This window comes from Scyliorhinus canicula, chromosome 12, assembly GCF_902713615.1.
Source record: "Scyliorhinus canicula chromosome 12, sScyCan1.1, whole genome shotgun sequence".
NCBI lineage: Eukaryota > Metazoa > Chordata > Chondrichthyes > Carcharhiniformes > Scyliorhinidae > Scyliorhinus > Scyliorhinus canicula.
In genome coordinates, this window is record NC_052157.1 from 145,803,339 (window position 1) to 146,081,382 (window position 278,044).

Below are 278,044 nucleotides of genomic sequence, written 5' to 3' on the forward strand. Positions count from 1 at the left end.
GCCGTCAATAGGTTCCACTCCACATGTACAGTAAACGCCATTGGGATATCATTAGCGGGTTTGACCCGGTATTCTCCAGGGCCTCTGCTATTCTCTGCGATTCCCAATGGCGAGGTTCACTTGTGCTTTTAAAAATTGAAAAGCAGGGACTGTGGCTGATGGGGGAGAGAGAGGAGGGAGGACACGGAGAGATGCGAGCATGGGCTGCCGGTCCTGACACTGGCCGGGCTGAGGGAAGGGGGTCCAGCCAGGACCGGGGGTGGGGGGAGTGTTGATTGGGGGGGGCAGGGTGACCCACCACAGGACTGTGGCAGTGTCCAAGCACGGACCGCCATTGCTGTGGCCTGCAAGGCAGCCATCCTGCTGCGCACCCCACTGACCACCCACCTTGGTCCCTGCTTCTGCAGTGACACCGGCATTATGGGTGTCCCCACCCCACCACCCCCGCACCCCAGCCCTCACTCTCCCACCCCCTGCTAAGTCAGCTCAGCCAATCAGGGCAGCAGCGGGCCGTGACACAATTGACTAGTGTGACTTGCAACAGGAAATCACAGGGAACTGGTTGCCACGTTGGATTAGACGCTGACTTTTCACCTTTGGACCGAGGTTCAAATGTGTTCCAGGATGAATGGTCACATCGGCCATAATCTCACAGGCTCAAGGTACTGCATGGCCCATTGCTGCCCCTTGTTCGCATATTCTTATGAAAGGTTCCCCTGCCTATAAGGCTGCTATGTGAAGTGAGTTGGGCAGTTTAGTTCCTAATAGGCACAAAGCTGACCAAGATCGGTGACACAAGAGAGGGAATGAAAATGCTACTCCAGCATTGCCGCAATGTAATGATGTTCTGAGGTTGGAGCTGTGGTATAGATTTGAACAGAGGAAGTTATGCTTTGCAGCCCGGCTGCATGTTACCTGATTAGGGGGGGGGGGGGAGGGGTTACTTGATGCTGATGTGAGAAGAGTTCCACTTTACAGCACTAACATTGCCCACCTTGATGAGCACCAATAGTATGGCAAGGGCAAGAATGCATTTTGAGCATTTGTTGCAGAAGCGTGTGTGGCTGAAGCCTGAATGTCTCTGATACCTTCTCCCACTGATAAACACGGTTCAGCAGGGAGAAGGTGACTCGAGGCCATACCCCACCGAGAGTTAATGCATTCAGAATGGGGAAGGAATGAATAATGGCAAAACAAATGGCCTGTCAGATATTGATATCACTGAAGAAAGAAGAGGAAATATTCACCTCATTCTGAAAAAGAGTGATAGGAATACTCACACCTTCCTTGGGCCATTCTGTCGGCCATTCTGATTTGTGCTGATATGCAGACTTTTTGTTGTCTCCTTACTATTACTCCCACTCACTTTGGGTCCAGAGTAGGCCGACTCTCAGGCTAAATATATTTCAATTGAGAGATCACACAGCCGTCTGTGTATCTTGGCGATAATTCAAACATAGGCTGTGGGCGCGATTCTCCACTCCCACCCCCCCAAAATGGCGTGTCGCGTTTTGCGACACGCCACTCGGAGAATCACGGGCCGCCGTTTTTTACAGCGACCCGCGATTCTCCGATCCGGATGGGCCGAGCAGCCTGCCATTTCCGACCGGTTCACGCCGGCGGTAACCACACCTGGTCGCTGCCGGCGTGAACATGGCGCCAAAAGCTGGTTTGTGGCTTGTGGGGGGCGGAGAGGGGAGTGAGCACCACGACCGTGCTCGGGAGGGGACTGGCCCGTGATCGGTTCCCACCGATCGTCGGGCCGGCGTCTCAAAGGAGACGCACTCTTTCCCCTCCGCCGCCCCGCAAGATCAAGCCATCACGTCTTGCGGGGCAGCGGAGGGGAAGACGGCAACCGCGCATGCGCGGGTTGGCACCGGCCAACCTTGCATTGGAGAGTATTCCATCACACTCCTGACTTGTGTCTAGTAGATGCTGCCAGACCTGCTGAGATTTTCCAGCATATTCTCTTGGGTATTGGCTCTATCAGGCCCCGCCCTGCCAGAGGGACGGCGTAAACCCCGCTCACTCATTTCTTTTCAGGGTGGCTCAAGATCTGAAGAGAAAGGTCTGTGCAATTTGGAAACTACATGCCAGCTTTCAGTCTGAGCCTGTCATGGTTCCGTCTCAATGAGCAGCATGGTAGCACAAGTGGATAGCACTGTGGCTTCGTCAGGGTCAAAGGGAAGTGGCGCTGAGCTGCCGTCTTGAACCACTGCAGTCTCAGAGGTGTAGGTACACCCACTGTGCTATTAGGAAGGGAGTTCCAGGATTCCAGGACCCAGCGACAGTGAAGGAATGACGGTATATTTCCAAGTCAGGATGGTGAGTGGGGCCAGGGTCTCAGGTTCTATTCCCCGCTGGGTCACCGTCTGTGCAGAGTTTGCACGTTCTCCCCGTGTCTGCGTGGGTTTCCTCCGGGTGCTCTGGTTTCCTCCTTCAGTCTAAACTCGTGCAGGTTCGGTGGATTGGTCAGGGTAAATTGCCCTTAGTGTCCAAAAGGTTAGGAGGGGTTATTGGGTTACGGGGATAGGGTGGAAGTGAGGGCTTAAGTAGGTCCGTGCAGACTCGATGGGCCGAATGGCTTCCTTCTGCACTATACATTCTATGTTTCATGTTCTCAATGTTGCTGTTAGGTTTCAGTTTATAGGGTCTCGTAAGGGAGTCCCAGTCAAAATAAGAGGCACTGGATATAAATGCAAGTCTTTAGTTCCTTTTTCATTTGATTTTTCAAGAATGGTGTGAATAGGAAAGAAACCTGTGCTCTGATAGCCGAGAAAGAAACAAATTGTAGTTGATACGCATCGCCAGAGGCACAGGCCTCAAAGTGCTAAATCATTTGCATATACTACGTGCGGAATGAAATCACCAGACAGGCTGGCGAATGGGTGTGTTAATATTCATTAATTCATTCACATGAATTACAAACCCAAATTCTTTCTGAGCACAGATCAGAAAGTGACCTGGTGCAATAAAAGTAATGGGGCCATGTATTCCTAGGTTGCCTGGGCAACAAAAAAAAACAATTAATAAAGCCATGGTATTGAGGCCACAGAGGACCCATCTCATTGGACACATAGGCTAGACACTCAGTGCTGTCAAATCCTGTGCAGAAGGACTAAGGCGAGCACAAGCGTAATGGGCGGTACGATTCTTGGTAGTGTGGATGAGCAGAGAAGTCTTGGTGTCCATGTACATAGATCCCTGAATGTTGCCACCCAGGTTGATAGGGATTTAAGAAGGCGAAGGAAGGTGTGTTAGCTTTTATTTGTAGAGAGATTGAGATTCGGAACCATGGGGTCATGTTGCAGCTGTACAAAACTCTGGTGCGGCCGCAATTGGAGTATTGCGTGCAGTTCTGGTCGCCGCATTATAGGAAGGATGTGGAAGCATTGGAAAGGGTACAGAGGAGATTTACCAGGATGTTGCCTGGTATGGAGGGAAGATCTTGGGCGGGATTCTCCGACCCCCCCCCCCCCCCCCCCCCGCCGGGTCGGAGAATCACCGGGGGTCGGCGTGAATCCCGTCCCTGGCGGCCGCCAAATTCTCCGGCCATCCAAAAGTCGGCGAGGCGTGAGTCGCGCCGCCCGCCCCGGAGAATGGCGGGGACCGCCGCGACTCAATGGGTCCTGGGGCTGCCCGAATTCTCCGGCCCACGATGGGCCAAAGGCCCGCTGCTTTTTTGCCAACCCCACTGGCGTGGATCAGACTAGGTCCCTTACCGGCGGGACCTGGCGGCATGGGCGGGCTCCGGGGTCTTGGAGGGGAGGCGCAGGGCGATCTGGCCCCGGGGGGAGGGGGGTGCTCCCATGGTGGCATGGACCGCGATCGGTGCCCAACGTTCCGCAGGCAGGCCTGTGCCGTGGGGGCACTCTTTTCCTACACGCCGGCTGTGTCAGCCTCCGCGATGGCCGATACGTAGGTGAACCACCCCGCCCTACGCATGCACGGGGATGACATCAGCAGCCGCTGACACACCCGCGCATGCGCGGACTCTCGCCGGCCGGCGGAGTGTCTTCGGCCCCGGCTGGCGTGGCGCCAAAGGTCTTCCACGCCGGCCGGTGGGGTGTGAACCACTCCGCCGCCGGCGTAGCCCCTGAAGGTGCGGAGGATTCTGCACCTTTTGGGCGGCCCGACGCCAGAGTGGTTCACGCCACTCCATCCCACCCGGACCCCCTGCCCCGCTGGGTACGGGGGAATCCCGCCCCCTATAAGGAAAGGCTGAGGGACTTGAGGCTGTTTTCATTAGAGAGAAGAAGGTTAAGAGGTGATTTAATAGAGGCATACAAGATGATCAGAGGATTAGATAGGGTGGACAGTGAGAGCCTTTTTCCTCAGATGGTGATGTCTAGCACGAGAGGACATAGCTTTAAATTGAGGGGAGATAGATATAGGACAGATGTCAGAGGTAGGTTCTTTACTCAGAGTAGTAGGGGCGTGGAATGCCCTGCCTGCAACAGTAGTGGACTCGCCAACATTAAGGCCATTTAAATGGTCATTGGATAAACATATGGATGATAATGGAGTAGTGTAGATGGGCTTTAGAGGGGTTTCACAGGTCGGTGCAACATCGAGGGATCGAAGGGCCTGTACTGCGCTGTAATGTTCTATCTAACGCCATGCATTGATTTTGGTTCCAATAATTTCCACAATTATTCACAGCTCTTACGCCAACTCAACTTTGGGCAGAGATTTAGCCAAACAAGAGAAAGAAAGGATTGTGGGTCAGTTAAGGAAAGAGGGATCCAGCTATTTAAAGTGAAGTGGCTGCAGGAATTCTCAATATTTCTCGGCAAACTCAGAAGGCGTTTCAACCCATTGACTGTCTTCGACAGGCTGAAAAGGGAGAGGGGAAATAAATTACAGGCAAAAAGCACAATGAAAGGACAATCTGAATGAATAAGCGGCAGAGCAACCTTATGTCTAATTTTTAAATTTATGTTTGGTAGGCAGCACTGTGGCGCAGTGGCTGGCACTGCTGCCGCACGGCACCGAGGTCCCAGGTTCAATCCCGGCTCCGGGTCACTGTCCATGTGGAGTTTGCACATTCGCCTCGTGTTTGCGTGGTTTTCGCCCCCACAACCCAAAGATGTGCAGGCTATGTGGATTGGCCACACATAATAGCCCCTTCATTTGAAAAAATGAATTGGGTACTCTAAATTTTTTTTTAAATTAAAAAAATGATGGTTGGTGAAATGGGTGAGTCAGTGTATTATGACACCAGAGTCGGGTGCTTGATTCAAAGACTGTGGCTATTTTGGGCACTATTTGGCACCATTTCTACAAAGAGTAATGTATCAAGCCTGGAACGAGCATGATCTATCCTGACAAAAGGCTGAAATGGTCACCACCGTGACTATAAAGCTGAGCCTATCATTGGCATCTGAACAGGAGACGGTTTGCTGTGGTCAGTAGCAGCCACATGTATCAAACCAACAGATTTGAAGGATGGGTCTGGCCACTCTGCCACGGAACGCTCCAAGTCCCTGCTGACCTTAACCCCCTGGAAGAATTTCTACAGAGAAACAGCTTCAACCACAACTCCATCAGGCAGTGGTCTGCATGTGATGCCCTAGAGGCGCTACGGGAAGAGGAAACGGTGGATGCTGTTGGATGGTTCCCTGAGCAGACTGTCCAGGTCATTTGGCAGAATGCCGCATCACCAGAACCTTCAAACAAGCACCAGAACCGATCTTGGCTGGGGGTGAGCAAGGCCCTCCTCGTCCGATTCTTCCTACACATCTGGAGTCTCACCCCATCGGCACATTGGCCTCAAGGTGACAGTGATGGGGGAGAGACCATTGTCCATCTCTCTGTGGAATATGGCTTTGCAAAGAAGGTCTGGAGAGAGATGAGGTGGATTATGTCCAGGTTCATCCCGAGCAGCTCCGTGACGCAGGACTCTGTGTTCTATGGACTCTTCCCAGGGACGCACCGAGGCAAATATCAACTAATGCTGGAGGATCATCAACTCGGTGGAAGACGCTCTTTGGTCTGCCCAAAGTTTGTTGGTCTTCCAGCGCAAAGAGTTGTCCCCGACCAAGTGCTGCAGATTGACACATTCCAACGGTCAGGACTATGTTCTGAGGGATGCACTAAAGCTTGGGGCAGCCGCCGCAGAGGTGCAATGGGGGAAGGTCGCTGGCAGCCATTGTGCAATGAGGGACTGGGAATTGTACAGAAATTGATACATGACACCATACCACCGCAACAAAACATTGTTCCCCGAAATATTATTTCCCTATTTTGTATTTACAAAAGAAAAAAAAATCAAAAATACTGAAAAGATCGCCAATCTCGAGAGTGCATCACCAAAATGATGCCCGAAAGATTCTAACAAAATTAAACCGCTCCAAGAACTCTGCTGTCCGTGGCCCTTGCCATCATCCAATGTGGGCCTTGGGTGGCAGGTTTGGGTGTAAGCACATTTTCAGGCACTCTGGGGATTTAACAAGGCACTGATTTGAGATGTGTGTACACACGCAGCAGCAGCAGAAATGCAGCAGAACCAAAAAACAGGGATGGAAGGAACAGGGTACAAGATATAATTTATGCATGCCCCCCCCCCCCCCACCTCTTTTCTAGTTCCCCCTTCAATCCTTGCCAACAAGCTTAACATTTATTTCCGTATATTTAATAATATAAAAATAAAATGGCTAATTTTGTCAAAACTCAACCTTTGTACTTGACTCAGGGCTGGAGCTGGGTGTGACACCAGTCACAGCCAAAGTGGCCCCCGAAGTATGTCAAAGATTGGGTGGCATTTCATTTATCAGATAGTACAGTTAACAGAGATGGGCTGAGAAGGAATTCATGTGCTGACATTGTTTGCACACTAACTAGGTACTGTCGCAATGAAGAACAAACAATCAGACACTGGGAGCTGAATGTTACTTATTCTGACTTCTTTGTACTTTCAGTATTTGAGCTTGCCTGTGCCAGACAATCTGAACAATAAGAGAATGAGGGGCTATGAAGTGGAAGAACAGAAGTTCACAACACAGGATTACCCCACATGGAAAATTCTCAACTTGAGCCATGGTAATATAAATCTGAAAGGAATTTTAACCCTGCCTCATGGAGAATCCTGGAAGGGATTGTTATCCCATACATGTCTCATACACCCTGTGCAGCCATCGCAAGGGGCCTAGGAAGACATTGGCATGACCACTTAATTTTCTGGGATTTTACAGGGTCTATTGGAGTGTGTTGGGAGGCAGGTGGGTGTAAAACTGAGTGGGTTTGCCGGGGATGTGGGGGGGGAGGATGTAAGCCACCACCATCCTGGCACCACTGCCATTTTACCAGTGGTGCAGCATGTTGTGGATGGGTTGCCCGCTGTAGGCCACTTGAAGCCCTTACGTGGCCAATTAAGAGCCACTTGAGGGGCCTCGTCTCACTGTTATGGTATATTACCAGAAGCTGGACAGACCAACAGTTAAACCCGGTGATCTCCATGCAGGTTTTGGGGGCCCTCCAGATCTGGCATCCTGCGCTCCCCTCCTGCCCCACCCCACCAACAAGGACAATCACATCTAAAAGGCCCTCCTCTGCCTTCATGGTCGACACCCACCACCTCTCACCGGGCTTGCCCATGACCCCAACAAGCCCTCTCACCGGCCTTGTCCATGACCCCAACAAGCCCTCTCACCGGACTTGCCCATGACCCCAACAAGCCCTCTCACCGGCCTTGCCCATGACCCCAACAAGCCCTCTCACCGGACTTGCCCATGACCCCAACAAGCCCTCTCACCGGCCTTGCCCATGACCCCAACAAGCCCTCTCACCGGACTTGCCCATGACCCCAACAAGCCCTCTCACCGGACTTGCCCATGACCCCAACAAGCCCTCTCACCGGCCTTGCCCATGACCCCAACAAGCCCCACTGACTCATCTTTACTCCATGGCCTCCTCCAACCGGCTGGTCCGGGCCTAGTGCAGTCCCTGCAATGGCCATTGTTCCAGGGGGGGGGGGGGGGGGGGGGGGGCGCACTGCTGTGACTGAAGATCTGTTAGCCTTCTGATTAGCCCAGGAGCACTTGGTGACGGAATCTTGAACCTTAAAGGCCAGAAGCCCCGGCAGCAGGAAATGAAGTAACACGGGGCTTCCATGACCAGCCAAGGTAGGTTACCCTCAGCTTTCTGGCTAGGGCAGCAGGGCGGCACAGTGGTTAACACAGCTGCCTCACAGCCTCAGGGTCCCCAGCTTCAATTCTGGCCTCGGGTAACTGTCCGTGTGTAGTTTGCAATTTCTCGCCTTGTCTCCGTGGGTTTCCTCCGGGTGCTCCGGTTTCCTCCCACAGTCCAAAGATGTGCGGGTTAGGCGGATTGGCCATGCTAAATTGTCCCTTAGTTTCCGAAAGATTAGGTGTTACTGGGTTATGGGGATAGGGTGGAGGTATGGGCTTGGGTGGGGTGCTCTTTCCAAGGGCCGGTGCAGACTCGATGGGCCAAATGGCCTCCTTCTGCACTGTAAAATCTATGATGGTAAAATCTCACGTAATGAGTGCAAGGGCAGCAAGAGAGGCACAAAAATGAGGACAAGGAAAAGGAAACTAATTGTTATTTTCCCAAGCAAGTGTTACAGTAATGCATAATTAAATCTATTGGGTAAATAAGTATGTTTAAACCAATTAGCACCCGCAGGCTTTCCCAGCCCATCAGCGCTGCAGGCAAAGTGCCACATTCTGAGAATGTCATGTGCGGCGTGATATATTTCAGTCTGCTTATGTTTTGCTGGGAACAATGTTGACGTTGATTTGTAGCACAGTGATTATGTCAAGATGAGGTAACTCCATTGTTCTGGCCTCAAACTAAACCAATGTATCAATTGTGGGGACAAAGGAAACCACTGGTAAAAGTGAGGTCTGAATGTACCAGGTGCGGGGCCAGTTTACTTCACTGGGTCTTGATGCAATGTTGCGCTCCCATTTTGTGTCTCCATTTTTCTCTTAGTTTGAAGCCTGTCACCGCGCACCGCCCCCTCCTGAGGCCAATGTGTGTGTGTCGGACGGTGGTGAGGGGGAGGGGAGGGGGCCACAGGCTTTCTCCGTGACTGATTACTCCAGGATATTTGCAATATATCTGTAAATGAGGTATAATTGGCCCGTGTGGCCCATCGAGAAGGCCATTATAACAAAGCATCAGTCACGGGTAAATTACTACTTTAAAAAAACGGCACGATTAAGATTATGTTCTTAAAGCTGAGTTACAGCTGAGTTGCCAAGTTCAGAAATGTCAATTTTGTTGACTTCAGACCTTTTTTTAAAATGTAAAGAGGCACTTTTCACGATGAACGGAGGCGCGAGAATAATTAGCACCAGTCTGGACGCACAGCTGCCCAGAAACAATCTAGCTCTGGAGAAAGAGCAGCGTTGAGACACTGCAGCTGTATTGAGCCGCACCATCTTACTTTTCAGGCCTCTGAGCTATGGTGGGCCATTGCTGTGAATGAAAAATGAAATGAAAATCGCTTATTGTCACAAGTAGGCTTCAAATGAAGTTACTGTGAAAAGCCCCTAGTCGCCACATTCCGGCGCCTGTTCGGGGAGGCTGGTACGGGAATTGAACCGTGCTGCTGGACTGCCATGGTCTGCTTTCAAAGGCAGCGATTTAGCCCAGTGTGCTAAACCAACCCCAGGCTATAAGTGCATGCTAAGCATCTGACCTGTTCCCCACACCCTGCCCCCACTCCCGCAGCGTTCATCTGGCGAACATCCTCCTGACAAAGGAAGAATCTGGAGCCAGTCTGTCTTCAATGTAGATTCATTCGCGAAACTCAATATAACGCAAGTGCAGCCAACTTTTCCCTCTCGCCGAACTCCCCCCACAAAGGTAGAAACTGTTTGGTGCGACCATCAATTTACTCGGAGACTCGAGTCGAAGTAAACAGTGGTTTTAATCAGCTTACAACTTTGCCTGCCTTTGACCGGTACATTACTGAAGGCGGTCCCGCAGGCCTGCTGCTCTTATACTTCCTGAAAGGGGCGGAGCCCGTACATGCTCCATATCTCCCCCTGTGGGTGAAGCCACACAGTGGCCCATAGATGGAGCCCATAGGGTTAATAGCATGGTATAATGCAACACAGTATACTGGTGAATTAATAGTACTTATACGTTCACCACACTGTTCTTTTATAATCTTTTAAGAAAACCAATAATCAATAAATTAAACAAAACTGACAGGTGGCAGGCTCTGGGAGGCACTGCAGATAAGATAAAAACAATAAAGGAAACTGTTTCTTAAAATTTTTTAAAAATTGTCCTCCTTTTTCACATTTTTCCCCAAATTTACACCCACTAACAATAAATAATAATCAGCAACGAATGCCATATCAATAACAATCCCATCCTCACACCAAACTTCCAAACAGCAGCCTGCATGTTAACATAAACAAATAACAAAAAGGAATCAGGAATCACCCATAGTCACTATTGACACCCCTCTCCCCACAACCCTCCCCCCCCCCCCCCCCACCATGTTCAATGTAATCCAATTCTCGAAAGTGAATAATAAATAACGCCCATGAATTCTCCTCCATCCTTCTCCTCAGTTCAAATTTGACCTTCTCAGGAGTCAAGAATTCCAGCAGGTTCCCCCGCCACGCCAGGCCACAGGGTGGAGAGATTGATCTCCATCCCAACAGGATCCGCCTTCGGGCGATCAACAAGGCGAAGGCTACATCATCTGCCTCTGTGTCCGTTTCCAACCCCGGCTGGTCCGACACCCTGAATATGGCCTCCCAGGGGCCCGGGTCCAGTTTCACGTGCACCACTTTAGAGATTAACCTAAAAACCTCCTTCCAGTAATCCTCTAGCTTTGGGCAGGACCAAAACATATGAATGTGGTTTGCGTCCCCCCGCCACAATGTTCACGCACATCTTCTACCCTCTCAAAGACCCTTGTGAGGTGTGCTCTATATATCATCTTCGGCTGTATCAGCCCCAACCTCGCGCACGAGGTGCAGGGGTTCACTCTCCGGGGCACCTCATACCAGAACCCCTCCTCTATAACCTCTTCCAACTCTTCCTCCCACTTTGCTTTGATCCCTTCCAGTGGTGCCTTCTCCTCCTTGCAAAATAGCTCCGTAAACCGCCGACATTACCCATTTCTCCAGTCCCCCTTTCGTCAGCACCTCCTCCAGCAATGTGGAAGCCGGCTGTACTGGGAAACTCTGTATCTCCTTTCTGGAAAAGTCTCGAACCTGCATGTATCTAAATATTTCCCCCTGCTCCAGCCCATACTTTGCTTCCAGCTCCTTCAATCCTGCAAACCGACACACAAGAAACAAATATTTTAGTGTCCAAATTTGTTTCTCCTCCCATCTCCAAAAATTTCCATCCCACTGCCTGGCTCAAATCTATGGTTCCCCCGAATCGGCATTTCCCATGACCCTGCCCCAACTTGAGGCGCTGGCGAAACTGCCTCCAAATTCTCAACAAAGCTATTACTACCGGACTCACTGAGTATTTCCCCGGGGCCATCGGGAACTGCGCTGTTGCTAGCGCCTTCAATCCTGACCCTCTACGCAAACTCTCCTCCATTCTGACCCTCTCTGACCCAGCTCCGCACCTTCTCCACATTGGCCGCCCAGTAATAATACATCAGGTTCGGAATACCCAAACCCCCTCCCTGCCTTCTTCTCTGTAGTAGCACCTCACAATAAAGGAAACTTAACTAACTAAATCGAAATGTCATTCTGGGGGTGATGATGCACCCCAACACCCACAGCGTCCACCAGTTGTGAAGGTCTGACGCGTGCTGGTGGGCACCGCGTGCTCCCTCTCCAAGGCTACCCGAATATAGAGGGGCAGACAGTCAGGTCGGGCAACCCACTCGAACGCCCGCTAACTAGACCTGTTGAAGGCCAACTTGGCCAGACTCAGGATCAGGCTTACAATGAGGTCCTCATCGCCAACCCAACCCTCTGCACCAGGTGCTGCTTCTTATATATGTGCCCTAACCATCCTCCAGTTAGTATCATCTGCTCTTACTAACAAATAGAGCTTGTATTCAATTGTCACAAAATCTGAAACATTAGCAAGCAGCACCATGCAAGGAGCACTAAAGAGATGAGGCTAGACCACCCAGGCAATGGGCCTGTCTCAGAAAGCCATGTTTCTTTTCTATTACAAGAACAGACAAACACCTCTTGTGCTACCAGTCCTCAGGAAACATTTCGGCGATGCCAGAATCGGAAAAAGAAAAGAACATTTATTTTTTTCTGCAAGGATATTATGAATAAGGAGAACGGCTCCTGTTAATTTCTGTTACGGTAAGTTGATGTACTTATTTCATGCTTAATTATTCATGGAGCATGTTTGGAATTACACGGTTTGGTCAAGGGCAGTAAGGTCTGAGGTAACATCAGGGTCTGAGATAGACTCCGTGGGTGCTCCGGTTTCCTCCCACAGTCCAAAGATGTGCAGATTAGGTGGATTGGCCGTGCTAAATTGTCCCTTAGTGTCCAAAGGTTAGGTGGGTTGCGGGGATGGGGCAGGAGGTGTGTGGCTAGCTAGTGTGCTCTTTCAGAGGATCAGTGTAGACTCAAAGGGCCGAATGGCCTCCTTCTGCACTGTAGGATTTCTATGATTCAGGGACCTCCATGCTCTGGGCTCATTGAACTGCAAAGGGCACATCGAGCCATCACTATATGGGATGCCCACTTAGAAACATTTTTCAAAATTCCTCCAGACCTTTTTAAAAAATAAATTTGGGGTATCCAATTACTTTTTTCCAATTAAGGGGCAATTTAGCTCGGCAAAGCCACTCACCCTGCTCATCTTTGGGTCGTGAGGATGAGACAGAAGCAGGCATGGGGAGAATGCACAAACCCCACAGGGACAGGAACCCAGGCTGTGATCGATCCTGGGTCCTCGGCGCCGCAAAGCAGCAGCGCCAACTACTGTGCCACTGTTCCGCCCCTAAATCCCTCCAGATCTAACCAGGCAGTCAGACCCCCGACACTTCTCTCAACTATGGAAGCCTTCTGGTGGCCTGAGGGGTACATGTCTGTCATCCAGCGCTCAGTGATATTATACAGGTAACTGGTTGAAATGAGCCAACAGCATAAGGTTTTACGTAACTTTCACTGCCATTGGCAGAACTGTCCGGGCAAATGATCTGGGCTGCAGTCGCCACATCTCAGGCGCGATTCTCCGACCCCCACGCCTGGTGCGAGAACCGCGAGAGTGCTGGGCGAATTCACGCCACGCCGCCCTGGCACCCACAAGCGATTCTCCCCCCCCCCCCCCACCCCCAAAACGGCGTGTCGCATTTTGCGACAGGCCGCTCGGAGAATCCGGCCCGGATGGGCCGAGCGGCCTCCCTAATACGATCGGTTCACACCGGCACCAACCACACCTGGTCGCTGCTGGCGTCAACATCGCGCGACCGCTGCGTGTGGGGCCTGTGGGGGGCGGAGGGAGGATCGCGCACCAGGGGGGTGCTCAGGAGGGGTCTGGCCCATGATCGGTGCCCACCGATCGTCGGGCCGGTGTCTCTGAAAGACGCACTCTTTTCCCTCTGCCGCCCCGCAAGATCAAGCTGCCATGTCTTGCGGGGCAGTGGAGGGGAGGACGGCAACCGCGCATGCGCGGGTGACGTCATTTAGGTGCCGCTGGCCGCGTCATTCAGGCGCCGAGATTGACGCGCCGCCGCTCCTAGCCCCCGAGGGGGTGGGAGAATAGGGGGTGAGGAGCGGCCTCCGACGCCGGAGTGAAAGACTCCGGTTTTCACTCCGGCGTCGGCACTTTGTCTCCCTTTGGGAGAATCGCGCCACTCATCTGTAGTGTCTTTGGTGAAATGCGCTGTTCTCAAACTGGGCTCCTCATTCATTCAAATCGGTGCATGGTCTGTAAATTGTCCAGGAGAGTAAAATCTTGTGGTGTGTATCCTCATCAACAGGAAGAAAAATAAGAAGTTGCATGAATAGAGCGTTCTTCATGACCTCAAGTGCAATCGCTGTTCTAATGTAGATAAACGCTGCAGTCGTAGTGCACACAGGAAAGGCCCCACAAACGGATGAGAAAAATGACACTAATCACCTACTTTTCGGGAGGTTGATAAACTTTGAGCAGGGCAACAAGTGACCCCTCATATCCGTCTTCAAATCAGTAGGGCTGGGCGTCAAACCTGGTATCTTGCTGAGCCCCAAGCTTTAGTACCTCACCGGGGCAAGGTCTGGTTTACAGCGATGCTCGATGAGAACAAGTGGTGGTATCGAAAGAAGTATTTTTTTTTTAGATAGCTTTCTACAATATGAATGCATTACCTTCAGGGAGCCGCTGAACAATGTATATTGGTGAAGCCAATCAGTTTCTACAGACGTTATCTCCTTTGTGTACCAGCCTCGTTGTGACATTAGCTTTGTCTAATCTCCAGATGGATGCCAATGCCTGAGTATATTTGCTGCAAACCATCTGGATAACAATGCTTTCCCTTCCGAGCCAATTCATCAGCAAGTTTCTTTTTTGTTGAAAACTTGCCAGCCCTGCATCCCAGGCTTAGAGGCACCTGGGCTGTTTACCATACAATACCCAGGCCTAATGAGGGAATAGCTTCACTGGGGTGCTTTGCCTTTCCAATCAGTGTTTGGGAGACTGTTAGTCTCTGTAATTCTCTATCAAATGCAAGGGCAGATCCAACAGCAGAATACTGAATACCCACTCCGAGGACCCGATTCAATCACCAGATTGGCCACAGCACCTTCAGCTGCCAAGGCTGCAAGATCTGAAATTCCCCGAAACCCCCCACCTTTCTCTCCTTCCGAAGGTTGCTGCTTAAGGCTCAATTCTTAATCCAAGCTTTCCACCTGTCCTAATATCTCAATGTGTTTTGGTGTTGGATTTATTTGACGATGCTCCTGAGACTGTGCTATTGCAGCTACCCTGCTCTGGGAGACTGACTGAGCATCTTTAGCACAGTTTTAACTTACATTATGGTTAATGGCAGTCATTGGAACTAGTTAATTTTCAAATTTGGGGAGTGGGGAGAGGAATAGCACTCTAAACTCACTCTCACAGTATAAAAAGGCTTGGTGCAGGCATTGCATTCCTGTACATGGGAAAGAAGTCAAAACAAATCAATTCTGAAAAGGATCTGTGCACTTTGATACATTAAGCTTTACAATGAAATAAATAACTCAACTCATCACAGGCAGGGCCGGTGCTAGGAATTGCAGGCCCAATTAGAAAAGTGATGGCGGGGCCCCTACTCTACAAAAGTAAAAATTTATGTATGTTTATATTTCGTGTAGTATGCTCGACTTTAACCAAAAAAAAACATTAAATGCTTGATATACTAAAATTTTGAAACTTATTTACCCGGGCGGAAGGATATGGCGGCGCAGGGCTGAAGGATTTGTCGACGGTAATGCGGTGCGTTCCCCAAAAGTAAAAACTACCCTATAGTTCCTCTTAGAATACAGAAAAGGCTTCAAACGGTAACTCTGTCGCCGCTGGCGCGGGGCCCCCTTAAGGTGCGGGGCCCAATTTGATGAAATTGGTCAAATAGGCTTAAAACCGGCCCTGATCATATGGCATTAAACATGAGTAACACAGCAAGGCTGTATGGTGTTTAACACGAGTAACACACCAGGGTGGTATGACAGTTAACACGATAACACACCAGGGTGGTATGACGGTTAACATGATAACACACCAGGGTGGTATGACGGTTAACACGAGTAACACACCAGGGTGGTATGACGGTTAACATGATAACACATCAGGGTGGTATGACGGTTAATACGCTAACACACCAGGGTGGTATGACGGTTAACACGAGTAACACACCAGGGTGGTATGATGGTTAATACGCTAACACACCAGGGTGGTATGACGGTTAACCTGATAACACACCAGGGTGGTATGACGGTTAACACGAGTAACACACCAGGGTGGTATGACGGTTAACCTGATAACATACCAGGGTGGTATGACGGTTAACAAGAGTAACACACCAGGGTGATATGACGGTTAACACGAGTAACACACCAGGGGTGGTATGACGGTTAACACGAGTAACACACCAGGGTGATATGACGGTTAACACGAGTAACATGCCAGGGTGATATGACAGTTAACACGAGTAACACACCAGGGTGATATGACAGTTAACACGAGTAACACACCAGGGTGGTATGACAGTTAACACGAGTAACACACCAGGGTGGTATGACGGTTAACACGAGTAACACACCAGGATGGTATGACGGTTAACATGATAACACACCAGGGTGGTATGACGGTTAACACGAGTAACACACCAGGGTGGTATGACGGTTAACATGATAACACATCAGGGTGGTATGACGGTTAATACGCTAACACACCAGGGTGGTATGACGGTTAACACGAGTAACACACCAGGGTGGTATGATGGTTAATACGCTAACACACCAGGGTGGTATGACGGTTAACCTGATAACACACCAGGGTGGTATGACGGTTAACACGAGTAACACACCAGGGTGGTATGACGGTTAACACGAGTAACACACCAGGGTGGTATGACAGTTAACACGAGTAACACACCAGGGTGGTATGACGGTTAACACGAGTAACACACCAGGGTGGTATGGCGGTTAACCTGATAACACACCAGGGTGATATGACAGTTAACACGAGTAACACACCAGGGTGGTATGACGGTTAACACGAGTAACACACCAGGATGGTATGACGGTTAACAAGAGTAACATAACAGCGCGATCTATGTTTAACACAAATAACACACCAAGGCGATGATTGGGTCCTATCGAAGTGGGACGGTTTTCAGAGAACCAAGGAAAGGACAGTCGGGTCCTGGACACTCAGAGAAGAAGCTGTGAGTCTCTCTCTCTCTCTCTCACTTTCTCTCCAGGAAAGCTGCATAGCTCCAGTATTTCTGAACCTACAGAGAACCTGGATGAATCCACAGTGAAAACCATTGCGGATAGAAAGGCAAAACCTCGGGCTGGAAGCTTAAACTGAAGGAAGGTGTGCTAGAAGAAACCATCTGGAACAAAGACTCATCCTTTTTACTTTCATCATTATTTTTATGCTCCTCTTTTCCCCTCTGTGTTTGTCTGTCTTGTGTGTGTGCGCCCGTCTGCGCGGGGGGGGGGGGGGGGGGGGGGGGGGGGGGGGTAGAGGATGGGGGTGAGTGAAAGAGGGGGTTAGGAACTAGATAATAGTTAACCAGTTGTATTTGCTGCCCATTTAATTATAGTTCTTGTTATTAATAAAGTTAATTGTGTTTAAATTTACAAACCTGGTGACTGTAATTATTGGGCAGCTAAGGGTCAAAGAGTTTGGGTGTTTCTCTAAGAATTATTTGTTCAATTCAACTGTGTTGTGATTCCAGGTGATGTGGGGCTGAACTTGACCAGGGGGCCATAACAGAATGATGCATATCTCTTTTGTCAAACTAAGATGCCTTTTGTACACAGTCTGCAGCTCCTTCATCACATGGATCTGCTGCTTAAATTATATAGTTACTAGTGTCAGAGGTTTAACGTGAGGCATGGATTTTATTTGAATGCCTGCTGCATTAGTTTTGCTGAATCTGGATTCTATTTCACCCCCAATTACATTCCTGTATGCTTTGGAGACTTAGCGACAATCTACAGCGGGCACCTCAAACCACAGAAAAAGTACCACCAGCGGTGCCTTCTCAAGGTCTCCCAAATCCAGCAGAAGAAAGGAGATCCACCAGCAGCATCCTCTCCTAAGCTTCGAGGTGCTAATCCTGACCAGCAGAGCTGGTCCTAAGCGAAATGTTCGTTCGTGTACCTGAAACCAGATTCCCGGAATAACTGTTCTACTTGGAACATGGCAGGAGACTCCCCAGGAGAACAGAGGAAACACTTTAGCAATGTCCTCAAAGTATCCATGAAGAGGTCAAACATCCCTGCCAATTCATGAGAGACCCTAGCTTGTGACCAATCAAAATGGCGATGTTCATTCAGGAAGGCATCAAACACTTAATTGGAAACATGAAGACTGGAAGTTGGGCCCTTGGGAGGGAGGGAGTGCTCAAACATCCCAACAACTCACCTGCCCCACCCTCCAAGCACCACTACGTACATACGGCAGAGTCTGCAGATCAAGTCTTGGGCCTATCAGCCATCCCACACCCCATCAAATCAGAGTGGAATCAAATGTTCCTCACTCCCGAGGGACTGCCTAAGAGAGAGATTGCAGTCACACCCAGCACCTGTAGACAGTTTTGAAATATCACGGTGTTGTTGTGGAGATTTAAGGCTCTCAAGTTGTCTGTAATTCAATATATTAAGCAGCATGGATTTGGAGCATTTCATTATTAACGGCGAGGTTGCAGGCAACAGAACGATTAGCCGTTTAATACGGACGGTTAGATTTATGCCTTTAATGTGAGTATCTGATTGGCTTAGTGCAGATTCTTCTGGACTATTTTCACATTGTCTCTGAAGCTATTCTAGAACATACGGCAACAGATCAAAGCAGAAGTCACACAAATGAAATAATCCCTCACTTTCTCCCGTTCTCCATATCATTTCACATGCATCCCACCCTCGTCTTCCCCATGTATTGCAGGACGTTTGGAGGGATCAGATTCATCCTTTACTTAGCTGGTGTTCCTCCTCAGATGTAATTAATCAATCTCTAAAGCTATCCTGGGTGAACCCAGGGATCCAGAGTTCCTGATTTAGGGAGCCCTCATTCCTTGGGCTGGATTCTCCGTTTCTACGGCTCGAACAGAGAATTTGCAGGAGGTTTCCGATGAAAAAATTGGCGCCGACCCCTCACTGATTCCGGGACTGTTGAGGGGCTAGCACTGGCACCGGGTGTAACCCCCGGCTCCCACGCCGAAAACGGCCAGAAAATGACCGGGTCTGCGGCCGTGCATGCGCATGGCTGATGACCTGCAGCGGTCGCGCTGTACAACATGGCGCCTTCCGTGCGTGGACCTGACTCACCATACGCAACCTCACAGCCCATCCCCTGGCCACCCACTGGCCAGCCCCCATCAGTCCCCCAGCCCTCACGGAAGCACCCCCGTCTAGCGGCATGGATGCCGGCTGAGTGTGGCGACGCTGGACACAGTCTGCAGCCGCCACGCCGGGTTCCCGCACGGCTGAGACCACACGTATCCCGCGCCGTTGGGAACTCTCCCCATCGGGGGTGGAGCATCACGGGAGGGCCGGCCAATGATGCTCGAATGGTGTTGCAACAGCACGTGGCGCGTGACGCGATGATGCCATTTCCGAGAGGGCGGAGCATGGCTGACTGACGTCAAACCGCCGCCGACCACGATTTGGGCATCAGAGTCGATTCCCTGCCCGATCGTTGATTACAATATCAGGGTTGGGCAACGGAGAATCCAGCCCCCTATCATTTCCACCCCCCGATAAAGTTAATGGCTTTCAATAGGCAAGCGGAGGTTACTCCTCCATGAGATTCAGCAAACTGGGGCCTATCTTTCCATGAAGTAAATTGGGATATTCGTCTAACTTAAAAGTATTGTTGTTTTCTGGAATGGCCAAGAGATTTCAGTCCCAACAATCTCAGTTTACAGCTGACAGTGACACAAGTTAGGCACAAGATTTATCCCAGAAATCGTATGGATGTTCTTCCTCATTGAGATCCAAGACACACTTGCACTGTCTCCTACTTTAACAGGACCCCCAGACAACACTGTGAAGCCCCTTTACCTCCCTTTGGCCTTGCTCCCACGATGTGTGAACATTAGCGGTGCTTAACAAATTCTAATCCATTTAAATAGCAGACAAAAGTATTACAGCCCATGCTACGTTCATATTCACATGGCGTGATGTCAAGGTCAAAGACTTCTCAGCCTCCTACACCTCACGGACTTTCAACAAGCCAAGCAGGGAATTAAATAAACATTATTTCTTGACTTATCTTCTCTCCTCCTCTTTTCAACTCTGCCAGTATTCTACACTGTGAACCTTGGCAAGTCTTCCACTTCCCCCCTAAAAAGAATCTGAGGCTCATTTATAGAGGCTGGAAACAAAGAGACCTGTGACTTCCAACCCACTGGTGCTGAAATTCATTACTGAGGAATATTTGCAAGTTCCTGGCTTGTGACTGACCAAAAATGGAGAAGATCCCTAAGGGAAGACACCAAACACATCATCAGGAACACGCCGAGGCAAAGCTGACGTCAATGTTTCAGCAATCGTATATGTTGGCAATTACATTGTTAAAAACAGGTGATGATCATTGGCTCAACGTCCAAAAGACTATCAATGGACACAACTGGAACAGCTGCCGTCAGGTGACCATAAGGAGTTTGTAACTCGACTGAGCTGTACAATGAATACACTTGCTGAAGGTAAAAGACATGTTCCTATATTCCCTCACCAACACATCCGCCGCCCTCCCCATGCTTCCACTCCCCCGGGCACTATCTGCCCTGCGTATGGCAGAGTCTGCAGACCGCACATTGGACCAAAACCCATCAAACCGGAGTGGAAGCAAAGACATCCTAAATCCTGAGGAGATGCCGAAGAAGAAGACCAGCGACTAAATTTAGGATTGAGACTGGAATTGAAACTTGCCTACTGTCTAATACCTTTTCGATTGAAATAGCCACTGGAGGAAATGGTTGCGACATATGCCCACCTTGGCCAGGCTACAGAAGTGTCAGTGTGGAGAGGTGAAATTTGCTTCACAGTAATTCCTCTAGTTGGGATGTGCCACTCACAATGGATTGCAGCTCCCGGGACTTCTGTTTACAGTAGGGAGGCAGGACTACAGCCGCATTCAAGAGCGAGTGAAAAACTGTCAGCCCGACCAAGTCATTGTAGACTAACTCAATTACTACTGTTTGTCCAATTAGCAGAGACAGCAATCATCCCTCTCAAAACCCCAGAAACAATCAGAATTATTTGCTAATCAGTATATTAATCACCATTAAACCTTTAGGATTAGAGAGTAACAATTTAAGAGATTGTTGAGACTATTTTAGGATGCATTTAAGTCATTATACTGTAACTAATGATGTGCTACAGGATTCAGTCCTCGGGCCCCAACTACTTACCAACTATGTTAATGACTTGGATGTAGGGGTAGAATGTGCTATAGCCAAATGTGCAGATAGCATTAAAATAGGTGGGAAAGCAAGTTGCAATGAGGAAATAAGACATTTACAAATGGACAGCATGGTAGCATTGTGGATAGCACAATTGCTTCATAGCTCCAGGGTCCCAGGTTCGATTCCGGCTTGGGTCACTGTCTGTGCGGAGTCTGCACATCCTCCCTGTGTGTGCGTGGGTTTCCCCTGGGTGCTCCCGTTTCCTCCCACAATCCAAAGATGTGCAGGTTAGGTGGATTGGCCATGATAAATTGGCCTTAGTGTCCAAATTGCCCTGAGTGTTGGGTGGGGTTACTGGGTTATGGGGATAGGGTGGAGGTGTTGACCTTGGGTAGGATGCTCGTTCCAAGAGCGGGTGCATACTCGATGGGCCGAATGGCCTCCTTCTGCACTGTAAATTCTATGTAAATTCTATGTATATGGATAGGTAGATGGAATTTGACGTGGATAAGTGTGAGGTTACCCATTATCCAAAAAGGAAGCTCATTATCCCAATGGCGAGAATCTTCAAAATGCTTTGGTGCAGAGGGATCTGGGTGTCCTCATGCAAGAATCGCAGAAAGTTAGTGTGCAGGTGCAGCAGGTAATAAGGAAGGGTAATGAGATTTTGGAATTCATTGTTAATAAAATAGAGCATAAAAGTAGGGAGGTGCTGTTGCAACTGGATGGGGCATTGTTGAGGCTGCATTTGAGTACTGCACACAGTTTTTGTCCCCTTACTTGAGGAAGGACATAAATGAATTCGAAGCAGTTCAGAGAAGGTTCACTATTGATACTAGGGATGTAGGTCTTGTCTTATGAGGAGCGATTGAACAATTGGTCTATATTCGCTGGAGTTTAGAAGAATAAGAGATTTATTTGAGGTATATAAGATGCTAAAGGGGACTGACAGGGTAGACATAGAATCATAGAATTTACAGTGCAGAAGGAGGCCATTCAGCCCATCGAGTCTGCACCGGCTCTTGGAAAAAGCACCCTACCCAAGGTCAACACCTCCACCCTATCCCCATAACCCAGTAACCCCACCCAACACAAGGAGCGGATGTTTCCCCTTGTTGAACATTCGCGAATGCAAGGCCATAGTTTGAAGCTAAGGGGCGGCAGATTGAAATCAGAAATAAGGAGGAATTGCTTCATTCAAAGGGGCGTGAATCCGAGGAATTCTCTACCCCAGAGTGCAGTGCTCACCGGAACACTAAACAAATTTAAGGAGGAGATGGATAGGTTTTTAATTAGTAGCGGATGAAGGGTTATGGGGAGTGGGCAAGAAGGTGGGGACGAGGCCGAGATGAGGTCAGCCACGATCATAATGGATGGCGGAGCAGGCTCGAGGGGCTGAATTGCCTACTCCTCCTCCATATGTTCTCATTAGTGTAGTGACAACTATTAAATAGTTTTGCATCATGCTGATGCTGCAATTATAAAGCAAATGAACCTGAATCGGCAGCCAGCTGACATCAGAAAAAGTAGAGTGTGGAAAGAGTCTCGATTCACTTGAGTTTAAGGATCAAGTTGGGCCTTTACACCTGAATTACTCACACGAATGAAGTTGCCCTGACGTTACACGTCTATTGTAAACATTTCACCAAACTGCCTTAAATCGGACGTGAGAACTTTTCTTCAACTAAAAAAATGGATTAATCAGGTGGGTAGTCAGGGCGAGTCTGGTGGGTGGAACAGGGACAAATGAAATTCAATCCAAAGAGGTGTGGGGGGGGGGTAAAGCATCTGGTAACGGCTAACAAGACAAGAAAAGACACAATAAACGGCGTGAGAATAGAGCAACAGGGTGACTTGGAGTGCATGTCCGCAGATCCCAGAAGGTGGTGTGATAGGCAGATAAAGTGGCGAAGATACATCCGGAATACTTGGCTTTATTAGTTGAGGGATAGAATAGAATAGCTGGGTGGTTATGCTGGAACTGTATAAAACAGCTGGAGGACCGCGTGCAGTTCGGGTCACTCCACCAAAGGAAAGATGTGATTGTACCAGAGATGGTTCTGGAGACATTTACAAGGATGCTGCCTGGACTGGAGAATTTTAGTTTTGAGGAACGGTTAGGGTGGGATTGCTTTCTTTGGATCAGGCGAGGCTGGGCGGAGGCCCAATCAAAGTGAATAAAATTCTGAGGGGATAAAGGGGAGACAAAGGCATAGATTTAGGGTAAGATGTTGTCAGATTTGAGGGGAAATGTTTTCAACCACAGGATGGTGGGTTCTGGACACCACAACCTTTAAATGGTGGGAGAGGCAGAAACCCTCGTAACATTTTAAAAGTTCTTGGATACGCACTTGAAGCACCAACCGACGAGGATGCAAACCAAGAGTTGAAAGGTGGGATTAGACTGGATGGCTTCTTGTCAGTTGGCATCACAATGCACCAATGGCCGATTTGTACACTGTAAACGTCTGCGATAGTTGCTATGAAGAAACCTAGATGCGGTCCAAGCTAAGTTCTCTGTTCTGTTCCTGAGCAGGCCTTTCTGCTGTGGGACCTTTAGTGCAATATTGTCCTTCAGCAAGAGTTGAGAAAGGTCAAGAGGGCAGCACGGTGGCCTAGTGGTTAGCACAGCTGCCTCGCGGCGCCGAGGTCCCAGGTTCGATCCCGGCTCTGGGTCACTGTCCGTGTGGAGTTTGCACATTCTCCCCGTGTCTGCGTGGGTTTCGCCCCCACAACACAAAGATGTGCAGAGTAGGTGGATTGGCCACGCTAAATTGCCCATTAATTGGAAAAAAAATAATTGGGTGCTTTAAATTTATTTAAAAAAGAGAAAGGTCAAGAACCTGAGGACATTGACTTGAGGTGATTGGAAAAATAACTAACAGTGACACGAGGGAAACCTTTATTAGTATGCGGTTAGGACCTGGAACACACGACCCTGGGAGTCTGGTACGGGTGGATACAATCGGAACGTTCAGGAGGGAATTGGATAATTATCTGAAGAAAAATAATTTGTCGTGCTACGAGGTAAGGGTGGGGGAGTGGGACTTTTAAAAAAACTCATTCATGGGATGTGGGCGTTCCTGAGGGCAGTTAAGAGTCAACCACATTGCTGTGGGTCTGGAGTCACATAGTTTTAAAATAAATTTAGTGTACCCAATTCATTTTTTTTTTTCCAATCAAGGGGCAATTTAGCGTGACCAATCCACCTACCTTTGCACAGCTTTGGGTTGTGGGGGCGAAACCCCACGCAGACACAGGGAGAACGTGCAAACTCCACACGGAGAGTGACCCAGAGCCGGCATCGAACCTGGGACCTCGGTGCTGTGAGGCAGCAGTGCTAACCCACTGCGCCACCATGCTGCACTCTGGAGTCACATATGGGCCAGACCAGGTATGGTTTCCTTCCCTAAAGGAAACCAGATGGGTCTTTTAAACAATCAACAATGGTTTCATGGTCGTCATTAGACTTTTAATTCCAGACTTGTATTGAATTCAATTTCCACCAACTGCCATGGTGGGATCTGAACCCAGGTTCCCAGAGCATTACCCTGGGTCTCTGGGTTACTAGTCCGGTGATAATACCACTACAACACTGCCTCCCCTGAGTTGCACTTGCAGAGAGCCAATGTGGACATGGGCCACATGTAACTATTCTAGATTCTATGTTGCTATGCTACCACCCAATAAGTGTAGAAAATAATGGAAGCTGCCTTGGGATGTTGCATCAAATTATTACCCTATGCATGGCTTATAAAAGGTGTAAAGAGCAAATAAAGAAAAAGAACAAAGAACAATACAGCACAGGAACAGGCCCTTCGGCCCTCCAAGCCTGTACCGGTCATGATACTAACCTTGGCCAAAACCCTCGGCACTTTCTTGTGCCATATTCCTCTGTACCGATCCTATCCATGGATTTGCCAAGATGCCATTAATGTATCGGCTTCGACCACCTCCCCTGGCAGCGCGATTCAGGCACTCATCGCCCTCTGTATATAAAACCCAAAGGGTATGGTAAATCAAGAGAGGAACACCAAGCGTGAGTTTTACATGTTTTAAATGGTACATCAAGATGGTTCGCTCAAATGATATCAGGATACCCTGAAACAGAGCCTTACCAACTTGTGCATATCAACTTTCTTGAGAAAACTCTGTAGCGGAGCAGCCCAGGGGAAGGCAAACTCTAGAATTTGATCCAGAGGGTCTCCAGGGCTATCTACACCAGACTTGCAAAATCCATTGTGCCCAGGGGACGGCCAGAGATGGCACAGGTGAAGAGGTTCCCCTAAACGCTAACAATGGCAATACGAACTGCCAGTCCTGTGGATGTCCATGCCAAGCCTCCATTGGACTTTTCGAACAATGAGGTGTCTGTCATGGTGGTACTGGACTAGCGAACCAAGAAGTGGTGGGTTCAAATCTCAGGCCTAAATCAAAATGAATAAATCTGGTTGTGGTAGAGTATCCCTTTAAGGGGATGGGCTTGATGGGCCATCTGACTGGCTCTGGGGCCAATCACGAAGGAGTGTGTGAACCCCGGTCAATAGTGATTTGCACGGGTCTCTGGGGGCTGTGTGTACCATGGAGTCGAAGAGTCAAGACCCATCCTATTGTGTTCTGTGCCTACATAATTACCAGCCGTTGCCTTTCATTAATAAGCCCCTGGTAACTACTGAAAACCTCCCGAACGTTTCTCGAGCCACCCTACTGGTCATTTGTAAGATGAGGAAAAAGAAATACATGAAAGTCGTTGGAAAAACTTTGCCAACTCATTCAAAGTGCTTCGTGAAAGGGAACCTGCCCCGTCCATTGCTGGCCTGGCCTACACGCGATTCCTGGTTGACTCTTAACTTTCTGAGATGGCGGCTTATTTTATAACAATGCCAAATAAACGTGAACTTGCCAGCTTCACCCATGTTCCAAGAACAAATGTTTAAATATGGTATGCATGCTGGTGTGGCTGCCGTCTCATCACTGAGGTAAAATGGGAAACTTACCCATCCCAGCAAATTGCTGAGAGAGAAGTTTGTAACCGTGCGTTTATTGTTCCCTACAGGCCTGAGCCAGGTCACAACCTCTTCTCATGGGTCAGCTGCTGGCTAAAAGTGACAACAGAGGCAAGATAGTGCTGTAGCCAATCAAAAGGAATTGCATTAGAGAGGCACTGGTGAGCTCAGACTGAGTAAACACAGCCAAACTTGGGCCTGAGGTAGGCCACAGAAACCCAGAGTTATGCCAAGTGACTCTGCACTGTTAATGCAAATCGAGCTATAGAAATAAGAGGTCATTATCTGATTCCAACCCAGCCAGGGCCTCATTAAGGCTGGCCTGGCTCTGTCCAAGCAAATAAGCCTGTCCTCTACACAATAAACAGGCTCCAAGTGGATTAACACCTGTTAAATTAGCATCACTTTCATCTAGGAGTCAAAGGCAGGTCGCAGCCCCTTCTCATTGTTTTCTGGTCGGCCTGACAGCAACGTTCGGCAAACACCAAGTGTCACTCCAAATGGACTTCCACAAAGTACACATCTTCTCTGATACCTGGGTAGGGCACCTCAATCCTCCGATTTGAAGGAGGGGTGGATCCACACCGGGCAGCATGTAACTGGAACAGCCGGTGCACTGTGTTTGAACTGAATCCTGAGAGATTGAAAGGAAATTCTGATTTACAGCTAGGGCCTGTGCAGGGCTGTGACTCGGCAAAATGAATTGCACTGTTCAGCTGCATCGAGATGACGGCAACTCACCTGGGAGTGGTCGCTTTAAACTCACCAGCAGCCATTTATATAGTAGCATCTTCAAGGTGGTGAAACATGGCAAGGTGTCCCACAGGACCATTATCAAGCAGAATATGACACTGAACCACATAAGGACATGTTAGAATGGTTGGAGTTAGGTTTAAGGAGCATCTTAAAGATGCAGCATGGCGGGAAGGATTGTTGGCGGGCGGGGATGGGGGAGGTAGATTTTAAGGAGTGCCGTAAGGGAGGACAGTCTGCTTCATCTATCAGGGCAGATTCCCGAGAGCACACTGATCCCACTTTCCCAACCATTAAACATGGTCAGAAAGTTCAGGGTGGCGAGGATTGAACACACACTGCTGGAGGTGTAGGGGTGGGGAGGTGGGACGAGGTGCGGATAAGACCATTTATCCACCAGTTGAAATTCTAAAATAACCCCTTTTTCTCCGCTCCTTACATCTTTCTTCAAACTCATTCTCACAATAACAAGATGACAATAACAAGGACGGGGGGCTTACAATTGGGCCCCTGGTGATCACTGGGAGCACTCCAAGACGTGGTAAGGAATCATTTTACAGAACTGGGTGCAATTTCTAACAAAGTCCAATCATTGATTTGTAGCATCATCTTTTTGCTTTTGGGCGAAAACGTGGTTGGGCGAAGAATCGGTTTTGATGGCGAAATCGCAATTCTCCAGCGCTTTGATAGTGACGTCTATGTGGTCCCAATCCGCACGTACAGTAAACACCATTCGCAAATCACAGGAAATCCGTGTCACTCATTCGGCGGGGTTTCCTGGGTCTCGGGTAAATGGGTCCCCTCCGTGACGGTATCCTCGTCGCTGCTCAGCACCTGGGGCTGTGGCTGTGGGCGGGGGACACCAGAAAGGTCCACTCCATCACCAGCAGGTCCTGCAAGACACACGACAAGACGCATGATTAGATCGAAGGTCGGGGGTAGTGGGGATGGTGTGAGGGTGGTGTGGAGGTGAGGGTGGTGTGGCGGAGAGGGTGGCATGGGAGTGAGGGTGGTGTTGGGGGGGAGGGGGGGGGAGGTTGACACACGTGTCACCGGGGTCTCGCTTTCCCGCCCAGGGCCAATCTCCACCCTGGTGACTGCCCTTTCCCCGGGGCCTGCTGACCACATCCAGAGCCTGCTGCTCTGCTGCAGTGAGGGGCCGCAGGGCCTCCAGCAGCACCGGCCCTAGGGTTGCTGGCGCCCCCGGCAAGCTGAACTTCAGCGCCCTTGGGGGGGGGGCCTGGGGGGGGGGGGCGGGGGGGGGGGCGGGGGGGGGGAGGGCCGGAGGGGGGGGCCGTGGGGCGGCCGGAGGGGGGGGGGGGGCCGGAGGGCGGAGGGGCGGACGGAGGGGGGGGGGCGGAGGGGGCCGCCCTGGGGGAGGGCGGCCGCCGCGCATGCGCTGGTTGGCACCGGCCCAACTGCGCATGCGCGGGACCCGAGTCTCTGGCGCCCCCTAACACATGGCGCCCCGGGCGACTGCCCGAGTTGCCGGTACCTTGGGCCGGCCCTGGCCTCCAGTATTCTCCCGCTCTCTGCTGTTATGGTCAGCCTTCCCTGGTTGGGGGGGGGGGGACAGAAAATGCACAGTGTTAGACAGTTCGACGCACACAGCCTCGGGGGCGGGTAGATTCTGTCTTCAGTGGCCAAGGCGCCTGGCTATGGCGGCCGGTATGAGTGCCGACACATGGTGCAGAGTGGGGATTCGGTTTCCCTCCAGTTAGGTCTACTGGTGTGGGACGGGGGTTGGTGCCAGGGGCAGTGTGCTGCCTACTCACCCTGGCCGCCCTGAGGAGATCATGCAGTTTTTTAAAAAATTGTATTTTATTGCAAAGATGTATCAAAACAGGTTACAGCAAATAAACACCACGGGAAACATATTTCCCAACCATCAACTATACAGTCTGTACAGACTTTTCCCCTTTTTCACCCCCCCCACCCCTCTGTGACAAACAGCCCCTCAAACACGGTGATAAACATCCCCCCCCTTTTCTCAACCCAAACATGCTGCTGCCCCCGGTGGTGATGCCGACCGCCACTCCAGCAAATTTCGCCGCCATGCAATCAGAGAGGCGAAGGCCAAGTCATCGGCCTTCCTCCTCTCCATGAGCTCCGGCTTCTCTGAGACCCCAAATATCGCCACCAAAGGGTCCGGGTCCACTCCCTCCTCCACTATCCTGGCTAAGACCACACTCCTGCCCAGAATCTTCCCAGTTTTTTGCAACCCCAAAACATGTGCGGTCATTTGCTGGCCCCGCCCACACCTCTCACACTCATCTGCTACCCCCTGAAAGAACCCACTCATTCTCACTCGAGTCATATGCACCCTGTGCGCCACCTTAAACCGTATCAGGCTCATCCTTGCACAAGAGGAGGTCCCGTTTACCCTTCGCAGTGCCTCACTCCATACTCCCCAATTGATCTCCATTCCCAACTCCGCTTACTATTTCTCCTTGATCTTCACCACCCGCTCGCCTCCCTGCTCCCCCAGCCACTTATATATATCCCCAATTCTTCCCTCCCCTTCCACATCCGGAAGCAGCAGTCACTCCAGCAGGGTGTATCCCGGCAATCTAGGGAACCCCTTCCAGACCTTTCGCGCAAAGTCCCTAGCCTGCAGATACCTGAACTCACTACCCCTCGGCAGCTCTACCCTCTCCCTTAGCTCCTCCAGACTGGCGAACCCTTCCTCCAAATACAAATCCCTCCCCTTGACCAGCCCACTTCCCTCCACCTCCTGTATACACTATCCATCCCCCCGGCTCAAACCCATGATTCTCGCATAGCGGCGTTAGCACCGACATCCCTTCCACCCTAAAATGCCTCCTCAACTGATTACATATCTTCACCTTGGACTGCACCACTGGGCTCCCTGAATACCTACTCGGAGCCATTGGCAATGCTGCCGTCACCATAGTCCTCAAACTAGACCCCTTACAAGATTCCTCCTCCATTCTAACCCACTCAACCGCTTCTCCTTCCCACCATCGCCGCACCTTGTCCACATTCGCCGCCCAATAATAATGAAGCAAGTTCGGCAACGCCAACCCCCCCCCCCCCCTACTGCCTCTGCCTCTGTAGCAGGGTCCTCCCCACCCTCGGCACCTTCCCCGCCCACACAAAGTCAGAGATGATTGTGTCCACTTTCCGAAAAAAGGCCTTTGGTATAAAGATTGGGGGAACCTGAAAGATAAACAAGAACCTCGGCAGAATATTTATTTTCACCACCTGGACCCTCCCCGCCAACATTAAGTGCAGTGTATCCCACCTTTAAGATCCTCCCTGGCCTCCTCCACCAGCTTCGATAAGTTCCACTTATGGAGCCCCGTCCATTCCCTCGCTACCTGAATCCCCAAATACCTAAACCTATCCCTCGCTACCGTAAATGGCATCCCCCCTAAATTAGCCCGCTGTCCCACCTCATTAACCGGGAACACCTCGCTTTTCCCTGCATTCAGTTTGTATCCCGGGAACCCTCCAAACCTCCCCAACAGGCCCATAATCCTTCCCATACTCTCCAAACGATCCGAAATATACAGCAAGAAGTCATCAGCATAGGGCGATGCTCCCTCTGTCCTCTCATAATCCCCCGCCGTTACACAACGAGCCCAGTGGTACCGGCCACGCTTGGAATGTGGACCCAGTTGAGACAGCACTTCGGTTTAACTAAAATGTCCCTTGTGGTCCCCATCTGCGACAATCACAGAATCCCCCCCCCCCCCCAGCCATGCTAGATACCACCTTCAAAAGATGGAGACGGCGCAGGGGCACACTGACGGTCGGGGACTTCTACGTAGGGCGCAGACTGGCGACACTGGATAAACTGACGAGGAAGTGGAAACCAGCAAGAGGACAGGAATTGAGACACCTCCAAATAAAGCACTTCCTCCGCAGAGAGACAGTAGGGTACCCCGGGGCCCCAGAAAGCACACTACTATAGGACCTGACAGACACAAGCAGCGAGAAGGGGGGCTATGTGGGAAAATATACGGACAGCTAGTGGGCAGAGCCCGAACACCACTGGACGAGACCAGACAAAAATGGGAGGACGAGCTGGGGACAGAGGTAGGATGGGGACCCTGGAGCGCAGCCCAGAGCAGAGTGAGCTCCACCTCCTCCTGCGCAAGGCTAAGCCTAAGCAGCTCAAAGTGGTGCACAGAGCGCACCTGACTAGAACCCGAATGAGCAGGTTCTTCCCGGAGGTGGAGGACAAATGTGAGCGATGACAGAGGGGCCCAGCCAACCACACCCACATGTTTTGGGCTTGCCCCAAGACTGCTGGGTTCTGGACAGCCTTCTCCGAGGCAATGTCCAAGGCTGTGGGGGTAAGGGTGAAGCCATGCCCAAAAGTGGCAATCTTCGGGGTATCGGAGCAGCCAGAGTTACACATGGGGAAGGGGGCCAACGCCCTCGCTTCCCTAATCGCACTCCGGAGAACCCTGCTCGGCACTGCAGGCCAATCGAATGGTGCTGCTTACGGCGCTTACTACCTCTGCCATCTGCGCCAAGGCACGGTGAATGGTGGCGGCTGGCGGCCTCCTTCCCGGGCTGAGGTACAGGATGGCCCGCCTCTCCTCCACAGTGTCCGCGAGCGTCTTAAACACGGCAGCGGTGAATCTTGAGGCCGCTCTCCTTGTTGCCATCTTGTTGGCTAGGATAGAGTGAGTGGGGAGTGAAGTGTGTACATGCGGCTGCAGCTTGTCAGCCTCCTAATAATAATTTTAAAAAAATAAATTTAGAGTACCCAATTATTTTTCGAATTAAGGGGCAATTTAGCGTGGCCAATCTACCTATCCTGCACATCTTTGGGTTGTGGGGGTGAAACCCACACAGACACGGGGAGAATGTGCAAACTCCACACGGACAGTGACCAGGGCCGGGATTCGAAACCGGGTCCTCAGCGCCGAAGGCAGCAATACTAACCATTGTGCCACCGTGCTGCCCGCCTCCTAATAATAATAATAGTAATAATAATATAATAACCGTTTATTGTCACAAGTATGAAGTTACTGTGAAAAGCCCCCAGTATCAGTCATGAATCCGGCAAATCTGGCACCGTTTCACACTGGAATCGATTGTGTTCCACGTGGCGCCGGTGCTGGTCCTTTAACAGTCCCTGAATCGGTCCAGGTTCGGCGCCAGTTTTGCTGTCGTGGACGTCCGCGAATCCTGCCCTGGCGTCAACACTTAGTCTCAGGAACGGAGAATCCTGGCCACTGCACAGTACCAGGAAACTCATTTCGCTGTCTGCAGCATTGGAAAATCCCACAGTCGGGAATAGCCGGAAGATCTTGCCCAATATGTCCATTATCAATATACTCCAATATTCTCCAATATTCAAAGGTTTATACTGAATTTCTATAATGTGACTTGTCGTTTACGAAACTGCGTTACGTCTTAAATGAATCTGCGTTTTTCTATGCTGGTACTAATTCCATTTTATATTCTGACTTCAAGAAACTTAATCACTACTGATGTTAAACAACAATTCTTCTCTGAATGAACTCTCTTACAGACAGTGTCACCACCTACAGCTCCAGTGTTCAGTTTTATTAACTATCACTTTCCCGGCTGAAACACTTATTGAAGGCAGTGCAAATCCATGACTTTAAATTTTACCGCAATGCAAACTCTCAGATTTTTTTTCTATCAGCCCAATAACCATCAACGCCATTTTCGAAGACGTCAACCCTTTTCACAGTTGCCATTGACTGCACCAATATACAAAAGGGAAAGAAAAGGCCTCAGGCTGTGGGTCCATACAAGCATTACACTGAATATTGAGCAAATCAACTCGACGTTTTTTGACTGGCAAATGAGGTGCTGTTCTGAGGTAGATCTTCCTCCTTCAGGCAGTTCCAGGTGGCCTGGCTCTGGGGCCAAATCTTGCACTTGATGTTCCTTTCAAGATAAGATAAAGCTGCTTGGAGGTAGCCCAACTGGCAGTCAGCCATGGAACCATAGAATTCCTACAGCGCAGAAGGAGGCCATTCGGTCCATTGAGTCTGCAGTCCATTCAGAGACCCTCTGAAAGAGCACCCTACCTCGGCCCTATTCCCGTAACCCCACCTAAACTGCACATCTTTGGACACTAAGGGACAATTTAGCATGGCCAATCCACCTAACCTGCACATATTTGGACTGCGGGAGGAAACCGGAGCACCCGGAGGAAACCCACGCAGACACGGGAGAACGTGCCATGTCAACTGAATCTTTGTTGGGAGGTGTCAGGTTACCGGAGGTTTTTGCACAGTGATAAATCTCGATAGGCGGGGCATCAGCTACATTCATAACTGTGGAATAACATGCAGCACAGACTTGGTGATTTGTTTTTGCTGATTGAAATGTCCAATTAGGATAAGGACTTGTTTCTTCTGATGATGTTTGATCGATCAGCAAATACCCGGGAAACATTAAGAGTGTCACTTCACCCTGTCAAAGGACCTCAAAGATAGCGGTTTTCAAATGTTGCCTGTGGGAGATTGGTCTCCATGACTGGCATGGTGGGCACAACCAACACTGGCCTGGCATCTTGTTTTCTTGCCACATCGTTCGTTGCATAAGATTCCTGTGGTGAATGTAATATATATATGTATATATGATAATTCACACTGTCTTTGTAAGCGCAGTAGCGCTATCCTACCACTAGGGGGAGTAGCTCTGTGAGTACTCAGGAACTTGTACTAGGCTCCACCCTTGGCTCCGCCCACGACTCCTCCCCCTAGTGCAGCTGTATAAATACCCTTGTCCAGAGTCAGCCTGAGTTCACTAAGGGTTCATCAACGGGTAACAGGCTGGCTCTGAAGTAAGTCGATTAAAGCCTAGATTCATATCGGAAACACGTGTCTGGTGAATTGATGGTTCCATCAATTCCGTTTCATTAATCTCAGAATAATAAATGAATTCTGACAGGATGAAAGCCAACAGTGTTCGGGCAGGTCAGCTGGGCGGCCTTTGAGAGTGGGCTTCGGGGGGAGGATGGATGGGAGGCAAGTGAAGAATGAGAGGATCAGAACGAGAGAAGCTAAATGAATAACCATCTGAACAGGTTCAGATAGATTTATTTAGAATTCTTTGACATTGCCATTACTTGATATTTAACTATTTTGCTCTATCAATTTGTTTTTGTTGCTGTTGGGAGTGCTGGTTGTATTGTACAAGGTATCACAGGAAGGGACTCGAAGAGTTAAAAGGTTAACGTGAGTATGGCTTTGTACACATTGGACCCCAGAGTTTCAGGTGAATTCAGAACAGAATTGGTACAAGAATACATTTACATCTGCACTCCAGCTGAAGCAAACACTACCGTGTGATATTATTGTCTGCCGAGATAATCTCGCTTTACTCAGCCTATTATTGGATACCGTGAACGTGCAAACACAATAAAGAACCACAATCAGTAAATTAAGCAGCCGGAGCTTTGTGCATCACTTTACCAATCCACTCGACTGTCCTTTTGAGTATTCATTTGCACTAACCCTCACGAGGACCACAGGGGATCACTAATTGATCTCCCTGTAGCGCTCGGAAAGTACGGATTCCTGTTGGAATGGCTGGAGGCCAGCCCGGCTGAGACTCATTGGTGAGCTCTTTAAATGCTGCTCCCAGACCCGGGCCAAGGGTTCCAATAGTCCCGGGTTGGGACATTAGCGTTGCGCGCCGTGGCGCAGCTTAATCTTTTGAGTTAAAACAAACCTGTTTGGCCTTCTTTTTCATGTCTCCTGGATTGCTACATTGGCGACGAGAATGAAGTACGAGATTCTGGACAGCCTTCCTTGAAACCCGGTAAGGAATGAAGTGTGAGGCCAACCCGGAAATGCACCTCTTCAGAAAACCTGAGCCATAAGATTCGGGCATAAAGAACTGGCCCCAGTGTGCCGAAAGAATGTGGGGGTTTTTTTTTGTGCTAATGGGATGGAAGGTGATGACAGACACCTGACTACTTGTGGAGCGCTGACATGAAATGAAAAAATGAAATGAAAATCGCTTATTGTCACGAGTAGGCTTCAATGAAGTTACTGTGAAAAGCCCCTAGTCGCCACATTCCGGCGCCTGTCCGGGAACATTTGGCGTAATTAAGAGTTTGACACACTTGGCAGACCCGGACTCAAAGATCTTTAACAAACTGGTAGAATTAGTGGCAAACCACTACGACCCAAGGTCACCAATAATTCTCCAGCATTACAGATTTGACAGGACTGGAAGGACCGCTGAAGAATCCATCATGGAATTCCTGACCAGGCTCAGGAAACTGGCGGAACACTGTGAGCATGGGCCACCCCTTCCTGAGATGATACGGAACGGATTGGTATGCGGAGTAAACAACATTGCGACACGGAGAAAGCTACTGGCAGAATGCAGCCTGGACCTTAACAAGGCCAGAGAGCTGCCGTAATCCCTGGAGAATGCCGAGGAAGGATCCCAGGATCTTCCAGGGTCAATGGATAGCAGAATGCTCCATGAGGGGCCTCACTTTTACTAAGCTTGATATGAGCCATGCGTACCTCCAGCTGGAGCTCGATACGGCACCCAGAATACACATAACTATCAATAGCCATTAGGCTTGTATGAATATATCCGCCTGGAGTCTCATTGGCATGCGCCATTTTCCAGCACATAATGGAAAATATCCTTCAAGAGCTGTCTAAGGTGGTGGTGTACCTAGGTGTTGTTAATCACAGGAGCCACCAAAAATAGAACATCGGGCAAACCTGAAGGAAGTCCTACAACGATTCTCTAAAACGGGCGTCTGCCTCAAGTGGAATAAGTGCATGTTCCAGGTGGACGAGGTAACATACCTGGGTACCGCATCAATAAGGATGGCCTGCACCCTGTAGAGGACAAAGTGAAGGCGACCCCGTGAAACACGACCGAACGGAAGTTATTCCTCAGCCTCAAAATTTATTACAGGAAATTCATCCCCAGCTTGGCTACTTTACTGGCACCCCGACACGCACTGTCGACCAGAACTGGTGGTGGCAGGCACCACAGGACGAAGCATTCACCAAAGTGAAACAACAGCTGCTATCATCCAATAACTTAGCGCATTATGATCCCACATGACAGCTGGTTCTAATGTGCGATGCCTCTCCATGCAGGGTAGGGGAACTCCTCTCCCATCGATGGGGTGATGGCACTGAGCGACTAATTGCATTTGCATAACAAATCTTGGCCAATGCAGAACGATGTTATGCCCAAATTGAAATCGAGGGACTGGCCGTGAGAGTTGGGGTAAAGAAATTCCATTCGTATGTCCACGGCCGACACTTTACAATAATCACGGACCGTAATGGAAGAAGTAAAAATGACACAAACTTCCCTGGATATCCTGCCTCTAGCCACAATATAAGTCCAGATGTGGACCCTGAAGGCCCCCACGCTGACAAAACTGCGCCGCATGACCCTAAACGGTGGAATTCGAGGACACCCCACAGAGAATATGTGAGCCCTTCCTGACCAAACACCAGGCACTGAGCATGGGCGATGGCATCATCCTATAGGGAGCCTGAGTGGTTGTCCCCTGCCCAGGTCAGTGCCCAATCTTGACTGAACTACACGACGGTCACCCAGGGGTCTTCAAGATGAAGATGCTCGCACGGAGCTACGTCTGGTGGCCCGGTTTGACACAGACATTGAGAACTTGGTGAAACAGTGACCTTTCGGTCAGGAGAACCAGAGTCTCTCACCTTTGGCCTCACTGCACCTGTGGGAATGGCCAGGGAGACCTTGGATGTGGTTGCATGCGGATTTTGCCGGGCCGTTCATGGGATCGATGTTCTTAATCTTGGCTGGCGCCCATTTTAAATGGAGGGCCATACACCGGATGTCCCCCCTCTGCAATTGGCCCACTGAAGGGTGATGGTGACCCGAGGTTATAACGTTATAATGTATTTAAGTGAGGTTCCCGGCCTCCTGTGGCGGGATGTTTGCTGTGCCACCGACGAGCAATCTCGCCAGCGAGAATATTGTTTCCCGAATTCTCCCTGAATATTCCGTCCATGTTGCCATTCCACGCTGATGGCTAACGTGGGCCGAAAACTCTGCCCTGCGACTGACTACCAGAAGGTTAGCACCAGAAGGAGTGAAAGAGAAATGTTTAAATCCACCACTAGGTGGAGTGAAGGATACCATTCATCAGCATTAAAAATCTGAGCTCAGAAATGGCTGTGTTTGCAGCAGGACCCCCATCTAGACAGAGTTTCCCCGGGCACAGGGATTTGATACAAGCACACAAAGTTAGAATGATCATGCGTTTTCCATCACCTCAAGATGTCTCAAAGTGCTTTAGGTACCTTTTAAAGACACTGAAGTCATCGCAACAACCAGTTTGTGGCACAGCAAGCTCCCACAGACACCAATGGGATCTGCTTCGGTGATTTCAAATGAGGATACCTGTTAGCCTCCATCCTTTTCTTCTCCGAGATATAAGTACGTAAGCCATTAAAGATGGCAGGGCATGTTGAGAGAGATACATAGAGCATCTTAGGCTGTATTAATAGGGACATTGAGCGGAAGAGAGGCTGGAACTGGTTTTCTCGGAGACAGGAGGCGGAGAGGAGACTTGAGGGAGGTATTCAAGATCCTGAGGGGTACGGACAGGTTAAATAGTGAGAAACCGTTCCCACTCGAGAGCACCGTGAACTAGTGGGACTGGTATCTGAATGGGCCAAATGGCCTGCCCTGCTGCGTTGTAACAACTCTGGCTGATTGTGTGATATTGCCACTGGGCCCTTTACACCCACCTTGGAGCGCAACATCTCATCCAGTACACTCCAACAATGTAAAACTCTTTCAATAGCGAATTTCCACCTCGCGCTAGATTATGTGCTTAAATCTTGGAGTGGATGGGTGGGGGGGGGGGGGGGGGGGTGTGTGTGTGTGTGTGTGTGTGTGTGTTGAATCTATAACGTTCCACTCAGGGCTGACGCTGCTACAAGCCAACCGAGCCAAGCTTGACACCATGAGCGAAGAATAATAATTGCACAGTAAACTTTTCAGCCTCACACCAGGCTACTTGCTCAGGACTGTCTCCACCGGAGTGCGAAGCTATCCTGTTTCGGTAAGTCAATGGAGTTGTATTTAGGTGAATAGTGCAGGAACTTGGTGCGTTTGCCTGTGAGCTATTTTAACAGGAGGCCTTCTGGCCTGTGCCAGCTCCATTCAAAAGCAGTTCATCTGGCCCTGTTCCCTGGTTCCCAGCAATTCTTTCCCCTTCGAGCCACATCATAAAATGGTAATAGGACAGAAAGCTATTTGAAATCTGCGGAAACGCCAGGGATTGAATCTGGGACCTCGCATGGGCTCTCCTGCTGATCCATGGTATCCGCAGAGTCCTGCTGGTGCAGAAGGAGGCCATTCAACCCATCGGGTCTGTACCAACCCTCCATAAGCGCACTCTACCTCGGCCCACTGGTAACCCCACCTAACCTGCACATCTTTGGTCTGTGTGAGGAAACACACACAGGCACGGGGATGATATACAAACTTCACACATACACACACTGATGCGCAATCAGTAACTACCGAAACGAGGATGTAGTCCGAATTGAAGGCTTTCATCGACAAGATGTTTCCCCAGCAGCTCGAGTACAGAAAAGGCAGGCTGCTGGGAAACACGGGCTTTTATACTCCGCCTCACTGGGCGGAGCTACCTTACACTCTGACCAATGAAATACAAACCATTGGGCCAATGAGCAGCGAGCCTTTTCCACCAATTGTGGCTCAGCACTCCCAGGTACCGTAGTAACTCTAGTCATACTACCCCACACACACACACATACACAGTCACCCAAGGCTGGAACCAAACCTGGGCCCCTGGCGCTGTGAGGCAGCAGTGTTAACCACAGTGCCACCATGCCGGACATCGGCATCCCCCACTGTTCTGCTTGATTAAGTTGCTGTTGATGTAAAATTCTTCTTCTGACAGAATATTCTTATTTTTCTCTGCAATGATGAACCGGCAAATCGATTCAAGGGTAAGATGAGTATTGAGATGTGCTATTTCTCAGACTGCGATGTTACTGGCAAGTGATTAACAACAGTTTAAAACAGGTACTCCCCCGCTTTCTTTCCTAAAGAGGAAATTAATCCTTTGGTCTTTGCCAATATCCCAGGAAATCCATAAAGGGACTTTATAGCCATGCACCGGTTATACCTAAAGGGTTTTCACATGTGACATTCTTTAATTCAGTTGCGGAAAAGCGAGCCGCACATAAAAGGGACTTTATTTCACCTCAATGGATTATGTGAGGGTTGCTAACCTTGGCGCACCCATATCTTCAAAAGGAAGTCACATATAAAATGATTGCAACACAACCTAACTACAGGATGTCTGCTCATTTACCGACACACAGGAATTTAAAGAGAGATTTAATGAAAGTGTTCAAAATTATGAAGGGTTTTTGATAGAGTTAGACGAGGAGAAACTGCCTCCTCTGATGGGTGGGTTGGTAAATAAAGGATTGAAGAACAGACCGGGGGAGGGGTGAGGCCTAGGGTTTGTACACAGCAAGTTACCCTGATCTGGAATGCACTGACTGAGAGAGTGGTGGAGGCAGATCCAATCTTCAACTTTTGAAGGGAAATTGGATTGATGCTTGCAGTTGAATATGTGCAGGGTTATGAAGATAGCCCAGTACAGCAGCACTGTGGTTATCGCTGATGCTTCACAGCTCCAGGGTCCCGGGTTTGATCCCCGGCTTGGGTCACTGTCTGTGCAGAGTCTGAACGTGTCTGCGTGGGGTTCCTCCGGGAGGTCCGGTTTCATGAAGTAAAATTCAACCCACGGCGCGTGGGTGAGGAGTGACCTTAGTCTATTTTTACTCACCAGTTTCTACGTTTAAATACAAAATAGAAGGAGTAAAATACAAAAAGGGAAGCAGAAAGAAATACTCTTTCCGTCGGTGCCACAGTTCGCGCCTGAGTCGAGTGTCAGCAGAAAAGAAGCTTGGGTCGGAGAATCGCCGTGCCGGGCGAGATTCACGCGACGCCGCCCCGATGCCAGTCCACCGATTCTCCGGTCACCGGAGAATTGGCGCCGGCACGGTTGGCACGGCGCCGGTCCCGACGATTCTCCTCCCGGGATGGGCCGGGGGGGCCGCCCCAAAAATTCCCGAGTCCCGCCGGCGCTGTTCACGTCTGGTCTTACCCCTCGGCATCAATCCTGTCGGGGGCGGCCTGGTGCAGGGGAAGGGGTGGCCCAACCCGGGGGGGGGGGGGGGGTCCTCCCCCGTGGCTTGGCCTGTGATCGGGGCCTACCGATCGGCAGGCCGGCCTCTCAGGCTGGGGGCCTCCTTTGCTCCACGCCAGCCCCCATAGCCCTATGCCACGTTGCATCGGGGCATGCGCGGATTCGGGCGCTACTGCGCATGTGTGCATTCACGCCAGTTGCAGCGCGCATGCGCAGACCCACGGCGCCCATTTTACGCCGGTATTGGCAGCGAGAATGGCGTGGGTCTCTCCAGTGCCATGCTGGACCCCTGTAGAGTAGAGGAACATAAGAACATAAGAACTAGGAGCAGGAGTAGGCCATCTGGCCCCTCGAGCCTGCTCCACCACTCAATTAGATCATGGCTGATCTTTTGTGGACTCAGCTCCACTTTCCGGCCCGAACACCATAACCCTTAATCCCTTCATTCTTCAAAAAACTATCTATCTTTACCTTAAAAACATTTAATGAAGGAGCCTCAACTGCTTCACTGGGCAAGGAATTCCATAGATTCACAACCCTTTGGGTGAAGAAGTTCCTCCTAAACTCAGTCCTAATTCTACTTCCCCTTATTTTGAGGCTATGCCCCCTAGTTCTGCTTTCACCCGGCAGTGGAAACAACCTGCCCGCATCTATCCTATCTATTCCCTTCATAATTATATATGTTTCTATAAGATCCCCCCCGCATCCTTCTAAATTCCAACGAGTACAGTCCCAGTCAACTCAACCTGTCCTCGTAATCCAATCCCTTCAACTCTGGGATTAACCTAGTGAATCTCCTCTGCACACCTTCCAGCGCCAGTACATCCTTTCTCAGGTAAGGAGACCAAAACTGAACACAATACTCCAAGTGTAGCCTCACTAACACCTTATACAATTGCAGCATAACCTCCCTAGTCTTAAACTCCATCCCTCTAGCAATGAAGGACAGAACTCCATTTGCCTTCTTAATCACCTGTTGCACCTGCAAACCTACTTTTTGCGACTCATACACTAGCACACCCAGGTCTCTCTGCACAGCAGCATATTTTAATATTTTATCATTTAAATAATAATCCCTTTTGTTGTTATCCCTACCAAAATGGATAACCTCACATTTGTCAACATTGTATTCCATCTGCCAGACCCTAGCCCATTCACTTAACCTGTCCAAATCCTCTGCAGACTTCCGGTATCCTCTGCACTTTTTGCTTTACCACTCATCTTAGTGTCATCTGCAAACTTGGACACGTTGCACTTGGTCCCCAATTCCAAATCATCTCGATAAATTGTGAACAATTGTGGGCCCAACACTGATCCCTGAGGGACACCACTCGCTACTGATTGCCAACCAGAGAAACACCTATTAATCCCCACTCTTTGCTTTCTATTAATTAACCAGTCCTCTATCCATGCTACTACTTTACCCTTAATGCCATGCATCTTTATCTTATGCAGCAACCTTTTGTGTGGCACTTTGTCAAAAGCTTTCTGGAAATCCAGATATACCACATCCATTGGCTCCCCGTTATCTACTGCACTGGTAATGTCCTCAAAAAATTCCACTAAATTGGTTAGGCACGACCTGCCCTTTATGAACCCATGCTGCGTCTGCCTAATGGGACAATTTCTATCCAGATGCCTCGCTATTTCTTCCTTGATGATAGATTCCAGCATCTTCCCTACTACCGAAGTTAAGCTACCTGGCCTATAATTACCCGCTTTCTGCCCACCTCCTTTTTTAAACAGTGGCGTCACGTTTGCTAATTTCCAATCCGCTGGGACCACCCCAGAGTCTAGTGAATTTTGGTAAATTATCACTAGTGCATTTGCAATTTCCCTAGCCATCTCTTTTAGCACTCTGGGATGCATTCCATCAGGGCCAGGAGACTTGTCTACCTTTAGCCCCATTAGCTTGCTCATCACGACCTCCTTAGTGATAATAATCATCTTAAGGTCCTCACCTGTCATAGCCTAATTTCTATCAGTCACTGGCATGCTATTTGTGTCTTCCACTGTGAAGATCGACCCAAAAACCTGTTCAGTTCCTCAGCCATTTCCTCATCTCCCATTATTAAATCTCCCTTCTCATCCTCTAAAGGACCAATATTTACCTTAGCCACTCTTTTTTGTTTTATATATTTGTAGACACTTTTACTATCTGTTTTTATATTCTGAGCAAGTTTACTCTCATACTCTATCTTACTCTTCTTTATAGCTTTTTTAGTAGCTTCCTGTTGCCCCCTAAAGATTTCCCAGTCCTCTAGTCTCCCATTAATCTTTGCCACTTTGTATGCTTTTTCCTTCAATTTGATACTCTCCCTTATTTCCTCAGATATCCACAGTCGATTTTCCCTCTTTCTACCGCCCTTCCTTTTTTTTGGTATAAACCTTTGCTGAGCACTGTGAAAAATCGCTTGGAACGTTCTCCACTGTTACTCAACTGTTTCACCATAAAGTCTTTGCTCCTAGTCTACCTTAGCTAGCTCTTCTCTCATCCCATTGTAATCTCCTTTGTTTAAGCACAAAACACTAGTGTTTGATTTTATCTTCTCACCCTCCATCTGTATTTTTAATTCCACCATACTGTGATCACTCCTTCCGAGAGGATCCCTAACTATGAGATCATTAATCAATCTTGTCTCCATGACAGGATTGATTCTATGATTCCATGGAACGCTACACATAGCAGTCCGATGACGCCATCGTTAAACTCTCCACTTTTTACGACGGCGTCAACACTCTGCCATCAGATGGGAGAATCCTGCCCCTTGTTCCTCGGCTTTCGATGTGGAATGTCATTTTTTAGCCCAATAGCGGAGGTGCCTTACCTTGAGTCTTGGGGCTGCCAGCATAAAGGCAGGGTTATGGGGATGGGCAGGGGAGAGGGCCTAGGTAGGCTGCTCTTTCGGAGGGTCGGTGCTCAGACTCGATGGGCTGAATGGCCTCCTTCTGCACAGTTGGGATTCTATGATTCCATGAGGAAGCTTTCCAGACTGGCTGAGTTAGAACATGACATGACTTTTCCTGTCAGCTGAAAGTTCAGTTGCCCTTGCAGCAGAGCTCGCTGCTACTTTGACCCCCTTTGCAGTTCCCTTTGTCTCTCCTCAACGTTGCGGCTCTGCCCCCGTGGGGAAAACAGGCAGCGCAGCGACTTTCACGTGCTCGGTGTGTGTGCGCATTGGCTTGTGTTTTTATGTCATCACGCTGTCTCCGCACGGTTGCGAATGCAGTCCTGGCTCGCTCTCATTGACCTGACCAGCTGCCCAAACAGCGTCTGCATGAAATGCATTGTTTGCTCAAAATACTGGCCGGGATTCTCCGCTCTCGTCCCATTGTGAGTGAGAATGGAAAATCGGCCAGGCCAGCCAAAACACCATTCACTCTCCACAGCATCGGAAAATCCCGGATGATCCGTCCTCGTCAGATGGAGATCCTGTGAGAGAATGGACAAGTGCTCAGTGAGAGGGAAGGATCATTTTGTCTGACGTGAACTACTCACTTGATATAGGACATCTGGGTGAAGGGACAGTGGATCCTCACCTCTGCGGCACAGGCCAACGTCACTGTCAGTGACTGCTCTCTCCTCGTGCAACCCCTCGATCTCCAGGACGCTCATAGGCGAGTCGAATCTGGGATTCCTCCCCGTCTTCGCTCTTTCCTGTTTTTTATGGTCTATCTTCTGCTGCGGGAACAAAGAGAGGGCATTGTGAGCCGCATGTTTGAAGGGTCGGGGGGTGTATAGCAAGTGGCATGTGTGGGCACCGCACCTGGACATGAACAGGTTGTGCTGGTGAGTACCAGGAGATTCTGAGGAGCAAGCACGAAGATTAGATGTTCCTCAGGGTCACCATCACCAACAGTCTGTCCTGGTCCACTCACGTTGGTGCAACAGTCAAGAAAGCCCAACAAGGGCAGCACTGTGGCGCAGTGGTTAGCATTGCTGCCTCACAGCGCCGAGGCCCCAGGTTCGATCCCGGCTCTGGGTCACTGCCCATGTGGAGTTTGCACATTCTCCCCGTGTTTGCGTGGGTTTTGCCCCCACTGCCCAAAGATGTGCAGGCTAGGTGGATTGGCCATGCTAAATTGCCCCTTAATTGGAAAAAATTAATTGGGTACTATCAATTTAAAAAAAAAAGAAAGCCCAACAACGTCTGTACTTCCTACGGAAGCTAAAGTAATTTGGCATGTGTGCATCGACTCTCACACACTTCTACAGATGTGCGTCCTATCTGGTATGGCAACTGCTTGGTCCAAGATCACAAGAAACTGCAGACTGTGGTGAACTCAGCCCAAAGCATCACACAAGCTTGCCCCCCACACATTGATTCTGTCTACACCTCCTGCTGCCTCAGGAAGGCAGACAGCATTGTCAGAGACCCCTCCCACCCAGGCATTGCCTTCTTCCAGCCCCTTCCATCAGGCAAAAGGTACAGAAGTCTGAAGACTTGCGCATCCAGACATAGGAACAGCTTCTTCCCCACAGCTACAAGACTCCTCAACAACTCTCCTTCTGACTGATCTGGGGCGGGATTCTGCGACACCCCCCGCCGGGTCGGAGAATCGCGGGGGGGGCGGCGTGAATCCCAACCCTGCCGGCTGCCGCATTCTCCGGCCCCGGAGATTTGGCGGGGGCCGGAATAGCGCCATGCCGGTCGGCAGGCTCCCCCGGCGATTCTCCGGCCCGCAATGGGCCGAAGTCCCGCCGTTCTATGCAGGTCCCGCCGGTGTAAATTGGAGTTGGTCCCTTAACGGCGGGACCTGGTGGTGCGGGCTGGCTCCAGGGTCCTCGGGGGGAGGGGGGGGCGCAGGGCGATCTGGCCCTGGGGGGGTGACCCCACGGTGGCCTGGCCCGCGATCGGGGCCCACCAATCCACGGGCGGGCCTGTGCCGTGGGGGCACTCTATTCTTACATGCCGGCCGTGTAGGCCTCCGCGATGGCCGGCGGGAAGGTGAACTCCCCCCCCCCCGCGCATGCGTGGGGATGAAGTCAGCAGCCGCTGATGCTCCTGCGCATGCACGGACCCGTGCCGGCTGGTGGAGTCCCTTCGGCCCTGGCTGGCGATGCCAAAGGCCTTCCACGCCGGCTGGCGGGGCGCAAACCACTGCAGCGCCGGCCTAGCCCCTGAAGATGCAGAGTATTCCGCACCTTTGGGGTGGCCTGACGCTGGAGTGGTTCCCGCCACTCCACTGCGCCTTTTCTGCCCGCCCAGCCGATTCCTGGAAAATCCCGCCCCTGATCCCTGTCAGAACACTATTCACGATGCCCTATGCTGCTCTTGCTCATGTATTTGCTTTGTTTGGCCCCTTGTTCCACACTGTAACCAATCACTGTTTGTCGATGTACCATTTGTCAATGTTCTCTGTTGATTATCCTTTTGTCTACTATGTACGTACTTTGTAAGTTCCCTCGATGGTAATTTTCATTGTACTTCAGTACATGTGACAATAAATTAAACCAAATCAAATCAAATCTGATATGATGAGGGTGCGAGGTGTCAACCAGTGGATTGGGGAGATGGGGGGTAGCAGGTGGAACTGATGCCAGGACAGGGGTGGTAACTTAACCTTGCAGCTCGTTGGTCTTCTTCCAACAGTGGGTGGCGCTCCTCCTGGTCATGCTGCCCACACTGGCAGCCGCTGCCACTGCCTCCCAGGTGGCATTGCTGGCCCTGCTGCTGGTCCTCTGACATCCTCAGGGGAACAGGGTGCCCCACCTCTCATCCACATCGTCGGAGGAGCAGGTCGGCATTGCCAAAGCGAGCAGCAGGTCTGCGCGCTGCCACCCTTGTGTGTTGACTGGGAGCGAGGGGTGATGGCGCAAGTTGGGTGAATCGGACAGTGAGCGAGGCAGTAATAACAAAGGGCCTCATTTTTGGCACTAAGTGCCGTTGAATATGGGCCGCAATTTTGCCAACGTCACCGTCTCGAAACCCCTTGCCAAACATGACCAAAACTGGACTTTACCTTTAGTCCGCTGAACCATGCCCATAGAAGCCGATTTACTCACAGTCAGGTTCCAGAAACAGCAAGCTGATAATAACCAAATGACCTGTTATTTTTTAAGTTAGAGACCCCAGTTGTTTTTTTCCCCCAATTTAGGGGCAATGTAACGTGGCCAATCCACCCTCATTGCACATCTTTGGGTTGTGGGGGTGAGACCCACGTACACACAGGGAGGATGTGCAAACTCCACAAGGACAGTGACTCAGGGCCGGGATCGATCCCGGGTCCTCAGCGCCATGAGGCAGCAGTGCTAACCACTGCGCCACCGTGCCGCCCCATGTAACCTGCTTTAATGGGTGCTGATTGAGGGCTGAATGTGGGCCAGGCCACCGGAAATAACGCCCCTGCTCTTCATTGAAACCTTCTTACGTCCACCAGATGATTTGGATGTTGGTTTTATCAAACCTCACTGCTTTATTTTCTCAGAGGTGTCTTTAATGAGGACACGGAGAGTCCACGCAGAGTGAAGCAAAGAGCTAGATTGATTTGCAATACAGTATAGTCAGTGTGACGGTACCTCCCTCCCGGGTTCCCCTTTTTGGTCAGTGCCTTACTACCTGATCTTTTCTGCACAGGTTAATTAGAGTTCCTCTGCCCCCAGAGGGAGAGCTCACACTCCTCGGGGATCACAAGGAAGACAATGACTCCCACCCTGTTGCTCCTTTGCGGGATATTATTATGTCCTTCGTCATGGAGCAACTTTGAATAACAGGGTTGAGATTGTTACTGGCACACAGCAAGCCAGTGTCAGCCCAACAGTCCCGGTGCAAATAAATGAAAGAAATTTGAAAAATGTTCCTGACCATGGGAAAGACTGGCGACATACTGCACAGATGGGAAATGATAACGGGCACACTAGGTGTTTGAATATTTGAACATGGCCTGAACACAGCTTTATCTTCACAATGGACGGCGTTACAAGGTGCATTCAGCAAGGGTCTTGTTCGGATCTTGTATGCAGCCAATGCAGTGTCAGAATTCAGGGCCCACCTTCATGAGGCGTACAAACCCACTGGCCAGCTGGAGCAACTGATCTCGTTTGGACAAGGCAACAAGTTTACAATCTGGAACAAATGTTTTTTTGAGGGTAGCAGCAACTTTAATGATCCCGATGGTTTCAAGCTGCAATTCACTGCATTTGGGGAACCTCACCTCTTTCAGTTTGTTGCGGTTCTGGTGAGATCATTTTCAGGAGTCTATTGTTGTGAATTTCTGTTTCAGTTGATGCGACCCTATTCACTTGAGACAAGAGTAGAAGTAAACCGTGGCTTTAATCAACTTAGAACAGTGCCTGCCTGCGACTGATCTAATACTGAGAACCGCCTACAGGTCGACTGCTCTTTATACCTCCCTTCAAGGGGAGGAGCCATGGGCGGAGCCCATACATGTCCCAACATGTTCACCTATGGATAATGCCGTACAATGCCCCATAGGACACGGCGCTGAGGCCCTAGGTTTGATCCTGGCTCTGGGTCACTGTCCGTGTGGAGTTTGCACATTCTCCCCGTGTTTGCGTGGGTTTCGCCCCCACAACCCAAAGATGTGCAAGGTAGGTGGATTGAATTGCTCCTTAATTGGAAAAAATGAATTAGGTACTCTAAATTTAAAAAAACCAATGGCCCATAGGAGAAGCCCACAAGAGCAACAGCATGGCACAGATACAAATACAAGGGCAACAGTACAGATACCAATACAATGGTGGATTATTGGCATAATACATTCACCACATTCACCCCCTGTTAAAAAAATGAAGTCCGGCGGGGGTGACGGGTTCATAAGTTCAGCCGGTCCGGCGCACGGATTGTGCGCTGTGATCGCTGAAGCTCTGGTGTTGTTGCTGGCCCGGGTGTCGAACCCGTCCGTGCTGGCATTGGTAGTGAGGGCGCCGGTGAGGGTACAGACGTGGACTCCGGGAACGTCTCTTCAGGAGTTTCATTCCTGTGGATCAGTGAAGGGGGGATGGCGGTTGGGAGGGAGCGCGGGAGCCATATAGGGGCGGGGCCACTGGTCATTGTAGGTTGGGCGGGATATGGTGGAGGGGCGGTGGTGGTGGTGGTGGAACCGGCGGGCGGAAGGTCCCGGAGGGAGACTGTATCCTGTCGGCCATCGGGGTGTTCGATATAAGCGTACTGGGGGTTGGAGTGTAGGAGCTGGACCCACTCTCCCACAGGATCTTCAGCCAGGCCGGAAGCGAGGCCCCTGAGGTGGATCTTCTAGGGAAAACAAATAGGTGGTCATGGGGGGTCTCGTTTGTGGCCGTGCAAAGTAGGGACCTAATAGAGTGGAGCGCATCGGGGAGGACCTCCTGCCAGTGGAAACTGGGAGATTCCTGGACCGCAGGGTCAATAGGACGGTCTTCCAGACCGTCGCGTTCTCCCTCTCCACCTGCCCATTCCCCATGGCTTATAACTGGTAGTCCTGCTCGAGGCGATGCCCTTACTGAGCAGGTACTGACGCAGTTCGTCGCTCATGAACAACGAGCCCCGGTCACTGTGGACATAATTGGGGAAACCAAACAGGGTGAAGACACTATGTAGGGCTTCAATGACGGTGGACGTGGTCATGTCGGGGCAAGGGGATTGCAAATGGGAAGCGGGAGAACTCATCAATAATATTGAGGAAATATGTATTGCGGTTATTGGAGGGGAGGGGTTCTTTGAAATTGATACTGAGGCGCTCAAAGGGCCGGGATGCCTTTAACAGGTGGGCCTTATCTGGTCGATAGAAGTGCGGTTTACACCCCGCACAGATCTGGCAGTCCCTGGTCATGGCTCTGACCTCCTCGGTGGAGTGGGGCAGGTTGCGGGCCTTGATATAGTGGATAAGCCAGGTGACCCCCGGGTGGCAGAGGTCATCGTGGATAGCCCGTAGTCGGTCATCTTGCGCACTGGCGTATGTGCCGCGGGACAGGGCATCTGGGGGCTCGTTGAGCTTCCCAGGGCGATACACTATATCTTAGTTATAGGTGGAGAGTTCGATCCTCCACCTCAAGATCTTATCGTTCTTGATTTTGCCCCGCTGCGTACTGTCAAACATGAAGGCTACCGATCGTTGGTCGGTGACGAGGGTAAACCTCCCACCAGCAAGGTAGTGCCTCCAGTGCCGTACGGCTTCCACGATGGCTTGGGCCTCCTTCTTGACTGAGGAGTGCTGAATTTCGGAGGTGGTGAGGGTGCGCGAAAAAAACGCTACCGGTCTGCCTGCTTGATTAAGGGTAGCGGCGAGAGCGACTTCTGATGCATCGCTCTCCACCTGGAAGGGGACGGACTCGACCACCAAGTGCATCGCTGCTTTGGCGATGTCCTCCTTGATGTGGCTGAAGGCCTGGCGAGCCTCAGTTGCCAGCGGGAAGATAGTGGCCTTGATTAGTGGGCGGGTTTTGTCCGCATAGTTGGGGACCCACTGGGCATAATATGAAAAAAACCCGAGGCACCTCTTCATGGCCTTGGAGCAGGGGAAATAGCAGGAGGGGGCGCATACGGTCAGGGTCGGGTCCTGGAACCCCGTTTTCCACGACGTAGCCGAGGACGGCTAGTCTGGTTGTGCGGAAAACGCATTTCTCCTTGTTGTAAGTGAGGTTTAGGCTTTGGAGAAATCTGTGGAGGTTGGTCCCTGGTCCTGATGACCACCACCTGGGCTCTCCAAGGGCTATTTCTGGCCTCGCTGACTCCCTCCCGCAAGAGTCGCTGGACCTCAGACCTGATAAAAGTCCTGTCCTGGATGCTGTACCGCCTGCTTCTGATGGCGACTGGTTTGCAGTCAGCGGTGAGGTTTGCGAAGAGTGGGGGAGGGTCGACTTTTAGGGTCGCGAGGCTGCATATGGTGAGTGGGGGTAGGGGGCCCCCGAACTTCAGGGTTAAGCTCCTGAGGTTGCATTGGAAATCTAGTCCCAATAGGAGAGGAGCGCAGAGGTCTGGGAGCACATATAATTTAAAATTGGCGTACTCGGTGCACTATATTACTAAGGTTGCGCTAGTGCACCCTCGGATTTGCACCGAGTGTGACCCAGAGGCGAGGGAGATGGTTTGGTGCGCTGGGAAAATTTTGAGCAAGCAGCGTCTTGCCATGTCCGGGTGAATGTAGTTCTCTGTGCTCCCGGAGTCGAAAAGTCAAGGGCCGCAATTCTCCCAAAGGGAGACAAAGTGCCGACGGCGGAGTGAAATCCGGAGTGTTTCACTCTGGCGTAGGAGGCCGTTCCTCGCCCCCTATTCTCCCACCCCCAACCGGCTAGGAGTGGCGGCGCGTCAACCTCGCGCGCGGGCCTTGACGCTTGCGTCAAAGTGGCGCCGCCTGAAAGACGTGGCCGGCGGCGCCTAAATAATGTCACCCACGCATGCGCAGGTTGGCCACGATGGCTGCCATTGTTGATCGTACACGTCGTCCGGTGTAGCAGATGGCGGCCAAGATGGCGGTCCAAGTTGGTCGAGCGTAGCGGGCGTTGAGCAAGATGGCGTCCAAGATAGCGGCCCCCATGGATCGCACGTGGCCGGCCGCATGGGGGAGGATGGCCAACTTGGCGGCCCCCGTGAGTCGCACGTGCTGTGAGGTCTGGAAGATGGCTGCCCCCATGGATAGCACGAGGCTGATGACGCGTCTGCAGGGGGCGGAGTCGGCAGACACGCTGCCACACTGCGGGGTCTGTGGGCCTGTGAGTCTGAGGATCGGGCCTGTGATTTCGAGCTCTTGGACCTGGCCAGGCAAACTTTGGTGAAATGTCCTTTTCTCCCGCAGCTGCTGCAGTTCGTGTTACGGCCGGGCAGTGCTGCCGGGGGTGTTGGGACTGGCTGCAGAAATAGCAGGGTAGCCCCCATGATGGGAGGGCGGCCGTGCGACCCAGGCCTCCAGAGAGGAGGTTAACTTTACCGTCTGATCCAGGTCCAGGGCCCCCTTTTCGAGTAGGCGCTGTCTCACGTAGTTGGACCAGATCCTGCCACGTAGACGTCTCGGACGGCGAGTTCCATATGTTGTGTGGCCGTAACGGACTGGTAGTTGCAGCTGCGTGCAAGGACTTTGAGGTCGCATAGGTAGTCTTCTAGCGATTCCCCGGGACACTGGCGGTGAGTGGTGAGGATGTGTCGTGCGTAGACTTCGTTCATGGGCTGTACATAGAGGCGTTTGAGCTTCGCGAGGGCGTCTGCGTAGGAGGAGGCCTTGTCGAGTTGAACAGAGAAACGATGGCTCACCCGTGCGTGGAGGAGGCTCAGCTTCTGTTCGTCGGTGACGGAAGGCGTGGAGAAGGCAGCGGAGCCAGTGTGAAAAAATTTATTTCGCCTCCGCAGCCTGCAGATCGAGTTCCAGTCGGTCAGGTTTGAGGGCCGATTCCATAGTTGCGTTTAAGTTCATTAAATTCACTCGAATTGGCTTTAATGAAAATGAAAAATGAAAATTGCTTATTGTCACGAGTAGACTTCAACGAAGTTACTGTGAAAAGCCCCTAGTCGCCACATTCCGGCGCCTGTTCAGGGAGGCTGGTACGGGAATCGAACCGTGCTGCTAGCCTGCTTGGTCTGCTTTAAAAGCCAACGATTTAACCGAGTGAGCTAAACCAGCCCCTAATCAGCTTTGAACAGTGCCTGCCTGCGACTGATCCAATACTGAGAACTGCCTAGTTGCGTTTAAGTTGATTAAATTGATGCGACCATCAATTCACTCGAGACAAGAGAAGTAAACCGTGGCTTTAATCAGCTTAGAACAGTGCCTGCCTGCGACTGATCCAATACTGAGAACTGCTCTTTATACCTCCCTTCAAGGGGAGGAGCAATGGGCGGAGCCCATACATGCCCCAACATGTTCCCCTATGGATAATGCCATACAATGGCCCATAGGAGAAGCCCACAAGGGCAACAGCATAGCACAGATACAAACACAAGGGCAGCAGCACAGATACAAATACAATGGTGGATTATTGGCATAATACATTCACCACATCAGTAAACATCTGTTTTTGATGATTCTGACTGGGTAGGTCTCACTGCTTTTTTAGTGTCTTGCTGAATTTGCCGATTCTCACTGTTCGCTGATGATTTTGATGAGTTTTGCTGTTTTAATCAGCAATTATATTTTGCCGGTTCTTGACATTTACCAATTGTCTTGGTTGATTCCATCGCTTGCCAAATGTGACCATTTTGGAGAGCCTCTGTTTCAGTGGGTGTCACTTATTTTGGTGAGTTATCTGTTCTGGTGAATTTGACTCCTTACGACGAAGTGCCTTTCAACTGAGGCACTTAACCGAGGCCCTGACCGCCACCTTATGTGATGTTAATGTTTCCATGGCACGATTTGAAGTAGGACAGGAGTGTTCTTCTTGATGCCCCGGCCGATATCTATCCCTCAATCACCAGCTTAAACTGACTATCAGACCAATGCCACATGTTGTTTGTGGAAGTTTGCTCTGTACATAGTAATAATCTTTATTATTGTCACAAGTAGGCTTACAGTAACACAGCAATGACGTTACTGTGAAAATCCCCTAGTCGCCACATTCCGGCGCCTGTTCCGGTACACAGAGGGAGAATTCAGAAAGTCCAATTCACCGAACAGTCTTTCGGGATCTGTGGGAGGAAACCGGAGCACCCGGAGGAAACCCAAGCAGACACGGAGAGAATGTGTAGACTCCGCACAGATGGTAATTATCTGCCGTGTCTCCCATGTTGTAAGAGTGACTGCACTTCACTTAACTGCTTCCTAAATAATTCCAAGGTTTTTCCTCCACAACATCACCCACAAAACCTCTCCCAGGATAGTTTCTTGACATCAGTTCCCATGTCCCCTTGTGCTACAGTGATTTAACTTAGAGTTCTGGTTTTACCTGTTCAATTCCACTTTTCATCTTTTATAAATGTCACAGCACAGCCGTCACTCCCAACTGGCAGTTCAGCAACGTGAGTGCAAATCACGTCAATCACCTAGTTTGTAAAAATCCACAAGCAAATGGATTAATTTAATGCAGATTGCTCGGGAAGAACAAAGGCCTAAAGCTTTCAAGGCAGTAATTGTGGCGTACCACTTTCCAATTTACATTCTTCTCTGTTAGGACAGGAATCAACTGGGGGAAAGAATTTTCAATGCTTGATAACAGGCGAGCTCCCCAAGCACATTCATTCTATAGATCTTATCTGTACTTTTGTTTTAAAGCTTTGTGAACAGTTTATTACAGTTGCAAGCCTGGTCTAGACTGTTGTGTAGTGTGCCACTAACATCTTCTACACAGTGGAAAGGACAGTTCCTTCCCTTTTGTTGAGAGCAAATGCTGTCTTCCTCGCGATACCCATAAAAAGAGTCCTGCATTTATGTAGCACTTCTCACAACCTCAGCACGTCCTGAAAAGCTTTGCAGCCAACTAGGTACATGCACATGTGGATTGCGGTTCTGTGGAGATGGACCCACGATGTATCCAACCACGGGCCGTAAGGTTAAACAGTGCATCTTTGGGGCAGCAGGGTAGCATGGTGGTTAGCATAAATGCTTCACAGCTCCAGGGTCCCAGGTTCGATTCCCGGCTGGGTCACTGTCTGTGCGCAGTCTGCACATCCTCCCCGTGTGTGCGTGGGTTTCCTCCGGGTGCTCCGGTTTCCTCCCACAGTCCAAAGATGTGCGGGTTAGGTGGATTGGCCATGCTAAATTGCCCGTAGTGTCCTAATAAAAGTAAGGTTAAGGGGGGGGTTGTTGGGTTACGGGTATAGGGTGGATACGTGGGTTTGAGTAGGGTGATCATGGCTCGGCAGAACATTGAGGGCCGAAGGGCCTGTTCTGTGCTGTACTGTTCTATGTTCTATGTTCTATCTTCAAACCTCTGCATACGCCACACCCTAACTCCACCCCATCCAAAAAGGGTGGATCGAGGTTTGGTTATTGTTCTGTACAAAGGGACCTGTTGTGTAGAGGCGCTTTCATTGTGAAGAGTAAAAAAAAACATTGCCTTTAAAGGTATTCGCCTGCTCTGAAGATAATACATAAAATAGGCAAAATATTTACTGAGACCTTAAATTGTCAATGGGCTAGTAATCCAGAGAGACCCCCCCCCAACCCGGCAATGCTCAATAAAAAGTTTGGTGTTAAAAGTCTAATGCTGACCATGAAACTATTGTCGATTGTCAGGAAAACCCATCTGGTTCACTAATGTCCTTTAGGGAAGGAAATCTGCCGCCCTTACCTGGTCTGGCCTACACGTAACTCCAGACGCACAGTGATGTGGTTGACTCTTATCCGCCCTCCCTCTGAAATGGTCCAGCGAGTCACTTAGTTCGAGGGAAATTAGGGATGGACAGCAAATGCTGACATTTGCCAATGACGCCCACACCAGTAAATAATTTTTTTTAAATTACCGCAGTAAAATAATATATCCTTTATGCCACTTACAAATTGGCCAACTTTCCTTCAATATTTTTCAGTGATGTATTGAAAATATAACTGGCAATATTTTTCCCAACATGAAGGATGATAACTGTGGTGAATGTAATATAGATGTATATATGTTAATTCACACTGTCTTTGTAAGCGCAGTAACACTATTCTACCACTAGGGGGAGTAGCGTTGGGAGCACTCAGGAACTTGTACTGGGCTCCACCCTTGGCTCCGCCCATGACTCCTCCCCCTAGTGCAGCTGTATAAATACCCTTGTCCAGAGTCAGCCTGAGTTCACTGCGAGTTCATCAACAGGTAACAGGCTGGCTCTGAAGTAAGTCAATTAAAACCTAGATTCACATCAGAAACAAGCGTCTGGTGAATTGATGGTTCCATCAATAACTTTGGAGAATGGAGTGTTGTTTCAACTGATGTGATGAAAATCCCTTCAATCCACTCATGGGGAACTAAACTGCATGACACGATCATCCGAAATTCAGTCATGCAAATTCCTTCACCTGCTATCCCAGAGATAAAAGAACCTGCGGACTGAGGGGGATGTGCAATTCACAACATTGCTCTGTGATTCTCCGTGTTCACGTCACACGACGTGAACTCATCCCAAAGGGGAAAGACTTTTGAGCCGGCCCACTCGCGGAGCTCCAAGCTGCCACCATCTCAAGCTAGGGCTCACTGAAAGAACGGAAGGTCCAGTTTGAAGAGACGATTCATCAATATTCATAATTCATCAATATTCATCAATATACAAAATTATGAGGGGCATAGACAGAGTGGATAGTCAGAGGCTTTTCCCCAGGGTAGAGGAGTCAATTACTAGGGGGCATAGGTTTAAGGTGCGAGGGGCAAGGTTTAGAGTAGATGTACGAGGCAGGTTTTTTACACAGAGGGCAGTGGGTGCCTGGAACTCGCTGCCGGAGGAGATGGTGGAAGCAGGGACGATAGTGACATTTAAGGGGCATCTTGACAAATACATGAATAGGATGGGAATAGAGGGATACGGACCCAGGAAGTGTAGAAGATTGCTGTTTAGTCGGGCAGCATGATCGGCACGGGCTTGGAGGGTGTTAATGTAAGCCTACTTGGGACAATAAAGATTCTTATTATCATTATTGGTAGAAGAAACTGGAGCAATTGGGGTTACACTCCTGCTCCTGTGCTGAAGTTGTTGGTCCTACTTGGTGTGGGTCCATGGAAAAGCTGTGTAAACTCACCTCAAACGTGCAGGAGGTTCTCTGCTCCCCTTTCTGTATCGCCTGTTATCCAATAAAAAGGGGCTTGAGGTTTAGAGATGATGTGAGGAAAACCCTTTTTACCCAGAGGGTGGTGAGAGTTTGGAACTCACTGCCTGTAAGGGAGGCAGAGATCCTCTCAACATTTAGAATGTATTTAGATGTGCACTCCGAGAGGGAAGACAAGGCTATGGGACAAGTGCTGGAAAATGGTATTAGAAAGGTTAGGTGATTGGTTTTGACCAGTGCAGATGTGATGGGCCGAAGGGCCTTTTCTGTGCTGTATGATTCTATGATTCTATATGGAACACAGGGGGTGCGATTCTCCGATCGTGGGACAGAGTGTCCGCGCCGTCGTGAACGCCGTCACGTTTCACGACGCCACGAAACGGGCGCGGACACTAGCGATTCTGGCCCCCACATGGATAAAATGGCGCAGACGGCGATTCTCCCATGGGAGAAGCCTGCCCAGGGATCCTGATGTGGAGCATAAAATGTTGCCCATTATCACAGTTAAGATGGAGTATACACGAAGGGACGTCTTGCTACAACTGTGCAGGGCATTGGTGAGAGCATACCTAGAGAACTGTATGCATTTTGTACACCTTACTTCAAGAGAGACATACTTGCATTGGAGGCAGTTCAGAGAAAGACTCACCAAGAGGAAGGGATTGTCTATGAGAAAAGGTTGAGCAGCTTGGGTCTATACTCATTGGTTTAGAAGAATGAGGGGTGATCTTATTGTTTCTGTGGGGGCTTTATATAAGGTAGATACCGAGAGGAAGTTTACCCTTGTGGGGGCATCTACAATGAGAGGGCACAGTTTCAAAATAATAGGTCTCCCATTAAAGATGGCGATGAGGAGGAATTTCTTCCCGAAGAGTCATTAGTGTTTGGAATTCTCTTCCCCAAAGAGCAGCAGAGGCTCAGTCCATTTTAAGAGGAGAAAGTTAACTGCGGCACAAAAGAAACCACACAGTTCAGTTAGTTGAACAGATGCGATGGGCCAAAGGGCCTTTTCTGTGCTGTATGATTCAATGACTCGATATGGTTCCAGGCCAAGGAAAGCAAAACCCTAACTGAGCAGCAGAGCGATCATGCCAGCACTGTGGAGCAAAGCACCCCCCCGCACCCCCCCCCCCCCACCCCCCCCACCCCCCCACCCCCCCTCCTGCCCCCGCAGGCGAGATCAAGGTCCTGCAATTTCAGCTCAATGCTTTCAATGTAATAGAATTGGCAAACTGTGTGGGGTCAAAACATCTAAATACACCAAAGTCCCAAAGATAATTCATGAGGTGGAAACTGTACATCGAGGGGACACATTCTTGGGTGAGGTCAAAGATCCAAGGTTTTCGTATTGGGACGGCGGACATTTTGGGTTAACGGCCATCTCACAAACTACGAGCTCAGAGACTTGAAGGGTTGCAAGATGCGGCATTACATACATGCGGTAAACAAGAATAACTTGAAATATATTTTGACCCGCACTTACGTGTCAGTTGAGTTGGGCAGGACCGTGTGCACAAGCACAGCTCCGAGCTTGAACCTTTTACTGTATATATGTAATACTTCTTGTAGTTAATAACCACACACAGTTGACCTACTTAAGACTACTAAGACATCATTAAGACCTACCGAATGGTATCCAACACCTTACAACACATGGTGGGGTGGTTCCTCATGGGGAATTTGATGTTGGTCTCCTGCTGTTAAAAATAAACATTTATGAGACATATTTATATGACTGACCACAAATTATATTTTTTAGTGCCTACATTTTAAGCATGTCTCCTTAAGAGTTATTTTTTTTGCAAATTTTTACTCATCGCCATTGGTGCGTAGCACTGTACTGTGGTGATCAGATCAAAGTGGCCTCTTCGTGTGAGAGGCAGTTAAGTGAGATTCCAAGACAGTCATTCCAAATATTTATTGACCTGTGCATAACCCCATTATTTTCAATGGCAGCCTGTTTAAGATTCTGTTCAAAAAAAGTAGACGCAGAGCAGGATAATTTAATGGGCCAGTAAATGTCTCTCATCTTGGCCGAGGGCAGACGCTCCGATTTTTCTTGTGGAAAAATTGCTTCATATTTTTTCTCATCCCCCCCCCCCCCCCCCCCCCCCCCCCATCACAGACTTCTGTCTTCAGGAATCCTCCTTCAGTTAAGAGGTCAAGTAGGTGAGTGATCTGCCGACTTCTCTGAGGCTGCCAGGCTGAGTTGCCAAGTTCCAAAAACAAAGCAATAATTTTCTGTGAGATTATTAAGCTTGATGAATGATGCACGTTGAGCAAAGGGTGTCAGGTACTAAAGGATTGCTGGGACTGAATTAAAATGTTGCTGAATGTTACATAAAACATTTTTAAAAATAATTCAGTATTGTAAATACAATGTGAGGGGATAAAAGCCAAATTCTGCAATAATACTACGTCGCCTAGAGATTTCATAATAACATTGACAGCTGTTTTCACAGTGATTGAAAGGAAGGCCTCATCACACATTAATCGACCTTGCAGGGAAAATAAAAGCAAAATACGGCAGGTGCTGGACATCTGAAATCTGGGCTGGGATTCTCCCCTACCCGGCCGGGGGGGGGAATGGCCCCGGCGTGTTGGAGTGGCGTGAACCACTCCGGCATTGGGCCGCCCCAAAGTTGCGGAGGTCTCCACACCTTTAGGGGCCAAGCCCTCACATTGAGGGGCTAGGCCCGCGCCGTAGTGTTTCCCGCTCCGCCAGCTGGCGTGAACGGCCTTTGGCGCCACGCCAGCCGGGGCCGAAAGTGCTTCGCCGGCCGCCGAAAGTCCGCGCATTCGCCGGAGCGTCAGCGGCTGCTGACGTCATCCCCGCGCATGCGCAGGGGAGGGGGGTCTCTTCCGCCTCCGCCATGTTGATGACCATGGCGAAGGCGGAAGAAAAAGAGTGCCCCCACGGCACAGGCCCGCCCGCCGATTGGTGGGCCCCGATCGCGGGCCAGGCCACCATGGGGGCACCCCCGGGGTCAGATCGCCCCGTGCGCCCCCCCCCCCCCCCAGGACCCTGGCGCCCGCCCGCGCCGCCTGCTCCTGCCGGTAATGTAGGTGGTTTAAGCCACGCCGGCGGGAGAGAGTTGACAGCGGCGGGACTTCGGCCCATCGCGGGCCGGAGAATCGCCGCGGGGAGCCCGCCGACCGGCGCGGCGCGATTCCCGCCCCCGCCGAATCTCTGGTGGTGGAGAATTCGGGACACGGCGGGGGCGGGATTGACTCCGGCCCCGGGCGATTCTCCGACCCGGCGGGGTGTCGGAGAATCCCGCCCCTGAACAGAAAACGCTGGAAAACCGCAGCAGGTCTGGCAGCATCTGTGGAGAGAGAAACAGGGATAACATTTCGAGTCCTTATGACCCTTCTTCAGAACCCAGAACTCCTGCGGGATCCTCCGCTTTGCCGGCAACGCACCCAGGCCTGCGGGTTTCCCGACGGCGTGGGGCTGCCACAATGGAAAACCCCATTGGCTGGCTGCTGGAATGGATAATCCCACTGCCGGTGGAGGCGTGCCTCGCCGGAAAACAGGGATGGCAGGATGGAGAATCCAACCCCTCGCAATCCAAAGAAGAGCCATATTGGACTCTCCACAGATTCTGCCAAGCTGGCTGAGTTTTTCCACCACTTTCTGCTTTAAACCAAACTTTCAGACTTTACCTCAGGAACTCGCAGAGGAATTCCCCCTGTTTTCATCTAAAATTCACCAGATATTTCTGCTTTCCTTGGTTTTTGTACCTCTTCCAGGAATGAGCAAGATTAGTGTGTGGAATGGGTTGTGGACTGAGTCATGCCATTAAAAGCACAGAAGGTTAATTTTAGTGAGTCTGATGGACTTGTCTTGCCCAATAGGATGTGGAAGCATTGGAAAGGGTGCAAAGGAGATTTACCAGGATGCTGCCTGGTTTGCAGGATATGTCTTATGAGGAAAGATTGAGGGAGCTAGGGCTTTTCTCTTTGGAGCGGAGGAGGATGAGAGGCGATTCAATAGAGATTTATAAGATGATGAGGGGGATAGATAGAGTGGACTTTCAGAGACTATTTCCTCGGGTGGATGTAGCTGTTACAAGGGGGCATAACTATAAGATTCAGGGTGTGAGATATAGGAGGGATATCCGAGGTAGGTTCTTTACTCAGAGAGTGGTTAGGGTATGGAATGGACTGCCTGCTGTGATAGTGGAGTCGGACACTTTAGGAACTTTCAAGCGGTTATTGGATAGGCACAGGGAGCACACCAGAATGACAGGGAGTGGGATAGCTTGATCTTGGTTTTGGACAATGCTCAGCACAACATCGAGGGCCGAAGGGCCTGTTCTGTTCTGTACTGTTCTATGTTTCTATGTACTTTTACTGCTGAATAGCAAGATTTAGTCTTTTCTCCAAAGGAACAGCCTCGGTTCAGGAGCTCAGTGGGTAAATCTACTGCATATTCAGACCGGAAGGTTTCAGTTCCTGAGTCATGTTTGGTGTTGAGCAGTCGGCTCTTTTGCATTCATGGGATGAGGCCTTCAGTTGCTCGGCCAGCATTTATTGCCCATTTCTAATTGCTCTGGAGAAGGTGGAGGTGAACAGCCTTCTTGAACCGCTGTAGTCTGCGAGGCAATCTCACTGTGCTATGAGGTAGATGGGCAATAGCGATGCTACCCCTGCCCTGCTGGAAACTGTGATGCCTGGACAGTGGAGTGAGAAGAGGAATGGGCCTGGGTGTGATGCTCCTTGGGGTTCAGCAACCTTTCAAAGCTTATTGCTTAATCTCAACCCTTGGGCAAAGCTCTGGGGGGTTGCTTTATTCATGGAAAAGAAAGAACAAAGAAATGGAGTGAAGTATTTATTAATATTCGTTCATGGGATGCAGGCATCGCTGGCTGGGCCAGCATTTATTACCAATCCCTAATTGCCCTGGAGAAGGTGGTGATACGCTGCCTTCTTGAGCCACTGCAATCCGTGTGGTGTAGGTACGCCCACAGTGCTGGTAGGGACGGAGTTCCAGGATTTTGATCCAGCGACGGTGAAGAAACGGCGATATATTTCCAAGTCAGGATGGTGAATGACTTGGAAGGGAACCTCCAGGTGGTGGTGTTCCCAGGTTTCGGCTGCCCTTGTCTTTTTAGATGGTAATGACTGTGGATTTGTGCGTTCTAAGGCAAGCTATTCCCACGTCAGTCGGGATGTTGCACGTCTTTAGGGAGGCTTTTGTAACGTTTCCTCTGCCTAGTGATCGCTTGCCATTGTGGAGTTCGGAGTAGAGCGCTTGCTTTGAGAATCTTGTGTCGGGCATGCGGGCACTGTGGCCCACCCATTGCAGCTGGTCAAGCATGACCAGTGCCTCGATACTGGGGATATTGGCCTGGGAGAGGACATTCACGTTGGTTCGCCTATCTTGCCAGTGGATCAGCAGGATTTTGCGGAGGCAGCGTTTGTGACATCTCTCCAGGGATTTGAGGTGTCTGCTGTACATTGTCCATGTTTCTGATGCATACAGGAGGACAGGGAACACGGCTGCTCTGTAGACCATGAGCTTGGTGCTGGGTTTGAGATCTTCGAATACTCTGTTCCTCAGGAGTCCGAAGACTACACTGGCGCATTGAAGTCAATGTTGGATTTTGTCCTCAATGCCTGCTCGCACCGAGAGGAGGCTCCGGAGATATGGAAAATGATCCACATTGTCCAAGGATTCACCGTGATCTTTAAAAAAAAATGTTTTTAATTTAGAGTACTCAATTATTTTTTTCCAATTAAAGGGCAATTTAGCGTGGCCAATCCACCTAGCCTGCACATCTTTTGGATCGTGGGGTTGAGACCCATGCAGACAAGGGGAGAATGTGCAAACTCCACACAGACAGGGACCCGGGCCCTCGGCGCCGTGATCATGGATCTTGATGGTCGGGGGGCGGCTTTGTGTGGCAGGAGCGGGCTGGCAGAGAACCTTAGTCTTTCAGCCTGAGGCCCATTCTCTCACCTGCCTCGATGAATGTGTCGACGATGGTTTGTAGCTCGGCCTCTGAGGGTGTGCACACACAGGCGTCGTCTACGTACTGCAGCTCGGTGACAGAGGCTGGGGTGGTTTTGGTCCTGGCCTGGAGGCATCGGAGATTGAACAGTTTCCCGCTTGTCCGTTAGGTTAGCTCCACTCCAGCAGGGAGCTTCAGGGTAACAGGGTGGAGTGTCGCTGCGAGGAAGATGGAGAGGTGCGGTGGCGTGATGTCACAGCCCTGTTTGACCCCAGTTTGCACACGAGATAAACAGTGAACAAATGATCACCTTCGTAATAATGTAGAGTTTGTGCATTGCACCATTTGCTGATGGAACATGTTTTAGCTGGTATATTGCAGACTATAAAACAGCATATAAAATGCAACATCTAGTTGTGTAACCTTTCCGGGTCAGGCTCAGCCTGTGTGAAGAAGCACTGTGTCCCCAGTGAGTGAAGTTTGCCAGGAGTGTGACTGAACGATGCACACAGCTCATGAGTTGAGAACACAACGGTTCTTTACACTGACTGATCAGAGCAATTTGTCTCCCCACACCGCCCTCCCCCCCTCCCATCCCCAGTCTCCCATGGAGCTACAACACCAAACAAGAGGCAGTGAGCGATGAGACTAAACTCACTTGTCAAGTGTCAGCGCCGCCGTTGGACCCGCAAAAGAAAAGTTGCACAACTACATTTTGCTCTCGAATGCATTGATCAAGGGGGTGGGGGAGCGAGGGTGGGGAGGGGGGGTCATAAAGTGAACCGTCTTCGTACTTCTGACAATCGGGCTCCTTGTATTGCCAAGAGGAAGATTCATTCTGGAATGAGGCCGGCACAGAAAATTGCAACAGCAGGAAAATCGGTTTGCGTTTCATTCCAGGATTTGGGAAGTAGCCAGCAGTGACTGAGGCTCCAGGAGTTCTGGTTCCTCCCCATCTCCATTCATGGAGAGCGGACAGAGTCCTGAAACCATTCCAGTACATAGTAATAAAAGGACAATACCGGGGACCCCGGAAACCTGAAATCAAATCAGAAGATGCTGGATAAACTCAGCAGGTTTGACAGCGTCTGTGGAGAGAGAAACAGAGTTAACGTTTCGAGACCATGTGACTCTTCAACAGAACTGAAGGGAGGGGCAGAAATGTGATGAATTATGTAGTTGGAAAGGGAAAGCAGAAGGGAAAGTCAGGGAAAGGTCAGAGGTAAGACGTCAGACACAGGGGCGTTAATGGTGGCATCAAGGACTAATAGTGGCATAAAGGTACGATGTTAAAGCTAACATGGTAATAGGCGAACAAAGGACAATGCTTAGTGGGAGCAAAACTTAAAACAAGGTGCAGATGGCCCCGTGCAGGAGGGGTGGGATTATGTTAGGGCAGGCCAAGGGAACTGAAAAATAATAAACTACAAAGGGGGGGGGGGGGGGGGGGGGGGATATAGATGGAAGGGAAATTTCAATCGAATGTTGTTGAACTCAGTATTGAGACTGGAAGGCTGTAACGTGCCATCGGAAGATGAGGTGTTGTTCCTCCAGTTTGCTCTGGGCTTCACTGGAAGATTGCAGCAGGCCAAGGACGGAGATGTAGGCATGGGAGCAGGATGGTGAGTTGAAATGGCAACGACAGGAAGGTTGGGGCCCAGCTAACTGTCTGAGTGAACGTATTCTGCAAAGCGGCCATTCAGTCTGCATTTAGTCTCCCCACTCTAGAGGAGAACACATTGGAAGCAGCGAATGCGAAAGAACAAATTGAAGAGGGAGGAAGTGAAATGTTGCTTCCCCTGAAAATTCTAGCACAAGTGCCGCTGTCCATGAAAAATTCAAATGTTGTATTTATTTTGGGTGGAGAGACCATGACCCACCTGGGCTCCATAACTTTTCTCTGATTGCTAAGGATCAGGGTCAGGATTCTCCGTTACACAGCAGGCTGACTCCACGTCTGAAGTACTGTCTGGGGTAACACCTAGAAGGAGCAGTAGGCCATGTAAAATTAGAAAATTAGCCGCCACTTGTGTTGGCACAGGTGTAGAACAGAGGTGATAGTTCGGGGTCAGGGCACATCAATGTATCTAGTCACCATTAAACACTTACCCACCAACATTCCAACCAGCCTCAATCATCTGTCTGAAGGATGTTCGGGATAGGCTGGGTGTAGAGGGTGTGCTGGGTGGGATGTTTAGGGGGGGGGGGGGGATGGAGCGTGGGATTGGGGTGGTCGTTGAAGAATGCACACTTGACAGTCCCACCTGGGGTCGCCCTCAGAGAGAGGAGGCAGGGAATGGGACCAGAAGTACGAGGTTGTCTTGTATGGCAGTGCATCCAGTGAGTGGGCATTCCCCGCCCACCATCCCCATAAACCCCCCCACCCTGGCCAGCGCACATGCAGAGATCACCTGGGTGGAGAGTGGAATGTGACCCTGAAGGCAGCAGTCAGACTTTGTCAAACGATGAGGTGCACCAGAGCTCATCTCACAGCGAGTCATCATCTTCCTCCGTCCCGTGGACTAGACCCATTTATACTGCCAACCCAGTAGTGATACTGGTAGGACCCTCAGACGGGTAGCTGGGGTGGTGGGATGGAATGAAGGGCAGTGGGACAGGGAAGGGGGAGTGAAGGGGGACGGACAGGGAAGGTGGAATGAAGGAAGGAGGGGAAAGGAAGGTGTGAGCAGCTATGGCACCACTTTGAAGGGGGGAGGGTACGGAGGGGGGGGGGGGACAGACTGGCAGAGCTGGTGGCAGTCAGGCCTCCTAGTTAGCAAATCGGGAGATGCTGAGGTTGTCCTGTGTGCAGCTGGCCTGGTGCCCATGTTGGGCGTTCTCCCCTGGCAGCCCGAGCTCCATGGCCAGTTCTTCCTGGACACCCTCCTCGCCAAATAAGGTCTGGAATTCTTCCTCCTCCTCCAGCATGTCTCCCCTCTGCTGCATGACGTTGTGCAGGCTGCAGCAGGTCAGCAGGTTCGAGACCCTCCTCGGGCTGTATTGGAATGCACCCACCGGAGCGATGTTGGCTTCGGAAGCACAATCTTGAGGATGCCAACGTTCACTGATGCCCCTGGTTGATGCATTGGGGGTGGTTAGAACAGGTCTCTGCATCTGTCTGGAGTCCCTAGACAGGCGTCATTAGGCAAGACTTCAGCAGGTAACCCTTGTAGCCCGAAATCCAACCCCTCACCTCAAAGGTGTCAGGAACCTCAGAGTGTTCCAAGATGTATGCGTTGTGCACGCTGCCTGGGTATTGGTCACATACCAACTGCACATACAGGGAGTGGAACCCCTTCCTATCGATGAAAGGCACCTCCTGAAGAGCTGGTGCTCTTGGGGGTGTTGTGTTTGGTCTTTTACATCTTACGAAAGAATCCCCCAAACAGTTCGACTTATCCAAACCAGGATCTTTGTTGAGTATCATGTGGTAAGATAGCAATCCATACAGAGCACGTTATCATGGAGTCTGCTTATTACTCCTCTGGAATCTGCACCTCACACCGACCATTCACCTGCATGTCTTATTACCCTCTCAATCTTCTTCTGAAGATGGCCGGAGGTGTCTCCCCTTATAGCGGAGTCACAGGTCACATGACCTTGGTCTTGTGACCACATGGTGTTTCTGCATTGCCACCTGCTGGGTGGAGGTCGCACGCCATCCATCTATGATATAGCCCATAGGCATATCACCATAGGGGGGACATGTGTGCCATCGATCACCCCCTGACCAACGATGGTGGCAGATCCTGCTCCCCAGGCATGAAGGTGGGCTTTGTCCAGATTGAAGATGATATGATTGCTGCCTGGATGCATAGGGCATCCATCACAGTGCGATGCACCTGTGTGTGGATGTCTGAGTTATCTCAGTCAGATCCCCGCTCGGCCCCTGGAAAGTACCAGAGGCATTAAGGTTCCGGGCGACTGTCACCTTGATGGCCACCAGGAGCGGGGATCCTACTCCAAACCCCCATGGTGTTAGGTGCCCCACCATCTGGCACAGATGGTGCACGGTCTCAGTGGTCAGCCAAAGTCATTGGTGGCACAGGCAGTCCGGCAGGTCCACGAAGGACAGGCGCCATCGGTATACACGTGTCCCCATGCAGCGTCTCGTTCACACCCCCTCTTCGGCCTGCTGGATGGTCGGCACTCGAGCCTCACCGGCTGGCCCCATCTCTTCTGGGGTAGGCTCCTCCTGTGCAGGGTCCTCTCAGAGCAAGCCTCGTGCCTCCAGCTTCTGTGCATCCACAACTGCAGCTGCGGCCAGGTAGATAACGAGCATTCCTCATTGGGTGGGCCGTGTGTTACCCTGCCAGCAGGGTGGCACCTGGTTGTGTGGTGGAGAGGGTTACGGTGTGCCACCAATTACATCCATGCTTAGAGGCTTGTGTGAGGGCAGGTCTTACAGCTGGAGGTGATGGAGGGAAATGTGTGCCTGCTGGGAGAGTAGCTGCAGTGTGATATGGGTCCTGGGTGTAACACACAGGTTGTGGCAATGTGGCCAGGGGCAGGATGGATGGATGGAGGTGTGCGGTGGGCAGGATGGATGGATGGAGGTGTGCGGTGGGCAGGATGGATGGATGGAGGTGTGCGGTGGGCAGGATGGATGGATGGAGGTGTGCGGTGGGCAGGATGGATGGATGGAGGTGTGCGGTGGGCAGGATGGATGGATGGAGGTGTGCGGTGGGCAGGATGGATGGATGGAGGTGTGCGGTGGGCAGCATGGATGGATGGAGGTGTGCGGTGGGCAGGATGGATGGATGGAGGTGTGCGGTGGACAGGCAGAGCTTGGAGACAGCTGGTGATCCTGAAGGGTGGTTGAGCTGATATTGTCACTGGGGCAGCCTCTGCCCAGAGAGTGCCAGGAAGGATGCAAAGGCCACGGTGCGTGTGTCCTTTGTTTGGAGTGAGTTCTGCCATTCCCCTGCTTGCCCTGAAGTGGGGCAGCGCTCCTGATGAGGAGTGCCAGCACCTGGTCTGCCACTGATTGAGCTTGGCCACGCCCTTCCCCTCGATGGGTCAACTGGGGTCTGGGGGTTTCCAGAGGGGTGGCCTGGGGTGGGCTCCCAAATGACCAGAGGCTCTGTGAACAATGACAGGACACAGGGAGCGGTCAGCAGAGTGAGCAGCCTGGGGCTTTAACATAAAAGGGGTTAAAACCCAGACTGCAGCAATGGAGGAGTGAGCCAGGCCACCCCGATCCCGAGGGGGACTCCCCGGGTCCACGGACCTGGCACCAAGTTGCTTCCCACAACTCCCCCTGGCTCCGGCTGCCACCCCCTAGCAGCGGGTGTAGCACCTTCCATGATCACAGGACGTCACAAAACACTTTGTAGCAAATGGTTTCCTTGAGAGATGGTGTGACTTTTGTAATCTGTGCAATGAAAGCTGCAAAACATGAAATGAAATGAAAATCGCTTATTGTCACAAGTAGGCTTCAAATGAAGTTACTGTGAAAAGCCCCTCGTCGCCACATTCCGGCGCCTGTTCGGGGAGGCTGGTACGGGAATTGAACCGGGCTGCTGGCCTGCCTTGGTCTGTTTTCAAAGCCAGCGATTTAGCCCTGTGCTAAACCAGCCCATAATGAGCAAAGAATTTATCTTATTGATCTTGATTAAGACAGAAGTGTTTGTCCATGGAGAACTCCCTTACTCTTCTTCAAAGAGAGGCACGATGGCAGAGTGGTTAGCACTGCTGCCTCACAACCCCGGGGACACGGGTTCGATTCCCGGTTTGGGTCACTGCTTGTGTGGAGTTTGCACTTTCTCCCTGTGTCTGCGTGGGTTTCCTCCGGGTGCTCTGGTTTCCTCCCACAGTCCAAAGATGTGCAGGTTAGGGTAGGTTAGGTGGATTGGCCATGCTAAATTGCCCCTTATGGTCCAAAACAAAAGATGTATAGGTTAGGTTAAGGATTATTGGGATAGGTCGGGGGATTGAGCATGGACAGAGTACTCTTTCAGAGGGCCGGTGCAGACTGGAAGGGCCAAATGGCCTCCTTCTGCTCGGAGGGATTCTGTGAGATTTTGCCATGATCCCTTTTGCATGCAGCTGAGAAGGTAAGCATTGGAAAGATACCACATCTGACAGTATAGCACTCCATCGGTACGACACTGAAGTATCAGTCTGGGACAATGTGTTTAAGGCCGGGATTCTTCATTGCGGGCTGCGTTACTACCGCTGCGAGTGAGGACGGAGAATTTGGCACTCCGCCAAATCTCCCATTCGCTGCAGTGGGACTGGAGAATCCCTCCCTAAGTCTCTGGGGTGTGATTTGAATCCACAACCTTCTGCCACAGAAGGAGCTGTGCTTCCAACTTGATACTTTTCCTCTTTATCTTACAGTGCTCTATCATGGTTCAAATGCTTGAGAATAGCACAGCTATTTCCAATTGGAAGGACTACCTACTGCGTTCTTTATCGTACGATTGTATTGTCTGGGTTTAGAACATAGAACATAGAACATTACAGCGCAGTACAGGCCCTTCAGCCCTCGATGTTACGCTGACCTGTGAAACCATTCTAAAGCCCATCTACACTATTCCCTTATCATCCATATGTTTATCCAATGACCATTTAAATGTCCTTAATGCTGGCGAGTCCACTACTGTTGCAGGCAGGTTATTCCACACCCTTACTACTCTCTGAGTAAAGAACCTACCTCTGACATCTGTCCTATATCTATCTCCCCTCAATTTAAAGCTATGTCCCCTCGTGCTAGCCATCACCATCCGAGGAAAAAGGCTCTCACTGTCCACCCTATCTAATCCTCTGATCATCTTGTATGCCTCTATTAAGTTACCTCTTAACCTTCTTCTCTCTAACAAAAACAGCCTCAAGTCCCTCAGCCTTTCCTCATAAGATCCTCACTCCATACCAGGCAAAATCCTGGTAAATCTCCTCTGTACCCTTTCCAATGCTTCCACATCCTTTCTATAATGCGGCGACCAGAACTGCACACAATACTCCAATTGCGGCCGCACCAGAGTTTTGTACAGCTGCAACATGACCTCATGGCTCCGAAACTCAATCCCTCTATCAATAAAAGCTAACACACCGTATGCTTTCTTAACAACCCTATCAACCTGGGTGGCAACCTTCAGGGATCTATGTACATGGACACAGAGATCTCTGCTCATCCACACTACCAAGAATCTTACCATTAGCTCAGTACTCTGTATTCCTGTTACTCCTTCCAAAATGAATCACCTCACACTTTTCTGCATTAAACTCCATTTGCCACCTCTCAGCCCAGCTCTGCAGCTTATCTATGTCCCTCTGTAACCTGCAACATCCTTCCGCACTATCCACAACTCCACCGACTTTAGTGTCATCTGCAAATTTACTCACCCATCCTTCTACGCCCTCCTCCAGGTCATTTATAAAAATGACAAACAGCAGTGGCCCCAAAACAGATCCTTGCGGTACACCACTAGTAGCTGAACTCCAGGCTGAACATTTCCCATCAACCACCACTCTCTGTCTTCTTACAGCGAGCCAATTTCTGATCCAAACGGTTCAATCATCCTCAATCCCATGCCTCCGTATTTTCTGCAATGTGCTGAATTGCCCACTCCTGCTCCCAGTTGTTATGTTCTTGTTCTATATCTAATGTCCTTGTTGTACCCGCCTCCGTGACGTGACGGGCTGTTAAAACTCTAACGAGACCTCGCGATCCGGATCTCGCCCCCACTGGGCATGATCCAGATTAACATATTTTAGTGAGTCATTCGGCTCATTTAAATACATCCACACCGGATTCTGCCGAGGTCCGTGACTGGGAGACCTCACCATGGCGCTGTTTAGCGCTGGTCCACACAAACATGGACCAGTTGTGATGGCACTTGGGGGGTTGTCCCAGACAATTAGAGACCCCCTTGTGGTCGGTCTCTGGGCTGGGTGGTACTCTGGCACTCCCGCAGGCAACCCGGCACCTTGGCACTGCCACCTGGGCACCCTGGCAGTCACACCCTGGCAATGCCAGGGTGCCCAGAGGGCATTGTTAGGCTGGCAGGGGGAATTCCAGACTGGCAGTGCAAGAGTGCCCGGGTGGCATGTTGCCAGTGCCAGGGATCAGGCCCGGGGTCCTGCCCGTAAGAGGTGGGGTGAGGGGGGTTGGGGGTCCCGAGGACTCCCCGAAGCAAGTTGGGCAGTGAGGTGGGGGAGGGGGGATATGGAGGCCATGGTGGAGGAGCAGAGGGGTGTCAAAGGATCGGGGCGCCATTTAAAAATGGCACTCTGATCCGCTCTTCAGTGCAGGAAATGTGGTAAATCCGGCCTTGGTAGGACGTTCCTGACTGAGGCCAAAAAAATCGGCAGAGTCCCGTTAGATAGTAGGGTCAGTCTGCAGGCACCGAGGAACACCCGCTACACGTGCACAAAACAGCACTCTTTTGCGTGATACGTCATGCCCGAGAAACTCTGGCTGTATCGTTGAGAATGGCCGTCGAGATCAGATGCTTTTGCAATAGCCTCTCTTAATTACTTTTGACAGATTTAGTACTGCCCAATTAAGTGTTCATTGTACAGAGAAGATGAAAAACACTTGGAAATATTTTACAAGATTTGACACAGTTGAGGGTTATTGTGACAAAAATCAGCCACAATGTCCTGCCAGCAGCCAATGGTGAGATGCCTCCTCTACTGGAAAACATGCCTCGGGTGGGAGGGACACATGGACTGTTTGAGGCGGGCAGAAAATCGGCTTGAGCAGATGATGACTTTGTCAAGGTCTGAAGAAATTTTCAAATAATTTAGAGTACACAGTTATTTTTTACCGATTAAGGGGCAATTTAGCGTGGCCAATCCACCTACCCTGCACATCTTTGGGTTGTGTGGGTGAGGCCCACGCAGACATGGAGAGATTGTGAAAACTCCACACGGACTGTGATCCAGGGCCGGGATCGAACACGGGTCCTCGGCGCCATGAGGCAGCAGTGCTAATCACTGGGCCGCTGTGTTGTCCCTAAGATCTGAAGAAAATCTAAGGAAAATTGCTTGATGTAATGTTTCAAGCCCTACGTCTGACTCGCGCTGCTGTCTCGCAAGTTTCATAGGCAGGATCCGAGGCACTTTGTGCAATATTTTATACAAATGAATGTTCCCAAACATGATTATATGCAGAGCCTCCCATTTCCCCCAGTGGCATAGCGTTCTTGATCAGGCTTTGATATGCAGCTCACACCTGGGCATCACAATAGCGTTTTTCCCCTTCAGTGCTGACGTTGTGGTTCCAACCTGCAGCTGCGCTGGGAATTTTATTACAGAAATAAAGCGCATGGCCTGCCAAAGAAAGAGGAAAGGACAGTTTGGCTGAAAACGGAACCGCAAAGGAGTGCCAAGGGGGCATTGTGGTGGCAAATACGCGATTTCCATCACAAACGTGCCACTTGGCTAGTTTCACTCTTGTCGTTATAGCCAAGGAGCCCAGCACGGTTCAGGGAAAGAGGGGGAATAAAACCGAGGGCAATACACTTATCCCTGTTCTTGCATGACTGCCAGATGCTGGTTATATTGGCAGGCACGGGGGGGGGGGGGGGGGGGGGGGGGGGGGTCTTCTGATCTGTCTCTCTCGCCCGAGAGTGGCATGTGACATTGGAGGACCAAAATAAGGAAACAGCGGGAATCCTTTTTTTTTTAAAGAAACTCACAGGACTAAGCAGGATTTTCATTAACCAGAAATGAATTTTGAATAGACAGTTCATTGTTTTTTTCTAAAACACGAACAGAAAATACTGGACAATCTCAGCAGGTCTGGCAGCATCTGTGGAAAGAGAACTGAGATAACACGTTGCCAGGGGAGGTTGTGGAAGCAGATACTTTAATGGTGTTCAAAAGGCATCTTGACAAACACATGGAGAGGATGGGTATAGAGGGACACGGCACAAGGAAGTGCTGAGGGCTTTGGTAAAGATTGGTATCATGACCGTACCAGGCTTGGAGGGCCGAAGGGTCTGTTCCTGTGCTGTATTGTTCTTTGTTCTTGTTCTTTGTTCTTTGTTCCAAAGCTAGAGAGAACTGGAAACGGGGTCAGTTTACACTGTTGTGGGGCGGGGGCGGGGGGGGGGGGGGGGGGGGGGAGAGAGGAGGCACTGAATAGGGGGTACTGTGATAGGTTGAGATTGACAAAGATGTTGAGGACAGAAAGCCAAAAGCAATGTAAATGGAGGTGATTAAGGCAGAGAAGGGCGCTGATAGTGGCACATAAAGAGATTAGAATGTGTGAATGGCAGAACACAATTGAGCAGTGTGTCAAATGGCAACTAGGTATAGTTGGCCCAAGTGGAGTGGGGGGTGGGGGGGGGGGGGGGGGTTGGGGGGGGGGGGGCAGGGGGAACAATAGTGAGGGGAAAAAGATCAATGATAGAAATTAAAATAAATTGATAGAAATAAAGATGGGGTGAAGGTGGAGGGGAGAGTTCACAGTCTGAAGTTGAAGCCCGGAAGGCTGTAACGTGCCTAATTGGAAGATTGAGGTGCCGTTCCTCCAGTTTGCGCTGGGCTTCACTGGAACATTGTAGCTGGCTAAGGACGGACATGTGGACGTGAGAGCGGTGGGGGGGGGGGGGGGGGGGGGGGGTGAAATGGCAAGAACAGGAAAGTCTGGGTCCTGCTTGTGGACGGAGCGAAGGTGGTCTGCAAAGTGGTCACCCAATCTGTGTTTAGTCTCTCCGATGTAGACTGTTTTTTCGGGGTGGTGCTGTATCAAGCAAGGCATGATGAAATGCCGAAGAAAGCCCAGGAAACTGAAAAGCAATTTGTGCAATATGTGAAACTAGTAAAGGTCAAGGAATTGAAGCTGCCATAAAATGCAACGCAAGAAGGAAAAATGTACTGCACGCTCTATACATATTCCTGGCACAATCGAAGGTAGAGAATTTCTCTTGTCCAGCCTATCTGCACAACAGTAAGAAGTCTTACAACACCAGGTTAAAGTCCAACAGGTTTGTTTCAAATCACTAGCTTTCGGAGCACTGCTCCTTCCTCAGATGAATGAAGAGGTATGTTCCAGAAACATATGTAGGGAAAAAAGTATATATGTTTCTGGAACATACTGGGTAGCACGGTAGCATGGTGGTTAGCATAAATGCTTCACAGCTCCAGGGTCCCAGGTTCGATTCCCGGCTGGGTCACTGTCTGTGCGGAGTCTGCACGTCCTCCCCGTGTGTGCGTGGGTTTCCTCCGGGTGCTCCGGTTTCCTCCCACAGTCCAAAGATGTGCGGGTTAGGTGGATTGGCCATGTTAAATTGCCCGTAGTGTCCTAATAAAGTAAGGTTAAGGGGGGGTTATTGGGTTATGGGTACAGGGTGGTTACGTGGGTTTGAGTAGGGTGATCATGGCTCGGCACAACATCGAGGGCCGAAGGGCCTGTTCTGTGCTGTACTGTTCTATGTACTTCTTCGTTACCTGAGGAAAGAGCAGTGCTCTGAAAGCTAGTGATTCAAAACAAACCTGTTGGAATTTAACCTGGTGTTCTAAGACTTCTTACTGTGCTCACCCCAGTCCAACGCCGGCATCTCCACATCATATCTGCACACCAGGTTGTGAAGTGACATTCAGAAGTGTATAGTGTTGCTGGTGTGTTCCCGGAATTCAATAACCCCTGTATAACAATGTGAGTCTAAAGTGCCACACGCACGACTGATTCGAATGCAGACTTTGAAAGAGCTTTTTTGAGTACAATGTTGTTGGGTTTTTTTCTGAATCACAAAGTTCCGGATTCAATTCCTACTTCAGGGCTTAGAAAATCCAGGCTCCTGCACAGCTCTGAGGGAGTAAAGCTGTGTTGAACCCGGAGAGGGATGGGGGGGATGGAGTGGGGAGGGGGGGGTGGTAAACATTCTCTTTTTATTAATTCGTGGGGTGTGGGCTTCACTGGCTAGGCCAACGTTTATCGCCCATCCCTAGTTGCCCTTCAGAAGGTGGTGCTGAGCTGGCTTCTTGAACCTCCGCAGTCCCTGAGGTGTAGGTACACCCACTGTGCTGTTAGGGAGGGAGTTCCAGGATTTTGGCCAGCGACAGTGAACGATCGGCGACATATTCCCAAGTCAGGATGGTGAATGGCTAAGAGGGGAACTTTCAGGTTGTGGTGTTCCCGGATAATCTGCTGCCCTTGTCCTTCTGGATGGTAGCAGTTGTGGGTTTAGAAGCTGCTGCCTAAGGAGCTTTGGTGAGTTACTGCAGTGTATCTTATAGATGGTACACACAGCTGCCACTGTGGAGGGAGTGAATGTTTGTGGATAGGGTGCCAATCAAGTGGGTTATTTTGACCTGGATGATGCTAAACTTCTTGACTGTCGTTGGAGCCACACTCAATCAGACAAGTGGACATTATTCCATTGCACTCCTGATTTCTGCCTTGAACAGGGTGGCTAGGCTTTGAGGAGTCAGGAGGTGAGTTACTCGCTGCAGGATTCAAAGCCTCTGACCTGCTCTGGTAGCCACAGTATTTATGTGGCCAATCCAGTTCAGTTTACGGTCAATAATAACCCCCAGGATGTTGATAGTGGGGGATTCAGCAATGGCATTGAATGTCAAGAAGTGATGGTTAGATCCTCTCATGTTGGACATGGTCATTGCCTGGCACTTGTGAGGTGCGATTGTTACTTGCCACTTGTTACCCCGAGCATGGATATTGTCCAGGGCTTGCTGCATTTTGACATGGACTGCTTCATTATCTGAGGAGTTGCAAATGGTGCTGAACATTGTGCAATCATCAATGAACATCCCAACTTCTGATCTTATGATGGAAGGAAGGTCATTGATGAAGCATCTGAAGGTGATTTGGCCTAGGACACTACCCCGAGGAACACCTACAGTGTTGTCCTGGAGCTGAGATGATTGACTTCCAACATCTTCTTCGCAGCCTTCAGCACGTCATCACTGAAGACGAACTTCTTGCCAAGGTCATCCCCATACCCCCACTACTTGCCTTTAAACAACCGCATGGCCTCAAATAGACCATTGTTTGCAGCCAACTACCCAGCATTCAGAACAGCACAACACCGCACAACCCTGCCATGGCAATATCTGCAAGACGTGCCTGATCATCGACATGGGTACCACCATTACACGTGAGAACACCACCCACCAGGTCCGTGGTACATACTCGTGCGAATCGGCCAACGTTGTCTACCTCATACTCTGCAGGAAAGGATGTCCCGAAGCGTGGTATATTGGCGAGATCACGCAGACGCTGCGACAACGGATGAACGGACATCGCGCGACAATTGCCAGGCAGGAATGTTCCCTTCCAGTTGGGGAACACTTCAGCAGTCAAGGGCATTCAGCCTCTGATCTTCGGGTAAGCGTTCTCCAAGGCGGCCTTCAGGACGCGCGGCAACGCAGAATCGCTGAGCAGAAACTAATAGCCAAGTTCCGCACACATGAGGACGGCCTCAACCGGGAACTGGGATTCATGTTGCATTACATTCACACACACGCCCCCCACCCCCCCCCCCCCCCCCCTACCATCTGGCCTGTGCTTCTGAAATCCTACCAACTGTCCTGTCTTGAGATAAGTCACACCTCTTTAACCTGTGATTATCCCTCTCTCCAGTTGCTCCGTCTGGACCTGTAAAGACTTAATTACCTGCAAAGACTCACATTCAAAGTATCGTCTTGCATCATTGACTTTGTCTATATATGTGTTTCTGGTACGCACCTCTTCATTCACCTGAGGAAGGAGCAGTGCTGCGAAAGCTACTGTTTCGAAACAAACCTGTTGGACTCTAGCCTGGTGTTGTAAGACTTCTTACTGTGCTCAGCCCAGTCCAACGCCGGCATCTCCACATCACCTTTATGTTGTATTTGATTTTAAATGTGAACAGAATTCTCAGCTTGCTGCAGTTGATACAAATCTATCATATGAGTTCCAAGGGTAATAGATTCAATCCCCTCTCAAATCTTTTTTATTCCCCTCTAGAACCTTTAGCGGGGGACCTACGTTGGCACTTCAGTGAAGGAGCAGAGGCATGCTGCATTGTCAGAGGTGTCACCATTCGGGTCCTACTTCAAACTGTGAATCTGTCTTGCTTACTCCAATAAGTGAATCAGGGATGCAGGGCATGCTTTGAACGATGTTTCTCAAAATGTCCCTTAAAATGAAAGGGGGCGGGAAACCTCAGACCAGTGAGAAGGCAAATGAAAACGTGAACCCTGTTTCTGAAGTATAAACTGCAATATGTTGTGCAGCATCAATGAGGGTACTTTAACTGCTGTGGCATAATTCCAGCAGTAAATTGGTATAAAAGCCATGATTAGCCAAGTAAGAATCTTTAATAAAGACAGAGGTGGGCAGTATGACAGTAATGTTTATTTTAAGGAGGCTTAAATTAGTTCCCAATCTGTATCTCTGCTGGAGACAAATAGTTCAGAAGAATCGGCCACGGCTGAATTGGAACAAAGTCAGAGAATGGTGCATTGAAACGAACTGCAATTGTTGCCTGTCCAACCATACATTTATTTTAGTTTTATTAAAATCCAGCTAACTAAAATCACCCCATTCATCTCTCTCTCTCGCTCGAGGGGAGATTTTATGCAATGATACAGAATGGCAGATTCTAAATGTGTTCCCCCATGTTACATCTTTCCTGATGTTTCATATTCCAGAGAGGTAAAATCAGGAGAGGTACAAAGTGAGCTGCCAGGCCTGTATCACTTGTTCTAGGCTATTGCACAAAGTCAAAACCTGCCCCTTTCTCTCTGCAAGAATTTAAGTTGCACAATTGAAAGAATGACAAACATACTATCGTGTGGAATGTTTAAAGGTCAAGAAAGGTTCCAAAACAAGATTTGGCAGTGGACAAGGCCCCTGCACTGTCTTAGATAAGGCAACCCAGTACTTTACTCAGACCGTTGATGGAAAATTCCGAACACTGGGCTTGGAGTCCTCCCCACCCATAACCTTGAACGTCAGGCACAAACATCCATTGTAAAGAATGAGTCAGGCTGTGGTGGGCTCTAGTCAGCCATCTTGTCTACTCTCAAAATCAGCTTCATATCACATCAAGTCTCATCATAATCCCAATTTCAAATTAGAATTTTTGAAATATTATTAATAATAATCTTTATTATTGTCACAAGTAGGCTTACATTAACATTGTGATGAAGTTACTGTGAAAATCCCCTAGTCACCACACTCAAGGCGCCTGTTCAGGTTCACAGAGGGAGAATGTTCAATTTACCTAACCTGCACGTCTTTGGACTGTGGGAGGAAACCGGAGCACCCGGAGGAAACCCACGCAGACACGGGGAGAACATGCAGACTCTGCACAGACAGTGACCCAAACAGTAATCGAACCTGAGATCCTGGCGCTCTGAAGCAACAGTGCTAACCACTGTGCTGCCCAACTGGAATTGAACCAGCGACCAAAGGATGTCAGCTTTAATCATCTGCAGTCCTCCACTCTACCAGCTGAGCTATCGAAGGATAGGATTCCAAAGCATGTCATATCTCACGCTGTCCATTTGAAATACTGATTGGCTTCAATAATAAATAATTCGAAAAGCAACAAATCTCAAAGAATTATTTCACACTCTTCTAATTGTCTAAACGTGTAGCAACCAGCACAAATCAGTAAACCACATCCTCAATCAACAGGCGATAAATACTGGTAACACAAAACCAAACCATGAAGATGCTCAATATTCTTCAAGTGTTTTTAGTGGTCTGTTTCTCATATCCTCCACTACACGCATGTACAAATTCTAATTATATGTAGTAAATACATGAAAATCATATCATTCTGAAAGAAACATTGAAGTTAGACACTATGGGCGTGGTTTTCCCACCGCATCGCACCCAGCTATGTGTCGGGCGCAAAAAAGGCACCTGGTGCGATCCGGATCACACCTTTGCTGGTTGTGATCCAGATAACCATATTTAAATAAGTCATTCGATTCATTTAAATATCCCAGTGCCATATTTCCCCCAGCCCCGGGAGTCAACGGCCGTGCATGCGAGGTCACAACCAGGCGCCGTTTAGCACAATTGTGGACCAGGTGTGATGGTACTTTGGGGGGGTCTCAAATGCCATTACAGCCCCTGGGTGGTTGGGCACAGGGGAGGCACCCAGGTACCTTGTCTCTACCAACCTGTCGCCACCACCCGGGTGCTCTGGCAGTGCCAGGTTGGCAGCACCAGGGTGCGAGTCTGGCAGTGCCAAGTTGCCCTGATGCCAGGTTGGCACTGCTAAGGATCGGAGCCTGGGGAGGGGCATGCCCATGAAAAGGGGGGGGGGGATGAGAGAGGGTTTGAGGGGGCCATGGAAATGTTGGGGGAGGGGGTCCTGAAAGCAAGGGTCCCAGAAGGGAAGGGTGTAGAAATTGGGACAGCCTTTCAAAATGGCGCATCGATCTGTGAGGAGCCAGTTCTGCTGGCGAGCTGAGCTCCCCAGTGCAGGAAGACCGAACGTGGTCTCAACGGGGTGAAACCTCCCGAGACCCAACAAACAACTAAGTGCCATTGAATAGCGGTGTCAATCCCGGCACTGTAGCCTTCGAGAGACATCCCGCCAAACACACCCGAAACTGGACTTAGAAGTTTTTCTGGTGAATCTCGCCTCTATATTTTATGAATATTTTTGTCTCCATCATGGCCTATGTTCTCTCTCCAGAGCTTGGGGTTTGAGTGCTGCTCTGTTCCTAACGCTTGGTTCCTTCAATTGACCAGGGACCTCTACAGCCTGTTGCCAAATTGTTTTGTGGGAGTTATTCAGTTATTGGAGCTGTTCTTTTCTGCACTTTCATCCCTTTCCTGTGTAACTATAGTGCCACAGGCTGGATTATGCCGAGATCATATGACAATTAGTATGTGCTTGCGTTTGTGAGTTTCCTTGCTTTCCTATTGAATCACAATGGGGCCATTGTAACATATAAATACATAAATAAATAAATAAATAAATAGCATTTAGCCTGTACCATTTAACAATAGGACGCCCCAAAGCACTTTTAGAGCCACTTGAAGCGCAGTCACTGTTGTAAAATAGAAAAAGCAGCAACCAATTTGTACACAGCCAACTCCCACAACAACAATGTGAGAATGACCAGATATTCAGTTTGTTAGGCATTTTTTAGTGATGAATAATTGGCCAGGACAATGGAGAGAACTACTTTTCAAAATAGAACCATGGGATCGTTTTGCCCACCTGAGAGAGGGGTTTCGGTCTAATGTTTCATCTGAAAGACGGCTCCTTCGACAGATCAACATTCTCTCTGCACTGCACTGAAGTGTCAGCCTGGGTTATGCGCCCTGACTCAGAGGTTAGAAAGCTACCAGTAAATGCCATAGCCAATCGCAAAACAACAAAAGAATGACCAGACCGTCTCATTATGACTCTGTTGATTAGCAAGGACATTGTGCTAACTCTATGCTTCCCTCCTAATAGATATAGAATTTACAGTGCAGAAGGAGGCTATTTGGCCCATCGAGTCTGCACCGGCTCTTTGAAAGAGCACCCTGCCCAAACCCACATCTCCACCCTATCCCCATAACCCAGTAACCCCACCCAACACTCAGGGCAATTTTGAACACTAAGAGCAATTTAGCACGGCCAATCCACCTAACCTGCACATCTTTGGACTGTGGGAGGAAACCGGAGCACCCGGAGGAAACTCACGCACACACGGGGAGAACATGCAGACTCCGCACAGACAGTGAACCAAGCCGGGAATCGAACCTGGGACCCTGGAGCTGTGAAGCAATTGTGTTAACCACAATGCTACCGTGCTGCCCTTATATAATAATGCCATGGAACTTCTTCTGAGGAGACAACAGGAGCCTTAGGTTTGACACTGCATCTGCAAGGTACCTCCAACAACCGAACATTCTCTCAGCATTGCACACATTTGCCGTCCCCAGATCTTGTGTTCAAATCTGTCTTGGGGCATGAACCAGCTTTCCGACTGAGGCACCCAACTTGGGTGAGCGGGTATAAAGACAGAAAGTGTTGGAAACACACAGCAGGTTGGGCAGCATCTGTGAAGGGAGGTTGAATATGGCGCTTCCTCAGCGGTACCACCTTTCAATATGAGATATTAAACCGAGGCTCGGCCTTCCCTCTCGGGTGGGCGTTAAAGATTCCAAGACCATATTTTGAAGAAAAGCAGGGGAGTTCTCATCAGTGGCCTGAAGAATGGTCATACTCGTCTCGAAGCATGTTTGCTTCTAGACCTGCTGAGTATTTGCAGTATTTTCTGTTTTTACTTCAGATTTACAGCATCCGCTGTGTTTTGCTTCCATTTTAGGCAAGCTGGTATATTATTTTTTTATTCGCTCTTGCGATGTGGGCGTCGCTGTCTCCAGCATTTGTTGCCCATTCCTAACTGCCCTGGAACTGAGAGGCTTGCGAGGCCATTTAACGGGTAGCTGGTATTAAAGCACAGCTTTAATTTAGTCAAGTCTTGCCTACTTTCCCGTTTCCTAAAGAACAATGATGTGTAGGGCAGGCTGGGTCGATGTGGATGGACTGCACTTGATGCAGTGTAGCAAGAGACAGACCTCCAACACTTTATAAGATGCAACACGATTTTATTTAACGTATTAAGTACTATACATTTTTCTTTTTTCTTTTTTTTTAAATTTAGAGTACCCAATTAATTTTTTCCAATTAAGGGGCAATTTAGCATGGTCAATCCACCTAGCCTTGGGTTGTGGGGGCGAAACCCACGCAAACACGGGGAGAATGTGCAAACTCCACACGGACAGTGACCCAGAGCCGGGATCGAACCTGGGACCTCGGCGCCGTGAGGCAGCAGTGCTAACCACTAGGCCACCGTGCTGCCCTTTAAGTACTATACATGTTTACTGTGGGTTGACACTATGCTGACTTGACTGGAGACCTGACACTAGCCTGACCAGACTTACTAGCTACCACATGGTGTTTGCACTGGCTAGCCCGTGGACTCTGACTGTCTCAGTGGCTGGGTCCAGAGAGAGCGGGAAACCTACTGCCCTCTGGCTTTATAGTGGTGGTGTCCTGTCTGGTGATTGGCTGCTGTGTTCTGTGTGCTTACTGGTCATCCTGTGTGTCAATCACTGCCTGTCTGAACTCCATTATATACATGGATGCACATTATGACAAACAACATTGACTGAAATCTGAAGGAAGTCTCGACATGAAGCATCTTGAGAACATTTTGATGATGTGAGAAAGTACTGTATTAATTCAAGTATTTCCTCCTTCCTCTTTGTGTTGACTCACGATCCGCTGAGGATCCAATGGAACAACTCTCCCAACTTGTGAGTGGAATTGTGTAGATGTGATTTTCTCAGCCCATGAGCTTTGAAAGTGATTGTTAATCCTGCTGCCATTTCACTTCATAAACAAGTGGACTGCGATTGAAATTTAACGGATGAGTGACCTTATAGGTACAATGGCCTCCTGTCTGAAAGCCAATTCTTTGGCAACTCTCCGCGCTGACTGAGGTGAGGAAAGTCCAAGTTGGGACAGTGGAGAGTTTTCCGTTGCATTTCATGGCTCCTAGCTTGGTTTAGATAAGCAATTAGCCACTGCCCACGAGGGACCACAGGCATCTCTCTCCGTTCGCGAGGGATATCACTTGAGGGGCACTACCCCACATCCAGTGTGGGACAAGGCAAGGAGGGAGGACTCCGTGAAGTACCACAGCCAATACCGGATTGAACCCATACATTTGGCATCATCCTGCACTACACTCTAGCCATCCAGCCAATTGGGGTAATTAACCCCCACAGCACCAGTTAGACAGACAGTCAAATTTCCCCTTCATCATCAGTTTAACAGTAATGTGCCCCACCTCAGGAAAGGAGACCTCACTGCACCAAAATGGCCGTGCATTGTCCATTCATTCCTGTGAGAGGATTAGCAATTTGCGTGTAATCGGAATAAATGATGCTGGCTCCCAACCACTAGAAATTGTCCGTGAGCTACCAAACCCATTTATTTTAGAGTTTTGGAGGGGGGAGCAATTTAAACCTTACCCGGCATGGGATCTGGTGAGACGACTGGATTTACACTCTGTCCAATATCGCTCCAATGTAAATTTACGGAGGAGCTAGACAGATTTTTAATTGATAATGGGTTGAAGGCTTACGGAGAACGGGCAGACGGGGCAGTTAAGGCCAGGATGAGATCAGCCATGATCAAATGGCGGAGCAGACTCGATGGGCCAAATAGCCTAATTCTGCTCCTAGACCTTATGAACTTATGAACTCTCGGTTTACTTGAAATCAATTGGGGCCAGGGGGTGATAAAGCCAAGTTGCACCCAACCTCGCCAACTACCTGAGAGGTGAGTTAGGTACGGCCAACAGGGAGGAATTGTTTTGCCTGAATTGACAGTGAATTAAAGTTGCTATGATTTGATTTGATTATATTTATTGTCACATGTACCGAAGTACAGTGAAAAGTATTTTTCTGTGGCCAAGGGAACGTACACAGTACGTACATAGTAGACAAAAAGAATAATCAACAGAGTACATTGACAAATGGTACATCGACAAACAGTGAAAAGTTACAGTGCGGAACTAGGGGCCAAACAAAGCAAATACATGAGCAAGAGCAGCATATGGCATCGTGAATAGTGTTCTGACAGGGAACAGATCAGTCCGAGGGGGAGTGGTTGAGGAGTCTTGTAGCTGTGGGGAAGAAGCTGTTCTTATGTCTGGATGTGCGAGTCTTCAGACTTCTGTACCTTCTGCCTGATGGAAGGGTCGGGAAGAAGGCAATGCCTGGGTGGGGGGGGGGGGGGGGGGGGGGGGTCTCTGATAATGATGTCTGCCTTCCTGAGGCAGCAGGAGGTGTTTATAGAATCAATGTGTGGGGGGCAAGCTTGTGCGATGCGTTTGGCTGAGTTCACTACATTCTGCAGTTTCTTGCTATCTTGGGCGATATTGGAAGGAGGTTTCCTGCCATCCAGTCCCCCGCTGCCTCCATGCAAACTTTAGAAAAAGAGCTCTTATAATCAGGTCCTGTGGTTGCATGTTGGTGTCCTGTACTTTCATAGTGTTTGCGTTTGAAGATCAAACTGCTGTTTTGAGGATTGAGTGACACAGCTTTAAGGGGGAAATGCTGTGCATAAATTTAATAGGGAAAAAAAAAACCAAGCCTGAATTTTATTGTTTGTGCATCAGTGCTTGTGTACTATGTCCTTCAGGCTCTCTCTCCAAGTACTGCTCTACTTGTTTTGCCCAGTGATGTGAAATGACATTTCGAGGCATGCAATGAATATTCACACAGCCCTTACCACCAGATTCCAGTGGACCTTAGTGTTATCATACCGACGTCTCATGGGGTGAAAATGGTCTCACGTTGCGTGTGTCAAATGTCTCGGCCGTTTCTAGCCAGGAACTGAAGGGGAATGGGAAAGCACTGAGGTCATTTTGGACAAATGACCCACCGGCGTCAGTTTAATTAATTATAGCAATGGCTTGTTTCTCTGCTTCTTTTGCGACAAACTCATTTTTTAAAAACCAAAAGTGGTCCATCCTATCCAGGGAATATGTGAAGAAATCTAAAGTGAGTTCCTGCTCTTTGGGCATGACTTAACGGGGAAAAGAGGAGTCCCGTTTTGAGCACGTTTAGCGGGGCGTTTCTCAGCACCTGTATCGCCGATGCCGCACTTACCTCGCTTCTCTCGACCCTCCCCCGCCTTCCGACTCTCCCCCCGGCCTCTGGACTCCCCCAATGCTTCAACCTACCTCTTGGGGGGGGGGTCCATGAGCTCCCCTCACCCCATCTCAGGAGGGCAGGACACCCCTGGGCCCGATCCCTGGCATCAGCAGCCTGGCACTTGGGCACCTTGCCATTACCAGCCTGACACCCCGGCGGTGCCCCTGCCAACCTGGCAGTGCCAGCGTGCCTGAGCGGCAGCGGGAGTTCCAGGGTAGCACCCAGGGCCCAGAGCCCAACCACCCGAGGTCTCGCAACGAGGCTGTTCGATTGCGCCCTTTATCTAACTTGACAAAGTAACAAAATTAAGATGTTCCCTCACTGGTAACCTCTTCAGTTCCATCTTATTGCACCATCGATGCAACCTTTTCAGCAATTAAACCTTTTCCTTTGATTCCTACTTTGAATTCAGAAGTGGTCAGTTTAATTTAATATTTCACATCTTTCAAAAAGTGAGAACTGTTTATGACATGTCTGTAAATGCCTTTGAATCTCCTCAGCAGAACCTCTGGAACATCAAATGACTCGACTGTTTTATGACAATCTTCCTACATTCGCCAAAGATGAGATGAGATTAAATTAAGGCCAATGGGCGGGATTTTAATTTACCCACGAGGTATGGGAGTGTTGGTAGTAAGGTGCGGTAAAGCTGGACGTCAGGGCAAAGTAACTCCATTTGGTCAGAAGTCAACCTGATTGACAACCCTAGCTTCCATGCCAGTGGAGTCATGGTGAATGTTGCAGGAGAAGGTAGGCAGGGTAGGTAGGTACGTGCCCCGTGCGGAGTTAGTCAGTGAGGGGAATTGACCAGAGGTCCCAGGGTTGGAATGGGGACACGGGGGAGGGTATTTTTGGAGGGGCAATCAGGGCCAGTTCATCCTTGGGTTTGTGTTTTTAAGGCAGAACGTCCCCTTTCTACATGTCACAATTCTCCATGAGGAGGATTAGACAGGAGTGGAGTTAGGCCACATTACCCCACTGAAACTTCAACTCATGCAACGATCATTGCCTCAATCTTCACATCTTAAACATCATTTTTGATTCATTTGTGGAATTTGCGCCAATTTTTGATGACAATCCCTAATTTCCCTTGAGAAGGTGCTGGGTAATCACCTTCTTGAAACTCCACGGCCCATGTGTTGTAGGAAGACCTGCAGTGTTAATCGGGAGGGAGTTCCAAGATTTTGACCCAGTGACAGTGAAGGAGTGGTGATTTATTTCCAAGTCAGGATGGTGAGTGGCATGGAGGGGGCCTTGCAGATGGTGGTGTTTGCATGTCTCTGCTGACTCTGCCCTTCCAGATGGCATCAGGTATGTTTGAAATGTGCCTCATAAGGAGCCTTGGTGAGTTCCTTCATCTTGTAGGTGCTACACACTTTGCCACTGTGTATCGATGTGGAGGGAGGGAATGTTTGTGAATGGGGTTCCAATCAAGCGAGGCTGCTTTGTCCTGATGGTATTGAGTTCCTTGAGTGTTGTTGTAGCTGCACTCATCCAGGCAAGTGGAGAGTATTTCATTGCACTCCTGACTTGTGCTGTGTAGATGGTGGACAGGCTTTGGTGAGTCAGGAGGTGAGTTACTCGCTACAGGATTCCTAGCCTCTGACCTGCCCTTGTAGCCATAGTATTTATAAGGCTGATCCAGTTCAGTTTCTAGCCAATGGTAACCCCAGGCTGTTGATAGTGGTAGATTCAGCGATGGTAATGCCGTTGAATGTCACGAGGCAGTGGTTTGATTCTCTCTTGTAGGAGATGGTCATTGCCTCGCGCTTGTCAACTCAAGCCTAGATATTGTCCAGGTCTTGCTGCATTTGGCGGGACGCCAAATGGCGGAACTGCACGTTTCATCTCAGTTGTGCCATCTTTGGAATTGCCGAGCAAGAGCAAAGTATATCTCTCAGAGAGGGGGGGGGGGGGGGGGGGGGGGGGGGGGTAATCAATGGGTAGAGGTATGTGACTCTGATGTTTTTGGGCTGGTCACATAGTGCCCCTTTAAATACACCTTCTGTTGATTGTGCATAAGCAGCTAATGTAGAGACTGTGACAAGCCTTTCGAGAACCAGTCACTAGGGGGACGTTGCACAGACTGGGTTTGGGAGGTGAGTAATCCACGCGGGCCGGACTCGGCCAAACGTGTCAGCCACTCAGCCCATTTGGGGCCGGGAGAATCGGCGGGGTGGGGGGGGGGGGGGGGGGGGGGGGGGGCGCTGTCAACGGCCCCCGACTGGCGTGCCTGCGATCCTGCGATCCCGCAACATTAGAAATGTAGGAAGACATAACAGGAGCCCCCAGCAGTAGACTTACTGAATTAAAGGTAGTGAAAGGTTTTATGTAACTTTAATTCAAGAGGGTTATGTTGGAACCGCATTACAGTGGAATGCAGGTTGGAGGTTGAACATTTTAGGCCTCAATTTGTGATCTGTGCTTCCGTCTTGGCAGGTTTCACACAACAGGGGCTGGATTCTCCGACTTCCCGCCGGGTCGGAGAATTGCCGAGGCCGGTGTGAATCCCGCCCCCACCGTCTCCCGAAGTCTCCAGCACCAGAGATTCGGCAGCGGCGGGAATCACACCTTGCCTGTCGGCGGGCCCACCCCGGCGATTCTCCGGCCCACGATGGGCCGATGTCCCGCCGCTGTCAAGCCTCTCCCACCGGCGGGAATCAAACCACCTACCTTACTGGCAGGACCAGGCGGCGTGCGCGGGCTCCGGGTTCCTGGGGGGGTGGGGGGGGGGGGGCACGGGGCGATCTGGCCCCGGGGGGTGCCCCACGGTGGCCTGGCCCACGATCGGGGCCCACCGATTCGGCCGGCGGGCCTGTGCCGTGGGGGCACTCTTTTCCTTCCGCGTTCGCCACAGTCTCAGCATGGCGGACGCGGAAGTGACCCCCTTCCCTGCGCATGCATGGGGATGACGTCAGTAGCCGCTGATGCTCCGACGCATGCGCGGACTTACACCGGCCGGCGAAGTCCCTTCGGCCCCGGCTGCCGTGGCGCCAAAGGCCTTTCCCGCCGGCCGGCGGGACGGGAACCATGCTGGCGCGGGCCAAGCCCCTCAAGGTTAGGGCTTGGTCCCTAAAGGTGCGGAGAAATCCGCACCTTTGGGGCGGCTCGACACCGAAGTGGTTCACTCCATCCCGCTGGGACCCCCCGCCCCGCCGGGTAGGGGAGAATCCCAGCCCAGGCCTCAGCAAATATTTCCATCACCAGCCAACAGACTGCTGAGAGAAAATTGGCAGGTATTCCTAGAATTTACCGTGCAGACGGAGGCCATTCGGCCCATAGAGTTTCCTCTGGCCCTTGGAAAGACCCACCCTACTCAAGCCCACGCCTCCACCCTCTGGCCGTAACCCAGTAACCCCATCTAACCTTTTGGACACTCAGGGCAATATATCATGGCCAATCCACCTAACCTGCACACCTTTGTACTGTGGGAGGAAACCGCAGCACCCGGTGGAAACCCACGCACACGGGGAGAACGTGCGGACTCCGCACAGACAGTGACCCAAGCCGGGAATCGAACCTGGGACCCTGGAGCTGTGAAGCAACCGTGATAAGCACTGTGCTACGTGCTGCCCTATTTGATTAAGTCTCATATTCCCTGGCTACAGTTCGAGTTTGAGGTTATTTCCACAGTAAATGGTTCAAAGGAAACAGGGATTTCACCGTCAAGAAGGATGAAAATTCCAAGTATTTTGGGGTTCGAAAAGGGTTTAAAGGCAATTTGATGCATGATTTCCCGGATAAATTCCACTCTTGGGTAAAGCAGCATCTTGTATACCATGGCCCAGTTGTTCATGCCCCTGTATTCAATTCATTCTGAAGTATCATAGTCTGACCCAATCTGGACTCAAGAGATGTGCACATGCCATCAGACACCATGGGCCGGATTCTCCGATTTTCAGGCTATGTCCTGACGACAGCGTGGGAACGGGGGCCTTTTATGATCGAAAACAAAGCGCCAAACGGCCACCGATCCTCCGTTTGGTGGGGGACTAGCAGGCAGGCAGTGTAGAGCACCTTACAGCCGGGAGAATTGCCGGAACCGTGGCCGCGCTAGCACCGGTGGCGGCCTGCAGCAGCGCGCTGTGCAACATGGCATCGGCTGCGCGCGGACCCGGCCTGCCAAATAGTGCCCCCCCTCGTTGGCTGGCTCGCGACCCCCGGACCACCCCCCAACAGTACCCCCAGCCCTGCCAAAACCCCCCTCCTTGCCCGAGGATTGGCTCTCCCCCTGACTGTAGTGACGCTGGACTGAGTCCTCAGCCACCACACCGAGTTCCCAACAAATCATAGAGAGACCCACGGTGTCGGGAACTCGGCTGGTCGGGGTTGGAGCATCAGGGAGAGGGCCTCAGGCACGGCTTGCAGCGTACTCCTGGAGTACGCTGCTTTGGAGGGGCTGGAGCATCGTGAAAGCGGCGCTGCCCCCCCCCCCTCCCCCCCCCCCCCCCGTGCCCAATTCTGGCGCAAACGTTGATTCTCCGGCCGATTGCCGGCGGCGGTGGCCGGAGAATTCCGCCCCTGTGTGGCTCATACATTCCCGTTCCTTGGAGCTCTACTGTCATCTCCCACTCATGCGTTCTTGGGAGCATCTAGCTGTGTGAAAGTGCCCACTGTCCATTCTTGGCTGGTCAATAGACCGTGTGTTTGTCAACAGGCGCTGTGGGGGAAATAGCATCTCATCCATTCCATGTTGCACAGTTTTCAGTACACTACAAACCCTAGACAGCACCTTCCCCTGAAGTGAAGTCTACCTTGGAGCTTCCAGACCTGCCTTTGTAATAATAGAGCACCCAGGCTATAATGCGGCCTTTTAACAAATATACACTCAGCCCGTTTGGAATCATGCCACCAGACAGAGAATAATGGACAGCTTGGGAATAACTACAAGGTTGTACTCTAATCAAGGAGCTGAGATGACATCATAAATTGCATGAGAAAAGGTCGAGTGGGTTTATTACTGTTATCTGAACACTGGGATTAGATTACAGCTTCGAAATCATCCCCTGGAATGTCACTTGTTATAATAGATAACTCTAATTTTTTGTTAAGGGTTCGTTCGACATTGCTTGCTTGTACTTAAGGGAACTCTCAATAGCTCCGTGTTATCGAGTTATCAAGGAATAATATGTGTGGTTAATTTTGCAAGTCAACTTGGGCATGGGGTTGGCAAACGTAATAAAAACAACAGCCCAGGGCGGCACGGTGGCACAGTGCTTAGCACTGCTGCCTCACGATGCCGAGGACCCGGGTTCGATCCGGCCCCGGGTCACTGTCCGTGTGGAGTTTGCACAATCTCCCCCCACAAACTCAAAGATGTACCGGGTAGGTGGATTGGCCACGTTAATTTGCCCCTTCATTGGAATAAAATAATTGGTTACTCTAAATTTAAAAAAAATGCAGCCAACAGCTGTGTTTTAAATAGAGTAAGAAAAGCAATGGCTGTGGTTTTTCAGCCACCCCCCCTCCGATGGTATTTTCCAATCCCTCCGAAGGCTTTTGCATGACTCATACACCCTGCCGATTGGGGAATCTACCGAGTTGGGGGGGGGGGGGAGACTGAAATGTCTCGTCCATCATCTTAAGACTCGCAACTCAAATGGCAATAATAATGAAAAACAAGACAGGCACATTTCAACAACATTGTAAGGGATTTTACAAAAAGATGTGAATTGAATCATACTTTATCACAAGTACAATGTTAATAAATGTTTTTAAAAAAACAAAGCAAGCCATTTAATTACCATCAGAGGTGGGGAGTCACACACAAGTCCTTCAGTGAGTTGCATGTGATTCTGGAGCCGGAGGTTTCTGACCCCTGATATAATGAGGATTGGTCCTTATAGTCTTGTTGTTCTGTCTCTGCCCATGTGCTTATCTGGTGAAACTGTTCCATAGAGCAACACCTTGTATAATTATCCCACAACTCATGATTGGGAAACCTTCAGCCTAATGTTTAGAGATTATATACGTCTGTTATAACTCCACACAATACATTGATTTCGTGAGGCAAATCAGTTTATGTTAAAGGGCTATTGTCTTTATCGGGGCGCGAAAAGGTTTGAAATGTTGGAATGTCTCTTTTGTTCCAATAATCTCACATGCCGGTGAAAGGGTTATTTTGATGAGAATTGCTTCAACAGGCAGTCAGACAAAATAGATTCTTAAGCAGTTTTTGATGAACTAGGTGCGCCATTTGAAAACATTGGCTGTTGGTTACTTATCCCACCCTGAATACTCTAGATAGAACATAGAACATAGAACAGTACAGCACAGAACAGGCCCTTCGGCCCTCGATGTTGTGCCGAGCAATGATCACCCTACTTAAACCCACGTAACCCGTATACCCGTAACCCAACAATCCCCCCATTAACCTTACACTACGGGCAATTTAGCATGGCCAATCCACCTAACCCACACATCTTTGGACTGTGGGAGGAAACCGGAGCACCCGGAGGAAACCCACGCACACACGGGGAGGACGTGCAGACTCCACACAGACAGTGACCCAGCCAGGAATCGAACCTGGGACCCTGGAGCTGTGAAGCATTGATGCTAACCACCATGCTACCATGAGGCCCCAAATAGATAAATAGGTTATGTGGTTACGGGCCTGATCCCGATCATGAAAGTCGCTGGTTCGATGCCTTGTTCCTTCACCTCAGTCCCCGTGGCAACAAGGGCACAATAGTTGACCTCAGCGTGCCTGACTAGAAAATTACAAAATGATCCAGGGAGCCCCCCACTGTGATTATTATCAAGTGCACTTCAGGATAAAGTTTGGCTGCCATGGCCTACCCAAGTATCTTGTACATTGAGTTCAATTAAGTGGGTGGCACGGTAGGACAGTGGTTAGCACTGTTGCCTCACAGCGCCAGGGACCCGGGTTCGATTCACGGCTTGGGTCGCTGTCTGTGTGGAGTCTGCACGTTCTCCCGGTATCTGCGTGGGTTTCCTCTGGGTGCTTCGGTTTCTTCCCACAGCCCAAAGATGTGTGGGTTAGGTGGATTGGTCACGCTAAATTGCCCCGTAGTGTCCTAAAGTTAGGTGGGGTTGCTGGGTTACGGGGATGGGTGGAGGTGTGGGCTTGGGTGTGGTGCGCTTTCAGGGGTCAGTGTAGACTTGATGGGCCAAATGGTCTCCTTCTGCACTGTAATTCTATGATTCTAAGTATCCTTCACAGAAACAGGTCACTTGGTTCAAGCGGTCTCTTGCTGGTTATGATGCTCCACACGAACCTCTCCCTGCCTAACTTTATCTAACCCGAGGGAAATCACCTTTAAGGTGACTTATCTAGCTTTCCTTAAGTCCATCAATGCTATTTTCTTCAACTAATCTGTGTGGTAACGCGGTTCCACATTCTTAAAGAGCTTTCTGTTGAATTCCCTCATAGATTTCTCGGTGACAATCTCATATATGCTTTGAGCTCCCTGCAAGTGGAAATATTTTCTCTACATATCAAACCCTTCCATTATCTTAAAGACCTTGATCAAATCACCCCCTCAGCTTATTCTGCTTGAGCGAAATCAGCCTGTTAAATCTTACCTGGTGAGTATTTTAGTACATTAGTACAATTGCTAACACTCACATGAAGAGTTGCAGTTGGCATGAGGTACTATGGGGTCGGGGGTGAGGGGATTCCTGTCCCAACGGGACTGTATTACCATATAGAAGGAAGGAAGGGAGAGAAAAGAAAACAAGTACTTATTTTAAAAGTTGATTATTTGCATGGAGAATAAAAGACGTGCATTTATATAACCTCTCTCATAATTTAAGGACATCCGAGTCCTTGAGAGCCATCGAGGTACTTTTGAAGCATATTTTAAAATTTGTTCATGGGATGAGGGCATGGCCAGCATTTATTGCCCATCACTACTCTCCCTTCCTTCCTTGTATATGGTAATACAGTCCCGTTGGGACAGGAATCCCCTCACCCCCGACCCCATAGTACCTCATGCCAACTGCAACTCTTCATGTGAGTGTTGCAGGAGTGTTGCAGGAGAACTGCCTTCTTCGGCCGCTGCAGTCACTGTGTTGTAACGGCACCCACAGTGCCGTGAGGGAGTCCCGGAACTTTCGCCCGGCTACACTGAAGGAACAACGATGCAGTTCCAAGTCAGGATGGCGTGTGGCTGGGGGTGGGGGGTGCTACGGATGGTGGTGTTCCAATGCAATCTGCAACCCTTGACATTCCAGATGGGGGAGGTTGCAGGTTTAGAAGGTGTAGTCACGATTGGTTTGTAGGAAATACAGCAGCCAAATTTATGTGGAGCAAGCTCCCGTAAACAGCATTGTGATAACCAGATAACCTGTTTTTAAAAAATATTTTAATAATCTTATTATTGTCACAGGTAGGCTTACATTAACACAGCAATGAAGTTACTGTGAAAAGCCCCTAGTCGCCACACTCCGGTGCCTGTTCAGGTACACAGAGGGAGAATTCAGAATGTCCAATTAACCTAACAAGCACGTCTTTCGGAATTTGTGGGAGGAAACCGGAGCACCTGGAGGAAACCCACAAGACACGGGGAGAGAGACGTGCAGACTCCGCACAGGTACCCAAGCGGGAAGCGAACCTGGGACCCTGGTGCTGTGAAGGAACAGTGCTAACCATTGTGCTACCATACTGCCATGAGGGATAAATATTTTGACTGAGGGATAAATATTGCCCAGGCCATCGGGATAATTCCCCCTGCTTTTCCTCAAACTAGTGCCATGGAATCTCCTGTGCCCACCTTTAGTTCGACACATCATCTGAAAGAAAGAATTCTTCCTTTGGCTTTGAACGTGGGACGTTTTTCCACATTGAAAGGTGCTTCTGAATGCACCTTGTCGAGTGTTGGTCTGGCTTTGAGCAGAAAGAGAACTCCCCACAACTGTTAACTTTCATCAACATTGTTTACTCTCAATGTTCACTTTACATGTTAAGTATAAATATGATTTTTTTAAAAGAGTGGATTTGCATTTTTACAAAAATAATACATCGAAACAAATCAATTCTAACGGCATTTTTTCCTCTAGATAAAAGGTCAGAATTCTTCTATGTCCTCGGCAGTAAAGAAATTGCCAAACATCAACAGACAAAAATATACCTAAGACCAGAGCGTCTCTGCTGCTGGGTCTCTCTGCCCTGGTTGCCTGCAATTTACATAAAATGGCAAGTACCATTGAAAATGAGTTGGAACGAAGATTAATAAAAAGTTACACATTTTCATGAGGAACAATTTTGTATATTACAAAATAGGAATTATTTTAGTATAACTGTTTTTGGAAAAATTCAGTTTGACCAAGAATCTTCAACAACAATGTAAATTAATACTGTATATTGGACATTAGAAAAGTTACAAAGCATTAAAATACACCAAAGTGTAAGATATAATCAATGTTTTTGATAATTACACACTTTTATCTCAAATCCTGGAAAGTTTAAATAACACTGTTTTTGTCAAATGCAGTGAATGTCAAGAGGGAAGGAGAGATGGAAAGGTTGACGAAAGGGAAAGTGGGAGGGAGGTGACCAGGAAGTATAAGAAACAGAGAACAAGAGGAAGGATTAGAGAGACGTAGAGGGAGCAAGAGAGGAGAAATTGTGAGTGTGATGCAGAGGGAGGATGGGAGAGAATAAAAGGAGAGGGTGAAAGAGAATAAAACAGAGGGAGAACGAGAGAGATGAGAAAGGGTGCCATTTTGTTGCTGTGAATGATGCCACATAAATATTCAGCTTCACAACGGGAAATGTTTGATGATGCAGAGAACTAATGAAGAATTGTTGTAAACCTACTGTATTTACTTAGTTTGAAATAAATTTCACAATTTTACTTCCTCCATTTTCTCGACCTGTGTGTGAGGTGCAATCATTTAGTGAGGCAGATCTACAAATCCAGGAATCCAGAGCCGGTATTTGTTAGAGGTTTATCGATTTCATACCAGTAGAGTGAATTCATATTCAGTCAGTTGTATGTGTTAGGGATGGTGTGAACAAAATCTATAGGTGGAATGATAATGTTAATTGTTTTTTTTGTCCAATTAAGGGGCAATTTAGTGCGGCCAATCCACCAACCCTGCACATCTTTTGGGTTGTGGGGTGAGACCCTCGCAGACTCAGGATGTGCAAACTCCAGATGGAATTAATTGTTTTTTAAGCCTGTACAAAATCACATTAACTGGAAGTTTGTTGAGCTTTGCACACAAAAGAGCAGGATATAGAATTGCAGGTGTCAAGAGGATGGGTTAAAGGTTAGAATGTGCCCAATCCATCGAGGAGTTCAGAGAGCGGTTTAAGCGACAGATGAACCTATGCGATAACATGGCTAATGGTGGCCTTTAGCTGAATGAAGTGTGCATTTAAACAAGGACATCAGGTCGTTTAGAGGGTTGTGCTGTGTGCAAATTGGCTGCCCTGCTCGTCTACCTACCAGAGGTTGCACATGTCCTGAGGGCTACAGAAATGCAAGCTCCTTCCGTCTCACCAGTCAAATAATGGATGCCGATGTTTAACTGAAAGAATGGCAACATAATCTGAAGCATGATTATGTATAATGGGTTGCCAATGGGAACAGGTTCTGGGCACCAGTTTAGTGGAGAATTTGTTTGTCCACAAGTGGATTTCTTTTGAGCCTAGCCAAAGATGTAGTGTGTATGTGCAAGTATTGTTAGTTATTTGGCAAAAGTACAACTTCTAAATCAGGGTGGATGTATCAAACATGCAGTTGATTTGATAATTCATGTTTCATTCAATACAGCACGCAACCTCAAACCATTGCTGAAGGACCACCAGGATTTTCAATAGGACGACACTTTTTCAAATCAAGGTGAATGCATTGAGGTTGAAAATGCCATGGTTGTTGATCAGGTATGAAAGGAAGTATTAAAATACTGGGGTGGAGCGTTTATACAAAGTGGAGAGCAACCGGGATGAAGCTGAAGACAGTGAAAAGAATGAAGTCTGCTCGCATTTTATAAATGACGCTATAAAACCGGGTAGTGCATTCATGAACTAATTATGTTTAATCTAACTGGGCACTATCTCTTCTTTCCAGTATGAACAAAATCATGTTTGCCATTTTACCAGCTAAATGACCCATCCAGTAATAATAGATACACAATAGAACAGATTATTATGAGAAAATGGACACGATATCTGAACCATGGTTAATATTGTGGACAGTCAATGCATTTTGGTGCAGTGGAAATGGAACGCAGCTTATTCAAACAGAGTTCGAATCCAATAGGCCGAATTATAATTATGATCATAGAACGCAGTTCTCAACATACAAAGGAAAACATTCCAGTAATGCAGAAATTGACGGATACAAATTCCCAGCATAGAGCATCACCAACAGCGATCACCTATTGGAAAATTGCCGGTACATTCCCCAGTTTTCTGTTCATTATTAATGATTGGCAGCTTGCCTGTAATTGCCCGACGTGGGCTCCTGGTGGGTGACTCTCCAAGCGAGGAACCCACATTCATAAAATCAGTCCTACTCCCTCACCCATAAAGCAGTGGTCCTCGCAATGTGTCGCCGGATTCTCTGGTTCTCTATTTCATGGCTGCGCGCCGTTCGCTGGCAGCGGGATTCTATCTTCCCGCTGCTCGTCAATGGGATTTCCCATTGTAACCACCCCACGTCGCTGGGAAACCCGTGGGCGGGGGGCGCGGCCAGCAAGAAAAGTGAATCGCAATGACCAGAGAATCCCCGCTGTGGTATATTGCCTCAAAACACATCTGCCTTAATTATAACGTGGAATATCTCATCTGTCAGCTCGCCTTAAAGTCTAACAGGGGTCCCTGGGGTATAGAGCCTGGTGCAATTATTATTTTCCTGCACCGTTACGTTTGGGAAAGGGCCAGCATGAAGAACACTGAAGGTGGAATAAAATGGCATTTTGCCCTCTGTGATGGAATGAGTTAGATTGATTGGCGATCAAAGGAATGCCAATTCATTTGAAATAGTCTGGCTTTATCGGCAAAACTGGAGGAGGGACGGAGACAATTGCGGGAAAAACAGTCACGTCACTTCTGACACTAAGGCACATTAAAATTGTGTAGCGGCCCCCAAGTGCAGAACACTGATCTGGCGAGCTAATTTTAAATCATTTCGACGTTGGGTCTTTGAGTTCAAGCATCAGTGCCTCAGAATCTCACTGTTATGTTGATCTAATGCGGGGAATTGTGAGTAAACTGCAACTTGCAGTTTATCAGTCAGACTGTTATGAACATTGTCAGACTATGCTTTCCACAGCTGAGAACAGAACTGAGACTGAAGGATGCAGTCTATTCCATTTATTGCTGAAAGAAGAGTATTTTGACACTTTTAGAAACTTGTTCTCATTGATGCACTCCTTGTCTGATTTTTGGACTGGTGCAGCTCTTCATTGTCCCAAGTGTTACCCCTAATGTATTTTTTTAAATGAAAGTGGCAGAACATGGAAAGGGCACCATTTCAATGTTTTCAGAAGTATTATAATGAGAGGAAGATTGAGAGCGCTACTCAAACAGAATTATGGAAGCAGGATTTTGAAAGTCACACTCTATTGTCCCCAATTTTCCCCAGTAATTTGTTCCCTCGTGTTGATGATTTTCCCGTGCAGATCCTTCCATTGTCAGTGGGCGTGAGGAAAGTTCTGGCCTTTTAATCATCCATCATCCAATGAGCAGTCTTTTAATGACTCACTGCAATTGGCCAACACATGATACGCGTCAAGGTGGGCAAGTCAGAACATGCTGGTGTTTTACATCTTTTAAGATTGAGCACCATATTTACGTATGACAACCTGGCAACTTATCCAAGTATTGGTTATCCTTCCTGAAATGAGGCAGAGTGTTTGAGTGCCCAATTTCCTTAAGGCTTTGAAGTCAAGACCTTCTGATTGGAAAGGTTTAACCATAGATTCCCTACATTGCAGAGGGAGGCATTTCAGGCTTGTTTACCATGAGCTCTAACATTGTTATGGGCCTTTGATAACCCCTGCAGTAACTTGCTGATATTGGCCGGAATTCTCTGGCTGTTGGTCTCTGGGAGGAATTCTCCGATCCTGAGGCTAAGTGTTGACGCCGTCGGAAACGCCGTCGCGTTTCTCGACGTTGTCAACACGGCTCCAGGATCAGCAATTCTGGCCCCTAAAGAGCGCCGGGGAATGTGCGGATGCGCAATGGGTCCAGCGCGAACCCACGCATGAGCAGTCCCACCGGCGCGATTTCCGTGCATGGGCGGTGTCTTGTTCGTGCCGGCCCTGACCCAACATGACGCAGGAGTACAGGCGTCGGCGAGGAAGAAAGGAGGCCGGGAGACAGAGAGCCCGGCCTGCCGATCGGTGGGTCCTGATCGCGGGCCAGGCCACATCAGAGGGCCCCCCGGGGTAGGAAAACCCTCCCCCCCCCCACATGCCACCACACAACCCTCCAATGCTGAGTTCCTGCCAGCTGAGAGCAGGTGTGGACAGCGCCGGCGGTACCCGGCGCTTCCATGACCGCCGCTCGGCCCATCCCAGCCCGAGAATCGGCAGGCCGGCCACGCAGAGGGGGCCATGACCGGCGCCACGCCAACCACTCTGCGGAGAATCGCGTGCCGGCGTCGGGGCGGCATGGCGTGATTTGCGCCGGTCACGGGGATTCTCCGGCCCGTCCCCGGGCTGAGAGAATCCCGCCCTCTGTTCCCACTGGCAGCATGCCCACGCCAACGGGTTTCCAGGTGGCATGGGATGGCTTCAATGGGAAATCCCATTGACAAGTTGCGGGAATATAGAATCCCGCCGCCAGCGAACAACGTGCCGCCGAGAAACACGGGGGGGGGGGGGGGGGGGGGGGGGGCGGAGAATCCCACCCAATATATTGCTTTCTCTGTGCCGACATTAGGTTTCCATGGAACCCTGGTCAGCTGCCAGGTTACGGTCACAGAGCTGTGACTTGCTCAGGTGTTCAGCCAACAGGAAGTGCTCCTGTTGGCCAGGTAGGTTGGGTAATGTCAGCTTTTGTGGTCAGTAACAAGGGATCACCCACCTTGTAGCCAAGCCACCCAATGAGCTGATGAAGCTCAAAAACAAAACTGATAAAAGTCATCAAGCATTCCAAGGGGAGGGATCGCGTGTTTGCTTCATATCTTCATGCACACGTTTCCCTTTGGGGAATAGTGGAGGAGTGTTGGAAAGATTAGCAGGCTGATGATCAACCTGTCTGAACCCTCCCATGAACTCTCCTTCTGTGGCCAACATGTCCTTGAGTGGGACCTAAACCTGCAATGTCTGGTCGAGTGGCAGGGGCACCCCTTACTGAGTCACGATCTCCTCCTGCAGGGTTACCAGGCAACAATTTGTCGGTTCATTTTCAGGGAAAGGTTGAAGTCTGAATTAGTATTCGTTGGGCACTTGCGAGAACAATCAAAGTTATGAACTATTCTTCTGTGCACCTTCATGTGGGCGCTAAACATGGCTGGAGAAAATCAGAATCAAAATGCCAGGTTGAATCAAAACCCAATTCAGACTGACTCCAAATTCCAACACTTCCATTTTCTGCTCCACCCAGAACGGCGAACCTTCCGTTCGAGGATCTGACATTGCATCCTCCCGAAACAACCCAATCAGAACTGGGCAAATTTAAACTGAGCTAAACAAAGTGGATTCATTTCCAAACATGTTCGTCATTCCCACCTATGCACGCCGCGCAAGTGTCACGGTAAAATATACTTAACGGGGATCAAACCAGCTTGTGCCGGCACAGTATTTCTGGATTTGACTGTGTGATGAACGATTACTGTACCCTTATCAGCATGTAGGTGATGCCTCTTTAAGACCGGGCTTGGAACCCTGGGGGACTCCGCCTCCGGCTCCGCCCACCAGGGAGTGGTATATAAGGGGCCGCCCTGTAAGCAGCACCCAGTAAGCACCCGTCTTGGCAACAGGCTAGTTCTCTGCTTATTAAAGCCTTCTTTTACACTTCTACTCTTTTCTGTCGTTATTGAGGGGACTACAGACTGCGAGTTAGCCAATGTTGTGAGTGGGGAAAAGGGGAATTCAAGCCTATAACGTGTCCACTGTACCAGGTAAGCACACCTTAGCATCGTCATGGAAATGAAATGATCGAGAGCCTCATTGGATTTTAAAGTACATAGAAATTACATTGACTGCATTCTTTGCTGAATGTTGAAGCCATTGGTGAATGTGGAACCATTACAGGAAGTAGCTGGGTACTACATATTTACTAGGCAGGCACTGCGGCTTCAAGCTAAGGCAATCCATGATTTTCCACCATACAGTTGAACAATTTCCACACCCTCCTTCCACAAATGTTCGTATTAAACAGTAGCCCTAAACGATGAATGTAACGTGGAACGATCAAGTCATCATCCTCTTTTGATTGCAGTCATTGCAAATCCCTCTGTCATTACTTACTTTTCAGGAAAGGTATACCTCTTACAAAATTTAAGTTGATTGAATGCAACCTGATTCTCTTTTCGTCAAATCACTGCCGCCGTTAGGAGGCAGCGCTTTGCTCCTGGGGAAACCAATCTCAGTCCTTCCAAGTTCAAAAGGGACTATTCAGATCACATGTTCGAAATCCCCTGGTACGCTGGGGCAACCCAGCTTCCTTCTTGAGTTGTGTTTGTTCAGCACCCAGTTTCCGCGTGGCACTTCACCAGCGGCCGATGCGTTCCTTGGAGACGTTGGGAATTGCACTTAATCAGGACACTCAAGATTTCTGTGTTGCTTTTCTGGCTGTTCCTTCTTTAGAATTTAACTATAATCTGTCTTCATTTAATATTCACAGTTTGGGTTTGATTTAACTGTACAAGTGTTTTTTTTGCTTCAAACTTCCAGTAAAAGATAAAAAGGTAATTTTTTGGCTGAAGTTTAAAAAACAAAGGATTTTCTGCGCAAGTGAGTTCCCAAACAACCCCCCCCCCCCCCCCCCACCCCACCCCACCCCCACCCCCCCTCCCCGATTCTTTCAAACTCTTTCATTATTTTTGTTCTTGCATGAGGCCTGTGCAAACCAGAGCACATTCCGGAAACAGGACCCATTTGGTCAATGGGGACATACTGGCCCAGCAGGAATTTCAAGGTAAAGTTTGGGTCAGGTTTTCTCTTTCGCACCGTCTTCTCTCTCAGTCTGCGAAGGAATTTAGCTGCAGGGGAGACCAGTCTTGTACAGCTCCGTAGAATCATTCCGTGTTACTGGCTGGCTGGCTCAGTAGGTGTTTCCATGGCAACCCCGCGGTCACCCCGAGATACCAGAAAGGTGTGGTGTCAGCCATTTTGTTTTTTTGAATTGCGGCTTTCTGTGATGAGAAGAGAGGAGATGAGTGGAGCATCACCAGGCTTGCAGAGGACACTGAGGAGGGAACAAAAAAAAAACAGAAAAATAAGCGGCTGCTGTTGAAGCAAAAAATAAGAGTCGCCCTCATCAACATTGAGACGAAGATTGCATGTCTACTCTCTCAGTACGAGGCTACGATGAGATTGTACACTTCAAGCTCCACCTCACAGTAGGATCATTTTACCCCTTACCTAAATGCATTTGGGAAATTTTCTCCTGGGTGGTATTTCCGATTAAATGGTAAACGCAATCTAACTAAAAATCTCCATTTATTGTGTCAGTACTTAAAGTGACCAGAACAAGACATCCCCCCGACCTCTTCCCCGTATTGCTTGTCTTCCCAATGAGAACAAAATGACAATATTTCCACTTCTGTCTTTCTATATGGCCGAGAAGAGAGACATATTGCCAAAGCTTTTCGTCTTGCGCTCCCTCGGGACAAATGCAAGAATGCCAAATTTCAAACAATCACAATAATTTATACTACAGGAGAAATGGGCGTTGATTGGTTGCCAATTTGACTCTGGTTGGCTGAGGCTTTGCCATGGAGAAAGCAACAGGGAAACAAAGCCAAGCTCCCAGGCAATTCAAAAAGGCGCGAGGATTGAACACCTAATCTTTTTGTTTGCGTGTATGTATGTATGTCACTTACAGCAAGTGTAAAGGAACCATGTTATGAGCTCAACTGATTATCTACAATTGGTTAGTAGTGTAGCTAATAGCGCACTCAGGATTGTTCAGCAAGCGCTGCCCAGTCACGTTTATCGATAAGACGTCTTGTTTTGAGTTTCACAAACTGGTTGAGTATGAACAGTACTCTGCCTTACATGAACAACTGGAAAAACAAGTTGTTTGATTTGATCAGCCAATCATTAGGACTTAGCTTCGTCTGGCTCTGAAATTCACTCGCTCCTTGCTCAACTATGTGGTGGACTTTGGGACCAATGGCAGAGTTCTGTTAGTGGAAAATACCACTCTTTGTAATAGGCAGAGTACAGACCAGACTCAACCGGCGCACACGTGCAAAACCCACAGTCAGTAAGTTGTTGCTCACGGACGTAGTGCTCATTGATACCCAATTCATTAAATTTCACAAAATTATTTAAAAAAATATTTTTAATCTCCTTTTTCACATTTTCTTCGAAATTTACACCCACCAACAAACAATAAGCAGTAGCGAATACAATATCAATCCTCTTATCAATAACAACAATCCCATCCTCCCATCAAACCCCCAAACAGCCGGCATGTTATCATAAACAAAAAAACAAACAAGAATCAGGAATCACCAATAGTCACCATTAACATATACAGTCCCCCTCCCCCCTACCCTCCCTACTCCCCCCCCCCCCCCCCCATGTTCAATTTAATCCAATTCTTGAAAGTGCATAATGAATAATGCCCATGAATTGTAGAACCCCTCCATCCTTCCCCTCAGTTCAAATTTAACCTTCTCAAGAGTTAAGAATTCCAACAGATCCCCCTGTCACGCTAGGGCACGGGGTGGAGAGGCTGCTCTCCAACCCATCAGGATCCGCCTTCGGGCGATCAACGAGGCGAAGACTGCAACATCTGCCTCCGCACCCGTTTCCAACCCCGGCTGGTCCGACACCCGGAATATGGCCTCCCGAGGGCCTGGGTCCAGTTTCACATGCACCACTTTAGAGATTACCCTAAAATCTCTTTCCAGTAATCCTCCAGCTTTGGACAGGACCAAAACATATGAACGTGGTTTGCCTCCGCCCCCAACACCCCGCAACGTTCACACACATCTTCTACCCTCTCAAAGAGCCGGCTCATCATCGCCCGTGTGAGGTGTGCTGTATATACTAGCTTCAACTGTATCAGTCCCAACCACGCACATGAGGTGGAGGCGTTCACTCTCTGGAGCACCTCACACCAGAACCCCTCCTCCATACCCTCTCCCAACTCTTCCTCCCACTTTAATTTGATCCCTTCCCGCGGTGCCTTCTCCTCATCCAAACTATCCCCGTACACCGCCGACACTACCCCCTTCTCCAGTCCCCCTGACGTCAGCACCTCCTCCAGCAATGTGGAGGCCGGCTCTACTGGGAAGCTCTGTATCTCCTTCTTGGCAAAATCCCGAACCTGCATGTATCTAAACATTTCCCCCCGCTCCAGCCCATACTTCGCTTCCAGCTCCTTCAATCCTGCAAACCGACCCCGAAGAAACAAATCTTTTAGTGTCCTAATTTTCACAAAATACTTTTGAAGAAGTTTGCAATGTTAAGGCCAAGGTAGTTGTACACGTCATTTCTAAGTGTACAATTGGGCAACTATCTGACTGTAATAGTCTACAGTTTGTATACCAACTCAAAGCTTCATGTTATACAAACAGTAGTACAACAGACGCCTTGCTTCACTTCACCTCATAAAGTTTACAACAGCAGGAAAAGGCCACTCATTCACTGCAGCTGTTGCGGCGTTGGCTGTTCAGTTGGAGCTGTCTACAATCATCCCATGCCCCTGTCCTTTCTTCAAATCCCGTTCTATTCTTTCTTCTCAAAAACTAAGCCTCTAAAAGACGTCGGGCGCGATACTCCACTCCCCACGCCAGGTGGGAGAATCGCAGGAGGGCCCCCCGACAAATTTCACGTCCCCCTGGTGCCCCCCGCGATTCCCCCCCCCCCCGCAAGATCAAGCCACCATGTCTTGTGGGGCGGCTGAGGGGAAAGACGGGCACTGCGCATGCGCGAGTTCGTGCCATCAGCGTCATGACGTCAGCCGCGCATGCGCGGGTTGGAGCCGGCGAACCTGCGCATGCGCAGCTGACGTCATTAGGCGCGCCGGCCGCGTCATTCGCGACGTGACGCCCCCGCGGCCGAGATTTACGGAGCGCCGCTCCTAGCCCCGCCGGGAGGGGAGAATAGGGGGCGAGGAGCGGTCTCCGAGGCCGTCGTGAAACTCGGCCGCGTTCACGACGGCCCTTCCGATTTTTCCTGGGAGTGGAGAATTCCGCCCGTCATATTTTCTGCCCAAATTGTATCAAAGCATTTAATGTTCCAATAGCCTGTGTGGAAAAAAAAATGTCTTCTAATGTCCCACCTTGGTTCTTCTGGTAATAATCCTGAGTTTATTTCCTCTAGTTACCGATTCACCAACCAGTGGAAACAATCTGTCATTGTTTGCCCTTTCAAAACCTATTCATAATTTTGGGGGGAAAAAAAATCAGAAAACCAAGATGAAAAAATGTCAGTCATTTTTTTGCCAATGTGGTGAAACCTTTGTTCCAACACCCATTGTAAATATTAAATCATGCTCAATGTGCCCAACACAGGCCTCTCAGTTACCGGGGGATATAAATCTGGGCTTCAGGGAGCACGACCCGGAACTCTAATTCTGAAAATTAACTCTGTAAAAAGAGAAATGCTTTCTTTTCTATTTCTTTTCTCTCCCCGAAAGAAATGTCATTAAACATCGCTGCTATAATTTTTTTAGAGTCACTATATGATTTCTGATAGCTCCTTTAATTATCTACTTCACGTCTAAACAGATTGCTGTGATATAAAGATAGGGCTGGATTCTCCCCTACCCGGCGGGGCCCCGGTGGGATGGCGTGGCATGAACCACTCCGGCGTCGGGCTGCCCCCAAAGGTGCGGATTTCTCCGCACCTTTAGGGGCCAAGCCCTCACCTTGAGGGGCTAGGCCCGCGCCGGAGTGGTTGGCGCCCTGCCGGCCGGCAGGAAAGGCCTTTGGCGCCATGCCAACCGGGCCCGAAGGGACTTCGCCGGCCGGCGGAAGTCCGCGCATGCGCCAGAGTGTCAGCGGCTGCTGATGTCATCCCCGTGCATGCGCAGGGGAGGGGGTCACTTCCGCGTCGGCCATCGTGAAGGCTATGGCCAACGCGGAAGGAAAAGAGTGCCCCCACGGCACAGGCCGGCCCACCGATCGGTAGGCCCTGATCGCGGGCCATGCTGCCGTGGGGGCACCCCCTGGGGCCAGATCGCCCCGCGCCCCCCCCCCTCCCCCCCCAGGACCCCGGAGCCCGCCCGCGCCGCCAGGCCCGTCGGTAAGGGAGGTGTTTTGATTCACGCCGGCGGGACCGGCATTACAGCAGCGGGACTTCGGCCCATTGCGGGCCGGAGAATCGCCGGGGGGGGGGGCCGACAGGCGTGGCGGGATTCCCCCCCCCCCCCCCCCCCCCCCGCCGAATCTCTGGTGCCGGAGACTTCAGGAGACGGCGAGGGAGGGATTCACACCGCCCCCCCCCCCGCGATTCTCCGACCCAATCCAGCCCATGGTCCGGTTGATCTTATTTCGGTGGGACAGTGGTGCTAGAGATAACTTTTGTGTCCTCCCAAAGACAATCCTCACTCAGAGTAATAAAATACATGATTTTCTTCTTCACTGACGCTCTTCTCCATCAGTTAGAGATCAGGTATGTTCTTTCCCCCAAATATGTTTTTCCTTCATTATATAGCCAGCTTATGTCATTTCCCTATCATATATACGATGTGGGCTCTGGCGTCAATATGCAAAGGTTACATTTTTCCTGTGTAACATACACATAGGATAGGTGAGAATTTTACATTGCTTGGATTGACGCGTGCCTGATCCACAAACGCATGACAATCATGCAAAAAGATGTCAGACGCATGTCCCGACATCATCGTGCACTCACGTAATATTTTGCAAGGTGGGCAAAGGTATGAGTTTGAAACGCCGCCGCCGATAATCAAGCAGGCAATTCACAGAAGTTACGGGGCTGAAGGAGGCCATTCGGCCCGTCAAGTCTGCACCGGGCCCTTGGAAAGAGTACCCTACCTAAGCCCATACCTCCAGCCTATCCCCGTAACCCAGTAACCCCACCTAATCTTTTGGACACTGAGGGCAATTGAGCACGGCCCATCCACTTAACCTGCTCATCTTTGGACTTGTGGGAGGAAACCGGAGCACCCGGAGGAAACCCACGCAGACACGGGGAGGACGTGCAGACTCCGCACAGACAGTGATCCAAGACGGGAATCGAACCTGGGACCCTGGAGCTGTGAAGCAACAGACCTAACCATTGTGTTATCATGCCACCCACTGTACTACCGTGTCGCCCACTGTACTACCGTGTCGCCCACTGTGCTATTGTGCCACTCAATTTAGCCCATAAAGGGTCCAGTTGAACCCAATTTCATGTGGACGGTCTGCTTTTACTGTTGGCAGATGGGGCCGATTGGCCAGGAGGCCTTTACCCTTTAGCTACACCCAGGGTGGGATGAAATGTCCGGGCTGAAATAAAATTTAAAAAGGTATCTGGGGACTGGGGTTCGCGTTTGAATGTGCTGCCTAGATAGGCTTTGCAGCTTTCCTTTCAATCGCTGTTTATATTTTTGAAGGCCTGCGCCTCCCTGAAGCAGCCCCCCAAGCGACTGTCCCCCTGAGGGAGCACAGGCCGAACCCACCCTTTACTCAGTGCCTGCCCTCGTCACACCCCCTCCCTGGCAGCGTTGAGCCTTTCCTAGTGCGCAGTTCACACTGGTTGCCCATTGATTGGCCAGCTAGCACGAAACCGCGTCCTGGGGCCGCTGGTAACATGCAACGCGTTTTGTACCCTCTTCCAGGCCTGCCAATTGCGTGCGCCCGACAAGCGGAGAATTCAGGTCATCGTACATGTGTCCTACGATGAGCTGAGATTCTCTACAGCTTAGAAGACCGAGATATAACCTCATTGAAACCTACCAAATTCAGAAGGGGCTAGCTAGGTAGAGTAAACATTGAGAGATAATTTCCATTGTTTGGGGAATCTAAAACAATGGGGCACGTTCTCCAGGTAAGGGTTCAATCACGTAGCATCGAGTTGCAGCAAAATTACTTCACATAAAAGGTTGTGAATCTTTGGTATTCTCTACACCAGAGATTCCGGGCGCGATTCTCCGCTGCCCACGACGGGTCAGAGAATAGCGGGAGGGCCTTCCCGACATTTTTCCCCCCCTCCCGCTATTCTCCACCCCCCCCCCCCCCACCCCCCCATGGCCGCCCCACGACACGAATCGCTGCTCGCCGTTTTTTACTGCGAACAGCGATTCTCCCCTGGCCGATGGGCCGAGTTCCCAGGCCTTTACGGCCGTTTTCACGAACGCAATCACACCTGCTCTCACCGTTCGTGAAAACAGCCACAATGTGCCGTCCCGGACAGCCATGGCACCGATTGGCACAGCCGCCCCACGGCCGTGCCAAGGATGGCATGGGCCTGCAATCGGTGGGCACCGATCGCGGGCAGCGGGTCCGATATCCGCGCACTATTTGTTCCTCCGCCGCCCCGCAGGATCAGTCCGCGGGGCGGCTGAGGGGCATGACGGCCCGCGCATGCGCGGGTTTGACGCATCTGCGTGATGACGTCATCCGCGCATGCGCGGGTTGAGCCGTCCAACCCGCGCATGCGCAGCTGACGTCATCGTGCGTGTCAGCCGCCGTGACGCTTGGCGCGCAGACTTAGCGACGGTCGCTAAGCCCGCGATGCCGTGCTTCACGGGGCCGCGCTGCTAGCCCCGCCCGGGGGAGAGAATCGGGTCCCGGGAGGGGGCGCGGAGGCTGCCGTGAAACACGGCTAGTTTCACGGCAGCCTTTACGACTCGCCGCATTTGCAGAGAATCGCGCCCATCTTGAATGTATTTAAGGCTGTGATAGACAGATTTTTAGTCTTCCAGTGAATTAAGGGATATGGGGAGGGGGCGGGAAAATGGAGTTAAAGCCCAAGGTCCGCTATGATGATATTGGAAGTCAGAACAAGTTCAATGGGCAAGTTCAATCTACCTTCTGCTCCTAGTTTTCATGTCGTTACATATTGCCTCAGGAATAGATAGAAAACATGCTATTCCTTGAGAATAATAATCTACACAAGCTATGCTATCTCTATAAAGTATGTGTGGCGGGCCTTCTATTTCTCTACAATATAATGTATGATAGAAGTTTTTTTTAAATAAATTTAGAATACCCAATTATTTTTTTCCAATTAAGGGGCAATTAGATGTGGTCAATCCACCTAACCTGCACATCTTTGGGTTGTGGAGGTGAGACCCACGCAGACACGAGGAGAATATGCAAACTCCACACGGACAGTGACCCGGGGCCAGGATTGAACCCGGGTCCTCGGCATTATAAGGCAGCAGAGCGACACCATGCCACCCTAGATAAAGGCTTTTAGGGAGTGGCGCTGATTTAGGTTAGATTTAGATTTATTGTCACGTGTACCAAGGTACAGTGAAAAGTACTGTCCTGCGTACAGTCCAGGCAGATTGTTCCATGGATGAAAAAAACATAGGACATACGATAAATACACAATGTAAATACACAGACATAGACATTGGTTGAAGCATACGGAGTATACTGCTATCGACAGTAGGGAAGATGCATAGAGAGATCAGTTCAGTCCATAAGAGGGTAAAGAGACACAAGGAGGGTGTCAAAACGCAGATCCAATACCCCTGCCATGTTGGTTGCTCAGAGGAGAAAGTTTGGAATGGGTGAAATTGTTCAACGCTAGCTGCGCGAGATGAAATCATAACAAAACAGTGGCTCATTTTATACTGCAGCCAATTTCCTCTCTGACGGATTCGATGTGCCTTGTGGAGAAACTTCTTCCGAATACAGTAGGCAGATAGGCAATAAGTATTTGGTGAAGAGATTCTCTGGTAGGTGAAAGTAGGACAAGAGGGCATAGCCTCAAGATTAGGGGAAGCAGATTTAGGACTGAATCAAGGAGGAACTTCTTCACTCAGAGGGTGGTTAAAGTATGGAATTCCATACCGAAAGGAGTAGTAGACGCTACTTCATTGAATATATTTAAAGATAGGGTAGATGTTTTTTTGAAAAATAAAGGAATTACGGGATATGGCGAGAATGCGGGTAAGTGGTTCTGAGACCACAAATAGATCAGCCATGATCTTATAGAATGGTGGAGCAGGCTCGAAGGGCCTACTTCTGCTCCTAGCTCTTATGTTCTTATGTTCTTAACTCTGTATCATCACAGGCAAAAGGTGTGTCCATTTGTTTGAAAAATAAATGTAATTTTAAGGGATTTATATTTCTGTTGATAAATATTGGAAATAAGGGCCGGGATTCTCCCCTACCCGTCGGGGTGGGGGGTCCCGGCGTGTTGGAGTGGCGTGAACCCTCCGGCGTCGGGCCGCCCCAAAGTTGCTGAAGTCCCCGCACCTTTAGGGGCCAAGCCCTAACATTGAGGGGCTAGGCCCGCGGCGGAATGGTTGGCGCTCCGCAGGCTGGCGTGGACGGTCTTTGGCACCATGCCAGTCAGGGCCGAAGGAACTTTGCCGGCCGGTGGAAGTCCGCGCATGCGCCAGAGCGCCAGCGGCTGCTGACGTGATCCCTGTGCGTGCGCAGGAGAGGGGGTCACTTCCGCCTCCGCCATGGAGAAGGCTATGGCGAAGGCGGAAGGAAAAGAGTGCCCGCACGGCACAGGCCCGCCCGCCGATTGGTGGGCCCCGATTGCGGGCCAGGCCACCGTGGGGACACCCCCCCGGACCCCGGAGCCTGCCAGCGCCGCCCGCTCCCGCCGGTAAGGTAGGTGGTTTGATCTACGCGGGTGGTGGAGGCTTGACAGGGGCGGGACTTCGGCCCATCACGGGCCGGAGAATCACCAGGTGGGGCCCGGCGCAGAGCGATTCCCACCCCCGCCGAATCTCCGGTGCCGGAGAATTCGGGACACAGCCGGGGCGGGATTGACGCTGGCCCCCGGCGATTCTCCGACCCGGCGGGGGGTCGGAGAATCCCGCCCAAGGTATAGTTTTTAAGCAGGTTTAATTTAATCTTTCTATACTTTGAAGGGTAAAACCTATAATTAGATTCACGCTTGACAAAGCAGTTTGCATGTGTGGGGGTTGGTTAAGTTCCAACTGTTTTTCTATCGTGCTCAGAGAGGGCTATGGTGCGAAGAATAAATAAACCAGCGTGGTTGCTCAGCAACTGGGGCCGTGTAAGGTAGAGAAACTTTTAAGTTTTAGTTTAGTTAATTTGATTGTAGTTGGAGGTAGGTAATGAGAGAGAAGACAGCTCTTGCAACTCTGCTGGAAAAGGTTAGTTTTGGAAGGTTAAAGAGGGAACATCACTCTCAGACTTGCTGGAAGAAAAACCTTACTGTGGAGTAATGGTTAAGAAAACAGATGCCGGAAATAAGTCCCGCTCGCTAAGGAAATGAAGGAAATGAAGAGAAGTGTCCAAGTAGTGTGGAGTTAAATGTAAAGAGACCAAGATGTGGTTCAGAAGAATTCAAGGAGTAAACAAGGTGTTCTGAATTAAAGAGACAATTACAGTAACTAGAATTAAAATGGGACAACAGACTTCAGAGATAGATAAAACATTTGATATAATTTTAATACAGTTTGTGAATCGAGAGTTAAAGCAATTGTGAGCAGTTTGCACAGCAGTCAAGACAAACAAATCCTAAATGGGTTGGTGTAAAATCCTGCACCTGATTCGCTGATGAAAGTGGAGCGGAAGCTTTGTGAAACATGTCATTTGGAAAATCTGGCCTGGATTTCAGAATGCAAACCGCCAAGGGAAAGCTTTATTATGAGAGAAGATTTTAAAGCGTGTTTATAAGAGTGGAGTTCAGAAACTCTCATGTGATCATGAGAGGGCAGCAGGGTAGCATGGTGGTTAGCATCAATGCTTCACAGCTCCAGGGTCCCAGGTTCGATTCCCGGCTGGGTCACTGTCTGTGTGGAGTCTGCACGTCCTCCCCGTGTGTGCGTGGGTTTCCTCCGGGTGCTCCGGTTTCCTCCCACAGTCCAAAGATGTGCGGGTTAGGTGGATTGGCCATGCTAAATTGCCCGTAGTTTCCTAAAAAGTAAGGTTAAGGGGGGGTTGTTGGGTTACGGGTATAGGGTGGATACGTGGGTTTGAGTAGGGTGATCATTGCTCGGCACAACATCGAGGGCCGAAGGGCCTGTTCTGTGCTGTACTGTTCTATGTTCTATGTTCTATCATCACCTGGTGGAATTCTGAGGAGAAATTCACAGACACTAACCTGGGTTCAGAGTAGAGTGCGTGTATCAAAGCAAAGCCATCTTGTGTGCTTAAAAGGGACTTTTTGTTAATAAGACCATTGTTGAGTAAGATGTACTTTGCTATCCATGTTAATTCTAAAACCTGTGTGTAATAGTTAAGATACGGGGAGAGTAAAGGCAGACTATCATGCTCCAATTTTTTCTTGTTGTTAAAACTAGTTAATAATGAGCGGAGTAGGGGCAGTGGAGGGCTGGCACTACCCAATCTCTCGGGGTATTACTGGGCGGCAAATGTGTCGATGGTGCGCAAGTGGATGATGGAAGGGGAGGGGGCAGCTTGGAAACGAATGGAGAGGGCGTCCTGTGGCAACACAAGCCTGGGGGCCCTAGTAACGGCACCATGGCCGCTCCCCCCCACGAGGTACACCACGAGCCCGGTGGTGGCGGCCACCCTCAAGATATGGGGGCAGTGGAGGCGACACAGGGGGGAAAAGGGAGGTCTGTTGGCGGCGCCAATAAGAGGGAACCATAGATTCATCCCGGGGAACATCGACGGGGGATTTCAGAGCTGGTACAGGGTGGGCATACGGCAGCTGAAGGACCTGTTTATAGAGGGGAGGTTTGCGAGCCTGGGAGGGCTGGAGGAGAAGTTTGAGCTCCCCCCGGGAAACATGTTCAGATATTTACAAGTGAAGGCATTTGCTAGGCGGCAGGTGGAGGGGTTCCCCCTGCTCCCCAGTAAGGGGGCGAGTGATAGGGTGCTCTCGGGGGTCTGGGTCGGAGGGGGGAGGATATCGGACATCTACAAGATAATGCAGGAGGCGGAGGAAGCATCGGGGGAGGAGCTGAAAGCCAAGTGGGAAGGGGAGCTGGGAGAGCAGATAGAAGACGGGACGTGGGCGGATGCACTGGAGAAGGTCAATTCTTCCTCCTCGTGTGCGAGGCTGAGCCTCATTCAATTTAAGGTGCTGCATAGAGCTCACATGACGGGGACAAGGATGAGCCGGTTCTTTGGGGGTGAGGACAGGTGTGTCAGATGTTGGGGAAGCCCAGCGAACCATGTGCATATGTTCTGGGCATGTCCGGTGCTGGAAGGGTTCTGGAAGGGGGTGGCAAGGACGGTGTCGAAGGTGGTGGGGTCCAGGGTCAAACCAGGATGGGGGCTTGCGATCTTTGGGGTCGGGGTAGAACCGGGGGTACAGGAGGCTAGGGAGGCCGGAATACTGGCCTTTGCGTCCCTAGTGGCTCGACGAAGGATATTAATTCAATGGAAGGACGCGAGGCCTCCAAGCGTTGAAACTTGGATTAACGATATGGCTAGCTATATTCAGCTAGAAAGGATCAAATTTGCCCTGAGAGGGTCGGTACAGGGATTCTCCAGGCGGTGGCAACCTTTCCTTGACTTTTTAGATCAGAGATAGGCATTCGGGGTCGTGGCAGCAGCAACCCGGGGGGGGGGGGGGGGGGGGGGAGGGGGGGGAGGGGGAGGGGAGGGGGGGGAGGGGGCAGCAATGGTCGTGGGGGGACATGCATGACTGTAACGCGGGCAAGTCTGCTCGCTGCTCATGTCTGAAACTGTAGGCTGCCTTGTTTGTTAAGTTGTTGCTTGGGGGGGGGGAGGACTGGTGCCCGCGAGAGGGCGGGCGAGGGAGGGATATTTGCCTAGAGGGATTGTGTTGTAAATAATTTAAAAATTAGTAGGGGTAAATGTCTGTATGGAAAAACTCTTTCAATAAAAATTATTTAAAAAAAAAAAAAACTAGTTAATAATAATAATCGTTTATTGTCACAAGTATGAAGTTACTATGAAAAGCCCCTAGTCGCCACATTCTGACGCCTGTTCGGGTAAGCTGATACGGGAATTGAACCCGCGTTGCTGGTCTTGTTCTGCATTACAAACCAGCTTTCTAGCCCACTGAGCTAAACCAGCCCTTAGAGGTCCTAGAATCGGAGAATCCCTATGTGCAGAAGGAGGCCATTCGGCCCAATGGGCCTGCACGACCCTCTAAAAGAGCACCTAACGTCAACCCATTCCCCCCAGTATCTCTGCAACCCCATCTAACCTACAATTTTTAACATGGCCAATCCACCTAACCGGCACATCTTTGGACTGTGGGAGGAAACTGGAGCGCCCGGAGGAAAACCACACAGACACGGGGAGAATGTGCAAACTCCACACAGACAGTCACCCAAAGCCGGAATTGAACCCGGGTCCCAGGCGCTGTGAGGCAGCAGTGCTAACCACTATGCCGCACTGTGGCACTGTTCCTCCACATTTTCTATAAAATAAATAAAAGTTACGTGAGCCAGGGTTCCGTTCTGGGATCTTCCCATCCAGTTGTGACACGTTGCAAAAGAAAATCATGTGCCAATTCTCTATAAGGTTTTTTTCATGCTTCTGTCTCTCTGGTGCAGGTAAACTCTCTCTCCTTACATTTCTCAACCACATTAACCTCTTCCAATGCCTCTCTACTGTCATCCAGCTAGATGGGACTGATGTCACCTCATCCCCTTATCTATCTCACCACAGCCAGGGTATTACTTTCACTGGCTCCTGTGATATCTCTCCTTGGGCCCCCGCCTATTTCTCACCTAGCAGCACCATCTAAAAGCACAGCCTCATTTTTCACACATACACTGATAACAGCCAGCTCAACTTTACCATCACCTCGCTCACCTCTTCCACCATTGCTGAACTATCAGACTGCATATCCAACATCCTGCCAGATGAGCAAACATTAACCCCAATGAAACATGGAGAGGACTGAAGCCATTGTTTTCGGTCTCCATTCCTCAGTTAGCAACTCCATCCTTGCCCTCCCGGCAACTGTCTGAGTCTAACAACGGTGTCAGAATTGACCCCGAGCTGAGCTTCCGACCACCCATTCATGCCTTAAACCCCCTTTGTTCACCTCAGTACTGGGAGGCATGGTGGGTCAGTGGTTAGCACTGCTGCTTCACGGCCCTGAGGACCCGGATTCGATCCCGGCCCCGGGTCACTGTCCGTGTAGAGTTTGCACATTCTCCCCGTGTCTGCATGAGTCTCGCCCCCACAACCCAAAGATGGGCAGGGTAGGTGGATTGGCCACGCTAAATTGCCCTTAATTGGGAAAAAAAATAATTGGGTACTCTAAATTTTTTTTCAAAGTTCACCTCAGTATCAACTCCCGACTTCACCCTTGTACCAGCTCATCTGCTGTTGAAACCACCATCCATTCCTTTGTTACTTCTAGACTTGGCTATTTCAACACTGGCTGGTGGCTGGTCGCTCACATTCCATCCTCCAGAAACCTGAAGTCATCCAACATTCCGCTGCTCCGTATCCTGACTCATACCAGGACCCATTCGCCTATCACCCTTGTGCTCGCTAACCCACATTGGCTTCCGGTCAAGCATGGCCTCACTGATCTCTATACTCTCCTCCAGCCCCACTACCATCCAAGGTATGTGTACTCCTCGAATTCTGACCTCCCGTGCATCCCTGATTTTACTTGTTCCACCACCAGTGGCCATGCCTTCAGTTGCCCAGAGCTCCGGAATTCCCTCCCCTACCTCACTACCATATTTCCCTCCTTGACGAGCCTCCTTAAAACTCACTTCTCTGACCAAACCTTTGAGCAGCTGACCTAATGTGCCATGCTACGTTCTATGTTTGGCAGTTAGAAAGGCAAATGCTATGTTAGCATTCATGTCGAGAGGGCTAGAATACAAGACCAGGGGCTTCTGAGGCTACATAAGGCTCTGGTCAGACCCCCATTTGGAGTATTGTGAGCAGTTTTGGGCCCAGTATCTAAGGAAGGATGTGCTGGCCTTGGAAAGGGACCAGAGGATGTTCACAAGAACGATCCCTGGAATGAAGAGGTTGTCGTATGAGGAATGGTTGAGGACTCTGGGTCTGTACTCGTTGAAGTTTAGAAGGATGAGGGGGGACCTTATTGAAACTTACAAGATACTGCGAGGCCTGGATAGAGTGGACATGGAGAGGATGTTTCCACTTGTAGGAAAAACTAGAACCAGAGGGCACCATCTCAGACTAAAGGGACGATCCTTTAAAACAGAGATGAGGAGGGATTTCTTCAGCCAGAGGGTGGTGAATCTGTGGAACTCTTTGCCGCAGAAGGCTGTGGAGGCCAAATCACTGAGTGTCTTTAAGACAGAGATGGATAGGTTTTTGATCAATAAGGGGATCAGGGGTTATGGGGAGAAGGCAGGAGAATGGAGATGAGAAAAATATCAGCTATGATTGAATGACGGAGCAGACTCGATGGGCCGAGTGACCTAATTCTGCTCCTATGTCTTATGGTCTTATGACGCTTCTGTGAAGCACCTTGGGATGTTTCATTGAGTTAAAGATGCTATATGAATATATGCTGTTGTTGTTGCATTGGCATAGTCCAACTCTTCTGTTTAATTAGCCTTCACTGGTCACTACAAAATGTAATTCCTTGCCTTAAGGGCTTGCACCATTCGCTGTCACATTCCTATTAAATGCAGCTTGTTGGAAAAACCTCTCGCAATTACAGTAACAGGAAGGACAAGGAATAGAATCCATTTGATAAGGCTATTCCGGTAAACTATCTGTCATCTCATGTGCAAAGTATTTGCATTAGTTTCAGTTAACTATGCTTCAAGGAAGGGTGACCAGTCTCTGATGAAAAGACTGGTAATTATCTGGATGTATGTTAAACTAACAGGTAGCGTCACATCATATTTTGATAAGAGGACATTTCCTGTACTGCGAAGGCTTGTTCCAACAAGCAACTCATCTAAGACCATTGGAGTATGAAGGCATAATTAATCAAGCCAGTTTAAGGGTGAATAGTTAGCATATTGATTGATAGAGATTTTCAAAGGAAACCTCGTTTACTTAGGAGTATTTCTCTGCCTGGCTGCCCAACTGATTGAGATTTGTGTATCAGAACCTCAACAAACATTAAGATTCAATTTCTATTTGATATATATTAACCCCTGTTCACCTTTACTTTAGTGCAATAAAAATAAATTACTTGTTTAACTGAACTCAAGAGTCTTGGTTAGTGATGAGGTAGGCGATTTATATCTTTAACATTGAAGGTGTATTTTTGCTGAACACTTTTTGTGATAAATTGTACAATTGGATCTAATTCACTTCATTACAATAAGTCACTGTATTCCATTGTGTGATGCTCTTTGAGCTATTCAATAAATGGAAGTGTGATGCTGCTGGAATAATGATGTGTCACGGCATAAATGAAATGAAATGAAAAGAAAATCGCTTATTGTCACGAGTAGGCTTCAATGAAGTTACTGTGAAAAGTCCCTAGTCGCCACATTCCGGCGCCTGTCCGGGGAGGCTGGTACGGGAATCGAACTGTGCTGCTGGCCTGCTTGGTCTGCTTTAAAAGCCAGCGATTTAGCTCAGTGAGCTAAACATAGAACAGTACAGCACAGAACAGGCCCTTCGACCCTCAATGTTGTGCCGAGCCATGATCACCCTACTCAAACCCACGTATCCACCCTATACCCGTAACCCAACAACCCCCCCTTAACCTTACTTTTATTAGGACACTACGGGCAATTTAGCATGGCCAATCCACCTAACCCGCACATCTTTGGACTGTGGGAGGAAACCGGAGCACCCGGAGGAAACCCACGCCCCTAGGCAGGCTTGTGGCACAGTGGGTTAGCATCCCTGCCTCTGAGCCAAAGGTTCCGGGTTCAAGTACCACCCCAGGACTTTGATGGCCAATGAAGGTGCGTTCATAACACACCCAAACGGGTTGCGTGTCACATGTAAAATCCTTACCAATGGCAGGTGGTAAGAGTGGGTGAGAGTCACGGACAGCCATGCTCAATGTGGAGTGGTGTCCCTCTGGTGACTAGCTAGTCACCTGTTCTGGGAAAAACCTTGCTATGGGAACAGATGAAAATCTGCCTTGTGCACCACCAGGTGTGGGATAATGGTCTTTTATTAGTGCCACAAGTACGCTTACATTAACACTGCCATGAAGTTACTGTGAACATCCCCTAGTCGCCACACTCCGGCGCCTGCTCGGGTACACAGAGGGAGAATTCAGAATGTCCAATTCACCTAACAGCACGTCTTTCGGGGCTTGTGGGAGGAAACCAGAGCACCCCGGAGGAAATACACGCAGGCAGGGGGAGAGAACGAGCAGACTCCACACACACAGTGCCAAGCCGGGAATCGAACCCGGGGCTCTGGCGCTGTGCGCCAACACTGCTAACCACTGTGCTACCGTGTCGCTGTGAAACAACAAAATGAGTTTACATATTGCTACAGTCAGGGAAGGCTTTCGCTTGTTTGCAAACATGCAGCATTGTGACATGAAGTGAGCTGAAGCATGTCACCAAGACCACTACCCAGTTCCCTCTTCAAATGAATGCTCACCACTTTTTTGTGAAGGCCTTTGTATCCGAATGCAGGGATTTTCTACCATTTTGCCGCAAATCCTTCAGTGTGGCAAAAAGGACAGAAATAAAGGAAACTGTGACAGTAAATAATGAACGTGTATGGCTGAACAGGGGCTCAGAGCCGTTGTCTTTTTTCGCTCTCTTGTTTGGAAATACATGGTAATGAGTACCCAAGAGCTATTTCACCCTCCAAACCGCACTACAAATCCAGTACTTCTTGAAATTTCTACCCCGTGGAGATTTTTTAGAGCGGCGTCATTCCAGTCAGCGTGTTTTATCCCACAGAGCAGCTCTTCTGTTGGTGCTTTAATGTGTTTGAATCCTACACTGATTAATTGACGTGGTCGTGAAAGAACTGTTAGTGAATATTAGTGCACAGTTAACGAATGAGTGAACACACTTGTATTGGACACAAGAACATCAAATGTGTTAACACCAAATATGGCGGTCTTATGAAGCAAGGGTTTGTGTCCGTACCCATTGGAGTTTACAAGAACAAGAGGAAATTTTATTGAAACTTCGGAAGATTCTCAGGGAGTTTGACACCATCCAGGGTGGATGGTGAGAGGATGTTTGCTCTCATGGGGGAAATCTCGAACTAGGGAGTACAGTTTAAAAATAAGGGGCATAATTTATGGCCACGCTGGGCCCGAAAGGCAGCTCGCCGCAGCGCAGCGTGGCCGATGAAAGCCAGCACCCGGGATGTACCCAGCCTGCAACGCCACAAGAGATCTAACGGGCGGGATCACCTTTTAGAAAATCTGCATATTAAACCGAGACAGCTAGTCTCACTTTAACATGCAGATTCCCTAGTTACATGGGGCGTAGGATCTACCTCCGAGATCTCATAAGAACATAAGAACATATGAACTAGGAGCAGGTGTAGGCCATCTGGCCCCTTGAGCCTGCTCCGCCATTCAATGAGATCATGGCTGATCTTTTGTGGACTCAGCTCCACTTTCCAGCCCGAACATCATAACCCTTAATCCCTTTATTCTTCAAAAAACTATCTATCTCTACCTTAAAAACATGTAATGAAGGAGCCTCAACTGCTTCACTGGGCAAGGAATTCCATAGATTCACAACCCTTTGGGTGAAGAGGGTGAAGCACTCAGCCGAGTGCTATTCAGTACCGCTCTCCAGAAACGGGAACCAGACGGAACGACACTCGCGAAGGGTCTCCCACGGGATCAGAGGCTTCCAGATGCATGCCCTAGGAGCAGGGTGGTACCCTGGCACTGCTGGTGCCACCTGGGTGCCAGGTTCCCAAGTGCCACTGCCGGCTGGCGGGGCACAGCCAAGGTGCCCAGCTGGCAATTTTTGTGTGGGTGCGATCGGGCCGGGGGTGCCCTGCTTGGGTGCTGGGGGGTGGTGGAGACCCTCCCATAGTGTGTTGGGGCTTGGGGTGGGGGGGGAATCAGGGGGTCGTTTCGGGGGCCTAGGAGATCAGGATGTCGTTTAAAAATGCTGTCCCGATCTTTTGCTACACCTGAAGAGTTCTGGCATTGCAAGCGTGGTGAAACATGTGGCTAAGCGCACTCGCTATGGGACTTTGTTCCATTTAGTAAAATCATGCCCAAGGAGTCTCCCATTTAAGATGGAGATGAGGAGGAATTTATTTTACTAGCCCAGAAAGAGGTGGATAGTGGGCCATTGTATATATATATATATATACATTCAAGGCGGAGTTAGACAGACTTTTGATCTACAAAGTGAGTCAAGGACTATGGGCGAGGGGGGCAGGCAGTAAAGAGCAATGAAAGCCACAATCCAATCAGCCAGGCCCTTCCTGAATGGTGGAGCAGGCTTGAGGGGCCAAATGGCCTCCTCCTGCTCCTATTTCTTACGTAATAACGCATCAATATCACGAGCAGCATTTTCTGGGCTGTCAGTGCTGAATCTACGTAAGGGCACAATCCGCAGTTGATTATTGCAGGTCAGTCAGCATAAACTATACTTGTAAACTGCCCTTGGCTTTGCCCACTCAGTTGATGGAAGTAAGTGTTTAATTTATAAACAAGATGATGACAGATTTGAGAGAGGCGTTTCAGAAACACCTTCTACACACCTACCTAGTCTGCTACAATAACTTAACTGTTGACATGGGAAAATCAAATGGAAAATGTTCACCAATAAGTTTACAGTAGGAATTGTTAACTGAAGAGTGTAACCAGAAATCATGCCAACAAGGTGTAAGATATGTTACCAGATAGTGTGTGCTCAGTGCAGGATTTATATTGATAAATAGGTTAAGTGACTTGGTGATGATTAGAATGTCAGCAAACATGAGCTTTCCGTTTTCACTTAAGTCAAAGGTTTTCTCTTGATTCGAGTTCATCGGTTGTGGGCTTTGCTGATATTTATGGCCCATCCCGAATTGCGCTTGAGAAGGTGGTAATAAGATGCCTTCTTGAACCACTGCAGTGCATGTGGTGTAAATACACCCTCACAGTTGCTAGGAAGGGAATTCCCAGATTCTAACTCAGTTGACGATGAATGCACAGTCTCGGTCAGGATGGTGTGCAGCTTGGAGGGGAATGTGCAGGTGCTGGTGTCTATGTAGCTACTGTCCTTGTAGGTGACGGTGGTCGCAGGTTTGGAAGGTGCCATCGAAGGGGCCTTGGTGAGTTGCTGCAGTGCATCTTGCAGATGGCACTGCCATTGGCAGGCTGGGATCCAGCATACCAGGGAGACATAGAGGCATCCACAAGCTGGCCTGTGGAAGGACCCTCCCCACACAATGGTCGCATGGTCTACTTTTGTTTTAAAGAGTTGGAGAGGGGACACCTTCATCTTAGGGCACACCCTCTCTCTTGCTCTCAAATATCCTGAAAGACCAGTTTTTGCTTCTTCAGTTCAAGGCAGCTTCCTATTGGTCCTCCAGCTTTGAGAAACATTTTTACAAACGCCTTAATAAAATATTTTCCAAAAAAATAAGCTTTGAGTCTCACCCACCATGCTTAATTGGGCAGCGAGCCAATCTCTGGCCACTAATCGCCCAATTCGAGGACAATCGGCAGGTGAATGGTTGTTCTCCACACAGGGTGGGCTTCCTGACCTCTATTTGAACCCGACTGTGGGGGTCTTGAAACCCATGGGAAAAATCCTGCCCAATGTTTCAGGTCAATGACATTTCATTAGAACTGGAATCGTTTTTAAACAATTCCAGGGAAAAGGTGTGAGTGGGAGGGAGGTGGGGGTGGGGGAATTCGACGGAGGAAGGAGACTGTGATGGGACAAAGTCATTAATTAGCAAACAGCTGAGTGAAGAGCGCGATTGTGACCGCCGGTCAAGGTGGGTGAATCCAGTGGAAAAAAGGTGTGCAGATTTGCATGCTGAAAATCATATTGGTTCATGGAAAAAGCAAATAAACACAGAATTGTGAAAGGCCACCATCAATTATCATGCTGACAGGTACTGACTGCACTCAGCGAAATATCCGAAGGAAACAAGGCAGCTCTGTGTTTTCTAACTGGTGGGTGTGGCACAGTTAGTGGAGGACTGGGATGTGGAGCTTGCCGTTTGCTTCAGGTGAAATCACTTTCTACATGGAGTGCCTTCATTGCACCATTCCACCTGCATAGATCTGAGGAAAAGGTACAATTTTAATGCAATGGGTATAAAATCTCATGCCTTATTTCGGGGACTTGCGAAGTAGATGTTGACCAAGCTCCTGATGACTTTACAATCTCATTGATCTCATTGTAGTACGGCTTTCATGCTTTCTCAGCTTACTTTTGCTCCTTTAGTGGGTGATCATGTAAGGATATAAGGAGTGATTCACAAACCGGGCCACCAGAAGACGTCACAAGGCACTGTGCAGGAGCATTACCCAATAACACTTGGTTCCGAGCCACACAAGGAGACATTAGGACGGGTGAACAAAAGTTTGATCGAATAAATTGGTTTTAAGGAGTGCCTTCATGCAGAAGAGAGTGGCAGAATGATTTAGAGAGGGCATTCCAGAGCTGTGGTAACTGAAGGCATGGCCTCCAATGGTGGAGTGATAACGGTAACGTGTAAGAGGCTAGAATTGGAGGAATGCATTGATCTTGAAGGGGTTATCAGAATGGAAATGAAAATGAAAATGAAAATCTCTTATTGTCACAAGTAGGCTTCAAATGAAGTTACTGTGAAAAGCCCCTAGTCGCCACATTCCAGCGCCTGTTCGGGGAGGCTGATACGGGAATCGAACCGTGCTGCTGGCCTGCCTTGGTCTGCTTTCAAAGCCAGCGATTTAGCCCTGTGCTAAACAGGAGGAGGTTACAGAGCCAGTGATGCTGCAGAATACGGAGAGGGATTTCATAGAGATATATGCAGGTGGTAAATATTATACAATAGAACAGTACAGCACAGAACAGGCCCTTTGGCCCTCGATGTTGTGCCGAGCAATGATCACCCTACTCAAACCCACGTATCCACCCTATACCCGTAACCCAACTACCCCCCCCCCCCCCCCTTAACCTTACTGTTTAGGACACTACGGGCAATTTAGCATGGCCAATCCACCTAACCCGCACATCTTTGGACTGTGGGAGGAAACCGGAGCACCCGGAGGAAGCCCACGCACACACGGGGAGGACGTGCAGACTCCGCACAGACAGTGACCCAGCCGGGAACCGAACCTGGGACCCTGGAGCTGTGAAGCATTTATGCTAACCACCATGCAATAATTCCAAAAACAAAGAGCACAGTGGCTTAGTGGCATCGGCCTGAATCCCATAAGTTGCCAACTCTGACCTGAGTATATTCAGTGAGGATTCATCACATGACCAGCAGATTGCACCCATCTCACTCCCATAGGTGGCTGCCATGGCAATAAATCAAGAATGGCGGGTACAATACCCATATATATGTAATCTAGAAATAACTCTATCCATCACATTTTCTAAATTTTCAGGAAAGCAGCCAGTAATCTGAGATACATCAGGATGTAAGGTTACATTAGGACCAATATTTGCCGAGTTTGGAGTGGAACTTTGATTACCTATTATACTGGGGGGGGGTCGCACCCACTCCTACTCTCACAGTGGCTGATAATTGAGTCACATATGTTGAGTTCAATGCTCTCGACTTCTGATTGATCCATTGCCACCAATTGGAGATAAGTTCCATGGTTCTCCATTGTAAAATTAAGGCATACTTTTTTTGAGCGTAACTTCACATCCACGCACTGTTCTTTACACTTTGGCGAGTGGTGGGAGGAAGTGGTGGGAGGGTTCCTGAGCTAGACGGGGGCAAACAAGTCCGGGCAGTTGGGACTGGAACCCGGAGCTGCTGGAGCAGTAGCGGGAGCAAGCACTGCGCCACAAGACCTCCTATAGTTACTCTTTAACTGAATTGTCAACTGGCATAAGGTAGAATCAGAGGACAGATTCTCTCTGGTTTCCTGATGTGCAGCTCAATACCAGGAATAGTTGGATAGACAATTCTACCAGCACTGAGCACCCACCCAACAGGCCCATAACTTCTGATCAGGACGGTATTGGATCAGGCTCCCAGACAGAGAAGGGGCATTTGTGCAATTCCATTGTGGAATCAGATCCCAGCAAGACACATAATGGACGAGAGAGGGGGCGGGACAAAAATAGATTTTTGTAAAAACAGGAAAATAATTCAAAGCTTTTTTGTTTTCTTTAGCTCCTCAGAGAGTCTCTGCCTCACGCGCTATGGATAATGGACACTGAGTAGCTGCTTCTAGGACCGTACAGCTGAGTGCCTCCTGACGACCCACATCCAAAATCCTCCTTCTTCATCCAGTACCTTTGCCATTGTATCACCCACAAAAACTGTGCAACTCATCTTAAACAGGAGACTGTGTTATTGTGAAAACATCCGCTTCTTCTCTTGCCCGGTTAACAACCTCCACTTTCCGAAGGTTTCTGAGCCATGGCTTATGCAGGAATTCTTCCACAGGGCAGGATGAGGAAGGCACGTCCCGAGGCTACCTCATTTGGAACAGGGAATGACCTACATGCTAGCCATCCAGCCGACTGACCGAACTACAACCACCCCCCCCACATCTTGTTTCTTACGACACACCCCAATAAACTGACTCAATAAACAGCAATGTGTAATGTAGAATACTGATCGGGAATGGTCAACTCTTCAAATATTATTCAGTAAAGTGAGAACCGAAATGATGGAGCGTGTTGGATGGACTGAAGGCTTTTACTCCTGCGGTTAACACATTCAACAACAACAGCCTCATATAACATCTTCAACGGGTGGCACGGTGGCAGTGGTTAGCACTGCTGCCTCACGGCGCTGAGGACCCAGGTTCGATCCCGGCCCCAGGTCACTGTCCGTGTGGAGTTTGCACATTCTCCCCGTGTCTGCGTGGGTCTCACCCCCATAACCCAAAAGGATGTGCAGGGTAGGTGGATTGGCCATGCTAAATTGCCCCTTAATTGGGAATACTCCAAATTTAAAAAAAATTTATGACATCTTTAACAGACTAAAGCATTCCGGAGGTGTTACCAATCAAAATCTGACATCGAGCAAGAGAAGTAGATAATAGGAAGGTGATGCAAAGTTTGTTAGGAACCTGGGGCGGTATTCTCCCCTACCCGGCGGGGCGGGGGGTCCCGGCGTAGCGGAGTGGCGCCAACCACTCTGGCGTAGGGCCTCCCCAAAGGTGCGGAATTCTTGGCACCTTTAAGGGCTAGGCCCGTGCCGGAGTGTCTCCCGCTCCGCCGACTGGTGCCAACGGCCTTTGGCTCCACGCCGGCTGGCGTTGGGGCTGGCTGAAAGGCCTTCGCCAGTCGGCGTGAGTCCGCGCATGCGCCGGAGCGTCAGCGGCCGCTGACATCACCACATGCGCGGTGGAGGGGGTCCCTTCCGCCTCCGCCATGGTGGAGGCCGTGGAAGAAAAAGAGTGCCCCCACGGCACAGGCCCTCCCACCCTCCCACGGGGTCCGATCGCCCCGCGCCTCCCCCAGGACCCTGGGGCCCGCTCGCGCCGCCTGCTCCCACCGGCACAGAGGTGGTTTAAACCACATCGGCGGCAGAGGCCTGACAGCGGCGGGACTTCGGCCCACTGCGGGCCGGAGAATCACCGCGGGGGGCCTGCCGACTGGTGCGGGGGGCCTGCCGACCGGCGGGGCGCGATTCCCACCCCGCCGATTCCCGGGTGGCAGAGAATTCCGGCCACGGTGAGGGCGGGATTTACGCCGGCCCTGGGCGATTCCCTGACTCTGCGGGGGATCGGAGAATTCCGCCCCTGATTTTAAGAAGAAGTTAGAGGCAGACAGATTCAAGGTTGGAATTTCAGAGTTTAGGGGCCCTGAAGGCAGAATCACCCAATGTTGGAGCAATTCAATTTGGGGATTCTCAGGGATCACAGCGGGCTGTGAGGCTCGAGGAGGTAACAGAATTAGGAAAGGGCAAGACCAGGGAGGGATTTGAAAACAAGGATGAGAATTTTAAAATCGAGGCAGTAGGAAAGGGTGTTGAGTCAATCAGTCTATTCAGGCCTTGCATTTTAAGGAATAAATTACATGCAAACATACATACGAATTAGGAGCAGGAGTAGGCCATTCGGCCCCTCGAACTTCACCATTCAATAAGATCACGGCTGGTCTGATTGTAACCTCAACCCACATTCCTGCTCACCCCCGATAATCTTTCACCCCCCTTATTAATCAAGAACCAATCTAGTTCTGCCTTAAAAATATTCAATATGCTTCCACTGCCTTTTTAAGAAGAGAGTTCACGACCCTTTGAGAGTAAAAATGACTCCTATCGCTGGCTTAAATGAGCGACCCTTTATTTTTAAACAGTGAACAGTTCTAGATTCTCCCTCAAGAGGAACCATACTCTCCACGTCCATCCTGTCAATACCCCTCAGGATCTTAAAAGTTTAGATCAAGTCGGCCCTTGATTCAAAACAGTTGTTCAGTATTAAGAAATAAATAGAACAGTTATATGCAACATTCAGACCCGGAACTTTGCCTCAATCGCAGCCTATGTTTACCCGCAACGCGTTAACATTCACCCGAGAACAGGGTTTCTAAAGGTCAAAGATTGACAGCCAATACTGTCACTTTCAGCAGCTACTGCCATTGCTTCACTCAAGTTACCTGCTTGCTCGAGGACATGCTCGCTAGTGCACTGATGCTGCCCGTGTCCGCGACGACCATGGCTGATGGGAAACGTGTGGTATGGGAATACTGGGGGGGATCTGGTTTGTGTGCGTACACTGGAAGGAAACCAAAACAAAACAGCAGTGTTAGACATGTGACACCTTCATCAACGCCGAATCCGCAAACTAACAAAGCTTTCATAATCTGTGCGTGTTCCATGGTGCAACAGAATAAAGACTAATTCGGATACCCTATCGCAATGAAAATTGGATACAATTCTTCCACATTAATACATGTTCAGTTGCCAAGCAGCAGAGGGGAGTCTGGACCACACCAATAGTAGGAGATGGGCTCATAGGAAATTGGTAGCCTGTTCCCGTCATTAACTTCAGTGAACAAGGAAGCCAAGCCCTCTATGAATGGTGCACTGATTTGTTACCAACCCATTTTACCCTACAAACATCAGACAAATCTTTCCTCCCCACTTCAATATTCTCCTCTCCCTCTGGTGCAACCAATATGTCAGACGTTCTGGATTGAAGTTTTTTAAGATTTGAAATCCACCCATCCCCACTCCACGAGTGGCCGCTTCTGCCCTTTAACTGCATTTTGTTTTAGGCAAAAGGAATTGGGGTAGGTTCCCCCAAAACGAGATAAACAATCCATTTTCCAAATGCTACAAGTGAAACATTTGGGGCTGATAATCTACTGGGGAGTGCCCGATGCAATGAAGGACATCAGCTGCCTGCTCAAAATGAAATGAAATGAAAATCGCTTCTTGTCTCGAGTAGGCTTCAAATGAAGTTACTGTGAAAAGCCCCTAGTCGCCACATTTTAGAACCTGTTTGGGGAGACTGGTACGGGAATTGAACCACGCTGCTGGCCTGCCTTGGTCTGCTTTCAAAGCCAGCGATTTAGCCCAGTGTGCTAAACCATCCCCTATTCCCCACAGCATGTTCCCCACAATATTGGATCTGGAGGTCTGAGGTTTAGAAATTTGAGCGCCCTCAATGTTGGCGCTTAACGCACAGGGGAATGGGAGGCTTTGCTGAAATGAACAAACTTAAGAAAGTATTGCCCAAGAAGGTGATCCTTACCCATAGGTTATCCATGCATAGCGTTTGTTACCCAAAACATATTGACCCGGATTTTGTGGTCAGGAGCAAAACAAGGGTGCCTGCCGGTGACCTTGAAGAAAGCTGTGCACAGAGGTCTGGTGATTACTGTGATGTGGTTTTCCTCTCTGTTTCAATTTGCCGCCGTGTTACATGGCATGCAGCAGCAAGAGTGTCAGCAAGTAGGACAAGTGACCTATCACATTGAAGTATTCACATGGCAAACTAGGAAACCATTTAATCCCTTCGCTTTTTATTTTAAATTTGGTGTACCCAATTATTATTTTTCCAATTAAGGGTCAATTTAGTGTGACCGATCCACCTAACCAGCACACCTTTGGGTTGTGGGGTTGAAACCCACGCAGTCACGGGGAGAATGTGCAAACTCCACACGGACGGTGACCCACTTGAATGTGCAAACTCCACACGGACAGTGACCCACTTAATCCCTTCACTTTTAATTTAAAACTTCAGAAAGTGAAATGAATTATTGTGGCCGGAACCTTCCAGTTCACGTTGTGTGGGGGGGGGGGGGATCTTCCAGTTCTGCCGATGGCTCACCCCCACAGCGGGTGCGTTCAACGGAAAACCCATTTACAATGGCGGGAGCAGAATAACCCGCCCCCAGCCAGTGGCAGGCTACCTCCGTCACTCTGAAACGCGCAATGCATTGCGTGGAAAATCACGCCCTATGATTAGATTAAGGTGCAAGCTACAATGAAGATAAACAAACTCTTAAAATAAATGCTAAAATTCTGTTTCTGATAACATGTGGAAATCTTCAACATTGTAGAGAAATATGGCAGATATAATAGCTTTTCAGGGCTAGTGAGGGTGTTCATAAGTAACAGTGAACTCAGCACCCTAATACAAGCTTTGTTACCCCTTATTCAACAAGGTGCAACTTTTCCCAGGATTTACTCAGTGAAACCGATTGCATTAGAATGGAAGTTCCCACCAATTCATGACTCAAACGGAGATTGCCGTCTACGGGAACTTCCAAATTACGCTATATGAAAGAGCATTGAATCACTAGATTTCTGTGTCATTCTGCACATGTCGGAATGCTGGAAATTGCTGCCAGTTTCAGCGGAGGTAGAGAGTTTCTCTGCCATTCTGGGTCATTAAGAGGACGGACTGTTCTCTGTCATCAGGCGATAGTGACTGACCGGTGATGTCTTCTGAACCAACAGGAACTGATTTTAACAAGTTGATGGCCTTCCTCTTTTGAAGAATTCCATCAGTTCCGTGTTGTGTGAAAGGAAGAGACTTCTTTTCAAAAAGCCTTGAACCACACCTCCAGTGGACCTCAAGCATTTATTAGGAGAGAAAAATACATTTTCTGCATAGAAGAAATAAAAAAGATTGATTTTAAGTTATGGGCCTAACACTAAGGTAAGCCTGTTTGCCTATTGAGAGTTACGTAGAAGTCGCTGCTTAAAATTGTGAGGTGCGTCTTATTATCATACATCTCGTTACAATGTCAGCCACATTAATTAAAGGGCCATGCGCACAGGCCTTCCTGTTCATGCACCTTCATTCATGAGGAAGTGCGTGACAAAGCTTTAGTTGTTCAGCAGAACATTATTTGCTTTAGAACACCATCACGATTTGTGTCATGACTCACGATGCGTAATGGCAAAGGAACAAAATAAGAATTTTCAAACACTTTGCGTGAAGGTGGTGCCTCACTTTTAACGTTGAAAGAACATTAAGAGAAACACAAGAGGTGCAAAGCCATTAGACCTTCCTCGCCATTTCATTCCAATCTCTCTAGCTGGCCCTGGTGTTTGGGAGGGGTGCCTGTCTGTCTCACTCCTGATGTGAATTATGCAGCTACATCTCCTCCTAGTCCACAACCATTTCCCAAGCAATAGACAGCTCCCACCTTGTCTCAAGGAAGCAGTATTGCCACTGCACATATTAAAGAAAAGTCTATTTTCAACAATAAATATTTTTTTAAACTTCAATAAAATCCGGAAGTAAATATGAGAGTTGATTTATTTCAGGTATCGCGGTTAATGTGAGGCACAATCTCATACACCGTAGCAATAAACAGTCAGCGCTGTGCTATCTGATTTCAATTGAGGGGAGATGGTGATGGGTCTATGCTATAAATTAATTCAGGGCGGAGGTGATAATAATCAGCCTCAGGTTTTTTTGCCTAGTCACATTGGAACACAGGGTGAGAATCCTGGGCTTGACTCTGATGCCACCTAAGATAGGAAAACCTACAACAGTCACTGTCTAGATTCCCAGTGGACACTTGGCTGAGTAAGCAGAGAGTCACTGATGTCCAGAGAGAGTCAGGAATTGGGAACATAATTTTTGTGTCAAATATTGGCAGGGTCATAGAATTTACAGTGCAGAAGGAGGCCATTCGGCCCATCGAGTCTGCACCGGCTCTTGGAAAGAGCACCCTACCCAAGGTCAACACCTCCCCCTATCCCAATAACCCAGTAACCCCACCCAACACTAAGGGCAATTTTGGACACTAAGGGCAATTTATCATGGCCAATGCACCCAACCTGCACATCTTTGGACTGCGGGAGGAAACCGGAGCACCCGGAGGAAACCCACGCACACACGGGGAGGATCGATTGTGTCACTGTGTTATTTGATGAATCAAGGTTTCTATTAACTGGAAAGCTGGCCACTAATGCTTGCCAGGCAAAGAAAATCCTTCTTAAAAACAAGTTTCCATTTTATATTAATAATTCTTCAGAATGTTGATGGCCGTAGTGAGGCCAGCATTTATTGCCCATGCCCAATTGTCCTTGAGAAGCTGGTGGTGAGTCACCTTCTTGAACCACTGCGAAGCATATGGTGAAGGTCCATCCACATAGCTCTTGGGAGTTCTCGGATTTTGACTCCACAACATTGAAGGAATAAGTCGGGGGGGAGAAGGACAAATCAGAGACATTTACATCACAGAAAGAGGCCATAGAAAGAGGAGGAAAGGGGTGTCAACCCAAACACAGGTCAGATGTTAAAATATTTATATCTTTGTATAATATTAATAAATTCCCTTGACATTATTTGCAGTTGGCTGGGGAATATTTTTTATTTACACAAGATGGAGGTGGGAGTCTGGATAGAGATTCCCTGCCCTCACTGCACAGATCCATCTAGTGGCAACCACATGAAGCGACAGCCCGACGGCCGACGCGACCTAATTGCAGGCGGAGGCGAAGTATTGGCACAGATACATTTCTGACTCAATTTTGATACGGTTCATATAACACAGAATGAAATTACGTATGAGCAGCTTTATTGTTATATTGGTTTCGGCCTCTAATCCTGCCGGAGTCTGAGGTTTACCTCATAAAGATTTCACCAAGGTCACAGTGTGAGTTGTATTTTCAAAATCAGCTCCAGCAAATCCTACCATGTAAAAAAAATATGCCACTTAACTCATATTTGGGAAACCAGGGGCCTGGGCCCTAGCCCTGCCATATGCTGGAGTTTGGCTTGTCGTAGTTTGCCTAATGTTGTGGCCGGATGGGGGGAGCTTAGCAACGTCGCAAATCTTATGTTTGGATGTGGCAAACCCCTCGACCCATTTGACTTCAACCTTCCAGAATACCAACCCTTCCCTTTCAGAAGAGCACTGGTCCAATTCCTCTTACAACAGGGTGGCCAGCTTCATACTTGATCTCAAATGCCCTCCTGGTGAGAGGGGTTATGGACCAGATGGGAGGGGTGGACCCATGGAGGTTTGTGAGGCCGAGGGCACGGGAGTACTCTTTCTTCTCCCACGTACATAGGGTTTATTCTCGGATAGACTTCTTCGTGGTGAGTAGGGGACTGATTCCGAGAGTGGAGGAGGCCGAGTATTCGGCCATTACAATCTCCGACCACGCTCCACATTGGATAGAGTTGGAGATGGGGGAGGTGCAGGACCAGCGCCCGTTGTGGCAGTTGGATGTGGGGTTGTTGGCGGAGGAGGAGGTGTGTAGGAGGGTCCGGGCAAGTATTGAGGGGTACCTCGAGGTGAATGATACGGGGGAGGTCCAGGTGGGGATGGTCTGGGAAGTCCTGAAGGCAGTGATTCGTTGGGAGCTGATATCCATCCGGGCACACAGGCAGAGGAGCGAGAGAAGTGAGAGGGATAGACTGGTGGGAAAGATGCTGGAGGTAGACAGGAGGTACGCAGAGGCACCAGAGGAGGGACTGTTGGGGGAGAGGCGCAGCCGACAGGCTAAGTTTGATTTGCTGACCACTAGAAAGGCGGAGGCACAGTGGAGGAAGGCACAAGGGACAGTGTACGAACATGGTGAAAAGGCGAGTAGGATGCTGGCTCATCAGCTCCGCAAGCGGGATGCGGCTAAGGAAATTGCTGGAGTGAGAGACAAGAGTGGGAATGTGGTGCGGAAGAGGGTAGAGGTGAATGAGGCCTTCAAGGACTTTTATGGGCAACTGTACCGGTCGGAGCCAACAGTGGAGAGGAAGGGAATGGAGAGGTTTCTCGATGGGCTTTCTTTCCCGAAGGTGCAGGAGGAGCAGGTGGAGGGGCTGGGGGCGCCGATTGAGCTGGAGGAGCTAGTTAAGGGGATTGGGCAGATGCAGTCAGGGAAGGCGCCTGGGCCGGATGGGTTCCCGGTGGAATTTTATAAAAAGTTTGTGGACCTAGTGGGCCCCTTGCTGGTGCGGACACTTAATGAAGCGTGGGAAGGGGGGACTTTGCCCCCGACGATGTCGCGGGTGCTGATTTTGTTAATCTTAAAGAGGGACAAGGACCCCCAGCAGTGTGGTTCATACAGGCCCATATCTCTCCTCAATGTGGATGCCAAGGTGCTGGCAAAAATCCTGGCCACCAGGATAGAGGACTGTGTGCCAGGGGTTGTGCACGAGGACCAGACAGGTTTTGTGAAGGGAAGGCAGCTGAACACGAATGTGCGGAGATTGTTGAATGTCATCATGGTGCCGGCGATTGAGGGGGAGTCTAAGATAGTGGTGGCGCTGGATGCGGAGAAGGCCTTCGATAGAGTGGAGTGGGGGTACTTATGGGAGGTGTTGGGGAGGTTTGGATTTGGTGAAGGGTTTATTAGATGGGTGAGGCTGCTATATGAGGCCCCGATGGTGTGTGTGGCCACGAATGGGAGAAGGTCGGAGTACTTCCGGCTTTACCGAGGGACCAGGCAGGGTTACCCCCTGTCCCCCTTGTTGTTTGCATTGGCAATCGAGCCGTTGGCAATGGCATTGAGGGATTCAGGGAGGTGGAGAGGTTTGGTGTGAGGTGGGGAGGAACATAGGGTGCCATTGTATGCCGATGACCTGTTACTGTATGTGGGTGGGAGGGATGCCGGGGGTGATGGAGCTGTTAGCTGAGTTTGGGACCTTTTCAGGCTATAAACTAAATTTAGGCAAGAGTGAGGTGTTTGTGGTGCACCCTGGAGACCAGGAGGAAGGAATTGGTAGGCTCCCACTTACGAGGGCAGGGGAGAGTTTTAGGTACCTGGGGGTGCAGGTGGCCAGGGACTGGGGGACTCTTCACAAGCATAATTTCACCAGACTTGTGGATCAGATGGAGGAGGAGTTCAAGAGGTGGGACATGCTGCCATTGTCGTTGGCGGGGAGGGTGTAGTCCGTCAAAATGACGGTGCTTCCGAGGTTCTTGTTCCTCTTTCAGTGCCTGCCCATCTTCATCCCCAGGGCCTTCTTTAGGAGGGTGACTAGCAGTATCTTGAGCTTTGTGTGGGCACATGGGACTCCGAGAGTGAAAAGGGTTTTCCTGGAGCGAGGGAGGGATAGAGGCGGGCTGGCGCTGCCCAACCTTTTGGGGTACTATTGGGCAGCCAATGTGTCAATGGTGCGTAAATGGGTGATGGGGGTGGGGGGCGACATGGAAAAGAATGGAGATGGCGTCATGTAGAGGTACGAGCCTGGGTGCCTTGGCAACGGCACCGTTGCCGCTCTCTCCTAAGAGGAATACCACGAGCCCGGTGGTGGCGGCGACCCTAAGAATCTGGGGACAGTGGAGACGGCATCGGGGGGAAACAGGGGGCTCGATGGAGGCTCCATTGGGTGGCAACCATCGGTTCATCCCGGGGAACACTGATGGGGGATATAGGGGGTGGCAAAGGGTGGGCATCAGTAAATTGAGGGACCTGTTTATTGGCGGGAGGTTTGCGGGCCTGGGGAAACTGGAAGATAAATTTGGCCTCCCCCAAGGGAACATGTTCAGATACTTGCAGGTAAAGGCGTTTGCTAGGCGACAGGTAGAGGAATTCCCTTTGCTGCTCTCGTGGGGGGGCGATGGACAGAGTGCTTTCGGGGGTGTGGGTAGGAGAGGGGAAGGTGTCTGACATTTATTAGGTAATGCAGGAGGTGGAGGAGTCGTCAGTGGAGGAGCTGAAGGCTAAATGGGAGGGGGCACTAGGGGAGCAGATAGAGGATGGGACGTGGGCGGATGCCTTGGAGAGAGTCAACTCTTCCTCTTCATGTGCGAGGCTTAGTCTCATCCAATTTAAGGTGCTGCACCGGGCCCATATGTCTGTGACTCGGATGAGTAGGTTCTTTGGGGGTGAGGACAGGTGCACTAGGTGTTTGGGGAGTCCAGCGAATCATGCCCATATGTTCTGGGCATGCCCGGCACTGGAAGAATTCTGGAAGGGGGTGGCGGGGACGGTGTCGAGGGTGGTTGGATCCAGGGTCAAACCAGGGTGGGGACTCGCGATTTTTGGAGTTGCGGTGGAGCCGGGAGTGCAGGAGGTGAAAGAGGCCGGTGTCCTGGCCTTTGCGTCCCTAGTAGCCCGGCGGAGGATTCTGCTACAGTGGAAGGATGCGAGGCCTCCAAGTGTGGAGACCTGGATCAGTGACATGGCGGGATTTATAAAATTGGAGAGGGTAGGGGATAGGTTTTGGCGGGAGCTGCCGGGGTCAGCAGAAGTCAGCTGACTCACGGAAGTACCATGGAGGGTGCGTCGCGGCTAGGAGGGGTCCTAGCCTGGGGGGGGGGGGGGGGATACCGGGTTGCTGCTGGAACGACTAGGAAGGAGCCGATGGGGGCCGGGGGGGAAGAGGAGAGGCGCTATCGCCATGGGGAACGGGCAGGGCCGGCTCAAGGTACCGGCAACTCGGGCAGTCGCCCGGGGCGCCATGTGCTGGGGGCGCCATGAAGGAGTGCGTGACCGGCGTCAGAGACCCGGCGCCGCGTAAAAGACTCGGGTCCCGCGCATGCGCAGTTGGGCCGGTGCCAACCAGCGCATGCGCGGTGGCCGCCCTCCCTCAGGCCGCCCCGCACAAACATGGCGGATGGATCCAGGCTCGCCGGTGGTCACTCCGCCCCCCCCCCCCTCGGGCCCCCTCCGCCCCCCCCCCCCCCCCCCCAGCCCGCCCCCCCCCCCCCCCCCCCGGCCCCGCCCCCCCCCCCCCCCCCCCCCGGGCCCCCCCCCCCCCCCCCGAAGGGCGCCGAAGTTCAGCTTGCCCGGGGCGCCAGCAACCCTAGGGCCGGCGCTGGGAACGGGTCGAGCGGGGTGTGCTGGCCTGGGGCGAACATCTACCAAGCTATGGCTAGTCGGTGGGGGAGGGGGGCGGGTTGCCCTCTGATCCGGCTGATTACCTGGAACGTGAGGGGTCTGAACGGGCCGGTTAAGAGAACCAGGGTGTTCTCCCATCTAAGGGGGTTGAAGGCGGACGTGGCTATGCTCCAGGAGACCCACCTGAAGGTGGCGGACCAGGTCCGTCTGAGGAAGGGGTGGGTGGGGCAGGTTTATCATTCAGGATTGGACGCGAAGAACCGGGGGATGGCAATTCTAGTGGGGAAGAGGGTGGCGTTTGAGGCGGCTGAGGTGGTGTCGGACAAGGAGGGCAGATATATCATGGTGAGGGGTAGGCTGCAGGGAGAGAAGGTGGTGCTGGTGAACGTATATGCCCCGAATTGGGATGATGCTGGCTTCATGAGGCGATTGTTGGGCCGCATCCCGGACCTGGAGGCAGGGGGCCTGATCATGGGGGGAGATTTTAACACAGTGCTGGATCCCACATTGGACCAGTCCAGTTCAAGGACGGGTAGGAGACCGGCGGCGGCCAAAGTGCTGAGGGGATACATGGACCAGATGGGAGGGGTGGATCCCTGGAGGTTTGGGAGACCGAGAGCGCGGGAGTATTCCTTTTTCTCTCACGTCCATAGGGTTTATTCCTGGATAGACTTTTTTGTCCTGAGCAGGGGATTGATCCCGAGGGTGCAGGATGCCGAGTATTCGGCCATAGCGATTTCGGACCAGGAGACGGCATCGGGGGGAAACAGGGGGCTCGATGGAGGCTCCATTGGGTGGCAACCATTGGTTCATCCCGGGGAACATGGATGGGGGATTTCGGGGATGGTATAGAGCGGGCATTAGACAGCTGAGGGTCCTGTTTATCGACGGAAGGTTTGCGAGCCTGGGGGAGTTGGAGGAGAAATTTGGGCTCCCGCCGGGAAACATGTTTAGATATCTGCAGGTAAAGGCGTTTGCTAGACGGCAGGTGGAGGGATTCCCTGCGCTCCCCGCGAGGGGGGTGAGTGACAGGGTGGTCTCGGGGGTCTGGGTCGGCGAGGGGAAGATATCCGATATCTACAAGCTTATGCAGGAGGTGGAAGAGGCGTCAGTAGAGGAGCTGAAAACGAAGTGGGAGGGGGAACTGGGGGAACAGATCGAAGACGGGACATGGGCTGATGCCCTGGAGAGGGTAAATTCTTCCTCCTCGTGTGCGCGGCTTAGCCTCATCCAATTCAAGGTGCTGCATAGGGCCCACATGACTGGGACGAGGATGAGTAGGTTCTTTGGGGGTGAAGATAGGTGTGTCAGGTTCTCGGGGAGTCCAGCGAACCATGCCCATATGTTCTGGGCATGCCCGGCATTGGAGGAGTTCTGGAAGGGGGTGGGGAGGACGCTGTCGAGGGTGGTGGGATCCAGGGTCAAGCCAGGATGGGGACTCGCGATCTTTGGGGTTGGGGTAGAGCCGGGAGTGCAGGAGGCGAAAGAGGCCGGTGTGCTGGCCTTTGCGTCCCTAGTAGCCCGGCGAAGGATTTTGCTACAGTGGAAGGACGCGAGGCCCCCAAGCGTGGAGACCTGGAACAATGACATGGCGGGCTTCATTAAGCTAGAGAAGGTTAAATTCGCCCTGAGAGGATCGGTGCAAGGGTTCTTTAGGCGGTGGCAACCTTTCCTCGACTTTCTGGCTCAACGATAGGGTACGGGGACAGCAGCAGCAGCAACCCGGGGGGGGTGGGACGTTGATTATGTTTGCTTATTTTATTTAAATTTGATTTATTTAATTTAAATTTATGGTTAAGTTCTCTTGTTGGGGGGGGGTGGGGGGAGTGTGATACATGTGATGTTACGGTATGGGGGGAATTGTGGGTGTTATGGGGCTGTTAGTTGCATATTACTGCTTGTTGCTATACTTGTTGTTATATTTTATATTTTCTGTAAAAAATTCCAATAAAAAGTATTTAAAAAAAAAAAAAATTGGAGAGGGTCAAATTTGCCCTGAGAGGATCAATACGAGGGTTCTATAAACGATGGCAGCCTTTTCTGGACTTCCTGGCTCAAAGATAGGTATCTTGGTCAATAGCAGTAGCAACCGGGGGGTGGGGTGGCGGGGGGGGAGGGTTCCTTATTATAGGTTATATTTTTTTTCCCTCTACGGTTATGTAACTTAACAATGTGTTAATTTAAGTTGTTGTTAATATGTTGTGTTGTTCATTGAGGAGGGGCGAATGTTTATGATTGCTATCATTATTGTTATTGTTGGTATTTTATTATGGTTCGATGTTGTTGTATAAATTCAAAATTTTTCAATAAAAATTATTTTAAAAAAATAAATGCCCTCCTTGTCATACAACCCCCCTCCCCCCCCCCCCCACCACCCCCCCCCCCCCCCACCCCCAGCCCCCAGCACCAAGGATACAGCCAGGACGTTCTGGGAGTGACTTCGACCGGGACCTTGAGGAAATCCATTTTACAGTAGTGATGGGGGAGACTCCACGGGGAGGACAAAATCCCAATTTCGCTTTTCAGAATAGAAAATAAAGCATTCCAGCCAGCGACAGGAATGTGAAACCGAGCCCAAACTATGCATTTTATCCAAAGTGAAGGCGATTTTTAAAAATCGCCGCAGCTCCCTCCATTTGTGTGTGACTTTGGTCGGTAGCTAGGCAGAAGAGGTTGCACGCTGGCACGGATTTAAAACAATTAATCATCCGTCTTTCATTACACTGTTAGGCCCATTTTCTTTTATATTGAACACCCAGCCTCCCACACTGAGCCATGACGACGTCTTACTGTGAGAGTTCTGCAGTTGGGTCACCGTGGCCATAAAGGGTTGCTGTGACATGTGACTCTGGGACTGCTGCATGATTGGCTGCTGATGTGGACTGTGGAGTTGCTGTGAAAACTGCACAGGTTGTAAAGCTGCCAGGCTGCCTGCTGTGACGCTGTTTATAACAGGGACACTCTGCCCCTGGGATGTGCTTATACCTGCAGAGGGAAAAAAAGAAAACAGAGAATAACATCAATATCCTCAGCAGAAGCTTTTAATAAAGAACTCATCCAAGTTGAATGTGCACAGTTATCAGACATAGAACATGCAGTGCAGAAGGAGGCCATTCAGCCCATCACTTCCACCCTATCCCTGTAACCCAATAACCCCTCCTAATCTTTTTGGTCACTAAGGGCAATTTATCATGGCCAATCCACCTAACCTGCACGTCTATGGACTGTGGGAGGAAAGCGGAGCGCCCGGAGGAAACCCACGCACACACGGGGAGGATGTGCAGACTCCGCACAGACAGTGACCCAGCCGGGAATCGAACCTGGGACCCTGGCGCTGTGAAGTGCTATCCAATTGTGCTGCCGTGCTGCCACTTGAAGGGAATGTCTAAGGCCATCCTCCATTGCCCATCTGTTCAAAGGAAACGGGAAAAAGCTGTTAGAAAGTGTCGCGCAGGGGCACGGGACATGATAGCGTAGCGGTAATGCTGTCGGAGACACAATGCAGAGACCTAGACAATGGGAAATGAATTCAAATCCCACAATTGGTGTTAGTGGTTTAATATCAACTAACACCTGAATGAAGCAAGTGACGTTGGGGGGAGGGTCACCTAGCGGTAATATTAATGGTCCAGCAATCCCAAAGCCTGGATAAGAACTTAAATTCATAATCCCACCGTGGCGGGTTGGGCAATTTAAGCAGAAAACACTCTCACAAGCCTTCACCGACCTTTAAGCTATAACATAATGATTGAGGATCTGAGTGAGGTGCCTCAGGGTTTGGTGCTGAAATGGATGCTGTTTCTAATTTTCATTCGGTATCTTGATTCAGATACTCAACGCAGTCATCAGATTGACAACTGGCACAGAACTAGAAGAGGTTGTGGACTTCAAGTGCCAACTGAGGAATGGCAGAATTCTCAGCGCCGTAGGCAGCAATGCTAACCACTGATGGCTAACCACTGTGCCACCGTGCTGCCCTAGCTCCTCTTTCTTGACTGAGCATTGACTTCCCTCCAGTTCAAAAACTTCAGCTAGAGTAAATCTGGGAATCATCTGGTTGACGATGGATCATGTCGCGTGGATTTCACTGGGTGGATGGATTGTGAAAGGCTGAACGGGGCGGCACGGTGGCACAGTAGTTCGCACTGCTGCCTCACAGCCCCAGGGTCCCGGGTTAAATTCCAGCTTTTTCTCCATGTGTCTGCGTGGGTTTCCTCCAGGTGCTCTGGTTTCCTCTCACAGTCCAAAGATGTGCAGGTTAGGTGGGGTTATGGGGGTGGGGGGAGGGAGTGGGCCTAGCAAGGGTGCTCTTTCAGAGGGTCAGTGCAGACCCAATGGGCTGAATGGCCTCCTGCACTTTAGGGATTCTTTGATACTCTGAATGGTCTCTGTGATATTCACATCATGTTCTTGGGGTGTTAATAATGCTGACAAGACAACACTGACTGTTACTCCTACGTGCTGTGTGAGTAGCTTACTGGGTCACCTCAAAGGCCACTATGAGTCAACTATGAAGTGCACACTATGGTGTACAGCAGGTCAGACCAGGTAGAGATGGCAGATTCTCTTTCCTGAAGGGCAATGAGTGAACCTGTTGGGTTTTGAATGAGAATCCATCGCCTCATATGATTTTCTCTGAGGAGAGAGCTCTGGGCAGAATTTACCGGCTGTTCCCACTGGCGGAATATTTTGGTCCCATTTTATTCACCACGGGTTTCCCGGCAACAAGGAATGCAAACAACAGGAAATGCCGTTGACAACGGGAAAATCCCGCTGGCAGCGGATTGGTCGGTAAATCCCGCCCACTGTTTTGCTTGGGAGTCAGATCGAGACTTGAGTCCTCATTAATGCTACAACTTCCTGGTGCAAAGAAAGGCCTTCATGCAGATCTTCTGGAGGGTTTTGTATAGCATTGGTCTCGTTATTTAAGGAAAGATGTAAACGCATTAGAATCAGTTCGAAGAAGGTTTATTACACTAATACCAAGAATGGGTGGGTTGATTTTTTTCCCTCTCTGCTGAAGCCAAGAGTTGATGGTAGACAAGGGTCCTGGTTCAGAGTCTTGCTCGACAGGCTGTAGTACAGTTCAGGGAGACAGGTGTCAACCTCCATACTCAGGCCAAGCAAATCCCCGACTGGGATTGCAAATAATTTCTTGGGTGCTGAGAGTTCTCAGAATACCTCTGCTCTTGTGTGAGCCTGGGGAGTGAGCCCTGGTAGTCTACTCAAAAGTACCACAGCCAACCCTGATCCCATTCTCAGCTGATGTCCGCCCGTGTGCACCTCCCAGCAGTAGCCACTGAAGAATGATCCAGTGGCTGACTGATCAGATTGCTCTGCTGTTTTGTGCAGAGATTCTGATGCCAATTATCAGGGTAAATTCAGTCGGGTGGAGTTAGGGCTACTAATACTGTATTCAATGCTGTTTCCAGGCTTCAAAGCACTTGTACCTGAAGCACAAGCATCCCAAACATTTGAGCACAGGTTTATAAGAGGCAAATCGTGTTTGGCTAATCTGATTGAATAGCTGAATACTGTGCTGCCTGCCAGCAGACTCAATACCTCCTGTCTCCACCACTGGTGCATTTGAAACTATGTTAACAGTACAAAGCAGCAATCAATCATGGTTACTGTGCCTCCTAGTTCCTTGTCCTGTGCTGCTGAGGAGGGAAACAAAATAATGGAAACACTCTCATCTCCATATTCCCCTCCAAGTGACAAACCTTCACGGCTTGGTCACATATCTTGTCGGTCCTTTATTGCTTGTCCCTTAGCACCGTGGTGAGAGCGAGGACCACAGTTGAAGGTGAAGACCCCCACCGTTAGCTTCTCAGGGTTGCTGAGGATATACAACAACTACAGCCTGTTCGGTGTCACCCATACCCAGCAAACAAATGACAGCAAAAAAAACCCAGGCAGCATGGTGGCGCAGTAGTTAGCACTGCTGCTTCACGGCGCCGAGGGCCCGGGTTCGATCCCGGTCCCGGGTCACTGACCGTGTAGAGTTTGCACATTCTCCCTGTGTTTGTGTAGGTCTCACCCCCCACAACCCAAAGATGTGCAGGGTAGGTGGATTGGCCACGCTAAATTGCCCCTTCATTGGGAAAAAAAGAATTGGGTACACTAACAAAAATTTTTAAACAGAAGAGACACATACTCCCCCTGAGCATGACTCCTCTCTGATCTATAGTCCAGTGAACCAAGTCGAGATAGAGGGTCGACCGTTGTAACCTTACTCGTCTGTATGGGCTCAATGCCACACAACATGGTGTATCCATTTTGCCAGCAAGGCCAACAGCCCCGTAGCAAATCCCTCATCAATAAACATAAGCACCTGCTAACCCAGGTTCCCAGAACATTGTGCACCTCTCACTGCAAAGCAAAAAAAAAAAAGCAGCTGACAAAATGTCACCCTCCATTATAGCAGGTTGATCAGGTTGGTTGGAAAGAGGCCATACTTTGTGCTATCGCCATGACTCCAGAGAGGGGGTTGATGATGAGGTTCTGCGTTTGCTGATGATTGTGATGGGGCGGCTGTGACAAGCTGTGGATATTGGTCAGCGTGCTGACTGGGGGCAGAGGTCCACCTGTGGCAGTGATCTAAACAAGGAGAAAAGAGAAAATGCAGTTCAGGTACAGTTTGATCACACCTGCCTGTCCCAAATGTCACAAATATCGCGGCATGCTTTCAGCCAGTGGATGTGAGTACATCACTAAGCAGGCTATCACATGGAAACATTTGAAACATTACAAACTAGTTGCATTATACAACATTTTTTTATTACAGAGGCAGGCAAATATTTGGATTTTGTCCCTCGCCACAATAATGATTTTCTTTTCGAAGTGTACAAACTCAATGGGCGCAATCGAATGGCAGCACCGCTCCCGAAAAGCAGCGCGGCACAACGTAGCCGATAGAAGCCGGGAGACCTCGCTCCCAGGATCTATCTTGCAGCGCCTCACAAGATCTAATGCAATCCCGTGAAACGTTGCAATGCAAATCCCACCAATTGTGGGTGGGATCCCTTTTAGGCAAATCTGCATACTAGAGTGTGACAGCTAATTGCAATGCAATGTGCAGATTCCCGAGGCACCAATGGTGTTTTAATCTATCCCCTTCACCGCAGAGACCTTGAGCGAGCACCAACTGGTCCCATGGACTGTTTCCAGCGACACACACCGAGACAGATATCAACTGCTGCTGGAAGGTCATCAACTCGGTGAAAGACGCTCTTTGGTCTGCCCGAAACTTGCTGATCTTCCAGTGCAAAGAATTGCCCTCGACTGAGTGTTGCAGACTGGCACATTCCAAGGTTCAGGACTACGTGCTGAGGGACGCACTCAAGCTTGGGGCAGCTGCCGCCAGGGCGCAATGGGGAAAGACCACTGTGTAAGGTCTGACCAGCAAATGTACACCGAGGGGTGGGTAACAGTGTAAAACCCCTCGGTCCGGGTCTTCAATACCACAATGTATAAAAGAAACATGACAATGTAAATGTTTACGAAAGAATTGTAATGTAAACAGGGATATGTGTGTAATGTCATCCCAATTGAATGGAAGAAAGACAAGTGAATGTGTAACTTTGATGGAAATGTACAGTCAAGACAATTTGAAATGTTCTGTAATGTTTATTAGAGATTTTATGAATAAAGTATATTTTTTGAACAAAAAACTGGTCTCCACAAATAGGGACCAGACGGAATGATACTCATGGGGGTCTCCCAGGGGATAGCAGGCCCGCAGGTGCATGGCCTTCGGACAGCATGGTACCCTGGCACTGCTGGTGCCACCTGGGCACTCTGGCACTGCCAACCTGGCACCCTGCCAGTGCCACCTGGGCGCCAGCTTGGGACTCTCGGTCAATGGTCTTTTCCAGGGTTCCTCAATTCTTACCCTCCAAACAGGGGACCCCCAGGTTTTAGAGAACTTGCACAAGCAGCTCCAAGCATTGAAGCAGGGGATTTGGAAAAGGCAAATGATGTTAGCCGAATCTAATTGAATTTTCTGATGAAGATGAGCAGATGGAGGGCAGGCAGCGGGGGGTTGTCTGTATGGGTTTGAAGAAAGAATTTGACAAAGTACCACACAAAGGGCTGGTTAACAAAATCGAGACTCATTGGATAGAAGGGCCAATGTCACCTTGCACCAAAAAATTGGCTTAAGGCCAAAAATCAGTGAGTTGTGGTACTTGATTCTTTGTCGGGAGAATGAACTCCAAGGGCCGCTGATAGGATCATTGCTTTTTGAGTCACATGTCAGAATATAGAATAAAATTTCAAAATCTGCTGATGATAGATAGCAAACTGGAGGGAGGGAAAGTAGTGAGGATGTTCCCCCCCCCCCCCCCCACCCCTCCGCAAACAGGTCTCCAAATCTCTCCAAACCTTTCCCCTCCCTTGACCTAAACTTTGCCAGAAACCACTGGCAGAAAAAGATGGTTGTTGCAGATGGGGGGGGGGGGGGGGGGGGGGGGGGGGGGGAAGACCTGGAAACCGGGCGTAAATTACTGCCTGAACTGCTTCCAGATTCTCAGGGTGGACACCGCCAGTGGATTCAGGGAAAACTTACCAGAGAGAAAGGCAACGACACGGTCACTATTGCACCAAGGCGAGAAACCATGCAGGAGATCGCATCCATTTGTCGTATGGGACTAAGATTGCTGAACCACAACAATATCTTCTGAATATTGGCTGCCCACTAGTAAATTGGGTAGAGCCAAGCCCCCTGATTGTCTATCTCTTTGGAGCAAAGCCCCGCAGATCCTTGGAGTCTTACCCGCCCAAATAAAGGAGGATATTAATTTGTTGATTGTAACAAAACAGGACTTGGGGAGAAAGTGCAATGCTAGCACTTAGGCAGGTAATTTAATTTTCACATTTAAGAGTGAGATGTGTCGATATGAACCACACTCTGTTGGGTTTTGTCTTCCTTGAGAATCAAGGAGATAGGGGCCTGTGTGGGAGTAGAGGGCAATGAGAGGAATAAGGAATCATTAAACATATCCAGAATTACAGGTACCAACTGCACCACAAATGCCTTATAACTGGGGAAGCCATCTGGGTCAGGGGCATTACCCGTCTACATCAACCCAATGCATTTTATAATTTCCTCTGGGCTCAACGGTGATTCAAACTCCTCACTTCTCTCCCCCCCCCCCCTAGCTGCGATGGATAAGCTGTCCAAAACATTAGTCATGACCGATCCCTCAGCTGGAGGCTCTGATCTATAGAAATGAAAATGAAATGAAATGAAAATTGCTTATTGTCACGATTAGGCTTCAATGAAGTTACTGTGAAAAGCCCCTAGTCACCACATTCCGGCGCCTGTCCGGGGAGGCTGGTATGGGAAGGCTGGTAGAGACCCTGATAGAACGATTCAAAAGCCGCATTAACCTGAGGAGGGGCAGTAACCAGGCTGCTGCTTGGGTTGCGTACCTGTACGCTCGCCCGGGAAGCTGCCTATCACTTCAGCTGATTGGCCTTCTTCCCATATTCATTAAAAAACTGGGTTATGGGCCTAGGTAGGGTGTTCTTTCAGAGGGACAGTGCAGACTCGATGGGCCGAATGGACTCCTTCTGCACTGTAGGGATCCTCGCTGTCATCACCATGTGTGCTTTACAGGAGATAACCTCCCTCCTTCAGGACCTCCTTGAGGGCTTCCTACAGCCTGGTAGATGAGATTGACTCACGTTTATTAAATTTTATATTGTTCCCGATGGCTATCGGCATGCGTTCACAAAATTTCTTGTTGGCCAAAAATGTTGTGTCCAATCTCCATGGTGGATGCTGGGAGGGATCTGACTCTCATGCCAGATTAACAAAGTGCGAGGCATGGTCTGAAATCACTGAATAACCAGCCACCACCACAGAAGGGAGGAGAGGCCTATCCGCCACAAAGTAAATCAATCCGCGAGTATATCTATGACCCCCTCCCCCCACCCCACCCATCTGCTCCATGAAAAACAACAAAGCTCTGGCCGCCCCTGATGGAGTCAGAGCTTTGGGCTGGACGAACGACTTGTCCGATCCACCTCTTCCGCGACCTCGTCAGGACCCTGACCCCCCACGTGAGCCTCTTCCAAAACACCATATCGGAATTTATACTCTTCAGGTGAGCAAAGACTGTCAACCTTTGCACTGGACCATTCACCCCCTGACATTCCAGGTGACCAAATGAATTTGGGTCTCCCACCCCCTCTCAGTCTGAAGTCAGCCGTTTCCACCAAGCGAGATTACCCACAAAATACATAAAAAGGTTCAGCCACCAGGCTCACCCAAGATGGCCGCCATACCAAATCCCAAGACAATACAAAGCACCGCCAGCAAACTACCCCCACACCCCATCCCCACCCCCATTCCCTTGGATACTACCATACCCAAATATCCATATAAATAGAAGCAAGGCCGACACAAACAACTAAAACCTACTTCTAACAAACCCAAACCTAAACAAAACAAGAACTCTAAGGCATTCTCTAAAAAACTACTACAATAAGTGGCAGCCAACCCTTCAGCACCTCCCCTGTAAGCTAACTCTTAGGTTAACAGGGAGGCTCCCAACTAGGATTAAGAAAAACAACAAAACACTAAAACCCCATAAACCATTGTGCTGACAGGGAGTTATATATTTTCACAACAATCAAAACAGAACCCCGTACAAAACTAAACCCCAAACTGTAAACATTCAACCCAAACAAGAACAGGAAAATACAAAAATAAATATGGAACCCTAATAATTCAACAATTCAATATGCTCGCACCCAACAACCAAAAGGCGCAATCACACTGCGCCCAACCTGTATTTCTTAACAAGGGAGTCCGCCTCTCCCGGCGCATCAAATAAAGAGTCCTTTCCCTCGAAAGTCACTCTAAGCTCACACCACACCGAACCGGACTCCACTTTTGTACAAAGCAGCGTTGGTTTTGTTAAATGCAGCCCTCTTTTTTGCCAGCTCCTTCTACATCTTGGTTAAACCTGATGGTGTGGCCTTCCCATTTGAAGTCACATCGCTCCCTCTCCCATCTCAGAGCCCACTCTTTGTCCTTGAAGCTATGAAACTTGACTACTACTGCACGTGGTGGATCCTCATGACCAGGCCTCTGCTGGAGTGTATGGTGGGCTCAGTTCAACTCAGGAGGGGACGGGAATCCACCCTCCCCCCACCATCATCCCGAACATCTCTGCAAAGTACTCCGTGGGCGTTGGGCCTTCCATTCCCTCTGGCAGCCCCACAATTCGAACGCTTTGCCTCCTGGACCGATTCTCTAAATCTTGGCTTTCAACGATTTGTTCGATGCGGCCACCAAAGAGATCTCAGCTTGCAGTGAGGCGATCCCATCACTGTGGCTTGAAAGGGCCACTTCCATATCTTTTGTTGTGGCTCCATGGGCTTTCACAGTTTCATTGGTCTTCTCCAGAGCCAACTCGGGTGGGGTCCAAGGCCTCCTGCATTGATTTCCGGAGGTCATCCGACACAACTCGTCAGTGTTTATCAAATTCCTTCGCCAAGGTACCCGAAAGCACCTTGGCCATGAATGGGGTGGCTGGAGCCCCAGAGGCTGCCTCCGCCATTTTATCTGCCGAGGAGCTCTGAGAGGCCCTCGATTCCGTCGGTGAACGTCTACTGTCCAACCTCTTTCCCCTGACTTTTCTGAAACTTCTGACATTTCACTCACAGAGGATCCTTATCCCATTAATTATGTGGGTTTTCAAAAGGGAATACCCCTGAAGCTGAGAGAAAAGGGCAAAAAGTGCTGTACTCTCGTGGGAAGACCTCGTGGCTGTCTTTGGTGTCAGCCATTTTGACCAAGGTGAGTGCAGGGCCGAACATGGCCAATTCCCCACCCACTTCCCTGCACTCAGAAAGTTGCGAACGGTTAACACCATATTACGGATTGAAAAAAAAAACAATGGATTGGAGGAGGGAGGAAAACAATGGGGAGGTAAAGAGATGTACCATTTAGAAACAGAATAAGAGATTGCACAAAGGGTCCAGACTGTGGGATTGAACGTAAGTACAGTAGAAAGGAAAGAAGGTTGGAAGATAAAGAGAGAAAAAGAGGAAGCACTAAAGGAAGGTTTGAAAAAAAAGGAAGTAACGGTCCTTATTTTGTGCTTTAACAAGTCCTCAGCACATTTATCACTTCACAATCCAGTTGGCGTGGTCCGCATGGGGATCAAGTAGAACTAGGAATGATGTTCTGCTCAGAGAATTTTGAAAAATTACGATCCAAATTAAAACACAGAACATTTTTTTCTTTCATGGGATGGGGGCATTGCTGGGCGAGGCCAGCATTTGTTGCCCATCCCTAATTGCCTTTAAACTGAGGGGCTTGCTCGGACACTTCACAGGGCAGTTAAGAGTCAACAACATTGCGGTGGGCCCGGAGTCACATGTAGGCCAGACCAGGTGAGGATGACAGATTTCCTTCCCTGAAGGACATTAGCGAACCAGATGGGCTCTTACAACAATTTATGATAGTTTCACGGTCACCATTACGACGACTAGCTTTACAATTCTATATTTTATGAATTGAATTTAAATTCCCCCAGATGGTGGGATTTGAACTCATGACCCCCAGAGAATTAGGCGAGACCTCCGGATTACTAGCCCAGTAACATTAGCACTACACCACTATCTTCCCTCAAGCTCTCGAAGGTAATAATCTCTGGACTGTTACCTGAGTACAGGTTCAGATGACAGCAGTTAGGAAGGCAAATGCAATGTTGGCATTCACGTCAAGAGGGATAGAATGCAAGAGCAGGGATGTTTTGGGCCCTGTATCTAAGGAAGGATGTGTTGGCCTTGGAAAGGGTCCAGAGGAGGTTCACAAGAATGATCCCTGTCATATGAGGGACGGTTGAGGTCTGTACTCGGAGTTTAGAAGGATAATGAGGCATCTCATTGAAACTTACAGGATTCTGCAAGACCTGGATAGAGTGGTCGTGGAGAAGATGTTTCCACTAGTAGGAGAAACTAGAACCAGAGGACACAGCCTCGGACTGAAGGGATGATCCTTTAAAACTGAGATGAGGAGGAATTTCTTCAGCTAGATGGTGGCAAAGCTGTGGAACTCTTTGCTGCAGAAGGTTGTGAAGCCCAAGTCACTGAGGGTCTTTAAGACAGAGATAGATAGGTTCTTGATTAATAAAGGGGATCAAGGGTTATGGGGACAAGGCAAGAGAATGGGGATGAGAAAAATATTAGTCATGATTGAATAGGCGCCAAATTACCTAATTCTGCTCCTATGTCTTATGGTCTCATGATACAGGTTAAGACAAGCACAGGAAGGGACAGAAAATTTAACAAAAAATGTACATCAACAAACAAGTTAGTTTCAGAGAATGGAAGTAAAGTAAAATGAAATTAAAGGTTCATTATCGGGATTCCTGCAGCATTTGCAATAAGTTAGATGGAATAGTGGCACAAATCGAGGTAAAGGATTTTGATCTAATCAGCATTACGGAAACATGGTTACAAGGTGATCAGGGTTGGGAAATAAATATTCCAGGGTACACAATATTTTGGAAAGACAGACAGAGCGGCAAAGGAGGCGGGGTAGTGCTGATTGGGGGGGAGGGGGATAAAGGATGAAATAAGGAATTTAGAGAGAATAGATATGGCCTCAGACGACCATGATGTAGAATCAGTATTGGCAATAATTAGAAATAGTAAGAGTCATAAGCCACTGTTGATAGTAGTTCATAGGTCCCCCGAACAGTAGTAATGCAATTAGAAATAGAATGAAACAAGAAATCATTGGAGTTTTTAACAAAGGCAATAATTGTGGGAGACTTTGATCTTAAGATAGACTGGGACAATCAAATTGTCAAGTGTGGTCCAGAAGATAAGTTTCTGGAAAGTGTTTGTGACAGTTTCTTGGATGAATATATTTTGGAACCAATTAGGGATGAAACTATCTTAGATCTGGCATTGTGTAATGCAGCAGGGTTATTAGCAATGTTGTGGTAAAAGATCCACTGGGAAAGGTGATCATAATATAATTGGATTCCAGGTTAAATTTGAAGTCACAAACAAGAACTTTAAACTTAAACAAAACCAATTGCATAGGTGTGAGAGTACAGCTGACGAAGGTAAATTGGATGAATGGACTGAAATGCGTGGCTGTGAATGAGTAGTGGAAAATATTTAATGAAACAATTCAGAAAGTCCAACAAAAATTAATTTCATGGAGAAACAAAAACAAAGCAAGACAACCCCATCTGTGGTTCATTCAGAAACCAGCAACACAAAACAAAAAGTTGATCAAAAGGAAAAAGTTAAATATGAGGTAAAACTAGCCAGTAATATAAAACTAGCCAGTAATATAAAGCAAATTGTAAAACTTTAATAAATATATAAAAAGGAAGAGGGTAGCTAAAGTTAATGTTAGTCCATTAGAATCAGTGACAGGAGAAATTGTCCTGGGGAATGAGGAAATGGTCGAGGCATTGAACTTTCTTTTGTCTGTCTTCACAGTAGAAGGCACAAGTTTTATTTCCAGAAATAGATGGTAAACTAAGGGATAAAAAGTATGAGGGAAATAGAGAAATTAATATCAACAGAGAAAAAGTATTAGAGAAACGTAAGAGACTAAAATGGGACAACCCCCTGGTTGATGGCCCCTACACAAATGTTCTAAAGGAGATACCTACAGAAATAGTGGATGCGCTGGCTGTGATTTTCCAGAATTCATTGGATTTGGGAACACTTCCATCAGATTGGAAGTTGGCCAATGTTACTCCGCTTTTCAAGAAAGGTGAGAGAGAGAAAACAGGGGACTGTGGGCCAGTTAGCCTAACTTCAATTGTTGGAAAAATGCTGGAATCTAGTATTAAGGAAGTGTCAACAATGTACCTAAAAAAACATAGTATTATTTGCACATTCTCCCTGTGTCTGCGTGGGTTTCACTCCCACAACCCAAAAGATGCGCAGGGTCGGTGGATTGGCCATGCTAAATTGCCCCTTAATTGGGAAAAAAATAATTGGGTGCTCTAAATTTATAAAAGCAAAAAAAAGCATAGTATGATTAGAACAAATCAATATGGCATTACTAAAGGGAAATCCTGTTTAACAAGTTTATTGCCGCTGTTTGAGGATGTGACGGGTAAGGTAGATAAAGGGAAACCAGCAGATGTAGGATACCTGGATTTCAAAAAAGACTTTTAATAAGGTGCCACACAAAAGATTAATAGACAAGATAATGGTGCATAGAGTTGGAGATAATACATTGGCATGGATCGAGGATTGGTCAACATATAGGAAGCATAGAATGGGCAGAAATTTAACTTTTTCAAGTTGGCAGGTGTGGCATAGTGGACTACTAAAATAGTCAGTGCTGGGGCCTCAGCTATTTTATAATTTATATCAATGACTTAGATGAAGAGACAGCGGGCAATGTATCTAAGTTTGCTGATGATGCAAAGCTAGGTGGAAAGGTAAGATGTGGGAAGGACATAGAGAGGATGCAATTAGATATAGACAGGTTAGGTGAGTGGGCAACGAATGGCAGATGGTTTTTAATGTAAGGAAGTGTGAAGTTATTCACTTTGGTAGAAAGAATAGAAGAGCTGAACTTTTTTGAAGGTGAGAAATTTGTAAGTGTGGATTTTCAAAGAGACTTGGGTGTGCTCACACAAAGAACACAAAAAGTTAACATACAGGTATAGCAAACAAATAGGAAGACAAGTGGCATGTTGACCTTTGTTGTAAGGGAGCTAGAGTATAGGAAGAAAGACGCCTTGCTAAGGCTGTTCTGTATTTTGGTGAGACCACATCTGGAGCACTGAGTGTCGTTTTGATCGCCAAGTTTTAGAGGAGATATAATTACATTGGAGGGGGTGAAGTTAAGGTTCACTAAATGGGCTGTTTAGCACAGGGCTAAATCGCTGGCTTTGAAAGCAGACCAAGCAGGCCAGCAGCACGGTTCGATTCCAGTAACAGCTTCCCCGAACAGGCGCCGGAATGTGGCGGCTAGGGGCTTTTCACAGTAACTTCATTTGAAGCCTACCCATGACAATAAGCGATTTTCATTTCATTTCATTTCAATGCGTCCCTGGGATGTGAGGGCTGTCCTGTGACGAGAGGCTGAGCAAATTGGGTCTATTTTCTCCGGCGTTGAGAAGAATGTGGGACAATCTCATCAATATGTACAAGATTCTGAAGGGGCTTGACTGGGCGGATGCTGGGGAATCCAACACAAGGGGCAGGGTCTCGGGATAAGGAGCTGGTCATTTCAGACTGAGGTGAGGGGAAATCGATGCCTTCAAAGGGTTGTGAATCTTTGGAACTCTCTACCCTAGAGCTTAGTGGATGTTCCATCGTTGGATGCATTTAAGACTGGGGCAGACAGATGTGTGGTCTCTCAGGGAATCATGGGATATGGGGAGCGGGCAGAAAAGTGATGTCGAAACCCAAGATCAGCCACGGTCGTATCGAATGGCGTGACAGGCCATTTTGTCTACTCTTGCGCCCGTTCCTTGTGTTCACACGGAATGAAATAGCTTTGGAATGCAGTGACTGTTATGTAGGCAATACCAGGCAGGGGATGTTAAAGAAACGGGAGCATAGAAAATAAAACAAATGAGCTTATTATCAATGTCAGTGATAAAGAATAGTGTCATGCCGAGAACAGAACTTTACAATGCATTTAATCAATAAATTGAAAAAGGTTTCTTTGTCAGTTTTATTGGTCGAGTACAGAACCTGCACCTTTAGTGTTGTGCAAGCTAAGGGTTACAGCACTGCCTCTCAGTCTTAACTTATTTTGGATTCCAGACCATCCTTTCCCACAAAGCTCTCATTGTTTTGTATGAGCTCGTCCGCCATTAAAATGAGACTTGTTTGTTTTGCCTTCTCAGACCCTTATCTTATCAGCACTGCAGTTACAATGGTGTAGGTGCACTTACCATCTTGCCATCAGGTGACAGCAGACTGTGGCTTGGGTCCAGGTTGGCTGGCGAGACTTGCTGTAAAACTGTTTGGCTTGTTACCATGGCGCTGTTACCATGGTGGCTGATTGCCGTGGAAGAGGAGACTTCATTGGTCGCTTGCTGGCCATATCGCACACCTGCTGCACAAAAAAACATAAATTAAAAATCAAACGCATCGAAATAGATTGAATTCTATTTTAGCCTCTGAAGCAACAAGGCCCAACTGAGAGCAAACAAAAAAAAAAGAACACATGAAGTAAACAAACACCGGCGCGGTGGGGGATGGGGGGGGGGGCAAAGGTGAAAGGTCTCTGGTGTATTTAAGTATGTCAGTCAATGTTCTGCCTGCCTTCCCACTAATCATTAGGATATGAAGATCAGTATTACTGGGCACAATACTAGGTGTGATAAGAACATCAAACTATGACACATGTCAAAGGGGACATTTAACTTTACAACGGAGGAAAACCAAGATGAAAAATGCAGTTCGGAACTTCAGTCTTTCTTCTGTTAAAAATAATTCTCCATTAGCTTTTTTTTAAGTTGCACTATGCGATAAAATCTAGATGCAATCCTGACTCATGTAACTGGTGACAAAGCTCCAATATTTTTTGAAAGTGCTTCACCGATCCCCATTAATTCTGAACAGGATACTCATCTGGGCCATGATCTGCAATGGCAGTCAGTCATATGGAATGACACATCAACCCAACAGATCGGCAAATCTCCACCTTACCGCTGATGATTGACTGACCAATCTGGTTTATTAACTGCACATGGAGGGATGGACCTGTCACTACAGCCTAGGATTCTTCCCACTCAGTCCCAGGTAACCCTGCAAGTTGGAATCCGTACAGTGCAGAAGGAGGCCATTCGGCCCACTGAGTCTGCACCGACCCTCCGAAAGAGCTTTCTACCCCCGCCCACCCCACCCTATCCCCGTAAACTAACCTGCACACCACTGGACACTAATGGGCAATTTAACATGGCCAGTCCACCAAACCTGCACGTCTTTAGACTGTGGGAGGAAACCGGAGCACCCGGAGGAAACCCACACAGACACAGGGACAATGCGCAAACTTCTCACAGTCACCCAAGGTCAGAATCAAACCCGGTCCGTGGCGTTGTGAGGCAGCAGTGCTAACTATTTGATGGGAATGCCTTAATGGGAAGGCTGGATCAAAGGGACAAGAAGAAGGAAGTGTACAAGTTCTCTGTTTTGGTTAAACTCTTACAATACCCCATGCGCATATCTGAGTCCCTAATACTTGAGACTGGCCAACCTGTACCTAAATCTCCTTGGTTGATTGGAGTGGTATCCTTAGGGGAAAAGAGTGTGCCCTTCACATCAGGTTAACAGGATTTGTACAGATTTCTCAGGGGTGAGATACATTTAAGAAGAGGTAATCTGTGTCACATCAAACAGGATGGTAGCACAACACAAACAAATGGCATGGCAGATCTTGTGCACAGAAAGCTTGTGAGCAGGAAGATCCTTGTGAGCAGGGCACTTCAATGTTAGTGAAGCAGCCACTTTAAACCTTGCACTCTTGGATGAACTAGAGATAAAGTTAGCATCAAACTCTAGAACTGCTGTTTATAGCTGTTGGAACTGCAGCAGACGAAGCATTTCTTTCAGTCCAACTTGCTTATAGGGGAGGGGAAGATGGGGATGAGGTTGAGAGTCTCTCACAGTATGAAGATTACTGAGGCCGACTCTCACGGCTGCCCAAGGCTTGCCTTGGTTGGGTGGGTTTTGTCAGTGAGGCGTAACATCCTGAGGAAATAAAAGCACTACTGCCCGGCTCACCCTGACTGAGTAGCACCTCCTGCCAGCTGGCCATGTTGGGGCACTGATGGTTGTGGAGATGTTCATAGCCAAGAGCACCTTGACTTCCTTCATGAAGGAAGATACCGGGCAGCGAGTGGCCTACGAGGGGACAAAATGGGGAGAAAAGAAAGATAAAATGAAAAAATAAATAAATTTGACAAAAACACGGACAGTCAACAACAAATTGCATTTCTGTAGTGAAACCCATGTGGAGGAACAGAAAAATGTGTGTTCAAATAGAATGTCCAACGTCCTGAGGGCAGACCAAAGGACTTTGTAGCCAATAAAGCAGTTATATAATGCAGCCACCATAGTCAACATAGTAAATCGTCAAAAAGAGCAAGACTGAGACAAAGCAGACGTTACCTGCAACTTTTTAAAGAACTCTATTAGTAGTTGACTCCTGTGACAACCAATGTTTACATAGCAAGTTCCCACAAACAGCAATGAGGTAAATGACCAGCCAATCTGTTTGAGGTTTTGGTTGAGGGATAAATATTGGGCAGAACAGGGGTGAATGCCCCTGATTTTCAAGAAGTGACAAGGCATGTTTTTTTTGTTTACAAAACAGAGGGCAGTTGGGACCTCGGTTTTATAAAAGACAGCAGCTCCAAATGTGCAGCACTCCCTCAGTACTGCACTGGAACATCAGCCTAGGTTATGTATTCAAATCTTGCAGTTGGGTTTGAATACACAAGCTGATGAATTAGAGACAGAGACGGTCCACATTTAAGACCATAAGGCGAAGGGACAGAATTAGACATCGATCCTGCTCCACCATTGAATCATAGAATTTTACAGTGCAGAAGGAGGCCATTCAGCCCATCGAGTCTGCACCGGCTCTTGGAAAGAGCACCCTACCCAAGGTCAACACCCTACACCCTATCCCCATAACCCAGAAACCCCACGCAACACTAAGGGCAATTTTGGACACTAAGGGCAATTTATCATGGCCAATCCACCTAACCTGCACATCTTTGGACTGTGGGAGGAAACCGGAGCACCCGGAGGAAACCCACGCACACATGGGGAGGACGTGCAGACTCCGCACAGACAGTGACCCAGCCGGGAATCGAACCTGGGACCCTGGAGCTGTGAAGCATTTATGCTAACCACCATGTTACCATAGCTGATATTCTTCTCATCCCCATTCTCCTGCCTTCTCCCCATAACCCCTGATCCCCTTATTAATCAAGAACCTATCTCTGTCTTAAAGACACTCAGTAATTTGGCAGAGTTCCACAGATTCACCACCCTCTGGCTGAAGAAATTCCTCCTCAACTCTGTTTTAGAACATAGAACATAGAACGATACAGCGCAGTACAGGCCCTTCGGCCCTCGATGTTGCACCGACATGGAAAAAAAAAAAAAAAAAAACTAAAGGCCATCTAACCTACACTATGCCCTTATCATCCATATGCTTATCCAATAAATTTTTAAATGCCCTCAATGTTGGCGAGTTCACTACTGTTGCAGGTAGGGCATTCCACGGCCTCACCACTCTTTGCGTAAAAAACCCACCTCTGACCTCTGTCCTATATCTATTACCCCTCAATTTAAGGCTATGTCCCCTCGTGCTAACCACCTCCATCCGCGGGAGAAGGCTCTCGCTGTCCACCCTATCTAACCCTCTGATCATTTTGTATGCCTCTATTAAGTCACCTCTTAACCTTCTTCTCTCTAACGAATTTTAAAGGATCATCCCTTTAGTCTGAGATTGTGTCCTCTGCTTCTAGTTTTTCCTACCAGTGGAAACATCCATTTTGCAGACAGCTATGGAATATGGCTAAAGGGCGGGGAAAAAACCCAGCAGATAATGAATAAGAGGAAGAGAGAGAAAATGCAAAGGGTTAGTGTAGGTGGAGTAAGGCTGAGGCAGAGAGGAGGTTTCAAACACGGGAAATGAGCTGATAAGCCAGAAGAATCAAGACCAAAAGTCCCAGAGAACAGGAGCGGAGTTGCTGAAAAAGAGATCATTTGAGTCGCAGACTATTTCCACTATGAAAAATTAGCGCAATCATCGTAACTTGTGGTATTTAGGATTGATAGATCTGTTTAGTCGTCACTCGATCATCGTCCCTTGAAAGCAGCCTTTCAGTGGCAATGAAAACAAAAATTGCGTTTCTAGCTGGAAACTTGCCAACACAAGCAGTTCAACTCATGTCCAGGACAAACATTGGGCAATGCCGGGTTGATGGCATTATTGAATATTCCAGTGTAACTGCTGTCACCATTTTTCACAATTGCCAACTTCCTTCATTTTTCTGACATTGTGACATTTATTTGTTCTTTCAGCAGCTCCTTCTATAAGTTTCTAGAAGCTGCTCCGAAATCACAGAAATGATCCTCTGTGGACACTAGTAATTTTGTTACTTCTCCTTGGAGCAGAGAGGGCTGAGGGGGTGGGAGGGGGGACCTGATTGAGGCGTATAAAACTACAAAGGGCGTAGATAGGATGGATAGGAAGCAATGTTGTCTCATAGCGGAGGGGTCAATAACCAGACTTAAAGTGAGGGCAGGAGGTTTAGAGAGGATCTGGAACTCGCTGCCTGAAAGGGTGGTGGAGGCGGGAAGCCTCACAGCATTTAATAAACATTCAGATGAACACTTGACATGCAATAGCATAGAAGGCTGCAAGTGCTGGAAAATGGGAATAGAGTAGATAGCTGTTTGATGGCCGACACGGGCACGATTGGCCGAAGGGCCTTTTTCCCTGCTGTAAAATCTCTATGGTTGTATGACTCCGAACATTTTTGGAACCTCTGGCTCCCTATGGGGCTCAAAGGAATAATGTACCAGAAGCTAAGCATTATGGAGCTTGCTCGGCATTAGCTGGTCGTAATTGCAATTGGCTTCAGTTTTCAGGAAGGATAGAAGCAGCTCCTGATCACTATCCATGGATTTTTCACTATCATGGCTCATGCACTGGATAATCCAGTGAGGTATCAGAGGGTGGCAGAACTAAAGCCCACTGGGACAGAGCTTCAGGAGTGGCGAATGTTAGAACTTAATATTTCCACACACGATCTGGCCGACGATTCATTCATTTGCTCAAGTTGCGGAGGTTTAATTGATAGGCCAAGTGGGGAACCAGCACAACTTGCAATGCCATAGAGTGGCCTGGTTAGCTGAGCTGGCTAGAAGGCTGGTATGTGGTTCAGAATAATACCAACGGCGCAAGGTCAATTCCTGTTCCATCTTCGAACTTGTCTTCTTGCCCTGCCCCTGAGAGTGGAAGGCAATGGCAAAACTCCACCGACAAATAAAAACCTGCAAGCAAAATGGCCCAGGGTGAAGCCTCAGCAGGCAATGAATCAAGGACATTATTTCGGGGCAGAGCAGTCATGGAATGGAGTTGTCTGATATGGACTCACAACCTGGCCATTCCCTGCTGAAGTTCCTGATCTCCTTGCAGAGGGGCACTGCATGGGATGCTAACCAGTGTGGAGGAAATATCGGAGCGATAATCCTCGAGCAGGGCACCCTTGATAAGCAAATATGGGCTGGTTCAATGGAGCAGTAGGCCAGCACTCGAGAGCAAATGCCCCATCACCCTCCTTCCAGCTTCTCCCTTGGCCAAACCCCATGTGTAGACCAGGAAAATCAGGGGCAAAATAATTCATCTCCTCATGAAAGACAATGGATTTGCCTGAATATTATTTCTAAATTAAAATGCAAACCTATGAAGACTTGGGATAGAAAAGGGTTGTTCTTTTGCCTAATGTTTCCCTTTGGCCACTTGAAGTTAGCATGTGTAACACCCTCCCTGATACCGCCAACTCCTGAAGAGGGAAAACAATGAAGGAGGACAAACGTGTAATCAACGTCGGCAAAATCGCAGGAGAGTTCCTCCATGATTTCAAAGGCAATGAAGCAACTCCAGTAGACAATGATTGCCCAAAGTACGTAGCCAAGTATAACCATGGGCAGCACGGTAGCACAAGTGGATAGCACGGTGGCTTCACAGCGCCAGGGTCCCAGGTTCGATTCCCCGCTGGGTCACTGTCTGTGCGGAGTCTGCACGCTCTCCCCGTGTCTGCATGGGTTTCCTCCGGGTGCTCCGGTTTCCTCCCACAGTCCAAAGACATGCAGGTTAGGTGGATTGGCCATGTTAAATTGCCCTTAGTGACCAAAAAAGGTTAGATAGGGTTATTGGGTTACAGAGATAGGGTGGAAGTGAGGGCTTAAGTGGGTCGGTGCAGACTCGATGGGCCGAATGGCCTCCTTCTGCACTGTATGTTCTATGTTAGATCTATGTTAAACCAAACCTATGCACCCAAAGTCCCACTCCCTCAGCAAGTTGTCATCCCTTCCTCAGGTCTACAATGTAGCCTTACTTGCCATATCTGTGAATCGTCTTAATGTAACCAGCACTGATTGATCATTAGTTTTCTTACATGAGGATTAGTTGCTCAGGTCTACATATTTGGATATCAAAATGGAGGTATTTGATTAAAGGTGTGGTGAAGTAACAGTCTTTTTTTGTAAAGCTTCCATAAAGGTTCATTAATTCGTTATGTAAACTCAGTAGTGGGAGTCTGATTCTTCATCTTTAACCCAAGCCAACGCTGTAACTGTTTGCCTTGTAAACATCAGCAAGACAGTAAAATACTTAACTGGCTCCTTTTCCCAGTGGTCAAACAATGGTCCACGGCCAATAAAAAAGCCTTTATTTTACAACCCAATCTCCTGTAAAACTGTCAGAAGGAGGAAAGTCTGCTCTTGCATTGGCCATGTGAGACATGGATGCTTGTGAAGCCCTTTGTAAATCTTTTACATTTCTGAAGACATTGACGAATGGTGCAGGTATTGTGCCCTCCTGTATTTTCTGGAGTGACCATTCGGGTCTGCACATTGAGCTGTATCCTCACCTAATAGCCATTGGCAATTGCCACCTGGGGTTCCCGGATATAATGATCAAGATTAGAATTCTTGGCTGGTTCTTCACCTTTCCTTAAGCAAGGGATGCGAATTGCTGAATTCCCACCATTGCTGCAGTTCAAACCTGATAACCTAGTGATTGAACCTAGTGATATCCCTGACTATTCCCAGCACCAGTGTGTGTGTGCTGAGAAGAATTTGCGGGACGCGTTAACAAATGCGCTGGTCAGTTGCGATTCCGGTACGCTCTGCTCGTCAATGTGACCGCTCTTCCAGGCTATTCTGATCTAGTCTTCTTCGGATTGCTTGCAGCTCTTCATCGACCTGAAAAGCTGAAATCAGCAGGGTCTTTGCGGGCTTAAGACAGTACGTCAAAACATGCCGGGAGAATGCTGTGAGAAAATACTGCAAAATCAAAAGTCAGATGAAATCCATCTTTGACACTTGCATCTGACGGTTGTGAGGTGCTATGTGTTATAGTAAAATCAGAATAACTATAATATATGCAAAATATAGGCAGGTTTCACATTTCATATCCACAAATTTGACTTCCCTTTGTCATGATTTTTGGTGACTTTTTTTCCAAATAAGGTATGCCATCAGAAATTTTGATGCTAACGCCGACCATTCAATTTTGCTCTGTCAACTGTAACAATGGGTGGGATTTTCCAGTCTCTCCCGCTGGCAGGATCTCCCAATCCCGCCAAAGTCAAAGGAGATTTGATCGGCTCACCCCATCCACCGCAGGAGATCCCGCCGCAGCGAGGCGAGAAAATGCCAACCAATGTATTGCGAAGCTTTGGCACTGGGTGGCTTCAGGAAGCACTTTTTCTCAAGTCTCCCTCCCAACTCCATTGCCATGCTGTGCAATAAGAAATGCCTTGGCCGGAATTCTCCGACTATTTGCTGCTGGTGGGATTCCCTGGTCTCGCTGGCAGCGCACCCCAGCCCACGGGTTTCCTGGCGTGGGGTAGCTTCAATGGGAAATTCCCATTGACAAAATGGCGGGAGTAGAGAATCCCGCGGCTGAAGAATCCCGCCACCGGGAAATACGCGGCTGGAGGGCCGGAGAACCCCGCCCCTCATATTCACCAACGGACCTTGGGTAAAGCCTTGGGAAACGTAATAGTAATACATTAGAAGTATTCCATACAGTACGGACTTCCTGTAAGCCACAATTATTTCCCATAAATAGTTGTTTGGGAGTACAGAGCTGGTGTATTGCTGAAAAAAGACACATGTTGTCAAAACGTTTTGTCTCATCAGGACAAATCGCACTCTCTCCTCATGGAGTATAAACTGCTGTCCCCTTTACTGCTGGTAATCTGGCCTGATGAGTGCAAGATGGAAAGTTTAGACAGCATGTGTCTTTTTCAGCAAAACTTCCTATAACACTTCCCCACCTTACTTTTTTGAAGTCTTGTGTATGGTGTGTGTTATGTTCTATGTTGTGGCCGTGGAAAAGATGCACACAGAACATCTAATTCTTTGATGAGTAGGATAGTTTATTAACAAAATAAACACGTGTTCTCCTGGGGCTACTTCTAATGCGAATGTCCTCTAGTACGACTTACTACCAACTGGCTGATCTCTGGAGTCACAATCTCCGTCCCCACCTGCTGGTCGGAGGTTATATATCTAATTATATACATTACTATGCATATGCATATCACCACACTGTGCTTTTCTTAGAAGTGTCACATTTATTTCTTGGGACACTTTCGCCATCACATCCCCATTATCAGAAAACATTGTAGCCTCCAACTCACAACACCATGAGCTGGATTCTCCGATTTGCAGACTAAGTGCCAACGCCGGCGTGGGAACAGTGGCATTTTACGCCAGAACAAATAGTCAAAAGCTGCACCGATCCTCCGTCTGGTGGGGGACTAGCAGGCACGTAGTGTAAAGCCCCCAGCTTTACCTACGGATATGGACGGAGAATTGCCGAGTCCGTGGCCGCGCATGCAACATGCCCCCCTGTAACCAGCCTCGCCACCCCCGGGCCACCCCCACCGGTCCCCCCAGCCCCCGAAGAAGGCCCCACTGCCAGCGGAATGGCTCCCCCCACCCCACCCCCCCCCCCCCGACTGTGGTGGCGCTAGACACAGTCCACAGCCACCACGTGGAGTCCACGGGAAAAAAAAGGATCAGTGTTCCAGGTCATCGGGAACTTGGCCCATCAGGGGCGGAGGATCGGGGGAGGGCTTCAGGTGACGTCCTGAGGCCGCCCCAACAGCATGCGGTGCCGTTTCGGTGCAAAGGGGGATTCTCCGGCCGAACGCCGAAAGCGATTTCGGTGTCGGCGAACGAAGAATTCCGCCCCATATTTATGCAAAATGTCTGATAGAAGACACATCCATCACACTAATGTTGTGTTATGCTTCTTCATGTAGCATAAGCTGCTTCCTTGATGTATGCTCTGACAAAGGAAGGTTCAGACTTGGAGATAGTTTTAACACATTTATTGAACAGTTAACAATTCTCCTACTTGAATTTGACTCTCCTGCTAATCTTGCTATAGTAACTCAATCTAACTAACCAGTCTGCTCTAAGCCACGTGGCGGGTGTGATGCTTCTGATCTGCCCCTGTCCTACTCTCTAAGCGTCGCCTGTGGAAAGAGACAGAGCCTGTGTGCCCTGTCCTTTTATATATGGGTTTTGTAATGCCACCTTGTGGTAGTGTCACCTCTGGGTGTCTTGACTGACCATTGGTCATGTCCTATTCTATGTGTTCATTAATTGTATGTCTGCATGTCATGGTGTCTCTGGTGCTCCCTCTAGTGTTTACTTGGTTGTAGTGTATTTACATTAACCCCGTGTGTATTTACAGTGATGCATATCACCACAACTAAGACCATCTTAATTGAAACTACATACGAACATACATACAAACATATGAATTAGGAGCAGGAACAAGCCATTCAGCCCCTCGAGCCAGTTCTGTCATTCAGTGAGATTATGGTTGATCTGATTCTGGCCTCAACTCCACTTTCCTTCTTTCCTCACGTACCCTTTGACTCCCTTGTCAATCAAGGATCGATCTAACTCAGCCGTAAACATATGCATTGACCCCGCCTCTACATCTCTGTGGAAGAGAGTTCCACAAACTCAGGACCCTCTGAGAGAAAACATTTTTCTTCACCTCCGACTTAAACAGGAGGGGAAGCATCCCCTCAGCATCCACTCTGCCAGGTCCCCTCAGGATCTCAGTTGTTTTAATAAGATCAACTCTCCGTTGGGGCAGCACGGTAGCATGGTGGTTAGCATAAATGCTTCACAGCTCCAGGGTCCCAGGTTCGATTCCCGGCTGGGTCACTGTCTGTGCGGAGTCTGCACGTCCTCCCCGTGTGTGCGTGGGTTTCCTCCAGGTGCTCCGGTTTCCTCCCACAGTCCAAAGATGTGCGGGTTAGGTGGATTGGCCATGCTAAATTGCCCGTAGTGTCCTAAAATGTAAGGTTAAGGGGGGGTTATTGGGTTACGGGTATGGGGTGGATAGGTGGGTTTGAGTAGGGTGATCATTGCTCGGCACAACATCGAGGGCCGAAGGGCCTGTTCTGTGCTGTACTGTTCTATGTTCTGTGTTCTGGGTACAGGCCCAAACTATCAAACCGAATGCTGAGCACCCCCAGAAGTGCCCAGTGTCTTCTGTTTGGTGCCCATACTGCGTGATGTTTAACTATAAGAGAGCAGAGTTCCAAAAATAGTGCACCTTCTCACCCACAGTATCTATTTTTCTTGTCAGTAACTTCTGTCTCCTTAATTTCTTCAAAGGCGGACATTTTGAAGAAAAGGTGGGTGAGACCAGAAATTTTTTAAAATATAAATTTAGAGTACCCAATTAATTTTTTCCAATTAAGGGGCAATTTAGCATGGCCAATTCACCTACCCTGCACATCTTTGGGTTGTGGGGGCGAAATCCACGCAAACACGGGGAGAATGTGCAAACTCCACACGGACAGTGACCCAGAGCCGGGATCGAACCTGGGACCTCGGCGCCATGAGGCAGAAGGGCTAACCCACTGCGCCACCGTGCTGCCTGGGTGAGACCAGAAATTAGAGGTACAGTTATTTACCAGTGAGAAAGACAGTAGTTAGGATCAGGCAGCATACTCTCACGTAACTGTGCAAAGTAATAAATGATTATGCTGCCATACACTGCTACGCTTCTTTGGGGCCAGTCCCCTGCTTCTCTTGCAGTGGGGCTGCATTTCTGAGGAGTGCGCTGAGGAGTGGCAGCACCTGGTGTGCCACTGATTGAGCTTGGCCACGCCCATCCCAGTGATGGGTTAACTGGGATCTAGGGGTTTCTAGAAGGGCGGCCTGGATGGGCTCCCAAATGACCAGAGGCTCTGTGAACATTTACAGGACACGGTGATCAGTCAGCAGAGTGAGCAGCCTGGGGCCTGTAACTTGTACCAACTTGAGCCACCCCCCACCCCCTACAGTAAGCGCAATGGTTTTTAACAATTTTGCTAATTTTTCTTACCTTCTCTCTCCCCCTCAGCAGCCAAGTTCCCGTTTGTAAATACCTGTAGTAAATCGCGCCCGCGTGATATCCGCCTGCTAGGGTTGGAGCATTGCAGAGGCATGGAGCATACTGGTTCAAACCCGGTAATGATATGTTAACGCATGCAAATGCCGGGTTTGCGCCGGCAGTGGGCGCAAATCGCGTTGCTGCCACCAGCGGGGCCTCGGAACATGGGTCGGCGCCAGGGACGAACCTCAATTTTCAAAGGGCACCCAATTCTCCGGCCAATCACGATTCACGCTTCCAGTGTCATGGGCGGAGAGTCCAGGCCACTATCCTTGAGAACGCAACGCACTTTTTACAATCTGCTTCCTCAGGGAAACTGTCATAAGGTCCTGAAGTACAACTATCATCATTAAAGAAGTGGACAAAGGAATATAATTCTAACTCAGGTGGGTAATGAGGCCAGTACAAAAAGCAAAGAGTGCAACTTCAACCTCAGGAAAGCAAAGTGCAAAACTATCACTCCAAATAGTTACATTTTAAGCCATTTGATTTCTGTTTCGCTTTCCAAAAAGTCGCTAAAATATAAATAAATGCAGCGAAGAGGACATTAAACGTTTCCCACTTTTAGGTCTCAAATCTTTATCTCTCATAAAGTCAATGTTGTGAACACTGCCTTTGGATATGTGTAAGCAGTTAATGGTGGTTATCTGCAGGGTCCAGGTAGGTCACTAGATCACTGGGATTTAGTCAACGCTGTAAAAACAGTGAGGAATCTATGTCAATACAGATTCCAGGAAGAAAATGCCCAACAAAAGAGAGAAAGCTTGGTGTAGTCTTTGCCGATCCATTGTGATTTTGTTATGCTTCTTCAAAAACTTTCAGCAAAATCTCTACAAATGGATTGTGGATATTGTTTGGTTTGCTGCCCGTGAACATTGCTCTCTCCTGCAGAAATACTGCTCCAGTACTGCTCCAGGATCTGACAGAAAAACAAACTAGAAATCTTTGTTCTATGTCTAGATTTATCACAAGAAAGGATGCCAGAAACCTTGGCAGTAGAAGATGGTTCTTAACATAGCCCACTGGTGGAAATTTCCACCCATGCTCTATTCTGAATAATCACCAATACCGTTATACTATTGAAAATGTAGTGTAGGGCAAGCACTTCCCATCTGCATTCCTTGCATTCTTGACGTCCGTGACTTTCGATCATACTTTCATGTGAATTGCCATTGTGAATTGTTATGTCAACTGTCACAATGTAGTTGTATGCTCTGGCCACGAGGTGGCCCTGTGAAGTTTACATAGAATTTACAGTGCAGAAGGAGGCCATTCGGCCCATCGAGTCTGCGCCGGCTCTTGGAAAGACCACCCTACCCAAGCCCACACCACCCTACTCCATAAGCCAGTAACCCCACTCAACCAACACTAAGGGCAATTTTGGACACTAAGGGCAATTTAGCATGGCCAATCCACCTAACCTGCACATCTTTGGACTGTGGGAGGAAACCGGAGCACCCAATGGAAACCCACGCACACATGGGAGAACGTGCAGACTCTGCACAGACAGTGACCCAGCCGGGAATCGAACCTGGGACCCTGGAGCTGTGAAGCAATTGTGCTAACCACTGCCCTAAAATTTAGATTACCCAATTATTTTTTCCAATTAAGAGGCAATTTAGCGTGGCCAATCCACCTACTCTGCACATCTTTGTGTTGTGGGGGCGAAATCCACGCAAACACGGGGAGAATGTGCAAACTCCACACGGACAGTGACCCAGAGCCGGGATCGAACCTGGGACCTCAGCGCCGTGAGGCAACTGTGCTAACCACTAGGCCACCGTGCTGCCAAAGGTGGACTAGCTCTGCTGCTATCTTCAATGAAAAACAAATCTCCTGACTGCCTAAAGCAGATTCCCAATCACCCTTAAACTTGGTTGCACCTCAAACATTTGGCACTCACAAAACACACAAAACTTGCCAACCTGTGACACAATCCTCCGTGGACCAAACACTCCAGGAACTTACACTTCCTTTTGTAGTACTGTACTGTTACTGAATATTATTTTTATAGCCTTTGATCAAATGAGCTGTATTAACTTGGAAACATGCCAGACACCAGGAGGTATAAACTCATTAGGCAAAGATTGACTTTATCCACGAGTTCAGAAGAAGGCAATTGAGTCCCTTGCTTGAGTTCATACTTTGCATATTCAATCCACTCTTTCTTCAGTGAGTGCTTTGTTGTCTTGATAATCCCGCTGCCTGGACTGTTTTACAATTACACAGTACTGTATCATTTTTTTCCCCCACTTTACATCGTGCCATCCTTCGTCTATTGAATGATCTCTCACCTTGAATGGCCTCATTGATTTTTGATGTATATCATTCACCAAATTTTATAGCAATTTCTATGACTCCATAGTAGCATTCCTGCCTCTGAGCCAAATGATCATGGGTTCAAGTCCCACTCCAGACACTCAAGTACAAATCCAAGCTGGCACTAAGAGGTATATATTCCGGTCATGCCCACTGTCGGGATTGTCACGGGTGGGATGGACAATTTGATGGACCATTTGGAGGTCCGTTGACCTTAAGGGTTGGGAATTTCCGGCCTTGTGGTGGGCGCAACCGGAAAATCCCGCCCTAAGGGGGTAATCCACAGTTGGAGGTCTTTTGGATGCAAAGTTAAACAGGGCCCTCTGTTTCCCTGCTCAGGCGGGTGTGAAAGATCTTGAAGAAGAGGGCTGTGTCCTCCCTGCTGTCCATGGCCAACACGTATCCCTCAGGTAACACCATCAACGCAGAATATCTGAACAGGATCGCAGAATTGCCTTGGGAGTTTGCTGTGCATAAATTGGTTGCAGAACCTCCTACATCAGAATTACCACTACACTTCAAAGGACCTTCATTGGCTTGGTAGCATTTTTGGGCATCTGAGGTTGCGAAAGGTGTTATGTAAATGCAAGTGTTTCTTTTAATACTAGTCAATTCCACTGATAAGCACTCGCTGTTTATGAGCGTGTTATATTGTTAACTATTATAGTAAAATCTCCTGTTCTAACCCTGTTTGGATTTTTTTACAGTCTGATTATATTTACAGTACAGCAGTCCAATGGGGCTTGGTATCTCACGTGAGTTAACACAAGCTTCAGGGATAAAGATCTGAAAAGCGTCAGAATCACATTTTCCTCTTTTGCGGAAAAAGGTTCATGACCTCTCTTTAGTTGAACATAACTGCTGCCAATCAAAGTGTAATATGAATTCAACATTAAGAATGCTACAGGTCAATGCTGCACTTCGCAAGCGGCAACAAGCGGCAGAAAAAGTTAAAATAAGGCTAGTTCGAGCGACTTCCAGTGACAGCAGGCGGGAGGCAGCCGCACACTGGAGGGCTCCCGGTCGGGAATTGAGATTTTGGAGTTTTAACGCCCGGTCCTGGGGGCAATGGAGGCTGAAAAAGCTGTAAGAAGGCACAGGGAGGAGAAATGTCCAAGTTTGGGATAAAAGCGGCTGTTAAAAAGGGGGTTAATGAAAGTCCACCGGTGAGTGGAAAAGTCAGCGCAGGAACTGTAAGGAAAGCGGAGGCTGGAGCACCAGGGGGAGGCCGCATTGCTCACAGCAGAAGGAATAACCAAGGTGATGGCTCTGGAACTTGAAAAACAGTTCACAAAACACATGGAAGCGATGAAGAAGGAGATGGGGGCGGTATTGAAAGTGCTGGTGGAGGAGGCAATTGCCCTGGTGAGGGTGGCGGTATCGAGCGCAGCGGCGGAGGTGCGGGGGCAAGGAGAGACACTGAAGGAAGTGGAAGCAGCATTATCCGCAGCACAGTGATTAACTCACCTCGATGGGGAAGGGGTTGTGGAGGGTGATAGAGACCAACAAGGGTCTGCTAGCCAAAATGGAAGACCTGGAAAACAGATCCAGACGACAGAATCCGAGGATTGTGGGTCTGCCCGAAGGGGTGGAAGGCCCGAGGCCGACGGAGTATTTTGCCACGATGTTGGCAAAGCTTTTGGGGAGGGGCACGATCCCTCCCGATGCGAACTGGATCGGGCTCATCGGTCGTGGAGGCCTATACCAAAGGCGAGTGAGCCGCCAAGAGTAGTAACTCTGTGTTTCCGTAGGTACAGCGTGAAGGAGAAAGTCCTGTGCTGGGCAAAGCAGAAGCGTGTGGCGCAGTGGGCTGGAGCTGGTATACGCATATATCAGGACTTTATGGTGGAGCTGGTGAGGAGATGGGCTGCCTTCAGCTGGGTAAAGAAGGCACTGTACATCAGCAAGGTGCAGTGCGGCATACTGTATCCAGCTAAGTTGGGGGTGACCTACAAATCCAAGGACTTTTATTTTGGGACGGCGGAAGCAGCGGAGGAGTTTGCAAAAGCAGGTCTGTGGCAGAATTGAGAAATGGTCGTGTACCAATGTAGCCTCATGTAACTTTATTTTTTCACTGCGTGTTGGTGTATGTACTAAATGAATCGACGCTGTATATATTCTGGTTTTCCTGGGACCGGGCAAGGGGGAAGGAGACCCGGGCGGAGCCCTCCACGCTGGCCGGTTAAGTCGGCCAGTGAACGGGATTGAGGTGGGGGGAGGGGCTGCGACCACCGGAGCCTGGTAGAACAGGTTTTGGTGAGTCTAGCCAGGGTGAAAAGTTGGGGGAAGGAACCGAGGTTGGGGGGAGGAGTTTACAAGAGGAATTGGAGGAGAGGAGTCGGGAGGGAGGGTGGGGGGTGGTGTCTACGATTCATGGATGTCATTCACAGTACTCTTTTGGGGATTGGATGGCATTGAATATTAGTGGGGGGGGGGGGGGGTGGACTGTATATGTCAATGGTGACCATAGGCGTTTCCTGATTCCTTTTTCTTTTTTCCTTTCTTTTCCCACCTTGGGAGGGTTTGTTTTATTTGATGCGTATATTGTCAGGTGGGCCGTTGTTTGGAGTGGTGGGATGATGGGATCGTTGTTGTTGATAAGGGGATTGACATTGTATTTGTTACTGTTTACTGTTGAATTCTGAAGAAAATGTGAAAATGGAGAATAAAAATATTTTTTAAAAATAAGGCTAATTCAGAAAACTGTATGAAAAGCAGAGAGTGCTGGGAAGAAAATACCATGGTAACATAGTGGTTGGCACTCTTGCTTCACAGCGCCAGGGTCCCGGGTTCGATTCCCGGCTTAAGTAAGCCTTCTTGTGGCCATAAAGATTATTATTTTTAAAAAAGCAGAGAGTGCTGGTAAGATATTGGAGAGGATTATTTTTCAGACTGGGTCTCGAAGTCCCAGTTTATTTTTAGAAGAGGAATTTGGTGGGGCAATTTTCCCGGTCACCGACTGAGGCAGTAATCTGCTCGATCACCCCACCCATTATAAAACCCTCCAATTGCAGAACCCTCCCATTATATGACCTGCCCTTAATGAATCTGCCCGATTCTCAACCCAGAACAAGTAAAGCGGTAAAAGCAGAAAAATAAGAACGCAGGGACCGAACTGGTCTTGTCTATTTAAAAATGAGAGACCTGTAGAAACTGGGAAATAAGAGAACTGGTCCGAATTATTTTTTTCTTATTGATTTCAATGGGATGGCAATTGGCCACATGTTTCTGAATTTGAGAGGCAGTCACTGCATGGAGCACAAGGTTGTCTACAACAGAAAGATAGAAGGAGATGTTAGAGCGGGTAACCAAACGCAGATGCAGAATCATCCTTAATGCAGGACGCGTCTGATGGGCTTAAATTAAAGCTATTCTTCGCAGGTGGATGCAAAAAAAAATACTCTGGCCAATTTTCAGCCTGCCATCGCAGTCAGAGTGAACTGCAACGCAAGTGGAAAATCCGGAGAGAATCCCGTTTCCTGATTTGCCCTGCCCCTCGCCGGCAACATCACGAGGTCCACACCCACATGACCTCATTTAAATAGATTATAATAAATTTTAATATTTATATTGCCCCCCCCCCCCCCCCCCCCCCCAGCCCACCGGATTCCCCCCTCAGTTTGTTTACAATAGCTTTTTAAAAATAAGAAACAGTTGTGGGGATCTCTCTGGGGCTGGGGCGGCAGGGTGGGGGGAGGGGTGGGGGGCTGCAAAGGTAAATAGAGTCCCCAGGAGGGAGACAGATAGGCATGGCACTGCCCCAGCACAGTTTGGCACTGACAGCCCCCCCCCCCCCCCGAAACGGCTAACCTGTGCCAGGAGGCAGTGCCAGGAGGCAGTGCCAGGTGCGGGCTCTCATTGAATCCATAGAATTCATAGAATTTACAGTGCAGAAGGAGGCCATTCAGCCCATCGAGTCTGCACTGGCCCTTAGAAAGAATACCTTACTCAAGCCCACGTCTCTACCCTATCCCTGTAATCCCCATATAACCTTTTTGGACACTAAGGGCAATTTAGCATGGCCAATCTACCTAACCTGCACATCTTTGGACTGTGGGAAGAAACCGGAGCACCCGGAGGAAACCCATGCAGACACGGGGAAAACGTGCGGACTCCGCACCAAGGGGGTGGGGTTCCATTTATGTGTGGTGGGGGGAGAGAGCAGGTAGTAAGGGGAATTTGCAGGTACGGGGGGAGCGGGCAGTGATGGGGGGGGGGGGGTGAATGCCCGTGGTAATGGTGGGGGGGCCGCGATGCTTGGCCGGGGGTGTTGGAGGGGAGGAATCCATGTTCATTCCTGATCAGGACGCCCTTTACAGATGGCGTCCTGATCCCGGTGGTGCCAGGTGCTGGCTCTATCAGGCCCCGCCCTGCCAGTGAAGGCATAAATCCCGTCCTCTCATTTATTTTTCTTTAAAGAAGCTCAAGATCTGGAGCGAAAACTGGCCTGTGCGATTGGAGAGTTACACACCGGTTTTCAGTCTGACCCTGACACTTTGCTAAAATATGGTAATATTCGTCCAACGTTTTTACACAAAGAAATATAAATTAGGGTAGGTAAAACAGTTTAAAGTCAAGTTTGGTACAAATTGCATGACACACGGTATGGAGACCTGTAACAACACAAAACTCTTCATCGCGAAAGCTGAGTCTCCTGTTGCCCCACCCCCACACACAATGAGGCACTGCAGTAAAGTTATTAAATCGAGCAAAACATTATGTTCTTGGTGATCCCTCACTGCAACACCAGTAGTGGCACAGAAGGGAATAGTATCCACCGTGAAGAACAAGTCTGAAGGCAACTTTGGACAATGAATGACTTGCTCCATCCAGGTCAGTCTGAAGATTCCTCCAGGTGTTGAATGGATGAAGGGGTTGGAGCTTGTTCACACAGCACGGAAATATGGAGCTGCAAGGCCCAGCCTTCACCTTGGGTACTGTGAAGGACATTTCAGGTGCAGCATTTCATATACAGCATCTGCACACAGTGCGCTTTTTTCTTGCTGTTGTGCAGTAACTTACAAAAGTAACTTAATAGAACTGAGGAGAAAATAATTCAGCAAAGAGGTTGATCACATGACCACAACGGGGGATCTGCCAATCTTTTTTTACACTGTTTCAAATTAATTCATTGACCCCTTTAGTGCTTGAGAAGGAAGAACTTCAAACTTAATGGAATGTACTTGCGCTCATTAAGTTAGACGACATCAGGCCTGTTTTAAAGTCTGCCTTTGTAATTAATCTGCTTAATTACAAACTAAAGTTTAGCTACTGGTGTTCCCAACCCCAAACTCTGCCAAATCTGCTGCTGCATTGTCCGACATGAAGAAATTTGCTAATAAGGATATCCACGTGCAGTCGGAGGATTGTCATTGGTGGATTCACATCAACAGTAAACTTTCACTGACATAATAAAATACTTCTTTTGATTGTTACCCTTGCTATTATTCATTAATCCAAATCCATCCCTTTTCTCTGGTACAGCCACCCCTGGATGGAGACCAACTCCAAGTCATATTTGACAGTGAGTTTCTTGACTCAAGTGCCAAGGGTGTAATGGGTTAAGTCAATATGTGATATAGCTGACAGATTGCCAAAAGCAGTTTAAAATGTCCTTGACCCTGGAGAGCACTGTGCTTGTTTGGCCTGTCACTGGATTCCCAGGCTGGTGCAGACACGTTAGGAACATACAACTGGAAGCCAGGCCAGTTAGTAGATCCAGGTTTTTCCTACAGTGGGTCTCAGCACCGCACAAATTACAATGTGCAGACAAATGTAATCAGACTTGAGAATAAAAGTGGATTCAACCTGTGGAACCCTCACATCATGGTATAAACCTCTGCTCTCAGCCGGCGGGACCTCCTCGGCGTGGAAGGGTCGGGGTGCAGCCTGTTGGGGGGGGAGGGAGTCCGACCCCTCGGGGGTGGGGGGAGGGGGGGGGGGGCTCCGATGTGGCCTTGCCCGCGATCGGGACCCGCCTCTCTGGCTTGGGGCCTCCTTTCCTACGCGCCGGCCCCTATAGTCCTGCGGCATGTTGCGTCTGGGCTGGCGCATTGAAGGAAGCCACTGCGCATGCGCAGTTCCCGCGGCACCCAGTTCGCACCGGGATCAGCAGCTGGAGAGGAGTGAACCTCTCCAGTGGCATGCTGGCCCTGTGTAGGGGCCATAATTAGTGGTGGGGTCGGCTCTTTCATGCCGTCGTGTTTACGACGTCGACACTCTGCCGCGGGATTAGATAATCCCGCCCGCTATTACTGACGCTATTTGTCTTTTGACTTTTTCTCTTAAAATAGAGTCTATGTTATGGGCCACTCTGCAATTTATAAACTGTTAGGACATTCCCAAACTCCCTTTCCCAGTATAAATCCTTAAGGGTACCGGGAACAGGCAGGACAGTGCTGCACCACGGTCAGATCAGCCATGATCTTATTGAATGGTGAAGTAGGCTCGAGGGGCTGAATGGCCTACCCCTGCCCCTAATTTGAATCTTTAGAAAGTATTTTAAAAGCCAGAAGGAAGAGGTGCAGGGTCCGAGGTGAATGGTGTTGCACAGATCATGCTGCTGATCAGTATTCGGGGATCTGAGCCCCTGTGACTCCGGTTTTAGTGGCTTCACTTGCCGATCGGGCAAAAGGAAAACGGAAAACAACACTCTCATTAACTACCTATGCTTTCTGTTCCTCATGCCACTCCATCATTTCAACAGATGTCTCAAAGATCTCAAAGAGTTTCAAAAATTTTTTTTAGAGTACCCAATTCTTTTTTTCCAATTAAGGGGCAATTTAATGAGACCAATCCATTTACCCTGCACATCTTTGGGTTGTGAGGGTGAGACACACACACACACGGGGAGAATGTGCAAGCTCCACGCGGGCAGTGACCCAAGGCCAGGATCGAACCCGGGTCCTTGGAGCCTTGAGACAACAGTGCGGCACCCAGTAAAACTTGAGCACTTGCAGACAGCATGTTTGCTTCTGACGCTATTTGAACGCAGTGACATCCACTGAAAGTCTAAAAAATTTGAGTATTGTACTGAAACATTTGGGCACATTAGCAGGTCATGACTCCACTGATAGGCGCCCGGGAGAATTGAGGAACCATTGCCACAAAAACATATTTATCCTCATCAGTTTCGCTGACGCCTGTTATCTGTGAATTTCCCAGGCTCCAGGCCCTGCAGTCAGCCTCACGTGCTTTACTGATTCAGTGCTTAAACTGGCCTTGCATTGATTAAATGTCAGTCCAGTTCTCCTGCAGCCTGCGCTCTCACAATCTCTCCCAAACCTGGCCACTCTTACAACCTGTATTTGAGGAAAGTCCCCCAGAAGAAGGATTTGACAAATTGGTGATTCAATAATGTCAAGCACCTTTTTTTTTTGCTCTGGGAACGGAGCGTTATCAGTTTATGGCTATTCATTAATCCCTGAGATTTCTGGGATCACTTCCCTGATTCCTGAAACACACATTGCATTCAGATCAGTGCTGAGGTCCGTTCAAAAAAACACCAAAATATAACAGACTCGTCCTGAAGCAGATCTTAATTGTAATGAACTGGAAGTAAAATTTGATCGTCAGAATTGTTTTAACAACTGAGCAGACTGAAGCCTCCTGGTTCTACTCATTGTAAATATATTGCACAAGAACATACCCACAATCTGTACACAACCACAGTGATCCTTACTCACTACCCCTCCTCTAGAAAAAGGGCAGCAGAGTTGTCACTGGTCCTTCACCTCATGAACCACAGTTTTACTATCAACAGAGAAAGACACAGTGACGTCTTTCACTTGCCTTCACAACAGCTTTTTAAAAATTCAGTTATGGGATTATGGGCATTAGGCCAGCATTTATTGGCCATCCCTAATTTCCCTCCAGAAGGTGGTGTGAGCTGCCTTCTTGAATCACTGTAGTCCTAGAGGTGTAGGTACACCCACAGTGCTGTTACGGAGAGCGTTCCAGAATCTTGTCGATGGTGCCTCTTGTAGATGGTACACACGGTTGACGTTGTGCGTCGCTGGTGGAAGGAGTGAGCCTTTGTGGAAGGGATACTAATCAAGTGGGGCTGTTCTGCCCTGGATTGTGTCGTCAAGCTCTAATCACCATTTTGTTACTATGGTTAAAACAAAAGCCTGAGTTTGGTAAGAAGAGTCTTATATGTTTTATTAAGCAGGTAACAGGTTGATCCAGCCTTTACAACACAAATGCAAGTATATGGCCCACAGAAAGTGTCCGTTTAAGTGATGAGGAGAGAAGAAATATGAAGCATATGATTTCTCTTTGGCCGACAAAGGTACACTTCCCATTCTTTAAACTCTTTAGGGTAACTCTTTGAGATAAGGGCGGTATGGTGTTGGAGTGGTTAGCACTCACTACAGGACTCTGTTCCCATTTGGTTAACTCTGCAATCCGCTATTTCTGTATAATAATGGGTGGGGCATCCTGTTTGCGAATGATAGTAACAGTACCACAAAGTACTTCCCGTTCAAAATGAGGCCATTCAGCCCTCCAGATCCTTACTAGTGTTTATGTTCTATATAACCTCCTCCCACACTTCCCACCCCTCTTCATCTCACTCTATTAGCGTATCTTTCTATTTATTTCTCCCTCATCTCTTCACCTAACTTGCCCGTAAACTTATCAAAGTTATTCACCCAAACTGCTTCCTGGGGTAGAAAGCTCCAAATTCTAACTGCTCTCTGGGTAAAGACGTTGCCTCTGAATTTCCTGTTTATTAGTAACTGTGCTATATTTATGGGCCCAAGGTCTGGACATGCCTGCAAGTGGAAACCTCTTCTGTCTGTCAACTCTGCCAAAAGTCTTCATAATCTTCAAGACAGCCATCAGTTCACCACAACTCACCTGCGCAACTCACCCCCACACTCGCAAAAGCCAATTCAGTCTTTCCTGTGGAACCGTTTGTCTCTGGTACCATTCTAGTAAATCCTTGTTACGGCATTTTCCAGAATATTCCCCTGTGCACTGTTCCTCTGTGATAAATATTTGTATTTATTTGACAATCACATTTTCAGGAAGACAATGGTGTAGTGGCATTGTCACTCGACTGGTAGCCCAGAGGCAGATGGTAATGTTCTACGGACCAAGGTTTGAACCCCACCATGGTAGTGGGCTGCACGATGGCACAGTGGTTAGCACTGCTGCCTCATGGTGGAATTTAAAATACAGGTGGAGGGTGAGAAGGTAAAATCAATCACTAGTGTTTTGTGCTTAAACAAAGGAGATTACAATGGGGATGAGAGAAGAGCTAGCTAAGGTAGACTGGGAGCAAAGGCTTTATGGTGAAACAGTTGAGGAACAGTGGAGAAGCTTCCAAGCGATTTTTCACAGTGCTCAGAAAAGGTTTATACCAACAAAAGGAAGGGCGGTAGAAAGAGGGAAAATCGACCGTGGACATCTAAGGAAAGAAGGGAGAGTATCAAATTGAAGGAAAAAGCATACAAAGTGGCAAAGATTAGTGGGAGACTAGAGGACTGGGAAATCTTTAGGGGGCAACAGAAAGCTACTAAAAAAAGCTATAAAGAAGAGTAAGATAGATTATGAGAGTAAACTTGCTCAGAATATAAAAACAGATAGTAAAAGTTTCTACAAATATATAAAACAAAAAAGAGTGGCTAAGGTAAATATTGGTCCTTTAGAGGATGAGAAGGGAGATTTAATAATGGGAGATGAGGAAATGGCTGAAGAACTGAATAGGTTTTTTGGGTCGGTCGTCACAGTAGAAGATACAAATAACATGCCAGTGACTGATATAAATGAGGCTATGACAGGTGAGGACATTGAGATGATTGTTATCACTAAGGAGGTAGTGATGGGCAAGTTAATGGGGCTAAAGGTAGACAAGTCTCCTGGCCCTGATGGAATGCATCCCAGAGTGCTAAAAGAGATGGCTAGGGAAATTGCAAATGCACTAGTGATAATTTACCAAAATTCACTGGACTCTGGGTGGTCCCGATGGATTGGAAATTAGCAAACGTGACACCACTGTTTAAAAAAGGAGGTAGGCAGAAAGCGGGTAATTATAGGCCAGTGAGCTTAACTTCGGTAGTAGGGAAGATGCTGGAATCTATCATCAAGGAAGAAATAGCGAGGCATCTGGATGGAAATTGTCCCATTGGGCAGACACAGCATGGGTTCATAAAGGGCAGGTCGTGCCCAACCAATTTAGTGGAATTCTTTGAGGACATTACCATTGCGGTAGATAATGGGAAGCCAATGGATGTGGTATATCTGGATTTCCAGAAAGCTTTTGACAAGGTGCCACACCAAAGGTTGCTGCATAAGATAAAGATGCATGGCATTAAGGGTAAAGTAGTAGCATGGATAGAGGACTGGTTAATTAATAGAAAGCAAAGAGTGGGGATTAATGGGTGTTTCTCTGGTTGGCAATCAGTAGCTAGTGGTGTCCCCTCAGGGATCCGTGTTGGGCCCACAATTGTTCACAATTTACATAGATGATTTGGAGTTGGGGACTAAGTGCAATGTGTCCAAGTTTGCAGACGACACTAAGATGAGTGCAGCACGGTAGCATTGTGGATAGCACAATCGCTTCACAGTTCCAGGGTCCCAGGTTCGATTCCTGCTTGGGTCACTGTCTGTGCGGAGTCTGCACATCCTCCCCATGTGTGCGTGGGTTTCCTCCGGGTGCTCTGGTTTCCTCCCACAGTCCAAAGATGTGCAGGTTAGATGGATTGGCCATGATAAATTGCCCTTTAGTGTCCCTTAGTGTTGGGTGGGGTTGCTGGGTTATGGGGATAGGGTGGAGGTGTTAACCTTGGGTAGGGTGCTCTTTCCAGGAGCCGGTGCAGACTCGATGGGCCGAATGGCCTCCTTTTGCACTGTAAATTCTATGATCTATGAGTGGTAACGCAAAAAGTGCTGAGGATACCGGAAGTCTGCAGAGGGATTTGGATAGGTTAAGTGAATGGGCTAGGGTCTGGCAGATGGAATACAATGTTGACAAATGTGAGGTTATCCGTTTTGGTAGGAATAACAGAAAAAGGGATTATTATTTAAATGATAAAATATTAAAACATGTCACTGTGCAGAGAGACCTGGGTGTGCTAGTGCATGTATCGCAAAAAGTTGGTTTACAGGTGCAACAGGTGATTAAGAAGGTAAATTGAATTTTGCCCTTCATTGCTAGAGGGATGGAGTTTAAGACTAGTGAGGTTATGCTGCAATTGTATAAGGTGTTAGTGAGGCCACACCTGGAGTATTGTGTTCAGTTTTGGTCTCCTTACCTGAGAAAGGATGTACTGGCGCTGGAGGGTGTGCAGAGGAGATTTACTAGGTTAATCCCAGAGCTGAAGGGGTTGGATTATGAGGAGAAGTTGAATAGGCTGGGACTGTACTGGTTGGAATTTAAAAGGATGCGGGGGGGGGGGGATCTTATAGAAACATATAAAATTATGAAGGGAATGGATAGGATAGATGCGGGCAGGTTGTTTCCACTTGGCCGGTGAAAGCAGAACTAGGGGGCATAGCCTCAAAATAAGGGGAAGTAGATTTAGGAGTGTAGGAGGAACTTCTTCACCCAAAGGGTTGTGAATTTATGGAATTCCTTGCCCAGTGAAGCAGTTGAGGCTCCTTCATTAAATGTTTTTAAGACAAAGATAGATAGATTTTTGAAGAATAAAGGGATGAAAGTGGAGCTGAGTCCATAAAAGATCAGCCATGATCTCATTGAATGGCGGAACAGGCTCGAGGGGCCAGATGGCCTACTCCTGCTCCTAATTCTTATGTTCTTATGTTCTCACAGGTCCAGGGGCCCAGAATCAATTCCAGCCTCAGGTGACTGTCTGTGTGGAGTTGGCACTTTCTCCCCGTGTGTGCGTGGGTTTCCTCCGGGTGCTCCGGTTTCCTCCCACAGACCAAAGATGTGCAGGTTAGGTGGATTGGCCACGCTAAATTGCCCATTAGTGTCCAAAAAGGATAGGTGGGGTTACGGGCATAGGGTGGAGATGAGGGGTTAAGTAGGGTGCTTTCTCCAAAGGCCAGTGCAGAATCGATCGGCCGAATGGCCTCCATCTGCACTGTAGGGATTCTATGGCAGGTGGTGAAATTTTAATTCATTTTTTTAAAATCTGGAATGAAAAGCCTAACCATGGGCGGGATTCTCCGACCCCCGGGGGGTCGGAGAATCACCCGGGGCTGGCGTCAATCCCGCCTCCGCCGTGTCCCGAATTCTCCGCCCCCCGAGATTCGGCGGGCCCCCGCGGCGATTCTCCGGCCAGCGATGGGCCGAAGTCCCACCGCTGACAGGCCTGTCCCGATGGCGTGGATATCTGACCAGCGGGATTGGCGGCGCGGGCGTCCTGGGGGGGGGGGGGGGGGGGGGGGGGGTGCGGGGCGATCTGACCCCGGGGGGTGCCACCACGGTGGCCTGGCCCGCGATCGGGGCCCACCGATCAGCGGGCGGGCCTGTGCCGTGGGGGCACTCTTTTTCTTCCGCCTTCGCCATGGTGAAGACCATGGCGGAGGCGGAATAGACTGGCTCCCCTGCGCGTGCGCCGGCATGATGTCAGCAGCTGCTGACGCTCCGGCGCATGCGGGGACTTACGCCGGCCGGCGAAGTCCTTTCGACCCCAGCTGGCGTGGGGCCAAAGGCCGTTCACGTCAGCCGGCGGAGTGGGAACCACTCCGGCGTGGGCCTAGCCCCTCAATGTGAGGGCTTGGCCCCTAAAGGTGCGGAGACGTCCGCACCTTTGGGGCGGCCCAACACCGGAGTGGTTCCCGCCACTCCAACACGCCGGGACCCCCCGCCCCACCGGGTAGGGGAGAATCCTGGCCCATGTCTTTTGTTGCAAAAACCCATCCGGTTCACTAATATCCTTTAGGGAAGGAAATCTGCCATCCTTACCTGGTCTGGCCTACATGTGACTCCAGATCCACAACAATGTGGTTGATTCTTAAATGCCCTCTGGACTGCCCGAGCTAGTCCCTCAGTCCAAGAGTAATGAGGGACATGAAACAAATGCCCACATCTCATGATTGAATATTTAAAAAATCTGGTAGAAATTAGACCCCACTGTGCCAGTTTTACAGGTGGATTTTTTCACCCCCAAATCGTGTCAGTGACAGACGGTAAATGTGGGAGAGATTCCTGATCAGCCATGGGATTGGAGGAAAGTTGGAGCCGCTATCATCGCTAGCCATAGCCCCAGACTGCACAGGCATGCCAATAACGCATTTCGCCACAGCAACTCTGACACTGGGATACAGCACCCTAACTGTCACTTGTGTTTATTAAGGACAGTTTTGTGTGCGACAATGTGCATTTTCTGCTCATTTATTTTATGCAATAATTCTGCCTGCGCTTAGGACATGGAAAGGAGGTAGGAGGATGGGAAATTATAAGAAAGGAGAGGGACAGAAAGCATGAAACCTCATGCCAGTTAGCCTAACATATGTCATAGGGAAATTGCTAGAATTCATCACCAAAGAGGCTATAATAATAATAATAATATTGTTCTGCATTATAAGCCAGTTGTTTAGCCCACTGGGCTAAACCAGCCCCATGATATAGCAGAATACTTAGAAAACCATAGTTTGATCAAGCAGGGCCAACATGGATTTGTGAAACGGAAACCAAGTATAACTGAGTAGCAAGCAAAGTGGATAAAGAGGAATCTGTAGATGTTATGTGCTTGGATTTCCAGAAGGCATTTGATGCGGTGCCACATCAAGGGCTGCCACACAAGATACAATTACATGGTGTAGGGGTAACATATTAGCATGGATACCGCTTTGCGTAGCTAACAGGAAGCAGAGAGTAGGGGTAAATGGGTCTTATTTGGGTTAGCAATGGGATCAAGAGTTATAGGGGTTGGGGGGGGGGGGGGGGGGGGGTGGAGCAAAGCGAATTTGAGATCACAATCAGATCAGCCTTGATGGTATTAAATAGCGGAGTAGGTGTGATGGCTAAATGGCCTACCCCTCTAAGTCCTATGTTCTTATGTTCCTATCACCAGACCGTCAATCCCCTCAAGCCTATTCTGCTGTTCAATTAGATCATGGCTGATCTGAACCTTAACTCCATCCACCTAGCTTGGTTCCATATCTATTACTATCCTTCCCTCACAAACGTCTATCGATTTCAGTTCTGAACTTTTCAACTGACGCGCGAAAGTGCATAACTCACAATAGTTGCGGGTGAATGCAGCGAGAGTGATATATAATTACATAGCTCCATAAAATAGGGAGAAGAGTTCTTCAGGTGAAAGGGTTGGTGGGGGCATCCCCACTGGTCAGTGGTTGGTGGGGACTTGCACGGACCCTTCAATATGATGTAGCAGTAGCAGCTATTGTCAAGGTCTTGACAAGAACTGGCAAGATCGAACATAATGTGGAACAATGTGAAGTTATCCACTTTGGTAGGAAAAACAAAAATGCCGAGTATTTCTTAAATGTGGAGAGTTTGGCAAGTGTTGATGTCCAAAGGGACCTGGGTGTTGTTGTTCACCAGTTACTGAAAGTTAACATGCAGGTGCAGCAAAGCTATTAGAAAGGCAAAGGATATGTTGGTCTTTATTGCAAGAGAATTTGAGTTCAGGAGTAACGACATCTTGCTGGTGAGACCACATCTGGAATTGTGTGGACAGTTTTTGTCTCCTTACCTGAGGAAGAACAGGGCCGGGATTCTCCCCTACACGGTGGGGCGGGGGGTCCCGGCCTGTCGGAGTGGCGTGAACCACTTTGGCGTCGGGCCTCCGCACTTTTAGGGGCCAAGCCCTAACATTGAGGGGCTAGGCCCGTGTCGGAGTGGCTGGCGCTCCGCCGGCTGGCAGGAACGGCCTTTGGCGCCACGCCAGCCGGGGCCGAAGGGACTTCGCCGGCCGGCAGAAGTCAGCGCATGCGCCGGAGCGTCAGCGGCTGCTGACGTCATCCCCGCGCATGTGCAGGGGAGGGGGGTAACTTCCACCTCCGCCATGGTGAAGACTATGGCGAAGGTGGAAAGCAAAGAGTGCCCCCATGGCACAGGCCTGCCCGCCGATCGGTGGGCCCCGATCGCGGGCCAGGCCACCGTGGGGGCACCCCCGGGGCCAGATCGCCCCGTGCTCCCCCCCCAAGACCCCGGAGCCCACCCGCGCCGCCTGCTCTCACCGTTAAGGTAGGTGGTTTGATCCACGCCGGCGGGAGAAGCATGACAGCGGCTGGACTTCAGCCCATCGCGTTCCAGAGAATCACGGGGGGGGGGGGGGGGGCACGCCGACCGACACGGAACGATTCCCGCCCCCGCTGAATCTCCGGTGCCAAAGAATTCAGGACACGGGGGGGGGGGGGGGGGGGGGGGGGGGGATTGACGCCGGCCCCCGGCGATTCTCCGACACGGCGAGGGGAATCCCGCCCCACATTTGCCATTGAGGGAGCGCAATCCAGGTTTACCAGACTGATTCATGAGATGGCGGGATTATTCTCTGAGGAGAGACTGAGCCTAGGCCTCTAACTTTTAGCATTTAGAAGAATGAGAGGTGAGTTCACTGAAATAAATACAATTCTTACAGGGCTCGACAGGGTGGATACAGGAATGGTGTGTGTTAACATGTACTAGGTGCTGTGGTATGAAGAGGCAAGAGTTCAGCTCCTTTTTCACCAACATACCTTTAATGGTTCAAACTCACTCTGCACAGAACTCTACAGATCATCACAAGCTCCAGAGTCCACCTGAAGCCCCTTTACATATCAGTGTCAATCATTGAACACTTAACATAAATGAGACAACTAATTGCAATGTCTCTTAACCCATTACTTAATAGTGTGCCCCCTGGCTGGAGATGGGGGGGGGGGGGGGGGGGGGGCGCGGGGGCGGGGGGGGGGGGGGGGGGGACTACTGGAACCAGAGGACATGGTCTCAAGATTATGGGATGGTTGTTTAGGACTGAGATAAGGAAGAATCAGAGGGTGGTGATTCTTTGGAATTCTCGACCAGAAAGGGTTGTGGAGACTCATTCATTGAGTATGTTTAAGATAGAGATTGGTAGATTTCTAGATATTGAAGGCATGAAGGAATATCGGGTTAGGGCAGGAAAATGGAGTTTGGAAGAAGATGAGCCAGGATCGAGTTGAATGGCGGAGAATGTTAATCTTGCTCCGATTTCCCATATTCCACCTCAGCAGGTAGCTTTGGGGCTGGGCTGGTTGGGGAAGGCTTGGTGGATAGCTGGTTTTCGTGAAGGGAGCAACTTTGTTAGCAAGGCAGCCCAAATATTACTTGCTTTGACCAGCAAATGTGCTAAGGCCACGTTTGTTGCAGTGAGGTGTTGGACTGCACTGTAACAGGGGACGTATGTTGTTGCTGTGGAGAGAGAGATCTGAGAGGGCTTGCGAATGGCAGCTTGTTAGTAACAGACCAAGTACGCAGGAGATTGGGCCTGTGGAGATGGGACAGGTCGGGCATTGTCCAGTAGCCTCCACCTCGATGGTCTAGTGAGTGAAACAGGACCAGGATGTAGCAAGAATCCCCTCAAGATCTCAGTTCTGCTCACTCTCACCTGTGCAGGCCAGACTTCAGTTTGGGCAGTGGCGGATCCTGAGTCAGGCTTTTTGTCCTTCTATAGGTGGAAGCAGTGAAGACTGGGCTCAGAGCTCTAGGGTTTCATTTAAAGTGGTCTACACAACTTCAAATAGCGTTTTGAGGTTGTTTCCCCAGCTTATGTGTTCCTCTTTTCCTGCCATTGTTCAGGCGATTGAGAGGCTTTGTGCCAAGTGATTTGGGCACTCCCCAACATTGGCACAATGCGTTGCCCATTCATTGCGTTTCTTTGGAGGAGGAGGCTTGGATGGATACCAGTCAGGTCAAGCTGCACCAGAGGCAGACTCTGCCCCCTACTCCACCACCTTGAACTAGCACTCTCACGCCCACATTCACATACAAAAGCAGACTGTCTTGGATTTGTCCAGGGAGTTCTGGCTGCAAATACTCCGAATGGCAGAGCAGGGGGGGGGGGGGGGGGGGGACAAAGCTGAGTCAGCGGTTGCACGATAACCTGCGGCTAACGCCGGGGAGATGAAGTTCTCCGGCTCCATCTCTTTCCAGGCATGTCAGGCTGTGGTCTTATGGAGAAGATGCCCACATCTTGGAGTAACGTGGGGCCCTGATGTTCATGACCCCCTCATGAAACACCAGTCACAAATTTCCAGAGGTCAAACAAACAACAGCTTGCATTTATATAGCGCCGTTAACATAATACAAGATCCAGGGATGGTGATCAAAGACAATGTCATGCCAAGCCACATATTGAGCTCCTGGGGCAAGAGGGTGATTTTAAGGAGCATCTGCATGAGATAAAGAGGGTTGGGGGGGGGGGGGGGGGGGGGGGGGAGTCCCAAGGCTTAAGACCCAGGCAGCTGAAGGCACAGGACACCAGTGGTCAGGCAAGATAATAATAATCTTTATTAGTGTCACAATTAGGTTTATATTAACACCGCAATGAAGTTAGGGCCGCACGGTGGCTCAGTGGATAGCACTGCTGCCTCACAGCGCCGAGGTCCCAGGTTCAATCCCGGCCCTGGGTCACTGTCCGTGAGGAGTTTGCACATTCTCCCCGTGTTTGCGTGGGTCTCACGCCCACAACCCAAAGATGTGCAGGGTAGCTGGATTGGCCACACTAAATTGCCCCTTAATTGGAAAAAAATGAATTGGGCACTCTAAAATTTTTTTTTTTAAAACACAGCAATGAAGTTACTGTGAAAATCCCCGAGTCGCCACACTCGGGCACCTAATCGGGTACACAGAGGGAGAATTCAGACTGTCCAATTCACCTAACAAGCACGTCTTTTGGGTCTTGTGGGAGGAAACCGGAGCATCCGGAGGAAACCCACGCAGGGACAGGGTGAACATGCAGGCTCTGCACAGATACTTTCTTCCGCCAGCAAGCCTGGATCTATGTGCCATTTTCGTGCAGGGCGGCCTGGGGGAGGATGGCCACCGCGCATGCGCTAGTTGGCGCCGGCCCAACTGCGCATGCGCGGGACCCAAGGCGCCGCGTCTTTTACATGGCGCCGGGTCTCTGATGCCGCGCCGAGGCCCCGCCCCCATAAATCATGCAACGCCCCTGCTAGCCCCACAGAGGGTGGAGAATAGGAGTCTGGGAACGGGTGCCGACGCCGGAGTAAAATGAGGCAACAATGCTAACCACTGTGCTACCGTACAGCCCATGAAACATCAGGGATGCACAGGAGGCCAGAACTGTGGGGACGCACAGAGATGAGAGAGAAAACGAGGGATAAGAATTGTAAATTTGAGATGTTGCTGAACCAGGAGCCAAGATAAGTCAGCGTGTAGAGGAGTTAGGAGTTAACAGAGTTTGCTGAGAATTGGGATATGGGCAGCAGAGTGTTAGATGAAATCAAACACTGGTCTGAGTGCTTGTGCTGTTCGCTCGAATAGCCAGTTTTCTGCTTTTGCATTTATTGTCTCGGTAAACTGGACAATTGTTCCCACCCACATTGCCTTTGCAGAACATTAACCATAAATTAAAATATTAGACACCTTTGCAAAGGCCGCCAACATTCTTGTGCCACGGCGCAACCACACAACTTTTAAGTGACCAAATCCCTTTAATTTTGTCCATCGCTCCTCATAAGCAACCCTTTACAGATTGCTCACATACAATTTGCTGTTCACCAGAGACTCAACAAACTACAAATTCCCAGGCCCAGTATGGGCTGGTAGCTCGCCTACATTCTGTAAGTGAAGTTGGCCCCCATAATAATTTAGCAAGGTCAGCACACCAATGTTTGTGAGGGTGTGGGGCCAAATGGCTTCTGCCTGACCGATTCCCTTTATTCTTGCTCCCTTTATTCTTGTGGGAAGTGCTGACGGCGGAGTAAAATCCGGAGTGTTTTACTCCGGCGTCGGCGCCCGTTCCCAGACTCCTATTCTCCGCCCTCCGTGCGGCTAGCAGGGGCGTCACAGGATTTATGGGGGCGGGGCCTCAGCGTGGCGTCAGGGACGCGGCGCCTTGGGACCCGCGCATGTACAGTTGGGCTGGCGCAAACTAGCGCATGCGCAGTGGCCATCCTCCCCCAGGCCGACCCGCACAAACATGGCGCATGGATCCAGGCTTGCCGGTGGAAGAAAGGAGGCCCGCTGACGGAGAGGCCGACCCGCCGATCGGTGGGTCCCGATCGCGGGCCTGGCAGCTCCGGAGGGCCTCCCCGGGGTTGGAACCCCCCTCCCCCTCCACAGGCCGCTCCCAGCCCTTGAAGCCCCAGGTCCCACCAGCCCGAGAGCAGGTTAGAGCAGCGCCGGCAAGACTGTCATTTTATTCGCTGGCCACACGGCCCATCCGGGCCGGAGTATCGCTGCTCGCCGTTTGCGGCGATTCTCAGAGCGGCCTGCCACGATTTGCGCGGCGCTGGTTTCGGGGGGGGGGGGGGGGGGAATCACGTGCGGGGGTCGGGGTGGCGTGGCGCTATTCGCGCAGTGCCCCGGCAATTCTCCCACTTGGCGGCGGGGGAGAATCCCGCCCCTAATACGCCGCCAATTGGTAATCTGCCTTAAGATGTACTAATTCCCTATAGCATATACAGGCCTTGCATGTTCATTTTTGTAACAAAAAACACAGTGCGCGTTACTTTTTTATATAAAGCACAAGATCACCAGGAGTGAGGTGTGACATGTCTCAGGGCTGCCATCCATGGGTCGTCACTGCCAGATAACATCCTCCAGTCTCCACCTTATTTTACTTACTGTCAGTGGTCACAAGTATATTTAGTGAGTCCATTCAAAGGGTAAGTGCGCTCTTAGATAACAGCACTGTAAATACTCCAACAATTAACATCTGATTTTCTGAGATAGGGATGCAGTTTGAGTTAAGAAGGTTCACCTGAAAACGATTCTGTCTGCACGGATAATTGGGAAAATAATTTTTTTAAATATAAATTTAGAGTACCCAATTCTTTTTTTCCCAATTAAGGGGGAATTTGGCGTGGCCAATCCAGCTACCCTGCACATCTTTGGGTTGTGGGGATGAAACCCACGCAGACACGGGGAGAACGTGCAAACTCCACACGGACAGTGACCCAGGGCCGGGATCGAACCCGGGTCCTCGGCGCCGTGAGGCAGCAGTGCTACCCACTGCGCCATCGTGCCGCTGAATCATTGGGAAAATGAATGGGGAATTGTTTCCATTTAAGCTGTAGTGTCCCTGTGCAATATTCCTGTCTGGCACAGATTTAAAAGTTAAGGAAACTTTCTTGTCAAAGAAATTCCATAGGTAGCGATACAGAGGTTAGATGAGGATTGTACCCAGTGGTATCGACTAGTATTGGCCCAGCCAGGATTTTGGAATCAGGGGGAAGAAACATAAGACAGGGATGAGCACCATTATAGGTGTCTTTTTTACCAGCAACTTAGCATCCTTAAATTCACCCTGTATCCTGTACGTGAGGTGTGAGGGTTGGTCAAAGATTCCCCCCGTCAGCCCCAGTATAATTTCTGAGCAAAGGGGCAATCCAGGGCCTGGACCCTCACCAGTGGAGCGCACAAGTGCCAATGTAGAGGCCGTTATAGAACCTAGAACATAGAACAGTACAGCACAGAACAGGCCCTTCGGCCCTCGATGTTGTGCCGAGCCATGATCACCCTACTCAAAGCCACGTATCCACCCTATACCTGTAACCCAACAACCCCCCACCCCTTAACCTTACTTTTTAAGACACTACGGGCAATTTAGCATGGCCAATCCACCTAACCCGCACATCTTTGGACTGAGGCACATCTATGCCTCACCTTACTGGGCTGCTACTGCCACACTAAGCCTTTGTCAATGGTAATGGTCCGGATCGCCAGGCTTGGCGGCATCTCCAACATGGCTCATCGTTTTCCTTACAATGGAGTGGCGGGAAGGACATCAGTGCAGAAACCCTTGGGCACTGTGGAAACATGCTGCATGACACCATCCTGGCGTAGCCAACATTGTGGCAAACTGCGCACTTTTGGCTCCATTGCTTCTTTTGCAACTACTGGGTTAAGAAAATGTTTTGCTGAATCACATTGTTTCTATGTAAAAGCGAAGCTGATCAAATAATAGCATCCTTTTTTTGGAAGAGACTGGAAAATATGATGGCCACACGGTCAACATTGAATGATGTGAGACAATTAGAGACTCATTGAACATGGACTTGCCAACCCATAGACGTTACTATGGATAAAGAGAGACTCAAACAGCCTTTGGGAATTGCCTTTTCCTTACGAGGCAAGTCAACATTATTGGGGAAAAGTCTAAATATAGACTATTATCGGGGTTTGCAGGACATAAGGAGGTCCAATTCAAAGTGACTCCCACTGCTCTGTTCTCTCCCATAGCCCTGAATCTTTCTCTGCTTTAAAGGTGTGTCTCCTCTTCCTTTAAACCATGAAATGGTCTCTACAACAACCATTCCTTGTTACAAGGCATTGCAAACTCTAACAACTCTCAGTGTTTTCTCTTAACCCCTCTCCTTACTCTCTATACCACTGCTAATTCTAGGTTTTTTAAAATTCATTGACGGAATGTGGCCGCAGTGGCTAGGCCAGCATTTGTTGCTCATCCCTAATTGCCCTCCAGAAGGTGGTGGTGAGCGGCCTTCTTGAATCGCGGCAGTCCCCGCGGTACAGGCCCACCCACAATGCTGTGAGGGAGGAAGTCCCAGGAGTTTGTCCAGGAGTGACAGTGAAGGAAAGGCCACATATTTCCAAGTCAGGACGATGAATGACCTGGAGGGGAACCTCCCATTGGTGGCGTTCCCAGGTATCTGCTTCCCTTGTCCTTCTAGATGATAGTGGCCATGGGGTTGGAAGGTGCTGCTTCACAAACCTTGGTGAGTTCCTGCAGTGCATCTTGTAGATGCACTCACCATCCTGACTGCCACTCTGCATCAATGGTGGAGGGGTTGAATGTTTGGCAAGGGGTAGCAGGCTACTTTGTCCTGGATGATGTCGAGCTTCTTGAGTGATGTTGGAACTGGGCTCATCCAGTTAAGTGGAGAGTATCCCATCACACTCCTGACTTGGGCCTTGTAGATGGTGGACAGGCTTGGAGAGTCAGGAGGTGAGGAACTCGCCACAGGATTCCAAGCTGCTGACCTGCTCTTGTAACCACAGTATTTATATAGCTTCCTGTTCAGTTTCTGGTCGAAGGCCACTTCCTCACTGACTATAACTGTTCCTTTATACTCACCTTATCAAAAACCTTCACAATTTAATAATCTATCACACCTCCTCTTAGCCCACACTGTTCAATGGAAATGATCCAGGACATTGTGTTTTCCTGCTAGCTATAGCTTATACCACCCGTAGGGTGGAAAAACCCTCATCTTAGCAGACATCAGTTGAAATTTCTGTGTTCAGTATTTAGTGCACTGATTGCTACATGCCTGTCAAACTCTCATTGCAGCTTTGAACCCTATTATTTACCAACTTCTGAAATACTGCGCTGGACTGGACATGCCCGCTTTAAACAATGCACCAAAATAACAGTGCCAACCTGAGTTACCACCATAATTCAGGGACTGGAAATTTTCCCACCTGTTTGGTGGGATCAAATGTTGAATGGATTGCTGAATCAAAAATGGTTTAATTGGATTAGGCAAAGGCGCAGAGAGGAAGTTCATATGGAAGCAGAGCGCTGAGAGTTTCAATAATTTGCCTGTAAGTCAGCACTGACGCACTGAAGCGGGGACATATTGCACTTAGGGGCTCTGAATAATAGCATCTGCAGGGCTATGGGGAAAGAGTGGAGAGCAGGACTTCATCGGAAAGTTTGTCCAAAGAGCCAGCACGGGCAGCGATGGGCTGAATGGCTCCCTTTTTGTGTGTTATGATTCTGTGAATGATCCACGTGTGTGCTGCAATAGGGGTTCGCGTTGCAAAAACTGCTCACAACGTAATGTGGGTCAACTTTAATAGGTGGAAAACGATGGCCGCTCTTTCACCAGCCCTTTGCGCAATTGGTTACCAGGACAAAACAGGAGCGAGGTAGCTTTCGTAAATCACCCCCACCCCCAGTGTCATGTCACAGTTATTATTATATATGCACACCTTCAGCAAAGTTTATCATTTCAGATGGCAAAGAAGTACATTAGATCATTGCCAGAGATTAGAACTCGTAATGAGAAGCTTGGGCCAATCTGATGGTGCAGCAGCATTGATAGATATCCATTTGACCCTCGTCGCCAGTTTTATACTGCCACAACGGAGTCCGCACCGAGTAGTTCAAAGAAACTTAGCTTATTTACAATAATTATTATATACAGCACACCCTAAATCCCAACTGGATTTGCTTGCTGTGGCCAAACTGGCCACCTTATATACTATTGGGGGCGATTCTCCGAGCCCCGCGCTGGGCTGGAGAATTGCCGCAAACGTGCGACGATGTCCCTTCGCCGGCACAGGATTCTTGCGGTGGAGAAAATCGCCAGCGCGTTTGGCACGGTGCCAGCCACGGGCCGCTGGAATTGGTGGGGCCGCTGATTTTCTGGCCCAGATGGGCCGAGCGGCCGCGCCGATATGACAGAGTCCCGCCGGCGCCGTTCACCCCTGGTCGCTGCCGGCGGGAACTCTGCGGGAACAGTCGGGTGGGGGGGGGGGGCTCCTTCACCGGGAAGGGGGGGTCTCCAATGGGGTCTGGCCCGCGATCGAGATCCACCGATCAGTGGGCCGGCCTCTCCCCACGACCCTACTTTCTGGCGCGGCTGGCCCCTGAACACCGACCCCATGTTGAGTCGGGGCCGGGTGCGTATAAGAAGTCCCTTACGCATGCACAGGTTTGGCGCGGCCCAACTGCTCATGCGCGGGTTGGCGCGGCGCCCATTTGGGGGCCCCTGGCACGGCGCCCCTGTGGGGGCCAGAATCTGTCGTGCCCGGGCACGGTTCGTGCCGTCGTGAAACGTGACGGCGTTCACGACGGCGCGAACACTTGGGCCCGGTATTGGAAAATCGCACCCTATACATATATCCTTTAGAGGGTCCCCCGCCCCTTTAACGGGAGAGCTCATATTTTGCAAGGTTCACAGGGAAGTTAATCGTTCCCACCCCGTAAGGTATTTGCAGGTTATAACATCCATGTTTGGGAAAAGCTAATTGAAAGTCATCAATAAACTCCAGGCCCAGCAGTGAGATGGTTAATACTAGCTTTGTGTTTTTGTTCTAAAAACTGAGGTATTGCACCATTTTCTTATTGCCTTGTTTACAGCCAGTTTGTTCTTTTGTAAATCTTCTGCACGTTCACATCTCGTTTGAACTGGACTATTCAAATTTTACACCCAACAGAGGAAGATACCAAACAAAAGCCAGTATTGACCAACTGCTGTTCATCTTTTACATAGCCTCCCTTTTCATTTTTTAGGTAAATCTTTCCACAGCAACAAGGAAATTCGTTCAGAAATTTCCAACACCCCTCCCCTCGATGCCGGTATCGATTGTAAAATTGAGCTGTTTGCGTTTGTGAGGCAAAGCAATGGATACTTGGGCCTGAGCTATCACAGCGGGATAATAATGCATGAAAACTTAAGACTCAATTGCACCTTGTTTTCCTTGGTGTCAGTCAGAGTCATAGGCCTGGGAGACAAAAGAGCCCCGGCAAAGGTAAGTTTGGAGTTAATGTCGTGAGCCTCTCACGAGAATAACCCCACTCTCTGTCCACTTCCTGCTCCTGGCTCTTACTCTCACAGCTAGGGCAGTCCAGTGTCGGTACTTATTTGGTGCCTCCCAGCTCATTGGCCTCAAAATCACAGGTGACTCTTCACCTCAGGTATGGGCAACAGGCCAGTGTGTACTGCCAGTTGATCAAGCAAAAAACTTTCAACCCATTCCTTTGTGCACTAGACAGAACATCTTTGCTCCCATATTTTAGCAGAAGCATTAACCTAATTTTCAGGTTAAATCATCCACCCAAGGGGATTTTCAGGAGAACCCCGGTGGGCATTCCTACACTGGTGTCCTGTAGCATCATTCCAGGATATCAGGGACCAGGGAATGGGGAGAAAGCTTATCCAGGGGTTCCTGCCTCCAATCGCTATAACCTGCTGGAAAGTACTTGTGTGACCCCTACTGGAAACTACACAGTTAGACTTGGTGCAAGGGACAGGACCCGGCTTGCTTGTGATGTGCCCCGAACAGGCGCCGGAATGTGGCGACTAGGGGCTTTTCACAGTAACTTCATTGAAGCCTACTTGTGACAATAAGAGGTTATTATATTATTATTATCAAATAGTCTTTCGGCAATCACAATTTAGGTTCAGGCCTGAAGAAAGGTCAGTAAATCAGAAAGATGCTGGTGCACCTGGACGCATACCCTACCCAGACTCACTGCCTCGGGAGGGGAAAGATAAGGCATCAAACGCCCCATTGGTAGCTGCTCTCGATAGATTTTATGCTTCTCGTACCAGCCTCCCCGGACAGGTGCCGGAATGTGGCGACTAGGGGCTTTTCACAGTAACTTCACTGAAGCCTACTCGTGACAATAAGCCATTTTCATTTCATTCATGTGAGTTACATATTAAACCAGTGATCTCAAAGACGTCCTCATCCACACACCAAGGCAGATTTTTTTTTTCCAAGTGGAAGGTAATTAGTCAATCCAATTAATCTTGTGGTGCAAAGCTGTGGGTACCAGAAAGAGTGGCAACCACCCTCTGTTCCCCGGGCCTTGTGTAATAAGGCTCTCAATGTGAACTTTTGACCCCGAAGGCTGAGCTGTGATCCGTCTATTTGGTCTTCTTAAGCAAGCAGATACTGTGGTCTGAAGAATTTACCTGAACTTTATGGTTAACGCAAATTTCTGCTCAGGCATGTCTTATCAACTCCAGTCGGGGCCCATTAATTAAAGGAACGTCTTGGCAAATAGCATTTACAAAGCACCGTTCATGGTTGCCTTATAAAAGAGCAACATCTACCTCAGGCAAGGTTCTCTGAACAAACAAAATCACTTGTGTCTGTTGGAAAATGCAACACCAGTGAGACTTATGTCAATTCATTTTCTTGAAAGCTCTTCCTCGTGCTACGCGCATTCCTCGGTTGAGTAGATGAGTAAAATGTGTAGTCTGCCCCATATGTTTGCCGATGACAATCTCTGTAACTGCATGTGACCAACAGCAGCCCTGGGTGATCAGAAGTCTGATGCCCCCCTCCCTTCCCTTAGAGGAATGAAGGACAGAGATTTTGGGGAAGGTGCTGGCAGAGTGGTATTGTCGTTGGACAAGCAGCCCAGAGACCTGGGGCAATGGTCTGGGGACCCCCAGCTTCCAAGCCCACCATGGCAGATGTTTGAAATTTGAATTACGTTCAAATGAAATCTACAATTGAAAAATAGTCTCGATAGAGGGGGCAGCAGGGTAGCACGGTGATTAGCACAGTTGCTCCACAGCTCCGGGGTCCCAGGTTCGATTCCCGGCTTGGGCCACTGTCTGTGAGGAGTCTGCACGTTCTCCCCGCGTCTGCGTGGGTTTCCTCCGGGTGCTCCGGTTTCTTCCCACAGTCCAAAGATGTGCGGGATTGGTGGATTGGCCATGATAACTTGCCCTTAAGTGTCCAAGAAAAAAGGTTAGGTGGGGTTACGGGGCTCGGGTGGAAGGGTAGGGTGCTCTTTCTAAGAGCTGGTGCAGACTCGATGGGCTGAATGGCCTCCTTCCACACTGTAAATTCTATGATAACGGTGACCATGAAACAATTGTATTAATAATCCATCCTTCCTCAAGGAAGGAAATCTGCCATCTTTACTCCAGACCCACAGCAATAGAACATAGAACATAGAACAGTACAGCACAGAACAGGCCCTTCGGCCCTCGATGTTGTGCCGAGCCATGATCACCCTACTCAAACCCACGTATCCACCCTATACCCGTAACCCAACAACCCCCCACCCCTTAACCTTACTTTTTAGGACACTACGGGCAATTTAGCATGGCCAATCCACCTAACCCGCACATCTTTGGACTGTGGGAGGAAACCGGAGCACCCGGAGGAAACCCACGCAGACGCGGGGAGAACGTGCAGACTCCGCACAGACAGTGACCCAGCCGGGAATCGAACCTGGGACCCTGGAGCTGTGAAGCATTTATGCTAATCACCATGCTACCGTGCTGCCGTAGTAATGTAATGTAATTGACTCTTAGCTACCCTCTGAAATAGTCTACCAAGCCACTCAGTTCAAGGGCAATTAGGCATGTGCAATAAAAGCTGGCCCAGCCAGCGATGCCTATATCCCCAGAATATTTTTTAAAAATACAATATCATTGCTCAGCTCGGACCAGGAATAGGTTGTGTAGATAAATCATGTGCTACTTCCATTGCTCGTGTTTCCTTCAATTCCTGTCCATTCAATCTGAATATTGTTGCCAATCACTTTTAAAAGAAGCAGGTTAACACTGGCACTAAAATAACCTAGACAGCAACAGACACAAATGAGGGATGGAACAAAGAGGTTGAAACCCACAGGTGATCAAATCCTGCCTTGCCAATCTGCAATAGCAACCTGTAAGCACGTTGACACATCACTCTATTGACCATCTGTTATACAATCCATCTGTTAGTCAATGAGCGACTGGACTGGTATCAACGTTCTCAGTAATGATGACTGTATTCATTGGTCTCTATCCTGGCAGCTTTTAAATTTCAGCACAGTAACCATATATAACCAATGGAGACCTGCAGGCGTAAGTTAACTTTTCAAAACAGTGTCTCGGGGAAGGTTCAATACTCAACCAAGCACCGATATTATTGTCACTGGATACTTATTATTGTCACTTGGTTTGCTTAACATATCAGCGCTAACACGCTTCAGGAAAAATAAGCTTAACAAATACATTTCAAAGTTATATCAAGTGGCATATTCTTGTTAATCATCGCAAGTTACGTATACTATTATTATTATCAGCAGTACTTCACCCATGACGAAATTGTTTAGTGCTCCATACAAATTGTGACTTGAATATTATTGCATCCAGCCTGGTCTTCAATGAGAGAAAGATTCAAGGGCTTAAGACATGGCAGCGACAGGTCACAAAGCTGAAACCCAGTCAGCTTTGAGTTTTGAGTTACGCTGATATCTGGATAGACCTGGGTTTTCGCCCTGGACTGGAAGAAAACGAGGTGATCTCCTGGGACCCCGGAGCTGTGAAGCAACTGTGCTAACCAGCTGCCCCCTCTATCGAGACTATTTTTCAATTGTAGATTTCATTTTTACGGAATTAACAATTTGGAAAAGAAAACATTTACCAGGCGCAACACTTTAAACAGAGCTGTGGGAGCAGAACAGTGGGAGCATTCACAAAAGGTCATTTTGGGGTAGGTTACAGGACATCTTGCTTCGCACAAAAATCGACCAACATGTGGAGCAATTTTCTGAGTTGATTAGTGGAGGGGCAAGCTCCAATATCAATTACGAAAGAATTCGAGGGGTGGTGGGTTGCCGTTGGTTGGCTGAATTAAAATGGGTCAAATGCACTTAATGCTCTGTAGTCGCATTGTGATCCGAGAGTTATGGAAGAATTAATAAATTGGTTAATGCCTGTGTTAAAATAATGGAGGGTTCAACTCATTCAGGTGGCACAATGGTACAGTGGTCAGCGCTGCTGCCTCACAGCATCAGGGACTCGGGTTCAATTCCAAAGGTGTGCAGGTTAGGTGGGGGTTACAGGGATAGCGAGGGGGAGTGGGCCGAGGGTGGGGTGCTCTTTCGAAGGTTCAGAGCAGATTTGATTGGCTGAAAGGCCTCCTTCTGCACTGTAAGGGTTCTGTGATTCTTTGTTGCTAATATCACATGGTGTGGTGTTAAGATGTACATTATCGACACAAGGGCTGATTCCTTTCTGGGTCTGGTGCTTGCTCGGAGTCCACAGCACTTAGATTTCCCTCTGTTTGTTTAAGTGGGTAGATACTGGGCACTGCAGGCTCACCAATTCACCTGACCAGGGATCCCTGTCAGTGTCACTCATGTGCTGTTAACATTCAACTGGAGAATTGCACCTATAGAATAAGCAGGATGTGACTGGGGATAAAGCTTCCGCCGCAGCAAGCTATGCTACATGTTGCAAAACTGGACAGCGCAACAGGTCACTGTTTGACATGGTAAATAATGGAGCTCTGAAAAAGAAAGTTCTTTGACATAAATGGGAATAGAGGGGACGCTGAGCGGTCGGGTCAATGATGAGATGCTGCCACAAAAGTACAAGTGGCGCTGGCCAGGGTCCGGAGCTGACCAAATATCCACTCTCAGCAAGAGAAATTTTAAAAATCTGAGAGACAGAGGGAGCAAACACCTCAAAGGGAAGCTCCCAACAGTAAAACAATCTGGGGGCTGAAACTCAGCTGAGTGGTGCTGCCAAGCGGGTGACATTTATATGGGCCGCCTGTTATAAACTCCGCTGCCTATTCAGTCCTATTGAAGTTAAACTGAACAGTGAGTGAGACCTTTAACAGGCGGACAGTCTCATACCATCTGTTTTGCGCACCGGCTGAAGGTGAATATCTAATCCTATGTATTGGAACAAGCATTGGTACAAATAATTACAACGAGAGTGCACCTCACCGCTAATATACCTGCCCAGCACACTAACAATGAATCTTAGCAATGCGCCCATAGGAATGGGTTTCTGCTAAAACTCCAATTCTGTCAGCTATCTCTCCAATTTAATGAAACAATTCACTCCTCTTGCTTATTTCCATTTACATGTTACAATTGTCCAAGTTTGGCATTAGCACCACCTTCCCACTTTGCTGCATTATGCACGTAACTCGCCAAATCTCCTTCGGCCGCACCTCACAAATCCGCAAACTCGACAGCTTAGAAGGTCAAGGGCAGCAGCAGGTGCGCGGGAACGTCACCACCTGCGAGTTCCCCTCCAAGCCACACACCATCCTGACTTGGAAATATATCGAAGTTCCTTCACTGTCACTGGGGGCAAGATCCTGGATACCCCTGCTTAACATCACTGTGGGTGCAACTATGCCCGAGGGACTGCAGCGGTTCAACAAGACAGCTCACCACCACATACTCAAGGACAATTAGCGATTGGCAATAAATGCTGGCCCAGCCAGCGATGCCCACATCTTGTGAAAGAAGTTTTTAAAAACTCAATTCAAATGATTTGTAATTCCAGTTTTTTTAGTACACCAATAAGCATTGAAGAGTGGATCACACCTGAAGTGAGATGGAATAATCTTTTTTTTTCCATAGCATATTAAAAATACAAATGATTATGGAAAGAAAATGTTAGTCATAGAATTTACAGTGCAGAAGGTGGCCATTCGGCCCATCGAGTCTGCACCGGCTCTTGGAAAGAGCACCCTACCCAAGGTCAACAACTCCACCCTATCCCCATAACCCAGTAACCCCACCCAACACTAAGGGCAATTTATCATGGCCAATCCACCTAACCTGCACATCTTTGGACTATGGGAGGGTTAATATGATTCAGCCTGTTTACTGTATAAAAGGGTTATTGCGGCTTATGGCTATGCTGTGTGCCTCTCCCACTGTCATAGCAAGGCCCAAGTTTTAAAACATTAACAGAAACAGCAGAGAATTGTACAGTGTACAAATTCCACAACCGTATGTGATTCATTCTTATCAGATGTACAGGGAATGCAGAATCCACTACACATCTATGAGACAACTGTTACACTGCTGTTTCTTACATTGACCGACTGACAAATTAAAAGATATATCCCTCATAGCTTTGTGCACCCTGTCACCCCCAGCGAGCTCTTGCTGTTGCCGTGGCAGCAGCAACAACAATCATTTATATTTATATAGCGCCTTCAATGGAGTAGACAGCCCCGAGGTCCTTTGCCGGAGTAAATGCTTGGCCAAAAAGGTAAGTTTTAAGGTGCTTCTTAAAGGAGGAAGAGGAGAGAGGAGGAGAGGTACAGAGAGGCAAATCCAGAGCTCAGGACCTTGGCAGCCACAAATGGTGCAGCGATGAAAAACCCAGTCTGAATTGGTGTGCAAAAATGGCAGAGGATTGTTGGGCTGGAGGAGGTTACAGACATAGAGAAGGGTGCACATATGGAGAAATTTGAAAACAAGGATGAGAATTTTAAAATCAAGGGGTTTATAAGTTCATAAGATATAGGAGCAGAATTAGGCCATTTGGCCCATCGAGTCTGCTCCGCCATTCTATCATGGCTGAAATGTTCCTCACCTGCTACCTATAATGTTACAGACCAAGAGCTGGATTGTGAAATCAGCCAGAGCATCTGCTCCCTAGAACACATGACCTAGGGGCGGGAGTCGGCAATTTAACCTCCCGAGCCTAACACTCTCAAGGTGATCTTGGCTGATCCCATCCTGGCCTCAACTCCACCATCCTGCCCGTTCTCCATAACCCTTCAACCCATTACCAATTAGCCAAGTGCCAATGTGGGTCAGCAAACAGATCACTCCAAGTAATGCTATGTAAACTACAACAACTTTGCACAAAAACCACTTTCATATGAAACCAAAATAATCTGTTACCAATCCCGGGTAATCACCCTCCACATCACATTTGCTCCTCCCAATATCTTGCAAATGAAAAGTGTTTGTTTATGAGTTACCATCAGTCATTAATCTTCACTTTGAGATGATAAAGAGACATTGCCATTGTTGATTCTGTCACCTGAACTCTCAGTTGCCTTGTAAACCACCCCCACATCGGTATTCTTGAAGACTGACCCTAGGAGCTGGTTCCCAATGCTCACATCATTAAGATCAATCTACATAGACCCACAACCCATCGTGGACCTATTTGCACTTGGAACTATGAATCTGCTGGCCTCTGGAATTAGTCTTAAGGAAGATCAGGACAAAAGGTGGCTATCCATTACTGCCTTTGTCATCTCCAAAGGGTTTCCATTTTTTTCTCCCCAAGATGTTTTAGGTGCCCATTTTGCTTTCTACCGAGCCTTACATGCCATTAATGGCAGGCTACCTGGTCAACGACCTCCTGATGGACTCCTTGTTAAATTGCTACTGGAATGTGCACAATAATTTTCAATTTTTACATCCCTTCATTCAAGAAGGAGTCTGATGGTTGTCTCCTCACAGTGAGGGCTGAGATCAGGGACTGAGTACCAGAGACACGGGTGCATACGCCTCTTGCTTCATGGCACTGTGCACCTTCATCTGTCATGTGCTCACTCCTTACATTTGTTCTTCCCACACTTTGCCACATTGAGTGCAGTTATTTTACATAGATTTTACATAGAATTTACAGTGCAGAAGGAGGCCATTCAGCCCATCGAGTCTGCACCGGCTCTTGGAAAGAGCACCCTACCCAAGGTCAACACCTCCACCCTATCCCCATAACCCAGTAACCCCACCCAACACTAAGGGCAATTTTGGACACTGAGGGCAATTTATCATGGCCAATCCACCTAACCTGCATATCTTTGGACTGTGGGAGGAAACCGGAGCACCCGGAGGAAACCCACGCACACACAGGGAGGATGTGCAGACTCCACACAGACATTGACCCAAGCCGGAATCGAACCATGGATCCTGGAGCTGTGAAGCGATTGTGCTATCCGCAATGCTACCGTGCTGCCCCTATAAGGATGTCCACATGGTCTGTGCTCATGAATGAAAAATGAATGAAATGAAAATCGCTTATTGTCACGAGTAGACTTCAATGAAGTTACTGTGAAAAGCCCCTAGTCGCCACATTCCGGCGCCTGTCCGGGGAGGCTGGTACGGGAATCGAACCGTGCTGCTGGCCTGCTTGGTCTGCTTTAAAAGCCAGCGATTTAGCCTGGTGAGCTAAACCAGCTAAACCATAGGTGAAGCTATGAGACTCAAAGGGCCAAATGCCTACTCCTGCTTCTATTTTCTATGTAAATAGTGCAGACCATCACACCCAGTGACCACACATTGTTCAGCAAGAGTCATGAAACCAATTTTTTAGATCAGCCCATTCACCACATAATAGACAACAACGCTGGACAGCTCCGATTGGCGCTAATATTTTCATAGGGACTCCTTTGGTGCATCCCCACCAGCCACAAATGCAGTTTAACTGAAATGTTGCTCTGAAGCTGTAAATATCTCAGAATAGCAGATGGTGGTGTTGGGGTCAGGATGAAGGAGGCGCACGAAGAATAGATCAGTCCAGACCCCCCAAGTGAAAGAAAATTCATAAAAGAGAAGCCAGCAGAGTAAGGATGTAGGGAATTAAATCACCTTGACTTCCTGGGCAAGATGTAATTGGAGATCACAACATGGCCGCCACGGTTGTGTCACAGAGCTAAACAACTCGGAGAGGGTGTGAAGAATAAACACCAACAAATTAATTTGTAGTTAGTGAACTCCCAGTGGAATTTAAATGGAAAGTGTACCCTCACACCTACTGGAGTTATACCTGTTCCCCAGCTTGGCTCTATTGAAAAAAATCTATTCCAATATCCATTGGAGTGATACTGGCTGTCCAGGATATAATAATAATTTTTATTGTCACAAGTAGGCTTACATTAACACTGCAATGAAGTTACTGTGAAAATCCCCTAGTCGCCACATCCGGCCCCAGTTCGGGTACACAGAGGGAGAATTCAGAATGTCCAATTCACCTAACAGCACATCTTTCGGGGCTTGTGGGAGGAAAGTGGAGCACCCGGAGGAAACCCAAGCAGACACAGGGAGAACGTGCAGACTCCGCACGGACAGTGACCCAAGCCGGGAATCGAACCTGGGATCCTGGCTCTGTGAGGCAACAGTGCTAACCACTGTCACATAAACCCAGTATTACCTCTACCCCAGTGCCCAATGGTCTTTAATTTTAGTTTCTAGAAGGAGAGTTGAGGGAAAAGAACTCTGAATGAAACAAAAGTGGGAAGCACTTTGGAATCTGTCTAGTTGTTTGGGTGCTGAAAGATTTAAGCACAATTAGGGTACACTCCAATGGAAATGATTGTTTAATGAAACCTTTCTCACTTTCTGACTAGTGTGCTGATCAGTCACTGCTAATACTTTAATCTGAAGGTTTGTACCTCCTGTCATACTTTAGTTGTCTGCTTCAAGGGAAACTTCCATAGAATCCGTACAGTGCAGAAGGAAGCCATACGGCCCATCGAGTCTGCACTGACCCTTCAAAGAACACTCTACCCATGAAATGAAATGAATGAAAATCACTTATTGTCACAAGTAGGCTTCAAATGAAGTTACTGTGAAAAGCCCCTAGTCACCACATTCCAGCGCCTGTTCGGGGAGGCTATTACGGGAATCGAACCGTGCTGCTGGCCTGCCTTGGTCTGCTTTCAAAGCCAGCGATTTAGCCCTGTGCTAAACAGCCTCTAGACATGTCACTCCCACATCCATCCCATCCCCATAGCCCCACCTAATCTGCACATCCCTGGACACTAAGGGGCAATGTAGCCTATGGCCAATCCACCTAACCTGCACATCTTTGGACTGAGGGAGGAAACTGTCACACCCAGAGGAAACCCATGCAGACGTGAAGAGAGCGTGCAAATTCCACACAGACAGTTACCCAAGGCTGGAATTGAACCCGGGTCCCTGGTGCTGTGAAGCAGCAGTGCTAACAACTGTACCGCCGTGTACATCCGCAGTGTAATTAGGGAGGGAGTTCCACAATTTTGACTCAATGACGGTGAAGCAACAGTGATATATTTCCAAGTCAGGGTGTTGTGATGTGTAGGAGTTGGTGTTCGCATGTGCTTCGTGCCCTGTTCCTTCCAGGTGAGAGGAAGGCGCAGGTTTAGAAGGTGGAAGAAGTCTTGGCAAGTTGAATGCGTAAGGTGGTGAGTGTAGCTTCCAATCAAGCGGGATGCTTTATCCTGGATGGTCTTTTCAGGATGGATGCGAAGAGGATGTTTCCTCTTGAGGGAGCATCTATAACTAGCTCACTGTTTAAAAGCAATGGTTGGCCATTTTAAAGTGAGATCCGGCAAAATGTTTTCTCTCAGAGGGTTATGAATCTTTGAAATTTTCTTCCTCAGAAGGCAGTGGGAGCAGAGTCTTTGTATGTTTTGTAAAGCACAGGTGGGTAGATTCTTGGTAAGCAAGGAGTGCTAGGCTATCGTGGGTAGGCAGGATGCCGATTTGAGGTTAATATCAGATCAACCTTATTAAATGGCGGAGCAGGCTTGAGGTGTCGAATGGCGACTCCTGGTCCTTATTCATATGTTTGTACGGTGTTGAGCTTCTTGAGTATTGTTGGAGCTGCTCTAACACAAGAAAGTGGGCATGGTGGTGGTGGTGGTATTCCATCACACTCCTGACCTGTGGCTTTGGAGAGTCAGGAGGTGAGTTAGACATCCCAAAATATCCAGCCTCTGACCTACTCTTGAAGTCACAGTCTTTGTGTAGCGGCCCTTGTTAAGCCCCTTGACGATGGGGCTTGTGATGGTTTGCAATGCCACTGAATGTCATGGGAAGGTGGTTACAAACAGTGAGGCAACAACATTAAAACCGATCTTCCCAAACGTCCAGTCAACAACAACTTATATTTATATAGTGACTTACATAATAAAATGCCCCCACGTGCTTCACAGCAGCATTGTAAAACATAATACAACACCAAGCCTCATAAGAAGGTATTAAGTCAGATGTCCAAAATCACAGTCAAAGAGGCAGGTTTTAAGGAGCGTCTTATGGGAAGAAAGTGAGGTGGAGAGGTGTAAGGTGGGAATTCCAGAGTTTGGGCTCCACGCAATTGAGGACATGGATACCATTGGTGGATCAATTAAAATGAGGGATTCACAAGAGGCCAGAATGAGAGGAGTGCAGATGTCTCGGATGGTGTGGAGCTGGAGGAGGTTCAAGAGATCGAGAGGAGCAAAGACGTGGAGGGATTTGTGAACAAGGATGGGAATTTTTAAATCAAGCTGTAGCTTGACCGAGAGCCAATGTAGATAGTATAAAATCGAAACACCATGAACCTGAAATTCAGAAATACAAGCAGAAACCAGAGAGAATACCCCAGGCTTTGAGGGAAGGAGTGACAGGGCTTATGGACTGTGTGTGATTATAGAGCTGCAGGTTCGCAATCCTGAGACGATATCCCTTTTGGCAAACAGGCTACTTTGGATAAGCCGTGATTTCCACAAGATGAGCTAACAGGGGAACCCACTGACAGTTCTGCTGCTCGAAATCTGCCACACGCCACAAGAGATTTAAGGGTCCGGGGTTCAATTCCAGCCGTGGGTGACTGTGTGGAGTCTGCACTTTCTCCCCGTATCTGCATCCAGGTGCTCTGGCTTCCTCCCACAGTCCAAAGATGTGCAGGTTAGGTGGATTGGCCATGCTAAACTGCCCCTTGGTGTCCAAAGGTTGGGTTACTGGGTTACGGGAATAGGGTGGAGGCATGGGCTTACGCTTGAGTAGGGTGCTCTTTCCAAGGGCCGGTGCAGACTCGATGGGCTGAATGGTCTCCCTCTGCATTGTCAATTCTATGAAGGTGCAGGCAGGCCGGTGAAACCAAAATTTCTAGGCCCGACGACTTCAATGCCTCGGCTTTTACATTTATGCAGCCTCATTGTACTGTGGGCCTTCCCCAAGGCTCTTTTTTTTTAAGTGCATAAAGGCAACCAGCCAGAATCTGGTTTTGACATGTTGGCATTACCCATGCAATCGCTGCACTGTGAAAAATACAAAGGTAATGGGCTCTCTGCTTGATCTAAAAAAAGAGGCTCGCTTTTCACCCACTTTCCGATCCTAACATTAGGCCATCACCAAAATGAAACTCCGGCACTTCCTTTATCCAGCCGCCTACTCCCAGCACTTTATGTTCTTCACGGAACCTTTGACCATCGAACCTTTTTCTGTTGCAATGCACAATGAATAGTTTCACTGTGTACTTTGTAAACCTGCGTGAAGAATTCATCTCCGGTGTTGGATGAAACCGAGCTGCTCTCTCACCTGCTGCCCTCGTGTCAAAAAAGTAAAGGCTGGCAGCAGAGTGGGGAAGAGCGGAGCTTGGGCCGGACGCAGCCTGCAACGCAACTGCAGGATTTCTTTGATGGTCTTTCTTTTCTTCATTCCTTCATGTGATGCGGGCTGCTACGCCCCTAATTACCCTCGGGAAGCCACCCTGACAGCCTGAGTGGTGAGGCCATTTAGAGGGGGCAGTTTGGAGTCAACCGCATTGCTGTGGGACTGTTGTAGTCACACGTCGGCCAGACTGGGTAAGGACGGCAGATTTCATTACCGAAAGGACATGAGTGAGGCAGGTGATGTGCGGCCACCATTACGGAGACTAGTTTTCAAATTCCAGATTTCTATTCAATTCCACCAGCTGCCATGTTGGGACTTGAACCCATGTCCCCAAAGCATTAGCCTGGGCCTCTAGACGACTGGTCCAGTGACGTCATGTCGTCTCCTTTGCACTCTGTGTTCACCTTGAGCAGACAGGCTATGCAGTATAACTGCGTTCTAAAAGCAGCTTAATAGGGCTGAACTTAATGCAACAAAGTAACCCTCATGCCAACAATTATTAACCATTTCTACCAAGCAGCTCCTGTGGGAGTTAACTGATCCAAAGCCTATTGCCGGCTGGAAAGGAAACTTGATAATCTGAAGGGTTATAATTAAAGTGACTGATAGTTTGCCCCTGTCGTGTACAGTTAATACATTTAAAAGAAGGGACGCACTAGTGTTGAGTTACAGAAGAGTTAATCCTTAGAGATACTGCGTACCTGTGTGCCCTGGGAAAGGTTACAAAGATTAGAGCTCATTGACTCACTCATGCACTCCCCTGTCCTGCATTATTCATTTCCTGAGCTAATTTCCTCCTTTTTCGCGACCTAATCAATATCAGCACCAGTCCCCAGCAAATTCACAAATTCTCGCCTCTGACACGCCTGACCTTTCGAGACCCCCATCCCAATTCACAGACTGCATTAAGGAAAGACCATCATTCCTGGCTGGTAAGGAGACCGCAGAATGGGCTGTCATCACATCCCATAGACTGGACAGCTCCTGCTGGCTGAGTCTGGGGCTAGGAACATAAACAGGCAGCCCGTAACCGCCTTGTGGAATAAAGATAAATGAACGTGGATACAATTCTACAAATGCAGTCCCCTAATATAAAAAAACAAAGGATGTCACGCAGTGACTGAGCACACACTGGAAGGATAGGAGAGATCAAAGGGGAACATGCCTCATTCAAAGAGCTTGCTTAATTTTCAATTAAGCATGCATAATGGACACAATGCCATGACAACACTGACTGCATGCTGTTGCATTATTTTAGCCAGAGTGCAACACTGAAAACAGCTGATTTTGCTGACAATGTGCTTGTAGGGCGTCTTGTAACTGAGTGGCCTATGACACTAGGACTGCATCGCAGTCTGTCAGGGTCAGCAGAATGGGCTCCTCCCCGTCCCCTCCCATCTCCACCCACCAACCCCCCCAACCCATAGTCTTCATACTTGGACAGCGACCTCACGTTGACCTCCACTCGACCCCACTGCTTGCGAGGTTCCTTTGTTCGGATCAGGGGCTTGCTGATTTAAGTGTGTAGATTGCAGGTACAAGAACAATATGGATTGTTTTCTGATCTCTTCAGAATCACAATGACATTTGCAATATGACTCACTCAGCCTCCCACTGCATTGTTTCCACATTGCCTTTTCTCCACGCTGATTATTTTCCCCTAAAATTCTATTCCTTTTTTTTTTGCAAATTTTTACTTTCTAACCCGTTTCCCTGGCAAAACCACCCCAGTTGTTCTCCTCCCCATCTTCTCTGACAGCACTCACTCACGCAAACAGCAGCCATTTTGTTCTCCTGGCCATGCGTCATGTTGAAGCTCAGAGCCCTACTGCACACGCTCCTGCCAGCCCTCACCGTTGGATCATACGGTGCCATCCGCCACAGTTAGGTTGTAGGGTGCCTGCTCTTTCACTGCTTGGCAGCTAGCTCTTTGCCCCACTACTGATTCCATCCCTCACCCACGTGCAGGGTTCAGTCTAGCAACCCCGTCCGTACTCATCAGTCCCATTTGTAAATCTGACAGCCTTGAAGCACAGTCAAAATGGCGGACAGGCAGAAAGTGTTGCCTCACCAACCCCACCAACCTCAGGCTGTCTTAGCTTTGGTAACACCCATTACAGATTGGCGGGGGTCTAATTCATAAGGGCCACAGTTTTAAGGACAAGTCAAGGGAGGCTGGCCGGTTGCCAGTGATACCAGCCATGGGGCAGCAGTGTGGCCAAATGAGGTGAGATTAATTTGTGGGAGGATTTACCGGGGACTTTAGGAAGGATTCGAAGGTTTCTTAAGAGGGTGCAGAGAGATGATTGACCCGGGGGGTGAGGGGCTACCAGGTCAGGCTGGAGAGGTTGTGGGTGTTCCCCTTGGAACGAAGGACCGTTGAGGCGAGATTTGATAACGGTCTGCCAAGATTATGACAGGTTTAGATAAGGTAGACAAAGAAAAGCTGTTCCCATTAGCTTCTGGCCCATGGATAAGGGGCCACAGATTTAAATCTTTGGCCAAGAGATACAAAGCTGATGTGAGAAAGAGCTTTTTTTTTACCACGGTGAGTAGTAATGACTCTCTACCCACGATGGATCTGGAAGCAGAGAAAATGAATGATTTCGAAAGGATATTACATGCGTGCTTGAGCGAAATGGACTTGCAGGTGGGATAGAATGAGAGATTGAGACTGAATTCCCCCCCCCCCCCCCCCCCCCCCCCCCCCCCCCCCCCCCCCCCCCCCCCCCCCCCCCCCCCCCCCCCCCCCCCCCCCCCCCGCCCCACCCCACCCCAGCTGCCATCATGACAAAATGTACTTAACCTTGTGCAAAGAATCATTGCCTTGGGTCCCTGGCAATGCCCTATTCCAATTTCTGCCACCCAGCCTTAATGTCATTCCCACCCACTTTGGGAGGGACTCTTAAAATTATACCCGAAAGGTAGGAATAGCCCAGGCCTCGAGCTGACCTGAGCAGGGGGCTCCCACCCACACCATCGACACCAAGCCCATCCACACTCACCACCCCCCCAACCCAAACTACCACAGCTTCAAATCAAAGTTCTCAGCTTCAACTACATTTCTGACACTGGGAGACGGAAAAGTTCCCATTGTTGTGTGTGTGAAACCTTGCTGTGTACAAACCGGCATTTACTATGTTACAACAATAATTACACCTCATGAGTACTTTGTTAGCTGCACAGCCCTTTTGGTCATTCTGAGGTTATGAAGGAGGAGGAAAGGGGCAAGGCTTTCTTTTAGATTCAGATTGTAGTCTCCTAGAAGTGGAAGATTATGTCGGGACCCAATATCAAATTGCTGCTCTAGTTTGAATTCTCGCAGTGGCCTAACACCCAAATAACACTTGGGGCCAGAAGCTTCGTAATTGAATCTGTCTTGAACCCATAACACTATCTGCAATGCCACTGAGGTGCTGCTATCCTGGAATACTTGGGACGGGATTTTCCGCATATATTATCCTGTAGTGGTGAGATTTTAAAAAATAATCTTCTCCCGTGTCTGCATCAAACCATACACCTCAAAACTCCTCCACTGTAACTATTGAGTCCCACCATTTAAAAGGAGCACATGTCAAAGGATTGCCTAACCAATCCATTCAGCTGGCTCTCTAACCTAACTTTTAACCTAACTCGCCAAGCGAGGATCCTACAGAATTGCATAGAAAGTTGGTTTTACACTTTGCCCTGAAATGTTTTACTGTGGCTTCGTTGGAAAGTAAAATTGGAAGTGGCATGAAACCCAACGTTGCAATCTTGTCAGTCCCACGACAAATAAATTAGGTTAACATTTCTGTTGGACTGCAAATCAGAGCAGCCCGCTTGATTGGCACCGCATCCAACACCTTAAACATTCCATCCTTCCACCACAGGTGCCCAATGGCAGCACTGTGTACCATCTCCAAGATGCACTGCAGCAACTCACCAAGGCTCCTCGGCAGCCCCTCCCAAACCCACAGTCTCTACCATCTCAAAGGACAAGGGCAGCAGGTGCATGGGAACAGCATTGTCTGGAGTTTCCCCTCCAAGCCACTCGTCATCCTGACTTGGAAATATATCGCCGTTCCTCCACTGTCGCTGGGTGAAAATCCTGAAACTCTCTCCCTTAAAGCACGGCAGATGTGCCTACACCACGTTGGCTGCAGCGGTTCAAGAAGGCGGCTCACCACCACCTTCTGAAAGGCAATTATGGATGGCCTAGCCAACAATGCCCACATCCCATGAAAAAATAAATAAACATTCCCCCCCCCTTCCAAGTATCAGCTCGAATTCCATCTTTACGACATATTGTAGGTTCAGAAAATACACTGCCAGAAAGCAAAGGGCAACAGCTTACCGTGCTTACTTGAGGGGATGAGTTTGGCTGTGGGTGGTGCGGAGAGCTGTGAGACAGCAGCGGGTTCATGCTGTGTGACTGAACATTGTACGCGTCCATGGCAAGTTTCTGACGGAAAGCTTCCTCCTTCCTCCGGTTAGCAAACCAGTTATACACTCTGACTTCTGTAACCAGATTGATCCCAGTCCATGTGCTTAGAAGGGGAGACGCCACGTTGTATACATTCGGCTCTGAGGTAAGGAAGGACAGTAATGCTTTAAATAGTCTACCTGAATCCTCTTGAATGCCGATGCACCATTAGAATCTAAACGCTTAATTATATCTCACATCGTCATTTACTTCATTTCATTGATATCAAAATGCATTTGATTACAACGATAAAAAATTTTGCTTGATATACATTAAAACAAAACTGGGCGGCACGGGTAGCATTGTGGATAGCACAATCGCTTCACAGCTCCAAGGTCCCAGGTTCAATTCCGGCTTGGGTCACTGTCTGTGCGGAGTCTGCACATCCTTCCCGTGTGTGCGTGGGTTTCCTCCGGGTGCTCCGGTTTCCTCCACAGTCCAAAGATGTGCAGGTTAGGTGGATTGGCCATGATAAATTGCCCTTAGTGTCCAAAATTGCCCTTCGTGTTGGGTGGGGTTACTGGGTATGGGGATAGGGTGGAGGTGTTGACCTTGGGTAGGGTGCTCTTTCCAAGAGCCGGTGCAGACTCGATGGGCTGAATGGCCCTCCTTCTGCACTGTAAATTCTATGTTAACGCAGACCTGTTGATAAGAGCTGTTTAGGGAACAAGACCTTTTCACTGTCCAAAGGATGTGGATAGTGGGGACTAAATTAAGGATAAAGTCTTCTTTCAAGCCCCATTCATGACAATTTGAGGAAGAAATAAGTTGAAACATAAAATTGTTCTGATTTCCTGTGTCCTTCCTTCTCTTTAAAGTGGCCGGCCAAGGTTTTCTGTGTCATCGGTCCCAGATCTCACATTATTAAAATGAACACCTTGAGACATAGGAGCAGAATTAGGCCATTTGGCCCATCAAGTCTTCTCCACCATTCAATCATGGCTGATATTTTTCTCATCCCCATTCTCCTACCTTCTCCCCATTACCCCTGATCCCCTTATTAATCAAGAAACTATCTATCTCGGTCTTAATGAAAATCAGCGATTTGACTTCCATAACCTTCTACGGAAAGATCAGGGTTCACCATCCTCTGATTGAAGAAATTCCTCCTCAACTCAATTTTGAAGGATCATCCCTTCAGTCTGAGATTGTGTCCTCTGGTTCTAGTTTTTCCTTTTAGTGGAAACCATCCTCTCCACGTCCACTCTATCCAGGCCTCTCAGTATCCTGTAAGTTTCAATAAAATCCCCCCCCCCCCCCTCATCCTTCTAAACTCCAATGAGTACAGACCCTGAGTCCTCATATGACAACCCTTCATTCCAGGGATCATTCTTGTACATATGTGAATGTTGGGAAAAGCACAAGAGACAAACCCACCCATTTTGTCCTCAACAGTAAGAGCAGGTGGCACCATTGTTGGAGTTGGCTGGGATGGGTTACTGAGCCGAACATTGTTTAATGAGAGAGGTGCATTAATCATAGACAGTCACACCCTAGAAGAGAGCATCTACAGGAGTGAAAAGCAAAATTTGGGTCCTTAATAGTTTTAATAATTTAAATAAAGCCTTCTGTAGAGATTTCTATAAAGGTTGCCCTAATATCCCTGATACCCTTTGCAAACCCCAACACTCCCCAAACAAACATGGAAGTTACATTTTCCAGAGCAACACTGGATCAATTCAACAGCAAAACGTTAAACGTCTGCTGGATCCATCAGAAATATCAATGCGCCGGTAGCAAAGCTGACCAGCCCACAGATACAATAGACTGTTTTACTTAAAGTAACCCTTTCTTAATGACTACAACTCATTCACAATATGTGGCTTAATAGTAATAATAGTAGCAATAATAATCTCTCATTGTCACAAGTAGGCTTCAATTAAGTTACTGTGAAAAGCCCCTAGTCGCCACATTCCGCCGCCTGTTCGGGGAGCTTAATAACTAGCCCTGAATGTATCATCAGCACTCTGGTTACAAAAGAAATTGCCTCCTCCCCATTTAAAAAAACTATGGCACAGAAATATACAGAGTTAAAAGTCAATGATGAGGACTGTCATATTTTAACTTGAATAGTAATGTCAGCAGTAACACATGTTCAATTCATTGTTCCACTTATCTCCTGAGCACTTGATCACCTTAATTCAATTTTGGCCAGAGGGAGAGATTCACTGACTAAATTCTATTAAAAATTGCAGAGAAATCTAAAGTCGAATATCTAGTTTGCATCAGAAATTACAGTTTGAAATTATCACTTTGGTTTAATGATATACTGATTGCACTCACATAGTTTGATCAAAAACAGGATAAGAAAGTCCTACGATGATCAGCAATATCAACACTGGGGCAGCAGGGTGGCACAGTGGTTAGCACTGATGCCTCACAGCGCCAGAGTCCCGGATTCGATTCCGTCCTTGAGTGACTGTCTGATTGGAGCCTGCACATTTTCCCTATGTCTGCGTGGCTTTCCTCCGGGTGCTCTGGTTTCCTCCAACAGTCTAAAGATGTGCAGGTTAGGTGGATTGGCCATGCTAAATTGCCCTTAGTGTCCAAGAAAGGGTAGGTCCGGTTACTTGGGTTACGGGGATAGGGTGGAGCTTTGGGCTTAAGTAGGGTGCTCTTTCCATCGGTCAGACCCGATGGGCCGAATGGCCGCCTTCTGCACTGTAAATTCTATGATTCTATGATTATAAACCGACACAAACCAGAGCAGTCTTATTCCAAAGACGCATTACAATCTTTCAAGCAACTGTGCTAACCACTGTGCTACCGCCTGTAATCATTTTCTGCCCAATCTAATCCCCCCCCCTTCTCCTGAATTTGCTGCCTTGCAGCCTGGCACAGTTTGCAGATTTGGCCATCCTTTGAAGACACCGTCGAGGCTGATGGGCTTTGCGAGTAAAAGTCACAGGGTCAGTCGGGGTATCCCAGGCTGATCCGTCCCCATCCCCCACTCCTAGGGTACTGAGTCCAATGGTGCCACCCTTCACTGCGATCATGGTCACAATCACCTGACTCAGCGATCGAACGTGGGTCCATCCACACCGGGCAGCGTACTTACCAAGGATAACTGCTTATTATTAAATTGCCAGGTAATGACGGCTTACCTGTTGCATTCCTCTACCAGTGCCTCCCGCTCCTCCTTGCTGGGGTTCTTCTGTCTCTCATAAGCTTGGTACAATATTTGCTGGGAGGCGGGTCCCCATTTAAATCTGTTGCGGCGCATCTTCTTGTTGACAGGCTCAGTGCCTACCTCCGAGGCCTGCCCTTGGTCTTGCTGATTGAACTCTGGAAAGAGAAACAGCAGCTGATCTGGCCTGCTTTTGTCTGTCATAGTGTTTCCAGTATTCTGGATAGTCTGGTTGAATTCTGAAAGAGAAAGGGTAGATTTGACCGAGCCTTTACACAACAGGACAAAAAAAACTGAGTTCTATATTCCTTCAAAAAAAAAATTCACGACAAGATTTCAAGAACCGTCACAATCAAATCGATAGTCATCAACGAAAGCTCCTAAACTTGATGTGCAGACACGGCACTGCCTTATGTCGCTCTCTGTAGCTTGTGGTTGGTCGGTGAATGTTTAAAAACTCATTCAAAGGATGTGGGCCTCGCTGGCTATGCCGTCAGTCATTGCCCATCCCTAATTGCCTTTGAGGAGTTGGTGGCGAGCTGCCTTCTTGAACCGCTGCATGTGATGTAGGTGCACCCGCAGTGCTAACTGTGTGGCTTGCTGGGCAATTCCAGAGGGCATTTAAGAGCCAACCACATTGCTGTGGGTCTGGAGCCACATGTAGGCCAGACCAGGTAAGGATGGCAGATTCCTCCCCCCCAAAAAAAGAACATTATTGAACCAGATGGGTTTTTATGCCAATCGACAACATTCATCATTCGACTTTTAATTCCAGAATTTTGATTGAATTCCACTACCTGCCCCAGGGCACGATCTTGGGTCTCTGGATTACTAGTTCAGCAGTAATACCACTACACCACTGCCTCCCCTCCATTATCTTAGAGAAAACAATGTAACTTGGCATAAGTGGTGCTTGTAGCTGGAACCAAATTCAAAGCTTGTGCCTTACCAAGCTAAGAAATGTTACAAAGAACCATTCAGAATTTACAGCACAGAAAGTAGCCATTCAGCCCAGTTGGTCTGTGCTTGTTTATGAGCCGTCTCTCACCCTACCTCATCTAACCCCATCTGCCTGTCCTTTCTCCCTCACACACTGATCGAGCTTTCTCTCAAAGACGTCTAAGCTAGTTGTCTCAACAGGTGGTGACGTTCCTCATTCTGACCACTCTCTAAGAAAAGTAGTTTCTCCTGAATTCATTATTGGATTTATTCGTGACGACCGAATATTAGAGTCACAGAGTTTTACAGCACAGAGAGAGGCCCTTCGGCCCATCATGTTTGCACCGGCCATCAAGCATCCATCTCTTCATTGCTCCTAGTTTTGGACTCTCCTACACATGGAATTATCTTCTCAATATCGATAATTCTACAACTGCAGAAACCATTTTACAATTTCCTGTTATTTGCAGCAAAATATTAATATTCATTGCCCTCTATTTGGGGTATTTCATTCTGTCCTGGATGCATTGTAATGTCATGCAGGGCATTTTTAATCAAACTGTCCCTTAGCCCAAACTCAAAAGAGCTCGCGCTCAGCTGAAACATTCCACTTTTCACATCAGCGTTCCTCTCCTGGTGAGAGTCAGAGGTTTCGAGGCACGAACAGTTCATGCCGTGACCTGGGAGGTTTCTCAAAATCAATTCTAAAAGGCCTTTCCATTCGGCAGAGGGATGACTAGTCGCTGCCCTTATAATATTTGTCATTGGAGATCTCCTGTTTGTATAAAGATTCAAAAGCCGGAATGCGACATAGCTGTGCTGAATGGGTTAAAACCCAGCCAGTTTCCATTCACGGGATAGCCATTATGAATATAGATCTAAGTAATGGAACCTAATGACAAATCTATTTTATTGTAGAACAAGGAAATGGTGTGTCATCAGCTATTGACTATCCAAGATCTGTTAAAGTGGAGGGTATGGAATGATGAGAAATAATGGTGCTGCAGATATCTCAACATGGAGGACTTCTTCTAATGCAGGAATTGACTGTAAATGGAACAGACTCAGTGCTTCGATGTGCCCAGGGACTCAATATTGATGAGAAAGTTTTTAAATTGAGAATTTGATATGTACATTCTTGAGGATAAACGAATAGAAAAATAAGAATATATTGGTGGAATGATTAATAGAGTCCCATTGATCGTAAAATATAAATGTTTGTTTCTGTGCAATTATTGTGATTTAAGCTAAATCCAGGAATAAAGAGCATTATCATGAAGATTAGAAAAGACATTCCCAATGTCAGTATTTGTTAGATTGAGGTGATTTTCTAGAAGACTAAAAATATAACGCAATATTTATCTCTATTTTATCAGTTTTCATTTTCCAATGGGGCCAATGTGTTGAGTTTAATTAATGTATATACGTATAGATGTATATATTTATATGAGGAAAATGTTGCACATTCAGCTAGGAGTGCAAAGCATGTTATAAATGGCTTCTGTCAGCAGAAACCTGGGATTGAGTCACTGCCTTTACTCGACTGTTTTTTAATGTATATAATCAACATTTTCTTTTTTTTAAATGTTAATCAAGAAATGCTGTTCAGCATATTTATGACTGAAATTCAATGTATGGAAAACTAACAATATAAAAACTGATAACGTTTGTTTATTATTGGAAACTTCAGTCTAATCATGCAAAAGACCAAAATGAAATCAGGTCAATCAAGAACCAGTGGTTACATGATGTCAAACTATTGTTTTAAAACTTGTAATTGTTGTAAAACATGTAAAACTTCAGAAGAAAAGTAAATGATCATAGAATCCCTGCAGAAGGAGGCTATTCGGCCCATTGAGTCTGCACCAACCCTCTGAAAGAGCTCCCTACCTAGGCCCACTCCCCTGACCTATCCCTGTAGCCCCACCCAACCTGCACACCTTTGGACCCTAAGGGACAATTTAACATCGGAGCATCCGGAGGAAACCCATGCAGACAAGGGAAGAACATATAAATTCCTCACAGTCACCCAAGTTCTGAATCGAGCCCAGGACCCTGGTGCTCTGAGGCAGAAGTGCTAACCACTGCGCCACCTTGCTGCCCATTGTTCATATTGTTGACCATCTCAGGTCCTGTGACCACTATTTAATATCAGATCTATTTGGATCCCATGCTTACTGTGCCTCCTTAACTCCAAGGTATTGCCTACCTTTGATTATATTATAACTGGCAATATTCCAACCGATATACACAGATTCAGGTGGCATAGTCTTTTCTGTTTCACTTTCTATGATGTTTTTGTGAGACGTGGATGGTCATGGTAAATAGTAGCAGATGACAAACTCCACATTTAAATGGTGTGATCTGAAATGTTTTTGCATGAGCGGCACGGTAGCACAGTGGTTAGTATTGTTGCTTCACTGTGCCAGGGTCCCAGGTTTGAGTCCTGGCTTGGCGACTAGGGGCTTTTCACAGTAACTTCATTGCAGTGTTAATGTAAGCCTACTTGTGACAATAAAATATTATTATTGTTACCAGGTTGTTTATATTGCCATCGTATCAATTTTACATTGTACATTGCAGGCCTGGAGTTTATTATGGTTATTATATTTCCGGCCTTGGGTGACTGTCTGTGTGGAGTTTTCACTTTCTCCCCGTGCCTACTTAGGTTTCCTCCGGGTGCTCTGGTTTCCTCCCACAGTCCAAAGATGTGCAGGTTAGGTGGATTGGCCACGCTAAATTGTCCCTTAGTGTCCAATGACGCACAAGTTAAGTTACGGGGTAGGGTGGGTTGGGCCTAGGTGGAGTGCTCTTTCAGAGGGTCTGTGTCTTTACTCTGCAGGTTTGACAATAAACCTGTCTTGACGTACAGGTTGGATTCAGACTTATTCTTTCCTCAGATTATGAGTACTAGCTACCCAGCTAGTCCCATTCCCCAGCCGTGTCTGTGTAAATTAATCACTTTCAAATATGTATCCAGCTCTCCTTCGAAAACTCCTATGGAATCCGCCTCCACCACTCTCCCAGGCAGCGCATTCCAAACCCCAACAACTCTCTAAGTCAAGTTTCTCCTCATAGCTCTCTATTTTTTTAAATTTGGAATACCCAATTATTTTTTTTCCAATTAAGGGGCAATTTAGCATGGCCAATCCACCTATCCTGCACATCTTTTGGGTTGTGGGGGTGAAACTCATGCAGACAGGATTGCTGGCATTGCTCTACATTACAAGCCAGCTGTTTAGCCCACTGTGCTAAACCAGCCCCTGGTTTACTTCTATACCCTATCAAGATTGACATAATTTTGAGCACATCAGTAAGGTCGCCACTTAATCATCTCTGCTCCAAGGCGAACAAGTCCAATTTCTCCAATCTTTCCTTAAAACTATGGCTTGGCTATGAGTGAACTCCTCACTTCAATTTTTCTCACAGCCACATCATTTACCGCTCACTTTAGCATTATTTGAGAACAATGTTCAATTTCAGTGATGTTCCCCCACCCCTTACCCCATATCCTCTTTGGGACAAAGGCACTTACGTCTCTGAATCTCCTGCTGCTTCCTAATGTACCAGGTGTAGAGGGCAGCTCGCTTCTGATTTTTCATTGGAGTGCCCTTGTTGAGATGCTGTGAGAGGTGAGATTGATTGAGACCTGTCACATCCACCACTTCCCTTTGCGGAATGTTGTGCTGCTGCATGTAGCCTTTGATCATCTTTGCCGCTCGCCATGGGTCCTCCCTATTGTGTCATCAAATACACATTATATTTAACACAGTCACCTCCATCCTCCTTGGGAACAATGCCACCTTCCTACAAGGGGCAAAAAAAATCCAAAAGCTGGACATTATTGCTCCGAAAAAACTCTTTCAGCGACTCACCAGGATACACCCACGCACTTCTATATAAACGGCTAGAGCACCCAACTGATTATTGCAGGGCATTGCACACTTTTGTACTTACAATACATTGTGATGAGGCCTCTCCCTCATTTCATTCGGGCTTCACACTGTACCTCTCACCATTAGGTTAAGATTCCTTTTTGAATTCATTCATGGGATGTGAGCATCACTCCAGGCCAGCATTATTGCCCATATCTAATTGCCCTCATGAGGGTGATTGTAAGTGGCTGCCATTTGTGTGGCGTAGGTACACCCACAATTCCATTAAGGTAGGGAGTTCTGGGATTTTGACCCAGCCACAGTGAAGGATCCATGATATATTTCCAAGTCAGGATGGGGTGAGTCTTGGGGAGGATGCGGGGGAACTTCCAGGTGGTGGTATTTCTATGCATCTGCTACCTTGTCTTTCTGGATGGCAGAGATTTCAGGTGGGAGGTGCTGTTGAAAGACCTTGTAGAGTTGCTGCAGTGCATTTTGTAGATGGTACACACTGCTGCTACAGTGCATTGGTGGTGGAGGGAGTGAATATTTAAGGTGATGAATAAGGCCTCGATCAAGTGGACCACTTTGTCCTGAATGGTGTCAAGCTTCTTGAGTTATATAAGATCCATTGAATCCCTACAATGCAGAAGGAGGCCATTTCAGCCCATCGTGTCTGCACTGACCCTCTGAAAGAGCACCACAACTAGGCCAACTCACCTTGTCCTAACGCTGTAATCCCTCCTCACCTGTACATATTGGGACAATAAGGGACAATCTTATCATGGCCAAACCATCTAACTTGCACATCTTTAGACTGTGGGAAGAAACCGAAGCACCCGTAGGAAATCCATGCAGACACGGACAAAGTACAAACTCCATACAGGCAGTAACCCAAGGCCAGAATTGAACCCAGAATGCTAACCACTGCGCCACCGTTCCACCCCTGAGTTGCACTCATCGAGTCAAATGGAGAGTATTCCATCACTTTCTTGACTTATGTCTTGTGGATGGTGGAAACGTTTGGCAGGACCAAGAGGTGCGTGACTACCCAGTGAATGTTCAACCTTTGACTTTCTTTACTAGCCACAGCATTTATGTGGCTGATCCAGTTATGTTTCTGATCAATGGTGACACCTAAGATGTTAATGGTGGGGTATTGCCACTGAATATCAATGACATGGAGATGCCGGCATTGGACTGGGGTGGGCACAGTAAGAAATCTTACAACACCAGATTAAAATCCAACAGGTTTGTTTCGAATCACTAGCTTTCGGAGCACAGCTCCTTCACCTGATGTTGTAAGACTTCTTATTGAAAATCAAGGGGAGGTTGCTAAGACGTTCCATTGTTGGAGATGGTCACTGTCTGGCCTTTGTCTGGCACAAATGTTACTTGTCACATATACGCCCAAGCCTGGATATTGCCCAAGTCCTGCTGTGTGCAAGTATGGAATGCTTCCATTTCTGAGGAAATGCAGATTGACTGAAAACTGTGCAATCAGCAGCAAATGTTCCCACTTCTGGCCTTGTGATGGAGGGAATAGGTGAAGCAGCTGAATCCGTTCCGGTAGTGTGATCATTTATCTTTGATACTTTTGTCGGTTAACATGCTGCAGAAGGTTCACCAGGATGGGACTACATTTTTAGGCATTCCTGGTGCTGCTTCTGGCAACCTCACCTGCACTCCTCGTTGAACCAGCAATAGTCTCATGACTTGATGGTAATGGTAGAGTGAAGAATGATACATTTAGATACAGATTGTGATGGAATACAGCACAGCTGCTGATGAGAGACTTTAGTGCCTAATGGATGCCTAGTTTCGAGTTGCTAGTTCAATCTATCCAATTTAGCATGGTGATTGTGCCACACAACATGATGGAAGGTATCCTAAATGTGAAGGTGGGACTTTATCTTCACAAGGACTGTGCAGTGATCACTCTCACCAACACTGTCATGGTAGATGTATATGTAGCAGGTAGATTGCTGAGGACAAGGTGGAGTGCACTTGTTCCTTGTATTATTTCTCCACCCCCTGCCACAGACATACTCTGGCAATTATGTCCTTCAGGGCTCAGCCAGCTCAGTCTGTGGTGGTGCTACCAAACCATTCTTGGTGTTGGACATTGAAATTCCCAGACCAGAGATCTTTCTGTACCCATGGTACCTTCAGTACCATGTACGACATGATGTACGACATGAGCAGCACAGTAGCATTGTGGATAGCACAGTTGCTTCACAGCTCCAGGGTCCCAGGTTCGATTCCGGATTGGGTCACTGTCTGTGCGGAGTCTGCACATCCTCCCCGTGTGTGCGTGGGTTTCCTCCGGGTGCTCCAGTTTCCTCCCACAGTCCAAAGATGTGCAGGTTAGGTGGATTGGCCATGATAAATTGCCCTTAGTGTCCAAAATTGCCCTTCGTGTTGGGTGAGGTTACTGGGTTATGGGGATAGGGTGGAGGTGTTGACCTTGGCTAGGGTGCTCTTTCCAAGGGCAGGTGCAGACTCGATGGGCCGAATGGCCTCCTTCTGCACTGTAAATTCTATGATAATCTATGGAGGAGTACTGATTCACCAATAAGGAAGGACGATCGTTTGGCCTGATACTGTGAAATGTACATTCAGAGTCTATATTGAGGAGACTCGGGGGGCAGGGGGTGGGGCGGGGAAGAATACACCACTGTGCTGCCAGCTCTGATGGGTCTGCCCTGCCAGTGGGACAGGAACGGTGTTGAAGGTGTCAGGGACATTGGCTGAAAGGTATGATTCTGAGAGTATGACTAGGAGAGGCTGTTGCTTGACTCATTTGTGGGGTCTCTCACAATTTTGACAGAAGTCCCCAGACATTAGTGAGGAGAACTGGGCTGATTGTGCCTCTCTGGTCTTTGAATCCATTGCCAGGTGGTCTTTCCATTGCTGTACTTTGTCGTAGGGTTTGATACAACTGAGTGGTTTGCGAGGCCACTTCAGGGGGCACTGGACCACATTGCCGAGGGGCTGGAGTCACAATATAGGCTCGGCCAGGCCAGGTAAAAGAGAAAAATTTGTTCCCTAAAGTGCCTATTCCCTAAAGGATTAGTGAACCATTTTTATCACGAACCGATCTGATTAAAGCCTCGATTTTCACTGTGCAGATCTCAGCAACCAGATGAGCAGCCCTGAATCAGGTGAATGTTCCACTCATAGAGTTTAACAGCACAGAATGAGGCCCTTTGGCCCATTGTGTCTAATCCCATTTTACAGCATTTGGTCCGTAGCCTATGCTATACCATTTCAAGGGCTCATTTAAATGTTTCTTAAAAGTTGTGAGTGCTCCCGCCTCTTCCGCCCTTTCAGACAGTGAGTTCCAGATTCCAACCACCCTCTGGGTGAAAAGATTTTCCTCAAATCCCCTCTGAATCTCCTGCTCCTTACCTTAAATCTATGCCCGCCCAGAGAATGCTGGGGCTGGTTTTAGCACAGTGGGCTAAACAGCTGGCCTGTAACGCAGAATAATGCCAGCAGCGCGGGTTCAATTCCCGTACCAGCCTCCCCGAACAGGCGCCAGAATGTAACAACTAGGGGCTTTTCACAGTAACTTCATTGAAGCCTACTTGTGACAATAAGCTTTTATTATTAATTGACCGCTCTACCGAGGGGAAAAGTTTCTTCCTATTCACCCTATCTACCTCCATCATAATTGTATACACCTCAATCACCCCTCAGCCTGCCCTGCTCGAAGGAGAACAACCCCAACCTAACCAGCCTGGGCCAAATGTAATGCCCAGATTAAAATCGAGTCCACAATACAGACATGAAAGATCTCCAATCAACTGAAAACTCCACAAAGTGCCGCTTTTCAGCAGGAAATCGCGCGAAAATGTACTTTCCGTTAGGCGAGGCTTTATTTCCAGTTAATCGGTGTTGATTTTTTTTAAAACACCACCACACATTGTCCACATTCATTGCCAACTGATGGTCGTTTAACCTCCTTTACACGTGAATCTGAGTTTTACAACACTGCGGGTCTGGAGCCCACACTCTCTCTCTCTCACACACACACACACACTCTCTGCTCTCCTGTGAGCTGAGCGTGGGCCCAGGGAGTCTCAAACCCTTTCTGAATTTTTTTGCTACCTATTTACCGATCTACCAACTCTCACCCCCCACCCTGGCCGAGCGTGGGTTGGGGGGGCGGGGGGGGCTGGAATACATTTCAAAACGAAACACCCAGCGGAGCGGCTGATTGTCAATTTCACCCCCAGCCTGAAATTACATTGAAATTACATTGGAACCCACAATGAGCGAAGCGGCTTGGGGCCCGTATCTGATCAATATTTTTCAATAGCCTAGTTTGGCTAGTTTAGTGATATTCTGATATATTCTGGAATGGTTCAAACGCTGCAGTCTCAGTCTATCAGACCATCGCGAGTGCAATCGACAACCCCACCCCCGTGATCTATTTATCCGATTCTATATGTTGCCATGATCAATTGTATTCCCCATACGAAAGGACAAATGGATTTGTCTCGATTACTGCGACCCCCCCCCCCCCCCCTGTTGTGGTCCGTTTGAAGGAATTTCGTTTAGTTTGACCTGGCGACGTCTACGCATTTTCTTAAATAATCGTATTTTAAAAATGCGCTTGAAGTCGGAGTTAAAACATTTTCTCCCCCCCCCCCCCTTCGTTTACCCTTTCATCGCGGTTAGCCCGGGGAACTTTATCCCATTGGATTTCTGCCCCTGTGGCAACATGTTGTTGATCCAATTCCTGGCAATCGCCCTCGGCGCTTCCGAACCAAAAAAAGTTAACCGTATATCGAGGGGAGGAGGATAAACAACAATCCAAAAATAATATTTAATTCAAACAGGAAATACGGTACCCAGCAGGAATGTGCCCAGCTCTTTAAACGTGTCGTTGAAATCAACAGTGAAAGGTACAAAACATTGGGAGTTGCATTAAAGACATGGACGGGGGGTTTGTCCTTCCTGAACTCTGATTAAGAATGGTGTGCGGCTTTTTAAAATCGAACTTGATGCATTCCATCCTTGCTCCACTCGCATCTGATTGCCGATTGTAATTTTCAGCTCATATTTAACAAGTTATCACGGGCTTCCCAGCCCCAAACACACCCACACATGTTGGTTTAGGATAATGCCCGCATTGAGATTCAAGCCTCTCTTTACAGCTGAGCTTTGGCAATGAGTAACCAGGTTAGCCATTCACCTAATCAAAGTGTGGTCCACTTTTCTACTCAATCGGGGTTGATGATTTATAATAAATTAATAGCACTCGGCAGAAACGTCAGCTCCACGTGCTTCCAGAAGCCTGGGTCAGATTTATATTTACAAACTGTTACAAAACCGTGAAGCACGGGGGGGGGGGGGGGGGGGGGAGGAAACTGCAGCAAGCTCTCACTCAATAAACAACGGGGCGAAAGCCGGTTAAAACTGAACACGAATATTGGCGGAGTTGCTGTTGGGCTTTTTCTTTTAAATGCATTTTCCAGCACGCATCGAAAATGTTAAATCGAAATAACTGTATTTATGTTAAGTCTGCGCGGACGTACAAGTTATTGTAAAGATAGGGTTCCAGACACAGTCAGCCTTTTTGCTACAGACCTTAGTCGTTGGGGCAATTACAACCGATTTTCACGGTGACTGTATTTCACCTGTGATAACTCGGCTCCTTCTGTCCTAACTTTGGGTTCCGAAGCTGAATGAATGGGTACAATTTCTCACTCTTAGACCCGGGACATAGAGGGACGCTCGGGCGAGCCCTGAGTTTTACTCCACGTTCTTGTTTCTCTCCTCTCGGCAGCTTCCGATTATGGACGCTTTGAAACATAAAGGACTTCGAAAGGTGGCTGTGAGTTTGAAATAAATCGCCAGGAGGAACGCTCCAGCGAGAGCAGTGCTTTTGCTGCAAGTGTTCAGCTCCGACCAACCTTAATTTTCTGGGTGCCCAATAACATTGCTCTGCTGTCAATTTAAGCGGTTTGTCTTTCGGCAGCTTCACCTAAAATCGGTTTCTGCTTCAGGTTGTTAGGCGTTTCAACTGTCAGAGTTTGTTTATTGTCCGTGAACTTTAGATGTAACTCAGAACAAGAAACAGCCCCGTTTATAACACCCTGGAGAAGCGGGTCGCCTAACTTTATAAGGGGTATTTTTGTTCATGGCTAAGTTGTGTATTCGCTTTGAAAAGAGGGCTCGTTTTTTTGTTGGACTACGCTTAGAAAACCTTGCGACTTCTCGGTGATTATTTCCGGAGATCCACGTCAATTATTACTGTGCTTCCCTCCAACACGTCAATTATTACTGTGATTTCTCCCCCACACATCAATTATTACTGTGATTTCCCCCACACATCAATTATTACTGTGATTTCTCCCCCACACATCAATTATTACTGTAATTCCCCTACACATTAATTATTACTGTGATTTCCCCCACACATCATTACTGTGATTTCTCCCCACACATCAATTATTACTGTGATTTCCCCCCACACATCAATATTACTGTGATTTCTCCCCACACATCAATTATTACTGTGATTTCTCCCCACACATCAATTATTACTGTGATTTCCCCCACACATCAATTATTACTGAGACTTCTCGCACACGTCAATTATTACTGTGATTCTCCCCACAAATCAATTATTACTGTGATTCCCCACACACAATTATGACCGTAATTCCCCCCACACACATATCAACGATTACTGTGATTCCCCCACACATCAATCATTACTGATTTCTCCCACACACACATTAATGATTACTGTGATTTCCCGCACACATCAATTATTACTGTGATTTCTCCACCACATGAATTATTACTGGATTTTCCCCCATGTCAACTATTACTGTGATTACCCCACACATCAATTATTAAACTACGATTTCTCCCCAAACATCAATTATTACTGTGAACCCCCCTCCCCCCACACACACACATCAATTATTACCGACCCACACAAACATCAATTATTACATTTCTCCCCCACACATCAATTATTACTGTCATTTTCCCCACACGTCAACTATTACTGTGATTACCTCACACATCAATTATTACTGCGATTTCCACTACTATTAATTATTACTGTGATTTCCCCCGCCCCACATCAATTATTACTACGATTTCTCCCCCACACATCGATTATACTGTGATCCCCCCCACACACACATCAATTATTACTGTGATTTCTCCCCCATACCGCCCGCCCTGGGCAGCGCTCAGTTGCGAAAGAGGCTCTGACAAAAATGGGCAGAGTGAAACTACAGGTGAAACTGACAACATGTCCAAAATAAAGCTCCTGGTAAATAACACTGCAATAAAACCACTACATTATTTCCTCCGCTTTACGTCCTCGGCGGGACCGACAAGGGAGGTGAAATAGTTTATGGGTCAAATACACAGGAGGAAATAAATGTTTTGACGATAGCCGAGGCTTCACCGATCACCTCCGCCCAGCTCCTACGCGCGACACGTTGAGCTGATCTGCCGCCAACCCGCTCAGAATAATACACGGCAAACTATTTAGGGAGTTAGTGGGTGGGTGGGTGGGGGGATCTGTAAAACCCAGCCTTGTTTCAATTGATGAGGTTGATGCAGAACCAGACTTAATTATTAATAATAATAATAATAATAAGGGTCACCTCAGCATCCTGTCCACCTCGGCTCGCTGCTCGACCCCTTCCTCGGTGTTGAGGGACTCCAGCTCCTTGAGGATGGGCGGGGTGTCGTAGTCGTCGCCGTCCTCGGAGCCCTCGTCCCCGGACAGCTTGCCCTTGCCGTGGCCGTTGGTCAGCGTGTGGAAGACGGCCTTGCCCTCCGAGCCCGCGCCGTTCATCTTCAGCGGGGAGACGTCGGGCAGGTTCTCCAGCTTCACCTCGAAGTTGGGCGAGGGCTCCAGGTCTTCCAGCGCCTGGATCAGAGCATCTTTGGAAAGCCCCGAGCTCAGCAAGGCGCTCAGCAGCTCCTGTTGGAGAGATGTCAATTTGGACACCATATTTTAAATAAATCAAACGTTTTATTTAACCACCCCCCCCTCCTCCTTTCCTCTCTCTTCTCTCAAGAGGAAAATATATATATATATATATATGTACAAACACAGGGCAGGCCAATCGGATCCTCTCGTCCCTCTGTGGCGCATCAATAGTAATATTTTAAGAAGGGAAATTAAGAATCCGGAGTAGGTTGTTCCTGCACCGTGCCGATTGCTCTACACTGCCATGATCTTTGGGAAGAGAATATAGGAATATGCAAATCGGACGGGTAGGTCTTTGCGAGAGAGAGGGAGGGAGGGAGGGAGGAGGAGGGGGGGGGGGTGGACAAGTCTTGGCAATATGCAAATACAGACTGGCTACACAGAGAGAGAGAGAGTGCTGCTGGAGGAGCTGGGACAATGTGAGCCGCGGCTCATGGTGTTTACATTTGAGACTGGCACATTTTATTGGCCGCTATTTATCGCTCCGCACCTACAAAGCTCCGTGAACTTTGGACTGGCGGCTGCACAAAGTCCAGAATCCGCTCAAGTACCAGCCGATCGGAAAGGCTGCAAGGGGCAGGGGCCAAAAAAATAAATAAAACAAATGAACACACACACAGGTTAAACTAAAAGAGAAATGGTTAAATGCAAACAAACAAACGCAGGACTGTCAAGGAGAGGTTAAAACACACACACACACACACACGACTCCGAACAGCCGAGAGAGGAAAATCCAAGCCTTGGCACTTTTGCCTCTTTTGTTTTAAGGGAAAATATAACTTTTCGAGTTTCGCAGGACGCGTCTCGAATTCGGCAAACAGGCCCCTGGCAAAGTTAATTAGACAAAGGTCTGACTTTTAAAGATTAGGGTGCATGGACTTAGAGTTGGAAGAAAGGTTGGGGACTGGCGAGCTTAGCGTTGGGCGTTGACCAGAGCCAAAGGAAAATGATCAGCGCTGGAAATGATTCCCAATCCATGAACGAATTCCCCGGCAGAGTACGAGGGATTTGACCTGAATGGTGGGGAACCATAGGCCATTTTTACTCAGGGTGAATCAATTTGAACTTTAGATTTCGAATCCATTCCTTCCCAACTCTGGGCGAAATGAACACGCTTCACAAATGTGTGTCAATTTGCACGGGGTCGGTTCTTTGCACCCGGTTGGAAACCGAACTTTAAGACAGGTTACTCTCCAAAGCTGTCAGACCCACAGTCACCTCCTTCCAAAATGTCAGAAGAATTTGTCCAGGATGTAGATAGGTGGAATTGACTTATTTAGTATCTTTTTCACCCCAAAAAAAATCGGAGTAAAGTCAAGAAACGAATTGTATTGTGAGTGCGAAACTTGGTGGAGGTTTTAGACGCGCATCGTTTGTAATTATTCACGAATTGCAAGTTTAACGAAACCACGATCTTAGTGGCATCCACTTAAAACAAGGAGTCGGGGAATTTTGTTGTGTGAAGTTGGTTTGGTTAAAACAAATGCGAGGCGATTCATTTTGTATCTAGGAATTAAAACTTAAAACAGCATCACGGGGAGGCCAGGAACAAAAAATATGCCGTACACTTGACAATATATCAACAGTAAAGTGCATTTATCTTCAGCTTCGAAATGAGCTTCGTTGGCCTTTTTTGTCGGGAGTAATAGTTCAAACGGATTCCTAAAACAATACCCCTTCAGGAGGCCGCTAATGTCTGGGCCGGGTCCCCGACAACAATTTACAGCAGTTTTATTGCCCAGTGCCAATGAGAAATGCTCCCCCGAGCTCCGGTTCAGAATTGAACAGTCACACTCTTGTGGGTCTGAACTCCCCAAGTGTTTTCCGGGGGGGGGGGGGGGGGGGAATCAATCCCCGATTTTTAAAAATATATATATGCAAGAGGGTTTTGGTGGAGGAAACACTATTTTCCGGATCCGACCGAGTCTCGCCGGTAGCCGCTCTCGAAGTAAACCATTTGTTTAAATTTCACATTTAATGGAGTTGAATATTCGTCTTTTAACAGTGAGCGGGCAGACAGCTGGGAGCGAAGTGGTGACCAACCAGGTTCCAGTGCGACTCACCCCTGAGGGATAACTCCTGTTCTACCCGGGAAACAAACACCCAGTCAAAAACAGGCTCTGCTGGGCAACTTAGAGGTGGCCCCAGCAACAGGCTTTCTATCTCCTTCTGCAATGTGTTTGTCTTTTTCTTTTTCTTTCTCCTGTCCACAGTTCGATCCTGGAGTTTCACCAATTAAATCAAATCATGTCCAGTTCATGCTGAAATAAACTCTATCTGTCTCCTGGGGTCGTAAAAACGGAGATAAAAACAGGGGGGGGGGGGGGGACGGGACAGGAGGGCGATTACTGAATGATGCTTTGGGAAAGATTGCAAACCCTGTAATCTCCAAAGGGGGAAAGTGGAATGAAGGGCTTGTCATACCAGGAGCGGGTGAGCGTTCTGGGCCTGTACTCGATGGAGTTTAGAAGGATGAGGGCGGATCTCATTGAAACTTATAAAATACTGAGAGGCCTGGATAGAGTGGACGTGGAGAGGATGTTTCCACTGTTAGGAAAATAAACTAGACCCCGAGGACACAGCCTCAGACTGAAGGGACGATCCCTTAAAATAGAGATGAGCCAGTGGGTGGTGAATCTGTGGAACTCTTTACCGCAGAAGGCTGTGGAGGCCAAATCACTGAGTGGCTTTAAGACAGAGATAGATAGGTTCTTGATCAATAAGTGGATGGGGTTATGGGGCGAAGGCAGGAGAATGGGGGTGAGAAAAATATCAGCCATTATCCAATGGAGGAACAGAATCGATGGGCTGAATGGCATAATTCTGCTCCAATGTTTTGTGGTCTCATGGATTAGTGTAGATCAGAGTAGGTTTGTTGCAGGTGCAGGTTTGATGGCCAAAGGGGTCCTCTATAGTCTATGATTAACATTGGAGGGATATTTCAGAATGTCCTATTTTAATATGAGTGTGCACTGACTACACAAAACAGTTTATTGGGTGGTTTGCTTCTAGTTCATAGTAAATTGTAATCGACTTTCCAACCTATATTCTGACTATCATTGAGAGATTTGACAGCAAGCTCGACTTTAACGAGAATATGCGCAGTGGAGGCCGGAGATCAAATATTCGCCCAACGTGGCCGCTTTGATCCATAGGTAACTGACTCAAAGTTGTTCACAGTTCATGGCTAACGAGTGAAACATGTCCCTCGATCACAGGAACCCCGATTTTATGGGAGAACCGTCAGCGGCTCCTAGAGTCAAAACTCGCTACTGTTCATAAAACAGAAGCTGCGCGTTAACTTGTGCCCCCGGCAATGGACGGGCGGCTGAACAATTCAAAGCTGACCAGCCTTTATTCATTGTATTTATTTATGTTTAATGTAATAGGGCTCATTGAGGCCAAAAAAGTACAGCGGCCATTCAACAGACACAGCAAAACGCCGAGAGATTTTAAACGAGGAGATTATTCCGGGTGGAAAATGAAATACCCCCCCCCCCCGCCCCCTTACCCTCACCCCCACGCCCCCTTACCCTCACCCCTCCCCTTACCCTCACCCCCTCCCCTTACCCTCACCCCGCCCCCCTTACCCCCCACGCCCCCTTACCCTCACCCCCACGCCCCCTTACCCTCACCCCTCCCCTTACCTCACCCCCCCTTACCCTCACCCCGCCCCCCCTTACCCCCCCCCCCCCCCCCTTACCCTCACCCCCACGCCCCCTTACCCTCACCCCCACGCCCCCTTACCCTCACCCCTCCCCCTTACCCTCACCCCCCTCCCCCTTACCCTCACCCCACCGCCCGCTTACCCTCACCCCACCGCCCCCTTACCCTCACCATTCCCCCCTTGCCCTCACCTCCTCCGCCCCCCCCCCCTCCAAAAAAAAACCAAATAGACCACAACAAGCAGGTCGATCGATAAAAGTAGAAACCAGGTCAGTGACATTGGCCGATCCATCAGTAAGTTTTGTGTACACAACCCGCTTCTGCACGGGAGGGGCTGCGGTTTGGTCGACACGAATATGGGGTTTTAGTGGGACCCCCCCCCCCCCCCCCCTGCCTTGCCTCAGACAGGGAGATTACACCTGAGGACTGGGGAAGAGAGAGAGAGAAGCTGGCCTGTGGAGCAAAGCTACCAAAGTCGTTTGGAAAGGTAGAGATCTCTGGTCAGGAGCCGCGGGGGTTTACAAAGGAATCATTAATACCGGTTGTTTTATCCACCCCGAGGCAGGAAATGCCGGCTGTTATTCTCCTCTCGGGTCTCTAAGTGAGAAATAAGCATTGCCACCCCCCTCCCTTCTCGGAATGGACGGGATATGTCAGGGGCCTCTCTGTCCCTCAAGAACGAATTTGCTCCAAGGCCCTGGGCGACTGATAGCGCGTCTATAGTTTTACAGTGCAGAGCAGGTTGATAGTAATCCGGTAACTCCGTACGAAATTGGGTCGATGTTTATCACTATTTTTGTCCGGTTTGCAGAACCCACCATAGCCCCGGCACATTTCAATCCTGCAAACAGTGCTCTCGCTTGGCCTGCACACCCAGGTACTTGTGCTCAGAGCCGCAAAAAGGCAAAACCCAAACAGGCGCTGAGCAATGACTTTCCCCGGCTGTGTGAATCGTGCAACGGTCCACAGTCAGCAGTAAGTACAGAGCAAACGTGTGGAGTGTCAACTGCCCTGCTCAAATGTAACAACAGCAACAATGGAGCATTAAAAACAAACGCGGCACTCTTAAGTGGAAATATCAAACTCCAGGATGTTTTAGTAAAGGATTTGATATCCCCCCCGGTCCTCTGGCAGATTCAATCTGCCAGTAAGCACTGCTACCTTCTGCAAACGTTTGATTGATCAATGTTACAAAGGGCAAGCTTGCCAAGAGAGGGGGTGGAAGGGCCAACGAAACTAAACGATATTAAGGCGGGGGGGGGGGGGGGGGGTATTCGCAGAGCGAACCGGGACGATGTCCATGATCATCACACTGGCCGCCCTGCAACGATTTGGCCTTTTGATAGTCCAGCCGAATAATAATGCTGACTGCGCGCCTTTAAGTCCAGTCTTTGGCCTCCCGATGCAGCCGCACTTTATGTATAATCAATCTCCAGAGAGAGAGAGGGAGAGGGAGGGAGAAGGAGAGGGAGAGGGAAGACCCTTGAATGAAGCCCATTGTCACATCAGTGTTATCGCCCTCCATAATCTTGTAACTTTCCACAATAGCCCCGCAACGCTCCTTTTGTAAGACAGCAGCTCAGGTAATTGACCCCGATCATCTCCCGTCGGAGCAAGTGTATTCCTTCAGAGCAACATTTGATTCGATTTGATTTTTTAAAAAATCTTCATTTTTGCATCCAGGTGACCCTTCAATAAACTGTAAATAGGATGGACCCCAGTTTATCAACATTTTCCCCTCCCGTGTTGTGTCTACCGCCCTTCTTATTAAACAAATAAGTTTTGCCATATTGTTTAAAGACATTATATAAACAATAGCCCTAAAAGGTCACAACGTGACTGCACAAAGTTACTGCTTCGGTCCAAACAGGACAATGACCAGTCGTTTTTTACTGGGCTGTTATCAAGGGGATTGACGACCAGTTTAATCAAGGGACTGGGGAGGGAGAGAATTAAAACTTTTGTTTTTTTGAAGCTGAAATAATCTGACACTCGTTAAACCTGGGCTGGCTTTATCGATTTACTTCGCAAATATTTTTCAGTCCACAGCCCCCCCTTTTTAAGCCTCATTATTTAACCGACTGGTCGAACGAGAGGAATGAATAGATACATATTTTTAATAAATCTTCTGTCGTTGTTTTCCAGATGGGATTGGGGGGGGATTCGAACAGAATTCATTTCAGGAAGAATTTTCGTCCAGAGCAGAGAGAGAGAGAAAAAAATAGCACTCGCAATTACGTGGAGATCTTCGATAATCTTTGAATACAGAAAGGATCTGTGGCTAAATATTTTACACGGGGTGCAGGGACAGAAGAATCCACCCTTTCGTTAAAATCTATTTGGCAAAGCCGTTGCTAACGAAATGTTTTGAGAGGAAGACGTGAAGTTTTTCGTTTTTTTAAAGAAAATAAATCCTGATCAACGAGCACAGATAATGCCCCATGGCTACGGCCACAGTGAATTTGAGGGGGTTTGTTGTGGGGTCAATATTTAATCGGTGGTTTCCTGAACACGTGGATACATTTGTACCGGCTGGGAGGCGAGCGGGATCCCACCTTCCACAAGGATACTGGGGTTGGTGTTTCTGATTAACGCAGAAGGCATTTCTCCAATCTGACCCATCTGATCATCCTCACTGACCTCGATCCTTTCCCGCAATCTTGCTGAAAGTATGCCCAATCCGCCAGCTTTCTGTATTTTGGTGAAGGGTGCGGTGTTTGGAGCTCTTTGCGTCCTCACTTGCCTTGGTAGCCAAGGATGCTTCAAAGCCAAATCTCTTGTCAAAGTCATTGAAACTAGTGTCAATTCACGTGGACCATTTTATGAGGTGCCCGCGGCTCCAACAACCCAGTGTGGGGCAAGGGTCAAGGTTGGGTTAATAACCTGGTGCGGATTAAGGGGCGTTTCACCAGAATGATTAAAAACTGGGGGTTCCTAGATTTGGATGACTGGTGTCTGCAGATTGAGTTTCAAGCCGGCGGGCCCCCCGCTTGGCGAGAGTTCACTGCCCATTCAGTCCAATGTTAGTGGCCGTGGACCGCATGTGGCATTGCGTCCCTCGAATCAACATTGGCATTAATGAACCTCAGGAAACTTTCAAAGTTACCCCCCCCCCCCCCCCCCACTCCCTCCCCGCATTTCCACCCCACCCCCAAGCCACATTGTTTGCATCGCCGCTTTGCTTGTCCCCTGAATTCAAACCGCAATTGCCTGAATTGCGTGAACTGTTATGGTTCGTACCTCCCGGCAATGGTGGGGAATGGGTGGTGTTGAGTTGTACCGCTGGCTCTCATAGAATCCCCGCAGCGCAGGAGTCCTTTCGGCCCATCGAGCCTACACCGACTCTCTGAAAGAGCACCCCACCTAGGACCACTCCCCCCCCCCCCCCCCCCAATCCCTGTAACCCCACCCCAACCCAAAGGGACGTTAAGGGACAATTTAGAATGACCTAACCTGCACATCGCTGGACTCTCCATTCAGTTCTGAACATGTGTTTATACATCTGCACCCTGGGCTGCTCACTAAACAATTATTGCTCAGCCAACAGCTATCCCAGCTCGAAGGTAACACATTGTTCACCTTAAATGAACATATGTACCACCTAGTTGTTGGAGAAATGCTGCAGCTGTTTGCAGACCTGAAAAAATGCCGCTTGCCATTCAACCCTGCCACCATGTTCAAATTCTCACCCTCGTCTTCCTGGCCCCCTGGTCTTACCCCTCTCTATTTCTGTAGCCTCCTCCCCACTGCACCCATCTCTGCACTCCTTCAATTCTGCCCTCTTTTTCCCCCCTGATTTAAATCATTGCCCTATTCAGCTGTCTAAGCCTTAAACTTTGGAATTCCTACTTCAATCTCTCTCTCTCCTTAAAACCATTAAACTTGTAATTAAACTTTTGGTTGTGGACCTTAATATCTGCTCAATATCTTTGAGCGGCATGGTGGCACAGTGGTTAGCACTGTTGCCTCACAGCGCCAGGGACCCGGGTTCAATTCTGACCTTGGATGACCGCGTGGAGTTTACATGTTCTCCCCATGTCTGCGTGGGTTTCCTCCGGGTGCTCCGGTTTCCTCACAATGTCCAAAGGTGTACAGGTTAGGTGGATTGGTCATGCTAAATTGCCCCTTAGTGTCCAAAGATGTGCAGGTTAAGTGGGGTTATGGGGACAGAGTTCCTTTACTCTCGGTGGAATGCCCCTTTCAGAGGATCGGTGCTAACCCAATGGGCCGAATGGTCTCCTTCTGCACTGTAGGGGTTTTATGAATAAGGCTGAGTGTCATTTCATTTGTCCGATAATATTTGTGTGAAACACCTTGAGGTGCTAAAGCTGCCACGTAACGCTAGTTGTTGTTATTGAGGTGGTCGCATCCCATTTGCTTGAATTAAATCTGGTGGGTTGGGGGGGGGGGGGGGGGGAGGGGGGTGTCGGTGGAAAGAGGCTTCAATCACAAGCTGTGCTTCCACTGGCCAAATCTGAAACAGCTCTGCATCTAATGCAAAGTACAGCCAGCCAGTTCCAACATTGTCAGCACAAAGCAGGCAGCTCACTGCTTTATGAGTAATTTGGATTGCACTTTCCATCCCCTGCATGTGCCAGCTGCCCAGTTAATACTTTTAAGGCTAAAAATACATTTCCATGTTTGTTTTGTCATGGAGTGATGTCAGCAGGTCCTCTGAAGAATTGTATTATGTTGTCTTAAAGGGCCAGGCTCTCCAGAAGTGGCCCGTTTAAAGTTACACTGGCACACTCACAGCAGGCAAATTAAACGTCATGCAAGCAGCCTAGAGCTCCATTCTATGAAACTTTGAATCTTAATAAAACATTGATTATTTGTTGTCTCTTTTCAAACCTCGTAAATTTAGGTCCTTTTTCTCTTGGGGTTTGCATTTTAAAAGTCAGAAAGTCCTCATCGTACATGTTACAATTCTACACAAGGAGGACAAAGTGGGATTGGAGTGAGACCACATTACACCACTGAAAATTCAACTCGTGCACTGATCGTTATCAAAATTATGCGTTCATTCATGGCATTTGAGAGTTGTGTCATGTGAGAGTACCTTTAAGAAATGGGTGTTTTTAAATGGGTGTGTATATAAATATCTGTAGTGAGAGTACCTTTAAGAAATGGGTGTTTACTACTGCAGTGATGCCAGAGAGTGGGTGGAGCTGGGCTGTCTGTCAGCTTTTTACTTTCATTTTAGGCTGTTTGCTGCAGGTTGTGTTTTAGGTTCATTTTCAGTGTGGTGGCTGAAGCCAGACAGAGTAGCTGTACTGTTGATCTCTCTGCCATGAAAAGACTATCTCTTGATCATTTGGTAAATTCAGAATTATAAATGTTTTCAGTAGTGAATGTAAACCTAAAGTGCTTCTGTTGAAAGGTGTTTCATCTGTCTTCTGGATGTTGTTTGGGAAGCTATTAAGGATTACTTAGTGTTGTACTCTTTGGGGGTTGTATTTGAATTACTGGTTGCTAAGATGTTCACTGTTTGTTTTAAAAAGGTTAACTTGAGTTCATAGAATAAACGTTGTTTTGCTTTAAAAAATACTTTTCATTTCTGCTGTACCACACCTGTAGAGTGGGCCGTGTGCTCCCCATACCACAATCTATTAAAAGTGGGGGTCAGATGAACTCCATGATACACTTTGGGGTTCTCTAAACTCTGGCTCATAACAATTGCTGGCAAGGCCGACTTTTGTTGCCCATTCCTAATTGCCCTTGAGAAGGTGGTGGTGAGCCACCCTGTTGAAACACTGCAGCAGTGGTGGGCGACCTAGGCTAGTGAGTGGGCTGTGTGAGTGGCCCTCCTTCATCTCAATGGGCCACAGGATTGAAACAGGGCCTGGCCATTAACCATGGCCCCATGAATAAGATTAAATACGTTTGACACATGCTAAACATTTCATAACGAGTTATAAAAAATGCCTCATCTTTTATATATTAATAGAACTGTCACCAACTTCAAATGGTAAAAACAAAAGAAATATTTACACTTGGACACATGGCTCTCACAGTTGACGTTGTGAGCAATCTGCACGCTCCTCACCTCACTTGCGCTTGCTTTACGTGCAAATCAATTCAGTCATCTGGTCGAAAAAAAACTATGTGGATGGAAATCAGCGGAATGAGGCAACCCTGCACATTGGAAATGGCCAACAGAATGTCTCATGGGCCGCACTCAGAACCCAGATGGGTCATATGTGGCCCCCAGGCACAGATTGCCCATCACTGCTCTGCAGTCCCTGTGGTGTACGGACACTCACAGTGCTGTTTGGAGGGGAGATCCAGGCGTTTAACCCAGAAGTAATGAAGGAACTGCCATATATTTTCAAGTTAGGATGGTGTGTCGGGCAAGTTGGAGGTGGTAGTGTTCCCATGTGTCTGCTACATTTTGCTAGGCTGCGGGTGGGGGGGGGGGGGGGGGGTGCGCAAGCTATGGCTCACTGGCCACATCTGCCATATGGAAGTTTATTTTAAAATATCTAGCCCAAAGGTTGCATTGCTTTTCACATTTGGAGTTAGCGCCATCCCGTTCAACTCTCCAGAGAGTTGGACAATGAGAACTACAACTGCCTGCAGGCATAGACGTTACTGAGAAAGAGGGAAGGGAAATCAGGAGAGAGTGGTGTAGTGGTATTGTCACTCAGAGACCAAGGGCAAGATGTGGGATCATGGGTTGAAATCCCACCACGGCAGGTGGTGAAATTTGAATTTGATAAATGATGACCGTGAAACCATTGTGAACCATCCGGTTCACCAATGTCTTTCAGGGAGAGAAATCTGCCGTCCTTACCTGGTCTGGCCTACATGTGACCCCAGACCCACAAGTGACCCATACGTTGACTCTCAAGTGCCCTCTGAAATGAAGGGAGGGTGAGATGGGCAATAAATGCTGGCTGACGCCAACATCCTGCAAATGAATGAAAACAAGGAAACAGGATGATTTCCTTCCTGCACTTGAAATCTCCGCAATGTCCCCCCCCCCCCCCCCCCCCCCCAAGCTTCCTCTACCATGAGACTGCATCTCTGCCTTCACCGCTAGACCTTCTCCAATCGTGTGGCTGCACATGGCTGTTGGATGGGATTTTGAGGGTTTGACAACTATCTGCATACTCCCTGAGCAGAATTATTTCAAGGGGAAAACCCACAATTAAATTAAGTTCTGGGGACAAATAATGAGCGAGTGAGTCCTCGTGGCAAACTCCACTTAGATGTGAGCATCATTTACTTTACAGGAACTTGTTTCTGGAGATGAGTTGCCAACTCTTCCCCATTGCCCAGCAATCTCCCGGGCCCACTGTTAGCCTTAGAACTAGAATTTTAGTTTTAGTTAAAAAAAATATTTGCCCATGAGAGTTAATGGTGATGCGGGAAAAGGGGCTATTTTAGGCAGTGCATTGTTCAACAATATTATTTTAACACAAGTGTTGATTTGGAAACAAAATTGAGGTGTCGCTTTTTTGAAGATAAGTTTCCCCAGCATTGATAGCGGTTCCGCCAGACAATGTTGCTTATAAATTGCTTATCAAATTAAAAGCGTCAGGGCCGGTGGTTTGAAGGAGGTAAGTAATATGATTAGTGATGCAGTCATTGACTTGGAAATCGTATCATTTGTGTTGTGTAGGTATTTAGAAAATTAACACCAATGACAGAGAGAGAAAATAAAGCAAATGCCTGGCGCAAAGTGGCGATTGGCGGACAAGATTTCCAAAATCAGGATGGGGAGAAACTAATGAGGTTTGGAGTGAATAGTGAGGGAAGGGCATGTAAAAACACAGTGGATCAAATGGCAAACCCAGGAACAGAAAACAAGTCTGAGGCTGTGCCATGAAATTGGAGGGTGAGCAGTAAAACAAAGCAAAAAATAATTGGTGGCACATACAAACATAAGGATTAAGAGCTGGAGTATGCCACTCGGCCCCTCGTGCTGTTCTTCATTCAATAAGATCATGGCTGATCTGATTGTAACTTCAAGCTGACGTTCCTGCCTACCCCCCCCCCCCCCCATAACCTTACGCTTCCCCCCTTGCTTATCAAGAATCAACCTAGTTCTGCCTTTAAAATATTCAAAGACTGCCTCCACGGCCTTTTGAGCAAGAGAGTTCCAGAGATTCACAACCTTCCGACAGAAAAACATTTTCCTCCTGTCGTAACTTGGGGTTCAGGAGGTGATGGGACACTAATGACTACAGGGAATACACAGTCCCCCACTGAGGGGCGTGTGGTGATGTGCCTGTAAGCAATAGTGTATTGTAGATAGCTGGTGGTGCGACCTCCAACCAGCAGGTGGCGGTACAGATCCATCATGCGGTCATATGACAAGGCACTCAGATGCAGGCAGAGTGCAGGCACATCTGGTGATCGGTAGAAGGTTATAAGTCGTACATGAGGACAGTTGTGCGTAGGGGTAGTTCCAGGGGTCCATGATAACTTGCTCTGTATCAGATTGTTATCTGACCATTTGTGATTCAATAAAGAACCTGGTTTGGACAAGTCACAAGCTGTTCTGTTATTCCTTGCTGGACAACGAACACCGAACACAGGAGGGCGGAGCACCCCATTCTACATCCTGTATAAAATCGGAAGGCCATGAACTGCCTCCTGGATGACACGGTAACACAGTGGTTAGCACTGTTGCACTCAGCATTCTAAAGTTTGCAGATGGTACAGGACTTGGCAAAGTAGTAGATTGTGATGGGGATAGCTATAGGCTCCAGAAAGATGAAATTGGGCAGGAGTGTAGCAGACGAAGTTCAATGTGGGGAAGTGTGAAGTGATGTACTTTGGGTTGGTTTATATGGAAAGACAATATGATATAAATGGTATGCTTTTGAAAAGTCTAGATGAGCAGAGATAGCTCACTGTCCATATGAAATGAAAATCGCTTATTGTCACAAGTAGGCTTCAAATGAAGTTACTGTGAAAAGCCCCTAGTCACCACATTCCGGCGCCTGTTCGGGGAGGCTGGTATGGGAATTGAACCCGCACTGCTGGCCTGCCTTGGTCTGCTTTAAAAGCCAGCTATTTAGCCATGTGCTAAACCAGCCCCTGTATATATACAAATACTTAAAAGTTGGTAGGTCAAGTTGATAGTGGGGTTTAAAAAGCGTATGGGTTACTTGGGGTTATAAACAGAGGAATTAAATATAAAAGCAGAGAGATAATTGCCGGAACTTTATAAATCACTAGTTAGGCCTCAGTTGGAGTATGATGGACAAATCTGGGTACCACGCTTCAGAAAAGATCCAAAGGCCTTAGAAATGGCACAGAGGAGTTTAGCAGGAATGAAGGCCTTCCATTATGAGAAGAAATTGAAAAAGTTAGGACTGGGAATAGAGAAGGTTAAGAGGCTATCTAATAGAGAAAAATGTTTCCTCTTGAGAGTAAGTCAGTAACTAGAGTCTATAAATTCAAAGTCTTTGGCAGAAGGTCAAGAGGACAATGAGGAGAATATATTTTTTCATTCAATCAGTTGTCAGGATCTAGAATGCTCTACCGCAAAATGGTGGTGGAAGCTGAATCAATAACTAATTTTAAAAGGGTGTTAGACAAGTATTTCAGGTTGAAGAACCTACAGGATTATGGACACAAATCACAGGGATTTGGACTAAGAATGATTCATTCCAATAATCGTACGTTGAGGAAGAATGAGCCTGAAGATAGCCAGTGTATTAAAAAAATGTTTCCCCAAGACAGTAAAGTCACAGACTCACCCAGTTCCTCTCAGACACCGAGAGTGAACTGGTTTTTATACTCTTGCAATAATTCTCTAATCCTTCCGCAAGTGGGAACAGCTGTGCTTAATTCCCAACTTAAAGCATGTATTCCATTACAGCACACACTCAATGTTAACAAACATTGCTGTGCTGTAAGTCTCGATTGCGATATGAATGTGCAGTATTGAGTGATACATAGTTGCTGGGTGCCAGTGTAGGACTTACTGGAATGACATGGGAGATGGCAGTGTAGTGATAATGCCACTGGACTAGAAATCTAGAGGCCCAAGCTAATCCATGTGGTCACAGGTTCAAATCCCACCATGGGAGCTGGTAAAATTTAGATTTGATTAATAGTCAGGAATATGCGGTGTTGCAGTGGTTAGCACTGCTGCCTCACGGCGCTGAGGACCCAGGTTCGATCTTGGTCCCGGGTCACGGCCCGTGTGGAGTTTGCACATTCTCCCCGTGTCTGCGCATGTTTCACCCCCACAACCCAAAGATGTGCAGGGTAGGTGAATTGGCCATGCTAAATTGCCCCTTAATTGGGAAATAAAGAATTGTGTACTCTAAATGTACATTTTTTAAAATCCGGAATATAAACTTGTCTGAATAATGTAAGGATCTTCCAGTCTATCCATTCTTTTCTTGATTAATTGGGGGATCAGGAGTTATGGGGAGAAGGCAGGAGAATGGGGATGAGAAACATATCAGCCATGATTGAATGGTGGAGCAGATTCGATGGGCCGAGTGGCCTAATTCTGCCCCTATGTGTTATGGTCTCGGATTGGATTGGAATGGATTTGATTTATTGTCACGTGTACCGAGGTACAGTGAAAAGTATTGTTCTGCATATAGTTCAGATGGACCGTACACAAAAGAAAACATAGGGCATATATAAATACACAATGTAAATACATAGACACATGCATCGGGTGAAGCATGCGGAGTGTAGCACCACTCAGTAGAGAAGATGTTTGAAGCGATCAGTTCAGTCCATCAGAGGGTCGTTTAGGAGTCTGGTAGCAGCGGGGAAGAAGCTGTTTTTGAGTCTGTTCACGCGTGTTCTCAGACTTTAGTATCTCCTGCCCAATGGAAGAAGTTGGAAGAGAGAATAACCTGGGTGGGAGGGGTCTTTGATTATGTTACCCGCTTCCCGAGGTAGCGGGAGGTGTAGTCAGAGTCAATGACTGGGAAGCAGGTTGGCGTGATGGACTGGGCTGTGTTCACGACTCTCTGTACTTTCTTACGGTCACTTCTTAGACTACTACAGATCGTGAGCTAACTAAAGGTAATAACTCGCTTGTTTCAGGACACTGGAAGCATAAAATCAAATTCCAGGAAAATAAATACCATTGGGTTCAAATCACATTGTATGACATTAATGACAAACACATCATGAAATTCCCCTTTAATTAAGGTGCTAATCTGTTTAAAGATTAGCACCCTCCTTAAATCAGTTGGCAAAATTTTTACTGAACACATCAGGCCTTTCATCTTTTCTTAAATGTATTTTTATTGAAGTTTTCAAGTTTTTTTACAGGTGACGCATCAAAACAAAGGAAAAAGAGACAAAAGCCACAGGTATCAATGCAAAACAGGTAGAGCACATAACAGAAGACATCACCAACATAGCACAAATAAAACCAGATGAGTTGCGGACAAAATCCCCAATGTGTTCCTCCCATTAATACAAGACATGTTTGCACGAAGCAGGATACAGTCACCAGCACAGATACATTATACCCATAGCTTTAGAACAGAAATAACAGAGGAATAAAAAATCCTGAGAACCCCAGAGCTATGGGGGAATTACATTGGCAGTCGCAATGCAACCAAACTCCCTTCCAGGCCCAGGACAGAGCAGGCAATCATTATATAACTCCAAGAGAATAAGGAGAGGTCTGGATCCACAAATCCAAAGGAACCTCAGGCCTGAGCCCTCAAACCTCAAACTCAAATTTGTGGCGTTCTTTATGTTTCTTATACTCAGGATGGATGTTGGAGTGTTCACAAAGACCACACAAGCAAAGTTCAACAATAAAGCTAACATTTATTACACTACTTAATATACAGCTCGACCACTTACTCCTATAGCAAGCAAGAATCAATTAAACTACAATCTGCACTATACTAATACTTGTCTCATGCACTCTGTCTTAAACTGTACTCTGCTCTCACCTGCACTCTTTACACTCTCCGCTACACTCTCTCCGAAGCCTGAGAGTCAGTCCCTTTTATAGGTCTGTTCCCAGCTCCATCTAGTGGTCAATTATGATGTTACATTAACCCTTTATATACTAGACATCCTACATAATGTCACAAAATTAAGAGAAGATTAAAGAGCAAAAACAAACAGCAAGCAAGACCCTAGCTCGCAAAACCCACCCACCGGGTGTCAGGCCCAAGGGAAGAACAAGCCACCAGATCATCGCACAACAACACATCCCATCAAGGGGCACCAGACTAGCCATAAGGCACAAGGCCAAGAAAGATACCAGCCGTAAAGGAGGAACCCTGCCCCAAGGAGAAGGGGGCTGTCAGCAGGAGGCTCTCGGAGGGAAGGTCAGTCCCTCCACCTACCTCCTCCCTCCCCAGAACCAGGGAACCACCTCAACAATTGGGATCACTCAGGAGAAAGGGCTTACCAAAAACGCTCATTCATTTAACCATGGCACTGAGACCTACCATCTTAACATCCCCACACGTGCTCAGGAGAGAACCAAGAACAAGGAGAGGGACTCAGTGGAAACCACACCTCTAGGGTTCCCCAGAAGGAAGATAAGGACAAGGAGAAGCAACAAGAACTATCAAAGCTGTTTATTCGAATGACAGTGCTGCCTGTGCCATCACAAAAGACTCAGGAGAATCTGATCCCAGGAACTTCCATGTAAGCCGACCCCTTTCATCCCACCAAGGTTGCACGAGCCCAATCCTAATCAGGACAAGGCAGTTCTCCCCCCAACCTGGGAAGAAGGGACACACAAATTGGCCCTAACTATTGTGGGACCCCAGTCCCGGGGAAGGAGAACTGTCAACACACCCACATGGTGACCTGGGAGGGATGGACGTCCCTCTACCCCCCCCCCCCCCCCCCCGACACCATGGGGACCCCACCACTCCACCAGGCCAAACCAACGCCAGAATCAACACCACAACCCCCCAGATGGGAGAGAGGGAGAAAAGAAAACCCCCGGGGGGAGGGCACCTAGCCGGATCACGGAACTATGGCCCCGTAGGGAATACTCAGAAAAGTTACAACAGCAACGAAAGCAGCCAGAGAAGGAGACCCATCACAGGAGAAAAGACTGACCTGACCCAAGGGAAGAGACAAATCTAACCCAGTCCTCATCAGAATAACAAACAGACTGCCTGAGCTGAAAAATATAAAAGCACGCATGCTCCGGATTGGAGTTAAAAGAAAAAAAAAAGAAAACAAATGAAAACTGGTTAGCTCTAACTGGGGGGACTTTCTTCGATCGTAGTGAAGATAAATTAACCCTAACCATTCCCATCCTCGACCCATTGCCCTGCTTGGCTCTGCTTGTCTTCCTGCCAGGTGAGACAGTGGGGGGGGGGGGGGGGGACAAAAATCAACCCCTCCCTCCACCACAAGGATTGTCAAACCATATAAGGGCTGGAATATCTGGGCCCCCAGCCGTGTGTTTCTCGAAGGCCCGCCGTTTGCTGGTTTGTGATTCTATCTTCCTGCTGCTTGTCAATGGGATTTCCTATTGAAACCGCCCCATGCCATAGCGAAACCCATGGGCAGGGTTCCACTGCCAACAGGGAAATAGAATCCCAAAGGCCAAACAATTCTGGCCAAGACCCAAATATATTTAGGATACTGAGTAAAGTCTGTGCACAAATCCCATATTCAACATTGGGCTTAACATGATATGAACTTGTTAAATGGGGATAATTAACGGTACAGCCATCACAGCCACATTATTCACTTCTCTGTAAACGGAAAAAATTGACAACGTCAAGCAGAACATGATCAACAGGGAGCAAAGTTCAGGATAACAAGCGAGATGCAGAAACGCAAGGCGGTCCTCAGGATAAAGACTTCTTCTCTGGCGCACAAAGAAGGCCACATCAAGGATGAAGCAGGTCATAGAATTATAGAATCACTACAGTTCAGAAGGAGGCCATTTGGCCCATTGAGTCTGCACTGACCATCCGAAAGAGCACCCCACCCAGGCCCACTCCCTGCCCTATTCCTGTAACCCCATCTAACCTTTGGACACAAAGGGGCAATTTTAGCATGGCCAATCCACCTAACCTGGACTGTGGAAGGAAACTGGAGCACCCGGAGGAAACCCACAGAGACACAGGGAGGATGTGCAAACTCCACACAGACAGGAATTGAACCCGAGTCCCCGGCGCTGTGAGGCAGCAGTGCTAGCCCCTGTGCCACCGTGCCGCCCCAATGAACACTCATCAGGATCATCGGGATCTTTCAAGGACTTTGACGATCGAAGCATGAGGCACCATTACTTCCACCATGCCGTCTCACTAGAACCCTGGTGGTCAACACCTAAGCCCTGGCCAAGGGGGGAATAACTCGATTGGCTCGGTCACCTCCACCCCCTCAGACCGACATCCGGAACAACACAGGACCAGTGGTTGGATTGCCACATCAGCCCCAGGCCGAGACAACAGGATTATATGTGCGCCATCAAATTTAATTTTCCCAGCCTCCAGATTGAGATTCACAAAACATGCCACCCAGTCCTCAAACGCAGCTGGGAACTTCTCTAATGCCTCGCCTCGGAAACTGGACTCAGCAGTATTCCTCTCCTGTTCCCCTTCTCTCTCTCTCTCCTGACTCCATCAGGATGGATGACAGGCCATGCAGCAGGCCCTTGGCCATATGGAGGTGGGCTCTCACCAGTGGCAGCGCTCAGTGACAGTCCCCTATCTATTGCAAGAACCCCCTGGTGCACCACCATTGCCTCCACAAAAATACCAACTCTTGGAATTGGGCCTTGATGACCCGTACCTCCGAGCCGAAATCTTCAGCCAGAACAGTATCATCATTGGCTGCAACATCCGTTGATGCCAGGGTCCCAGGTTCAATTCCCGGCTTGGGTCACTGTCTGTGCGGAGTCTGCACATTCTCCCCGTGTCTGCGTAGGTTTCATCCGGGTGCTCCGGTTTCCTCCCATAAGTCCCGAAGGACATGCTGTTCGGCAATTTGGACACACTGAATTCTCTCTCTGTGTACCCGAACAGGTGCCGGAATGTGGAGTCTCGGGGCTTTTCACAGTAACTTCATTGCAGTGTTAATGTAAGCCTACTTGTGACAATAATAAAGATTATTATTATTACCATCAGGGCGGGAGCCCGCTCGAATGCAACTGCGCCACAAAAGACAAGGCCCCAAGCCAACTCCTTCCAGTCGCCTTGAACAAGCGAGGATTTAAACATTCTTAGCTCCATCATGTACACCCAACAATACCCTGAACATATGTAAACCAAAAAGACAAAAAAGAAATGTGCACAAGGATGAAAAGACGGATTTAAAACAAGCAGAGCTGGAGCTAGCGAAAACGCAGCCATTCCCACAGTGAGCCTTTCCATTGTTAATAACATGGAGTGCGATTAAAATTTATTCAACTATTAACGGACCTTAACTACTTGATATGTAGAGCACTTCCAAATAATCTTCAGCCTCCAATAATTCAAATAGTTTTCAAATAGGGATGGTGTAATTTTGAGAGTGAATCATCTTGAGATGTTCTCAGTTATTCTACAGAGGTTAGTCACAGAGAATTAGCATTTGCAAATACCTGGTGAACTCATGGTCAACGGGAGGAGGAAAGTGGCGGGCAGAAAAATAGAATTGTTTATTGCACAGGTACTCCGTAACTTTTTTTTTGATAAACAATTTTAATGAGGTATTTTTTGGCATTGTAAACAGTAAAATTACAGAACGAGAAAACAAAAGGACTGTACAATAAACAAAGTACACGGTGCAATTGCCGTAACCCGTCCCACCCAGATCTGCCTAATTGACCCCCTATACTACATTTCCCTAACCCTCCCCCCGCTGACGATTAATTCTCCGCAGTCAATGAATCATTGCCACCTCCGGGCGAACCCTAACAACGACCCTCTCAAGGCAAACTTGATTTTCTCTAAGCCCAGGAAACTCGCCATGTCTGACAGCCAGGCTTCCGACTTCGGGGGCTTTGAGTCCCTCTAAGCTAGAAGGATCCGTCTCCGGGCTACCAGGGAAGCAAAGGCCATAATGTCGGCCTCTTTCTCCCCCTGGACTTCCGGAGCCTCTGAAACACCAAAAATCGCCACCTCTTGATCCATTGCCACCCTTATGTTCAATACTCTAGACATGGCATCCTCGAACCCCTGCCAGTATCTCCTAAGTTTTGGACATGCCCAAAACATGTGGACATGGTCTGCCGGTCCTCTCAGACACTTTACACACCTGTCCTCTACACCGAAGAATCTGCTCATCCAGAACACTGTCATGTGAGCCCAGTGGATGGCCTTAAACTGAATCAGGCTGAGCCTGGCACATGTTGCAGTCCCATTAACCCTGCTCAGCGCGTCCGCCCACAGGCCTTCCCCAATCTCCCCTCCCAACTCCTCCTCCCATTTATGCCTCAGTTCCTCAGTCTGCGTCTCCTCCGCCCCCATGAGCCCCTTGTAAATATCTGAGACATTTCCCTCCCCCACCCATCCTCTAGACACTACCCTATCCTGGATCTCCCTTAGTGGCAAGAGTGGAAAAGATGGCACCTGCCTGCGCAAAAAGTCCCGCACCTGAATATACCGGAATTCATTCGCCCTCGTCAACCCAAACTTGGCCTCCAGCGCCCTCAAGCTAGGGAAGCTCCCTTCCAAGAACAAATCTCCCATCTGCTCAATCCCTGCCCTCCGCCATTTCCGATACCACCCCGTCCAACCTCCGATGTCCAACCGATGGTTGTCACATATTGGGGACCAGACCGATGCTCCCGTTGCTCCCACATGCCTCCTCCACTGCCCCCAGATCCGAAGGGTCGCCACCACTACAGGACTGGTGGAGAAGCGCAACGGCAGTAACGGCAGAGGCACCGCCACCAACGCCCCCAGACTGGTACCCCTACATGAGGCTGCCTCCACCCACTCCAAAGTCGACCCCCCCCCCCCCCCCCCCCCCCACCACCCCCCACCACCCCCCACCCCACACCAACCACTTCCTGATCATGGCTATGTTAGCCGCCCAGTAATAGTTGCTGAAATTCGGCCCCCCCTTCACCCCGGTTCCGCTTGAGCATCATCCTCTTTACTTGCGGGGACTTGCCTGCCCATACAAAGCCCGAAATGATCTTGCTTACTCTCTTAAAAAAGGAAAGTGGAATGAAAATGGGGAGACACTGGAACACGAATAAGAACCTTGGGAGGACCGTCGTTTTTACTGTCTGAACTCTCCCAGCTAACGACAGCGGGAGCACATCCCACCTCTGGAACTCCCCTTGCATTTGATCTACCAGCCGGGACAGGTTCAGCTTGTGTAGTCGACCCCATTCCCGCGTCACTTGTATTCGCAGGTACCTGAAACCCAACTAGCCGGAACGGCAGCTCCCTCAGCCGGTCCCCTTGGCCCCTCTCCTGGACTACAAACATTTCACTTTTTGTCATATTCAATTTATACCCTGAAAACCGGCCAAATTCCCCCAGGGTCGCCATGGTTCCGTTCATCCCCGCCATCGGATCCAAGACGTACAAAAGCAGGTCATCTGCGTACAATGAAACCCTAGGCTCCCCCCCCCCCCCCCCCGAACCAGCCCCTTCCAACCCCCTTAAGCCCTCAGAGCAATTGCCAGCGGCTCTATAGCTAGCGCAAACAGCAGTGGGGAGAGGGGGCATCCCTGTCTCGTCCCACGGTGCAGTCTGAAATAGTCGGAAGTCGGCCTGTTTGTCCTCACACTCGCCTCCGAGGCCTGATATAACAGCCTGACCCAATCAATGAAACCTACCCCAAATCCAAACTGTCCCAGCACCTCCCATAAGTAGTCCCACTCTACCCGGTCAAATGCCTTCTCCGCATCCATAGCCACCTCCTTTCCCTCCGGGGGCATCATGATCACATTGAGCAATCTTCTTATATTCGCCCCAAGTTGCCTACCTTTAACGAACCATGTTTGGTCCTCCCTAATAACACTCGGCACACAATACTCAATCCTAGTGGCCAAAAGCTTTGCCAGCAGTTTGGCATCCACATTAAGAAGGGAGATCGGCCTATAAGACCCACACAACTCTGGGTTCTTGTCAAAGTGATGGTAACCGGTGACATTGTCTGGGGAAGCACCCCTCTGTCCCTTGCCTCATTAAAAACCGAGACCCCAATATCCCGGATAATTTTTAATAAAATTCTACCGAGTACACATCCGGCCCCGGGGCCTTACCTGGCTGCATGGCCGTTCAGCCCTCTAATATCTCCTCAACTCTGATCGGGGCACCCAGCCCTTCTACTAGCTCCCTGCCCACTTTTGGGAATGTCAGGTTGTCTAAGAAGCATCTCATCCCCTCCGGCCCCGCGGGGGGTTCCGAGCTGTAAAGTTTGCAATAAAAGTCCTAGAAAGCTCTGTTCACACCCACCGCATTCCCTATCAAGTTACCGCCTCCATCCACCACTTTACCCATTGCCCTAGCCGCCTCCCTCTTTCTGAGCTGCTGAGCCAGCATCCTGCTGGCTTTCTCTCCATGTTCATATATCGCACCCCTCGCCTTTCTGAGCTGCTCTCCTGCCTTGCCCGTGGACACCACCCCAAACTCTGCCTGCAGCCTCCTCCGTTCCCTCAAGAGCTTCACACTGGGGGTCCCCGCATACGTCCTGTCAATCTGCAGGATCTCCGCTAACAGTCGGTCCGTTTCTGCCCTGTCCGTCTTGTCCCTGTGAGCCCGGATTGAAATCAGCTCCCCTCTCACCGTCATCAGCGCCTCCCACACCACCGCTGCTGAGACTTCCCCCGTATTATTGACCTGCAGGTAGTTTTGTATACACTTCCACACCCTCTCGCACACCCTTTCATCTGCCAGCAGTCCCACATCCAGCCTCCACTGCGGGCGCTGGAAGCTCTCTTCACTCACCTGTAGCTCAACCCAATGTGGGGCACGGTCGGAAATGGTGATTGCCGAAATACTGCGCATCCACCACCCCTGTCAGTAGATCCCTGCTCAGTATTAAAAAACCGATCCTGGAGTAGACGCTATGAACGTGGGAGAAGAAGGAAAACTCCTTCCCTGTCGGCCTACCAAACCTCCACGGACCAGGCCCCCCCCCCCCCCCCCCCCATCTGCTCCATGAACTCCCTCAGCTTTTTTCCCATTGCTGACACTCTGCCTGTTTTTGAGCACGACCGGCCCAGGCCTGGATCCATAACTGTACTGAAATCCCCTCCCATAACCAGCTTGTGCGAATCCAGGTCGGGTATCTTCCCCAGCACCCTCTTTATAAAATCCGCATCATCCCAGTTTGGCGCATATATGTTGACCAAGGCCACCTTCCTCCCTTCCAGCTTACCGCTAACCATATCATAGCGACCTTCCCCATCCAAAACAATATTCCTCACCTCAAACTCCACCCGTTTGTTCATCAGAATCGCGACTCCCCTGGTCTTAGCGTCTAGCCCTGAGTGGAATACCTGACTAACCCAGCTCTTCCTCCACCTGATCTGGTACACTACCTTCAGGTGCGTCTCCTGCAACATTATCACGTCCGCCTTTAAAGCCCTAAGGTGCGCGAACACTTTAGCCCTCTTCACCGGCCCGTTTAGCCATCTAACGTTCCACGTAACCAGCCTAGTTGGGGGGCACCGTGCCCCCCCCACCCCTTGCCGGTCAGCCATACCCTTTCCTGGGCCTGCCCCCAGCCCCTGCCCCACGCCTCTATAGCCCCGCCTCCTGGCAGCGCCCATCCCCAACCTCTTCTCCACTTCTAAAATCAAATCCCTCCCTCGTCAGCCAAGCAACCCCTCCCCCTCCTCCCCCCCAGCAACAACACTCTGTAACCTAATCCCATCCCTAATATGATTGTTTACACCCCCCCCCCCCCCCCCCACTATGCTCCCGCAGACTAGCTCACCCAGCTAGCCTCGTGGCCCGTGGCTCCGGCGCCAGCATGTCTCCCACCTATTGTTGCCTACCTGCCCTCCCCCCGCCCCTCGAAACCATCGCCCTCATCAACCCAGCCCTGACAGCCGCCCCCTTTAAGAGGCAGACGCCACCCAAAGTCAGTATAAAGAAAAACAAAGCCAAACTCTCGCCATACTTCAAAGATGCCCAAAAGGGGCCTCACGGTAGCATGGTGGTTAGCATCAATGCTTCACAGCTCCAGGGTCCCAGGTTCGATTCCCGGCTGGGTCACTGTCTGTGTGGAGTCTGCACGTCCTCCCCGTGTGTGCGTGGGTTTCCTCCGGGTGCTCCGGTTTCCTCCCACAGTCCAAAGATGTGCGGGTTAGGTGGATTGGCCATGCTAAATTGCCCGTAGTGTAAGGTTAATGGGGGGATTGTTGGGTTACGGGTATACGGGTTACGTGGGTTTAAGTAGGGTGATCATTGCCCGGCACAACATCGAGGGCCGAAGGGCCTGTTCTGTGCTGTACTGTTCTATGTTCTATGTTCTATAATGCAGATCAAAGTAATACCACCCAAAATAATACAAAGTCAAAAATCCCCACCACCATCCCCCTCACAACACAGAAAACCCACCAAAATTGAATAATTTAAAAACTACTTTCCCCTTCTTAAACAAAACACAATTATCAAAGGGAAAAACCAAGAACGAAAACAAACAAACAAATAAACAGCATTTGAAACGAGCAGGAAAAACAGTTTCTCAAACTTAGAGCAGAATGTTCTCAAGTTGGCACCAGTTCTTTCTTCCTGGCGAACTCGGGCGACTCAAGGTAGTGATGTTGGTCCTCATACGTAACCCAAAGTCGCGCCAGATACAACAGACCAAACTTAACCTGCTTCTTGAACAGGATCGACTTGACTTGATTAAAGCCTGCCCTCCTCTTGGCCACCTCCACGCTTAGATCTTGGTACACCCGCAGAATGCTGTTGTCCCATTTACAGCTCCGCGTGCGCTTGGCCCATTGGAGAATACGCTCCTTATCCAGGTACCAATGGAACCTGACCACCATTGCCCAAGGGGGGGTCTCCCTGCCATGGTTTCCTTGCCAGCGCTCTGTACGCCCGATCCACCTCCAACAGTCGGGGGAAAGCCCCATCTCCAAACAGCTTCTGGACCATGTTCGCCACAAACTCCCCGGGATCAGCCCCTTCCGCCCCCTCTGGGAGGCCGACAATCTTTAGGTTCTGCCTAGGGACCTGTTCTCCAAATCCTCTACCTGTTCTAGCAGCATTTTTGCTGGTCCCTCAGTCTGGTGTTCCTCTTGTTCAGCTAGCGCCTTCTCCAGTTTCTGGATCGCCCTGTCCTGGGCATGTAGCCTCCGCTCCATCCTCTCCACCGTTTCCTTAATTGGGTCCAGACTCCCCGCTTCTATCTGGCCACGCCTTCCCGGATGACCTGCATCAGCTCCTCCGTTGATGGTTGGACCGAAGCCCCAGGGGTCTGGACACCGGCCATCTTGTCCGCTGCTGCAGCCAACACCCAGCTCGAGCCTGTCTTTTTGTTTCTTCCCTTTCGATCTCTTCGGACTCTGTTCCATAAACCAATATATACACCAAACACTTGTTCACTGTCTCTTCAAATCCAGCGCTTAAAAGCGCAAACAAAGTCGGGGGGAAAGGTCCGAATGTCTAGCCAGAGCGGGAGCCACCAAATGTGTGACCTACTCCCTCATAATCGCCACCGGAAGTCCAGGTACACCGTAACTTGACAGAATATTACAGTGTAAATCCAGAGCCAAGTACATGGTATAGGCCAAGATATAATAACAATAATCTTTATTGTCACAAGTAGGCTTACATTAACACTGCAATGAAGTTACTGTGAAAAGCCCCTAGTCGTCACTTTCTGGCGCCTGTTTGGGTACACTGAGAGAGAATTCAGTCTGTCCAAATTACCCAACAGCACGTCTTTCGGGACTTATGGGAGGAAACCGGAGCACCTGGAGGAAACCTACAGAGGCATGGGGAGAACGGCCAGACGCCGCACAGAGAGTGACCCAAGCCCGGATTCGAACCTTGGACCCTGGCGCTGTGAAGCAATAGTGCTAACCACTGTGCTACCATGCAGCCCATATAGGGCAAACTGGGCAAAGGTACCACAGAGAACAAGTTAACCAGGTAATTTTAAAGTGTGACAACATTAGTAGCAATTCAGCTAAACAAATATCATGGCCATACACATGCAATAATTTATCAAAGTGGCCTCATAGGGAACACATTCGCAAACTCTCTGGAAATACAGTACAGAGGAAATCTTCACTAACACATTAACTTGACTGCTACAGTGAGCAACCGGGGAACTGTCGGCTCAATCTGCTATATTATTGCTTTAAACAAAGAGAACAAACAGGTTGTTTTTGTGAATATTGATTCTCTGATTAATTGAATAAGCGTGTTCACAAACCTTACTTAATAGCAATATACCACGCGGATGATGGAAATCTAAAATAAAAACAAAATGCGGGGAAATCTTAGGAGGTCGGGGAGCGCCTGTGGAGAGAGAAACAGAAGAGTTAACATTTCTATTCTGTATGAGTCGAATTCAGTTCCGAAGACCCAAATTTCTAACTCTGTTTCTCTCGCCACAGATGCTGCTGGACCTGCTGAGATTTTCCAGCATTTTCTGTTTTCATTTCGCAAACCTCACGTTCCTCACTGCCGTCATTTCTTTTAGAATGCTGATAGGGAATGATGAAGTGTATTGGAAAATTATTGATACCTCACGGCTGCGCTTAAGGGAGGTCTGCACTGTCAGAGCTGCTAAACCGAGTGGCTCCCAGCTGTTCTAGTACACCAAGTAGAGGTTGTAAAAATCAAATAGCACAATTTAAATAAGAGCAGCAAGTTCTCGCCTTTTTAATTTGGATCTTGCTGTGTAAAAACCCGCCGGCGCCCATTAATGTTCCCTGAAAGATTTTGTCGCGGTGTTGCTGCAGGTTTGTCAATGGGCAGTAGAATAATTTCTTTTTATTTCGCCGTGTACATGGGGCAGAATCTTGCCCCCTTTAAAAGTAATCAAGGACCCCTCAGGGGCTGTCAGCATCTCTGCCTGAGTGATCTCCTCGGAGGCGGCCAGTTAAGAGGCTGCCTGCAGGTCAGCGGGGGGGGGGGGGGGGGGGGGGGGGGGTTGCCAAGCCACCAGAAATCGAAGCACTGTTTGCAACCCTGGAGAAGGAGCGAAGTGGCATTAAAAAAGATAGCTTTCAAAACAAAATCTTTGAACATTTTGCTTTACCTGAGGTAATATTATTAAAAAGTCTGTGGGAGGGGGTGGGTGAGGGGGGAAACGAAAGGCAGTTTGACTGATATTCAAGCAGCATCCAATTGGGCAATGATTCATTTTGTTTTTCAGTGATAGAGAATTCCACAGAGTCACCACCCTCTGTGAAAAAAATTCTCCTCCTCTCTGATGTGTTGGGTATGCTGGGTCTGCGAGGACTGCGTTTACCATAGCAGTGAGAGAGACAGGCTTCCAACACTTGGAGAAATGCAACTCTATTTTATTGATCTACCAACTGTGAAACATACTTGAACTGTGGGTTGACACTATGCTGAGTTGACTGGAGACCTGAGGCTAACCTGACCAGACTATCTTGCTACCACATGGTGGATGTTCGTGTTGCTGATCACGGGGTCTAGCTGTCTCAGAGGCTGCATCCCAAGAGAGCGGGAAAACTAGTGCCCTCTGGCTTTATAGTGGCCGTGTCCTGTCTGGTGATTGGCTGCACTGTTCTGTGTGTTAATTGGCCATTCTGTGTCTGTCTGTGCACCATTATATACTTGTGTGTATATTATGACAATCCCTCCCCAAAATGGCCTACCCCATATCCCAACACTGTGACCCCTTGTTCTAGAACACACCCCCCCCCTCCCCCTTCCAGCCAAGGGAAACATCATCCCTGCCTTCAGCCCTGTCAGAATTTAATACATTTCAATGACAGTACTAGGGGACAGCACTAGGGGACATGGGTTTAAAGTGCGTGGGGTTAAGTTTAGAACAGATGTGCAAGGCAAGTATTTTACACAGAGGGTGGTAAATATATGGAACGTGCTGCTTGGAGAGATGGTGGGCGCAGGTACGATCGTGCCATTTAAGGGGCATCTAGACAAATATATGAATAGGGTGGGAATGGAAGGATACGGACTCCGTAAGTGCAGCCGGTTTTAGTTTAGGCTGGTACCATGGTCGACACAGGCTTGGAGGGCCGAAGGACCTGTTCCTGTGCTGTATTGTTCTTTGTTCTTTGTTCCAGGGTCAGCACGTTAAGAGCAGGTTAAGTTGGAGAGAATATTACAGTCCTCTGTGGTAAATATACAAGTGCTTTTACAGCTCCAGTTTCAGCTTTTGACAGAGCTTAACTCAACGCCCTCAAGATAGCATTTAAAAGGCTTTCTCCAAATTGGATAATGAGCCAAGTGCACTGTGTCAGGGAGAGCGCTTCACATCTGGCCGCAGGTTGAAGCAGAAGAGAAGCTTCAGCAGAAAAGAAGGAAGGGGTGGACAAGGGAAAAATACATTTAAAAAAACATAGAAAAAAGAAGCTAAATCCAGGGAGTACGAGTTGAAATTCATCGTTCCAGTGTGAGATTACCCTGTGTTCACTGTATGCTTCCTTTGAGGGCAGTTTCTCAGAGAGCATTACACTTGTCTGGGACTTTCAAAACAAGAAATTGGTAAAAACATAATATTAAAAACAAACATACCGTTTCTCTGAGCGGGAGATGACAATGCACAGTGCTACTGGGATCCAGTACCAGCAGTGATATTTCCAGGGCAGCTTCACTTTGTTACTTAAAGGGTGCTTGCTGTGTGCAAAGTATCGGCCGAATTTCCTACATTACAGCATTAGAATTTTAAAAAGTACTTAATTGGCTCGAAAACACTTTGAAACATCCTGAGAGGTCAGGACAGGTGGCATATAAATGCAAGTATTTATTTTCTTTGCCCCCCCCCCCCCCCCCCCCCTCCTCTGCAAGCTTGGAACAGTCCAAATGCAGATTAAGTGGATCAGTCCAGCAGATATGATCGCCAGTACAACAGGATTTGGACCCACTGCCGCCAACCTTCTGATCTGAGGCGAATTTCTAATCTAATGAAAGTTTGTTGCAGTGACGGGCTCTAATTCGGAAGTGGATTAAGGCTGCCCCGATATGTTTTATTTTGAGTCCTTACCTTTGACATGGGAAAAGCATCCTTCATCCCATTAATCTGCATTGGATTCAAACCTAGAACCTGTTGTCAAAGGAAATGTGCCAACCCATTGTGCGACCCAGCCCCCTAGAATAATTTGTTTCTCTGGACTGTTGAACAACATACAATTTAATCATCTTTATTGTCACAAGTAGGCTTACACTGCAATTAAGTTACTGCGAAAGCCCCCAGTGGCCACATTCCGACGCCTGTTCGGGTACACAGACGGAGAATTCAGAATGTCCAATTCACCTAACAAGCACGTCTTTCGGGACTTGTGGGAGGAAACCAGAGCACCCGGAGGAAACCCGCGCAGGCACGGGGAGGACGTGCAGACTCCGCACAGACAGTGACACAGGCTGGAATTGAACTTGGGACCCTGGCTCTGTGAAACAACAGTGCTAACCACTGTGCTACCATGCCATCCATATTCCAATATTGTCTACTCGTTCAACAGACAAGAAGGAGGAAGACACAAAGCAGACATCAGATTTAGATGGCACATTCATTTACAGGACAAGAGCTGTGTACAGATCGGGTCAACCACCTGTTTCACAATAAATGGCACCAAAGCACGGTTGAATGTAAGATCTGAGGTGGCATGGCAGGTATACATGCAAAACGCCCTATCAGAATCCAGCATGTAGTGTCTGAAGCGTGACAAACCCAGGCTCAACCAATCAAAAGACAGCAGGATTTTTGATGCAAATAACTACAAGCGCACCTTGACACCTTATACAAATTTAGATACCGATGTTCTATTTATATTGTAACTGGAAGGAAAGTAAAACAGGAGTTGGGATAGGGATGTAGCAGTAATTTTATTAGAACAACATGGCCCACTCATAAATTATAGAGAGTGAAACAATGATAGACCAATTCCTGAAACCTCTGCATAAATAGAAGCCTGTCTCTGGATTTTATGTGTAATACAGTTTCTCTGAGCTCCTTGGAATAAGCAAATCAATACATTTTGTCCTTTTGTGGCCTTTTTTATCTTTGGCCAGAGGCGATTGTTGTTGGAAGAAAGATTTAGGCCGGGATTCTCCCCTACCCGGCGGGGCGGGGGGTCCCGGCGTGTCGGAGTGGCGGGAACCACTCCGGCGTTGGGCCACCCCAAGGGTGCGGACGTCTCCGCACTTTTAGGGGCCAAGCCCTCACATTGAGGGGCTAGGCCCGCGCCGGAGTGGTTCCCACTCCGCCGGCTGCCGTGAACGGCCTTTGCCGCCACGCCAGCTGGGGCCGAAAGGACTTCGCCGGTCGGCGTAAGTCCGCGCATGCGCCGGAGTGTCAGCGGCTGCTGACGTCATACCGGCACATGCGCAGGGGAGGGGGTCTGTTCCGCCTCCGCCGTCAATCCCGCCGGTCAAGTAGGTGGTTTAATCCACGCCGGCGGGAGAGGCTTGTCAGCGGCGGGACTTCGGCCCATCGCGGGCCGGAGAATCACCGCGGGGGGCCCGTCGACCGGCGCGGCGCGATTCCCGCCCCCGCCAAATCTCGGGTGGCGGAGAATTCGGGGCACGGCGGGGGGCTGAAGAATCCCGCCCTAATCTATATTTTGCTTACGCTGCAGTCCGGAGTGCTTCTAGAGTGGATTAAATGCTATGTTTAATTCCCATTTTCCTTTTCTGGTACCAGTCATCCATACACAATCTATGGTCTACATTTCACTTCTTTAGAGATTATTGTCAAGTGTCACTGACGTGTTTCCCGTGAGCATTTGCTTCTTTCACAGCCATGCTGTACAAATTCAACATATATTGCCCTGCAGAAACCAGGCAATCAGTGTGTACTTCCAGGCATGCTTGTTCACACAGTTTGGCAGCAGTTGGGAGGCTGTTTAGTTGCCAGTCAATAGAGTGGCACGGTAGCACAGTGTTTAGCACTGTTGCTTCACAGCATCAGGGAACCGGTTTCGATTCCCGGCTTGGGTCACTGTCTGTGCGGATGCCGCCCATGTCTGCGTGGGTTCCCCCCACAAGTCCCGAAACATGAGCTTGTTAGGAGAATTGGACATTCTGAATTCTCCCTCAGTGTACCTGAACAGGTGCTGGAGTGTGGAGACTAGGGGATTTTCACAGTAACCTCATGGTGGTGAACTTGTGAAACTAAACACTATTATAGAATGCAGAGTAGGAAATCTTTGCATAGGCGGTCATTGCTGAGACACCTGATGCTGAAGTTTTTAAGTATTCCTGCATTCCGAAAGAAGCTGAATAAACAGGGAGCTTAGCTCCACTCCACAGGGAAGAGGAAGGTTGGAATGATGATTGAGTGCTGGTGGTGGGCACCATCGACAGCCAAAACTGTAATCGCCATGCTGTGGAATCTATCAGAGCATTATTGATATCCGTCACTGAGGGATTCAGGAGCCTCGAACATTTATACTGCTCTGGCAAATGAGGTTTCCACCCAACAAATTTCTGTGTGTGTCTTGAGGAGACTGTTCAACACAGTCTGTACAGGAGAAGCCAAGTGACTAAAACGTTAACGTACATCTGTACATCATCAGACCCTGACCAACAACTTCCACAGGTACGTCTGAAAGCAGGAAGACCACATCGGATCTTCCCATTGCAGGTGAAGGGGGATTAGGAATAGTCCAATCTGACAGAACCATTCAACATCAGCTCTCCCCAGCTTCTGGCCTGTCACCTGGTGAACCATGTAGGTCAGAGCAAGTGACAAGATATCTATCCCTCACACAGAAAATGAATTTTTCACAGTGCAAGCACACGGGCATGTTATACTACAGCACACAGAGGCTCCACTAACATCGACGCTACTGCAACCCAACGGGGAGTAAAAGTTAATTATTTTATGACAACTTCTATTCTGTGGCTTTACTACAAAGAAAGAAGTTAAGTTAATTGTGGAAAGGACAGACGAAAGTAACACACTTACCAAGCAGGAAGAATAACGGATTTCGTCAATTCTCTGCTGTTCAGAGTTTTGTTTATCAATGACCTCTCCTTTCAGTTATCTTTTTGGAAAGCGAAGTTTCCTTCATCAGCACGCCAACACCAGTTCCATTACTTCCCCAAAACTCCCCACCTTGACATTTATTGCTTACCGGGACATGGCAAGCTGCACTTACTACTAGTCACTGGTTAGTCACAAGACATTAAGGTACATGTAGGCCGGATAAGCTGAGGTGACAGGTTACCAACACCAAAGTACCTCAATAATCAAGCTGGGCTTTTTTATACATTAGCTTTTTAAATAATTATTTTCAGTTCCCAGTCCACACATTTACATTTATTGAATTCACTTTGTGGTAGGATTATAAACTGATAAAAGGATGGCTAGTCCAGTGCTATAATCACTGGTACAACTTCTTAGTTATCTCAACACTCCACTAGTTAGCCTTTTTGGCTTTCCCCTACCTCAGCCTGAAGTCCGTCACAGGGGTTGCCTTTTTCGCTGGTGTGTGAGGCCAGGCTGCCCTCCAAAAGGATTAACTAAAAATTAACCACATCGCCACAAAGACAGTCTCATTTACTTGGGAGAGGAGTCTCCGGAGAGTGAAAATTAACCTTCTCCTGGCATTGCCTAAACTGTCTTGAAGCCAAATACATCAAATAAGTCTTCACAATGTTCTCGCATAAAATGGTTTTATTATCCAGTGGGCGTGAGTCAGTCCACTAAAAAAAAGACCTTTTCTCTTTGCGGCTCCTTAAGCCACACGCCACTCCTTGTCCTAGACAGTTACCTTCCTACAGACCCCTATGCCATTTTAAGGGGCGCTCTTTATCACCCATTAAGAAACATTGCATGAGGGCAGCACGGTGGCCGAGTGTTTGGCACAGCTGCCTCACGGCGCCGAGGTCCCAGGTTCGATCCCGGCCCTGGGTCACTGTCCGTGTGGAGTTTGCACATTCTCCCCGTGCTTGCGTGGGTTTCGCCCCCACAACCCAATGATGTGCAGGGTAGGTGGATTGGCCACGCTAAATTGCCCCTGAATTGGAAAAAATGAATTGGGTACTCTAAATTAAAAAAAAAGGAACATTGCACATTGCCGAGTTATTCTGAAGTAATTTACAGAATTATGTAAATGTGGTATTTTGAAAGATTGTCATTTTAAAAAAAAATGAAGCAATGAAGTAAAGTCAATTTTCATACGTATTAAAATCTGCAAGTTTGGTGTCTTAGACAGAAGTGTAAATGACTGAGAGGGCACCCCCGATAGGTTTGTGGGTGAAGCAGGCATTGCAGCACTGAATCAGTGTCGTCCAACTGACAGCATTGACTAGTTATAGCCATGGTTACGATGACACCATTTTAGCCGCATGTATCAATCTAAGCATAAAACACCTTAAACACAATTCAAGTAAAGACACTTATGTGGATATTTAGTTAAAAAGCATCTACCATTATCCTATGATGTCTTGTGACATAGGCCTCCCTGCCTCTGAGCCAGAAGCTCCAGGTTCGATTCCCACCCCAGGACCTGATGCCCAAGGAAGGTGCGTTCATAACGCAGTCAAACAGGTTGATTGTGTCAACCTGCAAAATCCTTCCAAACACGCCAATGGCTGGTTGTAAGAGCGGGAGAGACTCCTGGTCAGCCGCACTTGATGCGGAGTGGCGTCCCTCAAGCTATAAGCCTCCGACGACAGACTAGCGACGCGCTCCAGGAAATTACTAGCTATGGAAACAGACACAAGTCTGTTTTAGTGCACTATTAGGTGCGAGAGGAGAATGGGCAGCACGGTAGCACAGTGGTTAGCACATTTGCTTCACAGCTCCACGGTCCCAGGTTCAATTCCCGGCTTGGGTCACTGTCTGTGCGGAGTCTACGCGTTCTCCCCGTGTCTGCGTGGGTTTCCTCCGGGTGCTCCAGTTTCCTCCCACAGTCCAAAGATGTGCAGGTTAGATGGATTGGCCATGATAAATTGCCCTTAGTGTCCAAAAAAATTAGGTGGGGTTACTGGGTTACGGGGATAGGTTGGAACTGTGGGCTTGAGTGGAGTGCTCTTTCCAAGGGCTGGTGCACACTCGATGGGCCGAATGGCTTCCTTCTGAGCTAAATTCTATGAAATTGGAACCACTATTCAACAGGAAACCTGCTGTCTTTCCCTTTCACCAAAATATGGAATGCTTTAATGAGTTTATCAGTCAGACAAACCAAGATGCATCTTCTAGGCACCAGAGAAACACTGGAATCTCTAGAACCAAACAATATAAATCCCTGATACAAGACAGTCATTGGGAAATCAGTACAGGAATCCAGATTACATTCTTCAAACCAATGTCTTGACAATAATGTCATAGGACCAGGGGATGTAATCTCTCCCAAAGCAGACCAGACCTTGACAAACTGTGGCCATATGGTCATTCCCAGCCCATGGGAGCAGCTAATTCAGCCCATGGCTACACCAGGGAAAACCTGCAAGGTACGCCATGTTATCCGAGTGTGCAACTGTTTTTGGCACCTGGCTGATCAGCATCAGGAGCTGAGGAAATGAAATATAGATCCTGTAGAGAACTCCGAGGGAAGCACTTCAAGGTAAGTTAGACTTGGCTAGAGCTCGGAGCTCGGAGCCGGTCTTTTCCTGGCGAGTGCAGTACACGTGGGGAAGAAGTGAGAGCATCGCAAGTTAAATGTGCATTTAAGATTGAAAGTCGCCATAGTCCCAGATGGCCATTGGCTGCATTCCCCTTTGAGGGGGAGAGGGTGATTTAACCTGAGGATCACCACACCTCAGGCAAGGAACAATGTTGAGAAGGTGGGAGGGGCTGGTATGGGAATTGAACCCATGTTGGTGGCGTCGCTGTTGGTGTCGCTCTGCATCACAAACCAGCCGTCCAGCCAACTGAGCTAACTGACCTCCCGCAATGAAGATCACTCATTGGATTGCTACAATTCTGATTTGCTCTTTTCCCCAGGGCGCTATAATGTACCATGTGATTTCAAAATTTTAACTTCATTTGCAGATCGGCTTTCATGCTCTTTATGAAAAGTCAAGTCAAATCTTATAAAGTTTTGTTTCTCCATTATTCTCCTTCCCCTACTGGAGGTGACAATTCCTATTGCGGGCTGGTGCCATGAGTGCTGGCAACCCAGAATCTGCATTGGCATTGCAACACACTGAAGAGTGCCTTCAACCACAAGAATGGTTACATGTATTTAACCTGTTCAAAAATATTGCATCTGTGTGTACATCCTGTTCAAAGCGACTTGGGTGTGCTCTCACAAAGAATGCAAAATGTTAGCATACAGGTGCAGCAAGCAATTAGGAAGGCAAATGGCCTGTTGGCCTTTATTGCAAAGCGACGGGAGCAGAGGAATATATAAGTCATGCTTGAGCTGTACTGTGTTTTGGTGAAGCCACACCGTGAATATTGTGTGCAGCATTGTTCTCCACGTTTACGAAGGGATAGACTTGCATTAGAGGCAGCACAGTGAAGGTTCACTGGTTCGCACCCTGGGATGAGGGGATTGGCTATGATGATAGGCTGAGCAAATCGGGCTTCTATTCTCTGGAGTATCGAAGAATGAGATGCGGTCTGATTGAAATTACTAAATTCTGACAGAACTTGATAGGGTGGATGCTGAGATATTGCGCTGTTCGGGGTATCTAAACAAGGGACAGTCTCAGATTAAGGGCCCAATCATTTAGAACTGAGACAAGAAGAAATGACTTCACCCATATCTTTGGAATACTCTACATACCCCAAAGGACTGGATGCTCCATCGTTGAATGTATTCAAAGTTGGGATGGGCAGATTTCTGGTCTCTTTGGGAATTAAGGGAGATGTGGAGACGGCGGGAAGGTGGACTTGAAACCCAAGATCAGCCATGATAGTATTGAATGGTGGAGCAGGCTCGATGGGCCGAAAGGTCTACTCCTACTCCTAATTCTCTTGGTCTTTTGTTCTTGTGCTCAACCTTTTCCATTATAGATTCCTGCAACCTATTTGTAATGGTAACGGGGGTGTGGAACTTCAGTTATATGGAGCGGTGAGAAAAACTGTGGGTGTTCTCCTTAGGGCAGGGAAAGTTATGGGGAGATTGTTTTAGAGGGATGGAGTTAGGGTTGGGGGGAATGGGGGGGGGGGGCAACTAGGGGATTTTCACAGTAATTTCATTGCAGTGTTAATATAAGCCTCCTTGTGACACTAGTAAAGATTATTATATTATCACAGGCACGACTGTTTACTCCCGGGCGCCTGGATAAATGCGGCGTCAGGTTATTTAAATGAGCTTAATGGAATGATCCAGATTGCACCGGGAGAAGCGAATCAGGTGACTCGCAATCGGTCCGGAGTGAATCCCGATCGGTGCTCTCCCGGGATTCACCCATCGCGCCCAAACCGGGCTGTGGGCAATGTGGTGCCTGAACCTCACCCCAAATTCTAGATGCACTTATAGCGTCTCTTCTAATATGTGCCGTAAAGTTATTAGTTCCCAGCTGTAGAAATGAGAGGTAGAGGGAGGACATGGTTTACTGTACACCTCACAAGATGTGGGGCCTAATTTAGTGGCCTCGTCGAGACCAGCTTGGGGCACGATCCAATGGCCAGACTGCGTTGGAAAAGCAGCTCACAGCTTAGCCTGGCTGATAAAAGCCGGGAGACCTCGCTCCCAGGATCTACCCAGCTCGCAACGACTCACAAAACCCAGTGCCATCTCGCGAGATGTTGCGATGTAAATCCCGCCTATTATCAGTGGGATCACTTTTTGGCAAATCTGCATATTAGAGCGAGACAGTTAGCCTCATTGTAATGTGCAGGTCCCCAAGGTACCTGAGTCTTTGGGATTCAACCCCTTCACCCCAGAGACCTCGGGCAAGCAGCGTTCAGCACCGGTCCCACAAATGGGGACTAGATGGAATGGTACTCGTGGGGGTCTTCCCGGGGATTGGAGGCATCCAGCTACATGCCATTTGCACAGGGTGGTACCTTGGCACTGCTGGTGCCACCTGCGCACTCTGGCAGTGCCAGCCTGGCACCTTGGCAGTGCCACCTGGATGCCAGTCTGGCACTGCCAAGATGCCTGTGTGGCACTGCCAAGCTGGCATTTCTTTGCACTTGTGTGATTGGATTGGGCTGGGGATGCCCTACGTGGGTGTTGGGGGACTGGGGGACCTTCCATGATGCTTTCAGGTTGGGGGTGAGTCCGGGATTGCTTTAGGAGCCTAGGCGGTTGGGGTGCCATTTTTGAATCTCTCGCCGCATTGGGGAGGTCCGGAGAGCGGAGCTTCCCACTATGCAAAACAGGGTTATGTGCGGCCCCAGCTGCACATTCCCCATTCAGGCATCTTATAGCGATGTGTTTCTGGCCACTGGGAAACGAGCGGCTAAACACGCTCACTCTGGGACTTTGTTGCCTTTTGAAAGAATCGTTCCCATGGTGCCAGGACCAGGCCGTTGAATCTCGTGAGTCGCCTCTCGCAAGATTTGCGGCACTCGAAACGCCTCACGAGATGTAACAAATTCTCGCCAGACATTGTGATTTGTATCTCGCCCTCTTTGGGCGTAATCCAGATCTGCATATCCAAATGAAATGAAATGAAAATCGCTTATTGTCACAAGTCGGCTTCGAATGAAGTTACTGTGAAAAGCCCCTAGTTGCCACATTCCGGCACCTGTTCAGGGAGACTGTTACGGGAATTGAACCGTGCTGCTGGCCTGCATTGGTCTGCTTTCAAAGCCAACGATTTAGCCCTGTGCTAAACAGCCCCGGAGTCATTAGGCTAATTTAAATATGCATTTGCAGGATTCTCCCGGTGCCCGAGACATAACGGCCACACCTGGGAAACATTGCCAGGGCTTTGATAAATACTGGTTTCCACAAACGTGGACCAGTCGGAATGGCACCTGCGGGGGTCCCCCAGGCTATCAGAGACCCCCGGTTGTTGGGGACAGGGCAGGGTGGCACCCTAGCATTCTCTTTGGCACCTGCACACCTTGGCACTGTCAGCCTGGCACCCTAGCAGTGCCACCTGGCACATTGTTTTTTTTCCATTGAACCGCACCCATGGTGACTGTCTCTGAGACACCTTTTGCTCTGCACATTTTATTTCTCTTCTCTTTGCTGATTTTCCCTTGGCATTTTTTACATAACATAAAAACCTAAGAACTAGGACCAGGAGTAGGCAATCCGGCCTTGCTCCACCATTCCATACGATCATGGCTGATCTCATCTCGGCCTCATCGCCGCCTTCCAGCCCGCTCCCCATAACCCTTCACCCCATTACTAATTAAAAGCCTATCCATCTCCTCCTTAAATCTGTTTAGTGTTCCGGCTTCCACTGCCCTCTGGGGTAGAGAGTTCCACAGGTTCATGACCCCATGAGTAAAGTAATTCTTCCTCATTTCTGTTCTAAATCTGCCACCCCTTCGCCTAGAACTATGGCCTCTTGTTCTAGAACGGTCAACAAAAGGAAACACCTGCTTTACGCCTACCCTGTCAGTCCCCTTTAGCATCTTGTATACCTCAACTAGATCTCCACTCATTCTTCTAACCTCCAGCGAGCGTAGGCCTAAACTTCCCAATCTCTCTCCATAAGACAAGTCCTTCATCCCTGGAATCTGGGGCTGGTTTAGCTCACCAGGCTAAATCACTGGCTTTTAAAGCAGACCAAGCAGGCCAGCAGCACGGTTCGATTCCCGTACCATCCGCGCCGGAATGTGGCGACTAGGGGCTTTTCACAGTAACTTCATTGAAGCCTACTCGTGACAATAAGCGATTTTCTTTTCATTTTCATCTAGTGAGCCATTTAGTAACACCGTATTATAGATCATCATAAAGCTGTATTTATATTAGTAAGGCAAAAAGCTAACTACTGCAGATACCGAATATTTAAATAAAAACAGAAAATGCTGGAAATACTCAAGCCGGGTCAGGCAGCACCTGTCGAATGAGAAACAGAATAAATAATAACAGGAATGGGTGGGTTGTCTCGTGAGGAAAGGTTGGAGTGGTTGCTTGTAGTCACTAGAGTTTTGAAGAATAAGCGGCGAATTGGTCAAAACCTTTAAGATCCTGAGGGATATTGACAGGGAGGATTTGGAGAGAATGTTTCCTCTTGTCAGCGAACCTAGAACTTTGGGGTCACGATTTAACAATAAGGGGTCACACATTTAAGACCAAGGTGAGGAGAAATGTTTTCTCTCAGAGACGTGTGGGTAACTGGGACTCTCTTCCTCAAAAGGCAGTGGAAACAGAGTCTTTGAATATTTTTAAGGCGGCGCGAGATAGATTCTTGATTAACAAGGGGGGTTGAAACGTTATCGGGGAGGGGGTGGGGGGTAGGCAGGAATGTGGGGTTGAGGTTACAATCAGATCTGCCATGATCTTATTGAATGACGAAGAGGTGGTTTGCATTGGTGGTTCAGTGGTAGAATTCTAGCCTGCCATGCGGGAGGCCTGGGTTCGATGCCCGGCCAATGCATCACACCTCTTATTCATTCCTCTGTCCAGCAAGTTGAATGGCGAAGAGACTCGAGGGGCCGAGTGGCCTTCACCCACTCCTAATTTGTATGTAGCAGACTTTGATGCCATTGCAAAGAGGGGTGCCCAATTGCATTGTTCACACTAGGCTATGGGGGGGCATGAAAAGGAGAGTGCGTTTGCTTTCATTATTGTCTGCGATGCATTGCTATGATGGTACCATTGTCACAATAATAAAGGTTTTTATGTTTATTTGTGCCAACATTTATTTTTATTACAATCGTTCATTATTTGAGCATTTGTGGCTGCCGCCCTCCCCACTCCCCACTCCCACCAACATACAATATAGATTCTCAGATATGGCCTTCCAGCTAAAAACATTTGTTTTACACTCCTTAGATAGCCGGTGTACCATAGACAGGTACAAGCACATATCCCATCACAAGCAATCTGTTTTGGAATTTGAAATTTCTTTCTGCCACGTTCCGTCCAATTAGTCCTAAGTTACGACAATCGTGCCGATAATTCCATAAAGTATATAATTTTCTACGAGCTGTTTTGGGACATCTTGGAGACTGTAAAAGGTGCTGCATAAATGTAAGCTTTTATTGCCATCGTGGTTAATCAAATTAAGCGGTCTCAGCACTGCCTTGTGCTTTGACATTATTATTGGCTGTAGTTCCGATTTGCGTCCAAGTATACATTCGGATAGCACTAGTTGTTCTTTCAGACTCGTACATCAAATCATGTGACTGATCTATTGGTACATAAAACAGTCTGCTGATCTTATTACCCACAATTTATCATGTTATCATTTCAATGTTGTCTTCCCAAAGCTCCCTGTCTTAGATGCAAACCTTTTCATGTCTGCCTTTGGACATGAGGTCCCTGTGGCCTTTATGAAGGGAGGGGAATTCAAAGCATTAACAATTTCCGCACATCCGTTTTTGTTACTTTGCAGAGTTGAGTGGACGGCCCATTAAATACAAGAGTCAAAATCTGGTAAATGTGTTACTTGTTGTCCAACAATAACACAAATAGTCACTACTTGTGTCTCTCTCCCACAGCCATCAAACTATTGACCAAAACAAGTTTTGAGTGGAGGAGAGATTTGGCAAACATCCATCCAAAACCAATATATCATTCGAAGTGTCAAGCTCCCCTATCATCTGCAATCCCTGTTCTGAATTCATCTTTTCAAGCGAGGCAAATCCATATTATAACTCAACAGAAACATACAATTTCATTGTTTTTCATTTGCCTTTCAAATGGAGGTGGTTTCCTATATCTGGAGAACATTTTCAACATCAATTGCCTGTCAAACATCCATGAGAACCGTTATTCAGTCCACACCTATTTCCTGAAGTTCGCTCTGATTTACCTTTCCTTTTTGACCTTTACTTCCTGTGGATCGAACACAGACAAGCCATTAAAATGCACAGAACTGTTCCAAGATCTCCAATATTTATTATTTGCAGCTATCCATGTAACTTAGAAACAAAAAAAGAACAAAGAACAGTACAGCACAGGAACAGGCCCTTCGGCCCTCCAAGCCTGCGCCGATCACGTGTCCTATCTGGACCAACCGCTCGTATCCTTCTATTCCCTGTCTGTTCATGTGCCTATCCAGATCAGTCTTAAAGGTTGCTAACGCATCTGCCTCAACCACCTCACTTGGCAGTGCATTCCGGGCCACCACCACCAGTAAAAAACTTCTCCTGTACATCTCCACTGAACCTTTCCCCCCTCACCTTGAACTTGTGGCCCCTTGAAATTGTCATTTCCACACTGGGAAATAGCCTCCAACTGTTCACCCCCTATAAACCCCTAATAATTTTTTTAACTTCTATCAGGTCGCCCCCTCAGCCTCCGTTTCTCTAGGGAGAACAATCCCAGTTTATTCAATCTCTCCTCATAGCTAATACCCTCCATAACAGGCAACATCCTGGTAAACCTTTTCTGTACTCTCTCCAAAGCCTCCACGTCCTTCTGGTAGTACGGTGACTAGAATTGGACACAGTATTCCAAATGTGGCCAAACCAACGTTCTATATTATTATAACATAATTTTCGAGCTTTTATACTCGATATCCCATCCTATGAAGGCAAGCATACCATATACTTTCTTTATCATCAATTCCACCTGTGCTGCCACTTTTAAGGATCTGTGGACCTGCACACCCAGATCTCTGTGTGTCTATGCTCCTGCTGGTTCTGCCATTTATTTTATAGCTCCCATCTGAATTGGACCTACCAAAATGCAACACCTCGCATTTGTCCGGGTTAAATTCCATCTGCCATTTCTCTTGCCCAATTTTGCAACCTATCTATATCCTTTCGTATTCTCTGACAATCTTCATCACTATCCGCAACTCCTGCAATCTTAGTATCATCCGCAAACTTGCTAATCAGACCCGCTACGTTTTCTTCCAAGTCATTTATATGTATTACAAAGAGCAGAGGTCCCAGTACTGATCCCTGCGGAACACCACTAGTTACAGACCTCCATTCGGAAAAACACCCTTCCAATGCTACCCTCTGTCTTCGATGGCCAAGCCAGTTTTGGATCCATCCAGCTAGTTCACCCCTGACCCCATGTGATCTAATCTTTTGCACCAGTCTGCCATGAGGGATCTTATCAAATGCTTTTCTAAAGTCCATATGTAGACAACTGCCTTGGTGACCAGATAACTCTCAGTTTTGTGTTAAATTGTACCTGGTTCAACAATCCTTTAGCTAGGGAGATTTGTTTAATCTTGCTAAAACCACTGATGCAACTAGAATGCAGGAGAACAGTAACATCCCCAAACTTCAGTGCAATGGCTTATTCAGGAAGAAGATAGAGCATAAATAAAGCGAGTGAACTCACCTTAAAAGCTCATGCCATTTTTGGTTCTTTTGCTCATCATCTTCAATCTGTGTCCTCTGGTTCCGGAACCTTCTATCTACCTATTTTGTGTAGAAAGCGGGTGATTTTGAACACATCTGTCAAAGGTCCCTTCAATCTACTCTTCTGACTGAAGTCCCTTGACCCTTTTAGTAAATCCTTTCTGCACCCTCTCTGAAGCCATCTCATCCTTCCTGAAGTGTGGTGTGTAGAATTGGACACAAAACCGCCACTGTGTTTGAGAAAGATTGACCTGTAACACCCTCATCGACATTCCATATTACCTCATCAAAAATCTCCATCAATTGAGTCAAACATGATTTTTCTCGAATAAATCTGTGACAATTTTCCTTAAGTAATCCACCTGTGTCCCAGTGACTGTTAATTTTGTCGCAAATTATCATTTCTAGAAGTTATTTTTAAATCCTTGTGCTCTTGCAATCATTGCACCAGTATCTTTTTACATACACAATACTTTCCTATTACCTCGAGTAATACCTTCTCCTTTTTTTCATTAACGTTTGCCACTGTTTTCATCCCCCTCTCTTTTGTAGCCCCAACAGCTGTTCTCAAACACTTTTCAACTCTATTTTTTTAAGGGTATACTATATGTTGTGATATAAACAGCACTGGAGGTGGTGAAAATATCATTTCCTGCTGCTCATTGTATAGTTCGAAGGTTTGCCTATCTCACAAGAACTGCTGCTCTACGTTTGGTGTGATTAGGAAAAGCACAAAAATTATAGACAGCAATGCTCATAACTACACCCTATTTGTACTTGGTTTAACTTCACTTCTACCATAAAACACAGAGGGCTGGATTGTACGATTCTGCTGTTATGTCCGCAGGATCTGTCTAGTCTTACAACCAGAACGTCTGTGCCACCCCCGCACCAATGCTCTGCCCGGTGGTGGGCTCGAGGCCGCGCCACGAAAGCCCACAGCTTTACCTGCAGACACGGCCGCAGAATGGCCGGGTCCGTGGGCGCACATGGGCACGGCGGAGGCTGTGCCGTACAACATGCCGCCAGCTGCGCATGGGCCCGGCTCGCCAAAAACTGCCTCCCTGTAACCAGCCTCGCCACACCCGGACCACCCCCCACCAGTCACCCCAGCCCCCGCCGAAGACCACCCCCTGCCAGCGGAATGGCTCACCCCCCGACACAGCCTGCAGCCGCCACGCGTGATTCATGAACGTTGTGAGGACACGTGTCCCACGCTGTCGGCGACTCGGCCCATCGGGGGCGGAGCACCGGGAGTGTTCTCAGGTGATATCCTGAGGCCGTGGCGACGGCATGTGGCGTACTCCTTGACCATGCGATTTTTTGAGGGGGCGCGATTCCAGCGAAAAATGGATTCTCCGGCCGATTGCCAAACGTGATTTGGCCGTCGGCAATCGGAGAATCCAGCCCAGAGACTCTTTAAGCTGTCAGTAGGGATGTGACAATGTTGTAATTTCAATGGATAACATTGGGTCCAACTTGTCCATAATGTAACCTATTGAACATGCAACTGAACAAACAAATCTCTATGGGTGCCAGAGTGAAACTCGAAAGGAAATAAACAGGCACCAAGTCAGTGTGAAAGAATTTGGAAGGGGGATGAAAGTTTATCAATAGAAAGAAGTTTTTAAAAGTCTTTTCAAAGTGGGGAGGGAAGTCAATTGGTTGAGTTATTTTGGACGGGAACTCCAGAGCGTCGGATTGAGGTTTTATTACTAATAGTGGGCCTGAAAGAGGGGCAAAGGCTCAGCAAGTGGTTGAGATTTGAAATGCACTGCATGAGAGGATGGTGGGTGCAAATTCAATCACGGCTTTCAAAATGGAATTGGATAAGTATCTGAAGACAAAATAAAACCCTAGTTAGACCACACTTAGAATATTGTGTCCAGTTCTGGTCGCCTCATTATAGGAAGGATGTGGATGCTTTGGAGAGGGTGCGGAGGAGATTTACCAGGATGCTGCCTGGACTGGAGAGCATGTCTTATGAAGAAAGGTTGAGGGAGCTCGGGCTTTTCTCACTGGAGCGAAGAAGGCAGAGAGGTGACTTGATAGAGGTGTACAAGGTGATGAGAGGCACGGATGGAGTGGATAGCCAGAGACTTTTCCCCAGGGCGGAAATGGCTGTCACGAGGGGACATAATTTTAAGGTGATTGGAGGAAGGTATAGGGGAGATGTCAGAGGGAGGTTCTTTACACAGAGAGTGGTGGGTGTGTGGAATGCACTGCCAGCAGAGGTGGTGGAGTCAGTCATTAGGGACATTTAAGCGACTCTTAGACAACCATATGGACAGCAGTAAATTGAAGGGGTGTAGGTTAGGTTGATCTTAGATTAGGATAAATGGCCGGCACAGCATCGTGGGCTGAAGGGCCTGTACTGTGCTGTACTGTTCTATGTAAAATTGCAGGTTTACGGAGACTGAGCAAGGAAATGGAATCAGCATCAAACTGACGGTGATCTGGGTAAGATGTGTATGTGGGGGGATCAATAGCCAATTAAATTGAATGCAGACAACGGTAACGTACTGCACATTGGATGGACAAACAAACAGGCTCATGGCAGGAATGGTTCTGAAATAGCCACGGCTAAAGTGGGGTGTGAAATCAGAGCCTATACCAACCATGTCCATTTAATGCAAAAGTTAACTTTCAAAAAGTTCAATACAAATATTGAACTACGCAGGAAAATGTCGGAGGAGGTCATGTGTGTAACGTTGGTCAGATCATCCCCTGTGTTTAGAGCATTAGTAAGAAACAGAAGCATGCGATTCCATTCAATAAGATCCTGGTTTGTCTATGATCTCAATTCCATTTTCCCGCCTGATTCCCATATCCCTTGATTCACCCGTTCCCCAAAACGTGTCAAAATAAAAGCAAATTACTGCGGATGCTGGAATCTAAAACGAAAGAGAAAATGCTGGAAAATCTCAGCAAGTCTGGCAGCATCTGTAGGGAGAGAAAAGAGCAACGTTTCGAGTCCGATGACTCTTTGTCAAAGCTAACAGACAATGAAAGTGGGAAGTATTTATACTGTGGAGTGAGAATGAAAGATGAGTCATAGCCACTGAAACCCAGGGAAAACCGGGTGCTAATGGCCACAGAAACCAAGGGGAAAGAGTTGATTCCTCACAGAGATATACAAAATATTAATGACATCGAAAAGCTGAATCCAAAATATTATTCACCGGCAGTCCCCAGAGAGGATAAAAGATGTGAAAGGTCAAACAGCAGGGAAACTAACATCAGAGGATGAACAGTAGATGTAGGGGGAGGGGAAGGGGAAGCAAAGAGGAGAAAGATGAAGGAAAGGTGGATAAGATTGGGGGGGGGGGGGGGTAAATATATATTAACAAAGAAAGTAATGGTAAAAGACAGTTAAAATGAAATGAAAACAAATGGGTCAAGGTGGGGTAGAGCTGATCATCTGAAGTTGTTGAATTCGATGTTCAGGCCGGAAGGCTGTAGTGTGCCTAACCGGAAGATGGGATGTTGTTCCTCCAGTTTGCGTTGCGCTTCACTGGAACATTGCAGCAGGCCAAGAACAGACATGTGGGCATGGGAGCAGGGTCTTTTGTTAAAATGGCAAGCAACAGGAAGGTCAGGGTCCTGAATGCGCACAGACCGAAGAGGCTCCAAAACCAAAATGTGTCGCCGGTTACCAAGACACAAGAGGACATAGCCCAACAATGGAAGGCAAGTACAGCTGATTCCTCACAGAGATATACAAAATATTAATGGCAACAAAAAGCTGAATCCAAAATATTATTCACCTGCATTGTGACAGTAGAGATAACATAGGTTCAACCCAGCAGAAGTGAACTTTCCGAATGGCATCAGGAAGTTCTTCTCTAGTTAGATTGACCAACACATAAAATGGACTTTCAGATGTAATGGTGGTGTTAAATCCATTTTAATACTGCGACGGGGAGGCTGTCACATGCTTTGGGATGAATGGACTAATATAACTTGTAAGCATTTCCTCACCCATAACTCATAAGATCGGCCAATTAAATTACAATGAAACAGCAAATTAGAAAATTGGGCTTGCCAGAATAAAATAATAGGGAAGGGGTTGAGTTTGGAATTCTGTTGTTTTCCCAGCAGCCATTCCCCATATCTAATTTATTTTCAATAAGCTGATGCCAATTTGAAAACCTTGGCCTATTTTTATTCCTACGTGGGATTTGAGCGTTGCAGCCTAGGCCAGCATTGATTGCCCATCTCTAATTTCCCTCAGGATGGTGGCGGAGAACCGCTTTCCTTGAACCACCGCAGTCCATGTGGTGTAGGCACACCCACAGTGCTGTTAGGGAGGGAGTTCCAGGATTAAGACCCAGCGGTAGTGAAGGAACGGCGATATCCTTCCCCGTCGGGGTGGTGTGTGACTTGGGGGTGAAAATCCAGATTCCCTCGCATCTGCTGCCCCTGTCCTTCTAGACGGAATAATGTTACCTGCTCATTAGAATATCACTGGGAAAGGATCTTCAAAGGTAAACTGGAAAAGTGTGGACATCGCGCTAAAGGGAAATATCCATCCAAATTATCTTTTACAGGATAGTCTGAACAGATGGAAAATAACGTGCAATGTTGAACTCAAACAAATAACACTGTGGGAGTGACGCTGCTGATTTATAGAATAAGCATACAGGCTGTCTGCTATTGTTGTCTGAATTGCAATTTATTGCAGGCTTCGCTTTCATTGAACAATTTGATCACATCAGGGAGAGTGACACCTCTCCTCTTGCACCCGAAACAGCACAAGATGTGTTTAGAAGAAGCAGATAGACAAAGGGGGTCTCCTTTTATTGCCCCAACATCCACTTGCTCTTCTGGCTTACGCTTGGGCAACAGCTGCACAATTGACGGCAGGGTTCCAGCGTCGCCACTGAATCTGAAAAAATGAGGCCTGGGCTTCCTGATCCCTTCACGGGGATGAAACCGGATAATTGTTTGGGCATAAACTTCGGAACTTCACCCTCTCTTGTGCTATTCCAGAGGTTAGTCCTGCTGTACCCATTTCTGGCCCACAAAATCAGCCAACAATGAGGGAAATGCTGGATATAAGGAGCGGCCATTTTGATCCCAGTATCCAAAGATCAGCGGATAGAAAAGGGGAACGTTGCTGGTACTGAGGGCCTGCATTTCCCTTTTCAGGCAGTGCCATCCACTTAAGCCCCAGAAGAGGGTTTAAGTTTGTTTTCCACTCCAACGCAGTGACAGTGAGGGACCTTCGTGGGCGACTCTCAATTTCAACACCAATTCTGGCATAATTCCCCAGCGGAAGTGCTGAGGTCTAATAACCTAGGTTCATGAAACCAATTCGGAAGTAGGTGGAAGTCCCCCCCCCCCCCCCCCCCCCCCCCCCCCACATTCCCAAACCTTTTAGTATTGCCCAGCTATTCCCCACTGTGAAAATCCTCACTCAGCATCCACACATACGACTTTCCAGCATGGGTTTATCAGACAACAATCAGCACGGTTTAACTCTGGCCTCTTTTTCTTTCACCTTTTCTTCATTAAGGACACGGGGAGTCCTCATTGAGTAATTAAAGAACTTTTTATTTATTTACAACTACGGTATATACACTTCCCGGTAGATCCCTACTGGGTCTCTATGTTGGCCGGCCTTCTACATAATGCAAAGTGGAGTTCTCCCACCCTCAGCGGGGGTGGGGGGGGGGGGGGGGGGGCTTGTACTCCATGAGAACCACGGGGGAGATTCCCACCCTGTAAGTCCAGTGTGAGATGTTCCATTTCCCAGTTCAGGTGCACAGAGGTCGGGCGTAGTGACCTTTCCATTGACTCAGATAAGATCAGCCAACCCAGCGCAGGTTGAGGAATTGTACCTGTTTCAGCCGGGCCTCAGTTTGAAAACGCTCATCTGTGTTTTCAAATGCTCCATGGCTTCTCGCTATCTCCTCTAATCCTCGCGATGTCTGTCCTCCTGCCTCTTTGATGCACGATCAATTACACGAAAGACTCAGATTGGTACAACTGAGGCTTTATTACAGTCAGATGCGTGGCCTCCTGCTGCAGCTGGCGAAATGGCTGATCAGGAGAAGGGCACGCATATTTATAGGGCTCCTTGGGGGCTACCGGCAAACCTGTAGTGCAGGTCCTACCGTACATCCCCTAATACAGGTGCACAGTGGTTTATCACACTCCTTCAATCCTAGCCCATTTGTTGCTCCATTGCCTAGAAGGTGAAAAACAGTTTGCTCCAGTATCCGTATGACCCTGTTTTACTGGTGTTCCATTTAAAAGTGTATAAGACCAGTTCAGATCGATACTCTTATTTCCCCATTTTTACTGTTTTTCCATTCTGCGTGGCTATATTTTCAGTTGTCTGGGGCCTGCAATCTGGGATTTCCTTTCTAAACCTCTCCACCTCCCTATCCCTCATTCCTGCTTTACGAAGCAGCTATAAAACCCTGCCCTTTTTGATCAAACATGTCTTGATATCTCTTTTTGCGGTCCATGGTAAAGGAACGGTGTTCAATGCTCACTCCCGCGAACTGCCCTGGGACGTTTGACCACATTGGGCGGCATAGTAGCTGATGTACCATCAATTAGACGCTAGGCACGATGAAGGTCCAAACCTAGGCTTTAATCAGCTAGTTGTTAGCCCGATGGTCGACTACAGAGAAAGGCCGACCTCCGGGAACTCTGGGTACTTATACCCCACCTCGGAGGCGGGGTCTACTTGCCTCTCGACCAATTGGTGAGCAGTCACATGACTTGTCACAGGCAATCAGACAAGAGGCACATGACCAGCCAGAGCCAATGGGAAACCAATGCTCTGCACCAATGGCAGTGCTCCCATTCATACCACCACAGTAGCACAGTGATTGGCACTGTTGCCTCACAGCTCCAGGGTCCCAGGTTCGATTCGCGGCTTGGACCACTGTCTGTGCAGAGTCTGCACGTTCTCCCCGTGTCGGCGCGGGTTTCCTCCGGGTGCTAAGATGCGCAGGTTAGGTGGATTGGCCACGCTAAATTGCCCTTAGTGTCCAAAACGTTAGGCGGGGATAGGGTAGAGGTGTGGGCTTAAATAGGGCGCTCTGTTCAAGGGCCGGAGCAGACTCGATGGGCCGAATAGCCTCCTTCTGCACTGTAGATTCTATGATTCTGTAATTATATCAATGCAAGTTGTTGTTGCTTGTCTCTGGGCATTAGCAAGTGAGCCACCAGGAGCGCACGTGGTCTGGTTTTTGTATTCACGAATCAAGAATTGTAAATGCGACGGTCACACGATTCATTTTGGAGTGCTCGGGTGGTGCGGAGAAACAATTTTCTGCCTGGTTCCGTGGGCCTGTTTTCCTGCCGCACCAGAATGTTTTGGTGATGCATCTAAAAAAATTGCCACGTCACCCTGGACAAAGATTTCCCAATATTAAAGGAGCATCTTGGCGTATGTGGAACGTTTGCCCGTCAAAGATTAACACAAAGAAAAACAAGCAGCACGGCTTTTTGTTGGTGAGCTGGCCGCTGTGTTTTGACAGGGTGCCTGGTCGAGCGTGGAGAACTGTGTGTGAACACTCTAACCTGCCGTGTTTATATTCTATCGCAGCGCAAACCGTGGTGAACGTGCGAGTTCAGGGTTTTCCTCTTCACGAGAGTGAAACAGAAACCCGTCGTCGCCTTAAAGGGCCCACCCACCACGCTGTGGGGTGGTGGGTAGTATTCTTACCTCTGACTCAGAAGGTCGTGGGTTCAGGCATCGTCCCCGGGGCACCCCAGTGCAGTGCTGAGGGAGCGCTGCACCGTTAGAGGTGCTGTGTCCCGGACGACACTGAGGTCCCGTTTGCCTCGCCGATGGACGTAGAAGATACCATCTTAAAGAAAGCAGGGGAGCTCGCCTGGCAAATATTTATCCTTTAACCACCGCCTAAAAGGAGATTATCGCATCGTCTCATTGCTGTTTTATGGGAGCTTTCTGTGCACAGCTTTGCTGCCAGGTTTCCCACATTACAACAGCGACTGCATGTAAACATACGGCGGGATCTTCCAGTCCTTCCCGCCAGCAGAATCCTATAGTGCCTGCGAAGACACCCCCCTCCCCCCCCCCCCCCATAGTTTCCCTGGCGACAGGATGGGTGAGCCATGCAAATTGCCATTGACTTCGGCAGGAATGGAAGGTCCCACCGGTGGCCAATGGCGAGCAATGTCCGCTGTGGGAGAACCTGGCGGGGGGGGGAGGGGGGAGGGGGGGGGGGGGAGAGGGGGTGGGGGATGCAGGGGGGAGGGGTGCAGGGGCTAGACAACTCCAGCTTTAGTTGATTGTCTGACATTCTGAGGTTATGGAAGATGCTACATAAATACAAGTTTCCCTTTTCTTTCCTGAGCACCTTACCTTCGCAAGTAAACATTTTTCATCTTTGGATTGTTGCACCGGATTTCCATTGAGCTGTAGAAACGGCAACGCCCAATTGGTAGCGGCCTTTTTTTAAAAAGCCATCTCTCTATAATACCTGGATTGATAACGTGACATTCACTCATAAAACCATCAAACAACATCAACCAATGCAGCGATAACTTATCTCCCCCTGCAGTTCACTTTCCTCTTCAAGGCCAGGGTGCGTATTCCTGCTTCCTATCCATCTTTAAAGCCAGTGAATTTACCAGGTCTGGGTGGGCTGTGGTGAATTTGGTATACACCCTGTTAGCCAGCAGTATTTCATAGAATATCATAGAATTTACAGTGCAGAAGGAGGCCATTCGGCCCATCGAGTCTGCACCGGCTCTTGGAAAGAGCACCCTACCCAAGGTCAACACCCCCACCCTATCCCCATAACCCAGTAACCCCACCCAACACTAAGGGCAATTTTGGACACCAAGGGCAATTTACCATGGCCAATCCACCTAACCTGCACATCTTTGGACTGTGGGAGGAAACCGGAGCACCCGGAGGAAACCCACGCACACACAGGGAGGATGTGCAGACTCCGCACAGTGACCCAAGCCGGAATCGAACCTGGGACCCTGGAGTTGTGAAGCCATTGTGCTATCCACAATGCTACCATGCTGCCCTATCGGGATAAACACATGGCGACACAATCAGGGACTGGTGGTTGTCAAGGAGACAAAGAATGCAGTCACAAGTGGCTCAGAGGAAAAGTTGGCAACCAACAGAGGGCAATTAGATGGGGTGTTGTGGGGAGCGGACTGAAAAGGAAACCAATAGCAGATCTTGGCGGATAGGACTATTTTCCAGCCAGATGATTTTTTAAAAATCATTTATGGGATATGGGTGTCGCTGGCCAGGCCAACATTTATTGTCCATTCGTAGTAGCCCTTGAAAAGGTGGTGGTGAGCTGCCTTCTTGAACACTGTAGTCCCCGGCGTGTAGGTACACCTGCAGTGCTGTTAGGGAGGGAGTTCCAGGGTTTTGACCCAGCGACAGTGACACCTCTCCTGGTTCGGGCCTATCCGCAAATTTAGCTGTATTGCAATCAAGTTTTGAACTTCAAATCATTTATCTACCAACTAGAAAACAGCAGTGGCCCCAACACGACTCCTGCAAATGCCAATAAGATAGGCGGAGGTTGTGTGTGGGTGCAGATCCATTCGGTAGAAGGGTGAGCTGCATTGATAATCGTGGGTACGTGGATGTGGCGATTTGTAAGAAAGCATGGAATGAAAAAATGAAAATCGCTTATTGTCACAAGTAGGCTTCAATGAAGTTACTGTGAAAAGCCCCTAGTCGCCACATTCCGGCGCCTGTTCGGGGAGGCTGGTACGGGAATGAGAGGGAGAGGCTGCTGGCATGGTAGTGAGGCACGGTAGTGCAGCACAGATAAGGTTAGGGTGGATTGCTAGACCAGAGGAGAAAGAGTTAAGGATGCAAGAGGCAATGAAGGGGTTGGTAAGGGTCCAGCCAACACGAGCAAGGGAGTGTGAGTGCAAGACCCACAGACATCTTCATGTCCGTTAACCTGTACAGTGGCACTGTTTTGCCATTTCTTTGCTGTTTGCACTCCCAGCTCCGAATTAATGCAAGTCTGTGTGTGCCTTGCATCCATGTCACGGATCAAAGTTGTCGTCTTTTTGAACATTGTTGTTGTTCTGTACTCTCATGTACTGTAGAAAGGAAGCTGATTCTGCAGAAAGCCATTCACCTTGTGCCCAGATTCTACAACAACATTGTCAAGCGCTCCTCACACCAGAGCAAGTATACCTGTAGCGCAGTTAAAGTTTAAAATTAAGTAGGTTAGGTCAGAACATTCTGACATTGCAGCTATAGTAGTTGGAGAAGTTCAATTGTAAAGGGGCTGCTACCCTATAAGGGGTTGTTAATGAACATCCGTCCACACCCTCATGCTCCTGTTTAAATTGCATTTTCTGTTCCCTCTGTGCTTCTCCCAGGAGAAGCCACTCCTTCATGGCGAGGTATATATCCTAGAGAGTGAATGGTGTCAGGCTGTTTGACTGCAAGTGCCACCACAGTAGAGGTTGATGAATGTTGGCCAAAGACAGAATAAACATATATATTTCCATTGGGACACTGGAGAGGGGATAAGAAGATAGCAATCAGAAAAGAAGTGCTGCATTTTAAAACCTCTTCTCCTACCCCAGCACAGAGACACTGTGGCCATTCATAATATCTGTACCATTAATCCAGCACCCATTCCGGGATCAAGGATACTGAAAAATTCCTTTCACTACTCAGAGATCCAGAATAAATTCACTCCTTTCCTCACCACCCCCCCCCCAACTCCTTTCCTCACCACCACCCCACCCCCACCCTCCCCCTCCTTCGGCTGACTTTCCAGAGTCCAGGATGAATTAATTCCCCAACAAAATAACAAGGAAACACATTCTACCTAAGCTACTTTGGGTCAAGTGTGTGAATTCATTCGCACTGAAGCCAAGGATAAATTAACTCCCGGTATCGGGGCGGGGGGCGGGGCGGGGGGGGGGGGGGGGGGGGGATAGGAGGGAAGGCCCCTATCTATACTCTTTGGAATTAGACAAGACCATCAATAAATCAGTCAGATATGACAGGCGGTGAGAACCCCTTGGTGGACAAAAATAAAAACATCAAAAGGAACTGAACTAATTAAACTAGAATATCCTTACTGGGTGGGGTCTCAATTAACTAGCCAATCACTACCCTCCACCTGGATGTACTTTGTTTCAAATGATCCAATTAGCATCAGGGGTAAAGAAATGAGCTCCACTGACCCTGGTAGACAGTAAATAGAAAATAGGAGTGGGACGAGGCCATTCGGCCCTTCGAGCCTGTTCTGTCATTCGTCACGATCATGGCTGATCATCCAACTCAATAGCCTGATTCCACCTTCACTCCATATCCTTTGATCACTTTTGCCCAAAGAGCTATATCCAACTCCTTATCGAAACACAGAATAATGATTGGCCAATAAATAAAAATATGCTTAGATGGGCTTTTTGGTTGGCATGGAACAGTTTGAGCCAAAGGGCCTGTCTCCGTGCCGTAGATTCTATGATTTTATGATATGAATCTATGTGGAAGAAAACAGCGACCTAGGAATCCATAGAATCCCTACAGTGCAGAAGGAGGCCATCAGATCCATCTAGTCTGCACTGACCATCTGAAACAGCTCTCCACCTAGGCCCACTCTCCCGCCCTTTCTCTGCAACCCCACCTAACTTACATATCTTTGGACCTCAAGGGGCAATGTAGCATGGTTAGTCCACCTAACCTGCACATCTATCTAACCTCCACCTAACCTGCCACCCTGCCGTCCCTTTGAAATGTGTTTGCCAAGACTTGCGCTTAGAACTCCACATGCAGCATGAAAGACAAATGAAGAGGTGCATGAAATTGAAAGGACAAAAATAACTCTTAAAAGGAGACATCCAGAAAACAAAATGTCAGTATTTTGGCCATTTGATCAGAGCCGAAAAGCTACAGAGATCTGAGGACAAAGTGGAGGGCAGCAGAAAGAGGGGTTGTCCGAGGCGTAGTGAGGTGACGGACACAGAAGTTGCAAATGAGCTGCAGCGGATGTTTGAGGACGGCACAAGAGAGGGGAGTGTGACACACCATGACAACAGGTCTCCTGGTAGGACAAGCAGGACAAGAGGAGGCCTAGGAGACAGGAAAAATCTACTCCACTATCCATAACGCCGAGCAGAAATTCACTCCACTGATCAGGCCAAGCACTTTTAGTTTGCGAATGTGTTTTGCTGCATTCACTTCTGAATCTTTAATGAGTCCAGGGGTGGACTGGTTCAATTGACTCGACTAGTATTAACAAATTAGTTAAAATGTTCTGCATAGTATATAAGTGAACTTAAGCTAACATTGCCAGTGGACCTCGACATCAGGCACGTAATGATGTAACCAAAATGCTTACTTTTTCAAATTAAATTATTTTCAACAAATAATATTCACTAAAGACATCTCATCTGAGCAAAGAATAATGGTGTCCATTGCTGTACAATTTTTGGAAATGCGGAGTGTGTGGAACAAATGAAATAGCTAGAAGTGTAAGAGGATGGAAAATCTTCAACTCCATTTCAACGTTGAAACCTCATAATATTTGTCTTAGTTGGCATTTTGCTAAACCGGCCAAGTAAAAGTGTGTACGTGAGCAATGGAGAGTAGTGCCTTTTTCATAAAGGTTCCAGAATTCCCACTGGTACCTTTTTAAAAAAATGTATTTTATTACAAACATGTATCAAAACAGGTTACAGCAAACAATCACCCCGGGAAACATGATTCCCAACAATCAACTATACGGTCTGTACATATTTTTCCTCTTTTTCAACCCCCCCCCCCCCCACCCCCCCCCCCACCCCCCCCCCCCACCCCCCCCCCCCCCCCCACCCCCCCCCCCACCCCCACCCCCCCCCGCGAAGAACAGCCCCTCAAACACGGTCACAAACATCCCCCACCTTTCCTCGAGCCCCCCGAAGAGCCCCTTAACTCATACATTATGCTCTCTAACCGCAGAAAGTCATACAGGTCACCCAACCATGCTGCTACCCCCGGTGGCTATGCCGACCGCCACTCCAGCAAAATTCGCCGCCATGCAATCAGAGAAGCGAAGTCCATGACATCAGCCTTCCCCTCCTCTCCATGAGCTCTGGCTTCTCCAAACCTTAAATATCGCCACCAAAGGGTCCAGGTCCACCTCTTCCACTATCCTGGCTAAGATCGCGAACACTCCCGCCCAGAATCACCCAATTTTTCGCAACCCCGAAACGTGCGAATGATTCACTGGCCCTGCCCACACCTCTCACACTCATCTGCTACCCCGTGAAAGAACCCACTCATTCTCGCCCAAGTCATACACACCCTGTGCACCACCTTAAACTGTATCAGGCTCATCCTTGCACATGAGAAGGTCCCGTTAACCCTAGGCAGTCCCTCACTCCATACTCCCCATTTGATCTCCCCTCCCAACTCCGCTTCCCATTTCTCTTTGATCTTCACTACCCGCTCGTCTCACTGCTTCCCCAGCCATTTATATATATCCCCAATTATTTCCTCCCCTTCCACATCCGGAAGCAGCAGTCGCTCCAGCAGGGTGTATCCCGGCAACCCAGGGAACCCTTTCCAGACCTTTCGCACAAAGTCCCTAACCTGCAGATACCTGAACTCACTCCCCCTCGGCAGCTCTACCCTCTCCCTTAGCTCCTCCAGACTGGCGAACCCTTCCTCCAAATACAGATCCCTCACCTTGACCCTTCCCTCCACCTCCTGTATACACTATCCATCCGTCCCAGTTCAAACCCAGCGGCGTTAGCACCGACATCCCTTCCACCCTAAAGTGCCTCCTCAGCTGATTCCATATCTTCACCGTGAGTCCCATTGGTACCTGTTGGTAATCTCTGCAGCAGCTCTTCTGAACTAAAGCATCTCTCACATCTACTTTATCTTGTGTAAACAGATTCCCAGGCCTCTTGTAACCTTTGTGCCCTGGAAGAATCGGTATTTTTGTTGTTTGTTCAGTGTGAGAGGCTGTAGCCGCCCATCCATGGCTTTGAGGAGCCTGTTCCTCAATTCCCGGCTCCAATCTAGTCCTACGGGCCTGACCACTGGGCACTTGGAGCAGGGCATGGGGAGGGGCATCGCAGACTATCTTCTCGTGAGTCTCACCCAGGTGGCTGGGTATAGGTCCAGGATGGATGCGGCCTAAGGAATGGTGCTCTGGAATCTATTCCACAGCCTTTCCTTGGAGAAGGAGCACGCTGCACCTGCTGTTATGCTCGAGATCTTCTCTCCCCATGGCATGGACCACCAGAGAAATATTATCAAGTAATTTTACAAGTTTCCTTCTTACTGTTAAGGACTTAAATAGTGTATACAGTAGAGAAACAGGCCGTCTGGTTCACCAAACCTCTGTCAATGTTCATGCTCCCCTCAAGCCTCTTCCCATCCTTCATCAAACTACCTCTATTCCTTTAATTCTTGTACATTTACCTAGCCTCACTTCAGATGTTTCTTTCATTTGTATTAGCTGTGTGGGTTCAGAGGGTATGGGGCACATTTACCAGTCTTTAATTGACACTGGGACAATCTAAGGCACAGGAGATGGCAGGAGGTTAGGAGCAGCCGAGAATTGCAATCGGTTATTCCTCTCTATGTTCTGCCTTCCCTCCCGCCCAGTCGGCAGATGGGACGATGCGACAGTGGTGGTTGGAACCGTGACCACTAACTGGCTGCCATTCCAACACCAGATGCTCAGTCACCAGGTTCCTGCATCACTCAATTAATAGGATGAATCTGAAAGTTGCCAGGAAATAAAGAGCACATTTTGTGTCAGCGCACCTCAAAATCTCAACCTTCAGAGGGAGTCTTCAGACATCAAATGACCTGTGAATGAGGATTGGCATTGTAGTTGTTTCCCGCCATGTTCTGCCAAGCAAAGTCGCAGTACTCAAACCCAAACTATCTACTCTGGTCACGGGAATCATAAGCTTACGACCAATCTAAGATGGCAATTAGAAATATGGAATCCCCACATGGCAGCAGATGGCCACTCGGCCCATCGATTCTGCATCGGCCCTCTGAAAGAGCATGGATACCTAGGCCCAGGTACTATCCCCGTAACCCCACCTAACTTGCACATCCCTGGACAATTTAGCATGGCCAATCCACCTAACCTGCACAACTTTGGACTGTGGGAGGAAACCGGACCACCCGGAAGAATCCCGCGCAGTCACGGGGAGAAAGTGCACACTCCGCACAGACAGTCACCCGAGGGCGGAATTGAACCCTGGCGCTGTGAGGTATCAGTGCTAACCACCGTGCCACCCCTTTTAAAGAAATCTCAAGTTCACACATGGAGTAGCCTGTTTATGATTTCAGCAATGTCTAGCTTGGTTGTGTCATCATCATCTTCTCTATAGGTGCCTACAGGCACATGAGGCAGACAGAGCACTTCCTCATGTCTGTTCCCATTGCTTGGAATTTCATGGGACAGGTCATTAGTCCGTCGCAACTCAACCCCTTTGGCCACGTTATAAACATACATCCTTTGGTCGTCAAGATCTGGGGTGGGACTCAAACCTGGGGCAACTGTTATATGGGTGAAAGAACAGTTTACAGAAAACCAGGTCCCATTTGTCATGATATGCACACATGCAGCTAATGAACACATAGAATAGGACACGACCAATGAGCAGTCAGGACACTCAGGGGTGGTATCTCACTATAAAAGGGATGAGGCGCTCAC

General features: G+C 48.6%; 1 protein-coding gene and 1 non-coding gene across 2 annotated transcripts; one reads left to right on the top strand and one right to left on the bottom strand.

Moving 5' to 3' along the window:
• Window positions 1–99,444: 99,444 nt before the first annotated feature.
• hnf1ba (HNF1 homeobox Ba) lies at window positions 99,445–220,391 on the bottom strand. The gene is given in 13 exon segments (XM_038813106.1): window positions 99,445–99,506; window positions 102,558–102,652; window positions 123,963–124,081; window positions 135,352–135,546; window positions 139,020–139,161; window positions 149,472–149,632; window positions 151,306–151,425; window positions 157,308–157,431; window positions 204,326–204,518; window positions 204,520–204,555; window positions 207,559–207,739; window positions 212,056–212,255; window positions 220,039–220,391. Coding segments are annotated over 12 exon segments (1,878 nt in total). The 3' UTR covers window positions 99,445–99,506; window positions 102,558–102,598.
• Window positions 220,392–259,421: 39,030 nt separating this feature from the next.
• On the top strand, window positions 259,422–259,492 carry trnag-gcc. The gene has a single exon. It is a non-coding gene; the product is annotated as a tRNA-Gly (tRNA).
• Window positions 259,493–278,044: the final 18,552 nt, after the last annotated feature.